General features: G+C 36.8%; 27 protein-coding genes, 1 long non-coding RNA gene, 1 other non-coding gene and 6 pseudogenes across 39 annotated transcripts; 9 read left to right on the top strand and 26 right to left on the bottom strand.

Moving 5' to 3' along the window:
* Positions 1 to 7,036: 7,036 nt before the first annotated feature.
* Positions 7,037 to 7,837, top strand: LOC103952365 (putative germin-like protein 2-1). Its single transcript, XM_009363941.2, has 2 exons — positions 7,037 to 7,151; positions 7,299 to 7,837. Exons 1-2 carry the CDS (start codon positions 7,037 to 7,039, stop codon positions 7,835 to 7,837), a joined length of 654 nt encoding a protein of 217 aa, XP_009362216.1.
* Positions 7,838 to 11,674: 3,837 nt separating this feature from the next.
* On the top strand, positions 11,675 to 14,982 carry LOC103952437. The gene is made up of 5 exons (XM_009364023.3): positions 11,675 to 12,195; positions 12,468 to 12,680; positions 13,302 to 13,450; positions 13,539 to 13,607; positions 13,701 to 14,982. The coding sequence occupies exons 1-5, from the start codon at positions 11,995 to 11,997 to the stop codon at positions 14,902 to 14,904; spliced, it is 1,836 nt and encodes a 611-aa protein (XP_009362298.2). The 5' UTR covers positions 11,675 to 11,994; the 3' UTR covers positions 14,905 to 14,982.
* Positions 14,983 to 16,526: 1,544 nt separating this feature from the next.
* Positions 16,527 to 21,426, top strand: LOC103952361 (histidinol dehydrogenase, chloroplastic). 5 transcript variants are annotated; one of them, XM_009363935.2, is made up of 15 exons: positions 16,527 to 16,751; positions 16,900 to 17,035; positions 17,524 to 17,645; positions 17,756 to 17,808; positions 17,930 to 18,002; positions 18,080 to 18,181; positions 18,249 to 18,350; positions 18,474 to 18,545; positions 18,624 to 18,686; positions 18,761 to 18,802; positions 19,079 to 19,138; positions 19,226 to 19,336; positions 19,706 to 19,876; positions 20,582 to 20,672; positions 20,979 to 21,426. In XM_009363935.2, the coding sequence occupies exons 2-15, from the start codon at positions 16,918 to 16,920 to the stop codon at positions 21,254 to 21,256; spliced, it is 1,458 nt and encodes a 485-aa protein (XP_009362210.2). In that variant the 5' UTR covers positions 16,527 to 16,751; positions 16,900 to 16,917; the 3' UTR covers positions 21,257 to 21,426. The 5 variants fall into 5 exon arrangements, with proteins under 5 accessions (XP_009362210.2, XP_009362209.2, XP_048438810.1 ...); XM_009363934.2 differs by having other exon boundaries at positions 16,528 to 16,751; positions 16,915 to 17,035; XM_048582853.1 differs by having other exon boundaries at positions 16,530 to 16,751; positions 16,936 to 17,035.
* A 994-nt stretch (positions 21,427 to 22,420) lies between these two features.
* On the top strand, positions 22,421 to 33,727 carry LOC103952360 (coatomer subunit alpha-1). 3 transcript variants are annotated; one of them, XM_018648721.2, is made up of 5 exons: positions 22,421 to 22,572; positions 22,673 to 22,824; positions 23,022 to 23,257; positions 23,675 to 24,169; positions 30,419 to 33,727. In XM_018648721.2, the coding sequence occupies exons 3-5, from the start codon at positions 23,050 to 23,052 to the stop codon at positions 33,367 to 33,369; spliced, it is 3,654 nt and encodes a 1,217-aa protein (XP_018504237.2). In that variant the 5' UTR covers positions 22,421 to 22,572; positions 22,673 to 22,824; positions 23,022 to 23,049; the 3' UTR covers positions 33,370 to 33,727. The 3 variants fall into 3 exon arrangements, with proteins under 3 accessions (XP_018504237.2, XP_048438807.1, XP_048438806.1); XM_048582850.1 differs by lacking the exon at positions 22,421 to 22,572 and having other exon boundaries at positions 22,579 to 22,824; positions 30,419 to 33,405; positions 33,539 to 33,727; XM_048582849.1 differs by lacking the exon at positions 22,421 to 22,572 and having other exon boundaries at positions 22,579 to 22,824; positions 23,026 to 23,257.
* LOC125476562 lies at positions 24,178 to 27,292 on the top strand. The gene is made up of 2 exons (XM_048582852.1): positions 24,178 to 26,587; positions 26,908 to 27,292. The coding sequence occupies exons 1-2, from the start codon at positions 25,609 to 25,611 to the stop codon at positions 26,940 to 26,942; spliced, it is 1,014 nt and encodes a 337-aa protein (XP_048438809.1). The 5' UTR covers positions 24,178 to 25,608; the 3' UTR covers positions 26,943 to 27,292.
* LOC125468060 (wall-associated receptor kinase 2-like) lies at positions 33,481 to 36,823 on the bottom strand. Its single transcript, XM_048582851.1, is given in 4 exon segments — positions 33,481 to 34,586; positions 34,589 to 35,056; positions 35,288 to 35,470; positions 35,552 to 36,823. Coding segments are annotated over 4 exon segments (2,280 nt in total). The 5' UTR covers positions 36,426 to 36,823; the 3' UTR covers positions 33,481 to 33,831.
* Positions 36,824 to 37,467: 644 nt separating this feature from the next.
* Positions 37,468 to 41,255, bottom strand: LOC125476443 (annotated as a pseudogene).
* Positions 41,256 to 43,471: 2,216 nt separating this feature from the next.
* LOC103952435 (putative wall-associated receptor kinase-like 16) lies at positions 43,472 to 46,213 on the bottom strand. The gene is made up of 3 exons (XM_009364020.2): positions 45,225 to 46,213; positions 44,947 to 45,111; positions 43,472 to 44,770 (listed from the first exon to the last, which is right to left on the bottom strand). The coding sequence occupies exons 1-3, from the start codon at positions 46,111 to 46,113 to the stop codon at positions 43,560 to 43,562; spliced, it is 2,265 nt and encodes a 754-aa protein (XP_009362295.2). The 5' UTR covers positions 46,114 to 46,213; the 3' UTR covers positions 43,472 to 43,559.
* A 3,734-nt stretch (positions 46,214 to 49,947) lies between these two features.
* LOC103952359 (putative germin-like protein 2-1) lies at positions 49,948 to 51,027 on the bottom strand. The gene is made up of 2 exons (XM_009363928.3): positions 50,822 to 51,027; positions 49,948 to 50,627 (listed from the first exon to the last, which is right to left on the bottom strand). The coding sequence occupies exons 1-2, from the start codon at positions 50,934 to 50,936 to the stop codon at positions 50,092 to 50,094; spliced, it is 651 nt and encodes a 216-aa protein (XP_009362203.1). The 5' UTR covers positions 50,937 to 51,027; the 3' UTR covers positions 49,948 to 50,091.
* Positions 51,028 to 51,932: 905 nt separating this feature from the next.
* Positions 51,933 to 52,699, bottom strand: LOC103952434 (annotated as a pseudogene).
* A 971-nt stretch (positions 52,700 to 53,670) lies between these two features.
* Positions 53,671 to 54,745, bottom strand: LOC125476490 (putative germin-like protein 2-1). The gene is made up of 2 exons (XM_048582685.1): positions 54,540 to 54,745; positions 53,671 to 54,405 (listed from the first exon to the last, which is right to left on the bottom strand). The coding sequence occupies exons 1-2, from the start codon at positions 54,649 to 54,651 to the stop codon at positions 53,870 to 53,872; spliced, it is 648 nt and encodes a 215-aa protein (XP_048438642.1). The 5' UTR covers positions 54,652 to 54,745; the 3' UTR covers positions 53,671 to 53,869.
* A 6,115-nt stretch (positions 54,746 to 60,860) lies between these two features.
* LOC125467843 (putative germin-like protein 2-1) lies at positions 60,861 to 61,786 on the bottom strand. 3 transcript variants are annotated; one of them, XM_048582848.1, is made up of 3 exons: positions 61,552 to 61,778; positions 61,174 to 61,422; positions 60,861 to 61,083 (listed from the first exon to the last, which is right to left on the bottom strand). In XM_048582848.1, the coding sequence occupies exons 1-3, from the start codon at positions 61,664 to 61,666 to the stop codon at positions 60,887 to 60,889; spliced, it is 561 nt and encodes a 186-aa protein (XP_048438805.1). In that variant the 5' UTR covers positions 61,667 to 61,778; the 3' UTR covers positions 60,861 to 60,886. The 3 variants fall into 3 exon arrangements, with proteins under 3 accessions (XP_048438805.1, XP_048438803.1, XP_048438804.1); XM_048582846.1 differs by having other exon boundaries at positions 60,861 to 61,422; positions 61,552 to 61,786; XM_048582847.1 differs by having other exon boundaries at positions 60,861 to 61,422; positions 61,555 to 61,785.
* A 2,042-nt stretch (positions 61,787 to 63,828) lies between these two features.
* LOC103952355 lies at positions 63,829 to 64,907 on the bottom strand (annotated as a pseudogene).
* A 659-nt stretch (positions 64,908 to 65,566) lies between these two features.
* Positions 65,567 to 67,985, bottom strand: LOC103952354 (tubulin beta chain). Its single transcript, XM_009363925.3, has 3 exons — positions 67,475 to 67,985; positions 66,722 to 66,991; positions 65,567 to 66,482 (listed from the first exon to the last, which is right to left on the bottom strand). The coding sequence occupies exons 1-3, from the start codon at positions 67,866 to 67,868 to the stop codon at positions 65,812 to 65,814; spliced, it is 1,335 nt and encodes a 444-aa protein (XP_009362200.2). The 5' UTR covers positions 67,869 to 67,985; the 3' UTR covers positions 65,567 to 65,811.
* Positions 67,986 to 75,446: 7,461 nt separating this feature from the next.
* Positions 75,447 to 77,589, top strand: LOC103952353. Its single transcript, XM_048582619.1, is given in 4 exon segments — positions 75,447 to 75,966; positions 75,969 to 76,894; positions 76,897 to 76,972; positions 77,019 to 77,589. Coding segments are annotated over 4 exon segments (1,425 nt in total). The 5' UTR covers positions 75,447 to 75,911; the 3' UTR covers positions 77,387 to 77,589.
* A 1,270-nt stretch (positions 77,590 to 78,859) lies between these two features.
* Positions 78,860 to 79,931, bottom strand: LOC125476501 (putative germin-like protein 2-3). The gene is made up of 2 exons (XM_048582699.1): positions 79,701 to 79,931; positions 78,860 to 79,590 (listed from the first exon to the last, which is right to left on the bottom strand). Exons 1-2 carry the CDS (start codon positions 79,813 to 79,815, stop codon positions 79,052 to 79,054), a joined length of 654 nt encoding a protein of 217 aa, XP_048438656.1. The 5' UTR covers positions 79,816 to 79,931; the 3' UTR covers positions 78,860 to 79,051.
* Positions 79,932 to 82,732: 2,801 nt separating this feature from the next.
* On the top strand, positions 82,733 to 90,210 carry LOC103952351 (dihydroceramide fatty acyl 2-hydroxylase FAH1). 2 transcript variants are annotated; one of them, XM_009363921.3, is made up of 8 exons: positions 82,733 to 82,749; positions 87,058 to 87,132; positions 88,156 to 88,225; positions 88,559 to 88,651; positions 88,782 to 88,978; positions 89,090 to 89,195; positions 89,535 to 89,681; positions 89,876 to 90,210. In XM_009363921.3, the coding sequence occupies exons 3-8, from the start codon at positions 88,175 to 88,177 to the stop codon at positions 89,993 to 89,995; spliced, it is 714 nt and encodes a 237-aa protein (XP_009362196.1). In that variant the 5' UTR covers positions 82,733 to 82,749; positions 87,058 to 87,132; positions 88,156 to 88,174; the 3' UTR covers positions 89,996 to 90,210. The 2 variants fall into 2 exon arrangements, with proteins under 2 accessions (XP_009362196.1, XP_009362197.1); XM_009363922.3 differs by lacking the exon at positions 82,733 to 82,749 and having other exon boundaries at positions 86,869 to 87,132; positions 88,159 to 88,225.
* Positions 90,211 to 91,608: 1,398 nt separating this feature from the next.
* On the top strand, positions 91,609 to 98,214 carry LOC103952350 (protein NETWORKED 1C-like). Of its 2 annotated transcripts, none has more exons than XM_048582845.1 (9): positions 91,609 to 91,779; positions 91,878 to 91,933; positions 92,038 to 92,152; positions 92,617 to 94,121; positions 94,772 to 96,129; positions 96,290 to 96,417; positions 96,525 to 97,168; positions 97,304 to 97,416; positions 97,578 to 98,214. In XM_048582845.1, the coding sequence occupies exons 2-7, from the start codon at positions 91,880 to 91,882 to the stop codon at positions 96,803 to 96,805; spliced, it is 3,441 nt and encodes a 1,146-aa protein (XP_048438802.1). In that variant the 5' UTR covers positions 91,609 to 91,779; positions 91,878 to 91,879; the 3' UTR covers positions 96,806 to 97,168; positions 97,304 to 97,416; positions 97,578 to 98,214. The 2 variants fall into 2 exon arrangements, with proteins under 2 accessions (XP_048438802.1, XP_048438801.1); XM_048582844.1 differs by having other exon boundaries at positions 91,851 to 91,933.
* Positions 98,215 to 98,789: 575 nt separating this feature from the next.
* On the bottom strand, positions 98,790 to 100,943 carry LOC103952432 (annotated as a pseudogene).
* TRNAF-GAA lies at positions 100,296 to 100,369 on the top strand. The gene has a single exon. It is a non-coding gene; the product is annotated as a tRNA-Phe (tRNA).
* A 2,969-nt stretch (positions 100,944 to 103,912) lies between the features above and the next one.
* LOC103952431 lies at positions 103,913 to 104,934 on the bottom strand (annotated as a pseudogene).
* A 564-nt stretch (positions 104,935 to 105,498) lies between these two features.
* Positions 105,499 to 107,508, bottom strand: LOC103952349 (berberine bridge enzyme-like 26). The gene is given in 2 exon segments (XM_009363918.2): positions 105,499 to 106,386; positions 106,388 to 107,508. Coding segments are annotated over 2 exon segments (1,590 nt in total). The 5' UTR covers positions 107,303 to 107,508; the 3' UTR covers positions 105,499 to 105,711.
* Positions 107,509 to 116,435: 8,927 nt separating this feature from the next.
* LOC103952347 (berberine bridge enzyme-like 15) lies at positions 116,436 to 118,197 on the bottom strand. The gene is given in 2 exon segments (XM_009363917.3): positions 116,436 to 117,743; positions 117,745 to 118,197. Coding segments are annotated over 2 exon segments (1,587 nt in total). The 5' UTR covers positions 118,150 to 118,197; the 3' UTR covers positions 116,436 to 116,561.
* Positions 118,198 to 125,478: 7,281 nt separating this feature from the next.
* Positions 125,479 to 128,138, bottom strand: LOC103952345 (berberine bridge enzyme-like 15). Its single transcript, XM_009363916.3, has 2 exons — positions 127,023 to 128,138; positions 125,479 to 126,458 (listed from the first exon to the last, which is right to left on the bottom strand). Exons 1-2 carry the CDS (start codon positions 128,115 to 128,117, stop codon positions 125,892 to 125,894), a joined length of 1,662 nt encoding a protein of 553 aa, XP_009362191.2. The 5' UTR covers positions 128,118 to 128,138; the 3' UTR covers positions 125,479 to 125,891.
* A 10,873-nt stretch (positions 128,139 to 139,011) lies between these two features.
* LOC103952429 lies at positions 139,012 to 140,475 on the bottom strand (annotated as a pseudogene).
* Positions 140,476 to 140,884: 409 nt separating this feature from the next.
* On the bottom strand, positions 140,885 to 142,663 carry LOC103952428 (berberine bridge enzyme-like 8). Its single transcript, XM_009364018.3, is given in 2 exon segments — positions 140,885 to 141,645; positions 141,648 to 142,663. Coding segments are annotated over 2 exon segments (1,668 nt in total). The 5' UTR covers positions 142,636 to 142,663; the 3' UTR covers positions 140,885 to 140,965.
* Positions 142,664 to 146,842: 4,179 nt separating this feature from the next.
* On the bottom strand, positions 146,843 to 148,509 carry LOC103952427 (berberine bridge enzyme-like 26). The gene has a single exon (XM_009364017.3). It carries the CDS (start codon positions 148,506 to 148,508, stop codon positions 146,913 to 146,915), a length of 1,596 nt encoding a protein of 531 aa, XP_009362292.1. The 5' UTR covers position 148,509; the 3' UTR covers positions 146,843 to 146,912.
* A 14,738-nt stretch (positions 148,510 to 163,247) lies between these two features.
* Positions 163,248 to 164,990, bottom strand: LOC103952344 (berberine bridge enzyme-like 26). The gene has a single exon (XM_009363915.3). It carries the CDS (start codon positions 164,925 to 164,927, stop codon positions 163,335 to 163,337), a length of 1,593 nt encoding a protein of 530 aa, XP_009362190.1. The 5' UTR covers positions 164,928 to 164,990; the 3' UTR covers positions 163,248 to 163,334.
* A 4,224-nt stretch (positions 164,991 to 169,214) lies between these two features.
* LOC125476497 lies at positions 169,215 to 170,596 on the bottom strand. Its single transcript, XR_007257755.1, has 2 exons — positions 170,475 to 170,596; positions 169,215 to 169,521 (listed from the first exon to the last, which is right to left on the bottom strand). It is a non-coding gene; the product is annotated as an uncharacterized LOC125476497 (long non-coding RNA).
* Positions 170,597 to 175,510: 4,914 nt separating this feature from the next.
* On the bottom strand, positions 175,511 to 177,632 carry LOC103952343 (berberine bridge enzyme-like 26). The gene has a single exon (XM_009363914.3). The coding sequence runs from the start codon at positions 177,224 to 177,226 to the stop codon at positions 175,631 to 175,633; it is 1,596 nt and encodes a 531-aa protein (XP_009362189.2). The 5' UTR covers positions 177,227 to 177,632; the 3' UTR covers positions 175,511 to 175,630.
* A 12,529-nt stretch (positions 177,633 to 190,161) lies between these two features.
* On the bottom strand, positions 190,162 to 192,995 carry LOC103952342. Its single transcript, XM_048582843.1, has 4 exons — positions 192,699 to 192,995; positions 191,960 to 192,022; positions 191,315 to 191,358; positions 190,162 to 190,599 (listed from the first exon to the last, which is right to left on the bottom strand). The coding sequence occupies exons 2-4, from the start codon at positions 192,008 to 192,010 to the stop codon at positions 190,287 to 190,289; spliced, it is 408 nt and encodes a 135-aa protein (XP_048438800.1). The 5' UTR covers positions 192,011 to 192,022; positions 192,699 to 192,995; the 3' UTR covers positions 190,162 to 190,286.
* Positions 192,996 to 193,868: 873 nt separating this feature from the next.
* Positions 193,869 to 195,787, bottom strand: LOC103952341 (berberine bridge enzyme-like 21). The gene is given in 2 exon segments (XM_009363912.3): positions 193,869 to 194,576; positions 194,578 to 195,787. Coding segments are annotated over 2 exon segments (1,617 nt in total). The 5' UTR covers positions 195,745 to 195,787; the 3' UTR covers positions 193,869 to 194,126.
* Positions 195,788 to 203,656: 7,869 nt separating this feature from the next.
* Positions 203,657 to 205,534, bottom strand: LOC103952340 (berberine bridge enzyme-like 8). Its single transcript, XM_048582840.1, has one exon. It carries the CDS (start codon positions 205,468 to 205,470, stop codon positions 203,851 to 203,853), a length of 1,620 nt encoding a protein of 539 aa, XP_048438797.1. The 5' UTR covers positions 205,471 to 205,534; the 3' UTR covers positions 203,657 to 203,850.
* Positions 205,535 to 207,141: 1,607 nt separating this feature from the next.
* On the bottom strand, positions 207,142 to 208,835 carry LOC103952425 (berberine bridge enzyme-like 14). Its single transcript, XM_009364016.3, has one exon. It carries the CDS (start codon positions 208,833 to 208,835, stop codon positions 207,237 to 207,239), a length of 1,599 nt encoding a protein of 532 aa, XP_009362291.2. The 3' UTR covers positions 207,142 to 207,236.
* Positions 208,836 to 220,144: 11,309 nt separating this feature from the next.
* LOC103952424 (berberine bridge enzyme-like 17) lies at positions 220,145 to 221,764 on the bottom strand. Its single transcript, XM_009364015.2, has one exon. The coding sequence runs from the start codon at positions 221,762 to 221,764 to the stop codon at positions 220,145 to 220,147; it is 1,620 nt and encodes a 539-aa protein (XP_009362290.2).
* Positions 221,765 to 230,067: the final 8,303 nt, after the last annotated feature.

The following is a 230,067-nucleotide window of genomic DNA, read 5'->3' as shown; positions in this document are numbered from 1 at the left end:
TTATTCTTATTTTTATAAAAGATACGATATTATTGAGAATAAGGAACCATAACAAGAGTATAGCATAATAAAAGAGAGTGATCCCTAAAAAGGCCTTGCCGGGTCTACCAACCTAGAACCAAGGAAAGAAGGGGCCACCAAATACATCAAATACTCGAATTTATTTACACCAATTTTTATCATTATATGTTTAGTAAGAAAAGGAATGTTTTCGTATGCTAATTCTAAAAACAAAAACGTTAATTAAGTAGCACGTCATAGAGTGTAAGATGGTGACACTAGCGTTATTTTGAGATGGCCAAAGAATTTGTTAGAACAAAATAGTGTACAAAATTAAGCCTTTGTATATTCATATTACCAATAAATAAGCAATACATTTTGGATAAAACTTGAAAAACTCATTTGCTTTTAGTGAAGCTTCACTAAACCAAATAATATGGTTAATTTTTTTTCAAAAATATTTTAATTAGCCTGTGTCATTCTGCTTCAGAACTTATAGATTGGCAAATTGCTTCACTAAAAACAAATAGTATGGTTAATTTTTTTTCAAAACTATTTTAATTAGCCTGCGTCATTATGCATACATCGGCAAATAGTTGCTGGTTTATATGTTTGATTGTTTTAGGCCCAATTGGCGTTGTTCTTTTCCAATACTTAGCAAGAACGAAAGAAAAGTGTTGAACATGAAGAAATGAAATGAACTGATTTTCTGTATTACTTCAAGAGCAAGAAATGTCTTTACAAGAATAATTTCAATTTATACAAATGAATGACAAAAATAGTACTTATACCACAACATAGGAAGTAACCTATATAGACTCTGACACTAAAACCGACTTTAGAAATAGCTGATGTGTTAGCCCTATGTGGCAGTATCGGCTAATTAGCTTCTTCAGTCTTAATTGCGATATTCAGAATAATATTGAAACAACGTCTCAAAAGTACAGAATATTGTTCTTCAGATATTGCATTTCGAGATCACCTTTTGGACTCTTTCTCATCCAAAATGAAAATCAGTATCAAAATGCTTAATTCTCACGGGAAAGACTGGATTAAAGCTGAGATAACAAAAACTGCTTGTAACTTGTAAGTGTTTAATTTTTCGGATCAGTACGTGATTTCTTTTAAGAATCCTAGAAACTATCAACTGATACCTACGAAGATATGCAAGAATGAGAAGAAAGCTGTAGCTTTTTGCATTCCTCTCATATGATCCAATTGTCAAAAAAGCATGCATTCCCTAAAAAAAAAATTTCTTTTGGTTGAAACATTCCTTCAGAGCATACGATAATTGAAAACTTTCTTTCGGTTTCTTATATGAAATCTCTCATTCTTAACGCAGATTAGGAATGAAATAGACATTCCTAATCTGCATAAAGAAATATCTCTTGACCATAAAAGTGGCATGCTATATCAATATCATGCATGCTACATGCACCATCATTATTTGCACGTCACATGACAAACCTTAAATGTAAATATATCGTTGCATTAAAAAATTGTTGATTTTTTTAGTTATATTAACTAAATTTTTGTCCATTATAGAAAGGCTTTTTTTTAGTGACATAACACTAGTTTGAAAATGATTTTAAAATAGCTGAAAACGATTTTGGTCAATTTTTAAAGTGTTTTCAAACGAAACCAGTGTTGGGGAGAATGGCCAGTGTTTGCAAATAGACAAAGAAAAAAATGCAATATACCTGAAAATCTACCTGACCAATTCAGCCTCCGCCGAAGCCACGTACGGTGTAAACAAATAGACAGCCTTCCATTTGATATTATTATAATTTTATATTTTCTGTAACCTCCTGCTTCTGAATCTTTCTTTGTTAGTTTGGAATCCGGATCCTCGCTGGATCCTCTCTATGAGAATCTCGGAAATCCATGAATTGTGTCTGGTCATCGTCTATCGTGTGGTCAGAAATCATTTTAAATATTTTTATTTAAAATTAAATACAAACAATATTTAACAAAAACTGATTACACAATTTATGATGAACAAAGATGATTCTCACCAAAAGGAGATCACTAGGATCCTCAGCAAAAGTATCCGGAAATGATCCTGTTGGGTTAGTTTGGTTCTTTGCACCCAAGTCAATCAGATTGGACTCGGATAATTTAGCATAAAGCTTCGGCTTGATATGTTTAACATATACATGCATACTGATCAGTAATTTACTCGCATCACAAAGATTAGAAAATTAATGAAGGAATTAAACAGATTTTGAATTTAATGGATGTGCATGCATTAACTCGGAATTTTATTTCGATTGTATTAACTGGCTGCAATAAACATTTACATAATAGGCATAAATTACTAATTTTGCATATTTAAAATGGTAAAATAAATTAAATTTGTTCCAGGTTTTTTCTCTAACTTCTCTTTATTCCATATTTTTCTATAATTTATTTCTTCCATATTTTCTAATTATCTCTTCCATATTTTATCCTTTACATGCACACAGTATCCGTTAAATTGCTAGTTTAGTAACATATTATCGCATGTGAATGCAGTTTGTAAAAAGTTCATAATAATCTCTGTTCTGAGCCCCTCAGATTCAAATGTAAAGAGCAAACGCATCCTAGAAACTCATCAAATCTCAACTGCCAGTTCCAACACTCCACTCTCTCTGTAACCTTTTCTCTCATTTCTACTTCCATGTTGTTGACGTTGCCGACTGCGTCAAAGTATACTATGAATATCAGCCGCCACTCTTGTGATTTGTACCAAAATGGCAAATGGTATGAATTATGGCTTCACCATCTTGATTTGTTAGCGGCTAGAAGTATTGATTGGCATCGACATCCGCGAGTTATCAGCAAGATTGAAATACGCCTAGATTAACTATTATATATAATATGTTTGTATGTCGTGTGAATTCAAGTTTACTAGGTGAGGTTGATTCTTTTTATGCATCATTTTCATTTCGACAAAATCGAAGTATATGATTTTGATTGATCAAGTGCGATATAAAGAAAAGTATGATTTTGGTATTGCTCCAACTCAAATGATCGAAGATGGATCCAATTATCGAAAGTAAAACCATGCGAATCAATATCAAAGTTATGGTTTTGGTATATGATTTTGATTGATCAAAGAGGAATAAATCATGATATATGCTTGACCATAAAAAATGACATGATATCTCAATATCATACGTGCTACATGATTTTCCATCTATGAAGAGAAACCTCTGGTTGATGATATTGACACAAACCGGCATTGGGTGTGAATTTAATTACCATTTACAGACCAAATTCCATTTTTTGAATAAAATATTTGGGCAGCAAAACTGATCGCACAAAAGAAAAACCCTAAGCATATTGCAGGTCATTCCTATGGTCGTATCTCATGTTGTGCGGAAGCTTCAAATATGAAACCAAAGCTAATACGGCAAAATATGACAAGACAAATAATCCAAAAAAACACAAGGATTTATACTGGTTCGGCGTAAGCCTACATCCAGTTCCGAGACGGCGAGGAAATTCCACTAATGTCAAAAGGAGATTACAAATAGAGTTTTAACTCTCAAACCCAAATCCCACATACAACCAATAGCTCTCACTCAAACTAAGAAACAAATGGAGAAGAAGAAACACATATCAAAATCCTTCTCTCCCAAAAGCTACACAAGTAGCACCAACATCTTTGATTGAGTGATTACTAACAAAATGGGATTATTACAAATGATGGGAAGGAGCAGCTCATATTCAAATGGGAGAGCCGAATGCTCTCCCTGGTTTCTCTCATATGCCGCTCCCCCCACATCCGAAAACAATGAGCTCTTCTCCCTATATACCAAAAAGAAAAGGCTCTCTTTCTTCTCTTTCTCCTAAAGCACAAGCACTTGTCAAGTTGCAAAAGAAAAAGCCGAAACAACCCAATTCCATCTGCCTTTCAACAAAGGCTAAAACTCACGGGTGTTGATGACAACAAACACAATAATGAAAGGTGTTGTTGCTTTTCCTTTTCTCCCCAAAACAAGGAATGATGTCCACCTTTTTTCTTTTCCTTTGTTTACTAACCCAGAGTGGATGCCAAGTTGGCCATTAATTTGGCCACTATTCAACAATCTCCACCTTGGCCAAATTGTACCAAAGCCAACAAAAGTGAACATTTCTCTACCGTCTTCTCCAAATTTGCAAACCATAAGTGCCTTGATCAAAACAAAAGGTGATTCAAACGAAGAACTGAAATTCTTCAATATCACCAACCAAAGATCAAGCACACCATACCAAAGTTGGACACACAACGAACTCCACCTGCTCACAAACACCATGGTCTGAAACTGCACCAATAAACTCATTCACATAGCATGGCATATTCTCCAAGTCAAAACTGATTACAAATTTGGCAACATAGTCGCACATACCACATACGAAAATATGTCCTTCACTCAAGTTTACTATCATCACATGAGCACCAACAGGACAACCAAAATTTCAAATTCAAATAATCAGTAGGAGATCCAAAACCATACCTCAACTGGAGTCTTCAAGAAAACTAATTGCAGATGATGGAGACCAACAGACCAAATAGCAGTGGCAAACAAATCCAACCAAATGTCCATAGACCAAAGTTAGAAAGCATATAACTTGCCTTCTACAAGAGGGTTCCACACAAATGTTCTGCAGTGCATGTGGTGTATCCAAAATAGTGTGGTGCCTCACTATCCAAACTTGCAGAACTCAACAAATTGGCCCTCACAAACTCCTCCAATGTTTCCAGCAACTTGCTCCAAAGTCAACCAATGGGAGTGGAAAAAACAACCAAAAATTTCTGCCGTTGAAAAAATGCCAAAGAAAAGAAAACTTAGCCTTAGCCTTTTTTCCCTTTTCTTCCAGCCAACAACATCATTTGTCATCATGATGTCCTTCTGCCTAAACAAATGCCGAAAGAAAAAAACAACATTTTCTTTTCAATTTTCAACTGCTTCTACCTTTTCTCCTTCCCACTCAACTCGTCGACAACAGCCCACATTTTGCAGCCAGCATCTCCAATTGACCAAATACCAAAGTCATTCCTCCTGTCGAATTTTTTCAAAAAAACATATTTCACCGTCATTCGAAGATTTCATAGACATACTAGTACAAAGCCTCCAAGTCGAAACCCAGAGCTCTGATACCACTTGTTGTGCGGAAGCTTCAAATATGAAACCAAAGCTAATACGGCAAAATATGACAAGACAAATAATCCAAAAAAACACAAGGATTTATACTGGTTCGGCGTAAGCCTACATCCAGTTCCGAGACGGCGAGGAAATTCCACTAATGTCAAAAGGAGATTACAAATAGAGTTTTAACTCTCAAACCCAAATCCCACATACAACCAATAGCTCTCACTCAAACTAAGAAACAAATGGAGAAGAAGAAACACATATCAAAATCCTTCTCTCCCAAAAGCTACACAAGTAGCACCAACATCTTTGATTGAGTGATTACTAACAAAATGGGATTATTACAAATGATGGGAAGGAGCAGCTCATATTCAAATGGGAGAGCCGAATGCTCTCCCTGGTTTCTCTCATATGCCGCTCCCCCCACATCCGAAAACAATGAGCTCTTCTCCCTATATACCAAAAAGAAAAGGCTCTCTTTCTTCTCTTTCTCCTAAAGCACAAGCACTTGTCAAGTTGCAAAAGAAAAAGCCGAAACAACCCAATTCCATCTGCCTTTCAACAAAGGCTAAAACTCACGGGTGTTGATGACAACAAACACAATAATGAAAGGTGTTGTTGCTTTTCCTTTTCTCCCCAAAACAAGGAATGATGTCCACCTTTTTTCTTTTCCTTTGTTTACTAACCCAGAGTGGATGCCAAGTTGGCCATTAATTTGGCCACTATTCAACATCTCACAGATATCCTTCCTTACCATCCAATACATAGGAAAAATGAACCAAACAATCATATGTTGAACGATTTGTTGTACCAACTAAATTTTTGTGCTATGGAAAAGTAACTGTTTTATTTATCTTTTATTTAGCAGCGCTGCAGCAGACAGATGTGCAAAATTATCAGAAATACAAAATCAAAATCACATGATTAGCAAATGATGCGGGCCTTTGCGACTCGATCACAAATGTATGGAATGAAAAATGAGTTTGTTACTTGTATAGTAATTGTAATGGATTAATGGATCAGAATTTATATATATTTTTCATGACATACAATAAGATAATTTACATTAAACTACGGGAGGAAGATCGAACACGAGACCTTGAGTATAAGGACGAATACACTTAACCAACTGAAATACAAGCCACTTCAATTAGGATTTGGATATGAAATAGTTGCCTATTCTACCGTCTTCCAAAATAGTAGCTATTGAAATGTGGTTTGTAGTTTCAATTGAAGACATCGCTTAGACGCCAGTTGGTAAAGGCAATTTGTTAGCCCCTTTGCAACCAAATTCATATCACCCTCCACATAGATTATTAGTTCAGAGTATTATATTTTCAAAAGAAAAAAAAGAGGCATGAATTTGCTTTCAATTCATCATATATAGAAGACAAAATTTTCATTCCTTAACAGTCATCCTTCTTTCACTGACTTAGTCGTCTTGGGGAGGATCTGCCCAGAGTTTGCATTTGGACAAACATATACTGCCTATATCTGAACCTTCCTTTGGTTATTTGGACCCAATACATAAGATTGGACCCCCATAATTTAGCGTAATGCATTGGCTTGATACGTTTAAATTAAAATATGCATGATCAGTATTTTACTCACATCAGAAGGTATAAAAAATTAGTAAAGGACTTGGTATTTGAACTGATTTTGGATTTAATGGATGTGCCTATGTTAAAATTTAGCTTAAGTAAAACGTTTAAGACTTATCCAGTGTCTACATGCAAGGTGCGCCGGCCGACGGTCGGCAGCGTTTTCTTTTCGTTTAAATGTTCGTTCTTAATTCATTCATACCCCTTTCTATAAATAACCAAGTTCATACTTCAATTCCCCACCTCTCTCTCAGTTCTTTCAATCTATCAATTGCAATAACTTAAATATCTCGAAGAAAAGGTGAAAGACTAATTGAGATGACAAACCAAATTTTGCTATTGATTACTTTCCTTGCTATGACATGCGCATTGGTCATTGCTTTTGAGCCTAGTCCATTGCAAGATTTCTGTGTCGCTGACACAACTAGCTCAGGTTCATATCGAAGTTTTTTGCAGTTTTTATTTGTGCTAAGATAAGCTTTAAGTTTGCATTTAAAAATGTGTACACTTCTTAATCCTACTTAGTCCTCCGCTGACTTTAACTTTTGCTTTGTGAATTGTATTTGTGCACATATCACAGCAACGAGAGTAAATGGGTTTCCTTGCTTGGACTCCAAGCTAGCAACAGCTGAGCATTTCTTCTTCAGCGGACTTCACATCCCCGGCAACACCTCAAACCCTGTTGGCGGAAAGGTCACCCCTGTCAATGTGGGTCAAATTCCAGGTCTCAACACCCTCGGCATCTCACTCGCTCGCATCGACTACGCACCATGGGGTGTTATCCCACCCCACACTCATCCCCGAGCCACTGAGATTTTAACCGTCTTAGAAGGCAGCCTCAATGTTGGCTTTGTGACATCAAACCCCGACAACAAGCTCATTTCAAAGGTCCTTAACAAGGGTGACGTGTTTGTGTTCCCTGTTGGACTAGTTCACTATCAGCAAAATGTGGGGAATGGAATTGCCATTTCACTCTCTTCTCTGAGTAGCCAAAACCCGGGAGTCAACACCATTGCTAATGCTGTGTTTGGATCCAATCCCGCAATTTCAGAAGATGTTCTGGCTAAATCTTTCCAGGTTGACAAATCTGTAATTAGTAGCATTCAAGCTAAATTTTAGATATTTTCCATGGAAACTAGTTTCCGAAATTTCTGTATTATTATTATAGCTCCAGTACACTTGTGATTTGCAATTTATGAGTTAGATTTGTTGGAAGTGTGTATTAAAATCTCCTTGGAATCGAACATGAAATTCATTGGTAGTGTCCGTTGTGGACCTCGTATATCTACATTGTTTATGCAGCACGTCCCGTATTCCATAAATCATTATGTTTGTGAGATGAAATTGAGAAGTCACCGTACCAGTTTCCTTGAGATTTTCATGTATAGGATGTACAGCCTACAGAATTCATATAAGAGTACCAAAAATGCCTCTTTCACTTAGCAAGAATTAGAATAGATAGGTCTACTCCTCAACCCTAGTCTTTTTGTTTGTTTTATACATACATACATACATACATACATACATATATACATATATACATACATATACATATATATATATATATATATATATATAAAAGACAAATATATGACATTATTCCCTTCGTAGGTTAAAAACTACGTACGTTTAACCACCACATGAATAAGGTTCGGAAATACTATATTGTATTCTGGGGCACAAAAGTTTCCATTAAACAACGACTGAACTATCAAGGAAAAACAAAAAACAAGAAGATGATATCAGCTGGTTTCAGGAAACCGTCATCATCATTCATCGTTAAGGGTTCCGTTGACCTTCTCGCATTCATCAATCCATTCACTGTAAATGTCGATCGGTTCAGTCAAAGCTGTGACAGTTGTGCTGAAACTCTCTAGGCAAACGCAACAGATAGCCTCACCAATCATGTTCTTCATGTCGATTCGGCACTCAACACTGCTGGAATGGTTGCAGAAGGGGCAACAGAAAACAGTATCAAGCTTCTCGGCAAATCGCTTCTTGGCTGCTGGTTTTATTGCCGTAGACTTTCTCTTCCCCATTTAACTTACTTCTCTCAACAAATTTCTCTCCTGAATTCTGAATCGCACTCTTAGAAACGCTTGTCCTTCTGGTTCCTTAGTGCTTACTTGTGCTACTTATATATAGTCCTTGGTAGTCGGTTCAACAGTGCTCATTTAGGAAACCTTCTTTGAGTAGGAGTCTTGATGCCTATAGGAAAGGAAATAGTTACTGCGTTAATTGGCTGACCACAGTTGTAAATTTATTTTACGAAAATTACTCACTCTTTATCCTAATGCAAGGAGGAGTTCTCAGGCCAATCTAATGATCAAATATTATTGGTCAACGTTTTCCCAGAATTCCTAAATTTTGATGTTTACTTGGTACCCAAGTTAAACCATTCATGGGCGGGTTTCCTAATTGAAATAGGATTAATTTTCCTAATCTCGTACCAAGTTACTTATTCCCCAAGCTTTCCCCTGTCAGACTTACCTATTCATATGAACCGGCAATAATCTTGCGGCCTTATTTCTTCCATCAATGGAGTTCGACTCGATCACCTACGCTCTTCACATGTACGCCATCAAATACGAAAACCCATCACCGCATTGCCAGCAAATTACGTCACCAACTTTAGAAATCCGCACGAGACAGCGGCTCCAGCTCCGAGTCCTAACTTCCAACGGCCTTGACGTCCCATCACTCGCTATGTGCGTGCTCGACGACGTGGTCTCTCCGGACCTGACCACCAACCCCATCGCGGTGCCTCCCCGCGAAATGGCATTGCCGGAACTGCGCCAGTTCTGCATCCGCAACGCACTTTCGAGTTTGGAAATTAATAGGACTGTGCGCGAGCGTGTGGCGCCCCAGATAGAAAAGTATATGGTGGAAGCGGCTGAGGTTTACGGTTTCGGAGGGTTTGGGGTGGTGGCTGAGATTGAAGTCAGAAAAGCTGACATTTTCGATCAACACAAGGCGCGCAGTTCGTTAGGGGTGATTAAATTAAGCAATTCATCAATTTCTTAATCTCATTATCAAGCAATTATACCACGATTATTTCTCAATGAGGCGTGTTACTGTTGGCGATAGTTGGTGCGAGTTGCCGGCTTCACTCTGCATCTATTAGGATCAAGATAGTAAATTTTAACAAATTAAGTATATATGTGCCAATGTTTTTTATTCTTTAATGTAACTTGATTTCTCTTTTTGGAATACACAATAGGATGAATAATCAAATCCATTGAAAAATATGTTGTCTAGAATTTAACAGGTATATACAATGTTCTTGGTTTTAAGGGATTTTAGAATTGAGATCTGGAAATTTTATGCACGACACGTTAATTTGACACCAAAAAAATAAGTTTGAGTCGAGATTTGATGATTTATCGGTCAACTCGTTAAATAACGGGTTCATTAAGGTCTTCTCCCTGTTTCAACTCGTTAATTAAATAAACTAATTCCCTATCTCTCTTAGTACCTCTCTCAATTTATGGGGCACGTACGTAGATGTGGTGCTTAACAAGATACTTATAGTTGCATTGTTGAATCAAAAGGAATTTATAAATTTAGATGGGTTTTTTCATTTGATTATTTATTGAAGTAATATATTGTCCTTAATGAGTAAAATGAGCTGGATTTGAGTTTGAAGTTTAAAATACGTTAAGTTAACAAGTTTGACACGACACGATCACTAAGGAATTCTACGCGACATTAAGGAATTCTGATTATCACTCAAAACCAGAATAGGAATGTGCAAGCTTTCTTGAATTGGAGTCAAGATAAAGGGTTGATTGATTCATTAAATAAAGGGATTCTTAGAGTCGAGATAAACACAACTAAATTTGTGGCCTAATAGTGGCATGCTCTCAATCTAATTAATCTATTGGCTTGCTCTTCTGGTTGTGGCTAGGAAGATTTGTGGTAAACAAATTGATCACCAATGCAATGGGGTTCAAGTTGGCCTACCGTATGCACATGTCCGAGTTCAAGAACGAAAACTCATCACAACAAACTGCTTGCGCCACGCTTGAAATTCGCACCAGACAAAGACTCCAATTCCAGCTCCTAACTTACAACAACGACCTCGCATCGCGCACCGTGCTCGGAGACGTGGTCTCTCCGGTGCTGACCACCAACCCTATCGCGTTATGCCTACCCACGTTATAGCCTCGCCTGCACTCCGCCAGCGTTGCTTCCGCAACGCGCTTACGATATTGGACATCAATGCGCAGGTGCGCGAGCATGTGTGGCCGGCGATAAAGTACGTGGTGAAAGTGGCGGAGGCAGCTGAGGTTGCCGGAGTTAAAGTGTTCGGGGTGGTGGCTGTGATTGAGGTCATAAAAGCTAATATATTTGACCAACAAAGAGGCATGCAATTATTTGGGTCTAAATAATGTCGAAAAGTGATTATGTAACGATTTGGAGGATATCAATTTTTATTAAATTATTCTTTTATGTCGCTTAATTTTACTATCTAAACGTATATTTCAATATTAATTACATTTCTCACTTTGGACTTTCAGGATTTGAAATTTTATCTTTATGCTTTATGTTAGATTTTTTTCACTAAATTGATGATACAACAAGCGTATTATGTATTTTTTTTAATTGACGTTAAAATTATTTTGCATAAAAAAAGATCGTCATTATGCTTCGTTTTCTCTACAATCAATATTTCATATTTTAAAACCACAACCAATCACATAGTTTAGTTTCTATGCAGCTTAAAAACATATCACACATTTGCTACACATCAATTTAACGTAGAATCATAGATCAAATAGATGGGAAATATAAATTTAATCCGATGTAAACCGCCGTTGTTCAACTTTTTTTTTTGCGTGTGTGAAGCGTCGCTAATCCCAACGGCTAGTAATTATAATTAAACGGCTAATTTTTCTTTTTATTGTCTTTTGAAACGAATAAACGGCTAATTTTCTTTCACTTTCTCTCAATTCTCAATTCGACTTCGCTCACCTTTCTGCACTTTCTCTGTGATCTTCTCTCACTTTCTCATCGATCCCCAGAAACCCATAACTATATAAACAATTCACGCGGCAAGGCAAACTAACTTGTTTTCCTTCCCTCTTTCTCTGCAACGCTTTCTCTATCTATCAAGAAACGCGTCTGAAAACTTTCCCTAGAAAGTGACGCGTCCTTCCGGCAACCAAAATCCCTTTCTTGGAGAGATTCACCAAAAGGGTCTCAAGATTTTCCCGAGAAAGTGATTTTTTTTTCCTGGGTAATTTCATAGATTTTTCTCTCGTAGTAATAGCCCAATGTGGACCCGAGACAAGAACTTTGGCACAAGAGGCTTCTCGACGCCGCCTGCGACATGGAAGACGGCGCCGCCAACTCCTCCGGTGGTGCCGATGTCAGAGAGGAAGAGAGTGTCGCCTTCTGATAGAGAGGATCATTTTCACGTTGTGCATAAAGTGCCTGCTGGCGATTCTCCCTACGTCAGAGCCAAACAGGTGCAGGTATGAAAGATTGAATTTTTATGCGTAATTTGGTATAAATTTCTTTTGGGTAATGTGATTTTTCTTTATTTCGGTTCTTATTTTTCAAAATTAGCTACTGTTTTTCTTTCTTGTTAATTGGTTTCCCCTAATGATTTTTTTTTTTTCCTGGAAGGTAAGAATTTAGAGACCAATTTTGTTCCTTTAGTTAATGGAATTGATACTGGGATATCTTTCTTGCAATTGGTTTCCACTGCTATATTGTTTGATCGATTTGCGTTCTTCGAATGCAGTTGATAGAAAAGGATCCAGGCAAAGCCATATCCCTCTTCTGGGCTGCTATAAATGCTGGGGATCGAGTTGATAGTGCCTTGAAAGACATGGCAATTGTGATGAAACAATTGGATCGAGCGGAGGAGGCTATTGAAGCGATCAAATCTTTTCGTCATCTCTGCCCGTATGATTCTCAGGAATCTCTTAACAATGTTTTAGTTGAACTGTACAAGGTAAAGCACCTTCATTTCTACGACAAATTACTTATATTTTGTTATCTTCTTGTTTGAACACGCGGTTGTAACTCCATCATGGTAGGAGCTATAAAAGTATTGTACACGTGATATTCAGGACTTTAAGAAGGTTTAGTGCTCAAATGTGAGTCGAAAGTAGGAACTGCTAGAAGTCTAGAACTAGGTTACAATATTTTCTTGCTATGTTGAGGCGACTTAGCGGGATAAGGCTTTGTTGTAATATGTTGAGGCAACCAAGCCGCTAAAAGTAGGCCTTGTTGTAACTTTTCTGGGCAGACTTGCAGTGTAAATTAAAAATCAGGAGTTCCTCTCCTGTGGCCTTTTATTTCCTTCCTTTTTTCTATTTCTCTCTCGTTATGCATCAGTAGAATATATTTATGGGAGTTTATCGACAAGGTATTATTTCTGAATATCTATTACTCGAATGCTTGTATTCCTTAACATCTATTTCTACAAGGTACTGCTGAATATTCCTATCATAATTTCAAGGTATATCAACATGTTGCAGTAAGGTTATTCCAATTGCATATCCTTCTCTTTGTCGGTGTCTATGTATGTTTATGTGTTGCTCACTTTGCTTTACATTTATCGGTTTTGCAGCGGTCGGGGAGGATTGAAGAAGAGATTGAAATGCTTCAGTCCAAATTGAAACACATTGACGATGGTGTAGCTTTTTGTGGAAGGAGGACAAAGACTGCAAGATCTCAGGGGAGGAAGGTTCAAATTACCGTTGAGCAAGAGAGAGCAAGGTGAACTTCACTGCTTTTCTCATTCTTCGTACTAATTCGACTGTAAAGTTCTGCATAATTAGATGACTTGGGTAATCTGTCAACGCAGAATACTAGGAAACTTGGCCTGGGCTTACTTGCTGAAAGGTGATTACAAAACTGCCGAAGAATACTACTTGTAAGTTTCTGTACATCCTGCTTTATATACCCCACATGTGAAACGATATATTTTTCTAATTGTATATGATTTGTTCTTTTAAAAAAATCTCAGGAAAGCTCTGTCATTGGAGCCAGACAAGAACAAGCAATGCAATTTGGCAATCTGCTTGATGCGTATGAACAGATTTACAGAAGCAAAATCTCTGCTGCAAGTTGTGAGAGATTCATCTGGAAATAAACCAATGGATGAATCTTATGTCAAGTCTTTTGAGCGTGCTTGTCAAATGCTGACCGAGCTAAAGGCACAATCAGTTTTAAGACCAGTTGAACAGGATGGGAGATCTCACATGTTATCCAGAAGGCGGGCAGACGGTCGCGAAGAAGAGACTGTATCTGTTGATCAATGGAAGAAAGATCATTATTTCGTAAACCCTTGTGAGAGCAGGTCTAGTTTTTCCAGCAGAATCAAGGAAAATCAGGGTGGTATACTGGGAGCAGAAACAACTTTGAATGTGAAGACATTTTTTTCTCCAGCTCCTGCTATTTGGGATCCAGAAGTTCAATTTTCTCAACCAAAAAGATCTGCATGGGGATTTAATGGTGGACACCCGAGGAGGGAAATATGGGGACGTAAAGTTGGAAGTTCAAATGAAAAACTCTCATTTGACCAATGTCCAAGAACAGAAAACGTGCGAGCCAATGCTGTTAGAAGTCTCAATGAAGATTTTCTAGCTTCAACTGTTGGAAAGTCAGAAGTAGCATTTCACAACTCGGTCTCTAGTTTGTCTTCACCAATTAGCAGAGATTCGAGGAGGCCCCAAGGAGATGCAGCAGTACGATCTGTTCTGCAACCTATATCACGTGGAAATTGGAAGCATACCTCTCGGGTGAATGATGACTGTTTCCAACTGAAAGACAAAGCCACGGTGGTCAGTTCTTCAATGTACAGTTGTGGTAAGAAAAGTTGGGCAGATATGGTCGAAGAAGAAGAACAACAACAGTTGCTTAGCTCTGAATACTTTGAAAACAACGAAAACCTGAATAGTAACATACCCCCTGAAAGTCATTGTCTGCAAACTCAAGTGAAAAGTCTGGGTCCAAAGCTTGAATCAGTTGATCTCAAAGACAAAAATGTTATATCCGGAAATGCTGGTTCACCAAGGAACTCTGCAGTGCGCCGTTCTTTGCGCTTTGATCAGCAGCAGGAGCGAGAATCAGTGGATTACATCAGTTCATCATCCCCAGTTCCGAAGGCGGGCAGGAGAAAAAGGTTGCAGAGTTTCCAGGATATAACTGAATTTCAAGATAGTCCATGAGGAGTCAGTATCAGTCTTATATTTGCAGTATCAGGTTGGAGAATTTCTGTATGGTTTTATTCTCAGTGTGACATTTTTACTTCAAGATTTGTATACGTAAAAGGGGTTTTTTGATACAAAGTTTACAACTACTTTTTTGCTGATTGGATGCTCCAAGCCTCCAATGGGTAAAAAGCTTAAGAAGGAATCAATGACTTGTTGCTTCTTCAATTACTTCGGAGTTAATAAATTTTGCAGCTACTGAAAAATTACGAATAATTATTTCGTTTTTAGTTTTTAGTTTACAATTTTTTTTTAGAAACAATGCGAGATAAACGGTATAAATGTATGCAAAAAATGAAAATCAAGAATTCAAAATTGAAGACGAACTTTTAAGCTTTGTTTTATACGTTCACCTCCGTCTCTCTCTTCTCCCTCCCTCTACTTGCGTCATCCCTCATTTTCTCCCGTTATTTTGTTCGAATATTAATGTGAGGCGTCTTGAATTAAACTGACGGTCCAATAAAATAACATATCTCGTTATCCTTAATTTTAGTTTGGTTCCGGTTTGGTTTGGGTTGAACTCCTAACCCAATCTCTGGTAAGGAAAGTTTGGGCTTGTTGCCTATTAAAAATCCAAATACGGTTTGCTACCCTGACCACTCCAACTCCGCATTAGGAGAGATTTTTTTAGTGACCGTTATACGAGGTGGTACATCATTTATCTTTATATAAATAGTGAGTTATGTGTGTTAAAAGGTTAATAATTTAAAAATTAAAATTTTCCACTATTTGCATAAAAACACGTGGTGTACCATCCGTATTCCAGTCACAACTAAAAATTTCTCCCACATTAGCTAGGAAAACTAGGGGTGAGCTTTTTTGTCAATTATCGTGTCAATTGAATTACTAATCATCCTATGCCAAATTTGTGTTTTACTTACTTGTACCAATTGGTAGAAGTAAGATATTTATACCGAACATACATAATGGGTACGGTACCAAAATATACTGTACCTGACTGATATTATTAATATTATTAATATTATATATATACTTATTAATTTATGTATATAATTATGTATTTTGTTGTTATTATTAATACTAGCTGTGTGAGAAATTTTTTTATTTTAATATTTTAGAAATAGAGAAATAGAGAATGTAATATTTTATTTTAATTAGAGATATGTTAGGATTACATTTAGCCATTTAGGTGATGTTTTGAAAAAAAAAAGGTAAAATTTTATTGTGTGAAATTACAATTATGCCTCATATTTTTTATTTATATTTTGTTTTAATTAGATAATTAAACTGGTAATTTTATAAAATTTTAGTTGATAATAAATATTTTATTAATTAACAGGGATTGTATATTTCATTCTTTTCCTAGTCATCCGTTTGTTTTCTTCAGTTTTCGGGAAGAGCATGTTTTTGGATACACTTTGTATCTTAGGATTCTCTACATTTTAACCGTTCATCATACATCGTACGGTCTGTTTTCATTACATATTATTTATATTTAATTTTAAATAAAAAAATATTAAATGATTTTTCATCGCACAATATAAATAATTTTTCATCGCACAATATAAATAATTAAGATGAGATAGATCCACAATATGGATCCGGATGGGGATCCAAATCCAGTTTCCCTGATAGTAAACTCATCTTTTTCTAGCGACTTCAGCTTTCTCTCATCTTGGCGGCGATTGCATCTCCGTTTCTCCCGTTTCCGGCGACTCTTTCCGAAGTCCATCTCATCTTCTCCTTCATCAACTTGGGTTGTCTTTCTCCGCGGCTCCGTCTAGTGGCTGGCCGTACGTTCACAGTCATCAGTCACCGCGTCACGCTTACTTTCCACTTTGCAGGTAAATCTTAAATTTCTCCTTCCCTCTGCCATTTTCGTGCGTAAATGCAAGAAGGTCAATTCTTTTTCCTTTCCCCACATTTTCTCGCCAGCCAAACAGAAAATTAAGAGAAAAATTTCTTTTCCCTTTACAATATGTATTAATTTAGCTGGTCTGATTGAAGGCGATGATGATGGACCGTCAGGTTCTGTGTTTTAATCGCAGCATCAGTAGCTGCTTTATCCAACGACAGTTTCATTCGCTCGTTGCCGCCCCGAAAGCCCGAAATCTATTTCTCCGGCGAGGTATGAATCCATCATTTCCTCGGTTTCTTTCACTGAATTGCAGTTCATGCGTTTGATTTTGGAGTCAAACTGCAATGCTCAATTGAAAGAGTGATTTTTAGTTACATTGAATGTAACTATGTAGTTATTTTCACCATGTGTGTCAAATTTCGAGTTAGTATAGTGCTTGTTGATATGGAGCTGACTCGAAATTTGGTAAAATTGCGTGCCTGATTAGAGGATATTTGCGTTATTCAGTTGTATAAAAACTAAAGAGTTTAAATTTGTTTCATTTCAACCGTTTATGAGTGCATACATGCAAATAAAGTGTGCAAAATATAAGACATTTATATAGTTAAGAGGTGAATTTATGTATAAATGCTGTTTATGTGACCATATAATCATATGTCGAAGTTATGTGGTAGATGTTAGGTGCTCACCCGTAAATTCAATGCTTTTCTTTATTAATATTTCATTTCTTGATTTAGTAAAGTTGATTGTTTGCTCAGGGTTTGCTTGTAAGGGGATAACTTGCTCAATGAAGTCTTATAGGTTATCTGAACTAGCCCCACCTGAGGTTGAAAGCCTGAAAGCTCGTCCTCGAATTGATTTTTCTTCAATTTTCAGCACGGTGAGCCTTTCTTTTGTTCTCAAATCCTGATTGTTCTTGACAACTTTTTTGTTCGTATTTATATTCATAAATGAAGTAACTCATACAATATAGTAGCTATACTTGGTCAGGTCAACCCTATAGTTGATGAGGTTCGTAAAAGAGGGGATGCTGCGGTTAAGGAGTATGTACTTCTTTAATTCCTTTTTATCATTTTATTGATTTGTTATTACTTTATTAGCACACCTTTAATTCCTGAAGAATTTGTTGTTTTAATATGCTTTATTTATTTTTCTCTCACGCAGGTATACTGCAAAGTTTGACAAAGTTGAACTGGATAATATAGTTGTAGAAGTATCCGAGCTTCCAGATCCTGAGGTATCTCTATGTAGATGTGTTTTCTGGATACAAGATATTAATTTGATGTATTGAATTCTGATATTTTTCTTATGCAGCTTGATGCAGTTATTAAAGAAGCATTTGATGTGGCATATGACAATATATATGCATTTCATTTTGCTCAGAAATCAGCTGAGAAAAGTGTCGAGAACATGAAGGTAAACCTATATTGCAGCTTTCTTTTTTCTATATACCCAGAGTTTTTAAGCATCTTTAACCTTTCAGGGTGTCAAATGTAAACGGGTGGCAAGAAGCATTGGTTCTGTGGGTGTTTATGTTCCAGGAGGAACTGCAGTTTTACCATCAACAGCTCTGATGCTTTCTGTTGTAAGTTGATCATTTTTGTTGTAAAACTTGCTTTTGGTTGTGTCATCCTTTTGATCTTTATCATGGTTCTCAATTTTTAAATCATAAAGATTGATGGACAAATGCTTTTATCATGTTTACCAGCCTGCACAGATTGCTGGGTGTAAAACTGTTGTTCTTGCCACTCCCCCAAGTCAGGATGGCACCATATGCAAGGTGATTCTTTACTTTGGATGGAATGCGTTATGAGGGGATTCAAATTTAGAGCTGATCATTTTTTGTTTTGCTCCTCAGGAAGTACTATATTGTGCTAAGAAGGCTGGTGTAACTCACATCCTTAAAGCTGGTGGCGCGCAGGTCTGTAAACACCAAATATACAACGTTTATGTTTTATTACATACAGTAATCTGATAATTCTTTTTGCTTTACAGGCGATATCTGCTATGGCTTGGGGTACGGAATCTTGCCCAAAGGTGTTACTTTCCCTTTTATATTGTTATTGTGTTGTTCATAACTTGTCCATATATTTGTACCATGCCTTGTATTTGTTACTCAATTATTAGCTCATGTTCTGAGCATGATTTCTTTTGATAAAATAGAGGATCAGTCATATAAGAAAAAGCGGAGGACAAAAGTTAGCTTAGCTATTATGTTGTAATTTTCTTTGAAATTCATTTGTCTTATCAATCTAAAGAAAATGTAATCTTTTGCTCTTACTTATCTAATTCTTTGATTCAAATAATTTTCAGGTTGAAAAAATTTTTGGCCCTGGAAATCAATATGTCACTGCTGCAAAAATGATTCTCCAGGTACATATACTTACAATTACAAGTTCTTTGCTTAACTTTTAGTGAAGCTGAAACATGGGAGTTAAGTTAGATTATTGCGTTTACCAGAACAGCGAAGCCATGGTTTCAATTGACATGCCTGCGGGCCCTTCAGAAGTTTTGGTCATTGCTGACAAACATGCCAGTCCTGTTCATATAGCTGCTGATTTACTTTCTCAGGTGCTTCCTTGTTCTGCAATGCTTTTTTTAAGTTTGTGATTGATCACTTTCGTAATTTAACATTTATAAGAGAATCAGGTTCAATTTGCAACATAATCATACTGTATATTTAACTCAATACAATTTGCACCCTTACAGTTTTAAAGATTTAAGGCTTTGTTTCAAGTCTACTGAAGTGGCTAAAGCAGGACGACTGTATTTCTCAATCCCCTTATAATAAGATGTCTAGGTTTCACTAAGATATGACTTAGTATAACGAGGCACATTGTTATTTGTTGCAGATCTTTTACTGCATTATATGAAATCTAAATGATTGATATGGTATTTTGGGAAGCTTGTGGGCAACCTGAGTAACTAATACAATTTCAGGCTGAGCACGGCCCTGATAGTCAAGTTGTTCTTGTAATTGCTGGGGATGGCGTGGATGTTAAAGCTATAGAAGAGGAAATCAGCAAGCAGTGCCAAAGCCTACCAAGGGGAGCGTTTGCTTCAAAAGCACTGAGCCACAGTTTCACAGTGTTTGCTCGGGATATGGTTGAGGTTTGTCCTTTCATCTTGATATGATATGTCTGTCACTAAATTTAGGAAGCCCCTGTATTTACTTCACTGGAATCACTTGTGAAATCGGTCAAGGATGGTGAGTAGGGTCAGGGTATTTGTAGCATGCATTTCATCTCATCCAATGTTAAATTACCTTTGGAGAGGTTGCAGAGTCTGGCAAAGTTCTGTTGAATGAAATAATCATAGATTTCTACTCTAAAGTCTTGAACTAGTAAGGAGATAGTAATGTGGCAACTTAAGAAGGTAATATTGGGTTGTTATATATAAGATTAGAACAGTCTTACTTTAAGAGTTTAAGTGTTGATCCTAAAAGGAGAGATTACAGCCTAGGGTTACGTCCTTAAGTTGCCTCATTATATTAGTTACTTACTCGAGCTGAATTTTTATGTGATTTGTGTCCAAAAGTGAATTTTTGTCTCAGCATTCCCCTTGCATGGAAAATTTTAATTGCATCGTTGCTGTCTCTTGGTTCGGTTTATTTGGCTCTCAACATTAAAGATACTCATTATTTTTGTCCAAATTTTTATTATCTCAATTGGTGCGTTTGATAAAAAGTGTTTCTTTTTAGTATTTTTATGATAACTATGTTAACATCTGGGCTACATGCATCATCTTTGCTTACCTGTATGTTGTTTGAGACGTTCTGTGTGATCCCGAAATTAGACATGATGATGGCTGTTTCAGGCAGTCTCTTTTTCAAACTTGTATGCACCCGAGCATCTGATCATCAATGTCCAGGATGCAGAAAAGTGGGAGAGTTTCATTGAAAATGCAGGTATACTTCTCTTAGCCTATAACTTGACAGTTTCATCCTTTTTATTCCTTTAATTTTTTTTTAACAGTAGTTTTCTTCCTTTTTGTCTTTCATTTGTGTATCACTATGTTGATCTTTGCTTCCATTTTGCCGATGGTTCCAAACGTTGGTCTACGGAGTGTCATGCCATGATTAGTGATCTCTCATTTGGACTTGTAGTTGTAGCTGTACAGATGAAACTCACTAGCTTCAGCCTTTTGTCCCTTGTCACTTTAAACTTAGGATTTTGTTTCCAGCTGTCTAAATTTCGATATCTTTCGAGCGCAGGTTCTGTATTTTTAGGGCAGTGGACACCAGAGAGTGTGGGAGACTACGCAAGTGGGACGAACCACGTCCTTCCAACATATGGTTATGCGAGGATGTATGGTGGCGTGGCTTTGGACTCATTTCTCAAGTACATGACAGTGCAGTCTTTGACAGAGGAAGGCTTGCAAAAGCTCGGCCCATACGTGGCCACCATGGCTGAAGTTGAAGGACTAGAGGCGCACAAGAGAGCTGTAACCCTTAGACTTAAGGATATCGAAGCCCGGCAGGTCCTAACGTAAGGTGATTTTCGCACAGGACCGTTTGCTAAATTTGTTCTCCCCCTTGGGGCAAATTGCCGTTTTTCGGAACATGTACCTGCTACTATTGAAAAATCTGCAATGGTGGAATTTTGATTGTTGTACTCTAGAGGAGAAAACTGGTGGGTGGAATACCATTAAACGTTGTTGTAGGTTGGTAATGTTTTCTTTCGTTTGAAGCATTCATTTTCCCTTTTTTCCAAATTTCAATAAACGGTAAGGGATCGTTTGGAAGTGTTTTTTATGAAACTATTTTTGAAACCAATCTTTGTTAAGATACATGTGAATTTTGAAAAAGCAGTTGAAGGGCTTCTTACAAGAAGTACCACTTTTTGTGTTTATTGCAGGAAGCATTTATATGCTTTGGAAACTCAATCTTTATTTTAAAGTACTTTCAGTCAATTTAAAAATATTTTTAAATGAAACTAAAGCTCTTGATAAATGCAATAATGTTTTACAAGGTTTCTTGTAGTTGATGTGACGCAGTGCAAGCCGTTCAATTTTATTTCCATTACATTAGGGTAAATCGAAAGCTAAAGAACATTTTTATCTTGAAAGAAATCACATTCCATATTTTAAAACAACATATATCAACAAAATTCTAACAAAATTTTTGCCATATCATTTTCCAATTAATCGTGTTGGATTCTCTTCCAAGTCTAAATAGATGTTGGGTAAACAAGATGAAGAATAAAACGACACAAATTACAAGGAATATTACGTTTTGCTTCCACATTTCTTGTTTTTATCGAAACAATTGAAGAATTGAAGGCATGAGAATTTGACTACGTGATTTCGGTTATATGGGTAAAACAATTTGAGTTACAAGTTATTACGTTTGCTCCAATAGTCAAAAGAAGATTCGATTTAAGTAATTTTATTTAAGCGAAATTTCAATTTTTTTCCTGAAAAAAAAAAATGAAAACTAAATAAAAAGGCTTGAAAATTTTAAATTTTAATGATTAAAACAAAATAAAGGGTAAAATGAATAGTATCAGAATTAACTTTTTAGTATAAAAATATAATTTTTCGTTAAAGTAAACAATGTTGTGTACTTTTCGTTAAAATTTTCAAAAATAAAAGGAAAAAACCCAAAAAGTCAGTATCAAGAGGAATTAAACGTGACCATAAGGTCAACTTGTCCAAAAAAACAAAAAACAAAATAAAAAGAAAAAGAAAAAATTAAAACGTAAACAGGAAACAACCGATAACGAAAAGAAAGAAAGAAAGAAATAAAAAAGCTTCCTGCTTGAATCCCAAAACGAAAAACAGATCTGCAACAAGGTCACTCCCAGCTGGTAGTGAACCCTCCCTCTCTCTCTCTCTCTCTCTATCTCTCTCTGTGCATTGCATTTAGATGTGTTCTGCCTTCAAATGATTTCACCTATGAATTCCCAGATCTGAATCTCTCTCTCTTGCCGAGTTTCTTTCGCCTGCTGATTGGTTTCCGAGAAAAGCCGATAAATTTGATCATTAGACGATTTGCCAAACCAATCTGTCGTCTCGTATTTCCACGCTGCTAATCAAGAATCCGCATTCCCAGATCTGAGGTACATGTCGCTTTCTCTACTTATGATTTTATTCGTGAATTCACATCCTGATTGGTTGCTGAGAAATTGATTAGGAAAAAAAAATGGAGAATTAGATCGAAAGCATTGCCAATTGGGAGACTTTGAGGGGTGATTTGTATTATTGAATTGAGTTTAGTCAATTGAATTGTTCTTGGTTGTTTGATCTTTGATTTCAGTTAGGGGGGGTTTCAGTTGGGATTTGAGATGCTGACGAAATTCGAGACCAAGAGTAATCGGGTGAAAGGGCTGAGCTTTCACCCCAAGCGGCCATGGATCTTGGCCAGTCTCCACAGCGGTGTGATCCAGCTCTGGGATTACCGAATGGGCACTCTCATCGACCGTTTTGACGAGCACGATGGCCCTGTACGTGGCGTCCATTTCCACTCCTCTCAGCCGCTTTTCGTCTCCGGAGGTATAACGCCACAATTCAATCTTATTTTTGTCGGTTCGTTCGCTCTGTGTATAAATCTGCAAATTTCAGGCACTTGACGTTATAGATTCGATATGAAATGGATAAAATGTAAGTTATACTGCCGTGGTAGTTCTGTCACATTGTGTAATGTGTGGTCATCTTGCTGTAACTCGCCCGATGCATCCATTATAAATGGTAGTGTAGTTCATTAGTTTCTTCTTGATGCCCTGTAGAATCAATCAGATCTGAACTATTCACTCTTATATTCTTAATCTGAAATTGGGTTACCTATGTTTTTCTGGATCTATCAACCTGAGAACCATTTACTTGTCTGTTAAGTCTTATTTTATTATGACGGCTGCCGATTTGGAAGAGAGTCGAGAGAGAAGTAATTTATTGTTTATGCTTAAATGGCAGGGGATGATTACAAGATCAAGGTATGGAATTACAAGTTGCATAGGTGTTTGTTTACACTTCTTGGACACCTTGATTACATCCGAACCGTTCAATTCCATCATGAGTACCCGTGGATTGTTAGTGCGAGTGATGACCAGACAATTAGAATATGGAATTGGCAGTCCCGAACTTGTATTTCTGTGCTCACTGGACACAACCATTACGTCATGTGTGCCTTATTCCATCCAAAGGAGGATCTTGTTGTCTCAGCATCATTGGATCAAACTGTTCGTGTTTGGGATATTGGTGCCCTAAGGAAAAAGACGGTTGCCCCAGCAGATGATATCATGCGCTTGAGTCAGATGAATGCAGATTTCTTTGGTGGAGTTGATGCTGTTGTGAAGTATGTTTTGGAAGGTCATGATCGGGGTGTGAATTGGGCATCATTTCATCCTACACTCCCTCTGATCGTCTCTGGAGCAGACGATCGACAATTGAAACTTTGGCGGATGAATGGTATGTCTTTTTTCTTTTATTTCAGTTTCCTGTGAAATGAAAAAATTTTTGACTACGCACCTCTCTTAGATTGGTTTTAACAAGAAACGAAAATATTTATGCATCTACTTCTTGCTTTATGTACCACAGTCAGGTGAAAATCCTTGAATGACATTTTGTTTAAAATTTAATTCTGTAAATTTAAATAGTTGGGAATATATAAATCGAATTATTCATTTAATTATATTTCTCTTTAGATAATAGATCCAGTTCTCATTATGTCAAACACAACATGTGTTAGGAATATATATCTTAAAGACCAATCTTTTAGTCTTGCATCATCGTTCTCAATATCTGCCTTTCTGTAGCAACCGAGCACATGATATAGTAACCTAAAATTTTTTGAACATTTTTTTATTCTTTTCTCATTCCTTTGGTAAGCCATAGGGGTAAATTGTTTCACGTTGTTAAAGAGAGGGCAATGAATTAGTTTGTTGGCCTGAATTGTCATTTAAAAATTTTCAATTATTATTCTGTCAAATACCAGACATCCGTTGGTACTGTGCATGATTTTTTAATTTAAGTCTTGTTTCCTATCATGAGGGGAAAAAACATATATTTCCCCTTTCCTCTTCGTAAAGTTAATTCATGGCAAGTGTCACTGTGTCAGAAGTAATATCATTAACACTGAAAAAAGCCACACAATTGCTTTTGGATATGTACTTCTGTATTCCTTGCTAAATAGTATGCATATATTCAAATTTTTGTAAATACTGTTAACTGAAGCAGCCAGCCATTGTAGACTTGTAGCAGCCAGCCATTGTAGACTTGTTAACTAAATCAGCCATTGTTGACTAAAGAATTAGGAAATCAGACATGTTTTCCATTGTAATTAATAAAGTAGTTGTAAGCTGTAAAGTTAGGTATAGGCAGTAGTTTCACAGCAGTGTTTTTATGACTTCTTGTACTGGTTTCATACCTGATCATCATTGCTTGTATTCCTATATAAATCCTCCGATTGGGAGATGAATAGATCAAGAAATTAACTCTATTTTGGCATGGTATCAGAGCCATTCTGATCCAAAAGGAGTTTCTATTCTAATTAACCTACTGGCACTACTGCCATCTACCCCATAAGACCTGCAGAATAGCAGGCCTTCTACTTTCATACGAATCCAATCTCTCTTTGGCCATATCTGCCAACATCACTACCCATATTGAGCTTGTTAACCATATACATTCCGCTGCATCTCTACCCATCTTCTGTCCATTTGCAATATCTCCACGAACCCATACCCTATAAACCCAAAATTTTAAATACTACCCCATACCCTATAAACCATACCCGTTGGAATCACCCAACAAACCCGTGCCATTGCCTCTTCCTCCTTGCATTTTGCTCCTGCATCCCTCTCAGTGAGACTCTATTGTTTCAATAAAGAGAATTTGTTGCAGTAGTAATGGGTGACTCCAAGACCACTGTTTCAGCTGCTGTTACACAAAATGATATGTCTCTACATATCACCCCAGACAAGTTGGATGGGTCCAACTATTCCTCGTGGTCCCAAAGTGTCCGCATCTACATCACTGGCAGAGGCAAATGGTCTTATGTCAGTGGAAAAAATAAGGCACCAGCAGAAGCCGATGCATTGTATGCTATATGGGAGGAAGAGAATGCCATGGTTCAATCTTGGCTTCTCAACTCCATGACTAGAGATTTGCGGGCCATTTTTCTCCGACTCTCTACTGCAAAAGATGTTTGGGATGCTGTTACCCAAACTTACTCAATTGAAAAAGATGCATCAAAATTATATGAACTTCGCCGTCAAGCACTGGCGACTCGCCAGAATGGTGAGCCTTTATCTGCATATTATGGTAAACTCCAGCAAACATGGCAAGAAATAGATTTCTTACGTCCTGGAAAATTGAAATGTGCTGATGATGTTGCTGCTCGAGAGACAGAAATTTCAGAAGAAAGATTGTATGATTTTCTGGCTGGCCTTGATCCTCATTTAGATCATGTTCGCAGTCAAGTTTTGACTCAAACACCTTTGCCATCTGTTCGTGCTGCTTATGCTCTTGTGAATGCTGAAGCAAGTAGGCAAACCATTATGTTGGTTGGCCCACAAGTGGAAGGATCAGCCATGGTAGCTGCTCCGTCTCGATTTCCCCGTGGAGTCTCGAATTCTCGATCAGGGGGATCTAAAGTTACTGATACAAGGAAGTGTACTTATTGTGACAAGGATAAGCATACTAGAGACACTTGTTTTAAGTTGCATGGATATCCTGATTGGTGGGTTCAAAAGAAGGAAAATCAAAAGAAAAGCATTGTTGGATCACAAGCACACCTGTCTACACCAACGCCTTCCGTGCCTCGAGTAGATCAATCTGCTCACTCAGTTTCTCCTACTACTGCTTCCACTTCCTTAGTCGACGCAGGTAACTTTGGTTTTGCCTTGAACACCACATTTGGTGCTCCAAATAAACCTTGGATCATTGATTCGGGGGCTTCTGACCATATGACCAATAACTCTTCATGGTTTGCTTCTCACACTACTCCACCTTTAAATACCGTTAAAGTTGCTAATGGTATTTCCACTCCAGTGCTTGGAGCAGGCTCCATCTCATTAACACCATGCCTATCTCTCTCATCTGTTTTACATGTTCCTAATCTTTCTCACAATTTGCTTTCCATTGGTAAACTTACAAATCAACTAAACTGTCTTGCCATCTTTTCTCCTACTCATTGTTGGTTTCAGGATATTCGAACGAAAGCGTTGATTGGTCATGGTAGAGAGAGGGGAGGTCTATACTACTTGGACTTACCACCAGATTGTGAGAAGACAAGTTACAGTTGTCAAGTGGAAGCTAAACAAGTTGAAGCTTCTAAAAAAATTTGGTTATGGCACAAAAGATTGGGACATCCTTCCTTTCAGTACCTGCAATATCTATTCCCTTCTTTATTTTCTAAAGTCAAGGTTTCTAATTTCCATTGTGAAACTTGCATCTTTTCTAAAAATCATCGTGTCTCATTTCCTTTAAGCTCCAATAAAAGTGATGTTCCTTTCTCTCTTATTCATTCTGATGTTTGGGGACCATTTCATATTCCTACTCATACTGGTGCTAAATACTTTGTCTCTTTCATTGATGACTGCACTCGAGTTTCTTGGGTATACTTACTAAAAAGTAAGAGTGAGGTTATGTCTGTTTTTCCAATATTTCATCAAATGATTCAAACCCAATTTAATGCTAAAATTCAAGTTGTTCGATCTGACAATGGGAAAGAGTATTTGAATTATGGACTTGGAACATTTTTTCAACAAGAAGGTATCATTCATCAAACATCTTGTCCACATACTCCTCAACAGAACGGTATAGCAGAACGTAAAAATCGTCACCTCTTGGATGTGGCTCGATCTTTATGTTTTGCTATGCATGTTCCTAAACGTTTTTGGGGTGATGCCATTCACACAGCTGTTTTTCTTATCAATCGCATGCCATCACGTGTTCTCCAATTTCAAACACCTATCCAAACCCTTTCCCAGTATCATTCTCTTCCTTCACTCCTTCATATTCCTCCAAAAGTGTTTGGTTGTGTCTGCTATGTTCATGTCCACATGCAAAATCGTGATAAGTTGGATCCTCGAGCCATCAAATGTATGTTTATTGGCTATTCTGCTACTCAGAAAGGGTATCGATGTTACTATCCTCCCAATGGGAAAATTTTTGTCTCTATGGATGTTACCTTTCAGGAACAAGAGGCTTATTTTTCAGAGGGAGATTTGGTCACTTCTCTTCAGGGGGAGATAGGGAGTAAGGAGGAAGAGCAGTGGCCACTTGACATTGGTGGTATGCATTCTTCGGATGAACACTTGTCTGATGCCGGTGATGGTCCAAACTTGCCTAATGATGAGGCAAAGAGTGGAAAAATATTGAAGGTATATGAGAGGACAAGAAAAAGGGGAGATAAAGGAAAAGAAAAAGAAAAAGGTGCTGATGAGATAGACCACCCACATATAGATCCCCTCATTGACCAACTCTCTGACCAATCAGCTGCTACTCATACGAATTATCCTGAGGTAACCACTCATTCTCCTTCTCTTCAGCCTACTATATTTGATGAGTCCAATCATGATATTTCATTAAGTGCTGATCCAAATGAACCACATCATGAGTCTGTTTCTCGTTATCCTATTCGAGAAAATCGAGGGATACCCCCTGTTCGTTATGGTTATTCTTCTACAAAGGGTATTCAATATCCCATATCTAATTTTGTTTCATCTCATCGCTTGTCAGACTCTTATATAGCTTTTGCAAACCAATTGTCATCAGTCTCAATTCCTAACAAGTTACAGGATGCTCTTAAAAATCCAAAATGGAAAAAAGCTATGATTGAAGAGATGGAAGCTCTTCGAAAAAACTCCACTTGGGAACTGGTTAAACTTCCTGAAGGCAAGAAACCTGTTGGGTGTAGATGGGTGTTCACAGTAAAGCATAAAGCTGATGGTTCAGTGGAGAGGTACAAGGCCAGATTGGTAGCCAAAGGTTATACTCAAACCTATGGCATTGATTATCAAGAGACATTTGCGCCGGTAGCAAAGATCAACACTATTAGGGTTCTTATGTCATTGGCAGCAAATCTGGGGTGGCCTCTACGACAGTTTGATGTGAAAAATGCATTTCTACATGGAGACTTGGATGAAGAGGTATACATGGATCTTCCTCCTGGATTCACTACCACTTGTGATATTGGCAAAGTATGCAGGTTGAGAAAGTCCTTGTATGGATTGAAGCAATCACCAAGAGCATGGTTTGGCAGGTTCACTCAATCCATGAAAAATTATGGGTTCAAGCAAACTCAGGCTGACCATACCTTATTTCTTAAGCATGATAAAGGTAAACTTACAGCCTTAATTGTTTATGTGGATGATATGGTGGTTACAGGTAATGACGTCGAGGGAATTCAAAAACTTCAAATGTATCTAGCCAAGGAATTTGAAATGAAGGACTTGGGTACTTTGAAATATTTCTTGGGTATTGAAGTTGCAAGATCAAAGCATGGCATTTTTCTTTCTCAAAAGAAATATGTTATAGACTTATTAACTGAGACTGGGATGTTAGCTTGTAAACCTGCAGACACACCAATTGAGCAAAACCATAGATTAGGAGACTATCCTGATCAAGTTTCGGCTAACAAGGAAAGATACCAAAGATTAGTTGGGAGGTTGATTTATTTGTCTCATACACGACCTGACATAGCCTATGCTGTAAGTGTGGTGAGTCAATTTATGCATAGGCCAAGTGAAGCCCACATGGATGCTGTACAACGCATTCTCAGGTATTTGAAGTCTGCTCCTGGAAAAGGCTTGATGTTTTCCAATCATGGACATCAAGAAGTTGAAGGATACACTGATGCAGATTGGGCTGGGTCAGTAACTGATCGCAGATCGACTTCTGGATACTTTACATTTGTTGGAGGAAATCTAGTTACTTGGCGCAGTAAGAAGCAACATGTAGTGGCTAGATCCAGTGCTGAAGCTGAATTTAGAGGTATGGCACACGGCGTGCAAGAATTGTTATGGCTCAAGATTTTGTTGAGAGAATTGGGTTTCAATTCTACAAAGCCATCAAATCTTTATTGTGATAACAAAGCCGCCATTAGCATTGCTCATAATCCAGTTCAACATGATCGTACTAAACATGTTGAAGTGGATAGGCACTTTATTAAGGAAAGGTTGGTTGATGGTACCATTAACTTGCCTTATGTGAAGAGTGATGATCAGCTAGCAGATATTTTAACAAAGGCAGTGTCAAGCAGGATTTTCCATCTTTCACTCAGCAAGTTGGGCATTCGAGATATTTATGCACCAACTTGAGGGGGAGTGTTAACTGAAGCAGCCAGCCATTGTAGACTTGTAGCAGCCAGCCATTGTAGACTTGTTAACTAAATCAGCCATTGTTGACTAAAGAATTAGGAAATCAGACATGTTTTCCATTGTAATTAATAAAGTAGTTGTAAGCTGTAAAGTTAGGTATAGGCAGTAGTTTCACAGCAGTGTTTTTATGACTTCTTGTACTGGTTTCATACCTGATCATCATTGCTTGTATTCCTATATAAATCCTCCGATTGGGAGATGAATAGATCAAGAAATTAACTCTATTTTGGCAAATACTCTTGTAGTGTGTGCACATTAGAAATATAAAAATAGAGTTATGAAATCCTGTTGGTTGAACTGGCAAATGGTCACCTGTTAATCTTTCCAATTTCAGATACAAAGGCTTGGGAAGTGGACACTCTAAGGGGGCACATGAACAATGTATCCTGTGTTCTATTCCATTCAAGGCAGGATATTATTGTGTCCAATTCCGAGGATAGGAGTATCCGAGTCTGGGATGCAACAAAACGGACTGGTCTTCAGACATTTCGTAGGGAGCATGATAGGTTCTGGATTCTTTCAGCACATCCTGAAATGAACCTCTTGGCTGCTGGGCATGATAGTGGCATGATCGTCTTTAAATTGGAGAGGGAGCGTCCTGCTTTTTCTGTTAGCGGTGATTCCATGTACTATGTTAAAGATCGTTTTCTCCGCTTCTATGAGTTCTCCACCCAGAGAGACAGTCAAGTTATCCCAATTCGAAGGCCTGGTTCTTCCAACTTGAATCAAGGGGCAAAAACACTATCTTACAGCCCTACTGAAAATGCTGTTTTGATAGGTTCAGATACGGAAGGGGGTTCTTATGAACTATACATTATACCCAAAGATAGCTTTGGTCGGGGTGATACTGTGCAGGAGGCAAAAAGAGGAATCGGAGGCCCAGCTGTGTTCGTGGCTCGCAATAGGTTTGCAGTGCTTGAAAAGAGCACCAACCAAGTTATAGTTAAAAATCTGAAAAATGAGATTGTCAAGAAGAGTGCCCTACCTATTGTTGCTGATGCAATATTTTATGCTGGAACTGGAAACTTGCTCTGCAGGGCAGAGGACAGAGTCATTATTTTTGACCTGCAGCAGAGAATTATTGTTGGAGAGCTTCAAACTCCTTTTGTAAGGTATATTGTTTGGTCAAATGACATGGAGAGCATTGCTTTACTTAGCAAACATTCAATTGTGATAGCCAATAAGAAGCTTGTGCATCAGTGCACTCTCCATGAGACAATTCGTGTAAAGAGTGGAGCTTGGGATGACAATGGTGTCTTCATATATACAACCTTGAATCACATCAAATACTGCCTTCCTAATGGGGATAGTGGAATCATCAGGACCCTTGACATTCCCGTGTATATAACAAAAGTGTATGGAAACACCATACATTGCTTGGATCGAGATGGGAAGAACCGTGCCATTGTTGTTGATGCAACAGAATATGTTTTCAAGTTATCCTTACTGAAGAAAAGGTATGACCAGGTTATGAGCATGATTAGGAGTTCTGAGCTCTGTGGCCAGGCCATGATTGCATATCTACAGCAGAAAGGTTTCCCTGAAGTTGCTCTTCATTTTGTGAAGGATGAGAGGACTCGCTTCAACTTGGCACTAGGGAGTGGGAACATCCAGATTGCTGTTGCTTCTGCCAAGGAAATTGATGAGAAAGATCACTGGTATCGATTGGGAGTGGAGGCCCTACGTCAGGGTAATGCAGGCATTGTAGAATATGCGTATCAGAGGACAAAGAATTTTGAGAGGCTATCATTCCTATATCTTGTGACTGGAAACTTGGATAAATTGTCCAAAATGCTGAAAATTGCTGAAGTGAAGAATGATGTGATGGGTCAGTTCCACAATGCTTTGTATTTGGGTGATATCAGAGAACGTGTTAAGATCTTGGAGAATGCGGGTCATTTACCTCTTGCTTATAGCACAGCTGTAATCCATGGGCTCCATGATATTGCTGAACGTTTGGCAGCTGAACTGGGAGATAATGTTCCTGTTTTACCCAAGGGGAAATCTCCCTCTCTTTTGATACCTCCAACGCCAATCATCTGCGGTGGAGATTGGCCCTTGTTGAGGGTCATGAGAGGAATATTTGAGGGTGGTCTTGATAATGTGGGGAAGAATGTTGAGGAAGAGTATGAAGAGGCTACAGATGCTGATTGGGGAGAGGATTTGGATATTGTTGACGTGGACAAGATTCCAAATGGAGACATCAGTGCAGTGCTGGATGATGAGGAAGCACACGAGGAAAATGAGGAGGAAGGATGGGATCTTGAAGATCTTGAACTTCCACCTGAGATTGATACTCCAAAAACTGCCAGCAACGCCCGTTCTTCTGTGTTTGTTGCCCCAACTCCTGGTATGCCTGTAAGTCAAATCTGGTCCCAGAAATCATCTCTGGCTGCTGAACATGCTGCAGCCGGGAATTTCGATATTGCAATGCGTTTGTTGAGCAGGCAGCTGGGTATAAAAAACTTTGATCCCTTAAGACAATTATTTCTCGATTTACACATGGGCAGTCATACGTATCTACGTGCCTTCTCGACAGCTCCTGTGCTTACCGTGGCCATTGAGAGGGGATGGAGTGAATCAGCTACTCCTAATGTTAGGGGTCCTCCTGCTCTTGTATTTAAATTCTCTGAGCTAGAAGAGAAGCTTAAGGTGGGTTACAAGACCACAACCCAAGGGAAATTTGCTGATGCTTTACGTCTTTTCCTTGGTATTCTGCATACTATTCCTCTGATTGTAGTTGATTCAAGGAGAGAGGTTGATGAAGTAAAAGAATTGATAATCATTGTAAAGGAGTATGTTCTGGGTTTGAAGATGGAGATTAAGAGGAAGGAACTTAAAGGCGATCCGGTTCGCCAACAGGAGCTGGCAGCTTACTTCACCCACTGCAACCTTCAGATCCCTCACTTGAGGCTAGCATTACTAAATGCCATGAGTGTTTGCTATAAGGCTGGTAATCTCAACACGGCAGCTAACTTTGCCAGGCGACTTTTGGAGACCAACCCCAGCGTTGAAAACCATGCAAAGACCGCAAGACAAATCCTGCAAGCTGCCGAAAAGAACATGACTGATGCAACCCAGCTAAACTATGACTTCAGAAACCCATTTGTGGTTTGTGGGGGAACATACGTGCCTATTTACCGTGGACAGAAGGATGTGTCATGCCCGTACTGCAGCTCTCGGTTTGTTCCTGACCATGAAGGAAAGATCTGTACTGTTTGTGATCTTGCAGTGGTTGGATCAGATGCATCTGGTTTGCTCTGTTCTCCTACCCAGATAAGATGATCTCCTGTTTCAACCTTCACGTACGACAATGGTTATGTTAGTTTTCTCGTCTCCTTGAGCAGGGTTTATATTTTAAAGAACGCAATTTGATTAGGTTGTGCTTCTCTTGTATTTCTATTTCAAATTTTATTGCAAGGTTCGTGATCATGATTTTCACTGTAATGAACAGGTTGAGCATTTTGGTCTAGGTGATTCTTGTGACTTCCGAGAATAAACAAATTAGATTGAGTTGTCAAAATTACTTGCTTTTCCTGAGATTTGTAGCTTTGAAATTCCATATGTTGTAGACACCATTTTCGTGTTAGAACTCGTTTGTGAATTCCACCGAAGAAATGTCAATCTGTTAATTATATTCGAAGATGTTGTGTTGAACATGTGCTTGAAATGTATTTCATTTCTTGTGTGCCTGAGTAGCTCTCTGTTAATTATATTCAAAGATGTACACTATTGAGAAACGATGGATTATCGGCCATCACCCTGTCTCATTAACATTTCGATTTGCATGCTTTTGTACACACTAGTTGCACCAATGGTTATGCTAGTACTAGAACAACTATCACCTCTAGCATAAGCCAATGAAGGCGGCCCGAGCAAGTATTCAGTGTCCTCTGGACTGAAATCAGCACTTCTCCGTGGATGCTTCGTCGCAGTCTGCATCCCCTCTAGCTCCATTGCTACCTTTTTCATGGTAGGCCTTTCCTCCCTTTTCACCCTCAAGCATCTACTTGCAAGATTAGCCACTCTTTTCAGTGTCTCAAGATTTCTCTCGGTGACTATGTCGTCATCGAGAATTTGAGTCAAGTGACCCCGTTCCACGGAACAAACGAAGAAGTTTGCCAGGTTTCTCTCTTCTTCAGGCCTAGTAAATGACAGTGCCACTTTTCTTGTTAGTAGCTCCACAAGAACAACTCCGAAACTGTAGACGTCACTCATTTCTGTTAGCTGGTTCGAATGGAAGTATTCAGGGTCCAAGTACCCTAGAGTCCCTTGCACTAGAGTTGTGATTTGAGCTTTATCTAGAGGAATCAATCGCGAAGCTCCGAAGTCCGACACTTTTGCTGTGTAATTTTCGTCTAATAATATATTCGTTGTTTTCACATCTCGGTGTATGATTGGCATGGAAGTGGAGGAGTGCAAGTACGCTAGTGCTCCGGCAGTTTCGGCTGCGATCTTCAACCGTAACTCCATGAAAGCGACGGTTCTTTGCTCTTTACGTTATGAAGATGATAATAAAGAGTTCCTCTGGCAATGAACTCGTAAACTAGTAAAGGCACCGGTGTCTCCAAACAGCAACCCAGTAGCTTCACCACATTTCTGTGGTTGACTTGAGAAAGAACAATAACTTCGTTTATAAACTGCTCACTTTGGATTGAAGCTCCGATTTTCGACTTCTTTATGGCAACCACTTCATTATCTGGTAGTATTCCCTTGTAAACTGTACCGTAGCCTCCTTCACCAAGGACTCTACTGTCATCATAGTTGTCTGTGGCCTTATCAAGTTCTTCTGCTGTAAAGATTTTTGTTGTCTCCACAAATCCTCCTTGGCGACTTGCAAGTCGTTGTTGTAACAACATGCCACCATTCTCTTTGAAATACTTTTCTCTGAGTTTGATGTAGTTGTTTTTCTTCATTCCCCAGTAGGCCCATGAACCTCCCACCAGGAAAATCAAGGAGGCTACTGTCACAGCTGCAAATCACCACCAAATTAAGACTTCAATTTATTTCGATCTACATGATAATATAGCAATAGCATGCATTTAATCCGAAATTCTTTGTGCAGGACATCCGTTCATATATTAAAGAATCAACACACATCCATATTGTGTTGCCCGTGATAATAGTATCGACATTTTATTACTGACATAGTGACACAGTTTGATCGACGCCCGTTACATAGTCTACCAATGCAAATACTTACCCAATGAGATAATAAGCAAGCGAATGCTCTTGGAAAGATTGCTTCCATTGTCTTTGCTGCAACCAGTTCCAGTTTTCATTCCGTCGCCTTTGAACCCTTTTGGACAGACACAAGAATAATTTCCAGGTAAATTTATACACGCTCCTGCGCTGCAACGGTTTGAAATCTCACACTCGTCGATATCTGAAGAGAGTATAAATTACTCACTAACACATAATTAAGGCACATAGTTATAAATTAGGTTATCTAAAAGATGATCAGTACCATGACAACACTCTGGGAGGTACGGATTTCCTTCGTAACCTGGCGAGCACCGACAAAAGTAGCCGGACAGATTGACGGGGCTGACACAAGTGCTATTTCCCTTGCATGCATAGTCCTCCTTCTTTTGAGCTGCATCACATTCTTCATCCCCAATTGCCCAATTGAGAACCATCGGAAGCCAGCTTGTGTTTTCGAGCTCTTGGAAACTTCTATTAGAAAATGTGAACTGGCCTTCTTCCACAATGAAGGAATAGCTACATGGATTAAAGTCCCATATAAGCGTATGATTGAAGTAGCTACTCATCATCACGGTACGAACTTGAAGCCCACTTGGGATTGAAGTCTGGCAGCACCCAATGCCGGAGCAAGACTCACGAATGCTCCCTAAGCTCTCGCAGAAGGTCATGCAACCGGTTACGTACTTTTCGCTCCCACGCACTCCTTCAAAGATCGCGTAAGTGTCACAACCAACAGCAATGAACTTGTTTTTCGTGCCCGAAATCGTATAAGGAGGGAAGAGCCTTAGCCTTGGGGTGTTGCTTTTTTTGGTATCTGATAAACCCTCCTTGACATAACAATCTCTTGCTACAAACTGCATTATTTGTAGCTCACCGTCAAGGGATATGTTGGAGACTGGGATTACAGTTCCTGTCAAAAATGCCGTGGGGGGTTGTGAGGTTTCGTTGCAAACGATGAGGAATTCATCTCTGAGGTGGCAGCCATCGGATATCCCAAAAGGGTACGGGATTGACAAATTCCCGCATTTATTTGGGCAGCCAGGCAAAGCTTGTGCTGCTGCTACTGCAGCTGAAAATACAAACAATTCCGCCAAGGAGACCAGTTGGATAAGAATCCCAGGTACCATGGCAATCATGCCAACATCTCCCTCCTCGGGACTAATTTGTACGCTCTAATATTCCAGTCCGAGTTGAAGTTGTCTTAGCCGGCTCTAATTCTTGTCTGCAGGTTCACATTCCAAGCAAGGTGATGACAGAGAAGGATCATATAGTCCCTTGATTATAAACCAAAAGAATGATGACAAATAATTATGACAAAGTCGAGGTAAATAATAAGTATGTTTCATTTATATAAGAGTTAAAAATGAAGAAACCAAACAGATGGGAAAAAAGGAGTTTCAATTTCTAGTTGGAATCTTCGCCGTTGGATTATTTACCGTTGGATTCTTGGGTGCACATCCAACTCTCCATTGTTATATCCGAGCATTGTAAAATTTTTGGATAAAAAAACTCTTTACAAATGTCTTGAAACTTCATTTCATAGTAAAAGAACGCTTAAAAAGATGTTTGAAGAATTTTTTTTTTTGCATCAAACCGTTATTGCACAATTTGTACTTGCCTATTATTTCACCAACATCACCATCATATCTCTCTCTTCTCTCAACGTTTCTTTCTCTCTTTTCTCTCTCCTCTTTCTCTATCTCATGTCACTCCTTCCTCCCCTCCCTTTTGTTTTTTTGGTAATGTATAAAAATTAAAAATTAGTCACATTTTAAGATATAGTAATATGAATTATTAATCGTGTACCAAAAATGAACAAAATTATTATCAACAAATTTTTAATGTTTAATGAAATTTTATTAGTAAGAAATATTGTTTCTTAAAAAATAATTAATTTTTAAAAACAATGGTGCTTTTCCACCACGAGGTGGGTTCAAACACTATCAACTCTTTAATCTAATATTTAATCCAATAAATATTTCGTTTGACAAACAAAAAAAAAAAAAAAAAAAATGAGAATCGGGTAAAGAGGATAGAGGAGAGAAAGGTGGGCACGGGTGAAAAGAGAAAAAGGAGAGAGAAAAGAGGAGAAAAGAAGCAAGAATGAGATAAAAAGAAAGTGCAAATCCTTTTGAAGAAGAAATTAGTTTTTGGTGTTGGGCCACGTGCAAGGCTTGTTTGAGATCCCTTTTTTTAAGTTTTTTTTTTTTTTTTTTTTTTGGTTAGGATCTCTACCACCTAGTATTACACACCCTAACTAAAAACTTTCAAAATGAATGAAGAAGAATGTTTTCTTTTATGCAGGCCATATTTACTTTCTACTAAATTTAAACTATATATAGGAAAATTCAAACTCGAGTGCACAGAAAGAGCACATCCGTTCTAGCCAATGTGACTACACCAACTGAGAATGACATCTACATGATGTTTGTAGGTTCTTCACTATGGCTAGAATGATAACCAATGTTGAGTTGATTATTTCAAGCAATGAATTATCGTCCATCATCATATGGAATTAACATCTGGATCTGCATGTTGTCATACTCACTAGCTGTACCAGAACTAGGACCACAATCAGCCCTAACATCCACAGGATACGCATCTGAGTTAGCTGCCCCAAGTAAGTACTCAGTCTCCTCTGGAATAAATTCAGCTTTTCCCCATGCATGCATTTCTGTAATTCTCATTCCTTCCAACTCCATGGCAACTTCTTTCATCGTAGGCCTGTCCTCCCCTTTTAACCTTACACATCTTCTCGCGAGATTGGCCACTGTTTTTAGTGTCTCGATGTTTCTCTCGTTGACTATGTCATCATCGAGAATTTGATTCAAGCGATCCTCCTCCATTAAACAAACAAAGAAGCTTGCTAGTTTTCTCTCTTCCTCAGGCCTGTCAAAAGTGAATGCCACTTTGCTTGTTAGTACGTAGCTCCATCAGGACAACTCCAAAGCTATAGACGTCAGTGTAAGAATCCTATTTGGACTTAACAATAGTTGTGATAAATGAGAGGTTACATGTTGATAATATAATTCTATAGAATTTGAATACGTGGAAAAGTTAACGTCCTATTTTTGTAGAAGCACATTCATAATGCTTTGAAATAACCACTTAAGGTATTTTACCACTAATCCACTACTCCATTTAAATTGGGATGTGGTGCAATGGGACAATAACCATACTTCCACCATAGATGGAAGTTGGCTGCCATTGCCACAATAAATGTAGGAAATTCCTGCTCACATAAAAAAAAAGGTTCTAAGAAAAGGGTTCTATCACCATAAGAATATAAGGGCTTTAAGTGAGTAGAAGACTTTCCTTGGACGATTACTTGCAGACTAGGGTTCTCTCGTTCATCCAACTCAATGTCGTCTTCAGGTATCCTCAAAATCTTTACCTGATTGTATAGCATTAACCTTGTACATATATATATATGTATATATACAATGACGCAATGGTATGCGGTTAACACGACACACATACATATTGATCTTGTTCTAAATAGCATGTAATCCTTGTATAGAGCTAATCTTAATTTTTAGTTCTAACAGTCACTCTTTTCTGTTAGTTGATTAGTGATAAGTATTCAGGGTCTAAGTATCTGAATGTTCCTTGCACTAAAGTTGCAAGTTGAGCTTGTTCTACAGGAATCAATCATGAAGCTCCAAAGTCTGACACTTTTGCAGTGTAATTTTCATCTAATAGTATATTTGTCGCTTTCACATCTCGATGTATAATTTGCATGAGAGCGGAGGAGTGTAAGTATGCTAGTACTCCAGCAGTTTCAGCTGCTATCTTCAGTCGTAATTCCCATGAAAATGATGATCCCTTGCTCTTTTTACCATGAATGTGCTCAAAGAGAGTGCCGTGAATGACAAACTAGTAGAGGAACTTCTGACTCTAAACAACAACCCAATAACCTCACCACATTTCTATGGTTGATTTGAGAAAGAACAATCAACTCGTTAACAAACTGCTCCTTCTGGGTTGGGACACCAATTTTAGACTTTTTTATGGCAACCACTTTATTGTTATCTGCTGCTAATATTCCTTTGTAAACTATTCCATAGCCTCCTTCGCCAAGGATTCTAAGTTTCTCATGGTAATTGTTTGTTGCCTTCTCAAGTTCTTCTGCCGTGAGAATTTTTGTTGTCTCGACGGAGGCTCCTTGACTAGCGATTTGTTGCTATAACAATAAGCCACCATTTTCTTTGAAGTATTTTCCTTTGAGTTTGATGAACTTTCTTCTCTGCTTCCCCCAATATATCCATGAAAATCCACCTAGTAAAAGCAAGAAGCCTCCAGTGGCACCTGCAAAAAGATGATTGCAAAATAACAAGAAAATCTTATTTTATAGTTTTTTTATGCATGTCTATGTAATATTAGGATGTTAAAGATATATATATTGCTAAAAAACAAATTATATAGAGCGTATCATCAATGTATTAATCTTGCTTTTGTTGTCTGGCTAGTGTCTTTTTTTTTTTTTTTTTCTTTCTGGTTTACGACAGTAAGGTGATAGATACATTGGGACAAAAAAATGACATACTTACGTATAATACTAGCTACAATGAAGACTATTTATTCATTTTGTACATGAATCTTTTCTAAGTCATAGATATTAGTCATCCTCTAGGCAAGACAAACCGTCCATATGGTAAATGACAAGGCATGAAATCAATTTTGATATCATGTCAGTAAGAAAATGTACATATTGATCTATACATTATTGACAATATCAATTAAAAAATTCGTGTTGCAGAGAGGAATTCCAATATAAGCATGTGTCAGAATTTTGAATCTAAAAGTGGGTCGATCGAGCAAATAAAATTTGAGTGCAATTGTTCAAATGAAAATAGTAGGTTTATGATTTTAGGCTACGGTCATATGATGTGACATAGGTAAATAAACAAGCATGCCTAAAGAAAAATAAGAGATTTGTAGCTCAATTGATTAAGAGTATTTACCATTATTCTTTATTAATGCCCAATTTGATCTCTCTCCCCTAATATTTCTTGTATAAAAAAGAGTATTGCTATTCACAAACCTATTTCTACTTCTCACGTACCCTTGTTAACTTTCGTCCATTGATCTTTTTCAATCATTTGATACGACAGCCAAAAATGTAACCTGAAGACCGATCATGGCAGGAGCTATTTGCCTTGCATGCAAAAGTGCTCTCGTTATTAGCTGCTATATCACATGACTCATCCCCAATTTCCCAATCAAGAATCGCCGGAAGCCGGGTTGTGTCGTTTAGTTCTTGAAAACTTGTACTGTTGAAGTTGAACTCGCCTTCTTGCTACAAGGAAGGCGTAGCTGCATGGGTTGAAGTCCTACACATCCGTATGATTGTTAAAGCTTCTCAAATTCAGAGTCTGGTTTTTCAGCCCACTAGGGATTTTAGTTTGGCAACATCCAACGCCAGAGCAAGTGTCTAGCTGATCGATAGCGTTGTCAAGATTGTCGCATATGGACATGCACCCAGTTGTGTACTTTTGTTCACCCCGGTGACCAATAAAAAACGCATATGTGTCGCATCCAACTACGACGAACCTGTTTTTAGTTTCGGAGATGGTGTAAGGAGGAGGCACACTGAGCCTGGATCTGTTCCGGCTGGTTGAGTTTCCTTGAGCATCGTAACAATCTTTGGCTGCGAATTGTAGTATTTGGAGCTCACCGTCATCGGGATATATGTTGGTAATTTCGATATTGCTCGTCAACAAACGTGTTTTTGGCTGTTGAGTGGAATTGACACAGGTGATGTTAAACCGGGGTTGGAGGTAGCAACCAAAGCCTATTCCAAATGGGTATGGAATTGTGAGATTACCACAATGGTCAGGGCAGCCAGGCAGTGCTTGAGGCGGAAGGAGGGATTGAGCTGTTGTTGGAGATCCAAGTAAAACTACAACTACTATCACCATTACTAAAGAGAGTTGTAAAATATGCATCCTCCAATGTAACGCCATATATTAATAACTAAAAAGAGTTGAGCAGATCCTAGCAGAGGAATTCCAAGCAGGCGACGAGTCCAAGAAATTAAGGAACTGCGAATTAAGAAGGCTGGCCTTCTGTAGGAATATATATGGAAGGATTAAAACGGGTGGTGGCAAGTTTTGGGTTAGGGGAAATGTGTTCCTAATCTTAATTAAGGAGAGTTCTATTCACACACCTTATTACTTCTCACACACTATTGTTAATTTTTGTCCATTAATCTTCTTCAATTCATTCGATCAGAATGACGAAAAATAGATAAGTAGATAGCACCACCCTTAATTACCTGATTTCTCTATTACTGTTTTAGTCTACTATTAGGCTTCGTCCCATTAATCCATTTCCAGAAGAGCCCAAGAAAACATTTGACTTAGTGTTAGTCAATAAGCGACGGGAGGGTGCAAAGTCGAGTAAAGTTTATTTAAAGGATTCGAGGGCAAAGATTTTGAAAAATATTTTTACACTTTTTTAATATTAAGTCGAGATAAGAATGATTGCCGATAGAAACTTAATTAATCAACTTGGGGAACAAATGAAAAGAAAGATGTGAATTTATGTGTTTACACATTGAAGTGAATTTGTAGTTGAATTTTTTTTTTTTTCATTTGGAAACGAGTTGTTGAAAGTCTTTTGTGAGGGCTGCATAGCCTGTCTTTTTAGAGTAAAAACAAGAAGGAAATGAAGATGGTGGAGAAAGGATTTATGAACGTTTTAATGGTCTCTAGAAAAATGAAATTGTAGATATTAATTTCTCGTTCTCTAGAAACCAATAAAAGGTTGATAAGTTCTTTCTTCTACGATCTAGCATTTCCCTCTGGATTTTTAATCTTAAAATACAGACTAACACTATTTAAAATAAGTTAACGAAAAACCCATGATTAACATGAGCAATGGGAAAACGTTGTCCCACTAAATTAATATTGGGAAATTTACCAAACAATATAAAAATTTGCAAGGAACAGTAAAGTTGCATCATCCGAACGTCAGATCTTACCAAATTAGTACGTAAAAGCATGCTTAGCCTTGGTCGTTTCATCTAAATTCGTCTAAATAGGAAGTAATTTAACTAGTGAATTGTTTTCGACTTGTCGTGAATATTTCATTGTGTTTTCAGCAACATTATATCTATCTATTTTTAGATTGTCACAATTAGATATTGAAATGCATTTGGATTTGGACGAAGTTTTCAAAAATGATCTATGAATGAGAATCTAAAAACTGAATGATTGGGATCATGGGAAAATATTGTGAAATGAGACCAAATACACGGTTAGCACCGTATTAAGTTAATATAATTAGCTGTGATTAGGCGCTCTTATATATATATATATATATATATATATATATATATAAGATTAGAACTAGAAAATTTGCCCGTAGGCGCTCTTATATATATATATAAGATTAGACTAGAAATTTGCCGTAGGCGCTCTATATATATATAAGATTAGAACTAGAAAATTTGTCCGCGTTTTGCTGCGGGTTCTGAAACCATTATCCACAATAGACATGAACAATTTCAACATAAAGTAACTAAAAAGACGGTTTAGTGCCTAAGAACCAACGAAGTTAAACTTTGATTGCTATATATGGATATGCATACTATAAGAAAGATTCATTCTTATTGGTAAAAAATCATTTAGTTTGCAATTTTTTTCTATAGATTTTATCTCCCTAGCATTACTTCTTCTTTTTTTTTAATATTTAACTCATAGGGCACAATTAAAAAAATTGTGCTAACATGAATTTGAAAGTCATCTAACAGAGTCTTTAAAACAAGGGCACAAAAAACACCCTTATTTGTGCTTACCTCTTTGAGCACAAACGACATATTGTGCCCTATAATCAAATGGCACACCCATAGAAAGCACAAATAATATTTTAGTTGGTACACTGTTGTTTTGTTATAAAACACATATATTGATGTTCTTAAACCTCATAAGGCATTAATAATTTTAAAGTGTCCATACTTTTTATAGCGATGCTTTTCAAAATTATATATAATCGAAAATCCACGATAAAAAGTTGATTAGAAAGCAGAAACATGCTCCTATATACTAATATACTTGAAAGAAACCCAATACCCAACACCTAAGGGTAGAAATATGCTCCTATATACTAATATACTTGAAAGAAACCATACCCAACACCTAAGGTAAATATGCTCCTATACTACACTAAGTACCAACCCAATCATATTCTATGAACACGATCTTGACAAAATCCCATTACTAAATTTTGTCAATTTTAGTTTTTATTTTTTGGATACATTACCTGAATTATCTGCCATCATCATATGGCATTAACATTTGGATTTCCATGCTACTCTTCGTACCACTAAAGTCACCTCTAACTGCAACAGTACTGTAAATGTCTGAACTAGGTGAACCAAGATAGTACTGAGTCTCTTCTGGAGTGAAATCAGCTTTCCCCCATGAATGCTTTGATGTAGTTCTCATTCCTTCTAACTCCATCGCTACTTCTTTCATCGTAGGCCTGTCCCCTCCTTTTAACCTCACACATCCTTTTGCTAGATTGGCCACATGTTTCACTGTCTGAATGTTTCCATCGTTGACTATGTCTTGATCAAGAAGTTGATTCAAGCGATCCTCCTCCACTGCACAAACAAACAAGCTTGCTAGGTTTCTCTCTTCCTCAGGCCTGGCAAAAGAAAGTGCTACTTTGCTGGTTAGTAGCTCCATAAGGACAACCCCAAAGCTATACACATCACTCTTTTCGGTTAGTTGATTCGTTAAGAAGTATTCAGGGTCTAAGTATCCATATGTCCCTTGTACTAATGTTGTTAGCTGATTTTGATCCAAAGGAATCAATCGCGAAGCTCCAAAGTCTGACACTTTTGCTGTGTAATTGTCTTCTAATAGTATATTTGTTGCTTTCACATCTCGGTGTATGATTTGCATGAGAGCGGAGGAGTGTAAGTATGCTAGTGCTCCTGCGGTTTCTGCTGCTATCTTCAATCGTAATTCCCATGAAAATGATGATCCTCTGCCATTTTTATGATGGATGTGCTCAAAAAGAGGGCCATTTGTAATGAACTCGTAAACTAGTAATGGCACTGATGTCTCTAAGCAGCAACCTAATAGTCTCACCACATTTCTATGGTTGATTTGAGATAGAACAATCAACTCATTAACAAACTGCTCCTTTTGGGTTGGCACACCAATTTTGGACTTCTTTATGGCAACTACTTTATTGCTATCTGGCAATACTCCTTTGTAAACTATTCCATAGCCTCCTTCGCCAACGATTCTACTGTCATGGTAATTGTTTGTGGCCCTCTTAAGTTCTTCTCCAGTAAAGATTTTTATTGCCTCCACGGAGCCTTCTTGACTAGCCAGTTGTTGTTGCAACAACAAGCCGCCATTTTCCTTGAAGTATTTTTCCTTGAGTTTGATGATCTTTTTTCTCTGCAATGCCCAATACGTCCATGAAATTCCAGCAAGTAAAATCAAGAACCCACCAGTGACACCTGCACATAATTGAAAAATCACAACTAAGTTTGCTTTTATAATTTGCTGGGAGCAGATGGACAGTTGCTGACAAAGTAATATTGAAATTGAAACCAGATATATGACTATATGTATATATAGATGAAATGATTATTATTCATGTTAGGCTGTTAGCATGTAAATTAGTGAAACATACCCAATGAAATCAGAAGCAGGAGATTGTTCGGGTTGTCTTTGATGCAATTCTTTCTATCCGCGCCATCATTTTTGTACCCTTCGGGACATTTACAGGAAAAGTTTCCTGGTACATTTACGCACGTTCCGATACTGCACGGGTTTGAGGACTTGCACTCATCAATATCTGAATTAAAAGAAACGAAAATCCATGAAGGTGATACTAAAACCCCAATTTAAATATTTTCTAGGAAAATCAACAAACATGTTAATATATGAATTAATATTAGATAAAGTTACCTTGGCAACCATGGGGGAGGTATGGATTCCCTTGGTAACCTCCCAAGCACTGACAAATGTAACCAGAACCACTGATATTAACGGTCCGGTTGACACACATGCTATTATTTGCCTTGCAAGCAGAATAACAAGTCTTATCTTCAATTTCCCAATTAATAACCATTGGAAGTAGGTTTGTGTTGGTGAGTTGATCAAAACTTGTGCTGCTGAATTCGAACTGGCCTTGTTCGACAGTGAAAGCATAGCTGCAGGGATTGAAGTCCATTATAAAGCTATGATTGTAATAGCTGTTCAATTGAACCGTACAATTTTTCAGTCCGCTGGGGATGGAAGTTTGGCAACATCCAACGCCTGCGCAATTAGAGTCACTGACGCTTCCAAGGCTGTTGCATAATGACATGCACCCAGTGATGAACCTTTCTTCGCCTCTATAACCTTGGAAAAGGGCGTAAGTGTCACAACCAACTGCGATGAATCTGTTCTTGGTATCAGATATGGTATAAGGAGGAGGCAACCAGAGTGCTGGGTTGTTCCGGTAGGTTCTGCGAGCGTGGGAGTCAACCGTGGCATAGCAATCTCGGGATATGAACATCATTACTTGCAACTCACCCTCATCAAGGGAAAATTTGGTAATACGGAATGTCTGACCAGTTAAGTTTGCCGCTGGGGGTGTGGCGGAGTGGTCACAAGTGATGTTGAATTCCGGTCGGAGGTAACAACCGTCACCTATGCCAAATGGATATGGAATAGTGAGATCACCACACTTGTCTTTGCAGCCAGGCAGGGCTTGAGTCAGGGGTCCATCAGCTGCTGCTAATTTTGTAATTGTAGCAGCTAATATTACGGCCAAAGAGAGTTGAATAAGCAGGGTCCTCCCGTTTATGGCCATGGAATTAAGCGCCGGAAGGTATGCTAGCTGCTTCGGTAGTATGGCTGCGCAATGGTACGAATCCCTTGCCTAATCCTCTATTGTATTTTCTTATTGGTGAAAGAAGTGGCATTTTACACGGTAGGAATTAGTAAAACTGATTTATGTGTTAAATTGCTTCTGTTCCAGTCAATGATCCGACTTGGTAATAGTCCTGTAAGCAATGGCGTCTGCGCAAACTCAAGCACCAATTGTGAGAAAATGACTTGAACTAACAGTAGTCTTTTTATTTTATATTATTTTATTGCCGATAACTTTGGGGATAAGCGAAGAAGAATGAAAGTAGATTCAATTGTCCTCCTTTCAATTCATACCTTGTGATTTGTCAATAGGACTGGGAAAGATCGAGTCCAGTCGTATTAACAAGTCCGTGTTTTATGAAACTATATTACAATTCTCTATTCACCAAATTAGTAAATTCAAAAATAATTTTATATTTCACAGTGGGTTGATAGTCATTTTCACAAAGGTTAATTGAAACAATTGTCTTTTTCAATCAAGGTAAATAAAAACAAATTTCCTCTCAAACTCAATCCATTGGCCTCTCTTTAAAAGCACAAAATATCGGTTGACTCAATCCTGATGTTAAAAATATTTTGTGACAGACAACTTATCCCTATCAAAATAGCTGCTGATTGATCAAACTGAAAACAAATTAATAACTGCTGCCCAGCTACAATCCTACAGGTCAATTGATTAATTATCTTGCATCATCGGATGGAGATATTTTTCAGTCGGAAACACGGCCCGATACACCAAGTCATAAAACAAGTAGTTAATTTTTTTTTTCAAGTATTAAATCACCTATATTATGACACACATTGAAAAATCTCTGCATCAGGTGACGTCAAGATGATTTGCATGCTGCCATAGCCGCGTGTAGTACCCATAGTTGGACCGAATCAGCAATAACATCGACAAAATGAGTGTCTGAATTAGGTGACCCACGTAAGGACCCAGTCTCTTCTGAACAGAAATCAGCTTTACCCCATGGATGCTTAGCCGTAACTTTCATCCCCTCTAGCTCCTTGGCTACTTCTTTCATTGTAGGCCTTTCCTTCCCTTTGAACCTTAGACATCTATCTGCAAACTGTCTCAATATGTCCATCATTGTTTATACCATCATCGAGGATTTGATTTAATCGATCTTCCTCCTCGGAACAAACAACGAAGCTTGCTAGGTTTCAGAAAATAAGTACCAAGTAGACGTGGATTACTACCAAATAATTAGTCAAGAGCATTGCGACTATCTCTTTGCACTCAAGTTTCAGAGCTGAAGTATTCGACAAAAAGAAACAACTATCACAAATTAATTTATGTGATAACTTAGCAATGACTTTGAATCCGTGATTTATCAAAGCTTGTTTCTTCACAACTTCTCAATTTATCAATGGTCAGCTTGCCTTTTAAAGCATCTTTCTACTTGTGCACAAAATTTTATTTATTTAGGGAACTTGACTTCCCGAAAGTTAGTAATTGTTGATTGGAGTATGGTGTGTGTGGACCTAACCATGAAGGTGGGTTAATTTGGTCGTTGTGATTTGGCTGCTTTGATCTTGGCGGCTTTGCTTAGTTTTGGTTAGGATGCTTTACAATCTTCTTCTTTGTGGAGTTCTTTCACTCGTCAGCCTTTTTCTCTTGCGCCTTACAAAAAACAAGATATCTATTTACAGTCTTCTGTGTGGCATGGTTGAAAGCATGTTTTGCCTAATCTGAATAATAATAGTCATAGGATTACTAGTGATTGGAAGTCAGTCTCTTTTTGGTTCGACAAATGGTTGGATGGCTTGATTATTAGCTCTTCATTATCTTTGGTCATTTCACGTACAGTTCTTGGGTTTCAAATGCTATTGAAGCTCAAAGGTAGTCTTTACTAGATTATTTTGTAGATTTATTCTCTTATGTGGTCTAATTGATTCTTCGTTTACCTTTGCCTTTAAATGTAGAGGATGACAAACTGATTTGGGAGCCTTTGTCTTCTAGGAAATTTTCCTTTTCTTCTGGTTATCATCTTATTCAGACAAAGCATCGCAATTGTGCTTGTGCTAAGGTTATTTGTCGGCATTTTATTTCACCTCAACTATCTATTTTGGCTTGGTAGATTTTTCATGACAAACTTCCTACTGAAGGTGCATTACAACGACGTGGTATTTTTCTTGCATCCATTTGTTGTTTATTTCATAGTTCTGAGGAATCTACTTTTCATCTTTTCTTCGAGTGCTAGATATCTAGGTAGCTTTAGAGGTAGTTAGCTTGTCAATTTGGTACCTCTTTGTCATTTTCATATTCATTGGCTGTTTTTTGGGATGCCTACATACGTAAGCCTTTTTCCCAACAGTGGCACAATCTTTGAATTTTTGTGGGTCTTTATACTATTTTGGCTATTGGAAAGCTTGAAATAAGTTTATTTTTTAGGATCGCCCAATCTATTTTCATCATCTCTACATGTCTATCAATTATGGGATCATTCCTAGTGCGAAGTTTATTCTTGGTTACTCTCAGGGTTTTGACACTCGTATCATTTCTTCTCTAGGATTCAACCTATCCCTCGAAAGACACCGACTATTCTTCATGTTCTTTGGTATTCTCCTTGGTTCCCTTGGATTAAACTTAATACAAATGGTTTGTCTAGGAAATCCTAAACCTACTGCTTGTGAAGGAGTTTTCGGGGATTGTCATGATCAGTTTCTTGGTGGTTTCTGCCAAGGGATTGGTCATCGCAACTCTTTTTTTGCAGAATTACTAGTAGTTATTATTGGTGTAAAGTTTGCATATCAGTGGGGTTGGCATTGTCTTTGGCTGAAAAGTGACTTTTCTAGTGTTATTTTTGCTATCTAATTTACTAATTTTGGTACTCCTTAACCTCTTTGTACGCAGTGGTCTATTTGTTTGGATCGCATTTGGGAGATGGCTTTCTACGCCTCTTATCACGAAGGAAATGTGGTTGCGGACAATATTCCTAACATGGGCTTATCTTCTCCAATTTTGGTATGGCTTGATTCCCCTCTGACGACGGTTTGTGCTGCTTGGTTTTCAGACTATGTAGGCTTTCTTGACTTCTGCTTCTCAAATTAATTTGCATCTCGTCATATAGGTTTGTCTTACTTTCTTGGTTTTTTTCTTAACCTTGTGATATTGTTTGTTCTGTTTACAGGTTTAGACCTTTAGGTTCGACTTTATAGGGGTTAGGTTTCATGTCCCCCACTTTTCCATGTATCTTTGTTGTTTTTGTTTCTAGATGGGCAAGGTTTATGTCACCCCTTCTTTTTGTGTATTTTTTTTTATATCCTTTTTCATTGTATTATAAGGAGTTTGGTTTATGTCCCCCCTCCCCCTCTGGATTATAGGTGTACTCTTTCTTCGATATCAATAAAATTTTCCTCATACCATCGAGGTTTTCTTAAAAGAAAAAAACAAAAAACCATCTTAATTAGTAATTTAAAGAAAAAAAAAGAAAAGGTCCTTACTATTTTGAAGACCTAGAAGATCTCAATTAAATGAAATTCCATTTAGCATGGGCTTTCCTAGAAGCTCTTAATTTAGTCCAATAATTTCAAACCTTGTAACATAAAGGAATTTCAAGGCGTTGTACCATAAACATACAAGGCATATGTGAGCTATGAGTTAGACCAGTTGGTCAAGGTAATATGCCTATTTCCTTACAACCCAATTCGAATTCTCCCTCCTTTTAAATTAAAGTAGTTTATAGTAGAATATCGTATTGTAAAAAAAAAGTATTATACAAGGTAAATGCACCTAATGATTAATTCACCAAGGTAAAGCCACCATCTTGGATGTTGGAATGGGTTTCTTATAATTAAGAGATCTTAATTACATATTTCTCTCCTAATGGTCACAATGCAACATAATTGGATAGTGGGGGGATAATCTACTGTCACATATATTTAGAGTTTCTTTCTTTTTCAACGAGTTACATATTTAGAATATCGAATGGAGGTAGTTGACAATACCTTTATCAACATGGAATGCCTTCACAAGAATGTCATTGCCAATACTAGGCGTGGACCCAAAAACAGAACTGGCAATTATCACCACACCAGGATTTTGGCTGCTGAGAGCTGCAATAGCCACAGCATTACCAGAACCTACATTTCTCTGATAGTGCACAAGTCCAATTGGAAAAACAAACACATCACCCTTCTGCAACACCTTAGTGATGTGACGGTTCTCGGGGCTGGATGTCACAAACCCGACTTCAAGGCTGCCTTCCAAGAGTGTTAAAACTTCGGAGGCGCGAGGATGAGTGTGTGGAGGGTTGACACCTGATGGTGCATAGTCGATTCGGACAAGTGAAATGCCAAGAGTGTTGAGACCTGGTAGTTGAAACACGGTTACTGGTGTCACACTTGACCCAATTGGGTTAGATGTGTTGCCTTCTAAATGAAGTCCACCAAATGAAAAATCATTGTCTTCAACTGTCTTAGGGTCCTTGCAAGCTAGACCATTGACCACCACTGCCACATTTAACTTCGCAAGTTAATTTGTTAAATAAATTTTCTTTGGTCCAGATTTCAAGCAAATCCTAGGGAGAGGGTTGGGATCCTAATTACATCATAAATAAAACATAATTCCAACCAATTTCAGTCTTTTGGTTAAGTATATATACACAAGAAAAGAAGCAAAAACAGACAAAAAATATAGCTAGTACCTTGACTTTTCGGGTCCGCAACACAGAAATCTTGAAGTGGACTATGATCCGATGCAATGGCGACTGACAAATATAAAGATAATACAAATCCAAAGAAGGAAATATCAGTGGCCATTTGGTAATTTCAATGTATATGCTGCTCTAGCTAGGAGAAGAACAAGAAGCAGATTTAAAGTTGTGGGAAACGTAGTTTGCTGATTTTCTTTGAACAAGAGCACAACTATATTTATAAGTAGTCTTTGTCCCTTCTTTTTCTTTCTCTTTTTGTTAATGGTTATTGACTAGGCGCGTGCTACGCAGTTCTAGCATGCAGACATGCATATATTGAGAGCTGAGGGGTCGGCCCTATATCTTTGGCCTACCATTGACCAAAGTGTGTTTATATATAAGAGACAGAGTTATAGCTTTTTCCCCATGCGCACTTAGAAATCACATTTTGGTTTTGCTTTGGCCCACCTTGATGAACCAACTAGCAATGGTCTAATCAGTCCACATAGACAGTACTAATGTGTTGTTTTTATTTATTGTGTGAGAATTCTACATATTTCCTCACGTGGTAAAGTTTTTGGCTATATCGGTTTCATGCTTCAGTCATGTGGTTCGATGTGACCATAGGTCATTTAGTTTGATTTTTAGGATGGCTTATGTTGTTGTTGTTCTTATTATTATTACTAGCCTAAGCCGACACATTTTGTGTGTGGAGCTGTATTTTTGTTTTAAGACCTCTTATTTATAAATGAAAATAAATATCATTAGACTATAGTACTAAGTGACTATAATTAGAGATATGTTATAATGATATGTTGGTGAGGAAAGAAAAAAATAGCAAAATTTGGTTTATATGGAATTACATTATTACCCATGATTTTATGTTGTGATATAAGACCAAATTATCTTTTTACCTTCTTTTGATTAACAAAGAAAATTTTGTTAATAGGTAGTTTAGATTATTATTGTTTTTTTTTTTTTGAAGAATGACAAATCGAAGCAATGCATAGTTGAATCTTGATGGATCGAGGCAGCATAGTGTTATTGGGGACTTGATGTTAAGTATTGAACTGAACAATGGAAGAGGGTGAAAGGCTGAAAAAATCAGAACACAATAGAGGAAAGGCCTAAAAAAGCAGTAAAATGTTAAAAACTGGACCACGCCACACAATGCAAGGAAGATAATCAAACAAAACAACAGACAACTTGGAGTACAATGCTAATTGGGCAGGAATAAATTATCATGTAACAGGTCAAACAAATTAAACCAAATAATTTATCTGGTCATACCTCATAACGTTATAGTTGATTCAAGATAACGGAAGAGCGCCTTTGCAAGAACATAACCAGGGATGTCAGGATTTGATCCAAACACCAAATTTACAATGGTACTAACACCTGGATTTTTGCTGCTGAGAGCTGCATTACCATTTCCAACACTGCGCTGGAAACAAACACCTCGCCGGCATGACGAACCTTAGTGATGAGACGGCTCACGGGATTTGAAGTGACAAACCAACTTGGAGGCTCACTTCAAGGACTATCAAGACTTCACTTGCTCTAGGATGTGTATGTTGAGGATTAATGCCGCATGGTGCATAATCAATACAAGCAATCGAGATGACAAGAGTGTGAAGTCATGCGATTTGGGCTACGTTTAACTGGGGTTACGCGTGCGCCAACTGAGTTTGATGTGTTGCCTGCTAGATGAAGTCCACTGAAGAAGTCATTTGCTTCAACAAGCGTGGGTCTTTGCAAACAAGACCATTACTAGTACTGAAATCATAATGAGAACATTACATTAGAAGCATGTACAATATATTAATTATTAATATTAAGTTGATAACTGACAAGTACCAGTTATTTATTTATTTACATAAATGTTCTCATGCCAGATTGTGAATCTAAACTATTTATGAAGTTTATTCTTCCAGAATTGGCAGTTCAAATTGGTCAGTACATGTCTAGCAATTTGTTTTTGTAACGTGTGTGACAATTTGTGATCACTAAAACTTGTCATTGCTTACCTCACTTTTTTTTTAGGTGCCGGCATCCAAAACTTGAAATGGTTATCTCCTGAATATGAACCACCCCCACCCCCCCCCCCCCCCTCCCTCTCTCCCTCTTATAATGCATAGATTTATGTAATTCATGTTTTATATTTATTAGTTATTAATTGTTCCACAAACATGTAATGGTTGTTAATTGGACTATGCATGCAATTTTGATATGGATAATGTTAGGAAGACTAAATTTTGTAAACCAAATAACATGGAAGTTAATGATTGGATTATTACTTAAATGTTAATTAACGTGCCTATTTTTTATTGATGACACATTATTTGGTTTATAAATTTGATCTACATACCCATCATTACTCTTTTCATATATATCATATAGACAAGCAAAGCAAATTTAAAAGAACGATTAATAGTTCATTAAGGTCTTGTTACTTGATTAGTATATTGAAAACATAGATTGGAGGTTTCTATTTGTTCGAAGAAAATCTAAATATTGGAAAGCCTTTCTGCACTCTCTGAAAATTATACACAAAGAACCAGATCATGTCTATACTTAAAAGGCCTGTGTATCATTAGGAGTGGAACTATTTATTATATTAGTTTTTTCAATATTCCGATGTGGGATTTTGTGTTCTGCAACATAAATTTCTGCTGACAGCATTTTAACCAAACATATATGCACTGGCTTGCGGCGAGATGCATGTAAATAGGCTGATTCTTAACTGGAAAGTTTTTATGTTGTAAATCACTGGTGATGATGAAATATAGAAAGGACGCGGATAGAAAAAGTTTCCAAATTTAAAGCACTCATGTTTTACCTGAAATTAATTTCAACATATGGAACTTCCAATTTTACAATACAATTATGAAACAAAATAACAACTTGATCACATTTCAATTTAAATCTTTTGAATCAAACAAACCATTAGACCAACATGACTGCCATGAAAAACAAATTGTGACATTTTTCTAAAGCCACACTTCAAATGAGCTATGAATCCCGTTTGATTTAATCAGAGGTTCCAAATTGGAATCTATTCTAAAACTTGGACTGAAGACTGTAGATCGCGTTCGTATCCACTTGGAAAGCCTTTGCAAGAATATCAGCAGGGATATCAGGATTTGATCCAAATACTGCATTTGCAATGGTAATGACACCTGGATTTTGGCTGCTGAGAGCTACAAGGGCAACTGCATTACAATTTCCAACATTCTGCTGGAAATGCACAAGACCTACTGGGAACACAAAAACATCACCCTTCTGAAGTACCTTGGTGATGAGGCGGTTTTCAGGGTTGGAGGTGACAAAACCAACTTTGAGGCTCCCTTCCAGGACTGTCAAAATTTCACTAGCTCTAGGGTGTGTATGTGGAGGGTTAAGACCCCATGGGGCAAAATCAATACGCGCAGCAGAGATGCCAAGGGCATTAAGTCCTCCAATTTGGGCTACACCAACGGGAGTCACACGTGAACCAACTGCGTTTGATGTGTTGCCTGCTAGGTGAAGCCCACTGAAAAAGAAATCGTTGGCTTCAACAAGCTTAGGGTCCTTGCAAACACGACCATTAACCAGTACTGAAACCATGATGAGAAAAAGTACATTAACATTAGCAACATATCCATAATTACCAATTGATACCTATGATGCATTTATTTATTTTTGGGACACATGTACAATGGAAAATATACGAAAAAACGATTTTAGCTACCTGAACTCATTGCGTCTGCAACGCAGAAATCCTGAAGAGAACTCGGATCCGATGCCAAAGCAATGGAAGAAGTTACCGCAAGGAATGCAAAAAATAGAAACTGAGAGGCCATTTGAGCAAGGCAGTAAGCGAAGAGAGACTGACCAACTTTGCTTAACTTTGTAAGAGCGAGGATAAATTTGAGCTGTGGATTGAAACCCTATCTATGTCTTTGCTTTTATAGAGAGAAGGATCTCTCCGCATGTATTGTTTACTATGAACTCATGAAAATATTTGGTCTTAAATTTGAAAACGCGTAGTACGAATTTTTTATTTTTATATTATACACAGAAGCCTGCTGCTTGTGTGTCATGGCACTTATCTGACAACTTTATTTGCAGGTGCCGGCATTGATGCTGGGCCTGCTCGCATTGAGGAATGTTTCCTGTTTCTTGACTTTGAATTGGCTTCGTGGGAAAAAAAAAAAAAAAATGTACTAATTAGCAGCTATTTCTCTGCTCGTTCTCTAACAAAAATAATATAGATTTCAAAATATTATTTACATGTATTCTGCTCAGCCAATCTTATTTTATCAGTATGGTTAATATTTTATTATTCTATATGCAGCTGGAAGCACTAAACAGATTATTATGGACGATTCATATATTGGTGGTTTTTTTTCGTTTTCGAGCAAAGTTTGGTTTAAAAGTTGGTTCTCTTGCTTTGACTTGATGAACAAATTAAGATAAAGTTGGAGTAGATGGGGACATGTTATTTGCATACAAAAATATATTGGAATAAGTTAATATTTAGGAGAAAAGGAATGTAAATATTTTGTAATTATTAGAGTCATGTTTTAGGAAAGATATTATGTCCCTTATTGTTTCCTTGGAGAACAAGGATTGTATTATGTATATATATTCAGAATATGGAATACATGAAAAATTAAGCCGTAAAATTCTATTTGGCATCAGAGCCTAATCGTAACCCTAAAATAATTTTTTCTACCGTACCTGCTGCTGCTGCGTTCAAGGCTGCAGCCTTGAGTTTTTCTGCTGTGTTCTTTGCATCAATAACCGAGAGCTGTAAGGGTAAGTACCTGCCGTGGTCAGTAGGGTATTGTGTGTGTGTTTCATGGCAAGCGGTTAGGAAGGAATGGGGCTCAAATTGGAGGGTGGGTCGCATGGCTTGGCCAACAACTCAATTTTGAGTCCAGTTGTAATTCAAAGTGATGCTTCATATGTACTGAATACTGTAAAACTCAATGGATCAAATTATCTTCTTTGGTCCAAAGTATTGGAGATGCATATCGTTGGGTGTGGTAAGAAAGGATTCGTGACAGGGAGCATCAAGGAGCCTAAAGAGGATAGTGCCGAGTATGAAGCTTGGGAGACTAAGAATGCAATTGTGAAAGGGTGGCTGATTAATTCCATGGATCCTACCATCATGGGATTTTTCATTCATCTTTGTACCGTTAAAGAAGTCTGGGAAGAAGTTGCTCGAACGTATTATGATGGGTCTGATATTTCTCAAATTTATGAGTTGAAGGTGAAGTCATTTCGACTTCGCCAAGGAGGAAGACCTATCGGTGTATACTTGCCGATCTCAAAGATGTCTGGCAAAAGTTGGATCAAAGAAGACCAATCAAGATGGAGTGTGTTATTGACTTGAAGACACTTGGAGAAGAGATTCAATTGGATCGTGTGTATGCCTTCCTAGTAGGGCTTGATGATATTTTTGACAAAATGCATAGTAATATTTTGAGAACTTAACCTTTACCATCTGTAGAGGAGGTGTTCTCCATTGTTAGGCAGGACGCACAATGCCACGCAACTATGATGGGAAGCAGTGGCATTGGGAACCAAGGAGGAGCTCCTCCTGTGGCTATGGTGTCACGGCCACCTTCGGGTAGCCGGCCCTTTAATCCATCACCATTGGCCAATTCTCGGCCATTCACTCTGGAAAACAAAGATGATTTGAAGTGCACTTTTTGTGGGCATACCCGTCATACAGAATATACATGTTTTCAGAAACATAGAGTACCGGAATGGTTCCCTGAATTGAAGAAAAAGTTACGTGCCAAAGAACGAGCCGCTAATGGAGCAAGTGGAAGTCGTGCATCCATTGCCACTGCCACCAAAGATACTGTACCTACAATGCCCCCTCTAGTGATCCGAGTCAAAGCTTGTTAACTAGGACCACTCTTAGTGAAACCCCGGCCACTCCAGGTAGTATGGGGCGTGTTCTTTTAGCCTCTAACATGGAACATTATACAGGTTAGATTCTAGACTCGGGTACAACCAATCATATGACTTTTGATAAGAATTTATTTACTAGGTTGACAACAAGTTCAAGGAAGTGTATTGCAACCACTAACCGAACAACAGCACCGATTTTGGGGGCCGACACTGTGAACCTTATGCTGACCCTTCCCTTTCATCACTGCCTGCTTGTTCCCTCGTTGTCTCATAATTTGTTATCTATTCCTCAAGTTAATGAGCAATTAGATTGTGTTGTACTTATGCATCCGATGTTTTGTTTGCTTCAGGATATTCAGGCCAAGGAGATAATTGGGCGTGGCACTAAGAGATAGGGGTTATATTATGTGGATGACATCGTTCCTAGCAGAGCTAATGCAGTTTGAGCATCCCGTGCCAATAATTTGCAAGAAGTTTGGTTATTGCATCGTCGGTTAGGACATGCTTCTTTTGGTTATTTAAGGCGTATGTTGCCTAGTTTATTTCATGAAATAAAAGAATAAGACTTACATTGTGAAGTGTGTATTCTCACGAAGAGTCATCGCGCTTCGTTTTCTCCTAGTATGAATGAAAGATTATTTCTTTTTGATCTTGTGCACTCTAATGTTTATGGTCCCTCTCTTGTTAGTACTTTGTCTGGAATTAAATGGTTAGTTACCTTCATTGATGATTGCACTCGTATGACTTGGATTTATGTGATGGAGAATAAAAGTGATGTTAGTATGGTGTTTCAGTCCTTCTCTCAAATGGTTGTAACACAATATTCCTCTATTATTAAGGTTCTCCTCTCTGATAATGGAGGTGAGTATATTGGTTCCGAGTTATCTGGCTTACTTCGGGATCAAGGAATTCTACATGAAACTATTTGTCCTCATACCCCACAACAAAATGAGGTTGCTAAGAGAAAGAACCGTCATATCCTGGAAACTGTCCATGCCTTGCTCATTGGTGCGTATGTACCTAAACGGTTCTGGCCTGAAGATATCACCTATGTCGTGTATGTGATTAACCGTATGCCATCCCGGTTTGTGGACTTTCGTACACCTCTCCAAGTGTTGACAAAATTTGTTCCCGTAGTATCAACCAATACTCTTACTCCTCGTGTATTTGGGTGTGTAGCCTATGTTCATATTCATAAGATTCTTCGTAGTAAGTTATATCTATATGCTCATCGATGTGCTTTTCTGGGATTTGCTCTTCAACAGAAAGGGTATAAGTGTTACTACCCTGAAACTCGCCATATGTATATGACCATGGATGTTACTTTTTCTAAATCTGAGTTCTTTTATGCTTCAATTCCATCACCTTCCTGTCACCATGGGGAGAATTCTAGTGGTGATCTTGGGTGGTTGGAAATATGTAACTCGGGGGGAGCATTTGTTGAAAAAGAAAGCTGTGAAAGCTCTCAACAAGACACTGCTGAGAATAGAGACAAATGGTTGGAAATATGTAACTCAAGGGAGCATTTGTTGAAAAAGGAAGTTGTGAAAGCTCTCGGCAAGACACTGCCGAGAATGGAGACATTGGCTTTCAGCAAGACACTGTTGAGAATTGGAGTATCATGGAGCTGTCGAGCACCAAATCAGCTGGGTCTTCTCGGCAACAAATCGCCTAGTGTGATGCAAAGTGTCGGCAGAGAGCTATCGAACCAATTACACCGCTCCAGCAACCATTAACTACCGAACCCACACCCCCTCTCTCCCAAGCTCAATAGTGCCACCCAATGTGTCTTCTTTGAATATCCCTGAAGTAAGTACTACCAATGTTCATGTAACTAATCCAGATAATATTATGAGTACATATAAGTTACCGCCAAGGCAAAATTGTGGTGTTCCTCCTAACAAGTTTTATCCTCAAGGAAAAGTGAAGTATCCAATAGCTAATTATGTGTCATGCTCAAACCTTGCACTAGAACGTCAAGACTGGGTAAATAATGTGGAAGCAATCCAAGCACTAACCCGAGTTAAGGAGGTCTTGAAGGATCCTAAATGGGATGTTGCAATGGATGAGGAAATGATGGCACTACATAAGAATGATACATGGGAGGTAACAAAGCTACCTGAAGGAAAGAAACCGGTTAGGTGTAGACGAGTTTTTACGATCAAATACAAGGCAGACGGATCTGTTGACAGGTATACAGCGAGGTTAGTAGCAAAGGGTTATGCTCAAACTTATGGTATTGATTATCAGGAGACTTTGTCTCCAGTAGCGAAGATGAATGCAGTACGAGTTCTAATTTCTTTAGCTGTAAATTTGAATTGGCCACTGAAGCAGTTTGATGTGAAAAACGCTTTTCTTCATGGGCATTTAGAAGAAGAGGTATATATGGATTTTCCTCCAGGGTACAATGCCAGAGGGAAAACCAGAGTATGTAGGTTGCAAAAGTCGCTCTACGGACTTAAGCAATCACCTCGTGCATGGTTTGGTAGATTTACTCAAGTTATGAGGAGGATTAGGTATTATCAAAGTCACTCGGATCATACATTATTTGTGAAATGGGGAAATGGTAGAGTGATAGCCTTAATTATTTATGTGGATGACATGATAATAATAGGTGACGATTCAAAAGAGATGATGAAGCTAGATCAAAATCTTGGCGCCGAGTTCGAGATGAAGAATTTGGGAGATTTGAAATATTTTCTTGGTGTAGAAGTAGCTCGGTCATCTAGAGGTATTTTCTTGTCTCAACGTAAACATGTTCTGGATTTATTAAAGGAAACAAGCATGTTGGGATGTAAGCATGTGGACACTTATATCGTAGAGAAACATTATCTGGAAATTTATCCAGATCAGGAACCGATTAACAGAGGTAGATATCAAAGACTAGTGAGGAGGCTAATTTATCTGTCTCACACTCGTCTGGATATTGCCTATGTTGTAAGTGTGGTTAGTCAGTTTATGCAATTGATAACTTCCAGGCTTCTGCCATTTATTTTGGGCTCATGCTTTCTTATTCAACTCTGTGGGTAGAGACTTGAACCTCCAAAGAATGAGGACCATGTTATATATGTGGAAAACTCAATGTGATGTACAGGTTTATATATATGTACTTCCTATATATAGTTTGAAAAATAAAGGAGAAGCTTTCCATATATTGATGTAAATTGTGTATGTCCATTTGTTGCCTAGGTAACCATTCTTTATAAACGACCTCAACCTCTGCTAAAAGCATGAATATCGAAAAGAGTATGCATGTTCCTTCAACTATATATATTCACAAAAGAAGGATACCAAACAAATCTGTCATCATTTTGATAAACACTGCTGCTTCGGAGACTAGCTAGTGGCAACCAAGCACTTTCAATTGCTTAGGGTTATTTGGTATTCAATTTGAAAATAATTTGTAGTTTTCAAAAATAATGAAATCTAAAAAGTTGGGGTGTCATTTCCTTTAATGGTCATGTTAGGCCGAGCCAGGCGGAGTAGGTTTACTACAAGTCTGCAACCATTTGATTAAAATGACGTTTGAGTCGCTTGACGTTCGCATGAATGAATTCAGAACCAATCCTTGGAGGAACATACTTTTCAGTGGTTACTGTGTTGCTTGGCTCTGCATGATAGGTACTAGCAGGATTGATACCACCGGTTCCAATTGGCCCAAAATCGCACTCCATGACAGTTAGGCGATAGTATGAGGCACGTCGAGAAGAGCCTAGCTTGTTGACTGACGTGGATATTTGGGGATTGAAGGACGCCGATATTCCTCATAGCAGTTATTCTCCTTTGTTTGGCTTCTGCGCCTCTAAATGAAGTGCATTTTGCATGCTTAAAAGGAAATGAAAGCCTTTTCATTTTTGGCCAAAACAAATAGAAACAGTTTTCCAAACTCAAAGCACTCGTGTTTTATTTGAAGTTGGTAGCAAACATCCGCTTTTATTATTTCTTGGAGCAATAGAATAAAAAAAATAACAACTTGATCACATTTCCAACAGGGATATCAGGTTTCAACAACACTTCAAATGAGCATAAACAAATTAAATCTTTTGAATCAAACAAAACAGTAGACCAACATGACTGCGATGAAAAACAAACTGCAATAATTTTCTAAAGACACTTCAAATGAGCTAAATCCCTTTTGATTTAATCAGAGGTTCCAAATTGGAATTTATTCTAAAACTTGGACTGAAGGCTATAGATCGCGTTCGTATCCACTTGGAAAGCCTTTGCAAGAATATCAGCAGGGATATCAGGATTTGATCCAAATACTGCATTTGCAATGGTAATGACACCTGGATTTTGGCTGCTGAGAGCTACAAGGGCAACTGCATTACCATTTCCAACATTCTGCTGGAAATGCACGTGACCGACTGGGAACACAAAAACATCACCCTTCTGAAGTACCTTGGTGATGAGGCGGTTTTCAGTGTTCGACGTGACAAAACCAACTTTGAGGCTACCTTCCAGGACTGTCAAAATCTCAGTAGCTCTAGGGTGTGTATGTGGAGGGTTAAGACCCCATGGGGCAAAATCAATACGCGCAGCGGTGATGCCAAGGGCATTAAGTCCTCCAATCTGGGCTACACCAATGGGAGTCACACGTGAACCAACTGCGTTTGATGTGTTGCCTGCTAGGTGAAGCCCACTGAAAAAGAATTCGTTGGCTTCAACCAGTTTAGGGTCCTTGCAAACACGACCATTAACCAGTACTGAAACCATGATGAGGAAAAGTACATAAACATTAGCAGCATGCATAATTACCAGTTGATATCTATGGTGGATATATTTATTTTTGGGACATATTTACCATGGAAAATATACAAAAAGACGATTTTAGCTACCTGAGCTCGTTGCATCTGCCACGCAGAAATCCTGAAGAGAACTCGGGTCTGATGCCAAAGCAACGGAAAAAGTTACGGCAAGGAATGCGAAAAATAGGAACTGAGTGGCCATTTGATCAAGACAGTAAGCAGAGAGAAATTGACCAACTTTTGCTTAAACTTCGTAAGAGCGAGGATTGTGGATTGAAACTCTATCTATGTCTCTGCTTTTATAGAGCGAAGTACCTCTGCATACATGTATGGTTTCCTATGAACTGAAAAAGTCTAGTCTTAATTTGTAACCCCATAGTACAAATTTTTCATAGGAAGCTGGTGCTTGTGCATGTATATGTCATCATTTATCTGATAACGTTATTTTTTCGGGTTCCGGCACTGGTGCTGGGCCTGCTGGCATTGAGGAACATTTCCCTTCTCTCTACGTCAAGAAGTTTTGATGTCCCTATTACACTTGGCGCGAGGTGTACCTTTTCACGTATTATAATAGAGATGAACGAAATGGTTGATATTCTATTTCTAAGCTATATTAATAGTTAAAATGAATATAGGTGTTACAAGTAGAACTATACCATCATGCGACGGTGTTCCAAGTACACAACAACAATGTAACAGGAAGTGCAAATTTGATGAAGAAATGTATTGCTCACAAATTTGAATTGGCTTTCTAGAATAAATTTTAAAATCTTATTGGCATCCTTTTCTCTTCTCTTTCTCCGATTAACATAGTACAGATTTCATACATTCAGAAAATCTTATTCAATAAGCATGATTAATACAAATATTATATTCTGTATGCAGCAGGAAGCATTAAGTAGAATATTGTGGACAATTGATATTGGAGGTTTCTTTTGTTTTCAGGCAAATTTTGGTCTAAAAGCTGGTTGTTGCTTGCTTTGACTTAAACAAACTAAGATAAAGTGTGGAATAGGGGACGCGTATATATTCAATATGAAGTAATTTGCATAGAGGCAAGAAACTTAAAAAAAATGTTTAACTTCTATATTAAATATGCTATCTGATACCTACATTTTTTTTATGATATGTTGGATTCAAGCTAGTTAGTATTTTTTTTTTTTTTTTAACAAACGATATTATCTATACTAAAAGAAAGGGGGTGAACTTAGTCTCACAATAGGCTAGCAATAATGTGGTTCAAATTTGTCTTTGACGATAATCGAACCTCATACCTCTCACTTATAAGTGAAAAGGAATACCAACAAGAAAATTACAAAAATAATCCCTGAATTATGGCTTAATTAAAACAGTGGTCGCTAAACTAAAAATTCATTAAATTTGATACCTAAATTTGACAAAATGTGGAGCAATAATCCTCAAGTTTAGCTCTGTTTACTTTCCATCCATTGTGCTTGTGTGGCATGCACCTGAGGCCCAGAATGATATTTTCAATTTTTAATTATAGACTTTTTAACGATTTTTTTGTTTTGTTTTTGTTGCAGAGGCAGCATAAAGCCCAAATAGAATCGCTAAACAAAGAAATACATCAACCCCCTACATAATACAACATAATACAACCCAGATTCAAAGAAAAATTTATCTTTGCCAAACCATCAGCCAACATGTTTCTTTTTCAGATAAATATGACTTAAATCACATTGATCAGATCGAGAAAATTAAGTGATTACAGCCATGTAAAAAAGAAGCCAAGGGAAACAAATCAGTCACAACACATTTGGAGAGTGAAACTAAAAGTTCAGATTCTCAAGTATCCTCCTAACAGCCTTATCCAAAGCTCAACTTCATGGACTTCTCCTACTCTCATATTAGCTGAAAAGCCCCCGATCCAAGAGCCCTGATGATCTCTAATTGATCGAAATTGTGTTGCCTAGCTAACCCTTCTTATAAACAAGCTCAACCATTGTTGATTAAAACATGAATATATCGAAAGAGTAGGGCAGATTCCTTGAACTAAGGCACAAAAGAAGGATAATATAGATGTGTGGAGTTATGATGGTGAAGTTCGCAGAAAGCAAATCTGTCTAGCATTTGACAGACATTTCTGGTTCGGAAACTAGCTATATAGTAGGCGGCCACTTTCAACTGCTTAAAGAATTAAACGGTTTTCATGCATATATAGTCTTGTAGATTGCAAAGCTCTTGGAGGAAAGGCCTCCCTCGCTACTAAGCAAACAAATAAAGCAAAATAGACCAACTTTGATTGCGTTTCTATACGAGAAGAAATAAATTATCCTCTTGAAGTATCAGAATCAAACACAATTAGAGTCCTTTGTTCTTAAAAAGAACAAATATTACACCACCATGAATCACTTGAACTGTAAGTCGGATCCCTTTCGATTGAATCGGAGATTCCAAATGGGACTCTAAAACTTTGCCTGCAAATCGAAGACTACATTGCTGTCCACTGGGAAAGACTTTGCAAGAACATCAGCAGGGATATCAGGCTTTGATCCAAAATTGTATTTGCAACGGTAATGGCACCAGGGTTTTGGCTGCTGAGAGCAGCAAGGACTACTGCATTACTATTTCCAACATTGTGTTGGTAATGAACAAGTCCTACTGGGAACACAAACACATCACCCTTCTGAAGCACCTTGCTGATATGACGGTTTTCCGGGTTGGCAGTGATAATACCCACTTGGAGGCTCCCGTCCAGGACTGTCAAGATTTCTGTAGCGCGAGGATGCGTGTGTGGAGGGTTAATACCCCATGGGGCATAATCGATACGCACCATGGAGATACCAAGAGTATTAAGTCCTGGATTTGGACTGCGTTAACGGGGGTCACCCGTGAGCCAACTGGGTTGGATGTTGCCTGCTAGGTGAAGTCCGCTGAAGAAGAAGTCGTTGGCATCGACAAGTTTGGAGTCCTTGGCACGCAAAACCATTCACCAGTACTGAAATCATGGTGGAAAAGAATACATTAGAAACAAATATAATTCCCATACTAACTAGCTGACTGATATTATGTACATACATGTACGAATATAATTATGATTTAGCTTAGGTGCCTACCTGAGGCTTTATCGGCGACGCAGAAATCCTGAAGAGAACTCGGGTCAGATGCCGAAGCAATGGAAGAAGATACGGCAAGGAACGCCAACAAAAGAAGCTGAGAAGCCATTAGAATTTCGAAAATCTTTTGCTCTCTTTGGTTTGCTTAAACTTTGAAAGGAAATTAGGGTAAACCTGAATTGTGGATAAAGACCCAGCACGTTGCTGCTTTTATACAGAGAGCGGGAGCTCGTACTTTTTGTGCACTGAAAAAGTCTGGTTTTCTAAGTGCGTGTGAATATTTTTTGTTTAACTCAAAGGCTTGTCATCTATATTACTTCGTTTTTACTCAGGTGCCGGCATTGAAATTATTCCTTTCTGTAAAAGATAAGAAAATAAGAATAACCAAGACAAATTTAACAGAGGCTTGCATTACTCGTAAAATAAGAACTAACTATCTTCAAAGAAGATGTCAAATTTTAGACATAAAATTTAAATTTAAAGACTTATGTGGCACATTCATCTTTTTTAAATTTTATTCTTCAAGCTATATGTCAATTTTAAATTACTATTTTTATTACATTATTTACATTTTATAGTTATAATTAGTATTTTAAAACAAAAGATAAGTATAAAAATTATAAAAGCATTTATCAATTAATAAAAATAGATTTAAAGCTGTTGTCAAATTTGACAGCAACTCTCTCTGCTGCCTTTTCATGTCACGTCACATAGAAATTGGCATTTCGTTTGGAAAACACTAGCAATGTCTTTTTTTTACCGTTATTGATGATGTAGACTTTTTGACATCTTCTTTGAAGATGCTCTAAATTTCGTTTTCTTTGTAAGTAAGAATTAATTTATAATTATTATATGCAAAATCTAAACCGTTGATGTTTCGGGTCACTCAGCGGTATGGAACATGAAAAAAAAAATTGGTATGCATATACGATATTTCTTCGAATATAATTCATACCAGGCAAAGGAAACGATGGGTGTTTGGGCGGCTCCATTTTACCAAAACAAATACAAATACAAACAGCATATGGTGTAAGACAGAAAATTCCATCACTGAAACATAACTTTCGACATTATATGCCTTACTCGGTACAACATTCAAATCCAACACAAAAGCGTTTTTACAAAACCCATCTCGTGTACAGACCCATCCCACATTCCATACATCCATATTTCAAATCTAAATTGACTGAGCAACAATAAATCGTTCAAATTAAGCCACAAACATAACGAGTTTACACAAACTGAGAAACCACGACCATGGCACGATTCATCAAGCACCAACCTCCTCTTCCTCCTCTTCGTACTCCTCCACTTCGATAGTTGCATCCTGGTATTGCTGGTACTCGGCAACCAGATCATTCATGTTACTCTCAGCCTCGGTGAACTCCATCTCATCCATTCCCTCTCCCGTGTACCAATGCAAGAAAGCCTTTCGCCTGAACATAGCTGTGAACTGCTCGCTAACTCTCCTGAACATTTCCTGAATTGAAGTCGAATTCCCAATGAAAGTGGATGCCATTTGCAGACCCTTGGGTGGGATGTCACACACGCTGGACTTAACATTATTGGGAATCCACTCGACAAAGTATGAGGAGTTCTTGTTCTGGACATTAATCATCTGTTCATCAACTTCTTTGGTGCTCATCTTACCACGGAACACAGCAGACGCAGTAAGGTAACGTCCATGGCGTGGATCAGCAGCACACATCATGTTTTTGGCATCCCACATCTGCTGGGTCAATTCGGGCACAGACAGAGAACGGTACTGCTGTGATCCTCTTGAAGTTAGGGGTGCAAACCCAACCATAAAGAAGTGCAGCCGTGGGAAAGGGATAAGGTTAACAGCAAGCTTGCGTAGGTCAGAGTTCAACTGTCCAGGGAACCGAAGACAACATGTGACACCGCTCATGGTAGCAGAGATGAGGTGATTAAGATCACCAACTGCATTAGCCGTGCAAAGAAATATGTTAAGATATCACATGACATTCATTCTAAAAATCTCATAAGAATTCACATGAACACACACAAATGCGTCTTATATCATGTCATTATAAGATGCCAGTCTGTGATTTATCAGAATCTTTTTTACTTTAAGATACAATCAAACAAAAAAAGATCATCATATAACTCTACAATCACTGTCACTTGTCAGCCGCCATATATCTAAGATTTGGACTTACAAGTAGGGTTGGATAGCTTGAGGGTGCGGAAGCAGATATCATACAGAGCCTCATTGTCCAAAACCATACATTCATCAGCATTTTCGACAAGCTGATGGACGGAAAGGGTGGCATTGTATGGCTCCACAACCGTGTCAGACACCTTTGGGGATGGGAAGACAGAAAATGTCAACATCATTCGATCCGGGTACTCCTCCCTGATCTTGGAAATAAGAAGAGTTCCCATGCCAGAGCCGGTGCCACCACCCAAAGAATGACATACTTGGAATCCTGTTCAAAACACATGGCCAACATTACAAAGCTGAATCATTTCATTCACACCAATCAGCCATTCAAATTATAAACTCAGGAAACACTTGATATCAATCAAAACCGCTCTTGTTCATTCCTTCTACGTTATGCTTAACCGCACTTGTGACCAAATATTTGTGACATATCGATCAGATGTCAACGACATGTCCACATTTAAATAAAATGCGATTAACCGCAACGTAGAAAAACTTATTTGACAAAAAATTAGCCATAATTTGAGAGATAGGAAACAGAACAAGACATTCAATCAAGCCAACCCAAATAAGACATGATTAAGCACTACAATATCATATCCAATCCAATCGTATTGACAACAATCAACGAATTAACAAACACAATTGAGATTCAATTTCAAACCAAAAGCACGATCAAATCAGATAAACAAAACAAACCCAAAAAACAATTTCAACCCAAAATCTTGGTTTTCAATTTTCACCATACCCTGCAAGCAATCGCAATTCTCAGCCTCTTTTCGCACCACATCGAGCACGGAATCGATAAGCTCGGCGCCCTCCGTATAATGCCCTTTAGCCCAATTGTTCCCGGCCCCAGACTGCCCGAACACGAAGTTATCGGGTCTGAAAATCTGCCCGAACGGGCCGGATCTGAGCGCGTCCATCGTCCCAGGCTCCAGATCCATAAGAACCGCACGTGGTACGTACCTTCCGCCGGTGGCCTCGTTGTAATAGACATTGATTCGCTCGAGCTGGAGCTCGGAGTCGCCGTTGTACCTTCCGGTGCCGTCGATGCCGTGCTCGTCGCAGATCACTTCCCAGAACTTGGCGCCGATCTGGTTGCCGCACTGGCCTCCCTGGATGTGGAGGATTTCTCTCATCCTTGGGGGTTCGAGACCTGTTTGGTTGCCGGGAAAATGGGAGAGGAAAGCGAGGGAAAATGTTACCGTGATAGGTTTTGGTTTTGCCGCGATTGGATGGAGAGGAACAGGCTAGTGGGGAAAATGGCTTCGGGAATTGTATATTTTAAAGGGTGGGTCCGGTGAAATTTGGGGAATGTGTAGGGGTATTTTGGGGAATCAATTTGGATTATTATTGGCAATGTTTTTGTGGGTTTCGGGATTTTTCTAATTTTGGGGGCGAAGTGCTGTCACAGTTTGTCCTAAAACTACCTGAGACACCAAAACCAGGATGGTTTGTGGGTGTGAAATTTGGCCATTGTTTTGGAGAGCAGAGAAATGTTAAAGGAGATTATTTCAAAACTGGGATTTTCTTAATAACAGGTATATCTGTCACTTTATATTTTTTACATAATGTTTCATAAAATTGGCATGAGAATTGACGTTAAACTATGAGGTGGTGGAAAGTCTATGAAAAGTATTATTTTAAGAGAGTATTTTTAGCATTTCTCTGTTATAAATTATTTTTGGAGCCACATAATCTCACATTTGTGGCCAGGCTGGCAATCGGATTGTGTTCGGTTAGTTATTTATAGGTGTGTCATGTTCATGTTGATATACGATTGATTAGCAAGCACATTGATTGAAAAATAATATATAAAGCAATAACTAGTAGAGAATTGTTATTGAAAGTCCAAAATTTAATTGTGCACTTTCTATATTTTGAAAAAAAAAATTATGAGAATTGCACAAATAAATTTTTGAAGTGTGAATAATAATTCTTAACTAATATTATACTTAACAAAATGAGATAATTATAATTTATTTAGTGTTAAAATTATCTGAACAATACTGTTCATCTGTACGTACCCATTAAATTTTATATTCATGCAAATTTCGAATTGCAATAAATGTGTGATGATCGAAATTGTCACCTGATTTTGTCACTTGTACCAAACCACAAATCTCCAACAATTTCCATCCTAGTGAGATCTAGGGTCAAGCTAACCTTCCATTACAACCCCCATGCACTTTCAAAAGCAATTCCACCTCCTAAATGACACTTCAAATTAGGATATTTTGGAAAAAAAAAAAAAAATTTTTTGGGTAAAACGATAGATTTGTTAAATTATAGAACCACGTTACGGATGTAAGGACAAACTTCATTGTAGAGGGTCACTTGTGGATATTTTGGATCTTTGATAGTTTATGGTGGATGGGAAATTTTAGTTTATTTTATAATTTATATTAAAAAATTATTTATGAGATTTTTTTGTGAGAATTATTAGAGAGTGCCCACCACTGAGCGGTGTTTCTTTTGCTTTGAGGAAAACAAAGATGGACAAAAGCCAAGAAGGATAAGATATGTCCTACTATTTTGGGTGATCTACCTTTATGGTTTCTGATGGCCACCCAAAATCTACTATAGTTTGTGCTTTAAATATATACAAAATCTTATCCTTAAAACCTAACTATATAAAAAAGAAATAAAGCATATCTTATTCTTAATCAAATCTCTAATCCCACACCATTCATTCCCAGCCCCCAAATGGGAGGGATAACAGTGGCTTACTATGACATCCCACATCGTCCAAGGAAGTGATTTTTAAATGTACATTTTTATCCCTACCTAGCACGATATTGTCCGCTTTGAGCTTACCATTCCCTCACGGTTTTGTTTTTGGAAACTTACGAGCAACTTCCCAGTGGGTCACCCATTATGGAATTGTTCTAGGCCCCTTCTCGCTTAACTTTGAAGTTCCTACGGAACCCGAAGCTCCCACATCGCGTAGGGAAGTGATCCATCCCGGGCCAGGATGTGACAATTTGGTATCAGAGCTTAACCCTGGTCGTGTGTGTGCCGACGAGGACGTCGGGCCCCTAAGGGGGGTGGATTGTGACATCCCACGTCGTCCAGGGGAGTGATCTTTAAATGTATATTTTCATCCCTACCTTGCACGAGGCCTTTTGGGAGCTCACTGGCTTCGGATTCCATAGGAACTCTGAAGTTAAGTGAGAAGGGGGCTAGAGCAATTCCATGATGGGTGACCCATTGGAAAGTTGCTCGTGAGTTCCCAAAAACAAAACCATGAAGGAATGGTAAGCCCAAATGGACAATATCGTGCTACGGTGGTGGAGCGGGCCCGGAAAGTGTTTCCCCCCGAGCGGGGATGTGACACTTACCACCAGTTGTCTCTCTTTTTAAAAAACAAAAAACAAAACAAAACAAAACAACAATAGGTGTGGCTACCTTTCAAGTTATAATTGAAAAGCCATGATGACGGTATTTTATACTATAATCCAGAATATATCCTCTGTATCTACAACTCCCATCGTTTAGCTATAAATACAAGAGAATATGTGTTTAGTTTTATGTGAGAGAATAAGATGAACACAAAAGAGTAGCCATTGTTTGAGAGGTCCAGTTTAGTTTGCTTTAATTCTTAATAGATGGATACCAAGTAATAGTGGATAATATGATCTAATCAATCATTTTCATACCATATAAGCCCTCTCTATTAATCTAGTAATTAGAATTCGAAAGGCCAACTTCTTTGGTTTACACAAACATGATATGGAAATAGAACCAATGGATGAGAAAAAGCTATTAGGATTCTACTTGAAGGTTTAAATATGAAATTGACACCCGATCTTCATCCCTAATTAATTTATTTCCTTAATTTTTTTTAAATATAAGCGATACTTTTAGTTTAAAATACAAAAAAAAAAACATTTGAACTCGAAAAACAATAAATTGAAGAGAAAGATCATGACCACCAAGACAAACCCACTTCTTACGACTTCTCTCGTTTTCATCCTACATATATTCTCAAAATAAATCTCAAGTTCAATCGTTGTGGATGTCATAGACTTATTGGGTTTGGAGCTCGGGCTTAGGCTGAGCACCTAGCCCATCAGTCCATGTTAATGTTGGGCTAAATGGGTATATAGAGAGGGCTTGGGCTTAAATGTTGGGCTAACATTGCAATTATAATCTAATGAATGCATATGCATAATGTGATTAAACAAAAGTGCAGGATAGTAATATCCATATATCCGACTTTTCACGCATTTCTTTTAATTTTTGGTTGTCAGATTGAATGAATTGAAATGATCAATGAATAACAATTAACATGAGTGTGTGGGAGATAAAAATTGGTGTGTGAATAGGAATATCCAAGTAGAAATTTGTTTTCTTCGTCAATGGTCAATGGTGAGTAGCAAATACTATACCTTCCCCCTCTATGGAATTTAGCTCTTCTCCACTTCTTATTGAACAAAATCAGGGGAGGAAGGTGAGATGGAGCAGATGCAGCAAATGTCCAGGCTGCTCTGGTTGCCTGCCTGGAAGAAGGGAGGGAGTGGATAGTGATTGGGTCTGATGCCCATAGTCTAATACGTAAGCTAAAGGAGTGTGTACTGCAGAGGCTACGTTGGAGTGTGTTTGATTGATATCTGGTATTTAGCAAATCAGTTTAGAGAGGTTGAGTTCAGTTTTGTTCCGCGGGGTGGGAACCTTGCTGCCCACGTAGTGGCGTCGCATGTTGCTTGTCATGAAAGTTCTTTTTTGTGGGATGTTTTAGGTCTTGATTTTCTTTTCAATATCTTGGGCAAAGATATAAACGTTTTCATTAGATTATAATCAAGTCTACTCTTTTGACAAAAAATTTAAAAAAAATTCTAAATGACACCGTCCAATGTGCTTCCAGTAAAAATTCGGCTGCAAACCCTTTTTTTACTGATTTTGTGTTAAATAATTGGAGTACCAGAACATCAATTTACTCATGTTACAGCATATACACTGATTTTCAATATTATATTTTACTGTGTAAACATGCCGACTTGTCGTCCACCTAACTGTTTCGGTATTTTTCCTTCATTTAGGAAGCAAGTCGGTAAGTTGCATGGGATGGGTAACCTTTACTATATTCCATCTAAATCATGTTTAAAACAAAACTCAATACAACCTCAATAGAATTAATATTTAGTGTTAATGAATAAAATATATGTTATAATTGTGTAGTGTAACTTACAACTTCACTACTACGAGGTGACCCAATGATTAGAGATGAATTTCAGGTTCGTATTCCACAAGACACGTTCTGAGTTTGATTCCTAGTGCTGGTGAATCGCACGATGGTGACAAGAGAAAGGTCCCCAGAAGGAAGGACTGTCGTAGGAAAGCCACTAACTAAAGTTCTTTTAAAGAAAAATAAAAGTTCTAACCCTAAGCACAAATATCAAAGTCACACCAAAATGTTTCTCTTTTATCTATCTACGCGTGTTAAACCATATGTTTTCGAAGTTTCAACTTTTGCTTTCTTTTACAAGCACATTCAACTTTGCTTTTGTGATGTTTGAACTTTGAAGTAGTAAGGAAGCAAAATAGTTGTAACAGCTGTATCTCAAATAATCAAAAAACATGTGACCAAATGAGTAGAAACTGAAAAGAAAAATGCACTCAATCATCAGTCAATTTACACCAGCATTTTCTGGTCGTTTACCTGCAAGAAAAGGTTACACCAATGGGGATGGGGTCCCCCTTTTTATTCCCTGTAAACTCTCCATAATTAAGTACACGTTTTACGTGAGCTAATGAACAAAACATTTTTATTTACTTGAGATTTTTTTTCAAGTTAGTTAATAATTATAATATTTGCTCACTTGATAGACTTACTGTAATTTAGAGTTTGTTTGAAAGTGTTTTTAAAATGGTTAAAAGCGTTTTTGGTGAAAGTATTTTTGAAACAAATTCTAAGTAAAACTGCAAATAAATCCTAGAAAATCACTTAAAGTGTTTCGTGAAATAAAAACATAATTAGTGCTTCTCACAAAAAACACTTTAAGTGCTTTTACAACTCTAAAATATTTTTCCTAAAAGTACCTTCAAACAAACTATTACTCTTTTATAAAAGTAGAATATATGCCACCAAGAATTCATTAAATTTCCCCTACCAATTGAGATGTTTTAGCTTTTTTTTTTAGTGCAAGGAGAGATTAAGCCTTTTTGCAAAGAGTCCATGGCTTTACGCGAAAAGCACGACGAAGACATGCATGCATTATTTGTGTTCTTTTGTTTTTTTGTTTTTTTTCTTCAACCATCATCTTTATTTGATGGTAAGAACACAACATATTTTAGTTAACTGTGTGTGAAATATGCGATGAATTATTGTCAGTCTGCAGTGGAATACTTTTTTAGAATTTTCGAAAGAGATAGGCATTTATATTGATTGCGAAGCAGAAACCTGATCAGATCACTGAGAATCGTAGACACCAACTTTAGTTTTGTTCCCCCCATATGTGAATTTCATTCTTTATTTGAGAAGAAATTAATGACATAATAATGGTTGGACCTCTAGATGGTTCTATATTTAAAATATTTTTTGTAAATTTTAATATAAAAGTTAGGATATATTTCATATATTTCTTTTAATCTTATAAGCTTGTGGAAAAAGAAGTGTATTTAGTGAAGTTTCTTTTGGCCATACAAATAAATAACCTGTTGAATATTGTGTTTTTTTTGTTGTCATCCGTATTTATAAAAAGTTTAGCAAACACTTTGATACTGTATTTTGAACTCTAAATATTTTTACAAACTTAATTTATTAAACACTTTACTACTTTGTTTCATAACTGATTATTTTTATTTTTTACTACACACCAGAAACATTTCTTTAAAAACACAATAATACCAAACTAGATCCCACCTCGACTGTGATATTCTACGTCCTTAGTTCTTAAGCCAACATGTTTCATTTCTTCTTCCCCTTCTCACTTTACCAATAATATTTGTGTACATATTATACAATATAGTTTGTTTTTTTTTTTCCATCTTTATATGGGATAAAAGCAAAAAGAGCCATCGGATTCTAAGCACATCATGGTGAATTTGGGGTCCCATCCAAGAAATATCCTAACTTGGTCCAATAATTCCATCGAGTGGTTTTCAGTGAGGAGTGGGGGACATCTTACACATGAAAGGGCTGAAAGTGGATTTGTTGGTGACAATTGCTCCTCCAGATGCCAGTTTATGCATAAAGCAAATTATAACCTAAACACCCAGTGAAAGCAAGACATTGAGTTACGAAGTCTTTTTAAGTCAAAATAAATTGGGATTATAATATATTTACTGTGATAATAAAATGTTTTTAGTTCAGTTCGGTGAACCATTAGTTTCCAAAATTCAACGTTGTAGGTACAAGTTTTATAGAGCATGAATTTGTGTTCTTGTTAGTTAGATCAATCAAATTCAACAATTAATTATGCAAATAGTACTCGATGATTTAGGATGTCGAAGAAAAAATTGCCATGTAAGAGTTGTTGATAATTTAGTGGCACCCTTCATTGTTTGCACTGAATGAGCAATTGCGTATTGGATAAAGGCTAGGTAAGCAGTAAGCTCACTATTGGATTTGGATAGCAACTTGAAAGAGATTTCAAGCACGATAAGGAGCATTCAACCACAAAATAGTAATAATAAAATAAAGCAAAAAGTTTAAATGGATGGGACACTGGCACTAGTTAGCCAATTTAAGGAGATTCAAGAGAAACTTTGTGTGTGAAGTTTTTTCGAGTATTTTATTCATATGCATTGTGCATATATGTATATTGATGTAGCAATTTAAGAAAATATTAAATAATATAAATTCTAATGATGATAAGAATATGGATTTTAAGGTTTAGCAAAATTGCATGAAAGAAGATTAGGTTAACAAAATTGCACATTTGGCTTATATAGTCATGCATGGATGGCCTCTTGGTACTCTTATAGGCTAATTGATTAGGTTAACACAATTGCCCATTAATTTTATATAAGCATCTTGGTATGGGTGGATGTGAGTTCTAATTAAAAATCCAATACTTACAGAAAAATAACTACGGCGAATCGGAATCGATTGATTTCTACATAGTTACTTTAAACTTTTGCCTCATGTATAATCAAAAAATGAATGATATGCGGTTATGTGAGTTTTAAATTTTGAATCTCATTAATGCATTTTAGAATCTAATAAAATCTTTGATAAGAAAAAAAAAAATCTAATAAAATCTGAATATGATATAGATCATCACTAAATTTAAAAAATTAACCAGAAATTTATAATTAGTTTACAACATCCATCCTTGCATCGTAAATTCTATTTTTGGTTATTGTATCCTTAAATATCGCTCGTATAAATAACAATGTGAGAAAACTTCAGTATTAGACCAGACTATCAAATCAATGCAGTAGTTCTTAACATTTTGTTTTGTCAAAAGGGATTAGACTTTATGGGATTCTAATGGTAATGTGCCCATCGTCCGCCAAAAAAGACAAAAATTCAGGACCAATAAAATCCCACAAAAGAGAACCAACATGCTTAACTACGTATGAAACCACAGAGTGTGCTGCCCTAACTAATATTTATTGGGACAAACAAAAATACAACGGACCTCATAGTTCTAGCTAAAACGCAAATGTCCCGAAGAATAATGCATCAAATCAATGTAGTAATTCTTACCACATAACTCACATCAATTTCGAAACCGTTTGTTTGTTTCAGTTTAATTAGTAACTCTTCCTCTCCACCCAAAAATTGGTTACTCTTGCTCTTCCTCACTTACCTCCTTCTCCCCAAGAACGCTTCCTCACTCATCTCTCATAACAAAAAAACAGAAAACAAATCCAACAGAATAATGGACCTTTAAAATGGATTCAATTTCCGGCACCCATGTCCAAAAACAAAACAAAATTTTCCGGACCCAGAACGGAAGAAACATACGAAAAGAACTTTCAACTCTGCCGCGTGCCGCGTACCGCGTTCAAAGATCCAATCTTTCACCCAACAACCGCACCCCCATCTGATTTCAACTCGCTTTCCCATTTCTTTTCTTTAATTTTTTTTTTAATTAATTGAAATAGTAGACGATGACTGCTATAAATCAAAACCCCATAATTTATTTTTTTCTCAGAAATTGAGTGTTTCCTTTCGAAACCAATTTTTCTCTCCTCTGTTTTTCTTTTTTTTTCCCAAATTTTCAGTGGCGATGCCGCTTCCGTGGAAGAAGACGAGGGCGAATCGGATTTCTCAATTCGTCGCCGATCTCAGTCGCCGAAGCGCGGCGGCTCGCTCGTCGTGCAGACCGGGTTTCCCACCTCTCTCATCGACCTCTTCTTCAAGAACCGCGATCACTTAAAGAAACCGTCGAAAAAGCATAAGAACAAGAGCAAGAAGAGAGAGAGTCGGGTCGAGGACCGGGTTGATGATCGGATCACTCTGAATTGTGAACTGGGTTCGGGCGATTTGCCGATTTTGGTGAAACCCAGTTCGCCAAAGGTCGAGAATTTGAAGCCCAGAGAAGCTGATCACGGCGATGAAGCTACTGGGGTTGAAAATCGTAAGAAGAATTGTGTTGTTGGCGGTGAGGATTGCATCGGTGGCAATTGGGGGCCGGTTCTGACGGCGGTGATGAAGATGTTTGTGGTGGTGGTTTTGGCTCTCAGCACCAAGAAGCTCGTCGTTGGGGTCACATTGTCTGCTTTTTTGCTTCTGCTTCTCGAATACACCGGTAAGCACTTGGCTTTGTTCTTGAAACCATGTTCGAATGCGAAATCTGTGATGGGTCAGAGATTGTCTGCGTTTTTATTGTTTTTGAATGGTTTCGAGAGTGATGATTTGAAGGGGGTGATTGCTAGAGAAAGGACTGTGTTTTTAGATTCTGCCATTGAAGAGATTGAGATTGTTGATGCTAACAAGAAGGGAAGATTGATTGAGTTGCTCCATATGGATTGTGAGAACGAAAAGGCGGCGGAGAAGGGAAGTGTTTGCGTTGATAAAACTTCCGGCGAAAAAAGTATGGTTGAATTGCTTGGAATGGAATGTAAGAAGAAGAGGGTGGTGGATAAGAGAAGGGTTTGTGTTGATAAGACTGTCGAGGATGTGTCATTGGTTAAGTTATTGGGGAAGGATTATAAGAAGGTAAAGCTCGTGGAGGTGGCGAAGATGGAGGTGAATTTGTTGGGGATAAGAAGAGTAAGGGTAGCAAGAATGCTAAGATTAAAGCTAAACTTATCAAGAAATTTGTGCCTAAGAAGTTGCGTCGAAAGGGTAAGCCAAACGAGCAGGAGCTGAAGCCTGTGCTGTACTGGTGGAGATTCTAGTTTCCTGGGAGTTGATAAGGTAGAGGGATGTGAAGCACAAGAAGACCATGAAGATGTGAAGGAGGAGGAACACGAAAGCGAAAACATATCAGTGTTTTCACTAGATGCAGAAGAGAAGTCTGAAATCCAAGGATTGGATAGAGTTTCTGATCACGGTGAAGGATCATTGGCTGGCGGAGAAACAACATTGGTTGTTGACAAGAAGGGAAGAGAAGTAAAAGAAGGGAATTTCGGGTATCTGTTTCTCTTCCTCATTGTTCTTGCCGGACTTTTTGGAGGTCGGCTTGTAGCCCTTTTGCTTACAGTCACTTTCTGTTTTTTGTCGAAGTTGATTGGAAGACTGGTAAAATTATGTCCATGACAAGTGTTCTGTCCCAATCTCAAGTTAGACTGTCTTGTTTTGCTTCAGATATAGTGTTCTTCAAGTCTCAAATTGTGTGAAAACCACTGTGATAGAAAGAAATTCCAACCTTTTCGTTGGCAACCCAGCTTGAGGTGTTGTACTCAAAACTGTAAAATTGTTGCAGATACAAATATTTAGTACATAGTTCTTGTTTCATTTTATTGATTTCGTTTCTCTGTGATATCCGAATCACTTTTTCGTTATATCTGTTGTTCTGCTGTAGACTCGGCGTGCAGAAAATACACGGCCAAGAGCCACTCGTTTGTATACCAAAATTATTGAGCAACTTTGTCTCTAGATGGTGAGAAACTTCATAAGACTAGTTTTTGTATAATTTCCGAGACATTATATCGGATTAAGTCTAAACTGGAGAAAAATTCTGCACTCATAGTTAACCAGCGGATTCAAACAAGCATTATCTTCTACTTCACAGGAATGTTGACCATGAATTTCACCTACTATCATTTGGACCTTCTCAAAACCCCTTGGATGTGCTCTTCACTTTCTTTCACTGATTTTTTTACGACTCTTCGTGTCTCTGATTTTCAGCTACTTACCGGCTTTTCCACAGATGTCGGATAGCAGAGCGTTAGCCTGGCGAATTGAGCACCAGACTAATAGTATGGTTTCGCCACCCACAGTCCCAATAGTAGATTAATCTATGAGTCTTTTCCTTAGGTAGGCAGCTTAATCTATGAAGTGAAGTCCCTTTTGCCTAATATGAGATGCTGTGCACTAGAGATCAACCAGACAGAATTGGCGGCCTTATTAACTTCACTTGGAATTCTCCATTCGAAAATTTTCGCTTAGCAGCAGTTGATATCAGTGACTGAGCTTATTAACTTCACTTGAAATTAACGCTAACGCTATCAGTCGTGTTTGAAGGTAAAGCTCCATCTTGCAGGTTTAACTTCCAAGCACAGGATGCAAGCATGCTGTGGTAGAGTAACTGAAACCGAGTTATTACATAATCTGTTCACTTCTTCGGTTCTTGGAGATGCAGCTACGTTCGAGTCATTTGACAGAGAATCAAAATGCATGGAACAAAGGTTCTAGTAGCTTGATTACTTGTTAGTCAAGGTTGTGGAAAAAAAATTGAGACTATTTGGATTTACTGAATTATTGTTTTAACATTGCCTAAAAAAAAAGAAGCTGAAATGTTAGGTATAGCTGGATTATTGTTTGAGGAAATCATAGTTGGATTATTGCTGTTTTGAAATACAAGCTTAACAAAATTTCTTTCCCCTTTGCCACTAAACTCCATAAGACACTCAGGTTGCCGGGTCAATGTTGCGTTGGCTTCGATCGGAAACCAGAAGAAATTTCACGAATAGGTTATTTTCGGGTGTTTATTTGACTTAATCTTAAAATAAAAATGTTAATCACGAAATTTTGCTTCTTGGAGAGTATTTTCACAAGTTTCAAACGTTTCATTGTTTCACTAGTTCTGCTACTGTAAGAAAATGATATTTTCCACAAAGGGGCACCCAGATACCGAAGAATTTCATATAAAACCATTCGATTTCACGGTGATTTCAGTACAATACTTTTACAAACATGCGAAAATCACAAAATAGACGGAGAGATGATATGAAATATCATAAACTATTTCCATGAAAACATCTAAAATTTCGCTTGAAGATCACGAATTACAGATTTGTCCACCTGGAAAGACTTGGCCAAAACATCCTCAGGAATTGCGGGATTGGATCCAAACACAGCATTTGCAATGGTGTTGAATCCAGGGTTTTGGCTGCTCAAAGAAGAGAGTGAAATGGCCATTCCAGTGCCCACGTTTTTCTGATAGTGAACTAGTCCGACAGGGAACACAAACGCATCACCCTTGTTGAGGACCTTTGATATGAGCTTGTTGTCGGGGTTTGAGGTCACGAAGCCAACATCGAGGCTGCCTTCTAAGACCGTTAAAATTTCAGTGGCACGGGGATGAGTGTGGGGTGGGATGACACCCATTGGTGCGTAGTCAATGCGAGCGAGTGAGATGCCAAGGGTGTTGAGTCCTGGAATTTGAGCCACATTGACTGGGGTAACTTTTCCACCAACAGGGTTTGAGGTGTTGCCTGGGATGTGAAGTCCACTGAAGAAGAAATGCTCAGCTGTTGCTAGCTTGGAGTCCAAGCAAGGTAGCCCATTCACTCTTGTTCCTGTTACAGTTAACAAACCAACATAAAAGTTATAATCATTGTAGATTAAGTAGGAATTAGAAGTACACTTAATGTAATACTGAAAATTAACCGAAAGATTTGACACAAACCTGAGCTAGTTGCATCAGCAACACAGAAATCCTGCAACGGACTAGGCTCGAAAGCAACGACCAGAGAACATGTCATGGCTAGGACAGTAGTCAATAGCAAGATTTGGTTTGCCATCTTTATTTTTCAACTTCTTCAATGGGGGATTATATGTGAAGTTTATTGCATGTGTAAAATAGAAAGGATTGAGAGAGAGGTGAAGGAATAGATGTAGGAAGTTGGTTATTTATAGAGAAAGCAGAAGAACAAACTTAAATTAGAAAACGCCGGCCTTTCAGTATAGATAATGCATTATGTTAAAGCTTATATAACGAGCCAGCATACTGTTAAATTATTTGGGTCCAAGTGGAAGAACGTTAACTTGTAAAATAAACAATAAAAGATCATGAAAAGTAAAATATAATAATAATTAATTGATCAAAGGCATATTTTTCTGTCTGTTTATTGCTCCGGCAGAGGCTGATATGGTCAGACTATCGGTTATATTGCCTTGTTATCTTTGTCCAGACTCCAGATGCAAATTCTGGCCAGTTTCTCCCCAAGACCAAGTCACACTAGTGTGAAATGATGATTGTAAAGGAAAAAAATTTCTTTGATAACTAATAGTGCCGGAAAACAGTTGGAAATCCACTTCAAAATCAATTGGCAATGAAATGAGTAATTCAATTTCTTACAAGTTAGGCAAAGTTTCTTAACCTTCTAACGTGAGGCGATTCTCTACATTCAGACGGTGCCCACCCCTTTCAAAGGCAAATTCAAATAATAACCATCCATTATACTAACAGTGCAATGCTCATCTTTTAACAAATAAGAATGGCATATATAGGCTCTTATTTCTCTTCATTGATCATGAACTTTGAAGGGACATATACACTACCATACGAGAGACAAAAAGCTCATTCACTTCGACAATTGACTAAAAAAAAAAGTCAGACGTATCAAGTGTTACTGTTCTAGGTATGAACTTTTTGCTAGTTCCTTTTGGTGTACGATTGGTGAAATTTATATTAGAAGTGGTTTTGTGCATTGTTATTTATTGCTTATACTCTGCTTGCCTACTTTTTATATCATGGTTTGTGTGTGGTGGCGGATACAAGATTGCAACATTAGGTCGTCCTAAGGCGCTAGTTAAGCGGCGGGCTGGACCTAGCACCTATACTCTTAGATGGTCCTAGGTAGGGGCTTAGGTAGACTAAGTGGATTAAGTGAATTTATTATATATCATACAAATAAAAGTCTGTTTACACTTAAAAAAAAAAAACTATATTTGTATTGAGAATTTAGGTTTATTACTAACATATAACTTACAAAATATCAAAAATTTTGCCTTTTATAATGAATTTTAAAAGAAATAATGGTGTTAAATGTATGGTATAAAAAATATTTGATTGAGTAATACATCATCCATTTGTTAATTAAAATGCTAAGTAAAACAACTTGATTGGGCAACAATAACAAAAAAATACAACAACAAATTAAACCCTCAAATTTATCTGTATATATTCAGGGGCCAATCTTAGTGCAAAATCTCTCCAGTTACATGGTTCGGTTAAACATAATTTGAGTGGCTGGATCCATTTATAACTTATATTATTGTTAAATCGTGATTAATACTGAGAAGTATCAATCCTTATAGGCTTGTTTAGGATTAGTTTGGTATTTGTGTGAGCTTTTTAAAAAACTAATTCTGTTGTACTGTGAGAATAAACAACTGTAAAATAAAGTTGTTGAGTGTTTGGTAAACTTATTTTTGTAAAAGTTCTTTCAACAAAAAAATTAGTATACGAGTGTTTGGTAAACTTTTATAAAAATTGCTGTGAATATGTTAAATGACTAAAAATGATATGGTATGTAATGTGATATAATAATTGTCAAAGAGAATAGCAGGGGCAAATATTGTAATTTTAAAAAATAATAAATAAATTAAAAAATAAACACTTTTTTTAGAAGTATGGTAGACTCTGCTTCTACTTTTCTACTGTTGTTGACAACGTTTTTTAATATAACACCTTTTTTTTGTATGTTTTACCAAACTCATTCTCCGTGTTCCTCTTTATCTGAAATTAGATCATTCTTCTTGGTTCAAAACTTTTGTTGCATAACATCTACAAGCCATGGTGGATTTCTCTCTTTCACCACCTGCTTAGACCGTTGGATGATCTTTGGACCTCCTGATGTAATTTCAATAGGCTAGTTGGGTACTTGTTTTGAATATTTAAAAAAAATTGAGACCAATTTGGAATGAGATGAAAAGATTGTGGGGGGTTTTTAGGTATTTAATCCTTAAACAAACTTAATGAATTAAAATGTGTATAATAATAAATTTTAAATTTAATGTGGAGACATTAAATATTAAAACACAAAATAATGTGAATTTGAATTAAGTACACATTAAAGGACTAAAATCAATATGTAATTTAACACCAGATTTTTGTTAAATTTTAATCTTCTTCAAGAATTAAAGTTTAAAAACCCCTTAAAAATAAAAACTGAAAAATGAAAAAGGAATGATTATCAAACCACGCTAGGGTATCACAAGAAAACTAAACAGATAATGCATGGTTCACGCCACGTATGATATAAAACTAATTATAATTAAATTTTATTTATGCAGTCATTGGTGATTAATAACAATCCATGTGGTCCGTGATGAATCACTGAATTGCAATGAGGGGTTCTGGCTGCAGTTAGCAATTCTTATCAACTTTTCAACTTTCTTAATGACAAATCTGCAGATATGAAGCCAACATTTTTATATATATGGATAAGGGAGCAAGACATTTCTTAATCAGCTGAAAAGGTTGGCTAGTAGCTTAATTTAGCTATTCCGTGAGCATATACATGGAGAGGGGTGCAAGACATTTCTTAGTCAGCTCAAAACTTGGCTAGTGGGCTAATATTATCTAGGATCCGTGAGTTTATGTATATATGGAGAGAGATGAATTACATATCTTAATAATGGGCTCAAAAAGGTCATCAAGTGAGAAGCAAATTGCGTTAGAGGTAGAGTACGTACTGATCTTCATGGATTAGAGAGAGAGAGAGAGAGAGAGAGTGATTAAGATGTGTTTTATTGGGTATATACCTGTAGAGGGATCTGAGGTGATACTATCGCGAATACTATTCTAGTATAAAGGTAGGCTCTTATCAAACTACGCTGGTTTCGGTTTTATTTCTCGATTACTCATTTCATATGGCGAACATTTGTGTCACTCTCTCTTAGAAACATTAGGTACATGATGAGAGAAGAAATGAGAGAAGAAAAAGAATAGGAAAGAAAAATCAACAGCATTAATATGAATATAGTGTAATTACGGGACATGGTAGTATTCTTTCCTATATATTTACTTCTGGTTTTGATTTGATTTGATTTGATTTTATTGTGACTCCAGTTACATAAGAAGGTACAAAGATGGTAGATGACTACTCTTTTACTGTGGACTTGAATAAGCCTATTGTCTTCCAGGTTACATATCTATTTACTCTTTGCTTTAATTTGCACGGATTTTTTCTTATAGTGTTAACACTCCTTCTACTTGTTTTTCCTATTTGCTTCTGGTTTTAAATGGTTTTGGTACCGTTGTTTATCACATAATTTAACTTCTTACAGCGTTTTGGAACCAATTTTACAGGTTGACCATCTTGGGGAAGCTTACCATGAATGGGTTCATCAACCTATTGTTGACAAGGAAAGCCCCAGATTCTTTGCAAATGACTTTTTTGAGGTGTTAATTTAATCAAGATCATATAATATGGACTTTAATCTTGCAATTATTCCTTTATTTTATCAAGTTTTAGAATGCAAATCTTGGTACAACTTCTCAACTAAATATCATCAACCTGAAATTAACAGCTCTTGACCCGCACAGCATGGTGAGTGGTTCCAGTTGTTTGGCTGCCTGTAGCATCCTGGTTTATTTCCATGTCTTCTCGAATGGGGCTCGCTGATCATCCCGATCAGCTTGTTTTAACTGTGGTTAGTGGCATCTTTGTTTGGACCTTGGTGGAGTATATCCTTCATCGCTCCCTTTTCCACATGAAAACAAGAAGCTACTGGTTGGTCTTTGTATCCCTCTCCCTTCATTCATCCAAGCGATCAACATAATAAAACTATTTGTACGATATTAAGTGACTGTATATTTAAACTTATTACAAACTCTTTAATAGGCTTATTCATTCAAATTAAGGCAAAACGGAACTAATTACTGCTAAGAGGCTTGCTGGCTGGCTCTGACATGGATTAATAATTTCTTGCTACTATTGCAACAATAACTAGTAATTCTACCACCCTTGTTGCTATATCATATGTTTCTCATCCCCTGATACGTTGTTCCTATCGCACACTGTAAATTGTAAAAAGGGAAGGGCCATCTCGTTGCCTATGTAATGGACCCTTGCCCGCTATTTAGGCTCATTTTGGTATACAGCGGTTTCTTTGAACAGTATTACTTGGTGTATAATGTAAAGAACTCTTTATTATAAGTTGTCTTTGGTTATTATGGAAAATACCTTCATCCACTCTATGGGTGAACTATTTACAACTAATTTTTTGAACCGTGTAAATTTTACATATGGAACTGTTCATTCTTTTAATTCTCATTTAAATATCACATTGACATAAAATAGATTTTGATACTTCTGTGGAAATACCAGACAAAATCATAAAAAGATATCGAGAGAAGGGGGGGGGTTGGTAAAGTCTAAACCCCTATCAGAGAAACTCTTAAATTTTGTCGATATTTCTGACCTACCGGTTTGGATGAATATTCAAACAATAGGTGGTTTGAATAATAAACTATATGGCACCACAAGTGCCCTTATCTCCTGCAAATGTATATATGCGTTAGGTATATAAGATCACAACTCACAAGTACTATAATACTCTGCATGAAATTCAATTCTAGTTTTGTAATGTGAATTGTTTTCTAAGGATAAAGCAACGAACGTGGATGGTAAATGACCTTGGTTGGTTAATCCATTAAATGGGCGGTACATGGCTCATGTCATATTATATATATCTCCATCTATGATATAAATGGTGCATTTGTCGCACAAAGCTTAATAGTGTCGCATTGGAGTTTAAGGGACGATAAATTCGTCGCGCAAAGGTCGTGAAAACAGACTTTGCATGACATAAAATATGATTCGTCACACAATACTGAACTTGCAAGAAGAAATGGAAGTCGTCGCACATAACTTAGGGGACGAAACCACTTTATCACGTGTAAGTTGACGCAACAAAGTTTTCTCGACGTGATACACTACATGGGACGCTTGACATTCATGGCCAAGAAGTTTGCACAACGAACATATATATGTGACGGATTTATACGTTCATCGCGCTAACTGCTTTTGCCATGAAGTTTTGTCGCACAAATGGTATTTCTACTAGTGTGGGTTTGTTTAGAAACAGTGGATAGCGACTTCCATCGTTGACAAACATCCATTTATGTGGGTTGATAGTTAGTGGCTAGTTGGCCAATTGCAGCTTTATATATTGAGAGGGGAGCAAGGCAACATTACTTAATCAGATAAAACTAAGGTTGTGCCTTGTAAGATGGTCGATTAGTGTTATAGTACCGTCGAATTGAACAGGCCTCGTCTTTCTGACGATCTCATTGCTCTTTTCATTATGCACGGATTCAGATTTAGTTATTTTCACCAAGACAACATATGCAAATTAAAGGCCTCTTCACTTGGCATATAAATGTAAGAATCTTAATAACCGCACTAATTTAAAAGATAAGCTGTAATCTTGGTACCATATTCATCTCTCATTTATCTGGATTGAAAGTTAAAGGGAAACTAACTTTTACAGGTTGGCCATCTTGGAGAAGCGTACAATGTATGGGTTCACCAACCTATTGTTAGCAAGAAAATTTCAATTGTTCAAAACAAACTGAACTGCAATGAGTTTTTGTAAACTCACCTAAATTGAATCGCAATGACATTACATAAATTTGTTAGCGGAGACATATATTACTAGACTAAATAATGTGGCGATAACGTTAAAATGATCTATGTTAGAAGAGATTTATGACATGTTTGTTTACTTGAAATAATTAAACGAAAAGTATGTGGTAAAACAGTCCTGTATATTTTTTATATTTAGTATGTGTTATATAGTACAAAGGAAAGTTAGGAATAAAAACAATTCCACTACTCATCATTTGAGACGTCATGATCTAAATAATTCATTTAACCCATTTGTTGAAAGTATAAGTAAATATGTCTTAAATTTGAATATTGATGCAATCAAATAAAAAATTATTTATATTTCCTTTTTAATGGAATTTTTTTTGTACAACATCGTATTCATTCTTTTCATTCAAACCTGGAAGCGAAGAGAGATTTGAGTTAAACCATACAATAAGTATGTTATAACTATATACTGAACTTGTCAGCTACACGAATTGAACTTGAGATCTCCTACTATAGAGAAAATTAGCATTATATAATATTGTTAATAAAGCTTTAGTTCTTGCAAATAAATGTGGTCGTTAAAACTTCGTGAGAGCAATTTACATTATATGACCATCATCATGACAACCTATGTTAATGAGACAACATATCATTATATTATTAGTACGAGACGTTATTGTAGTGATGCACCCTGCCAACATCGAAAACCCTCCCTATATTCATCATATGATGAGCAAAGAGAATCTTTGATCCCATTTGAGAGAAGATGATAGACATTTTTTTTTTTATAAACAAAAAAAATGTGGGAAGTTTTGGGTTTGATGTTCCGAGCTGATAAGTCTGTTTGAATGTGATCATAAATAAGGTGAAATTTCCCATAACATCTTCGAACGCAGAAGGGATGGATAACCGTGACTTAACATAATTTTTTTTTTTTTTTTTTTTTTTTTGGAAAAAGACGATGGACATGTGACTTAACATAAGTTAACCAAAACAGTTGGCGCCGATTGGCAGTTCATGCAAATCAATGGGAATGATTGCCCTTCTCCCACAAAAATATCTCATGTGCCCAAAATGCCCGAAAAGCCGCAACCAAATTCCCCTAATTAACGAAGTTACCATAGCGGGACCCACAAGTCTGTTTTTTACCCCCACACTCCGCTGTAAAAAGAAAGTTGTTTAACACAAACTTGAAACAGTGCCAGACTGGCCACACAGTTAGAAACTTGGAATCCAACGTGAGGATCGCTGGCTGATTGTCTGATGCCCGTATAAAACCGACGGCCCAGATCTTCCCATCTCGTAAAATCATCCGTTATCGTTCGACTTGAATTCCACAAACACGGAGAGAGAGACTCAGATTTTCCTCTGCCACTGCACCACTTGACCCTCGACGCTGAAACCTCTTCTGGTGGTGGTGCGGGCGGTTCACATTCTAGAGAGAGAGAGTAACGGAAGGGTGTTCGTGTTCTGTTGTTCTCTTCCATTGGATCCGACCCGGGTTCTCAATAGGTTAGCCATTTGCTCTCCCTCGTCTGATTTTTTATTTTTATTTTTTTTGGTGTGGTTTTTGTGCGATTTGTAGATCTGGGTCTGTTTGTTTTTCGTGTTTTGGTTTGGAAAATTGTGGCTTTTGGGGTTTGATTTGTGGGTTTTGAATTTGGGTTGGATACGTGCATTGTGCGTTTTCTTTTTCTTGTCGAACGGTGTGATTTGTTTTGATTTTATGATGCCAAATGCTGTTTGGTTGGTGAGAAATTCTGAGAAAAGGGGGAAGAAATCATGGGGTTTGAGACTAAAGCATTAGTCTTGACTACTCTTGAGACTGTATGATATTGTGTGGGGCCGTTTTTTTCAGAGTGAGATTATCTGGGGTTGATCTGTTTGGTAGCTGGGAAAGTAGAGGGAAAGGGGAAAGCTAATAAATTTTTTGTCTTTAAGAAAACAAAAGATGGATCTCTTGTGAATTGATTAATTGCGAACGAGCATCTGTGTGGAAATTTCTTTCATGCATTATGTTCTGGATACCCTGGCTCGCTTTGTTGTCAAGATTCATCGTTTTTTCTCATGGATGCATGTTGAAATTGATTTGAAGAAAATTCGAGGTTTAGATAATAGTGCGAATGAGTCTAATAAAATCCTAACTATCAAATGTCGCGATTTACATCAATTCGGCATTAAATCCATTTTTGTTGGTGATGCTTGTTACTGCTTCACCTGATAAGTTTAACTTTTGATAATTATAGAAGAAAGATTTGTGGCCTATAGGCCGGTATTAATCGGTTTCACCTATTAGTTTGAGGAAGTTAAAGAGAACTATCCTTTAACTTGTCATTGTCAGTAAGACTCAGTCCGTAAGATTAAACTAGAGATGATATTATAATCAGATATGGTATCATATACCAACCCATCACATATTACAATTTTTTTATTAATATCTGAATCCTTACGTAGCTGTCATTAGATCTTTTTGGTTCTCGCCCCTTATAGATCCGCATCATTGAACTTAATGTATTAGTTTTGATGTTTCTCCAGCAGTGTTATACGTAACAAGATGGTTGCGCAGGACTTCCAAGTTGATTTGAATAAAGCCCTCGTGTTTCAGGTAAGGCTCCCACTGTTTTTGTTTTTTATTCTTTTATGTGAGCCAATTATGTGCGCTAGATCGCTCCATTTGGATCCGAGGCTCTAAACATTTCATATTTTGTGAAGCTTTCTTGACCCACTCTGAAGATCTTCAGTCTCTTTGCTTGGGGCATTTGCTGCTTGTATTTGGCACCTTCGTTTCTTTCTCTGAAAGTTCATAACATGCATTAAGTTTCTCTTTATAATTTTTTACTTATTTATAAATCTTTGATCTTGCTGCCTGTCTCACTTTATTGTGTTTGATGATTCCTGTTGAACTTTATTTTAACTTTTAGCCTTTACAATCTCACAGGTTGGCCATCTTGGAGAAGCATACCAAGAGTGGGTTCACCAGCCGATTGTTAGCAAGGAAGGCCCTCGATTTTTTGAAAGTGAATTTTGGGAGGTACTGCCTCCTCTTGTTAATCCATTACAATTTAGTTTTCATATACTCTTATGGTTGCACAATGCACATGCGCCTAGATTGTGTGACTTTGCAGAGCTCCACTTCTGACTCTATTTTCTACTTGAAACAGTTCTTAACCCGCACTGTGTGGTGGGCAGTTCCTGTCATATGGCTACCAGTTGTGTTTTATGCCATCTCAGTGTCCGTACGGATGGGTCATACATTCCCTGAAGTTGCTCTGACAGTTGTTGCTGGGATTTTTGTCTGGACATTGATGGAATACACGTTGCACCGCTTTCTTTTCCACATTGAAACAAAGAGCTACTGGTTTGTTTCTTACAACTCTTTCTCCCCCTGTTTATGTTCTTGTTTACGTATATACCATATTGTTTGAATTTCTCTGAGACTAATGCACTTGTTTTGCTGAAACTGCTTCAGGGGGAACACTTTACATTATCTTCTTCACGGCTGCCACCATAAGCACCCAATGGATGGCCTGCGACTTGTTTTCCCTCCTGCTGCGACAGCTATTTTATGCATTCCAGTATGTCTATTCTTCCATGTCCCTTCTTGTCCTGCCATGTTGTCATTACGTTTTGTTTAAGAATACTGTGGTTAATGATTATTCTGAAGGGTTAAATTACTTAATTTTGTAATGGAAAGCAAAATTACATGTCATAGGGCCATGACACATTGCATTGAATTTGATTAGATAGGATAGCTGAGTTACTGTTCTGGGTATTAAGATTGCATAATTGTCATCTTGAGGTTTACTTAGACGGACCCTAACATAATTACTATTGCATAAATTTGTCAAGGATCGTTTTATATGAAAAGAAAAAAGTTCATTACCAATCGTAACTCTACTGTCATTTGTTGCCAGTTCTGGAACTTGGTGAAGCTGATGTCTTCTCCTACTTTTGCTCCTGCTTTGTTTGGAGGCGGTTTATTGGGCTATGTGATGTATGATTGCACCCATTACTATCTTCATCACGGTCAGCCAACAAGTGAGGTACCCCGAAATCTGAAGGTAAAGATCGGTACACCTTTCATCCCTTGCAGGAATTTTACCCATTTAGACCTAATCCTCTGTTTGCGTTATGATCATCATAAGAAATTACAAATCTTTTACGCTAGAGCATCTGAAAAAACAGCAGAAAGTTTCTGCATTCGGGAACTAGTCATTGCTGACGAGAATAACATGGGTTTTGTTTGTTTTTGCAGAGATACCACCTGAATCATCACTTCAGGATCCAAGATAAGGGCTTCGGAATAACTTCAAGCCTATGGGACAGGGTGTTCGGAACACTTCCACAACCGAAAGCAGCCAAGAAAGTTTGTTAGGATAAGCAAGTGAAGGGGAATTTCGACATTAATCTTGTTTATTTTTGCTGTCTCCTAAATTTGTTGTACGCATGATTTATTTACGTCTTCGGGGTGGCATGGCATGTGGATGGAGGTGTCAATTTTGGTGGTGCTGTCTTGTATAAATTAACATGGATTATTGTCCCCGGATTCATTGCTTGATTTATGGAAGGAGACTTTCTCCTTGTTGTCTATGTTGCCTTGGCTCTCAAGCTATCATCTTGCATGTTTTCGAAGTGGACTTTTTCAAAGTTTGCAATCAATTCCATAGTATTATTCTACGTCGTTTGTTGACTTTAGCGATAGCATTGAGATCGTCAATTGTATGGTCCCAACTTAAAAGATAATATGCCCTACAATCGAGAATATACTCTTGTGTGTTTACTACATTCATGATTATTGATAAAAAAAAAATTTATGTCATGACATAAGTCATCTTCTATGATGCTGGAAGGAGGGGATACCCGTGGTTTGGCACCAGCTATCCCCCTTTAAAAAAAATTGGCATTGCTTTCAAATTTGCAGCAAAGTCGAGAGTGTCAATTCTTGTAGAATTTTGGCATCACCTTGAGCCATATTTTTTTTTTTCATAAAAACAATCCACCTAAAAATTTTGATATCTTCTTAAAAGCTGCTCTTATTCTCTATTTATGCTAAGTAAACGTGCCGTTAAGTGTCTCAATTACAATAACGAAAATAAACTTCGAAATGTATACTAGAAATTTTTTTTTTTTTACTGAAAGGACAATACGTGGGTCTTGACCACTCGAGGAAATTCAGGAGTTACAGCATGGAACATGGCGCGTCCCTGGTCTTCACCAGCCAACGCTCATTTCCATACATAATGATATGAACCAATAATACTGCAACATTTGTCCACCCAATTTTGAAATGTCTCCACTAAGTCCATCCCATATTGGGCTGGGCTGATTGCTGGTTTGAAATGGACTTGGATTTGATTTCGGGCTGATACCAGAATGAAGTCTGGTGGGGTTTTCTTTAAATTTTGAACTTACGCTTTCAGCGATCCACACATACAATGAGAATATTATTATTTTTTAAATAAATGATATTATTTACACTAAGAAAATAGAATAGATTTAGTCCCACAATATACAAGTATAATATGATTCAAATTCATCTTTAAAAGAATTGAACTTTAAGACCTTTTATTTACAAATTAAGAAATATTACTAAATTGTAGCACTAAATAACAAATAAATTACAAAAAAAGAAAAAAAAAAAACAAATACGTGTTTCTTTGGACCTCCAAGACATATTGTTTAATTTTAGAGAATTTTAACGAAAAACTCTGGTACTGTTCATTTTAACGAAAAATCACAATTTTACACTAAAAGATTAATCATGATACTATTCATTTTACCCTTTATTTTGTCATTTTCATTAAAATTTAAAGCTTTCAAATTTTTTCCATTAATTTTCCTTTAATTTTATCCAGTAATTCTGTTTGATTTATTTAATTTGTGAAAACTACTAAAAAAAAAAAAAAAGGAAAATCTCGGCGGTTGAAGGATCCGATTAGGAACCGGATTTACCGACCCAAAACCATTAGGGTTGCTCTCTCTCACTGCCAGTATTTCAAAAGTGAGTTGCGAAAACTAGTAACATAGGCGGTTGCGTTCTCTTATTCAGATTCTCGCTCTTGTTTGTATTGAGAGATTCATCAACGATTTGGGGCTTTAGGGTTTTTGCTGCTTGTTAATGAGCCACCTCAACTCCTTCATCCCACTGCAATAGAACCAGTACGACTCTCTCTCTCTCTCTCTCTCTCTCTCTCTCTCAATTCGTTAACTTTTCCCTCTCATTTCGAAAGCTTTTTGCTTTGTCGACATGATTGCAGCAATGGCGGCAGACGTGCCAGTGAATCCCCAGGTGGTCAATTCGTGCTGTGCTACGGTAAAGATTCAAAGTTTCAAATTTTTATTTAGTTTTCAATTTTTTGAATTTATTAAAGTGGTATTCGATTTCATTGTTCACTCAATTTTATGCTTGCTATGCAGTGGAAACAGAAGTGCTCGAAGCTCGAAAAGGGACGGAATGCACTGCGGGAAGCTGTGCACTTACTTCAACAGGAGGTTGAAAGAGCTCAAGCCGAGAATTCCAATCTCAAGAAAGGTAAATTTTTTAGGATCCTTGAGACATTAAAAATTTAGTATTGTTAACTAAGCTGTTGAAATGTTAGTACTTTCTTAACCTGGGTCACTTGGATTGTGGATTCGATAACGAATTTCACGACTGAGGCTCCTTTCGAATAGATGTAAATTGGGTACCTGTTTGGTTTATGTCGAAAAGTTTTAAGTTTAGTTAGTTGTCAAAGCAGTTTATGCTTTTTGGAGTTCCCTACCTGTTACAATTTATGCTCTAGTGTTATTAGTTTACTTGTTACATTTGTATGTTTCATGTTAAACACTATGGTTCTTTCTGTGTCGAAATGTAGAACCAGATGCAAAACTAGGTTACTTAAATGAACTCTTAGTCAATATGAAATGTTAGTTTGTATATAGTTATGATAGAGAGTGGTGATAACTTTTCCAAGTGACTAACCTCCTTTTCTTGCTTTTGTAACTCTGTACTTGCAGCACTCGAGGAAGAACAAGCACGGGCAGATATTGAGAAAGAGGAGAAAGAGAAAGCATCTGTTGCTAGGTTATCTTTGGAGAATGAAATTTCTAGGTTGAAATCTGAGATTTCCGTAAAGCCGAGAGGAAATGTAGATGCCCAATATAAAGGTGAAATAAACCTTCTCAAAGCACAAGTTTCTGACCGGGACAAGGAAATTAATCAGCTCAAGGATCTTATTGAGAGAGAGAAGAAAAGGGAAGACTCAGCACGTAAGAATGCCAATGTTGAGAAAGAGGAGAAAGTAAAAGAATCTGCTGCTAGGGCATCTCTGGAGAACGAAATTTCTGAGTTGAAATCTGAGATATATTCTCTAAAGCAGAGAGGAAATGCAGACGGTCAAGATGAAAGTGAAGTAAACCTGCTTAAAGCTCAAATTGATGACTATGAAAAGAAAATTAATCATCTCAAGGAGCTTATCGAGAGAGAGAAGAAAAGGGCAGACTCGGCAAGTAAGAATGTAGAAGTGGAGAAGAAGAAAGCTTCCGAAGCACGAAAATCTGCTAAAGCTGAAAAAAGTAAGACTGATGACGAAAGGAAGCGTGCCAATATTGAAAGAGAGAAGGCTGAGAATTATGGGCTTCAGTTGGAGGTACTGAAGAAAGAAGCTCATAAAGTGAATTCTGATTTGGCTTCTGAGACATTGAAGCTTGTTGAGGCAAACAAGAAGCTCGAGGGAGAAAAACAGAAGGTGGTCAAGGAGAGAGAGATTGCAAATTCAGAGAAGGCCAAGGCTGATGAGCAAAGGAAGTTTGCTGAAGCCAATAGGAAGATGACTATGGAAGAAAAATATCGTGCTGAATGTTTATCTATGGAACTGGTAGAGAGTAGGAAAAGGGTTGATGAGTTACAGAAAGAGATAAATGAAATTAGGCCCTTAAAAGAATTGGCTGAGGCTCCAAACGCACAATCTTTTAACAATAGAAGTGGTGTAGCTTTCCAAGAGAGTAAATCAGATGAATTGAAATTGGTTTTGAAGCATCCAAATTTGGAGGAACTGAACAAAAGGTATGAAATTGGAAAACAGAAGGTAATCAAGGAAAAAAAACAGGCAGAATCAGAGAGGGTGAAAGCTGAAAAGCAGAAAAAGCTTGTGGAAGTGAATCAGAAGAAGGCGTTGGAAGAAAAATCTCGTGCTGATCATCTGTCTAGACAGTTGGATGACGCTAAGAAGAAGATTGAGGAATTATCCTCCAGAAAATTAATTGATGCATCTGCCGTTGAACTTCGGAAAGATAAGGTTGCTGAAAGTGCGATAGTGAAACACTTGAAGAAACAACTCAAGTTTGAGAAAAAGCAAAGAAATCATGCTAATGAAGTGGTCAAGCTGGAAAGAAGTCGGAATAGTATCTTGCAACAGGAACTAGGTCGCTTGGAAGTGGAGTTTAATCAATTTTCACAGCGCCTGGGTATGCTAAATAAGGCTTTTTCTCATAGTGCTGAACGTACAGATGACCTAAAAAAGGTTCGTTTTTCTCAGTCTAATCTCTATTGCTACCTATATTTCAATTTGATTTTCTAGATAATAACTTAGTATTGTTAGCTTTTATGATATTGGTTAGGAATCTAAACTTGGAGCATTACATGCGTGTTTTAGCATTTGATACGGCTACTGTTGATTTATTTTCTTTTTTCAGGCGTGGTTGATGACAATTGAACCTTATTCATCTGATGGCTTTTAGTGTTGTAATCTGGTGGGTAGAGCATAAGTGTGCTCATTATTCTACTTTGATGCTTGGAAAGTTCTAGAATAATACCAGAATAACACTAATATGGTTTAAACTTCAAAATAGGTGTCTTAAGTTGGTAAGGCATTTGTTGGAACTCCTCCCTCCAGCCTTGAAACATTTCTCTACCTATTGTACTAGTCTAGTTGTAGTTTTGTGTCAAATAGTCGTGTGTCCTTGTACATGTGACTTACGCCAGTTAGCCTTTCAAATATTTAGTTTTGCTTCTAATGCATGGATTTTGATTGAATATTTATGTGGATGCCTTGTCTTTAATAAGCACCAATTTTCTTTCTTGGCTTTTACATTATTTACCCCAATGTTATCAGTAATTTCACAACATTGTAGTCTTATTCTATTTACTGAAATGGGATTGTGCAATTTGTAGATGAACCTTCAAAGTGGAGTTAAGCGTCTCAAGCCTGGCTGCCCAATTTTGGATGCAAGAGAAGCCACACAACATACCGCACCGTTTCTTCTTTTATCTGGAGGAAACTGCATTGATTCTATTTCAGGTATTGATTCTATATTGGAGTCTCCAGTCAGAGGCTCTAACCGAAAAATGTTACAGAGTTCTGCAATACATTCCAGTAGGGAATCTTTTTCTGATAGACAGTTGGTGGGCTCACAGGAAAAATTGGTTGAGGAGAATGTGCAACCAACAATATCCAACTTATCTGCTGAGGTTACCAAAATAAATTGCAATGAAAATGCTGCTGTGGTTGCCGAAAACAGTGTCAGAAGTCCTTATAGAACTGATGGGGTTGGAAAAGTTAATGAGCATAGCAGGAAAAGAAAGAGGATACTTCACGCAGTTGAATCAATTGAGGATTTATATACAGAGGGTAAGAAGTTGCACCTGCGGATAGAGGAAAACCTTTCTGTCTTGCATTGTTTGTTGAACAAGCAAATGGAAAAACATTATGACGAAGGGATATATCTGCTTCCTAGTCTGCAGGGTAATGCAATGCACGGAAAGCAATATGAAAAGGGAAATGAAGGTATCGAAGATAAACTGGCAAGGCAGAAGTATGCTGACAGTGATGAGCAAAAGATGGCCAATAAATTTGAAAACGAAGTCTTTGGATATGCAAATATCTACAGACAAGTTCCATCAAATGCTAATGAGCTGATAGGGGTTGCTCCAGCAAGCAGAGAAGCTGCTACAAGTGATTTTGAAACTTTGGCAAGTTTTGATGAAGTAACTGATGGGAACTACCTGAAACTGTTAGAATTGGACAATGCTTCTGATGAGAAATGCTACAGGATGGCAATGGAAATGCCACTGTCTCCTACACTTCCCGAGATTGAGGTTCAAGGTCTTGAAGCATCCGGTGCAGATAATCTTAAACCTTCATCAAGGGAATCCTACTGTGAAGGATCGACAAGTAAAGAAGAAAAACAATCACCCTCTTATGGAGTTGAAGTTGATGCTGTTGACATACTAGGGAAGAGCGGGGATGTTTTTGGTAGTTCTGTTACAACGACAAAAGCTTGTGATCTCAAGGACTCTGGTACCCAACTGATGTCTGATGCTCCGCTTGCAAGAAATGTGGAGGCTGTGTTCCCCCTTGGAAGTGAACTTGGATATCTGGTGTTATCTAATTTTAAGGACAGTAGCAGCATTTCGAGGATATGTTTTGCCTTCAGAGCTTGTATCACACGGTACCCTTTAATTACTCACACAGATTGGAGGGTGCAAGAAATTTTGCTTGCTCTCAAGACTGAAGAAAAACTATCTCCCAAGTAAATACTCTCTCTTTCTCTCTCTCTGTTTTTCAGTCCTTATATTGATCTAATCTTGTTTTGTTTTCGAACTGCGAATTGGTTTAGATAATGTGGTCTTGTGCTTAGTATACTAGTGGATATATGTGCTAATTGGTTTATTTTTGGTGAGCCTGTATAGGGAAAAGGTTTGCGTATTCTTTTCATTGTTGCTGCTTAACTTCTCTACTGCCGCTCTGATCAAATTTGAGAGCTTGAATTGGACGTCAAACCCCTGCTTGGATTCTTATGTTCGACACATGTGCTCAGGTTTGTTGTTTTTTTCCTTGCTCATGCCATGTCATAATTTAGAGAAACATTATTGCTTTCATCCTCCATTTTGTTCATAAACTTATTGTTTTATTCCATTTGTGCAGTGATGTCTGATTGGGAGGGGAGAAGCATATTTGCAGAATTTGGTAGTTTGGAGGAATCACTTAGTGTCATGGAGGATTCCCTAATAAATGGAAGATTTGTGGTGTGTAAGGATTATTCTTCAGAGACCTTGGTTGATGGGGTTCATATATCCTCTCAACCAGCATCAGCCGATGAGTTGATAGCAGGGAGCATTGTTTTAGCATCAATATGTGCAGCACTTGACCACACTGGTTTTATTTGCGAAATGTCCTACAATATTTTGCAGATTGGCAGGCTCTAATCATTCATTGGTTCTGAGTATCCTGCATGTTTTTGCTTACCTGGGTGGAGAGAAGTTTCTTAACTTTGGCAATTCCAATTTAGTGATTATCATGAAATCTATAGTTACACATCTCGAGGGAGTAAGCTCATCAGATACTGCTAGTTGTTTTATTCCATCTGTGAGCAACTCTCGAATTATGTTCAGGTCCATGTGTCAAATGCCCATTTTCTGAGGATTCTGTCTCTGTAGACTGCTGCTACATCATTGCTTTTAGAAAGGCTCCAAATGAATGCTTCTATTCAACCAAACACTTCTACCAGTTTCATGCTTTGCGAGCTCAGCGACCTCCTATCATTGGTGGAGTTGGTTGCAAGCATCATGGTATGTTTTAATCCCTTATGAGTTTAGAATTTTCTCAACTCGCCGTTGTCTTTTCAATTTTGATAATTTATTTGTTCAGATGGTTATCAGGTACTAATTTTTGGACTTGCCACTTGTTTTTCTTTTTGAATGCAGAGTTGGGAATGGACAAGTGCTAATGTTATCCCTCGGCTATTGAAAGTTATGGAATCATGCATGGCTGAGAATGTGATTGCTGGAATTGTTATTCTCCTTGGTCAGCTTGGGAGGTATGCCTTTGATTAATTTGCCTTGCATTTATTTATTTATTTTTTGTTTTTTTTGCTGGAATTATTATTTCTTTACTTTCTTCTAATCTTTATATTAGGCCGAATGTCATAATGCTACTTGTGCCAGGACTTGAGTTTAACGATTCATTACTCAATTTCAGGATCGGAGTTAATGCCCTTGGATATGGAGATAAGGAAGTTGAATTCTTGAGGGGGGAATTATCTGCATTTTTATGTAGGGACTCTGCAACGAGTGTCGGCCTTCCTACTCAAATTGCCACTGTCACGGCATTGTTGGGGCTTCTCTCTTCTGATTTCAAAACAATTATTCAGAATAATGCAAACTCTGCAGCCATTGGAAGTCGGTTTGGTCATGCTGAGTCTATAAGAAAGTGGTTTTCTTTGCTGCCGAAGAAGCAACAAGATTTTTCATTCGGCCTTCTGCAAACAGCGGGTATGGAACCTGAGCCTGTGATACCGTGTTGCGAAACTTGATGTGGTTGCAAGGGTTCCCTGATGTGTTGTTGAAATGTACACGCAAATTTTTGAAAGGTTCGTTTAAATTTTCATCTTCTCGTTGGGGAGAATTGAGATTAATCAGGAGTAGGAAATTTTGTTGATTTCCACCACCGAGTAGGGTGGAGAAATTGAGGATTCAGAGTCATCCAACGTGAATGCGTTTTTGTTATTTTCACGGAAGAACTTAGCAAGTTTCTGAGCCAGTTAGTGTGATGGAATGAATGTAAATTTTGTTTTGAAACCGTTGCATCAGATGAGTAAATTTTTGTTGAGCTTTAACCTTTCCGGCAAATATATTACCTAAATTCTTGATCAACTTACAATGTTGTTCTGCGCAGAGTGAAACTTAATAGCCACATCTTAAAATACAGAAGAGAACAAATCAAAAATGTCTTTGGACAAAAGGACAATTTTAACAATTTGAAGTGAAGAGGTAACATGGTAACCAATTCCCAACACATGGATTATTATGCCATGCAGTGGGTATTTTCAGTACGACGCAATAGTTTTAGTTACAAAACTTAATTATACGAAGTACTTTGGAAATTATTTAATAACGAAAAAATTTGCAAATATTTTATAATGTTTCAGCGCACGACATGTATATGATGAATAACAGACTAAAAGTGTGGTCAAGTATCCAATGGTCATGTTTCAGCGTACGACATGCACATGATTGTTTCACTTGTACATACGAGAAAACCTGAAAAATTTATATTTTAGGAGTTTGCTTGGTAAAGGAAAAGGAAAAAGGAAGAAAACCACTTTGTTAGGGTTTTTTTTATCAAAATTGATCACCAAAACAAGGTAGCCTCAAAACTCAAGCGGTGTGGGAAGAACCTTCTCGTGTCTCTTTCTTCCAATTTCTCTTTTGACACGTCGATACAACAAAACAACAAAGCTTCCTCTCTTTGCACAATTAAAGTTTACTGTCATGTGGCATGAAAGCTTATACCAGCTGGTAATCCTTCACTCTAGGAAATCTTACAAGGCTTATGCTGCTTGGTAAGAAAACATTAAATTTTCTAATTACCAGCTTTTCACATGCTGGTTAATCCATGCATTACCCTAGAAAATATCTGGCGATAGGCATTTCTTACTGAAGTTGTTTGGCCTGTTATCTGCATATGAAAGGCTCATATGAAAAAGCACTTAACTTCTGTAAAGAAACCAAACCAGAAGAAACATTTTGTTTCAAACCTCTGTGATTGCAAACAAAGAAGGAAGAGGAGGAATGCTTTGTTCATTTCTGAAGAAGTTATCTGGATCAACCTTGCTCTTCACTTGTGCCAGCCTCTTGAAGTTACCCTTGAAGTACCTTGTTCCCCAAGCACTTGCCTCCAAGTAGCTTGTGTTGTCTTCTTGTTGGCACCCAAATCAAGATCCTTGTAATTTATATAGGCACCCCTTGGAGACCTGGAAACATAAGGGCCCATGAATATGTAAAGCATTCTTATCCAGTTGATATGCTTGTTGGTTTCCTCCACCCCGCTTCCATCCCACTTCACTATGTACTGTATGTTGAACAAATTACCTTATCTGTGAGGAAATGGAGTTTCATATTCTGAAATCTCATTCATTCTTCCACATATGGATCCAAAATTATGTACACATTTTGTTCCTGCTGAAACCTCTCCCAAATCCCCTGGAGTCCCGGTTTGGGTATTGGGTTCTTCACAAAGTCGGATTTGGCTTTGAAATTCATCTTCCAGAGGGGATTTTTAGATAGCAAGACATCTGAGGGCTGGTCTTTTTGGAATCCAGGCAAAGTACTGAGCTGATTGGATCCAACTCATCTCAATGCAGTCTTTTGCCTGCAATCCCAGCTCAGGAAAGCTCAGCTTCATCAGTGGCATTAATCTGTCAATTCCTCCAAGAAACAGTGATTGGAAAGATGCTTAAACAGTTTTCTGATTCCCAATCCCCACATTCTGAATTATGACTCGGATGAAAAGATCCTCATGAAATTTATCTGCAATGTATTGCCATCTGTGAACAAGGCTGCCGGCTCCTGCTGCTAGGGTTTTGTGAACTGTAAAACCGGTCACGATCTTCGGAACCTGAATCAATTTGATTTTCCAAGAAACTATGACCCCAAAACTTGATCCTCCACCTCCTCTGATGGCCCAAAACAAATCCTCACCCATTGTTCTGTCAAGGATTCTTCCGTTCACATCAATGAATCGAGCATCTACGACATTATCAGCTGCCAGGCCGTGCTTCCTGATTAGGGTTCCAAACCCACCTCCACTCAAGTGCCCTCCAATACCAACAGTAGGGCACAATCCTCCTGGAAATCCATGGACCCCACTTTTCTTGGCAATGCTATAATAAAGCTCAAAACATACTTTAGGAAAGAGGTTCAGGTAGCTCAACTGGTTAGAGCAAAGGACTGAAAATCCTTGTGTCAGTGGTTCGAATCCACTTCTAAACGGGCGAAGGGTCAAAAGGACACGTAACCAGGAGCGGGCCAGATTTTTTAATTCAAGTGAAAGAGGAAGCCAAAAAGCCGTATAGTGCAGGAGGCAGATTTTCAAAAGAAAACGGTTGATTACCAGGATTGGTTCTAAGTGTGGCTCCCGACTGAACCCAAGCTGTCTCATCTGCAAGGTTGACCTCAATGTACCGGAGATTGATCAAGTCAATGATGATAAATGGGGTTTTGCAGAGGTAAGATAGGCCTTCATAATCATGTCGTCCACTTTTAACCCTGACTTGCAAGCCAAGTTTCTTGCTGCAAAGAACAGCTGCTTGGATTTCAGACTCATGGAAAGATGTGACAAGGAGAAGAGGCTTGGAGTTTAACCATCTGGGGTTTTGTTGGGAAGATTGCAAAAGATGAATACAAGAAGAGTTTGAGGTGTGAATGTTTTGATCAGAAATTTGGTGTAGTAACTGGATTTTTCTGTCATGCACTGACTGAAAATTTCACTACTGATGGAAACCGAAATTGCAAATGGAACTGAGACCAAAAACAAAGAAGCTAATAGTTTAATGAACTCCATCTCTTTGAGGAATTTAGGCCTTCAGATTCTCATGATACTGGTTTGGCTGCATATATATATTGAATGGTCCATTTTCTTGGTGGGGATGAAATATTTAACTTAACTAGCAAGCTATAGTAGATATGCTGAATTCGGCTTTTTCTACTCATCTGGTGCGTATTTATAGGAACAAAAGGAAACAAAGTGATGATTCCGATGGAGTGAATTGAGGGTCTACCATCTACCACATTAAAGCAAAAAATTTGCATATAATTCAATCGGCACTAGGCATTTGAAGTTAAACTCTTGCCGTTTTCTTGTTGAGATAGTAACCCACGCAAGTCATCTAACCTTACTTATTTTGTGCAAAATATCTGGCTATTTAAATATGGAGTCATTGACCCTAACATATGATACGATATTGAAATTTTTGTATGAAACTGTAATTTATAATTAAATTTTTTATAATCTGCAAAAATATCAAGCTGTAGTTTGCTGATATGTAAAAAAAAATTAAGCATATAGAGGCTAAGGATTGTCCTCATTTTTTGTCACTTAAGCACTAGTAGCAAGAGTCAACTGAATTCATTCTTATTAATGAAGTAGAAGACGTAGCCAATTCCACTTGGTGCAACATTGGCACAACATATGGGCTAATGCACGTGGGACTTTCCGTATGCTCTGAGTTCTGCATGGTTGCAATGTGTGGTCGAACTACATATTCCACCTGCCAACTTACAAAGCTCCATCTAGAACTAGATCTTCACATATACCTTTAATGCACCAACTGGCTCTTCGCTTTGAGGGCGAAAATGCCCGACTCGATCCTCCCGTTCTAGGCGTCTAGGATGGAAAGGGATCCTTTCCGATCAAATCCATTTAGTTTGGAATCCAGACCGTTGAATTTTGATCCAACGTTATAGTTATTAAAACTTTTAAGAGGTCCCCTGTTTATAACCGTTTGATTAAATTTTAACGATTCAGATTTCGAACTAGGTGAATTTGGTATAAAGGGATCCAGAGGAAATCCCTTTCCATCTAGGATCAACATGTGTTGAAAGGGTCATATCTGCTGACATCATCAAACGTGATGTGGCAGCTGATTTGCATGCCACATTACTTAATTAAATGTTTCAAGAACACACACCTAAAAGGGGCACTCGATACAAGGGGTTGATTGTTGTCCACATCACTGATCCACAGTTTTTTATGTTTCTCATTGTTCTTCTAAGTCGTCAACATCTTCGTGGAAGTACCACATAGGTTTTTAGATATAAGGAAGCTTCGCTGCGTTTGTAGTTTGAAGATGATTTATTACGATAATCGTCATGTATTATCGGAGAGTTTGAGACTCATTATTCCAGTCATTAAGAAAATTAGCCATTTTACTTGACATTATTAAGAGTTTCGTACAGGAAAGGCTTTTAACTACATCAGAGATCATAACATATAACTTAAGTTACGATTATAAGAGGTTGTTATGTCATCATTATTTTAATCCTATCATTAGGCTTTGCTAGGTCTGAGAACTGGCTTGGGCCTTATTAATGCCCTCTCGGCCCAATAAATCTGTTAAGTAACTCGAGAGTCAAAACAGGAATATCCGAAACGCAGGTCCACAAAAATAATTTTTTTTTTTTTTTTTATCAAACTGTAAATTTTGTTAGATTAGATGTTAGATTAGTTACATGCAGAATTTGAATCCACACGTCATACAAAAGCTCAACACATTTTCACCGCCACAAAAATACTTCCTTGGGTGGGCGAGTTTATCGAGACCACGCCTGACTCATTTTATGCGAGTGGGTGTGGGGTTTACTGGTGGTTACCCCAATAACGAAAACGTTTCTAAATTGAATTTCTTAGAATCGGAAATAACCAATCAAACTTAACCCCCTTAATTAAGCACACGTCATCCCAAGCTTGTGTTTTTATGAGACTTACTTGTCTTTATTAACAAACTTTTATTATCTGAACATCATAAGTGTAATATTCATTATGTTTATTATCATCTAAATATCATACCTGCAACAAATTATTGAATTTAGAGATCGTTTAGTTATCTGTGTGTGTTAATAAATCAATGGTTTTGGCAACAAGTATCATCCTCATGATAAACCTTCCACTCGTTTTATGCATATAAATAATTAAAGGATCTTCAAATTAATAATTTTTTTGCCTATATAACATTTAGATAATGAGAAAGAGATTGAACAATTCTGATTATGATGTTTAGACTGTAAATTAAGGTTCGTTATCATAAGGGTACACGCATTATGCTATTAGGAAACTTGTCAACTTGATTCTAAAATTCAACTCTTAAATTGGGCATTCGTATTTGATTATCAATAATACTAGCTTATCTGTTGAAAAAAAGAAAAAGAAAGATGGAGGGTCATATTAAAATTTGTCAATTTGATTCTAAAATCCAACAACTCTTAAATTGGTACAAAATTTTGCTCGCTCTTGAAGAAGTTTTCGTAATCAACCTCACCCTTTATCTTAGCTAATCGCTCAAAATTTCGTTTGAAATACTTTTCACCCCAAACCTTTGCTTCCTCCAAAGTTCCTTTGATATTTCTTCCAATGTCCAAATCCCTGTAGTTAATATATGCAGCCCTAGGGTTTTTAGTCACAAATGGAGCCATGAAGTTGTAAACCCTATTGATCCCCTCCAAATGCTTCTCAGCCAAAGCTCCGCCCTCAAATCACTTAGTGAAGTACTGAATGTTGTACAAGACTCCAGCTCTATGTGGAAACGGAGTAAAATCTTCTGGAATCTCAGCCATTTGTCCACCATACGGATCCCAAATCATTATAGCAGGAGCGTCACCATCTTGCATCACCTTCCATATGGCTTCTAAGTGCTTTTCTGAGATGGATTTTGTCACAAAATCACTTTTGGCTTTGAAGAAGCCCTTTTGGACATGGTTTCTGTCGAAATAAAGCTCTAATTGCTGTCCGGGATCCTCACCATTGATGTAGAAAATAGATTAAATCCAGCTTATTTCCTTGCAGTCCTCAGGTTTCAAACCCAACTCAGGAAAGCTCTTTTGCATCAAGGGGACTAGCTGATCAGTGGTGCCAAGAAACAAGGCATTGAAATTGGCCTGGATTGTTTTGCCACCTTGTGAACCTTTTCCCGTAAAAAGAATGACTCTTATGAACAGATCTTTATGAAACCTGGGAGCAATGGCTTGCCACTTGTGAACCAATTTGGTTGCGTTTTGTTCTAGGGTTCTGGGGATTGTGAAAACCGTGACCTTCGGAGGGACCGGAGCCAACTTGATCTTCCATTCAAGTACAACTCCAAGCTTGCAGCTCCACCTCCTCTAATGGCCCAAACTAAGTCCTCCCGGCCCCATCGATTGTCTGTCAACAACAGCTCCGTCTGCTGTGACCACGATTGCATCCACAGCATTATCACTTGAAAGCCCAAATTTCCTCATCAATACGCCCTGCCTCCGCCGGTGATATGTCCACCAACACCAATGGTAGGGCAAACACCAGCTGTGAAACCAAGTTTGCCTCTGCTTTCGTTGGCAACATGGTAGTTAAGCTCACCAAGTGTTGTACCGGATTGAACCCATGCAGTGCGTTTTTCTCTGTTGACTTTAACCTTATTAGACTTGACGAGATCGATGATGATGAAGGGTACATCTGCTTTGTAAGAGAGGGCCTCATAGTCGTGACCCCCGCTTCGAATCCTAACCTGCAGGCGATGTATTTTACGACAAATGATGGCAGCTTGCACGTGTTCGTATAGATACGGTGTGATGATGTATAGAAGCTTCTGATTCGTGGTGTTGAATCTAAGGTTTTGGATGGAGGACTCAAAGGCGGATGAAAATGAAGGGGAATGAGTATCGAGCAAAAATGTGCTTACGTTGGTTAAAGATTCTTTAGAATGGAAGCCAACGCAACTATCAAAATTTAATTCATGGATGAGGTTATATCTTGCAGAAGAAACTGAGAAGAAGAGAGAAACTACTGCAAATGTTAGAAGGTGAGGCATTTTTACTTCCCGCTCCAATATTGCTTCTGTTGGCTGCTTAATTTAAACTTTAATTTCTCTCTTAAAATCGGAAAAGAATTTTGTAACTGGAAACAAATTAAAGCACATTGAAACTGAAAGCTCAACAAATTTCCTTAATAATGATATCGGTTATAAATAAAGAATTGTGCTTTTGTGTTTATAGAATGTTTCGAGTACATTTTCTTGAAACACAATCAATGGTCAGCGTTGCTAAAGAAAAAAAATCAATGGTCAGTTAGCTAGTTGACCAAAGGAAAACTAAAAAAGAAGTATAACTTTTGTTACGACCCTTTGAATTAGTTGAAGTAAAAACCTTTGTGAGCTTGAGGGTGCCTATATTATGTTGAGAATTATTATCAAATTAGTTTATCAGTATAATTTGTAAATTTTTTTCACATAACTTAACTTGAGTGAAAGTGTTCGCACACTGCCTAACCATCAGTTTAACCCATGTTTACGGGCTAAGCCATTGAAAAGAACTATTATTTAAGTTATTTGCTAGAATAAACCCATTAATCCATAGTGCATATTAGTTACATTACCTTTTTTTTTTTTCTCTTCCAATTAGTTACATTACCTTTTTCTATAGTAGCTGAATGTTGAGACTAGAGACAAAAGAGACTTCTCTGAAATTTTTATTGTTGCACATAATTGGTTAAACAATAAGCTTAAAAAAGGCACACTAATCAAACCAATTAAATGCTTAATATACTGAAAAAATCAGTCTAGCTCCTAGCTCTAGTAATGGCCTCGAGTTCATGGAAGAGGCGGGATGCTCTGCTCATGCCGGAAGAAGTTATCAGGATCGACTTTGGTCTTAATTTTTACCAATCTGTTAAAGTTGCTCTTGAAATACCTGTAACCCCAAGAACTTGCTTCAATAAAGCTCGTGTTGCTCTTCTTGTTAGTCCCGAAATCAAGATCCCTATAATTCACATATGCCTGCCTTGGAAACATTGTGACGTAAGGACCCATGTAAATGTAAAGTTTCCTAATCCAATCCATGTGCTTTGACTCATTATCTCCAGCTTGCCATACAGTCGCGTATTGAATTTTAAAAAGAACTTTCCGATGGGGAAAAGGGATTGCGCTTTCAGAAATCTTGCTCATCATTCCCCCATATGGGTTCAAAATCATCAGTGGAGAGGGCTCTTCCAGCAACCTCTTCCATAGCCCCTTAAGTGCAATTTCTGGAATCGGATTCTTGACAAAGTCTGACTTGGCTTTGAAGTAGACCTTGGGTAGGGTAGCTTTTCCTTCAAGCAAAATCTCAGTAGGGGTTCCACTTGGGTACCCTGCTATATATAGCACCGATTCAATCCAACTTGTTTCAGTACAATCTTTTTTTGTCAAACCCAATTCAGGGAAGCTTTTTTGCATGACATTAAGTAATCTTTTAGAATCTCCAAGAAAGTGAGCTTGGTAAACAGCTTGTGACAGTTTTACTGCCGGTAATGGTATCATTGGATACTTGTATGAGAACTCTAATAAAGAGATCTTCATCAAGAAATGGAGCTACTTGTTGCCATCTATGGAGGAGCTTTGTGGCACCTTGTTCCAAGGTCTTGGCAACTGAAAAAACTGTCACATTTGCGGGAACTGAAACCAACTTTATCTTCCACCAAAGGATGATTCCAAAGCTTGCTCCTCCACCTCCTCTTATTGCCCAAAACAACTCCTCTCCCATTGCTTTTCGATCAAGAATTTGCCCATTAACGTCTATGATTCGTGCATCAATGGCGTTATCAGCACCAAGGCCATATTTTCTCATCATGGAACCATATGCACCTCCAGTTATATGCCCACCAATGCCTAGACTCGTGCAAAGTCCGGCAGGGTAGCCATGAGTTTGGCTTTTCTCTGCAATTCTGTAGTAGACTTCACCAATGGAGGCGCCGGCTTGAATCCATGCAGTGTTGGATTTGATATCAACATTGACCGATCGAAGCTTGGCAAGGTCTACAACAATGAAAGGTGTTTCAATTTGGGATACATAAGAGAGGCCTTCATAATCATGCCCTCCACTTCGGACCCTGAGATGTATTCGAAGCTTTTTCGAGCAAATAACAGCAGCTTGAACTTGCGAATCATGCAGTGGTGTGAAAATAAACTCTGGCTTTGGCACTGAATGGACCAAGTACCTGAGGTTTTGTGCCGAAGATTCAAGAACGGATGTGAAGCTAGAATTTTTCGGAGTGAAAAAGGTCGTAGAGAATGGAATATAAGTCTTAGATTTATGTGACAGGCATTGGATAAAATTAGCTTGTGTTGAAAGTGGAGGATGTGCCCACAAAGCTGATGGCAAAAGAAATAGAAAAATTGAAGAAATTGAAAAGATCGGAAGCATTTTTTTTTTTTTGCTTGTTTTAGTTTCTTTGCTGGCGTTGAGAAAATATCCTGGTTCCTTTGTTGCTTTATTGAAGCATGAAGGCCTCTCACTCGCAGTGAGCTAATGCAGACGTAGTCTGTTATATTAATTTACATTGTTGGCTTATTACCTAACATGACCTAAATCATTATAGTTATCTACTCCCTCTTCCTCCAAATGGGAGAATTTTTTATTATGTCCGGAATAAAAATGGTACACTACGTGTTTTTATATAAGTAGTGTGAAATTTTATTTTTTAAGTTATTAATTTTTTAATACATATATCTTATTATTTCTATAATAACACATGATAGTATATACTATCATGTGTTCTGGTCATATTGAAAATTCTCTCCAAATGGACCTAAATCATTAGGCCGGCCTCATCTTCATTCATGACCGGCCACAACGTCTTGTTGGCATTCGAAAAATCGAAGTTCGAATAATTTGTATTTCCAGAATTAGAATCCTTTCAGCAGTTAATTAGCAAGTTGCACAACGACTACAGTAGTATGAACTTTATTTATAATTAGACCTTTAAATCAATCAGTTAAGTAGCATGAACACAACTGGTGGTGTCAAGAAAAATAATTAATTGGTAATGCTAGGGAGTTCCAGTTTTTCAAACCAAATTTGCATACCTATGATGCGGTTGTAGTTAATTAGAATATTAATTAAGTATCGATTAATGTGTTTGTTTCTTATTGGTGATAAGCCATTTGATTTGCAAATTTGATTTAAAATTTGATATCTCTACCATTATCTTATATATAAAGCTAATAGAAAAGGTGAATAGTGATTTTGGTGTGACTAAGCTTCCACAAAAAATATTTGGACAAAAATGTTCTCAAGACAAAAAAACTTCAAAGGCATCCCATAATAGTGCATTAAATAAGGCAGGGGCATTTTTGTCATTTTAATAGTTTTTAAAAATATTTTAATGAGTGTTGATAGACCCACCCCATTGTCTTATTTCCCTACCCACGTTATAATCTCACCCACTATAAAAGTTTAAAATTTTGAAATCCTATTTTTCCACCCACCATAATTCCTAAAATAACCTTCACCACAGTTCCATTGTTCCGTTTTCACGACCAAGGGGACAAAATAGATGATTGGATGGAACTTAACCCAATAAAACAAAATTTTGTAAAAAATTTCTATATCCAAATTCCAAAAATTTCTGAAAAATTCCAAATGCACTACAATGAGATGCCTTGAAAATTGGATGGAACCTAATCTAATAAAACAAACCCAAAATTTGCAATCACCATGATCGTACTCCAATATTAGACGATATCATTTGCATAGAATAATATGCAGAGTAATCAAACCCTAATCAGGTAAATTCAAGCTTATTTGAATTGATTTGAGGAAAAAATGGCCACCACAGTTGGGATTTCAAATTCAAAGAATAAAGGAATTTCAATTCAGAGAGTGCAAAATTTCAATTCATCTACATTTCAATTCCTTTGCAGAAGATAGCAAGAATTTATGAGGGCAGGTGCGAATGAACTCCAAAGAAAAATTCTAGATTCGAAGAGAGTGAGATGGGATGAACGCTAGATTCAAAGAGAGAGAGATTCACGACGTTGGTCAAATGCCATAAAAAACAATTCTATGACGCCTAAAAAGTGCCATCATGTGCATGGCATTTATTAGGGACAAAGAGAGAGAACTTATGTACTAAAATGGTAAACATGGGATGAGAGAGAGACGGTGGCGGTTGGTGGAGAAGCCATAGCAGTTGATGTAGAAGGCGACAAGAGATAAACCAAGAGAGAAGCAAGAGGGAGAGAGAAATATAATAGGGCTGAAAAGTCTTTTTCTAGAAAATTAAACATGTTATTATTATTTTATTAAAAGGTGGGTGGAAAATAGGACAATGGTGTGAGGGTTAGTAGCACTCATTTTAATTAGTCCCTCATAATATGCTAGTAATAATGTGATTTAATTTCTCTATTTTTAAACACGTTTAAAACATTTTAAAATGCATGTAACACCAAAAAAATGACAAAAATAAGCAGTGCACACCCTTATATAATTTTAGCCATTAAATTAAATAAATAAATAAAAAATCACAATTTTAAAATTCTTCATGGATATGGTGGCTTATCATTTCTATTTTCTTCTCTCTCTTGATGTGGAGATAAATGGACAAGGATTGTCTGCCCTCCCACTTCCGGTGCCTTCTTGTGCCCTCCTGTTTTGTGTGGTCACTATTAAGTCACGTCAACATTTTATATTATTATTTTTATAGAGATAATAAGACAAAAATGAATAGTAATATAAAATGTTAATGTGGCTTGACCGTAACCACACAAACAGAAGGGCACGAGAGGGTACCGAAAGTGGGAGGGCAGACAATCCGTGTCCGAGATAAATAGCATATATACAAGAGTTTGCTTCAACTTGGGGGACACCATAATCATATATCAACAAGGAAATATCCGAATCTCAGTTGGCCTATCACAGAAAGTCGGAGCGGAGCTATTCACAGGCCTTAAAAGCCATCTACAACTGAAAAAGTTGAATATAGTTATGTTCAAAATTATAATCTGTAAACAAATTATTTTTAAATCAAGTCATACTCATATACCATTTATAACTGAAAGGATTAAACATATTTTCCCCAAGAATTTATTAGTTTTAAGCTTATACTATAAATTTATTAGTTAATTTAATTAAACTACTGTTATATGTTTTCAAATATAATCGTTGAATTTGAATCAATTATTGTAATTCTAATACTTCTTTGACTAAATAATGACCTAGTGGATTCTATAGAATTATAACCCAGTCATCAATAAATTAATTATTTTTTTACTTTTAAACCATCAACTCTCTGTTTTTTTTTTGGACAAATGTGTGACAACCGTCCCTAATTTTACAATTTTATAAATTTTAAAAGCGTGATTTTACGAAAATGCCCTTAGAGGCAAGGGTGTTGACCTTAGTTGACCATCGGTTAGAGACACGTGGGACTTATTCTTTTAGTATGTCCTTGTAGTACTTGTCTTTACGAACGCATAGGCGAAAGTGGTTTGCAAGTTCGATTTATAACGGTATAGTTACGAACGTTTGAAACTAGTTAATTATATTTTAGATTATAAGTGTTAACTCCCACTTTGTGGGAAGGGGGAACCAATCAGAAAATTTGGAGATTAGAAGCAACCAATTAGGAGGAGAGAGGGAAGCTCTCAGCCTCCCTCCCATTTTTCTTCCATGGCCTTTGAACACCCAAAAACCCGGTTTTGACCCGCGGTGGTTTCCGGCGATTCTCACCCGTTTCTCAGTTGATTTTCACCCATTTATCACCATCAAACCTTATCATCATATCCCAACATTCAATTCTAACCAAAATTTGCATGAAATGGTAGAAATTTCACGAAGAACACCCATGGGTGCCGTGGGAAACTTACTCGAAATCTACCCATTTGTGAAACGTTTTCCTTCATTTACCACTACCAAAACACTCCCCTAGAACCCAGGAACAAATCCCAAGCAAGGGTGGAGGTATCGAAGCAAGTTTGGAGGTCGAATCGAATCACACCCAATTTTAGGGTTTCGTACGATTTTAGCAAAAGTGGAGCCTTTCTAGGCCAAATTGGACTTGTCCACAGGTATAAAGTTTACTCTAATCTTTGAGATCTTCAATTCTGTAATTTTTGAGATTTTTAAAAATAGTTGAATTTTTCGGCGAGTCGGGACGGCCGACAACCACCCGCGGTGGCGGATGCGGCGGCACGTGGCCTGTGGGCCAATGATGTTTTTTTTTAAATACTATTAGATGCCCTGGGTTCATATTTGATATCCGTATGACGTAACTTCATTATTTGGACTTAGTTTCATTTCGACACGTGAATAGGTCAAAATATGAATCGACGATCCAATCGTTGGATCATCACCAAACTTTAATATGTTAGAGTACGTAATATTTGAAGATCATAGGAACATACGGATTGGGAATCCTACTTACAGATCTTTCCGAATTGGAATTGTAAGTTTATAAAATAAAAAGTTAATCGCCACTTGAAATTGAAATTGGCAGGGATCCAACCATTGGATTGTAATGAATTTTTAGTATATTGTTCTAGAAGCATAATGTGGATCCTTGGAAATTTCGGATCGGAAATCTGGGATGCGGATCTTCCGGATCAAATCATAGGGTGTGTTCTATATAAATTATGTATTCTATTGATAAGGATTCTGAGTCATGGTTTGATAATTGTTCTAGGCGCCGATTGTTCAGTGACATTCAACCTTCGTGCTAGGGATTTATGAATTTTAGCGAGGACTCTAGGTGAGTGGGTTTTTGGTTTTCTATCCAAGTATATATGCTTTATGTTTTAGAATATGCATCTAGTGATTGCTTATGTTATTGTTGATACTGTGAACTACGAATGGACTTGATCCGTGTTTAGAGTACGTAGGCAGCCTAACGAGATGTTAGATGCAACCATACAATAAATATGACTAAATAATTGACACAATAGCCTTGTTTGGGGAATTGAGCAATGTGAAGGAGATTGATGGAAAATGTGAGATTTAACCTTATTTATTTGGTGGTTATAAATTAATGTGTGAAGAATCGTAATATTGAAGTGAAAAATAGTTAGGAATGATAGTTAATTTAACTAGTGTTTAGTTGGGCTTATCATCGATAATTATTTCCGAAGGTAAATAGTTTGGGAGTGGGGTGTTACAGCTTACGCATATTATGCCATTTGTATATATGTTTATATATTTGGAAATATTATGATATGGTTGAATTTCAGATTTACATTCTGGTATATCCATATGTATGTTACTTGCACATAATTAAATGTGAATGCTCTGAAGTGTAAAGGTTAACGCATGATGCACATGTAAGTTTAGGTGAGTTTATGGTATTAGTTGAAATGATGGAGTTATGGCATGACTACATGTAAGTTTTAGGCAACTCCGACCTTGTCGTACAAGTTGCAATAATAGGCAACTCCGACACTGTCGTACAGGTTGCCCATGAGTTGTATATGTTACAATAGATGCAGTTAGAGCTCATAACCCTGCACCTCGGTGTTAGTGCTCCCGTCCATAGCCAATGCATAGTCCTTCACGTGATGTTTACCTTCCTGCTCCTTACGCTCACCTTGGATCCAAGGTAGGTGCACAGTCCTGTCATACAGACCACTATAGGTGGTTCCGACTCGTAGGTGACCCGCGATTATTTGCACAGTCTTCACGTGATCGTAGCACTTGAGCGTACTTATTTACACCCAGTCCTGTCATACAAACCACTATAAGTGGTTCCGACTTATGTGCATGGATATGTGATGAGTTATGGGTTCAGCCGTACAAGCCACAAGAGGTGGATCCGGCTGACATATTACTTGGATATATGATGAGATGTGGATAAGTCGTACAGGTCACTATAGGTGACTCCGACTTATGAGATAGCATTAATCGATGAGATATGGATAAATCGTACAGGTCACTATAGGTGACTCCAACTTATGAGCTAGCATTGATTGATGGGATATGGATAAGTCATGCAAGTCACATTGGGTGACACCGACTTACGTGCTAATATAGACTGTTCAGCACATGATTAGTTATAATGCTTATGAGATGCTATGTCATGGTATATTTATGAAATTACTGTGGATACATTTTGATTCCACTTAGATACGTGATATGATTTGGTGAAAACTATACAGGTTTTAAGGTGAGAGGTTAATTCCTTGGTAATTGAAATTTGGTTTGAAATGTTTGTTTCACTCACTCACATTTTCTATTTTTGCACCCCTCCAGGTTCTAACAGCAGAGTGTCCGTATCTATGAGGATTCTTGGCACTTTTCAGTTCAGGTGTTTTCTTATGATGATATAATCATTACCTTACCTTACTGTACTTTACTTATCCTCTGTATCGCGTGTGTAATGGGTTCATTCCCGCTCACAGCGTATTCTGGTATTTATTCACTCTTAGGTTCAAATTAATTCATATTTTTTTTATCATCATCACACTTTTTAGCTTCGTCACGTTCCGGATGTTGACCAGCATAGTTCGATTCAGAATCCTAGTGGATATTCCGATTCGAGGTGTGTCAAATGTGACTTCATTAACAACCCAACAACTTTACAAATAAGAGGCTCAATTACAAGACCAGCACAAAATAAAAATAAGGCCTCCAAGCAAAACAAAGCCCAAACAGGAAAACAAAAAAAGACAACAAGTCGAAGCAGCCAGCTCCATAACTACCATCGACTAGAATCCACCATTGTGCACCTTCATCCTCAGCAAATACCAGAGATGCAGCCAACTGACATCCCATAAGTGGTGGAAAAGAGAGCTTCAACCTACCTCCATCAAGCACCAACTAGATCTGAGCTACATATTGTGGTCTGAGCTACATATTAAAGGAAACTAGAGGGAAGGAGATCCCACCAGTAACAATGCCAATAAAGGCATACACATGGAAGGTGGTGGTGTTTCCATCGAAGCCTTAGCTATACGCACCTTTTAAGAAGTCGTGACAAGTCGAGTGAAGAAAAGTGGCTTATAAAGCCCAAATTGAGTGAGATAGAGGAAGGACAGAGCAAAGGATTGATGGATAGGATGGTGAAGGAAAAGAAATAAGGATGTGAAGGGGAAACTAAGATTTGAAAAAGAGGGGACCAGAGCTAGGAGTGCAAGTAGATTGGGCCGAAACAATGGGGACAAAACACAAGCCAACGATCATGCAGAAAAAAAAGGAAAAAAAAAAAAAAAAAGAAACGGGAGACAGCCACCAACCCTGGACACAGCCAAGACACCAACCCTGGACGGAAGAGGGAGGAAGCAATTAAAAACAAACTCTCACAAGGGAAGAAGGAACTCTCACGAAGAGGAGAGAAGTCATATAATGACTTTGGATAACCTTTAACTCTCTTTATTTGAGATGATCTAAGTAACCTTTGGCTCCTTCCTTTTTTATTGGAACCGATCCCCTCTGAATCCTTTAAAACTAGGCCCACTAATCAATGAATCCGGGGCGTTAAAATTTGATTCAACAGCTACAAACAAAGGGGCCCTCAAAAGTTATAATAATTGTAGCTATTTGATCAAATTTCAACCGTCCGAATTTATTGATTAGTGAGCTCAATTTTGATGGATTCGAAGGGGATCCGGTTCCTTTTTTATTAACCCTTCCATAGATTGAAGCTCAATTATTTGACTCCAACTACTTCAATAATTTTAAGCTTGTGACTCCCAACCCTTTTCATAGATTTAACCTCAATTATTTGACCCTCAACAACTTTAATTATTTTAAGGTTGTGGCCCCAAACAACTTTAATTATTTTAAGGTTGTGGCCCCAAACATTGAGGATATGTGTCTCCACGTACTCCTCTCCATCGTGCATGAACAAGGGTTTACTGTTGAAAATTAAAATCAGGGCAGTTATAACATCAAATCAGATTACTTTCGAAATTATGCACAGAAAAATAAAATAAAATAAAAGACTGACTAGCAGAGATTAGTCTAAATTGCTTTCGAAATTGAGAGTGGGACAGTGTCTACCGATCGATCAGAGGACTTACATTTTCTTATTTTATTATTTGATGGAATATTGGGATTGAATTAGTTACAATAATTAACATTATATTTTATTTAGATAATGGTTATTTAGCAATTAAGCATGAGTTTATTTGATTTTGCATGACGCGGGCTTTGAGTTTTAAGCAACATGTTTCACGAGCTTTAAAGCAGACCTCACTCAGTTCATTTTTTTGAAGACTCTCCCAAACTCAAGACTGAATCTCCTCTTCTCAGTCCTCCCTCTCGTCTTATTTAATTTCCATATCCACTATTCAGTGACATTCCTTGTTATTTGTTAATTTCGTATTTTGTCCAACCAGCAGCCGGCCGACAATTCCAGGTACAATGATACAAGTTACACCATATGTTCCACATTTACATAAGCAGAGTTTAGCCAAGTCAGCCGATATTCCTTCTAGTTTTGTTCCTATTCTGCAGCAGCTATTCTCTCTCCTCTTAATCTTTCTCCACTTCTTTCCTATTCTATTTGAATGGTTACGGTTAAACATTTTGTATTGATTTTTTTATAAAGACAATAAGACAAAAAACAATATGTGAGAGGAGGGGAGAGAAGAGAATGAGAATAGGAGGGGAGAAAATCCTACTCCAAATTGCTTACTCTTTTGCAGTATCTTTTACTGGTAAAATGTAATAGATTCACCCTACTATAAGTTTATTGTTTTGGGTAATGGTTTATGCATGTCTTTTAGCAAACACTAATCTTCATCAAAGATAGAATCTCTTATTCATTATTTAAAGTTTTATTTATAACACATTAAATTCGGATAGCAACTTTGGGGTTCCTTATTAGCTCTATTTGCATCCCAAAAGGAATAGTGTTGGGCTGATCATATTGTCTGGTAACTATGTATTGGATCTTTAGATTCGTGTTGTTGAACCTGAGGTTTGCATTCACTGCAAATGCTTCTACTAGCTGCTTAATATATACTTCAATTTCTCTCTTAAAATCTACCAAGAATTAGTAACAGAAAGCGAATCGCAGAGTGGTAAATTTTCATATAGAATACGATTTTCCTCTTTAACTCACTACGTCATAAATTCAAACTCTCTCATCTCCTCTTACTCTAACTTAGAATAGTAATATTACTTGTAATAAAAGAAAAAAATAAAGAAAAGTAACTACAAGTAAATTAAGGAAGAGGATCCTCTCCTGAGCTTAGGATGGGGATCCTCCTGATCAATTCATTTAGACCGTTCAAATTTAATTCAACGGCTCCAAATAAGGACCTTCTAAAAGTTATAATAATTGCAACCGTTGGATTAAATTTGAACGTTTCGTATGGTTTGATCAGGAGGATTCTCATCTTGAGCTCATGAGAGAATCCTCTTCTGTAAATTAAAGCATGCAGAACTGAAATCTCCCATTTCTTCATTAATGATCAGTCTGAAAAGGACAACTCAAAAGTTGTAATAACCCTTTGAATCAATTAAGAAAAACTCAAAAGTTTTTTTTTTTTTTTTTCCTGACAAAAAAAAAAAAAAAAAAGAAAAATTAAGCAAAGCAGATTATTATTCTTTAAACTATTTATTATTATTCTTTAAACTATTTATTTCATTCTATAAATTTGTTTAAACAGTAAGCTTAAACAAAACACACTAATCACTCGGCCGAAGCCTTAACCTTCTGCAAATAACAATCTATAGCTCCTAGCGATCTCTAGTAACGGCCTCGTGGAAGAGGGGGGATGCTCTGCTCATGCCGGAAGAAGTTTTGAGGATCGGCTTTGGTCTTTATTTTAACCAGTCTATTAAAATTGTCCTTGAAATACCTGTAACCCCAAGAACTTGCTTGAATGAAACTTGAGCTACTCTTCTTGTTAGTCCCCAAATCAAGATCCCTATAATTCACATATGCCTGCCTTGGAAACTTTGTGACATAAGAACCCATGTAATTGTAAAGCTTCCTACTCCAATCCATGTGCTGTGCCTCGTTACCTCCAGCTTGCCATGAAGTCACGTACTGAATTTTGAAGAGAACATTTCTGTGAGGAAAAGGTATCGCGCTTTCGGAAATCCTGCTCATCATTCCGCCATACGGATTGAAAATCATCAGAGGAGAGGATTCTTGTAGTATCATCTTCCACAGCCCCTCAAGCCCCTTTTCTGGAATCGGGGTCTTGACAAAGTCTGATTTGGCTTTGAAGTAGCCCTTGGGCGTGGAGGATTTTCCTTGAAGCAAAAATTCAGGAGGAGTTGTACTTGGGTAACCTGCTATGTACATCACAGATTTGATCCAGCTCATTTCGGTACAATCCTTTCGTGTCAAACCCAATTCGGGGAAGCTTTTTTGCATGACGTTGAGTAATCTATCAACACCTCCAAGAAATTGAGCTTCGTAAAGAGTTGTGACCGATGTATTGCCGGTTTTGCTGATGATAACTCTGATGAAGAGATCATCATCAATCAGTGGAGCTACTTGTTGCCATCTGTAGAGGAGCTTCGTGGCGCCTTGTTCCAAGGTCTTTGGAACCGTAAAACCAGTCACGGTTGCTGGAACTGGAACCAACTTTACTTTCCACCAAAGGATGATACCGAAACTTGCTCCTCCACCTCCTCTAATTGCCCAAAACAGATCCTCTCCCATTGCCTTTCGATCAAGAATCTTCCCGTTAAAGTTTATGATTCGAGCATCCACAGCGTTATCAGCACCAAGGCCATATTTCCTCAACATGGAGCCATATGCACCACCAGTTATGTGCCCACCAACGCCTAGACTCGTGCAGAGTCCGGCAGGAAAGCCAAGAGTCTTGCTTTTCTCTGCAATTCTGTAGTAGAGTTCGCCAATGGTGGCACCGGCTTGAACCCATGCAGTGTTGGATTTGATATCAACACTGATAGGTTCGAAGCTTTGCGAGGTCTACGACAAGGAAAGGCGTTTCAATTTGGGAGACATAGGAGAGGCCTTCGTAATCATGGCCTCCACTTCGGACCCTGAGATGGATTCGAAGCTTTTTCGCGCAAATGACAGCAGCTTGCACATGAGAATCATGCACCGGTGTGAAAATAAACTCCGGCTTTGGCACTGAGGAGACCAAGTACCGGAGGTTTTGTGCAGTAGACTCAAGAACAGTGGTGAAGCTAGAATTTTTCGGAGTGAGAAAGTCTGAAGAGAATGGAATGGTAGTCGTAGAATAACGTGAGAGGCATTGGATAAAATTTTCTTGTGTTGAAGGTGGAGGATGCGCCCAGGAAGCTGATAGCACAAGGAAAAGATAAAGAGAAAAAATTGAAAACGTTGGAAGCATTATGTTGGCTGGTTTAAAGGCTCTTTGGTGGTGCTGAGGAAATAGTCTAGTGTCTTGTGTAGCTTTATAGAAGCTCGAAGGTCTAGTAGCGACACCAACGTATGATCTTTTTTTTTTTTTTTTTTTTTCTTTCTTTGGGGAAAAGATACCAACGTATGTTTGAGCTAATGCAAACATCACTTTTTCAACTTGAGATACATTATTGATATATTAGAAATTTTCTGTGCAAGACGTCCATCCTGTATTAAGAGGCAATAGGCAATTCAATCCCTCAAGTAAATAGTAAATGTCTTTAATGAACCGTAATTGCCTAAGTGCATCTCCATCCTTAAACTGAATAGCCCAGACAATTCGTATTAGAATATTATTATTATTTTAATAAAATAATAATAAATAATTTTTATTTTTAAATTCGAAGAATAATAAAAAATTGGATGACAGTATTTGAAAAATATTGAAATGAGGTGTAAGGTGGAAGAACATAGTTAAATATTTATAGAAAAAAATTATAATTTTTTTATACTCTTTTGTATTTTTAATTAATTAATTAATAATTATTTGTATTTTAATTAATTTTTAATAGTGACTGTCGTCAATGTGAAGTCAGCGTGATAGCACATAACCCAAGGGTTAAGTTAGGCAATTCTGGCCTAGAGGACTAACTGGGCTCCCCCATAAGGCAGTAGACTTTGGAGCGCTGGAGGAGATTTTGGAGAGAGGAGGGGGTGTGGGGGAGGAGGATTTAATCCACCATCTCTTGGGAGATAGTATCATGCTGAAAGTGTTCTAAGGTACAAATTTGTATCAATAATAGCGATACTGTGTCAATAAAAATCTTTTTGACATGTTATTCATAATTGACGGCATCAAACACCTTACTGATCAAAAATTTGTTCAAGAGAACAAGAAGTTGATCCCTCGCCTAATAACTCAAAGTTTTGGGGTCCATTGTATACCTCCCCAAGTGCAGGTTTATTAGCTCGTTTTCCCACAACTTAAGCTTTCTGGGTTCACTTATCATTTGTCAATGTGGTGTTTACTCCGAAGCACTACAGAAAAACCCGTTTAGATCATCTTGGTCAATGACTCACATCATGCGCTCCCCTTCCACAGTCAAGTGTCAACCAAAGCCACGGTCCATATCATTCGCTCATCGCGGCGTGGTGAACGGTGCATGTATGCAGTATGCTGTATAAATAAGACTCCAAAACTCGATGTGAAGTAGAATATAGACTTTGATATATCTGACCCTCATTTTTCCACCACCAATACATGCATGATTAGGCCTGTCAACATTTCCAGCCTTATGGGTTTAGTCAAAAAGTCAGTTTTGAGTAATCAAATTAGGCTAATTCCAACTTAATTATTTCCGTGTAGGTTTTCAGGGTCTAGATATCCAACTGAGGAATCTTCTTTCAACCATTAGAATTCTAAAAATCCAACTGAGGAAATAAAAAGGCTTTACATTTAGAATTAAAAAAAAATGAAAAAAATGCTTTTACTGCAATCACAAAAAACAATCATGCATATGCGTTTTATTGTGAATTCGATATCCACTGATTCTGTTATCTCTAATAATTATTTAACCTTTTAAAATTATCATTCTACTAAAAAATAAAGATAAAAAAACAGGCCCACACTGCCCAACTACCATCTGCAATAGGTTTCAAGCCTCTTTGAGGCATTTCAGCACACACTTTCCGCCGACTTGGTGAGAACGGTCAACGTAGGAGCAACCGGTGACCAACTTGAATAGTTAAGTGGATATTTCATTGAGCACAATTTTTGAGTCGTGGAAAGACGAAAACTTTATTGAATTTTAGCTGTGTAAATTTGTAATAAAGTTTTACTTATGCTTTAGGATTTGACATTTTCTTATACGCATGGAGCTTTTTACACTTTTTTTTTTTCTCTTATTTTTTTTTTTTTTTTTTTTTTTTCTAATTTCTAATTTCTTTATGACTTCTAATTCTCTTTTAACTTATTGAAAACACTTGAAAGTCAAGAAGGAGTGCATAAATTGAAATAAAAAGAGAATATGTCTTTTTTAAACCACGGCGGTATGTTACAGATTTTTTATTTTTATAAGAAATAAAGAAAATTTAAGATAATACCTATAGATGGTGGATTGGTCCTGTGGTTAAAGGGGTGGGGAATAAGCCAAGTCTTACAATTGGCTAGCAATAAATGTGTTCAAATTCGCTTTTGGTAAGAATCGAACCTAAGACCTCTTACTTTCAAATAAAGAAGAATATCCTTACACCGTAGTACATTGTTATTTTGATCTTTACATCAATAAGACAAGTCCATTGTTCTCGAACGATTATAATTAAGTGACAAAATTGCCCTTCTGTCCTTAACGAGTGAAATACTAGAAACCCTAAGTCGAACATGATTGAAGTTTTGGTAAGAATCGAACCTAATACCTCTTACTTTCAAATAAAAAAGAATATCATTACGCCGTAGTATATTGTTATTTTGATCTTTACATCAATAAGACAAGTCCATTGTTCTCGAATGATTATAATTAAGTGACAAAATTGCCCTTCTGTCCTTAACGAGTGAAATACTAGAAACCCTAAGTCGAACATGATTGAAGTTTTTGTTGCATGGTAGTTTGTAGATTCAGATTTTACGTTGCAGTTTTTGTTCTGTTATTGTCAAAATAGTTACATTCAATAGATTTAAGTATGATGGTTTTGTTAAGTTTGTTGAGCCGCACGGCTCTGTGTCAATTCTTTTGCATTTAAATTTGTATTCCCCTTTTTAAATACGTACACATAGGGTTAGAATATGATGACACATGTTTTTGACACACAATTTGTTACCAATTTTGTAGGGCCCTCTTTCTGATCATTTCGATAATTCGAATAGTCTTTTATTTCAATTCATCATTAATAAATCATCCTTACAAACTTACTTTGGGCTACGGGCGGTGAGACCAAGAGACTTTGACAATTTTATTCAATCTATATAAAATCTTCTAACAAAGACTTTCAATTTCCTTCTCACTTTTGGTTTGAAATTTTATATGATTTTAGTTTTGGGACTTATCAATAGCCTTTATTCTTTATTGACCTTTTACGTCAAATAAGGCAAGTCCATCCATGGTTCTCGAACCCTTATAATTGAGCGACAAAATTACAATGAGTGAAATGCTAGAAACTCTAAGTCCAACATGATTGAAGTTTCTGTTGCATCGCAGTTTGTAAATTTGGACTTTACATTGCAGTTTTTGTTTTGTTATTGTCAAATTAGTTACATTTAATAGATTTTGGTATGATGATTATTACTAGCGAAGCCAAGAATGTTGGGGGCAGGAGTGAAGCGTAAATTTTTTTTTTTTTTAAAGTAGACAATCCAACCTTTTAGAGTAGACAATTTTAATATCATTCATAATTTATTAATACAAATAAGTTACAATAGTAGATAATATTAATGTCGTTTATAATTTATCTATGAGGCTATTGCTTAGTGCATTTGCTGGTTCTCCAGTTATATAACATAGTTAAACGGCATCTGAGAACCTTAATCCTCATAACACAATAACGCCCTTCGTCCTCTAAAAACCTTACTCCTAATCAAGGTCTAAAATATCGTTGATATCGGAAATATTGGTAGTCCAAAAACATGAAAAGTTCGATGAAAATATTGGGATATTATCGATATTGATAAAAATTGAATAAAAACCACGGAAATTGTAAGAAAAACTTGGAAATTTTTATTGAAACTTTGCAGGATGTTTATTTAGTCAATTATCTATTAGTTTATCACAAAAAATTGGAAGGAAATGCATTGCATGATGGATTTAACTGATTTAAGTTGATTATATAGTGAGTCGGCAAACATTGTGAGTGTAGAAAATATGTAGTAATTAATGAAAGAAGTTTAAACACACCATAATCATTTATATATAATGAATTAGTACAATATTTTACACTTTATACATTGCATGGTAAGATACATGAGTGACTTAGTACCACATAGAGTTCCTATAAGGTTCAAAATGTTCACTATCTTCATCATCTCTATGTGTAGAATAAGTGTATTGTGAAGAGTAGTCATCAAATGATAAATCCCCAAAATAGTTTTGCATGTAATTGTTAACATGCCATCCATATGGATCCGAGATGGGTTGACGTTGTCCATAAGCAAAATCATTTGAAGATTGAGTCTCGGATTCTTTCCATGAGTCGCTTGATTCCATCCCAACAGGAATGGGATATGAAGGGTAGGGAAATGGTTGGTTATGAGTATAACCATAGTTACTACTTCTCACTCCAACAGAGTCCGAAGTTATAGATAACGAGTTATCTTCTTGACTTGACAAAGTCCCCTTGCCTCTTTCTCTGCGAGTATAGTCATTCCCTATGGCACCAATTCCTGGTTCTGCCCGCCTACTGCCATGGTCCTTATCCTGTGTTGCATGCGTGAAGTTTGCCTCACCAGTGAATGGGCTCATAAATTCGGGAGGTGGTCCAACATAGTTTCCATATCCACCACTACCTCCAGCTCCACTATATCCTTTATCATTCCCACCTCCGATGGTAGGTGAGTCTCCTGATCTTGTACTAGAGCTATCATTAGTATCATCAGGATCTTGTGGTTGTGTAGGATTGGAAGAAGGTGGAATTCCAATGTTTCTTGGTCTTCGACGCAAAAGTTCTTCGAAAGAGTCAGCGCTGCTAGATCCCACCTCCTCCTCTAATACTCTTTTTACATTTATCCCTTCATTACGTGCTTCTTCAGCAACTCTTAGAGCTGGGTTGCCTTCATCATCATCTAAATGAAGAGGTCTAATCCATTGATAAAGTTGGTTACCCTCTGTATTATCATCTTCGACAACAATATCAAACACATCTAGTGGGTCACCACGGTCGACATGATCTATTTCTGCTTCCTTATCTTGAATTTGAAGCTTCATGTTGTAGTAGCAATAAACTAATTTTTCCAACCTACTATGAGCCAACCTGTTTCTTTGCTTTGTGTGTATAAGTGCAAATGTACTTCAATTTCTTTCACAAGCAGATGAGGAAGTTGTTTGTGATAATACTTTTATTACTAACTTTCTCACAGTTGGTGCATCAGTCCCATACATGATCCACCATTCAACTATAATGAAAAACAATGTTGATAACTCCAACAAATTCTATTATAAACTGATAGTGAAATATGTTTACACTCACTAGGAGATATTTTTGTTCGAGCAGCAACTGATGTTGGTTCTCCAAAAGTTCTTCTTGCATCTTTAAACCATGTTAGCTGAATTCAATAAATCGTGTTAGTTTAATCCAACAATGTAATTATTATAATTTAAGTAACCAACTGTTGGTGATGCAGGGTCTAATTTAGAGTATACATTATGTACAATACGTATAAGGGTACCATCATCTCCAACATCGGGTCTGTATTGGTATCGAGGATTCAAATAATATGCTATTCAAAGAAACACATACTCTAATAAGAGAAATAATACTTATGCAACTAAAGAAATGAATTGCAAATTATGACATAATTTATACATGCTGCATGCAAATCGTGGTATAATGTTTTATACCATCGGTCATCGCACACGGTTTTGAGTATGAAACCAACCACCACTACTTTTTGTCTTGTCAAAAGTTGTCAAAAGTTGGCATGTTTGGGGGATTTATATTATATATATATATATATTATATTATATTATGTATATATATTATATTATATTATGTAACTTATCATAACACACACTGAATTATTATGTTTATTTTATCGATATTATCCCGATATATTGACGAAAATAAAGTGGATACGTGTGAAAATATCCCCATCTCAAAAAAACGATATTATCGGCGAAATATCGCCGATAATATCGATATTTAAGACCATGCTCCTAATAACAAAATCCTCATTACCTATGTCTTGGAGGTGGCAAAATAAATTCTAACACTATTAAGGAGATATATCTCTTTCAAGATTTTAGGCTCACAAGTTGGATTCTCTTCAAATTTACTTGGCCGCTATGTATGCTTCTGCCGCTAAAGACCGTTTGGAGCAAACTTAACCAACCTTCCCTTGATGAGCAGCAGCAGGAATAAATGCTTTCTGTATTGGCGTTGGGTTCTTGAACCCGAGCCTATATGTTGATGTCATGATCAGATGATGGAGTCTCAACTATGCCTGTATATTGATTCCATGATCGGTGGTGGCTGTTTGTTCCTTCTGGGTTTTTTGTCGCTGCTTGTTTGTTCCTTTTTCTTTACAACAAAACGACGCCGTTCTCATTTATTTTTAATCTCAGGTTTAAAACTATGGCTTGGGTGTTTTAAAAAAATAAAATAAAACACAGCCGCAATAGCGCAACGCACAAGTTGCAGCCTGCAGAATTCGGCAAGTTCAGAGGATCAGAGGGACGGAATTCTCAATCTTTGCCGTGATTGCTGAAGACCGGAGGGGCGACCGCGTCTTCGTGCACCTCTGTAACCTTGCCAGGGATGATTGTAGAATATCAGTTTTATGAAGTTTATTGGCTAAGGCACTGTGCCAAATCTTTTGAATTTAAATTCTTATTCCCTGTTTTGTTAGTTAGAGTAGTTTAAATACACACACATATAGAATTAGGATTCGAGGATACAAACTTTTGACACACATTTTTCTATTTAATTTTTATTTTAAAAGGGGGACAACTAGTGGCAAATCACGGTTATCTACCTCTTTTGGGGGTTGAGAAGGCTCACAGAAGCATTTCAGCCTCTCCCTGGCCACAAGTCTGGCTTCCATGGTTTCGAACCTAAGACCTCCAATTTTTAGTTTCAAGGAAGCCTCGCAATCTGCTCTTTACCATTGAATCATTAGCTCGTGGTTCACATTTTGCTATTTTATAGGGCCCTCTTTGTAATAAATTTCAACGATATTAACCATCTATATTTCAATTCATGTTGCAAAAAACTAGATAAACCCAAAACTATTAAGACATTCATTTGTAGTAAAAAAAAAAAAAGGATGAATACGGTTTTACACAGAAATACTAAATTTAATCCAACAGTCATATGACTTCGGATTTGGATGATTTTTGGAAGAGATGATATTTGAGGGAAGATTAAAAGATAGACGGTTGAATAATTAAAATACAATTATGGAGTGGACCTCACAAAACGTGTGTAAAATATGTGTTTTCCACCCTCTCCATTGTATAGATAATATTGTTTCTTAAAAAAAAAAAAAAATGTGTTTTCAAATCCTAACCCCTATAGAGTTATATAATTATTCTTTTGAAAGTTAATAATGAAAGAAATGAAATGAGTACATTCTACTTTCCTAATTCTAGTCCGTATAAAGGCAAATCCACAGTCCATAAAAGGGCAAATATTTTATAAAATAAAAAAATAAAATAGGTAAAGTCAATATTTCAATTTTCTCATACAGACACATTACTGCAGCGCCCATACCAGTTGCATTACGTCACTTTTATACAACCATTGAATGGTGAGACCAAGAGACCTTCATGATTTTATTCCAGTCTATATAAAATGGTAAGTGATTTTTACAATTTCTTTTTCTCGCATGCACATCTCTCTTTGTTTTTTGATCAAATATTCAAATATCTAAAAGGAAGTTAAGGGACCAAAACAAAGAGATGAGTGCAAGCAGAGAAGCGGGGAATGTGAAAATCACTATACCATGCATACATGATTCCCTTTAATAAGAGCACACTGATCAAACCATATGCAAGACCTTACTTACCATGCTGCAAACATCATAATCTAGCTGTTCTCTGTTCTATGGTGATGGCCTGTAGAAGTTCTAGATCTTGAAGGGAGTGGGAGAGGAGGGATGCTTTGTTCATGCCTGAAAAAATTATCAGGATCCACTTCGGTCTTTATCTCAATCAACCTCTTGAAGTTGTCCATGAAATACCTTTTCCCCCAATCACTTGCCTCAATGAAGCTTACGTTGCTTTTCTTGTTAACCCCCAAATCAAGATCCCTATAATTCACGTATGCCTGCCTTGGAAACATTGTGACATAAGGGGTCATGTAATTGTAAAGCTTTCTGATCCAGTCCATATGTTTGTTTTGATCTTCTTTCCCATCCTGCCATGTGGTCAGGTACTGGACTTTGAAGATAACTTTTCTGTGGGGGAAGGGGATTGCACTCTCTGAAATCCTGCTCACCATTCCCCCATATGGGGTCAAAATTACTAGAGGAGACTCTTCCTGCATCAGCCTCTTCCAAAACCCTTCAAGCCCACTTTCAGGAATTGGGTATTTGACAAAGTCTGATTTGGCTTTGAAGTAGTTCTTGAATGTGGATTTTCCTTGAAGCAAAACCTGTTAGGAATTTAAAGGCACCAACAAACTTTTAGTCCGAAGATCACACCAAACGAGTAAAATGAACACCAAAATCAATTTAGAAACAAGCAAGCACAAAGAACACAAGATATGTTGAGGTTCACACAAAAAAATTATGTTAAGTCGCCCAGCATTAAAGTAAATTCACTAAGGGCATATTGGGGTTTGCTTATGTAATGACTAAAAATGTTTTTGTCTTCTAACAACTAAAATCATTTTCTACTGCATTTGACAAAAAAACCGGACCACGTCCTCCAACATTAAATTGGTTTCACTAAAGACCTATTTAGGACTGCTAAAAGTACTTTTATAATAACAATAGTATTTCTACTAAATAAGGCATTTGGGTTGTGGAACTACTTTTTGGAGAAGCACTTACTAGCTAGGCGCTTCATTAAGCACTTTTAAGTGTTTTTCTAAGAACTACTTAGGGTTTAAATAAAAAATTTGACATGTATCTTAAAATCACTTATAACAAAAATAGAAGCGTTTCGCACATGATTCCCATACTAGCCTTGAACAAATATACAAGATGATTATTACCTCAGGTGGGGTCGAACTTGGGTACCCTGCTATGTACATCACAGATTTGAGCCAGCTTGTTTCTGTGCAATCTTTTTTGGTCAATCCCAACTCAGGGAATCTGGTTTGAACAACATCAAGCAATCTATCAGCACCTCCAAGAAATTGGGCTTGGTAAAGAGTTATGACAGTTTTATTGCCAGTTTTGCTGTCTTTCGACACTTGTATGACGACTCTAATAAAGAGATCTTCATCCAGCTTAGTGGGAGCTACTTGTTGCCATTTATGTAGGACTTTAGTGGCACCTGTTTCCAAGGTTTTAGGAACAGTAAAAACTGTCACGGTTGCCGGAACAGGAACCAGCTTTATCTTCCACCAAAGGATGATTCCAAAGCTTCCTCCTCCACCTCCTCTGATTGCCCAAAAAAGGTCTTCTCCCATTGCTGCTCTATCAAGAACTCTACCACTCACATCAACGATTCTCGCATCAATGACATTGTCAGCTCCAAGGCCATATTTCCTCATCATGGAGCCATATGCACCTCCAGTTATATGCCCGCCAACACCTAGACTCGTGCAAAGCCCGGCAGGGAAGCCGTGTGTTTTGCTCTTCTGTGCAATTCTGTAGTAAACTTCACCAATGGTGGCCCCAGCTTGAGCCCATGCGCTGTTGTCTTCGATATCAACAATGACTGATCGAAGCTTGGCGAGGTCTACAATGATGAAAGGCGTTTCGATTTGGGAGACATAAGAGAGGGCCTCATAATCATGGCCTCCACTTCTAACTCTGAGGTGGATTTCAAGCTGCTTTGAGCAAATGACAGCAGCTTGGACGTGGGTATCATGCAATGGAGTGAAGATAAACTCAGGCTTTGGCGCTGAAGGGACCAAGTACCTAAGATTTTGTGCAGAAGATTGTAGGAATGGAAGGAATGTAGAATTTTTTGGGGTGATCAAGGCTGTGGTGAATGGGATTGAAATGTCAGAATTTTCGGAGAGGCATTGGCTGAATTCTTGTAATGAAGGTAGAGAATGTACCCATGAAGTTGAAATCAGGAGAAGAAACAGTGAGAAAATTGAAGTGTTTGGAATTGAATGCTTCATGCTTAATTGCATTGTTTAAGGTATTGGCTTAGTGTGGTGTTGAGGAAGTGGATAATGGTGTGTGTTGCTTTATAGATGCATGAAGTCTCTCATTGACACCACAACGTCTTCTTGAGCTAATGCAAACATCATGTGGTGTTGGGAGGGAAAAATTATTACGTACGATTGTTGTGGAATAGCTAATTTGGGATAATTCTTTTTTGTTTTCTTATAAACAAAGTGTAGCTGTCATACGTTGTCACATTTATTATTATTTTATATTTGAGATTTTAATAAATAAATGCATATATGAGAATTGTTAAGACCATGTGTGGCTCAGTCATGGTGAAAATTTCTAACCGCGTACGTTGGGATCATTTAATTTAATTTTGGCGTTTAAAGTTTAAAGTTTATATTTAGATTGTATGTTTGTGTAAAAAAAACTCTGAAAATTTTATTCGAATCCATTTTTTTATAAGGAAAAATAATGACAATGACTTGAAAACTTTGAGTTTTAACGATAATGACAAAATAAATGATAAAGTGAATAGTATCAAGATTGTTTTTTAGTATAAAAATGTGGTTTTTTGTTAAAATGAACAGTACCGTAGACTTTTCGTTAAAACTTTCTTTTTTATATCTCGTATGGGGTTGTATTATTCTTCAAGTATGTGGACAGTGTGGAGTGCGGACCAATTCAGCAATCAACATCTTTGATCTGCCATTTCTATTCGTTCATGTTCCTTTAATGTCTTGAGTATCCAGAAATAATTTTATCATGTTCTTGCTTTAAATTCAAGTTCCCGTGTATATTGTAAATGGTTCTTCGTCTCATTTAAGCAAAACAAAAAAGAACTTGGGTGAAATCAGGAAATTTCTTTTTCTAGGCAATAGGAACGTGCAATATACTTTATACCATTAGAATTATTTTTCTTGAATTTCCTAGATAAAGTACTTGAGCTTCGTTTTCGGACTAAAATAATCCTTATTTAAAATAGGTTGTGGACTTGAATGGTAGACCATACTTCAATCATATTTTCTATATTTAATTTTGTACTCTAAACTTTTTTTTTTTTTTTTTTTAATTTTATAGATCTAGATAGTTAAAATTTTGAAGTGCTCATAACAATTAAAAAAAAATCAAATATATAAGATAGTTATCTTAATTAGGGGTGGGTATGGGATGAGTTGGTTTGAATAGACTTCAACCCATTGCCCAACTCTGGAGGCTCGAGTTGACATTATTGAAATCCATTTCCACTAGAGAAAATTGGCGACCAATCTAACATTCATTCCAAGAATAAGTGACACCCAAAATGTCACAAATTGGTTCAAGTATAGAATTCAAGCCGGGAATGTGAGAGGAAAGCATGATCACAGAAAGAGCTAATAGGTGATGAGTGAAAATTTCGTTGGGTGGACTATAGGTGACACTCCATATGATAAAAGAAAATGGTCCTATTTGTTTTGCTTTCAGTGTATATTTGACGAAGGCTATTCTTCACAGAATCCATGTTTTTTTTGTAGTGAAACCATTCTAAGGCGGGTTGGGTTGTGAGAGTTCTACGGCTGTGGTTATTTACTTTCTTCTTATTTCTAAAGTGAGTATGAGTGACGAATAATTTAAAATACATACCATATTAAATCATATAAATTTGATGTTGTAGAATTACTACTTGTTCTTAATATTTAAATCTTATTATTGAAATAAAGTATAAATAAACAAGTGTCTTTAATAACTATTAAATTTTTTTGTATATTTATATGTAATATATATGTATTTAAAAAAAAAAATTGTTGATATTCAAGTGGATCAATTTCTATCGGGTCAATAATACTTTAGCCTAACTTAATTCACCTCCTAAACGAGTGGTCGGTTTTTTACTCGAAATTAAAATTTTCATGTTTACAACCCAACTAACCCAACAAATTTCGCTTGACTTGGTCGATAAACCAACTAAAGTGTCCACCCCTAATCTTGACTACCCAAATATGATATACTCGAGCCACGATACTCAGTTGACTCAATTGCAAGCCTCTTCCTCAGTCATAAAGCTTTTAATCATTGTCTATTATATAATACTAGTTAAGTAATTCTTTAGATTTAAAACATGATTGTCAAACAAAAGATAGAAGTAAAAGCAAAGCATCAATGCTGACAATAGCATAACATCAATGCCCACAAGTAACTATCGTGGCCCTCAATTCAGCTGCGATTGCGCTTATGTCATCGTCTCTTACATTTTGATATTTCGATCCTTACATTTTAACATGGTCCAACAAAATTATCGTAACGGAAATGGAGATGAGAAAAGGTAATGATTTTCACACTTTGTTTTCTCTTTTTTGCACTCATGCTTTTATTTAGGTTCAGTTGATTCTCCTTTAATTTTATTCAAATAAAATAAATAAAAAAGTAAAAATGTTTAGGAAGAGAAAAAAGGAGTATCAATTTTAGTTTCAATGTTTTAAAGAGGTGAATGTAAACTAGTCCTTATTAATTTGAGATGTTTTGTAAATTACGATTTAAGTAAATGAACTATTGACCTAACCTAAACATAGACAATTTCTTCATGCACCCTGTTTACCTATAATTTTAAACAATTTAATGAGAGAAAATATACTAGAATTTGATTAGGCCATGTCAAAACAAAAGATTAATGAAAATGATAACATACCTTTTTTTTATTCTTCACACATTCATGTTCAATCTTATCCGTTAATTTAAATTTTTTTTAATTTGATGATTAAAAATACAAAACCATGTATCAAAGATCAAAAAAGACGTTTACCATTTCTCAATATTAATGAGAAAAAGGTCCTTGACGATTCCCTAATAGTGTTCGTTTATTTATTTAATGTGGAAAAAGTACCTTGAACTTTGGGAAAGAAATACTTTAGCCTAAAAAGAGGGAGTGTGTGTTTTATATATACATTAGATTAATGGTGGCATATATCAAAATGCATGTGACAATTTCGCTAATACGTTTTCACGATGCAGAGATGTCATAGTGGTAAGCGTCAACCTTAGTAAATATTATAATTGCACGGAAGAAATGTATAGCTTCTTTATCTACCCCCTTAATTCCTTTTTCCGGCTGTGCTTCTTGGATTGTATTGAACCATAGCTATGACTTGAAGCAAGAGGCGGCACTTTGCTTTTACTCTTAAAGTTGCTTCTTTGATTAAGTTAAGCTTCTTCGTTATATAGTTTGTGGTTGGTAAGCCACCTAATACATATCAAGGCATATCTTTCTTTCATATTATTGTTCTTATATGCGTTGAGCTCACTTGTAAATAATCTTTAATTAACTCTCTTTTTTTTTTTTTTTTTTTTTTTTTTTTTTTTTTATGTACCGTCGATTAAAATCCTATTTCTTTTCAATTTTTGATCAAGGTCCTTGGGTATTAAAAACATCATTAATTATTTTCAATAATAAAATATTTTTTCTTTCTAAATATATTCATTTAATGTTAAAAATGTTACAATTAGTATATTTATATTTATGACTATATTTTTTATCATATATGTGACAACCCGTTCCAAATTTTACGTTTTTATTTTATTTTAAAAGCGTGAATTTACGAAAATGCCCTAAAGGTAAAGATTTTGACTTACGTTGACCATCATCTAGAGAGACGTATGACTTATTCTTTTAACATATTCTCGCAGTACTCGTTGGTGTGAACGCATAGGCGAAAGCCGTTTGCGAGTTCGGATTATAACGGTATAGTTATGGACGTTTGAAAATGATTATTTAAAGTTTAGTTATAAATTATTTGAATTCCCACCTTGGGAAAGTGGCCAATCAGATTTTAGGCACAAATAAAAAGGACCAATCAAGTATAAGGTCAAGGAACCAATTAGAATTAGAGGGAGAGGGTGAGACCCAATCAAAAAAGAAGAAGAAAAAAAAAAAAAAAAAAAAAGGGAAAGCTTCCCGTGCACCCGTGCCCAACCTTGTGTGACCACCCATTTTCCAAGGCCGATTCCAGCCAAATCCGATGGAGTTTTTTGACGCCACCACCACCAACTTGAAGCTCTCATTCTCCTTTACAAAACTCACCCAAGAACCACCTTGATTAACCATGGTATATGGCAGTTCGAGGCCACGAAAGTCGACAAAAATCAACAGTGCTCCGCCCACTCTTTTCAAATTTTCGGCAAATCGGCAAAGCGATGGCCGATGCCACCACTTGGGCTTTATAGCCCATCATCCCAGGAGCAAAACCCAACCAACCTTGACCCCGTTGGACCACTGTAGAAGAAGAATTGACACCGGAAAGTTTTAGGCACCCGCCGGCTTTGTGGGCAAAATTGACCATCTTCCGTCCACTTTTGGACTTCGTGGCAGGTATGAAAGTTGCTCCATTCACTGAGATATTCATTTCTGTGAAGTTTGAGAATTTTTGGAAATAGTTGGATTTTCCGGCGAGTCTGGGTGGCCAACCGCCACCCACGGTGGCGCGTGGCCAGTGGGCCGCCAATGCTATTTTTAGGCTATGTCGAATGTCTTGAATTCATTTTTGATATTTGAATGACGTAGGGTGATCATTGGAACCTAAATTCGTTACGATACATTACTTGATAAAAATGTGAATCGACGATTCGACCGTTGGATCGTCACCAAAATTAGATACATTATAATACGTAATATTTAAAGATCATAGGAATTTATGGATCGGGAATCCGACGTACGAATCTTCTCGAATTGGATTTGTAAGTTAGTAAAATAAATGTTCACGGCCACTTGGTTTGGGCAATTGGCGGAGATCCGACCGTTGGATCGTAATAAAATTTTAATATGTTATTCTAGAAGCATATTATGGATCTTTGGGAGTTGTGGATTGGAAATCTGATATGCGGATCTTCCGGGTCGAGTTATACAATGTGTAGACCCTACCGTTGATCTTTGATTGACGGTTGACTTGTGGTCAATGAGTCTCAAACTATTTTAGAATGCCCTTGAGGATGTGTTTTACCTGAATTACGTATTCTATTGATAAGAGTTCTGATATGTGATTCGATAATTGGTCACAGGCGCCAATCATTCGGGACGCCTCGATGCGTGTGCTAGGAATCATAGCGTGGACTCCAAGTGAGTGGATCTTTTCCTTTTATCGTACATATTATTGATAGTTCCATCGACACTTTTTAAATTGATTAGGTATATTACCTTCATATAATTATTGTGAATGCTTGAAGTACTAATATGAACTACGAATGGCTTGATCCCTATTTAGGGTACGTATGCAGTCTAACAAGACGTTAGATGCAGCCATAATATATTTGAGACAAAAGCCTTATTTAGGAAATTGAGTAATGCGAAGGAAATTAGTAAAGGAAAGTTTTAGTTTTGTGAATTAGTTAGTTAAATTAGTGTTAATTGGATTTGTCACGGATAATTATCCCTGAAAATAAGTAGTTCCGGAGTAGGGCATTATTGATTGTACATTTTACTCCGTATTGTATATAATTGAAAATGCTACGACATGGTTGAGTATTAGATTGCATCATGGTATATCCATATGTATATTACTTGCACATAATTATTGGGAATGCTTTCAAGTGCAAAGGTGAACGCAGGACACCCAGGTAAGTTCAGGTGAGTTTATGGTATTAGTTGAATCGATAGAGTTATAGCATGACTACATTTATGTGTTAGGCAACTCCGATACTGTCGTACTGGTTGCCATGAGTTGTACATGTTATATTGAGATGCATTGAGAGCTCATAAACTTGCACCCCGGTGTTAGTGCTCTCGCCTTTGGCCAGGGCACAGTCCTTCACGTGATGTTCACCTCTCGCACCTTACGCTCACCTTGGACTCAAGGTAGGTGCACAGGCTTGTCGTGTAGACCACTATAGGTGGTTTCGACTTGTAGGTAACCCGCGATTATTCACCCAGTCTTCACGTGATCGTAGCACTTGAGCGTACTTATTTACACCCAGTCCTGTCGTACAGACCACTAGAGGTGGTTTCGACTCGTGTGCAGGGATGTTTGATGAGCTATAGATTAAGTCGTACATGTCACTATAGGTGACTCCCGACTTGTATGCTAGTATTGATTGATGAGATATGAATACCTGCACCCCGGTGTTAGTGTTCCCGCTCGTTGTCAGGGCACAGTCCTTCACGTGATGTCACCTCCCGCACCTTACGCTCACCTTAGACTTAAGGTAGGTGCATAAGCCTGTCGTACAGACCACTATAGGTGGTTCCGACTCGTAGGTGACCCGTGATTATTCGCACAGTCTTCACGTAATCGTAGCACTTGAGCGTACTTATTGACACCCAGTTGTGTCGTACAGACCACTAGAGGTGGTTCCGACTCGTGTGCAGGGATGATTGATGAGATATGGATAAGTTGTACAGGTCACTAGAGGTGACTCCCGACTTATATGCTAGCATTGATTGATGAGATATGAGTACAGTCGTACGGGTCACGTTAGGTGATTCCAGCTGATGTATCATTTTATATTGATTAAGTTCATTTGGCCTACTTGTTAATGCATTGTAGAATTTATGGACATGGCATACCCGTGGTTTTGGCCATTTTTTAGCATGGGTGAATATATATATATATGTGTGTGTGTGTGTGTGTGTGTGTGTGTGTGTGTATGTGTGTGTGGTATTGTCCTATAGAAAACGATAAGGGAATTACAGTGAGGGGTTATTACTGTTAGAAAGGTAATAGTTTTGGGAAGCTTGGTTTTCCTGCTTACTCACACTTTCTGTTTTGTACCCCTTCAAGTTTTAACTGCTGAGTTCGTATCGATGAGGATATATGACTAATCTTAGTATTGGTGGCTACTTTTAAGGGTATGATTTTTACCCACACTACTGTACTTTACTTATGCTCTGACATCGCATGTGAAATGGGTTCGCTCCCACTCGTAGCGCACTCTGGTATTTAGACACTCTTAGGTTCAAATTTATTCACATTTTATACACTATCACACTTTATAACTTCGTTACCTTTCAGGTGTCAGCCAACACAGCTCGATTTGGGGTCCTAGTGGACATTCCGGGTCGGGGTGTGTCAATATATTTTTAGTTTTAGTTTGTACCCATTTTTAATTTGTAATTCTTTTTTAACTTGTACCAATTTTCTTTTAAGTTTTAATTTGTACCCATATATTAATATCTGTTTGTGCCCATATTTTTTAAAGTTTATTTGTATTTGTACCCATATATATTTTTTTATTTGTACTTTTTATTTTGCTAAATGTACCCATGCTAATTATATGTACCCATTCATGTAAAACTTTTTAATCTTAAAATGTACTCATTCTTAAATATACCAATTTGTTATATGTAAAATGTACCCTTTTTTTTTTTTTAATATAAAATCTATTCAATTTTTTTCTAATCCATTTTTAAACTTATATGGGTACATTCTTTTTTCTTTGATTTTAAAATGTATCCATGTCAAATTTAATCAAAGAAATTTACTAATGTTATTAAGCCTAATATCTTTTTTTTTTTTTTTTTTTTTGAAGAATGCACCCATGTTTTGATACAATAAATTTTTTGGTTAATTTTGATGAATGTACCCATGTTTATACACACACACACACACAATAGTATATTTATATTTTAATATTTTTAATCCCACAAATTATGGTTTTTTATTTATTTAAAATCTCATTTATATAAACAACTAAAATTTCTACTTTTTAATTTAAAAAATATAGTAACGTACATAGAAATAAATTATCACATTAATTTCAGGGACCTCGATTAAAAATTAAAAATCAATAAGGTTTCAATCAAAGAATATTCATAACTAAGGACCACATCCAAAGTCTCCCTTTTCAATTACTCTTTACTACAGAAATGCTACAACATTAGTAAGAAGTTGTACAGAGCCTTGCATATTCATATCTCATTTTCGGTAATATGCTGTGTGTTTATATATTAAACCAAGAGGAAGTGTTGACAAGTAAAGTCATTGCCGACATTTTTTCTAAAAATGTTATCTTAGAGCATCTCTAAAAGAGATGTCAAATTATTCAAATCAGCAATAACAATAACAAAAGTCAGTATTAATGCTTTCCAACCGAGAAACCAAATCTGATGCGGCATGACATGGATTGACATCTCTCTCCCTTGCTACCAAATTTGACAACACCTTTAGATTTTTTTAATTAATTATTAAATGCTTTTTATTAATTTTATATTGGTTTAAAGCATTATCCTTTTGTTTCTTTTCATTCCCAATGCAAAGAAAAAACATATGAAATATTATTTTATGTTTAAAATTTGACATATCGGTTGGAGAGCAAAAATTTTAAAAATGTCAAAGTGCCACGTAAATCTTCAAATTTAAATTTTAGATTTAAAATTTGACATCTACTTTGATGATGGTCTTAAAGTCATAATAGTTTTAGACTTTACAAGTCGAGTAAACCAAAAAGAGAGTTAAATTCAACAAACTCTCCAGATGATGAATCTAGTCTTAAAAGGACACCAAAAGTTAATTGTACTTAGGACCGACCAAAAACTTGAGGCTGCCCGAAATGTTATTCCGAACTCTACAATTTAAGGGGCTCAACCACAAGAAGTGAAAAAATGAATGATTATTTGTGCACGTTAAAATCATTATTCTCATATAATAACTTTTATGAATACTTAATACTATGTGAGCATGTCATGTGTTATGCTATAGTCATATCCAATAATTAGTTCTAAACAGTGAGAGCATTTTTTTATTTTTTATTTTTCCCTCATCTGCAGTAAAATCATGCCGCTCAATATGCAAGGTCATTCAACTTTTAGGGTTTTGGATGTCAAACGATGAATCGACACCATAAGCTATTAATAAGTTGATTCCAGAGACACCGGAGGGTCCAAGGAAGCTACTCAATATGCAAATGTCAAAGAAAGCAACTTCAATCACCTACCAAACGCATATGCTTTGTATGCAATTGTACTGAAATATTGATAAATGTCCCCACAGTGAGCATACATGTTCAAATATCTGCCTCCTTAGTTGTGTTCATATACACTTTCCACCCCTCTAACTGGTCAGTACATTACCAATATTATTACAGATGTACAGATTAGAAATAAGAGAGTTTTAACGAAAAGTCCACGGTCTTTAACGAAAAATCATATTTTTACACTAAAAAGTCAAACCTGGTACTATTTATTTTACCCTTTATTTTGTCTTTATCGTTAAAACTAAAAGTTTCAAAACCCTTTTCATTAGTTTTCTTTAAAAATAAGTGTTTATTCTTTTAACTATGACCACTAGTTTAGTTTCACATGCACAGTGGAATTTAATTGGTGGGTTAACTGTTATTGGAAACATATATAGTTCCACTAGGAATAATGTCAAGGCACGCCATGTTAGAAGGGAATATGGTATTGGTGATGACTAGTTAAGTTGGTCATTAGGTTTATTATGAGTATGGACTATAATTAAAATAGTTTCTAAATTTTTCCCTAATTTAGACTAATTTTCGTAAGGAATCAAAGATGATTTTTGAATGAAAAATCTAAAAAGTTAAACGTTTTGTGGAGTGAGCTCATATGTGTAGCTAACATTGTGCTAAGTTATTAACAATACTACACACTCAAGTTTAGAATCAGCAACGATTATGAAAGTTGAAAATTTGGACTCCACACTAATGATATCATGCACTTGTAAAGGGTTTAAAGAGCCAAAGCATTCTTATAAAGATTAGTTTTTCTTAATAATTAGCTGGCTTAAATGTTAAAATGGTTTATGTGTTTTAGTCATTGGGTCAATTTAGTCTCTGTGTTTTCAATTTGGCCAATTTGGTCCTTGTGTTTATCTCTGTTAGCTAATTAAGAACATTTTCATCTAATTTATGTAAAAAAAATTAAAATCATTATAAATTATTTATAAAATTATAACATATTTGATTTAAAATATTTAAAATGAAATAAAATTAAAAATTAAAAGAAAATTTATTTTCCTCCCAACTCTCCAATCTCCTCCCTAACATTACCCCCTCCCTTTTCTATGTCACAATCTTAATCATTTTTATAGATCATAAGTTTTATTTCTTATATGTGTTATTTTTCATTGATTTCCATTTTTCTATAAAGAGAATAGGTAATTATTTCTCATATGAATTTTCTTATGAATTTTTCAAAACACATTGAATGAAATGTCCTTAATTGGTTAATAGAGACAAACACAAGGACTAAATTAGTCAAATTGATCAAAATACAAAAACTAAATTGATCGTATGACTATAACACAAGGACAATTTTAACATTTAAGTCTAATTAGTTTGTCCAAGTCCATAAAGAATGTAAAGAAGGAACACACCCACTGTTTAGACATGCAGCTACCAAATGTTTTGTTTTGAGGCGAGATTCGTGGGTTTGCTCGGATCCCAGGAAATGCCATGACAAGGTAATAATATTGATATAATTACTTCTTATCAAAGCACGGTTCGGTGGCCCACTAAACATGGTAGCTTAAATCCTTGTTAGAGTCCATCTTATTCTTAACAATCAGCAGAATAGTCAGAAACTCAGCATTAAAGCCTTGAAAATGTTCTTGGGGCAAGAAACTTTCTTGGCAATTTCTATGGCTGACATAATTTCGAAGCGTATTGAACATTTGATTCCAAATTTCGGATAACACCAGAAGCGGAAGATAATTATGCAATCCCAACAAATGACATGTACAACTACCAGAAGAGTGCATTAATTTGGAATCAAGCACCAATTTGCTGATATTTGCTAATGTGTAAATGGATTTCACTAGTATAAAATAATGAAAAAAATTTAGGGGGACGGCTAGGGGGCTCCCAAAAGTATTAGTCCCCTATCCTTTGGGTTTGGGGGTAGATGATTTGCATCTTGTGACTTTTTATTGAGAATTAATCTCCGTTAATCCTCTAAACAGATGACACTTTTCATTAGTATGATAGACGGATAAACTAATCTAAAGTTCCCAACTCATCTACTTTCTTCCTTGATGGAAACACAGGGATGCTTTGTTTATCCCTGAAGAAGTTACCAGGATCAACTAAGGTTTTTACATGAACAATTCTCCTAAAATTATTCTTAAAATACTTCAAACCCCAAATGCTTGCTTGTCCATAACTTGTATTACAAGCACTGTCCTTCCCAAGTCAAGATCCCTGTAATTCAAATAAGCACCTCTTGGGGACTTTAAAACATATGGTGCCATGTACTCATAAGCCTTCTCATCAAGCGAATATGCTTCTCAGTTTCCTTGCCATTCATCCCAAGAAACCATATATTACTTTGATTTGGAATATGTTTCCACTTCTATGTGGGAAGGGAGTTTCCGAATCCCAAATCTCACTCATTTTTCCCCCATGAGGTGTTAATATCAACAAAAGCTTCAACTTCAATCAGTTTTTTCTATGAACCTTCCAAGCCAGATTCCAAATTGGTCCGCTCACGTAATCTGATTTTGCTTTGAAGAAGCTCTTAGATTGCTGAGTTCTCCTGAGCAAAGCTTCCGACTCGTTTGTTGAGATACCGGCAAAGTATAGGACATATTCAACCCAGCACAGTGCAGTTGCTGCGGTCTAAACTCAACTCCAGAAAGTTGTCTTGCATCATGGAGAGAAGTTTCTAGGCCAGCCCAATTAAAAGGAACCGAATTCAATTATAATAGTTTTTTTCACCATTTGTGCCACTTTATTTCCAACACCTATGACTGAATGTAGGAAAATGTCTTCATGAAGTGTATCTGCTATGTTTTGCCATTTCAAAAATAGTTTCGTTGCGCCTTGTCCTATGGTCTGTGAAATTTTGAAACCCGTCACAGATGGAGGAACAGGACCAACCTAAGTTTCCATGCTAGAATGACTCCAAAACTTGAGCCTCCCCGTCCTTGCATAGCCCAAAAGAGTTCTTCTCCCTGGATTTTCTATCGAGAATCCTGCCATCGTCAACAATCTTATCATCAATAACATTGTCAGATGCTAGACCATATTTTCGGAATATGTACTCCACCTCCGCTAATATGTCCCCCCACACCGATAGTTGGACATGTCCCTGCTGGAAATCCATGAACTTTACTCTTCTGTGAAATTGTGTAGTACACTCACTGAGAGTAGCACCTGACTCAACCCAACCACTCTCATTCTCTATGTCAACATCGATAGACCAAAGATTCAAAAGATCAATGATGATGAAAGGAGCTTCGGACACATAAGATAGGCCCTCGTAGTGAGAGGCAAAACATTGAAGAAACCTTTCTGTAGCTGATGAATTTGAAGAGGGAAAAAGTGAGCTGAGAAGATGAAAAGTATTGGAAGTAGTTTCATGTGTAAGATTACCTTATTTATTTTCTCTGTACACATGAAATGCATGAGCTCTGAGCTTACTTGTATATGTACTGTGAACTGAAAGAGCTTTGCAGCCATTGAATGTATAGCTAAGACAAAAGCAATGATTGACGTATACGTAAGGGAATACGTAGCAAACTACAAGCCACGTTCTATACAAATTAAAGTTTCCTCAGAACTTATTTTAAAATTGCCGAGTGAAATTTATATTAAGGCATAGTCACAGAAAATAGAAAACTAAAGCTTGCATGTGACTATCTAAGTCATCCATCTGAATCCTATTTGTTATCTATCTAAAAGAAAGATGCCAGAAGGACGGAATATACACTAAGAAAATAATAGTCTTTGACCACCAAGAATAAGTCATTAGGAATGGAAGTACCCAACTTTCTGGTGCTGCAATCTATCATTAACTCTATGAGATTCCGGATCACTGTTTTCGTTTCAAGCATTTCTCGAGTAATCTCTCAGTGTTTCAGAAACTGTATAAACTGAACAGAAAGTTTTTAATAATCAAACAAGAAAATAAAATCTTCAAATAAATTCAAATAACATCACCAGCATTTTGCTATTGAATTTCGACAGTTGCAGCAAATCCGCCTAGTTGTTGTTGACATTTGAGTTTTTCACTCAATGGTAACACAGGAATACTTTGTTCATCCCAGAAGAAGTTATCAGGATCGACCACTGTCTTCACATGAACAAGTCTCATAAAGTTACTCTTGAAATACTTCAGACCCCAAATGCTTGCTTCTTCATAGCCTGTATTGCCATCATCAATGTTCCTCCCCAAGTCAAGATCCCTATAATTCAAATAGGCAGCTCTTGGGGACTTCGAAACGTGCGGTGTCATGTACTCATACAGCCTTCTCATCCAACCAATATGCTTCTCAGTTTCCTTGTCATCATTCCAAAATATCATATACTGGATTTCAAACAAAGTTCCTTTTCTATGTGGGAAAGGAGTTTCAGAATCAGAAATCTCACTCATTTTTCCGCCAAAAGGTGTCAGTATCAATACAGATCTCTCTTCTTCAAGTAGTATTTTCCATAAATCCTCCAAGCCGGCTTCTGAAATTGGATCAGTCACATAGTCTGATTTTGCTTTGAAGAATCTATTAGAATCTTCAGTCCTTCGCTGAAGCAGAAGTTCCGATTCGTTTCTTGGGATGCCAGAAAAGTACAGAACAGAATCAATCCAACTCATTTCGGTGAACTTGGTCTGGTCTAAACTTAACTCTGGAAATTTTCTTGCATCCAAGGGAGAAGTTTCTCAACAGTCTCGAGAAACAAGCACTCAAATAAAACTGTAATAACTTTTCCGCCATTTGTACCATCCTGATTCGCAAGTAGAACCAAACGCAAGAAGTACTCTTCAGGAATCGTATCTGCTATAGCTTGCCATTTCGAAAGAAGTTCGGTTGCACCTTCTTCTATGGTCTTCGATTCCCTATAAACAGTTACAGATGTAGGAACAGGTACCAGTCTAAGTTTCCATGCCACAATGACTCCAAAGCTTGAGCCTCCCCCTCCTCGAATAGCCCAAAAGAGTTCTTCTCCCATGGATTTTCGGTTCAGAACATTGCCATTAACGTCGACAATCATAGCGTCAAGGACATTGTCAGCTGCTAGACCAAATTTCCTGAACAATGTACCATGTCCACCTCCACTAATATGCCCCCCAACACCAACTGTGTGACAAATTCCTGCCGGAAAACCATAGAGTTTACTCTTTTGCGCAATTGCGTAAGACAGCTCTCCGACAGTAGCACCTGCCTCGACCCAAGCACTCTCATTCTCTATGTCAACATCGATAGACCGGAGATTGAAAAGATCAATGATTATGAAAGGAGTTCCGGATACATAAGATACCCCCTCGTAGTCATGGCCACCGCTGCGTGTTTTAATAAGTATGCCCTCCTTCTTGGAGCAGATTACAGCTGCTTGAACATGAGAGTAGTGAAAAGGAGCGATGATAGCTTCTGGTTTCGGAGTTGAAGTGTTCCAGAATCTGAGGTTGTGTATAGAAGAATGCAAGACTGAAGAATAATTAGAGTTGTTTTTTGTGATGATGATTTTGCTGATATCATCACTTGGGTTGAAATGGTACTGTATGTGGGAGGTAAAGCATTGAAGAAAGCTCTCTGTAGCTGATGAGCTTAGAGTTGTGGACATAACTGAATTGAAAAGTAAGAAAAGAAGTGGGAGTAGTTTCATGGGTAAGAATAAGATCACCATTTTTGCATCCTCTTAGCTCACTTAGGTAGTTAGACTAGAAAACACAACACGCACGCACGGACGGAAAGAAAAATGAGAGAGGGGCAAAGTGGCCAATTCACCATTCAACCCCACCAAAGCTGAAAAAACATGAAGAGAAAGAGGGGCAAAACCGGTGGAGCACTGTTAATGAACAGTGACAATCCACCGGCTTTTAGTATATATAGAATGTCCATTGAAGACACAGTCAAGGTTCAGATTCGATGTGTTTTCTCTAATTTTGATTTTAGTATTAAACAAGTAACAAGTGGTCCTTTAAGGACTAAAGCATGTGTAAAAGAATACATAAGATTGAAAGCCATTTATAATTAAAAAAATGGACGGATTTATGGCCACATGACATTCTGATCAAATATGCATTAATTTAAACATAGTTTTATATTATTAGATCAAGATATCACAGTAACGATGAATTTGTTTCATGTTAGCCATTCTCATTCTAAATAATTTTAAGTATTCTAATACTTTAAAATAGGGGACACAAAAAATTAAATAATCATACCAACAATGTCATCAGGAGACACATGGAGAAGTAAAAATAATTGTATATATAGCACCACTTTCAATTTATATGAGGGAAGTGCTTCCATTATTGTTTGGACAGCTAATCAGCAGCAAATCAATGTTTTGTTTATGACTCTATGAGTCAGCAAGCTCAATCCTCTATCCTCGAAGTCAGGCTGATGCTGGATTCTAAACCCGAAAATATACACCAGCATCAAATAAAATAATTAAGAATATTTGTTTGTAATTGTATATGAAAAAAAAAAAAAAAAAGCCCCTCTAACAGAACCTTGTAATCAATGGACTATTATGAACACACAAAAAACCAAGTGCAAAGATGGCAATCACCAATCAGCCAAACCACACAATACAACGCCATGCACGAACACAAGTATTTGACGAAGTTGGGTCAATTGTGCCTACGCCGTCGCTGATCGGCATGGAGAGGTTTCACCAGTCACCCTCAAACTTGACCAGTCCCATCAGATATGAATCGACTACGATCCCAATTCCACCACTAACACCATCGATCGTCACCAACACACTCTCTCTCTCTCTCTCACCTCCTCCCCTCACTATTCTCTCTGCAACTCGGCTTTTGTACTTCCGAAGTTGACGGATCTGGATATCAAGACCTTCCGCTCGAAGGAGGCGGCAGTGTCTTGGTTGCTGTTTGATCGGCTGACTCGAAGTTCGTGGGTGACGTGAGCATGACATCATATCACCTCAAGTGTATAGATGGGCGAGAATGGCCCGATCGCTCGGTCTGGGGCTGTTGGGCCTAATAAATCGCCCAACTGATTTGGATGGGTTGCTGCTCTTTTTCTTGGGTTTGAAAGATTGAATCACCCAATTGCGAAGCCAATTCGATGCAATGGAGTTGCTCTTAGAGCAGCTCGGGAGCTTTTGGTCTGGGCACAGGCCCGTGAACAGGGCTAGAGAGCCCGACTGATTTGGTCCAGTGTGTGGTAGCCCGAGGGACAGGTCCAGCCCGGGGAAGAGGCCTGGCACGAGTTGCCAGCCCGAGAGTCCGAAGTGGGTGTGACGTCAGCTGCTTTTTTTATTTTTTTTCTGTAAAGCGCGTGGCCTTCAAGCGCATGTGGGCACGCGTTAGGAGACATAAATTCAGAAATAGGGCCCGCGGCCCACTCATATTTCTTACCGTTGGGGAGGCCACGTGGCTTCCCCATGTCCGTTGGATTTCAACGGCTATATTTTATGGACCGTTGAATTTTCAAAGGTAAAAAAAAAAAATTAAAAACCTCATTTAATTTCAGTCGTTGGATCTGAGATCAACGGTCCACGTTATTAGGCTATGGAAATTAAAAAAAAAAAGAAAAAACAATTTAAAATTTTGAAATGTTACAGTTGTGCCATGTGGCACAATCTGGAGTGTTGGAAATTCAAAATTTTTAATCCAACGGCAGAGATTAATTAGGTGAATAAAAATTAAAAAAATGTAAAAATTATTATAAATCAGAAAGAAAAAAAAATGAAAAAATTAAACAAAAATTTGATTTTACTTTTCTATAAATACCTTCTCATTATCTTCTTACACCACAATTTCATATTTTCTCAACTAGTTTCAACCACATTCCTATCTTTCTTTCAAAGTTTCAATCTAATTTTTTTTTCCATCACCAATAATTGATTTCACAATGAGAACCTAACCTTTTTTTACATCTAACTTAAATTTTAAATGTGAAATTTTTTTTACCTTATTGCATAATTACGATCAAGTACAAATTAAAATTAGCTATAAAACTAAAATTTATCAATAAACTCACACCTTATATTACTATCACACAATCTTTCTCTTATGTTCTATTTTGCCTAAAATCCTAGGATGCTCTCAAATAAAATAAGCTATTTTCGGTTTGTGCAAGTTTTGTTTTTCAATTAATTCTACATTAACTCTGTTTGTAAGATTTGAATGCATAAACTCACTAGAATCTAGACAAAGTAAAAGTGGAAGACTAGACGATCATCAGTAAAATGTTTCTTTTTTCTTCACGCGCATGTTCATGTCTCTCTTGGTTCAGCTTGACAGGCAAAGTTTATATGCTTTCGTTGGAGTTGTAATAATATTTTTTTTTATTATGTTTGAAATTGTAGAATTGGTGATTTTATTGATATATCTTTGTACAACAAATATAAGGATTTATACAAACAGCTGGAAACTATTCTAGGTAAAAGAATCCTAATTGGGGATTATGTTTAGAGTGAGAATGTGATAGATTCAGTTCCTGAACCTTTTATATACTGTAATTTGGTCAGTTGTGTCGCTCTTTAATCTCCGAACTTTAAAATCCTAGCTCTATTTCGTAGTAGCAATGGGGGATCAAAACTTCATTCATTTGAACCATTTCAGTACTGGCTTACCATTTTTGTCTATTATTCTTCTCACTTCGGAAACTTGCCTGGCTTTGGTTCAAAATTATGGCATGATTAATCCACCATTATGGATTCGTATAAATTGGATTGATAAGGGCGTGTTGTTTCTCTTATCTAACTAGTCCGAATTCATTTTTGGCTTCAAAGGATTCAAAACCTAGTCCCCAAGATTGTTTTTGCTTGCCACTTAGTACTATGGTATAGTGATATTTCTCTCCACTTGTAAGTGAGAGGTATTAGGTTCGATTCTCGTTAAAAGCAAATTGGAACCACATTATTACTGTCCCATTATGAGGCTAAGCCCACCCCCTCCCTCTTAGTGTAGATAATATTGATTATTAAAAAAAAAAAAAAAGAAATATTGTTTCTATTTGTTATTGTCCACATGGACAGTTCAACGTTTTAAATTCTGATGTGTTTGATGCTAAGAGTGGTGTGTTCTTGCAAAGCGACGGAGGATTGAAAGAAAATACGACGGATATGTAGGAAGGTAAAAACTTCAGAGGAGAATATGTATGCTTTGAGTTTTATTTTTTATTTTTTGAATGAGTGTAAAGATAATTTTACATATTGGTTGGGTTTGTGAGGGTAATTTAGATAGTAAATTTAGGTTTAAAGAGATATTGACAGTTTAATTAAAAATAATAAGGGTGTAAGAGTAAGTTGGGTGTAAAAAAAAATTGTGTGGGTTTAAATAAAATTTCCTTTCACAATATATAGCCAGTAGGTTTGCCACCTTAAGAGCCAATTTGATAGCTATTACGTTTTTTTCGTTGGTTTTCACTTGTACCTTGAAAATAATAACTTGAAATAGTTTTTCTTTCTGTTTTTTACTTGTCAATTATTGTGCCCTTTTTTGTACATTTCTTCTTTCTCGCGCTCCCACCATCATTCATACACTCCTCTTCATTCCTAATTTTTTTTCTATGTACTTTCTCTGCATCACTAACTCAAAAAGCGATATTAATAACCAATACGAAATGGTGATTAAATGAGCCCTAATGTTTTGACTGCTTCAACTTTAATGGCGTAAGCTTTAGGAGAAGTACTGTGGTATTCATTGTTTGAGGCACGCTAGCCTTGGCTATCCAGTACCAGCTCTGTCGCTTGTGTAAATTGGAAGGAGGAAGATACTATTTCCATTTACAATTCTTGCAAGCACAAAAATCCTGACAGTTATCACTCACAAAAAATAAATAAGAATAAAACGTACAAACTTTAGGAGGCAATAGATTAGGAACAAATTATACAATCACAAAACGGGACGAAGTAAAGCTAGAACTTACCGTTCATTATTCATTAGTATTATGAAATGAGGAACCAAGCATGTTGTTGACATTCTATTTCTCCCCAGATTGTAACACCGGGATGCTTTGCTCATTCCTGAAGAAGTTCTCAGGATCAACTAAAGTCTTCACATGTACTAGTCTCCTAAAGTTATTCTTAAAATACCTCAAACCCCAAATGCTTGCTTGTGCATAGCTCGTGTTACCGTTTTTGTTCGTCCCCAAGTCAAGATCTCTATAGTTCAAATAGGCAGCTCTCGGGGACTTCGAAACATATTGTGTCATGTACTCGTACAGCCTTTTCATCGAGCCAATATGTTTCTCAGTTTCTTTATCATCACCCCAACTGACCAAATACTGGATTTCAAATAAAGTTCCTTTTCTATGTGGGAAAGGAATTTCTGAATCAGAAACCTCGCTCATTATTCCTCCGAAAGGTGTCAGTATCAACTGGAATATCTCTAGCTGAAGAAGTCTTTCCCATAAACCTTCCAAGCCAGCTTCTGAAATTGGTTCAGTAACATAGTCTGATTTCGCTTTGAAGAATCCCTTCGATTGTTGCGTCCGCTGAAGCAAAGTTTCTGATTCGTTTCTTGGGATGCCAGAAATATATAGGACAGACTCAATCCAACTCATTTCATTGAATTTGGTCTTGTCTAAACTCAACTCTGGGAAATTTTCTTGCATCCAAGGGAGAAGTTTCTCAACAGACTCGAGAAACACGAAATTGAATATAACTTGAATAGTTTTTCCCTCATTTGTACCAGCTCCGTTTGTGACTTGGAACACCAAACGCAGGACGTACTCTTCAGGAATCCTGTCTGCTATAGCTTGCCATTTAAAAATAAGTTTGGTTGCACCTTGTTCAATGGTCCTTGCTTCTGAGTAAACTGTTACGGTTGCAGGAACAGGAACCAACCTAAGCTTCCATGCCAAAATGACTCCAAAGCTTGAGCCTCCACCTCCTCGAATAGCCCAAAAGAGCTCATCTCCCATGGATTTTCTGTCAAGAACTCTTCCATTGACATCGACAATCTTAGCATCAAGGACATTGTCAGCTGCAAGGCCATATTTTCTGAACATGGTACCATGTCCACCTCCACTAATATGTCCCCCTACACCAACGGTTGGACATGTCCCTGCTGGAAATCCATACACTTTACTCTTTTGTGCAATTGCGTAGTACAACTCTCCCAGAGTAGCACCTGATTCGACCCAAGCACTCTCATTCTCTATTTCAATATCAATGGAACGAAGATTGAAAAGATCAATGATGATGAAAGGAGTTTTGGATACATAAGACAGACCCTCGTAGTCATGCCCCCCGCTTCGGCTTCTTATTTGTATGCCTTCTTTCTCGGAGCATTTTACCGCTGCTTGAACATGAGAGTACTGAAAGGGAGTAACGATAGCTAGTGGTTTTCGTGTTGAATTGTTCAAGAATCGGAGATTCTGTATAGAAGATTGCAAGACTGAGAAGTAAGCAGGAGAGTTTTTGGTGAGAATGATTTTGCTTGATGGGTTAGAATTTATGTTGGAGGAAAAGCATTGAAGAAATCTTTGGGAATTTGAGTTTGAAGTTGTATAACAAAGTAAGTTGAGAAGGATGAAGAGAAGTAGCTGAAGTACTTTTACATTCGAGATCTCCATATTTATTTGCTCTGCATTTATGAATTGGTGTGAGATTTGAGCCCACATATATAGGCATTACGAGTTACTTATTTATTTATTTTTAATAACCTCTTTTTATTTTATTACAACGATTTCGATTTTACTACATCAAGGGGAGGGAGAACAGTACGAACCCAAAACTCTACAAATTGAAAAGGAATGCCATACCTTAGACAGTCCCCCACTTGCATGTAGTTACTATTAGTTTAATTAAGATTGACAATGAATGTTCAATGATTCTCTAGGTCTTATTTTTGTCAATTTTAAGAATTGCAAACTCATTTTCATACTATATTTAATGACAAAACTTAAACACGTTTACGCAATAAGGGAAGACTTTTTATAAACCATTATCTTAAACTAGGAGATACAAGTAATTTAATAATTTTTTCAATGTGAATCAAAATATATATGGATCTGTAGTGATACACTTGCTGGCATGAAGCTGTCATGAATTTGTTTTTGGTGCATTGATATGAGAAATACAGCCAGTAAGTCTTTCTTTATTTCCAAATAGAGTGATAAATTACTATAGGCATCCATTTCCATGTAAAGCCTTTCATGCTTTTGTTGGAAGCAATTCAATGTTTATGTCACAAAAATTCGTCATTGTGTTATTTGGGATTGCTTTCGTCAGCTAAAAATGATATTGACTATATTTGGTAGAAAATTTAGAAGTGTTTCTGCGGTAGTTCAAAACACATATGAGTCAGACTAAATCCGGTAACTATATTATTGACTTAGATCTTCGACTTTCATTCTTCATTCAGTGACGAACTTTCAATATATGTAGTATAGATCAGTCGTTGATAAAATTTCAAGAGTAAAATGTTTGGACATGTTATGTCTATACATTTTCGACAGAATCAATACAATTTCCATCATTTAACAAATGACGGACACAAACACAAAAAACTTCTGACAAATATCACTCATAAAATGACCATAAAAAAACAAACATAAGAAGTACACATTTCTAAGTGCATCTGCAAAAGAGATGTCAAAATCCTAAGTGGAATACCACTGTGCATATTTCACATCAAAAGTCTCTCCAACCGAAGTGTTATTTGCTGATTGGATTTGAAGACTTAGTGATTTGATGTTAAATTTATTTTTAATTCATTTTAATAGTGGGTCCCTTATTCCATTAACATTTCAATCAATAAAAATTTTGTTTCAACATTTTTTAATAATTACAATCAATTAAAACTCTATTTAAATAATAAAATAGCATTTGACAATTGGGTTGGAGAAGTACAAAATTTGACATAAGACTTCAAATTGTCACACCAACCATCAATTGTAATTTGACTATTATAATAGACCTAGCATTCGTGTCATGTTTTTCGTGTTCGTATCGTTTTCGTGTCATACTCGATATCTTAACGGGTCGTGTCGTGTAACACCCGTTAAAAAAAACAGATAAAAGGACCCAAGCCGAAATCAACCCGATAATATTAACAGGTAATATGACTTGACCTGTTACCCGTTAATGTTACATCCCACATTGCCCAGGGAAGTGGATCATGTAAGCCTTATATGTATATTCTCATCTCTACCTAGCACGAGGCCTTTTAGGAGCTCACTGGCTTCGGGTTCCATTGGAACTCCGAAGTTAAGCAAGTTCACGTGAGAGCAATCCCAGGATGGGTGACCCACTGGGAAGTTCTCGTGTGAGTTCCCGGAAATAAAACCATGAGGGTGTGGTCGGGGCCCAAAGCGGATAATATCATACTAATGTGGAGTTGAGCTCGGGATGTGGTGGGGGCCGGGCGGGGATGTGACAGTTAAGGAAAATATATTTTAAACCAATAAATAATCAAATGAAAGACATAATACTAAATAAGTATATACATGTCATATTGTCACATTCAAAACATAAAAACACATTTTTCTTTTAAGTATATTTTTGCTTACCTAAATTAATTGCTCTAGCCTTTTTCTTTGCAAGACTTGTATTTGTATTGTCTATATTTTCGCTTCCAAGATCTCGTTATATTCCCATTATAATCTCCACGGACTCAACATCACTAAGGTTTACTAATTCTGAATCTCTAGCATTCATTGCTTCTGAAACAAAATGGGTATAAATTAATTAATAACTTAATTAATTAAGTAAAGCCTTTAATAGTTATTTAATTAATGTAGAAGTGTGAAGAATATAGAAAAAAAAAAATATAAACGCTCGTAATAACAAGCTTTACAACTTTCATGAAGAGCTTAACTTCGAAATTCGCCACTATAATCATATAAATCATTTATCAAAATTTAACCGTTGATTGTTGTTTACATTTACGTTTCATTGTTCTCATCAAATTTTGTTTTTTCAGATTTTCTTTTTTGAAAATATGATCTATTAGAGGATGCAGGAAGATAAACAGTTTGGATCATTGATATTATATTCAAAGTTTTACAGTTAGTGAAAATATTGCTTGATGTTAATAAAGTTTTTACAAACTATATGACATCGACTCATATTTTAGTTAATCATAAATATCGAAACGTGATATCAAAGATCTAAACCATTCATCTTCTTACATCCGCCAGATGATCATGTTTTCAAAAAATGAAATTTATTAAGAAGAATAAAGCGTAAATGACAATCGACGGTTAAATATAAATTTAAAGTTTATGGATTATAGTGTTGGATTTCAAAGCTGACCCCTTCATGAAACTTGTAAAGCTTGTCACTATGAGTGATTGTATATATATAAATATATATATATATATATATTTTACATTTTTTACGCTTCTACAATAATTTTTATTAATTTTGCCCTAAAAAAAAACATTATTCATGAGGGTTTGGAGAATTTTAAAAATCTAAACAATAATGTACGTATAACCATTATCTACTTGTGAACGAATAATGATGAATCACGAGTGTTTATATATTCATTCACATTTTTCATACTTGTATGTATGTCTTCTTAGTTCTTGCCTATACAAATACTATACTAGTTTATTTTAATTTTGGACAACATGTTAAGTAAAATTTATCCTAGTAATAATGATAATAAGGAACTCTCATAATAAAAATAAATAATGACTAAAACTTTTTTTTTAAACTTATATAGAATAATAATACAAAACTATATATTTAATATAGAATACATTGTATATATTAATATGGCTATTGTACTTTATAATAAATTTTTTGGTAATTAAACTTTAAAATTATCAAAATAATTTTTTTTCTTAACGGATCGAAATAGGAACCCACGTGTATACACGTTAACAAGTTCTTAACGGGTCATCCGATAATAACCCGATTAGTCATCGTGTTGATCCAAAACCCGTTATTTTCGTGTTATATCAGAAACTGCTGGGTCTATCTTATAATTTGACATTTCTGTTGAAAATGGTCTAAAATGCCAGCTTTTCTCTCTCTCATTCTCTCATTCTCTCATTGGTATATCAATTGTTAAAAGAGACACTGAGCATGAGTTTAATGATTGATATAATGATGGTGTTATGAAACCCCTTAATTAATTCCTAGCCTTTTTTGTTTATTTTCTCGTCTTATACCCAACAACTTACTTATATACTTGCTAATGTTGTCTATGAAGTTTAACTCTCCCTAGATTTCTTTTTAGGAAGATTGTACGTTTCTACCAATTTCTTCAGCTTCAACTCTTTAACTATGAAGAAAGTAAAGAGTTGGTATATGGATTTGGTGGGCATGCGCTGCATTATTTTATCATGATGGGTAAAGATTAATGCCCTATATGTTAATGGATTGGTGGGTAAAACTGTAAAAGTAATTAAGTGGGTGAATTAGTACAAGGGTAATACTCGAGAGACCAATGTTTAAATTAAATTTTGTAAACAATATGACGTGGTTGTTGATAATTGAATTATTACTTAAGTATTGATTAACGTGTTTATTTTCTATAATGACATATCATATGATTTACAAATTTGATTTAAAAGTTTGTTCTACCTAGCATTACTTTTAGTACAATATTCCCTAAACCAAATGAAACTCAGACAAAAAAGAAAAAGAAAAAAAAATAGAGTAGAAAGAGGTCTTTTGTTTTTTTTTTTATATGAAAATCGGAATTCATTGATATAAGAGGTTTAAACAAGCTAGCAAGAGAAGTAGAGAAAATGTGAACAGCCTCTTACAAACTCAGACTAGAAACATCGAAAATGGCAACTGGTGGTTCCTCGAAACAAGTTTTCTCTGAGGACAAGGCCAATCCAAAGAATGCAAAGCGAGGAGCAACTTTATTGGCCTCTCAACGAATTACGGAGCGAGAAGTTTAGAGAGGAGTATCTGAAAATTTTGAAATTGCCCAGTTTATGGAAAAATTAATAGGCACACAACCTATACAAGGATTTATACACAAAATTGTATTAATATGAGGTCATAATATTATGGCTAAATAGCCAAAATAGTCCCTGAAATTGAAAATCAATAGAAATGGTCTCTCAAATTGTTCACTATTCATGATTTTGGTCATTCCGATTCTTAACCAAATTTGACCCATAATATATCAAAATGAACATAGGAAAGTGTAGAATAAGATTATACCTATTTCGAAGCCCAATGGTTGCTAGAGATGGCTAGAAAATAGCCTGAAACATGACTAATCTGCGGGAAAACTGGAAAACTCGCCAGAAACTAGGTAAACTTTAAACGTTCATAACTTCTTCAATGCTCAACGAAATCGAGTGATTCGATACAAAAATCATACTTCTTGACGAGACGAAGAGAATAGTATCTTTTTAGATGGCTAACTCGTCATGGTTTGGCCGAAAAATGGCTCAAAAGTGGCTAACTCGAAAATGGTTAGCCACTTTCGAGCCGTTTCCGGCCAAAAATGGCGAGTTAGCCTTCAAAAAAGGTACCATTCTCTTCGTCTCATCAAGAAGTATGATTTTTGTTTTTGAATCACTCGATTTCGTTGAGTATTGAAGAAGTTATGAATGTTTAAAGTTTATCTAGTTTCCAGCGAGTTTTTCAGTTTTCTAGCGGACCAATCACCTTTCAGATTTTTTTCTGGGCATCTCTAGCAACCATTGGGCTTCCAAATAGCTATAATCTTGTTCTACACTTTTCTATCTTCATTTTGATATATTATGAATCGAATTTGGTTAAGAAACGATCGAGTTACGAAGCTTTGAAAATTGCCCAAAGAATTTTTAACGGAATGACCAAAATCATGGATGGTGGACAATCTTAGGGACCATTTTTATTGATTATGCAAATCTTAGGGACCATTTTGACTATTTAGCCTAATATTATTGAGTAAACTAAACATTTGTATTTGGAATTTTGACTAGGTAAAGGCAAAAACTAATAACAGGACATTGAAGAGGGAGGTCTTCGATTACCATAAATTAATAATAAACCATGTGGTGATCACAGGACTTGAGAATATCAACAAGGAAAAGAGTATGTATGTATGGATTGGGGATGGTTATTGTGGAATCTCAATTTTTTTTATTGTATCAGAGTATGTTGTCTCACGTGTGAAGTCAAACGATCACACGTGCTCCACGTCACCCGATTGTGTTGTTTACGTATTAGGCTTGAAAATTCGTCACACGTGTGATGGCGTGTTGAGAATGAATCTCATACTGACGGAAGGAGGGACCTTGCATGGGTTTATAAATAAGTTGGGCTACTCCTCATATTGCCAATTCATTTTATGGTGGAACCTCATCTTTCTTCATTGTATCAGAGCATGTTGTCTTACGTGTGAAGCTTAACGGCTACATGCGCTCTACGCCACCCCGTTGTGTTGTCCATGTGTTAGGCTTGAAAATTCGTCACATGTGTGGGGACATGTTGAGATTGAATCCCACATTAACAGAAGGAGGGAATTTGTATGGGCTTATGAGTAAGTTGGGTAGTTCCCATATTGCCAATTGGTTTTATAATGGAACCTCAACTTTCTTCATGGTATCAGAGTTAGGTTGTCCCATGTGTGAAGCCCAACAGCTATACGTGATCCACGTCACACGATTTGTCTTGTTCACGTGGTAAGCTTAAAAATTTGCCACATGAGGAGATATGTTCAATGTATGAATCCCACATCGGGGAAATGATGGATTTTGCATGTGCTTTTAAATAATTAGACTACTTCTTATATTACTAATTGATTTTACGGTGGAACTTCAATTTCTTTAGTTAATTATGACTGTAAAATAATTAATGTGGATGTTGATGTCTTCAACTCACTCGTTTATTCTGTGTAATAGTGAAACTAATGAATATGAGTTGTATTGTAATGAGATTTGAACTGAAAATCCCTTTTTTAGTCCGCATATGAGGCACATTTTTTACTTATCTAAACTTCAAAGGCATCCTAAAATAATGCATCAAATAAAGAAGGCGTATTTTCATCATTGTAACAGTGTTTTTTTTTTAATAATTAATTTTTTTGTGCTTTTTTTTAATTAGTACCTCACAATAGGCTAGCAATAATATGATTCAATTTCTCTATTTTTAAACACGTTCAAAACATCTTAAGAGGCGTGTAATGCCGGTTATAAAAAAAGTTTTTTGCATGCTGATAATAATGTGATTAAATTACTTGTCAAATGATTGTTTTTTTTTTTTTTTTTTTTTAACAAATGGTATTATTTACACTAAGGGGGAAGGGGTGGGCTTAGCCTCACAATGGACTAGCAATAATGTGATTCAATCAATTGTTCATTTAATATTATTTTCTCTATTTTTTAAACATGTTCAAAACATCTTAAGAGGCATGTAATGCTAGTTATAAAAAAAGATTTTTCGCACGCGGATAATAATATGATTAAATTAGTTGTCAAATGATTATTATTTTTTTTAACAAACGATATTATCTACACTAAGGTGGAGGGGGTGGGCTTAGCCTCACAATAAGCTATCAATAATGTGATTCAATCAATTATTTATTAAATATTATTTTCTCTATTCTTAATGTAAAATCTATAGAGATCGATTTTATTATATGAATTCAGTTGCTTTAATTGATTTATAAGGGGTTTCTTATAACATGATCCAAGATTATTCATTTACTTCAAATATTTGACTTTCCTTTTATCAATTTACGCACATAACAACATTTAAAACATGTAAGTCGCCCTAGCACGCCGTGATTCAAAAAATGCTTTCGTCATTTTAATTAGTTTTTTTGTGTTGGTTTTTTTTTTTTATAATTAGTATCTCACAATGAGCTAGCAATAATGTGATTCAATTTCTCTATTTTAAAATACCTTCAAAACATCTTAAGAGGCATGTAATGCCGGTTATAAAAAAAATCTTTTCATGCGGATAAAAATATGATTAAATTAGTTGTCAAATGATTTTTTTTTTTTTTTAACAAACGATATTATCTACACTAAGGGGGATGGGGGTGGGCTTAACCTCACAATGAGTTAGCAATAATGTAATTCAATTAATTGTTTATTAAATATTATTTTCTCTATTCTTAATGTAAATTCTATAAAGACCAATTTTATTATGTGAATTTAGCTGCTTTAATTGATTTATAAAGGGTTTGGTCTAGTATGATCTAAGATCATTCATTTACTTCAAATATTTGACTTTCCTTTTGTCAATTTATGCATATAAATACATTTAAAACCTGTAAGCCACGCGTAGCACATAGTGATTCAAAAAATGCCTTCTACACGGGTGTGAACTCATGCATGAAGGCTAGTATCTTATATATAAAGCCGACATGCTTTTGAATAGTGATTTTTGGTGTCACATGCTTCACCAAAAATAATTGGACAGAAATGCCCCTCAAACAAAAAACTTTAAAGCAACCCAAAATAATGCATCAAATGTGGTAAGGGTATTTTCATTATTTTAACATTATTTTTTTTAATAATTAATTTTTTTATGTACTTTTTTTTATTAGTACCTCACAATAGGCTAGCAATAATGTGATTCAATCAGTTGTTCATTAAATATTATTTTCTCTATTTTTAAACATGTTCAAAACATTTTAAGAGGCGTGTAATGCCGGTTATAAAAAAAGATCTTTTGCACGCGTATAATAATGTGATTAAATTAGTTATCAAATGATTGTTTTTTTTTTTAACAAACGATATTATTTGACTTTCCTTTTGTCAATTACGAATATAAATACATTTAAAATATGTAAATTGCACGTAGCACGCCATAATTCAAAAAATGCCTTTTGCACGGTGTGAGCGTGTGCATAGAGGCTAGTTATATATAAAGCAAATAAGGCAATGAACAGTGCCGATTTGGTGTCACGGCTTCAATAAAATTGCCCATCAACCAAACAAATCCAAAAGCAGCCCAATATAATATATCAAATAATGCTGGGGTAATTTGGTCATCATAAATATAATATAAATATAAATGGAAAGAAAGAAAATAATTAAAAAATGGAAGGATGGGTGAAAGTTGATGGTGCCCACTTGAAGGGGAAAGAAAAATATAATAATGAATAAGGAAAATCATGAATATTGTGTTCAAAACATCTTAAGAGACGTATAATGCCAGTGATAAATTAGTATAGTTTTTTTTTTTTTTAATTAGTACCTTACAATAGGCTAGCAATAATGTGATTCAATCAGATGTTCATGAAATATTATTTTCTCTATTTTCAAATATGTTCAAAACATTTTAAGAGGCGTGTAATGTCGGTGATAAAAAAGGTCTTTCCGACGCGGATAATAATGTTATTCGCTGGTTATAAAAAAGGTTTTTCCCACGTGGATAATAATATGATTAAATTAGTTGTCAAATTATTGTTTTTTAATTTATTTTAACAAACGATATTATCTATACTAAGGGGAATGAGAATGAGTTTAGCCTCACAATGGGCTAGTAATAGTGTGATTCAATCAGTTGTTTATTAACATTAAATTAGTTGTCAAATGATTGTTTAAAAAAAAAAAAAAAAAAGATATTATCTACACTAAGGGGAGGGGTGTGCTTAGTCTCACAATGGGCTACAATAGAGAGATTCAATTAGTTGTTTATTAATTATTATTTTCTCTATTCTTAATTTAAATTATATCGATAACGATTTTATTATGTGGATTCAGCTGCTTTAATTTGTTTACGAGAGGTTTCTTCTAGTATGATGTAAGATTATTCATTTACTTCAAATATTTGACTTTCCTTTTATCAATTTATGCATATAAATACATTTAAAACATGTAAGTCGTGCATAGCACGTCGTGATTCAAAAAATATCTTCTGTACATTCGTGAGCGCGTGCATGAAGGCTAGTATGTCACATCCTAGCCCAGGCCCCCACCACATTCTGGACTTAATTCCACCAGCACGATATTGTCCTCTTTGGACCTTAACCACGCCCTCACGATTTTGTTTCTGGGAACTCACGCGAGAACTTTCCAGTGGGTCACTCATTATGGAAGTGCTCTTGCGCGAACTCGCTTTACTTCAGAGTTCTGATGGAACCCGAAGCCAGTGAGCTCCCAAAAGGCCTCGTGCTAGGTAGAGATGGGAATATATATATAAGACTTATAGGATCCACTCCCTTGGGCGATGTGGGATGTTACAATCCACCCCCCTTAGGGGCCCGACGTCTTCGTCGACACACCACGGCTAGGGTTAGGCTCTGATACCAAATTGTCACATCCCGGGCTCAATTCCACCACCATAGCATGATATTGTCCGTTTTGGGCCCCGACCACGCCCTCATAGTTTTGTTTCTGGGAACTTACACGAGAACTTCCCAGTGGGTCACCCATCATGGGAGTGCTCTCGCGTGAACTCGCTTAACTTCGGAGTTCCGATGGAACCCGAAGCCAATGAGCTCCCAAAAAATCTCGTGCTAGGTAGAGATGAGAATAAACATATAAAGCTTACATGATCCATTCCCCTGAGTAATGTGGGATGTTACATAGTATATATAAAGAGAACACAAAAGGTGAATAGTGTTTTTGGTGTCACCAAGCTTCAACAAAAATATTTGGACAAAAATGCTTCCAAGACAAAAAACTGCAAAGACATCCCAAAATAGTGCATCAAATAAGGTATGTGTATTTTCATCATTTACCATTATTTTTTTAATAATTAATTTTTTTTGTGCTTTTTTATTTTTATTTTAATTAATACCTCACAATAGGTTAGCAATAATGTGATTCAATTTCTCTATTTTTAAACACGTTCAAAACATCTTAAGAGGCGTGTAATACCGGTTATAAAAAAAGTCTTTCGCATGTTAATAATAATGTGATTAAATTATTTGTCAAATGATTATTTTTTTTTTAACAAACGATATTATCTACACTAAGAGGGATGTGGGTGGGCTTAGCCTCACAATGGGCTAGCAATAATGTGATTTAATCAGTTGTTCATTCAATCTTATTTTCTCTATTGTTAAACACTTTCCAAAACATCTTAAGAGGCGTGTAATGCTGGTTATAAAAAAGGTCTTTTGCATGCGGATAATAATTTGATTAAATTAGTTGTCAAATGATTTTTTTTTGTTTTAACAAACGATATTATCTACACTAAGGTGGAGGGCTGTGCTTAGCCTCACAATTAGCTAGCAATAATGTGATTCAATTAATTGTTTATTAAATATTATTTTCTCTATTCTTATTGTAAATTCTACAGAGATCGATTTTATTATGTGAATTCAGCTGCTTTAATTGGTTTATGAGGTGTTTTTTCTTGCATGATTTAAGATTATTCATTTACTTCAAATATTTGATTTTGTTTTTGTTAATTTACGCTTATAAATACATTTTAAAACATGTAAATTGTACGTAGTACGTCGTAATTCAAAATTACCTTCTGCACATGCGTGAGCTCGTGCATGAAAGCTAGTATATTTTAGCCCTTCAAATTAAGCAACCAACTTTGAAATATCAGCTGCACTCTCCAACAAAAAGTAGGTTGTTCCATAAAATATCTACAAATAAAGCTTAAAAATTTAAGCTAAAAGAAGAAAGATGGATCCAACTATCCAAGTTCAAACCGTTCTCAACCGCTCCATCCTCTCCAACTTGGTAAGCATAGGTCGACGCCAGTGGCAGCAGGGATGTGATTTGTAATGCAACCCACTACTACGAGGAGGTGGCTTTCGCTGTCACGAACAGAAAGACAGAACAGTTTAACCCAAAGTGTGCGTGTTATTCGATCTTTTGATACCCAATTTTAGGTCCAGGAGATCTCTCCGGATCCTCTTTATGAAGATTCGTCTAGGGATCTTCAAATTGTGTCCGTTCATTGTATATCGTGCGATCAATTTTCATTAGGTACTATTCATATTTAATTTAAAATGATTTCTGATTGTACGATGTACGATAAACGATCACGTTTTGAGAACCTCTAAGATCCTCACAAAGAAGATTCGAAGATGATCCTTATTTGTTTTAGATTAGGCCAAGGGACTAGTCGGTCAGCCAGACAGCCACCACTCTCCGACAAAGGGTCCCTTCCAAAGCTGTCAATTCACAACAGCAAGTGGAACACTTTGTTCCTTCCCTCCCTTTTTTTTGCCATCAACTGACTCTATCACAAGCCACACTTTTTATTCCAGTGACACCATATGAATCTTAACCTAATTTTTGGAACTGTCACATATAACAGCGCATCAAGCGTTGCCCAAACTAAAAGATCTTTTGAAATCCGTCTTATTTTCCACAAGCGAAATATATCCGTGGGATTATGTGACCACATCATCTGCTATGTTTTTTTTTTAAGTGTGCGCAAACAGGTTGATACTAGCTCAATCACAAACTAATTAGTCTTACTCACTTTATGATAATTTTGTCCGATACAAAAAATGCTTTAATTAGACAATCATAAACAAGATATGGAAAATACCTAATTAGGTGGAGATAAGGTCATCTCCAACCGATCCGGCCAGAGGGTCATAGGGCCGAAAATAGCCCGAAATGACACGAAAACCGTCTCCAACAGAGGGCTAGGCCAAAGGGCTTGTGGATTCCACCGGGCCAAAACCAGCCAATCAAGCCAGCGGGCTGGGCATCTCCAACCAGCCTTTTTTTTTTTCTTTTTTTTTTTTAATTCTAATTTTTTTCCTACACCATTTCTCACATATTTTTCACCATTTCATACTATCTTACCTCATTTTATTTTAATTCTTCACATTTCATACTATAGCCATTTGGCCCTCAGTTGAAGACAATTTTTTTGTACAAGGCTATGTTTGGCCATGGACCTCTGGCCCATCAGTTGGAGATGATAAGAAATATGACTCTGTATTGTTCATTAAAATATTAATTTCTTGAAGGGTCATAGGACTAAAACGAGTCATTTGGCCATTTTTCGGTTGGAGATGGCCTAGGGTTGTAAGGATCCTTGACTTTCAAGGTGACCAAATATTATGTGTCCTAATTATGAGGAGAAAAAGCAAAGTAGCTAGAAAACTAAAAGGGAGGGTAGTGATCACACTCGGTTTCTCCTTCTGCACTATTTCTCTTGTTTTCGTTGACTGATTTTTTCTGATTTATTAAATCGAAAGGCTCAAAATAAAAGAAGAATACGAAAATAAAAAAGAAGAGTGCAGAAATCACTTCACTATAGAAAATGGATTTAATTGGTTGACTTGGTGAGAATGTCATTCGCATTCAGTTTACTGACCTGACCCATCATGCTCATTGGCTGTGCAACCAAGCAACTCCTTTCAATAAATGGAGTTTTAATGAAAAACTCCCGGTACTATTTATTTTAACAAAAAATCACATTTTTACTCTAAAAAGTCAATCCTGGTACAATTCACTTACAACACTTTTTTGTCCTTTTCGTTATAACTCAAAGTTTTCAAACTCTTTTCATTAGTTTTCCTTTTAATAAATTCTTGATAGTTGAACGGTTAATAGCCAGTTCACCCACTTCATCATACTTATTGAAAGATATATACACACATTTAAAAAAAATAATATTTGATAAATTAGCATATAGTTTTGTTGTAGGCCCGCCTTAGCATGGCACTTCATAGATTAAGCTAAATTAACCAATGTTTGACAAAAATAATTAATTATTAAAAAAAGGATTTAGTGAGAAAATCGTGGGGAGGGTAAAGAAAAAGAAGTAGACGAGCATTCTTTATCAACTAGCCCTCATGCATGCATGTGCAGAATGTATTTTTTGAATCACGGCTTGCTACGCGCTACTTACACATTTTAAATGTATTTATAAAGCGTAAATTGACAAAAGGAAAGTCAAATATTTGAAGTAAATAAATAATCTTAGATCATGCTAGAACAAACCCTCATAAACCAATTAAAGCAACTGAATCTACATAATAAAATCGGTCTCTATAGAAATTACATTAAGAATAGAGAAAATAATATTTAATAAACAGCTGATTGAGTCACATTATTACTAGCCCATTGTGAGGTTCTAATTAAAAAAAAAAATCACAAAAAAATTAATATTAAAAAAAATACTGTTAAAATGACAAAAATGCTCCTACCTTATTTGATGCATTATTTTGGGATGCCTTTGAAGTTTTTTGCCTTGGGGTATTTTTGTCCAAATATTTTTTGTTCAAGCTTGGTGACACCAAAATCACTATTCACCTTTTCCATTGGTGTTATATATAGATAGATATACTCAAAGTAAAGAGCCGTGTGACTAATCTGATGACTATAACCCTATTTTTCAGCATTTGTTCACACACCAGACACGTTTTTACTTATGTAAGCACATCAAAATGTATTCAAAGTAAAGAGCCATGTGACTCGTGTGACATCTATAGACTGTAACCCAATTTGGTCATATATCGATTATGCTCTCTTTGTACGTACTATTGATTATTTAGTAATGTACTTCACCATTCAGTCTCACATTTTCCCTATCTCACATGTTCATTTTGTTCTTCTGAAATAAGTTCCTCTTTAGCTTCAGTCGCACGTCACATTTGTAGTTTCATGTTGTGTATTTATAAGAGATATATCATTAAAATTGATAAATTTCAGCTAGATTTTTTGCGGGTGTTAAAAATGTATGGGGAAATACACATACAGGAAAGAATGGCAGTGTTAAACTAATTTTCAGGAATGGAGCCTCCCAGGCTTTGCTCTAACGAAATAGATTTCTCTTAGAATGAAAACATATATCAGAAGGTAAATTGAGACTGAAAACAAATAAGAATATGATTTCACCTAATAACCTGAGTAACTGAACAGTGTATGGGACTTCAACAGACAAGCATTCCAAATTCATGCAAACTTTAAACTTCAGACGGATATTTCACTCATGAAGTGATCACAATGAAACCAAGATGTGCAACTTCAAGAGGGTGAAGGCACAACCTATACAGTCACAAAAGGTGATGAAAACACAGATCAGATTGACAAAGTGACTAGAAAAAGGGAAAAAAAAAACTCATATCATGGGCCTAGAAATATAAAAAATGAAGCAACGATGTCGAAAATGCGCTCCTGTAGTTTGGTTACATTTTCATTGCTTTGACAACGGAAAATTATATATCTTGGAAGGTTGGTGCGTTTGCCAATTTCCTTTTCTTGTGTTTGGTTTGTCTTTAATTCTGCAAAACATTGAGAAAAATCGGAGTGAGTCCGGGCTTCATATATATTGTACCCACAACGCTTACTGCATGCCCCTTTCCGCACTAGTTGGGAGGGGAAAATTATGTATAAAAGGAAGCATTTATTGCGAACCATGAAGCATCCTTCCTTCCTATTGCTAGAACCTCACTTTCATCGTACTTAATTAGGGGATTTATTTTGATTCTTTTTAAGTCATAAACTACAATAAATGTCTAACAGTAATAACAAGTAAAATATCATAATATGTTAAAGGGAAATTGAAGATTTATAATTTATTCTGTTACATAAATCCATGTAGCTGTTGACATTCTATTTCTTCCTGGAGTGTAACACAGGGATGCTTTGTTCATCTCTAAAGAAGTTACCGGGATCGACTACGGTCTTAACTTTAGCAAGTCTCCTAAAGTTATTCTTGAAATACTTCAAACCCCAAGCGCTTGCTTGTGCATAGCTTGTATTGCAATCACCATTCCTTCCCAGGTCAAGATCTCTATAGTTTAAATAGGAAGCTCTTGGAGACTTGGAAACGCACGGTGCCAGGTAGGCATACACCATTCTCATCCCGCTAATATGTTTCTCAGTTTCTTCGGCATTACCCCAATTGTCGAAATACTGGATCTCAAACAAATTTCCTTTTCTATGTGGGAAAGGAATTTCTGAATCAGAAATCTCACTCATTCTTCCGCCGAAGGGTGTCAATATCAACTGGAATGAATCCAATTCAAGCATTGTTTTCCATAAACCTTCCAAGGCAGCCCCTGAAATAGGTTTTGTAACATAATCTGATTTGGCTTTGAAGAATCTCTTAGATTGTTGAGTCCTCTGAAGCAGAACTTCTGTTTCGTTTCTTGGAATGTTAGCAATGTATAGAACTGATGAAATCCAACTCATCTCAATGAAATTCTTCCGCTCTAAATCTAACTCCGGGAAATTTTCTTGCATCCAAGGAAGAAGTTTCTCAACACTCTCGAAAAACAAGAAATTGAATAAAACTTGTATAGTTTTTCCACCATTTTTACCAGCTCCATTTGCAACTTGGATAACCAAACGCAGGAAATACTCTTCAGGCATCCTGTCAGCTATAGCTTGCCATTTAGATACAAGTTTGGTTGTACCTTGTTCTATGGTCTTCGATACCGTGTAACCTGTTACAGTTGGAGGAACAGGAACCAATCTGAGTTTCCAAGCCACAATGACTCCAAAGCTGGAGCCTCCGCCTCCTCGAATAGCCCAAAAGAGCTCTTCTCCCATGGATTTTCTGTCAAGAACTCTGCCATTAACGTCGACAATTTTAGCATCAAGGACATTGTCAGCTGCTAGACCATATTTCCTGAACAAGGGACCATGTCCACCTCCACTAATATGTCCTCCCACACCAATAGTTGGACAGATACCTGCTGGAAAGCCATAGAGTTTGCTCTTTTGTGCAATTGCGTAGTACAACTCTCCGAGAGTAGCACCTGACTCAACCCAAGCTCTGTCATTCTTTATGTCAATATCAATGGATCGAAGATTGAAAAGATCAATGATGATGAAAGGAGATTCGGATACATAAGATAGGCCCTCATAGTCATGGCCCCCGCTTCGTGTTCTTATTTCTATGCCCTCTTTCTTGGAGCATACTATAGCTGCTTGAACATGAGAGTATTGAGAAGGGGTAATGATAGCTTGTGGTTTCGGTGTTGTGTTCAAGAATCTGAGATTTTGTATGGAAGATTGCAAGACTGGGGAATAAACCGAACTGTTTTCGGTGAGAATGATGTTGCTCGTTGAGTTAGAGTGTATGATGGAGGAAAAGCATTGAACAAAGCTTTCCGAAATCGAGTTAGAAGTTGTGGAGCAAACTGCGCTTAGAAGGATGAGAAGTAGTAAGGGAAGTAGTTTTATGTGTGAGATCTCCATCTTTATTTGTTCTAAACATATGAAATTGTATGATCTCTGAACTCACTTATGTAGGTACATGAGTTGGAAGAATTGAAAAGATCTTGCCCGCAAAGAGATTCTCATTCTTTGAAAAAAAAAAAATAGAGATTAGGTGTGATCGATGTGTAGCCCACTTCATATCGAATTTCAACGATCCGAATCATCTATTTTGTAAGTCTCGATTCATAGATTATCCTTGCAAAAATTTAATTCAATCTGAAATCATTTGCCTATTTCATTATCAAGATCAAATTTCATTGTTTCTTATATAACAAAGTATTCGTTCATTTCTATGAACTCAATTAGATGTCTTAAATATTTTCGATTTGACTAATATTTTGTAAGATGATTTATGAGGTACAACTTGAAAAATAAACAACTCAAATCATTAAAGTTTCATGTGATGTGAACCCAACAACTACTCCCAATTTTTATAAAAAAATAAAAATTCCTTATCGTAAAAGCTTCCTTGAAAAGATATAGGAGACTTCTCATAAACGTTTGCCCACCAACAGAGACTTCTCATACGCAATCACGTTTGAAATCGGAGATGCAAATAATTTAATATTCTTTGCAAATAAAAATATTATAATCTGTCCGATCCAACACGTGTAATTTAAATTAATAATTTTTCAATGCGAATCAAGATCCAGTTCTATTTTTTAGTATTTGCCGATTATGGATGGATCCGAGCATTTGACCGGGGAGTAGTTGCGAAACAGTAATTTTATAGATTTGGGTCATCAATGCATTTATCTTAAAGAAGTATATATTCGTAGAAATAATTTCCATTTATTTCAAAGAAGCTCTGAGATGCAAGTCAAGTCAAGGACACGCTCAATTCAGCTCATATCATAGCAACTGCTGCGTTTTAAACTTAGTTCCGGGAAGTTGCCTAGCATGAAAAAGCTGAACTATTTTTAGAAGGTATGTGGGAGGTGACATAATGAGGCTTGTTTTGTTCTTCAGATTAGATTGGATTGAATTACTTATAACATTCAAGGTATACAACTTGGACTGGATTGGATTCATCATGTATGTTGAAGAAAAAGTTAAGTAGTAATGAATCCAACATTTATAAATCGTCATCGTAGTAAATCATAAGCCACAAATCATAAATCATAATTTATAAATTTGGTAAAATATGTACTAAGATCGGATCATAAAAATATCACATCCCAAACTCGGAGACATGATACACCATTTAATTTTATTTAACCTTATAATTGTATCTAACTTTCGAGTTAAATTGCCTATGTATCCTCCGAAATGATCTAACCAATTATATATCACCATTTTGTTAAACTCAAAATAGAAATCTTGTGTTTGCAATGACTTTCAAAATTTCTCATTCAATTCTCATTTTCATTTCTTAGGTCGATTATGCCGTAATAGACATTTGCTTCAACAATAATATATCCAAACCAAGATCACGTTTACTCTTCTCTTAAGAAAACCCACTTTCTTCAAATACTTGAACCCAGACAAAATCTGATTAGAGTTTCTTCATTTTTCTATACAACTCCTACACGCAAAGGACCTTAACTTTTGATTCACAATTCGTAATTTCTTATAAAGCTTCACCACCAAATCTTCCCAACATCAAACATATAGCCATCAGTTTCTTCCCCAACAGCATCATCATACCAGGCAATTGTGTTCCTACTTCTTATGTCCAACCAACTCCATTCATGCATAAAGTACAATAAAGAAACTTAATTTCTATTTAATCATCCTTATTAGCTAAAACCCAATTGCAAGTATAAAAATCCATACAAACTTCACCTATCAGTTTGTAGAAAATTAAACCAGAAAAGAAGGGTAACAAAGCAAAATTAATCTACACCTGAACCGAAGCACGACCTTCCTCCGAAACAACAACAGGAGCAATCCAAGTGATGTAAGAATGGTGCCAATTCATACTCAGATTGCAGGTGACTCCAGAAGCAGTAACGGCAACTCCGTCGATAGTGACGTTGAAGCATTTCCTAGAACGGCATTCTCTTGGATTTCGAAGTTTTGGGGAGCTGGAGTGGAATTATTGAGGAAACGGCCTGAGTGACGGGCAAGACCGTAAGAAAATCGAGACCCTTTTTTGGGAGGTGATGACGGAGGTGAAGGCTTGGTCGGCGGTTCCTCCCTCCCCCCTCTTTTTGGGAGGTGATGACGGAGGTGAAGGCCTGGTGGGCGGTTCCCCCCCACCACAAAAAAAAAAAAAGAGTCAATATTATACTATATATTTTGCCCTAATCTTTTATTGGTTATTATGTGTGAATTTTGATACTTTGAGTTATATTTCTAATGTAAAACATTTGACTTCCTTTGGAGCAAAAAGTGATCAAACGAATAAATTTTGGAGTGATTCCAATTGGAGGTTGTTCGTGAGTCTTTCAAGAATTTATTTGTTATTATGTGTGAATTTTGATACTTTGAGTTATATTTCTAATGTAGAACATTCGACTTCCTTTGGAGCAAAAAGTGATCAAACGGATAAATTTTGGAGTGATTCTAATTGGAGGTTGTTCGTGAGTCTTTCAAGATGATTGTAGTCAAAATTCCAAATTTTTCTATCAAGCCATTTGACCGTGGCGATAAAATAAAGGTCTAGCGCACAACTTTCTCAGATTGATGTTTTTGGACGTTTTGGGTATTTTGGAGGTCAAGATAACATATTTTGAAGAAGATTCCTTCTGAGGATTTGTAGAGGACGTCTCCAGCTTTCAAAAGAGACATTTTGGGACCAAATCGGAGTTTATTTGATCGGTCAAAAGACTAATTTTCTGAGAACTCAAATTTTAGTTCAAATAGGAAACCTTTTGTTTTATGTTTTATTGTTTTATTATGTTTCTTAGTTTTATTTTAAGACCTTTTAGGGTTTTATTTTGTAGAAGTATAAATAAAGATATTTAGCCATTAGGGTTGGAGGATTAGGAGGAGAGAAGGAAACACACGCACAAGCCTTTGACAATTCAAGTTTATTTTCTAGGTGTTTTCTATCCTTGTTCTTAATAATATTTTATTAGGATTGTTCGTAACTAGTTCTTTTGCTAGGTTGAAGCCACGAGCCTTAGCATGAATATGTGATTTTATTAATTTGCTTATGAACGGATGCATGCTTGTTTTGAATTATTAATCACCGCGATTAAACTTTCTAATTATCTTAGTGATTCTTGACCATTAGGATATTTAGACAAGTAATTTGATGCAATTTATGTTGGAACATCACCCTGAAATTGAAGAGGGCTTCTTGTGATTAGTAATTGTAAGTTCACTTAAGGCGAACATCATGCTCTTAAGGGTTGCATGGTTTTTCAAAGGGTTTTCATGAAGCTTAATGAATCTTGCATGTCTATATTTGATCTGAATATCATAGATGGGTTGCATGTTAGATATACGTTTTCGCTTGAACATCAAGAGGAAAATATGTATTAGGAAAGCATAACATTCAAAGCATGTATGTAGAAATTCATAAGTAGTTGGTAAAATTGCATAAGATTGTTAAAGGGGCGGCAAAACCCTAGACTTTTACAAATTGATTTTCTTTAAATTGTTCTCTAGTTAATTTCTTTAATTGTTTTATTTTAAAATTCGTTTTTATTATGTTAAATTCTAAAATCAATATTTTCCAAACTTGGCGTCGTCGCCGGGGATTGTTTTAAATAATTTGTATTTACATATTCTTAGTTAATTATTTTTGTATATATCTTTTTACTTGTTGAATTTATTTTTATCTTTGTAGGTTATGTTTTGTTGGTTTTGAGAGCAGTTCAACGATGGGTTGGCAATCTCCACCAGCAGGAGGGTTTGCCTTTATGGAATTATATCAATATGAGGAACTCTCAAAGGCCTAGGTATGATCCCTCTGCAGAATTTTACAATCCAAGATGGACTGAGCAGCCTAGTTCTGTTTGGATGGGTATTCAACAGTCCTTTGAACAACCAAGTGTACCACAAAGATCTTCTCTAGATGACAAACTTGTTGAATTGGCCGAGTGTGTCAAACAATTTGTTGATAGCATGTCGAATACCAAACCATCATCAAAGATAATTGAAGAGCAAGATGGGCAGCTGGAGTATCACTTCACAGAAAACGAGAACGATTCATATTCAAACTTTAACAATTGGTGGACAGAGCATCCTACTTCTATGTGGGTAATCAATCAGCAGGCTTTTAAGCAGCCCTGCGTGCCACAAAAACTTTCTTTAGAGGACCAGATTGCTAAGTTGGAGGAGTTCGCTAGGCTGTTTATGGAAAGTACCCCAAAGTGGTTGAAAATAAACTCAATCGATAATCTGCGCACCAAATTGGACAGCTCAAGTATCAATTGGTAGAACAAGAAAACAATTCCAATTCAAATTTCCCTAATCAACCAATTGCAAACTATAGGGTTGAAAGGAGTGCTTTGTAGATCAAACATTGAGATGGGGGAAAACCAATGATACTACACTGGAAGAATCTGAAATTGAAGAGCCACCAGCCAGTTATATATGCCCAACAGTAGAAATAACGCCTGTTGACCCAAAACCTATGGCTACCCAAGTTTATGTGCCACCATAAGCCTTCCCAAAAGGGCTGCACAAATGCATAAGAATTGATACGTTAGAAGCTGTTCATACAAAAGCAGTATATGAGACATCACATGATGAGCTTTTAACCACTCTGACTATTTTGCATCCGAAGCAACCAGCTACTGATCAGAAAATTTTGGTCGGTGAATTGGACACGCCAACATCACAGTTCATCAAGTTTAAAGAAAATTAAGGTCAGTTCTATGACAGCCAAATTCCTCATAGAGAAACTCTGCCAGTGCAAAGGTTGTGGGTACTAAATACAAGATTGAAGTCAATTCGATGGAGACCAAAACATCACTGGAAACTGGAAAGGAATCTCTTTGATTACAGGGATTCATTCATATGGAAGGGCAAATATAAAGGATTCAACCACTGAACTGAAACACATAATTGATAAACATCAACTCATTCCATACTTACTGTTGCTATATGATGATGTTAAAGAGTGGTTGATTCAAGGGGAGCAAGTGACGTGATCACCAACCTTTTTCAAAACCGTCTAGCTATAGACGTTAACTAAAGTGCTAATTGGGAGGCAATCCAATTTTTTTACCTCTTTTCTTTTTATTTTCGTTTATTTAGTTTTCTTGCTTTCATGTCAATTACAAAAATCACAACAACAAAAAAAAATGAAAATTGAAAAACACAAAAACAGCCATATTTTTAGTTAATCAGTATTTTATTTGGGTTTATTCTAAGTAGATTTTTATTGTGTGATCATTGCAGGTTGCATTTGGAAACATTTCAGCCCCAATTCAATATCCAATAAATTGCATTCAGCAACATTCACATCTGCAACATTCATCAGAGATTTCATTATCAGTAGTAAAATACAGAAATTACATGAATGCAGAAAGGAACGAGGCACGATGAATTTGTAGAGCTTTACATGCATGACGAACAAGCCAAGTCAACACACTGAGACCACATAGTTGCAGGGACATAGAAGCATACTTTTTCAATGCAGATCTGTGAGTCTCAGTTTCTCCATGGTCTGTATTTGTTCCGCATTTGGGATGCGTGCTAGGTGGTTGCATCTCCTTTTCTTTATCGTCCTCATCGATTCCGATCAAACTTTACAACACAGGAAACACACATGCATTAGGCAATTTTCATTCAGTTTCCCCTAATCCAAGCATCTGAGACAAAATCGAAGGAAATGGGGGAAAAAATACCTGTGAGTCTGTCAGACTCAGAGAAGGATGCGATTTGTGGTTTCATCTTCACATGCTAAGGGTCTTGTTGCTCGAGGGAGTTGGATTTCTGAGACATGGAGACATCAAGAAGATAAACGAGGACATCGCAGAGGATTGGTGACTGAACTCGAATGATTTTGGTTTGGATAGGTTTTGAAACGGAAGGCCCTTATGGCTCTGGGCTCGAGGTCATAGAGGAGAAAAACTCATCGACTGAAATGAGAAATGGAGAAGCATGGGCTACTAAGGCCTGGTTTAGTACTGAGGTGTTTCTGAAAAAAGCTGGGAGTTGTTTTTGTGTTTGGTAAACATTCAGCTTCAGTTTTTTTTCACAGTTTTGGATGAAAAAAAGCCAAAAACAAGAAGCTGCAAAATCCAGCTTTGAAAAACTGGCTTTTTTTTTTCACATCTGTTTTACATAAAAATTTACCAAACACTATAATACTGTTTTTTTTTTTTCTTTCAAAAGCACTTTTACAAAAAAGTTTACCAAACACTCTGCTGCTTTATTTCACAGCTGCTTATTCTCACAGCACAGCAGAAGCAGCTTTTTTTTCAAAGCACAGCAATACCAAACCAACCCTAAATGTGTTCGTATAGAGAAGCATGTGGGTTTATTCACACGTGTGGTTCAACTCTGAGAGTTCCGTGTCCAGCCCCTCATGCTGATGCCACCAGGTCTCGAGTTCGACTCCAGGTCAGCTCGTTCTTTTTCTCGTTTTGTATTTTATTTGTTTTATTTTATTTTCTGCTGTTTCGTTGTTTATTTTATGTTTTGGTTCATTTCAGTATTTCTTTTATTTGTCTTGATTCATTTATGTTTGTGTCTTAGGGTTTTCTAGTCGTAAGGAGTCATTTTATTTTATTTTTATTTGTTTCCACACCTTGAGGACAATGTGTGATTTAAGTTTGGGGATGGGAAATAAGAAATTTTAGGTATTTTCATTTTTGTGTCAGTTAAAAATTTTCATTTTTAAGTTAATATCTATAGTTTATTTTAAACGTTACAACAAATGGACATAGTGAAGGTTAATCCACAATAAAGTCTTTTCTATTTATCGTTGCTTAAACACTAATTCATGAATTATACTTTTCACACCAACATGATTTGTGGGGAGTGAGATTGAAACACTTACTTTTTGTCTAAGTGTATTCTTAATTTTTATTATATATAAAGCAAAGTTTAGTATGTGTTATAAATTAATAATTGCTCCACCCGAGGCTATGCTTAGTAACCGGGCCAGTCCTGCCTAATTAACAGTGATTCTCTCATTAAACGGTAGAGTTTTGGCATGGGGTAGGGTAGGTTAGTTGGTTTCGTAGCCTTTTCAGCTCAAGTTAGTAAGTCCGTAGGGGTGTTCTACACCTATGGCGTATTTACGTAACCGTAATGAAAATATAAGAATTGAATTGATGAGGAGTTGGAATGAGGACAAGTCAGAATCGGATTCCTGTTGAAACTATTTACTTAAATGTTCTGGAATCGGAATAGAATTTCATAAAGCTGTTTACTAATTCAGCAGAATCGGAATACAAAACCAGTATGATTACTAAAATGCCCTTGTCCCAAATCAAATATGTATTAATGCTACACTTGAAAAAATCATGACTCATCAATCCATCATCATCTCATTCCTCACCACCTTCATTATTCAGACCCCACGACCTCAAATCCGTACAACTAGAGCAAATCACTCATTTTTCGTCGCAACTTAAGCAGAAGTCATGGGGGTATGCAAGCTAGTCTTTTTTTTTTTTTTTTGCCTTTTAATTTAGTTATTGAATTTGTATCGGTGTATGTATGCGTATGGTTATGTGTTTGATCTGAGACTCTAAGGGAGATGAAGAGCGAGAAATGGTTAGTGCTCTAATTTTCAATTACAACTACTCTCTGTTATGGTGGTGCAGTGGTGATACAGAAGGGAGATGGAGAGGGAAAAGTGGTTAGTGCTCTAATTTTCAAGATTCTTTGATTCTTAGGGGCAAACAGAGAGTAGTTGTAGTGGGTATGGGATCTGGGCTTGGCGAAGCAGCATTTAGTCGTGAGGTAGATGAAGCACCAACGCTGGTGAGGGAGATGATCACGGTAAGATGAAGGGCAGTATTGGAATAATCACAACCAAGTGAGGGCATAATTGGTAAAAGAAGTCCATTCCTGATTCCCCTCCAGTCCAGGAATTGAAATACCTCCCTCATGTAGGGAGTCCAATTCCTCCAAAATCAAGAGCAGGATTCCCCAATTGGTGTGGACCCCACGTGTTTTTTGATTCCCCAAGATCAAGTAAACAAAGGTGTATCTCGTAATTGAAATCCAATTTTGTAAATTGATTCCGATTACGGGTACGTAAACGTGCCCCTAGTGCCCTAAAGCCCTAGTGGTTTGGGAGTCATTGACCTAAAGCTCGCTACATGGGTTGGATCGAAAGCTTAAGGGAACTGACATTGCACGACCACCACTATTACTGAAAAAGATATAAAAAATAGAAAAGATAAAAATCGGAAAAAAATATGTGAAGTTAGTATGTATGAAGTATGAATAAGGAAGACGAGGGGTAAGGGATTTAGTCGAGTCTCCTTAACTATGTTGGTCCACTTTACACCAAAGGAAGTTCATGAATTCTTTTTTAATTGATTCTAAATGGCTTAGACTCTATGGTGGGATTAAAAGGAACTTTTGAAAAGATGTTCTAATTTTTAACGTTTTCTATGGATTGCAACTTGAAGATGAAAATTTTGTCTTAGTTGAGTTTTAATAAAGTTTTTAAGTTTGTTAGTTTTTATATTTGTTTTTGAGTTTTGTTTTGGTTGAGGACAATCAAAAAGCTAAGTTTGGGGGTATTTGGTGAGTCAATATTATACTATATATTTTGCCCTAATCTTAGTAATAATTTATTGGTTATTATGTGTGAATTTTGATACTTTGAGTTATATTTCTAATGTAAAACATTCGACTTTCTTTGGAGCAAAAAGTGATCAAACGGATAAATTTTGAAGTGATTCTAATTGGAGGTTGTTCATGAGTCTTTTAAGATGATTGTATCAAAATTCCAGATTTTTCTATCAAGCTGTTTGACTGTGGCGATGAAATAAAGGTCCAGCGCACAGCTTTTCCAGATTGACGTTTCTGGATGTTTGGGGTATTTTAGAGGTCAAGATGACATATTTTGAAGAAGATTCCTTCTGAGGATTTGTAGGAGACGTCTCCATCTTTCAAAAGAGACATTTTAGGACCAAATCGGAGTTTATTTGATAGGTCAAAAGACTAATTTTCTGAGAACTCCGAATTTTAGTTCAAATAGGAAACCTTTTGCTTTCTGTTTTATTGTTTTATTATGTTTCCTAGTTTTATTTAAGACCTTTTAGGGTTTTATCTTGTAGAAGTATAAATAAAGATATTTAGCCATTAGGGTTGGAGGATTAGGAGGAGAGGAGGAAACACACGCACAAGCCTTTGACAATTCAAGTTTATTTTCTAGGTGTTTTCTATCCTTGTTCTTAATAATATTTTATTATGATTGTTCGTAACTAGTTCTTTTGCTAGGGCGAAGCCACGAGCCTTAGCATGAATATGTGGTTTTATTAATTTGCTTATGAATGGATGCATGCTTGTTTTGAATTATTAATCACCGCGATTAAACTATCCAGTTATTTTTGTGATTCACGACCATTAAGATATTTAGACAAGTAATTTGATGCAATTTCTATTGGAACATCACCCTAAAATTGAAGAGGGCTTCTTGTGATTAGTAATTGTAAGTTCACTTAAGGCGAATATCACGCTCTTAGGGGTTGCATGGTTTTTCAAGGGGTTTTCATGAAGCTTAATGAGTCTTGCATGTCTATATTTGATCTGAATATCACAGACGGGTTGCATGTTAAATATACGTATTCGTTTGAACATCAGGAGGAAAATATGTATTAGGAAAGCCTAACCTTCAAAGCATGTATGTAGAAATTCATAAGTAGTTGGTAAAATTGCATAGGATTGTTAAGGGGGCCATGAAACCCTAGACTTTTACAAATTGATTTTCTTTAAATTGTTCTCTAGTTAATTTCTTTAATTGTTTTATTTTAAAATTCGTTTTTATTATATTAAATTCTAAAATCAATATTTTCCAAACTTTGTTTTAAATAATTAATTAAGAGTTGGTTTTAAACACCAATTATTTATTGAATCCCTGTGGAAAATGACCTTACTTGAGCCACTATACTACTACAACCTTGTACTCTTGCAAGTATTTTTAAGTATTTTTATCCCTACTTTTATAGGTGGTAAAAATCCTATGACCCCCTCCCCCTCCCCAACCCAACCTAACTGCACGCACGGAAGAAGAGGATGAAGCTGTTGGCTTCCAGAAAATTCCTTCTAAAATTACCAAATTGCCTATTGTTTAGAATTTCTCCTTTGAATTCCAAATTCCAATCCCTTTGCGCTCATACGTTTCTACCCGAGTACTTTTCAAATAAAATAAGATGTTGAACACGTGTCTCATGCTCAAAGGTTCAACAAAAATGAAATTGATCCTTTTATGGGCGTTTTCCACGTTAATATGAACTATTTTACTCGAAAAATTAGAGAGGGGTTACGACGTCCATGTTTATATGCATGTAACGGTAAGTACATTGCAGCAATTGATGAAGAAATGTCTAATATTTCTCTTAATTATTATTTCTTCAGTTTCAGAAAAACAAGCATCCTTCATTCCCATTGCTAATTAAAAGCTTACTTTCATCCTACTTGGCCAACTAATTTGATTATTTCTGAAGCCATAAACTACAACAAACATGCAACAGTTATAACAAGTAATATCATATTATTAATTTGTAAAATGCAACTTATTATTCGGGTATAATACAATGACTAACTGAGGATTTATAATTTATTCTGTTGCATATAATTATCAAGTTGACATTCTATTTCTTCGCAGACTGTAACACCGGCATGGTTTGTTCATCTCTAAAGAAATTATCAGGATCGACTGAAGTCTTTATTTGAACAAGTCTCCTAAAGTTATTCTTGAAATACTTCAATCCCCAAGCGCTTGCTTGTGCATAGCTTGTATTGGCATCCTTGTTGCTCCCCAAGTCAAGATCCCTATAATTCAAATAGGCAGCTCTTGGGGACTTCGAAACATATGGTGTCAAGTACTCATACACACTTCTCACCCCGCTAATACGTTCCTCAGTTTCTTTGGCATCATCCCAATCGTCGACATACTGGATCTCAAACAAATTTCCTTTTCTATGTGGGAAAGGAATTTCCCAATCATAAATCTCACTCATTCTTCCACCGTAAGGTGTCAGTATCAACTGTAATGAATCCAATTCAAGCATTGCTTTCCATAAACCTTCTAAGGCAGCTTCTGAAATAGGTTCAGTAACAAAATCTGATTTGTTTTTGAAGTATACCCTCGATTGTTGAGTCCGCTGAAGCAGAACTTGTGATTCGTTTATCGGGAAGTTAGAAACGTATAGAGCGGACTCAATCCAACTCATTTCAGTGAAGGTGGACTGGTCTAAATTTAACTCAGGGAAATTTTCTTGCATCCAAGGGCGAACTTTCTCAACAGTCTCAAAAGCCACGAAATTGAACGTAACTTGAATAGTTTTTCCACCATTTGTACCAGTTCCATTTGCAACTTGGATAACCAAACGCAGGAAGTACTGTTGAGGCATCCTATCAGCTATAGCTTGCCATTTGGAAACAAGTTTGGTTGCACCTTGTTCTATGGTCTTCGATTCCATGTAGCCTGTTACAATTGGAGGAACAGGAACCAACCTAAGTTTCCAGGCCAGGATGACTCCAAAGTTTGAGCCTCCGCCACCTCGAATTGCCCAAAAGAGATCTTCTCCCATGGATTTTCTGTCAAGAATTCTTCCGCTAACGTCGACAATCTTAGCATCAAGGACATTGTCAGCTGCTAGACCGTATTGTCTAAACAAGGTACCATGTCCACCTCCACTAATATGTCCTCCCACACCAATAGTTGGACATGTCCCTGCTGGAAAGGCATAGAGTTTACTCTTTTGTGCAATTGCATAGTACAACTCTCCGAGAGTAGCACCTGACTCAACCCAAGCCCTCTCCTTCTTTATGTCAATATCAATGGATCGAAGATTGAAAAGATCAATGATGATGAAAGGAGATTTGGATACATAAGATAGGCCCTCATAGTCATGGCCACCGCTTCGGGTTCTTATTTGTATGCCCACTTTCTTGGCACATACCACAGCGGCTTGAACATGAGAGTATTGATGAGGAGTAATGATAGCTTGTGGTTTCGGTGTTGATGTGTTCAGGAATCGGAGATTCTGTATGGAAGATTGCAACACTGGGGTATAGTCTGAAGAGCTTTGCGTGAGGATGATTTTGCTTGTTGAGTTCGAATGTATGCGGGAGGAAAAGCATTGAACAAAGCTTTCGGAAATCGAGTTTGAAGTTGTAGAACAACCTGAGTTTAGAAGGAAGAAAAGTAGTAGGGCAACGAGTTTTATGTGTGAGATCTCCATCTTTATTTGTTGAAATGGTATGAGATCTGAACTCACTTATATAGGTAACTATGAGTTGGAAGAATTGAAAAGATATATTGGTAGACTTTTCATAATCGTTTGCCTTACAAAAGACTTTTCATAGCAGTGAAATGCAAATTGGATTTTGGCTTCAAATAATCCGCTGCTCTTTTCTTATTGGCCCATAAGTCAGCATCATGTGATACGCACATGCTTAATCTGGACGGAATATGTAACAAAGTTGACGAAATTGACTATTGCTTTATATTTTGATAAGTTAAAGGACCAATAATCATAAATTTTTAGTTAATAGATTAAAGCTCCAATTGGGTTAAAAGTTCAGGAACCTTTGCTCCAATTTTCTCTTCGTTTTGGGGTGCCCTTTTTCTTTTTTCTTTTTTGGGTGCAGTTGTTTTCTTTGTCTGTCATTTTATTAGGTTGTTAAAATGAATTAAGAGGAAAACCGTGAGAAGGAAGCTAAATATAAATTGTAGCATTCAAACATGCTCTCTATCTTTTAGTTAAATTTTATGGGTTTTCTTATAAAAAAAATATACTTCATGTATACTCTCTAGTTTAAGGAGTCATAAAACTTGTGCACCAATATTAATAAAGTTTTTTGTTTAATATTATTAAAATATTGGTAACTCCTCTCACACTTTCCATTTTATAAGACGTTACCTGACCCTATCACATACCGACAGCAAGCAAAAGCTGTGCCGGCTTACCTGAAAATTTTCATTATTGTCACCCCAAATGCTACTACCTCTTTGCTAAGCACATTAATGCTTGATCGAGAAAAGCAAGCAAAGAAGTAGCAGGATGCGGAATTGTGACTATTTAAATACGAGGGGAAGGAAGGCATGGGGGAGGAAGGGGAGGAAAGAAAAAAAAAAGGAGACAATCCTACTGCGTTCTTTTTCCACTCTCAAGATTTAGGAGCTCCTAGAAAATTCCTATGTTAGAAGATTGAGGATACATAGTTATTGATGTGCCGTTTAGCCACCCATCAGAGCCACTACCCCAATCTGTGCAACGAATGTTAGTGGCTATTTTCAGTTTTTCTTGGTAGTGAATTTCAAGTTGTTCTTGTAGTGAATTTCAAGGTGTGCACCAAACTGATCAATAGAAAAGGGATGAACTGATGAAGAGGTTAGTGAATATGAGTTGACGAAGGGATTAGTGAAGTCTTTTCACAAGAGCGTGAGATTCACGTAGAGCGTTAAGTTGTTTGCAATGTTCTAGAAATCGGCCTAGACGGTTGCCTAGGTGCTAGGTGGTGAAGACTTGCCACGATTTAGGGCAAAACATTTCAAAAAATTGGTCTGGAGCTAGGCAGCGCCTAGGCGGGTCTTAGGTGGTGGGCTAGGTGGCACCTAGGCGATCCTAGGCGGATTTTTTTTTTTGGGGGTTTTAAAGAAACACTCTCGATATTGTTCACTTTTAACGAAAATGACATTTTTACTCTAAAAAGTCATTCCTGGTACTATTCACTTACAACACATTTTTGTCCTTTTGATTAAAACTCAAAGTTTTCAAGCCATTTTCATTAGTTTTTTTTATTTTTTATTTTTTTTAATTGTGTGCTTTTTTATTTTTTTAATTTCATGGTGGTACACTTACGGAAATGATATACCTAATTTGTAAAGGATGGATTGACTACAAGTTCATCCAATTGTGAAATGAATTGAAGAACTTTTGAGGGGATACATACAAAAAAAAAGAATAAACTAGATAAAACAACGTTAAATAATTTAATCTATGTCCAATCCAATGCAAAGATCGTGAACAAAAAGAATTTAGTCTATCATCCAAGAGTACTCCTCATTATGATTATATGTTTACTGTTTTTTTTAATATTGAACTTGTTTGATGGATGTACTTTGTGTATTCTTTTACTTCTATTTTTGCATTTTATCATTCTTTTATTATCCATACAAGTATATTTTTTTTAAGTGTAAATAGACACTTATTTACAAGATATATATTAAATTTACATAAATCCGCATAGGCGCCCGCCTAGCTACTAGGTCCCTGCCCGCTGTCCGACTAGCGCTTAACGTTTTTCAGAACCTTGATTGTTTGTTGCGTTAAAGGTATTTTTTCAATATTGTCTGCAACTTTTTATTTCTAAGGGGAAACAACTTTGCTGCTGAAAAGATCAACAACAGCTGCTACTGATGGCCTATCATACACGAACACGTGTTTGAGTTTTGATTAAAAAAATCATAACTTGGACACGTGTCCGCTCGTGATTGGTTATCAGCAGCAGTCAAGTCTTGTTCTTTACAAGGACACACATGCTCGACCTGGCTTGATCCTCTTGTAGAATCCAATTGCAACTCTAAGGGCATGTTTATATATCCGTAATTGAAATCAAAAGTCGGAGTGCTATTCCGATTATGAATTATTCTTGTGTTTACTAAATTTGGAAGAATGAAAATGAGTGATTGCACTCGAAAGATTGGTATTGAATTCCTGATTTTGGAGGAATTGAACCCGAGTAGGACGTGTCATTTGAATTTCGGGACAAAGGAGGAATTCGGAATACAATTTTCTACCCATTATAACCCCATGTAATTCCTAAAAACTCCAAATATGCCACTCAAATCAACAAGCCCAGACCTCTCTCCCTGCCTCCCCTTCACCTCCCTGTGCCCCAATGAACCAATCTCAAGAATCCTAAGGCGTCTTCAGATGTCGTAGTGAGCTGGTTGTTCTTTGGTTGTGGCATCGTGGTCGTGTTGGGATGAAGGTGCGACGCGCGAGAGAGATCAATGGATGCGCTGGAAATGATGATGAAGGATCCATAGAAAATAAAATGGAGGAGAGGGAGGGAGAGAGTGGTGGCGGTAGCGGTTGGTGAGGACCGACGAAGGATAATTGAGAGAAGAGAAAAGAAGTGAAAAATTAGGCTTCAAAAGGTAGAAAACTTGGGGCTGCTGGCTTGAAAAGTTATGGGGGGTGGGTATAAAAAATTAGGTTTGAAAAGGTTAAAAAAAAAGTTAAAAAATTAGTTTATAATGAGATAGAAAATTCAATCATTTATGGGGTTAAGATTGTATGAAAATTAAATTTTAATATAAAATAATTCATTTAGACCAAGGGCAGTTTAGTAATCAAATGATTTTGATTCCGATTCAGAAGTGAATTAGTAAACAACTTATATGAAACCTAACATCATTCTTGTTTCGTTTCTTGACAATTTAGTAAACACCTTTCATAGGAATCTGATTATGATTCATCCCCAATCCAATTCCGCTTCAATTCAATTCATTCTCAATTCAATTCCACTTATTTTGATTACAGATTAGTAAACGAGCCATCAGAGTAACTCATGAAATTGATATTGATTTGTGTGCCATAGTCTAAAGCCTATCCTTTAGCTGTTTAACAAGAATTTATGTTTCATAGACTAAAGCCTATCCTATGGCTGCTCTTTGGGTAGAATCCTTTAGCTGTTTACCCAAGGACTTTTCCAACATAGGCTAAAGCTTGTCACATCACCACAACATATCAAACACACCACAGGACTCCAGTCCAATTACTTCACGCAATAGTATGCTACTGCAATCTACACGTCCACAAGGTAAGAATCCCAATACTAATTTGAACTGCGATGCTGACTTTTGTATTAGAGTTATAGTTTGCATCTTAATCCTATTTATCTTGCGTACAGAATGTTAAAGATAATTTGATACACTATTAAGAGATAATTATCATGCCTAATAAAATTACAATATTACCCCTCAATCATAACTACAAAATTATCTTAAAAGCTCTCACATTCAATGATCTAGAACTCTTCTCATTCAATGACCTCGTTGCTAAGAAGTTAATCATAAGCAATGTTATTTCAATAAAAGGCCTCGTTGCTCGGTCCGATAGTGTAATATTTGGTCCAAACCAAACCATATGATCTATACCATATCATTAACAAAAAACATGTCATGTCACAATTGTCCAAGGAGTCGAAGACTATGCTGTTAAATACGTTATCTTATAAGCTGACTACATTGGTTGAGGCATTGAATGAGGCGGCCAAACGGCCAAACGTGCTTACGTTGCCTATGGAAAGAGCGTATCTGACCAATAATATTCCACTTTGTGCTATGAGGTTGAAAGAAATTGCAGTCATTGGATGAACATTGGAAGCTTCTACGTGGAAACTTCAAAGTGAACAAGATTATGAGATGAAATTTAGCATATGACATGATTATGTCATGGAGACATCAGCAAATAACTCATCGCTTCTAAGATGGCTGCAATGATCAGCTTGTCGCCTACTATTAAGTGCCGCCTTCTCACAGACCAGTGAACTATTTTCTTGGTTTACATACCTGTCCTAGCTTAACCAGAGAATCAACTAGCCGCCCTCGGCTTATTTGAGGTTTAAAGGGTGGCACTTCAGATGATGATTTTCACCCGTGGCTCAAAACGACTTCGTTTTAGACAACGATAAACATAGTGGCATAGATATTATAACACATGGTTCTATATCCAAAATTTATTTCCAACTACATTCTTAGAGCAACTCCACCTCTTAGTGCAATAATTGCCCAGGCTATTGACAATTGACAATTATTGCCTTAGTAAACAAGAATAGCTCGAATGCATCTCCACTGCGTAACTAAATTGGCTGGGCAATTGAAATTATTTTTTTTATTAAAAAATAACATTGTGTTTAATTTTGATCAGGACTTTTAACTAATCTCGTCAGGCCAAGTGTTATAATTCGAAATTACAATTCCGTCCCAATCACGCCACGGTTGTGCCACGTGGACAACAAAGTCAGGATTTTTTTTTTTTTTTTTTTTTTTTTTGAATTTTTACAATCAGGATTAAAAAAGACCTATGGATTTGGGAAATCCTTTTAATCCTCCAACTAGTAAATCTTGTAATCACATCGATAAGCCAAACACCATCTTCGCTTGCCATCAATGAGGGAGAGGGGGACTTGCAATAAACAATCTGATGCTCAAGTTAGCCTTTGTTCAAAATGATTACATTACATTGTAAATCGATCTCATACTTTCCTCCTTTTTCTCCATGTTTTGGTAGGATTATAGGCCTTTTATAGGCATAAAAAGCTTGGGCTCCAAGTCCCATTATCCTCCATGTTCTTTAGTAGTGGTTTGATTCATGTTGGTTTATATTAGCCTCACTCCTCTATTTTTAGGATGCATGAAAAATGGCTAGTTACTTGACCTTAATATTTGCACCCACAGATGCCCCCTTTTTCTCTAGAAACACATATCATCTTGGTTTGTAGAGGAAAAATATTTCTTTTGCAAAAATTCACGTGATTTGAAATTTCATCATGAGTTAGCCTTCGACTATGATTAAGTTTAGCCTTTGGCTATACGATCACATAGTCATATATTATCATTCGGCTATGATCACTTGGTCATAATTTAGCCTTTGGTTACGATCACATGGTCATAATTTAACTTTCGGCTATGATCATACTGTTAACGACATTGGAAAATTAAAGGGCAGTGAAGAATTGAGAAGATAAAGAGCTAGGTAGCCAACAGAGAAGAAAGGAAATGATCTTTATTATCAGAAGACTTAAATTGAATTACAATATGATTCATCACTTTGTTATATAGAGTACGAAGATTAGCTCCAAAGCTAACAGATATAACAAGCATAATAGCAATAACCAACTTTATCAATCTAACAACCTTTCAACAAACTCTTGATGACATGGCACTCTGATGTGAATATTTCAACATCCTACCTCAATCTCAACTGGGATTTCCAGTTTGAGATTGTATGAATGCTTAAGAAATGCAGAACAATTAATCCTTTGTTCTTGGTGTTTAAAGGTGTCTTCATGCATCTGCATTGTCAATTAATCCTCTACTCCCATCATCAATTAATCAGCCCAGTTTTCAAAACATCTATGTCCAGTTGTATTTCTTATCTTCACCATGTGACTGGAATTGATAGCTTCACTTAACAAAATTATCATCCTGAAGTTTTACAGTGAACATTCCCAACAACCTTCAATATTGACACTTGAATCCACCATTGTATCAACACTCTAAACACTTCAAATTGAATCTTTGCAAGAACCCTTCAAACACTTCTGGCTATCGGCCTTTCTGAAGTGATAAAATCTTAATTTTCGTAAGTAATTACAGTAAGAATTCTACACACACTTCTAGCTATCGGCCTTTCTGAAGTGGGATATAAAAGGGAAATGGCTATCCGCCTCTTTATCCCAACAAACACCTCGCAGCAAGAATTCTACACACACTTCTAGCCATTGGCCTTTCTGAAGTGGGACGTAAAAGGGAAATGACTATCGGCCTCTCTATCCCAGCAAACACCTCATTTATCTACAAATCCATGATTTCAACACTTATGGCTATCGGCCTCTAACAATTATGCAATTTGAAGCAAAGAACTTTGACTGCGACACTCCATCAAACACATAGAGTGCAAGATATGAAAGAACCTGACAATTTTGCGAACCTTGAATATGTTGCCGAACTAAAAAAGATATGAACGAAGATCTTCACCTCCATTTCGATCACAAATCAACAGAAGTCGGTCAAACGATAGCGAACTCACGGCCTCGCTCAAACGTTTCTTAGGAACTTTGTAGATTTTCTTGTATCTGTCAATGATCTGATTGAGATGAGCGACTGTGAGATGGAGGTAGGAGTTGGATTGAATGAGGAAAAGGTAATCTTCTATAAACATCTTGCTCTTGGAACCCGGCAAAAACAAAGTTTAGTATGAAATAACATATGCGACTGAGCATTTGCTGTTCTGTTGAGAGCCCATGTGATGGATTCTGATCGAACTTCCAAAAACCCAGTTGGGAATGATCAAAGCTTCATCTCTCTAGAACCCGAATTCAATCTCTATGTGGATTAAGTTGTTGATGTCGTCGTCTAGGTTGCAATTTCTCTTGAAAAAGATGAACCCATATCAAATTGCCAAGCGATTCTTCTTCCGGAGAGTATGGACCCCTTCAAGAAACATAGCCGCCTGGAACACGCTGGTGGCACCAAGGATCTCCAAAAGAGCGCTCATTCTCAGTCGATTCGCATCCACAAAAACTGAGTAAGAAATTGATTCTGCTTCCTTCTCTAATTCGAGGATCAGAGAGAAGAAGGAAACACTGAAGAACTTGACGAAAAATTCAAGAAAATTTGAAGAGAAAATAAAACTAGAAAATGAAATCTAATAAAAAAAAAATACGAAACCACATAATCAATGACATGAGCCTGGTGGCTATGATACCATGTTAACTACATTGGAAAAATTAAAGAGCAGTGAAGAATTGATAAGATGAAGAGCTAGGGAGCCAACAGAGAATAAAGGAAATGATCTTTATTATCAAAAGACTTGAATTGAATTACAATATGATTCATCACTCAGTTATATAAAGTAAGAAGCTTAGCTCCAAAGCTAACAGATATAACAAGCATCATAGCAATAACCAACTCTATCAATCTAACAACCTTTCAACAAACTCTTGATGACATGGCACTCTGATGTGAATATTGCCAAAATATACGGTCATAATTTTGCCTTTAGCTACGATCATACATTTATAGTTTAACCTTCGGTTGTGATTATATAGTCATAGTTTAGCATTTGGCTACGATCATACGGTTATAGTTTAGCATTCGGCTACGATCATAAGGTCAAAGTTTAGCCTTCAGCTATGATCATAAGGTCGAAGTTTAGCCTTTGACTACGATCATAAGGTCAAAGTTTAGCCCTTGGCTACGATCATAGGGTCAAAGTTTAGCCTTGGCTACGATCATAAGATCAAAGTTTAGTGTTCAGCTACAATCATAAGGTCAAAGTTTAGCCCTTGGCTACGGTCATAGGGTCAAAGTTTAGCCTTCGGCTACGATCATATGGTATTTGACCATGGGTTTTGGGTTTTCAACCCTCGGTCTTAAGTTTTGGCCACAATTCGGTCTTGGGTCTTCAACACTCGGTCAAACGATCACCAATCATGAGGTTTGGAATTCGACCATACACTTGTGTATGACTAGCATGCCCCCAGAGTAATTGTATTTCAAATTAGCGGTAGTCTTAACAATGAGCATATATAAGATAGAAATTCTTATCTAGCAGGCAACTTCCTTACTATTAGAGTGAATTTACACTGCAATTTCTTTGCTTAGAAGCTTTGTGTTCAGGCAATTGGTTCGCCTAGCGCTTGAGTATTCATATTGCTCCACAATTCATATATGGCCTTGCACGAGTTGCCAATTCCATACTTTTCTCAATGTCATAGCCATGTAGAGAATAATAAATTAACTAGAGAAATTCATGTTGTGGAGACCACAAACTGGTGTATAAATGTTAGCTAAATTGAAGATGTCAATTTCTGTCTCCTCTAGCAATGATATTGAAGCTTTGTTGAGAAGCACACGTGACACCATCTTCACTTAGCCCGCATAAGTGGTTTTTCCGTCATCTCCGTAGCCCATGTATTGATCATGCGAATGTTTTCAACAATTTTTTTGCTAGACTCAACTTGGTCAAGCAAAAGTTTTGTCCCTTCATGAGAATCATGCATACTCATCCATATAAGAGCAATTCAACTCTACATATTCACATATAAATTTTTGATAGGATCGTTCCAAGGTTATGAAATACACGAACTTGCAGTTAAAAAAAAAAATTACATCAAATGTGATGGTGTTCAAATGAGGCATGAGGGCTTATCTTCCATGTGTATTCACAAAAGAGCTTTGAATCGCACAAGGAAAAGCACAGTTGGGCCACTCCAATTCCACTTAAACATCAATCTCGAATTAATTGATATACACTGCAACTTCGTATTTAGCATTATTGAGTCTATAGCCTCTATACTAACAATACTCGCAGTCTAGCATCAATTTTCATAGGTACCTCTGCATTGTGCATTATCTTCTGGTCAAGTTTGCCAAATATGGATCATGAGCGAACATTACCTTGATAAATCTAACATCTAAATCGTGGCTTGTCCCACCATTCAAACTTTTGGTATGCAGCCAAGGGATGCACACTAACACTAGCCACCACTCAATGACGATAATTCCATGAAGGTTAAAATTTCCTCTGGTCCAACCTTGTCATGTGTCTTCACATGTTACTCAATGTTCTCTTTCTTCAATGGTGTTTCTTCCTATGTTTGGTTCCTTATAGTAGAATAACGGGACGATTTGGAATGGTCTATGGTCTGCAACTTCAAACCCTCATCCCAGTGGAGTTTGACCAGTGTAAATCTATCCCATTTGAATGCAAGGTCTCATCGCCAATAATGTAGATCGAGAATAGGGGTCTCCAAACTCAACTTTCGGTGTGCATACTCTGCATGATTCACTTATCATGGAACTCACTTCTGAATAAAAGCGCTTGAAAAGGTTTAGATTGTCATGCATCCAAGTATGGAAAGATAGTCGAGTCAACATAAGCTAGATATTCAATCCTTTTACGAGCTCCAAAGAATCTAATTCAATAATGACTGACAAGTAATTTCTTTCCTGGCCAATTCATGAAACAGAAAGAGTATAGAAGTTCCATCCAAAACGTAACATGGACTACACACATTCTAGTATGAACTCAGATAAGAATATTCTTAATGTAGAATTTAAACACGCTGAAAGATTTTTCTTGTAAAATTGTACAGAAATAGAGGATTGGTACACACAATATCTTTAACTTGTTATGACAAAAATATGTACTGATAGAATTTGTATTTCATGCACAATCGTAAAAGAGATGGAGGAAATAAACTCTTCTCTATATTTAGGGTATGAATTCGCGTCCCCCACTGCATAACCGGAAATATTTGCTCCTCGCTTTGTATAAATGTTTTTCAACCAGTGACCGAAAGCTTCAGCACAATCCCTCTGTAATTATAAGTGTGCCGGTCACCGTGGTTTGGTCTTGGCAGCCACAATGAGCATGTCTAGAATCCAACTTTGGGCTCTTTCTAGTGTTACATGACGACGCGGTAGCTTGGCTTCGTAGGACCCTAACCCCTAATACAATAGAACCTTGTGCGTCACAGTTTGGGATTGTTTCCCCAAGCTAGAAGTGAAACTACATCAGTACCTCCAAAATTCAAGTGGTAAATATATTTGACATAATAAAAACGAGATAATTGGAGTCCAAGATTTCTACACAAAAGTGCTTTCATGAACCTCCAAAGCCCAAAGGATTGCAACAATCATTTCCCACATTGTGCTATGGCAAGAAGACGTATAGTTATATCATATACGTTGTGCTGCTATTAGTGAAATCATAGAGAGAGTGAATAGAAAGCTTCCCTGTTTGGGGTTTTTGGCCGGTGCCCCCATTGTGGCTGGGGTGGAAACCATGACTTCTTGATACGGCTTTTTTGTATGAATTCTCACATACAGCGCCAACTGTTCGAGCAGAAAATTTCGGATCCTTTTAATCCTCCAACTAATAAATCTTGTAATCACATCAATAAGCCAACACTATCTTCGCTTGTCATCAATGAGGGAGAGGGGGACCTGCAATAAACACTCCGATGCTTGAGTTAGCCTTTGTTCAAAATGATTACATTACATTGTAAATGGATCTCATACTTTCCTCCTTTTTCTCCACGTTTTGGTGGGATTCTAGGCCTTTTATAGGCATAAAAAGCTTGGGCTCCAAGTGCCATTATCCTCCATGTTCTTTAGTAGTAATTTGATTCATGTTGGTTTATTTTAGCCTTACTCCCCTATTTTTAGGATGCATGAAAAATGGCTAGTTACTTGACCTTAATATTTGCACCGACAATTTGGTCTGACAACTTGCACCTACATGCCCGGCGCAAAAAAATCTATAACGTGGGTGGCTGACATCAGATAGCCTCAAACAAGGCCTCAGGCCATTCTTACCCGACTACTTGGTCTGTGAGAGATGAGCCCACCCAATCGGTGGGGCAATGGTTATGGGCTGAAGCAAATTTTGAAGAAATCAGAGGATTCAATTACTCCATAAGTGGGCAATTTGCAGAAATGGAGCTGCTCATCTAAAGAAGATTCTGCCATTTCTATTTCTTTCTAGCTACACGCTAGAAAACGAAGCATGCTATATGCACGAGGCATTACCAGAAAGCATATAATGTGAGCTATCTCGGCACAGGAGGTACAAAATTATATAGAATCCTAGTCATGATTATGAAAATCCTCACTACACCATAGCTATTGCTGCCATTGTTACTGAAACTAGAGTTGTTTTGATCTCCCCGGCCATAATGCCTTCTTATTCGAGTAACATTTCTTGTTTATCTTAGTTCCGTTTACTCCATTTCACGCAATAATGAGAATCAAACAAATTATGAGCCAAATGATGAAGCAAGATCAACTTAGTATCACCACAATACAAATGCTAAGAACTAACACAAAATTAAAAATATTTACATACGAAGGATCGTAGTCTTGAGTCTTAACTAGGAAACAACTTTCCCTCTTACGGTCTTAGCAACCTCCGATAAGCAAGTATATCAGCAGAGCGAGTAGATTCCCCGTTGGTATGTTGGAACTTGACCCGCCAGTCACATTTGAACTCTAATCAGCAACCAATGTCAGTAACCTTTAGCGAAATTCATGGGGGAGGACATGAATATGTATGGGAAGATTATTGCAACTCTAACATCATTTTTTGTTAATTTCAGACTATCTAAAATCATCTCTAACACTCTAATGAAGTGGGTGCGTAGGGCATCGAAAAGCTGGTGGTGGTTGAATTAAAACTGTTCACGATTTGCAGCGCCTAAATTTGGAGACCAGATGTTACTGCAACTTTTCCCTTCGAGGGCAACGTATGTGGATTCTTTGGGCTTAATAACTACTTCAAGTGCTAATTCTTGCGGAGTCTTGAGTGCACTGATCAACAGAGTGCAATTCACAATTATTACTGACAAGAGGGAATCACCGATCGAAGAGTTTGACAAAACATCATCTTTACAATTAATTAAGTGGTATTATGTGAACAATGAAACATCCATAATCATAATCAGGTATGCCAACAGGTCATGTTTGTCGTATTCGGGTCGTGTCGTATCAAATTCGTTATCTTAACTAGTTCTTAACATGTGGCCCAATAACGATTGGATTCATTAACGGGTTGTGTCGTTTCGTGTCAGGTTAACAGGTCATGCAAGAAATTTTCATGCTTAATGTCTAGAGCTGGCAAATAATATCTTATCAGGTTTTTAACGGGTGACCCGTTAATGAGCCAACTCATTAATAGGTTCTAAATGTTTGACTCATTACGACCCGACTCATTAACATGTTGATCTGAAACTTGTTATTTCACGTTGAGTTAACGAGTCGTGCAAGAAATTATCATATCTAATCATAACAGTAATAGTTTTTAATATTCAAACATACACGGTAGTGATATGATATCCCCAAAAGGAGAAGACCAAAATCCAAAAGGGTCATTGGCAATGGAATAGACTTACCTACACTCGGATATGTTATTATAGCAGATTGTTTGACACATCCGACCCTAATATCCTCTGTACACCAGGGTAAGCACGTGCTGGCCGACAACCGAAGGTGACGAAGCCATACTAATACGCATGAGAACCAATGAAAATAGACAAAACTTATAAATTTAAATATAATGTATATGCAAAAGATGAACGTATTCGGAGCATACAACTAATCTAGAACACTAAAAAGAAATAATGTAAAATTGAATGAACAAAGAGATGGGTCCTACATCGAGGGGACTCGAAGATGCCGATGCGGAAGTGCCTTGACACTAGGACTGTACGCCTCAATTCTAAATCCTAAGGGGGCACAAACCAAAACATGAGTGGACCAATTTGATATATAAATAGTACTAACATAATTATGAAATAACGTACTAACCCCAAAGTTTATGAAAACTCAATAGCATAATATGTAATAGGTTTTCTAAAAACCCTAGCATGCCATAAAACCTTTCATAAAACATATATCATATATAGTGTGTTTAGTAGTGGTATATATATAAAAGGCATATACATATATATAAAATTTCATTCACCCGAAGGCATGTAGAACACTTCTTCATTCATCTGAAGGCTCTACATCATGCGCCCATAGGCAGACCATTCGTCCGTAGGTAGTATCATTCGCCCGTAGGACACTACATCTCCTAGTCGAAGCCAATATAAGTATCTTCCGATCGAAGCCACCAACCTATGCCCGGTCGAAGCCAATATGAATATCTTCTGGCCGAAGCTATCTACAAATGCTCGGTCGTAGCCAATAAAAATATCTTCCGCCCTTGCCTTCATTTGCCCGTAAGCTTCTATAGCACCCACCCGAAGGCATATAAGTATCAATTGTCTGTAGGCTCCTACAGCACCCACCCGAAGGCATACAAGTATCAATCGCCTGTAGACAGAACATACGACTGTAGGCAGAACTGTTCAAATAACCATTATGTAAGTACATAAGTATATATCTTTCTAAATCGGAGTTCAGTAACTAAAACATCACATCGTAAAACTTATTTGTAGTATATAGTCATCAATCATATATACTATTATTCCAAAATATTCTCTATAAAGCATGATATCTCATAAATAGGGATGGCAACGGTTTGGTTTGGGGATGGAAATGCTATATCCATCCCCATAACCATGAAAATTAACCATACCCATAACAGCAAAATAATCATCGGGGATTATCCATAACCATATCCACCGGGTAACGGATTTTCAATCGGTTATTGGTTATATCCATCTTCATAAAAAAAAAAATATATATATATATATATATTCATCCAATGGACGCACTATAAATTTTAGTAGATACTAATTTTGCCATTAAATAGCCACATCCAATTACAAAAAACATAATATATTTGAAGTTGTTCATGATAAGCCAATATGATAAATTGGTCCAATAAAAAAGAAAAAGAGGACAAAGACAAATACGAAGGGAAGATAAAACATGTAAACTAAATATATGACAACAAACAAGAAGACAATTATTGATTTAATTTTGCATAATTCTATGGGCTCATAACATATGTAATAAACTGAAAAACTGACGCTAATTGATAATTTGCATGAATCAAATAACATGAAAAAGAATGAAAGATTACCTATTGAGCTTACAACATGCACCAATTTCTTGATAGTGAGACTCTTGAAGAGAGATGAATCTGATAAACTTGAAACATTTGATAATTGATATATAAAATGATTCAATGAATTAATTTGATTAAGTATAACAATAAGAGTATTGAATTGATGAGGTTGTTGGTATGCCCCATGTATGATGTTTAGTGCATAATAAAGATAGTATAGAGTTTAATGCATGCATAATGAATTAGTACTATATGGATAAGAATAATTGAATACGTTGTGGGCATGATTCCAAGACTTCAAAAGGCATAATTGAATAAATATATATATATAATATATATATATATATATATAATATTCAGATCGGATTCGGGTACGGATATGGATTGGGTACCCCTATAACCATATCCAAAACCATAACCGAATAAAGTTAACAGGTTTTTTCCCATATGCAAACCATACCCGAATTTTCATATCCAAATCTAATCCATTCGGGCGATTATCCACGGTGAACGGGTTTAACAATTAGAATTACCATCCCTACTCATAAATTGTAAATCTATTTTGCTCATAAACATTTCATAAAACGTAACCATTAAATCATGCTTTTCATGTATGCATTTCTAATAGGAAAATATGCATTTTAGAAGGGGTCCACTCACCTTACACAGTTGGCGAAGAGTCTTGCAAACAAGAGAGGACGAAAATGCCATACACAATTGCACCTAAGCACATAAAGGTACCAATTAATAAAACTCTATCATAATTATTGAATTTGGGGAAACGAACGTCAGAAACAGATTTAGGACGTCGAATTACCCTAAGAGAGGTCCCGGACAAATTTCGTAAAAGTCAACACAAAGAATATTCCAAGAACATTCTAGAGAATATTCCCTAACAAAATATTCCATCTGGATTGAGCCGGTTTAGCCGGGTTGGGCCGAGGGTTTTGGCTGGCCAAAGCTTGGGTTTTGGGTTTAGTTGGTATGACTTGGTTTTCTAGGCTTGGACAATTGGGTTTTTAAGCCTGGGCTGGCTATTAGGTTGGGTTGGGCTCAAGTAGGTTAGGTCGGGTCAGGTCGACCCGTTTTTAGGCTATGGGTCGGTCGTCTCGCCGAAGAAGAAAGCCAGAGCTTTCAAGCTCCGGTCAACCCACAACTCAGCAAAAACCCATTAACCCTTATACCAAAATAAAGCTACAAAGGAAAGGACTAGAACTATACCAATCATGAGGCCAGTCGTGGTCGGAGTTGGTCCGAAAAATGGTCTGGGGTCACAGATTCTCGTCCGAATCTGGGGAAAGTTTCCCCCGAGCTGTTCTGCGTCTAACTAGTGTACACTAACATCAAACCTACCCTAAACTAACCTTAAAACACACCCCAAGAGGTTTTAGAGTCTTACCTTTAGCCTAGATGGCGGAACATGTCGGGGAAGGTTGCACAGTGACAGGAAAGAGAAAGAGCTTGGGGGAGGGGTTCCTTCATCAATCCTGGGTTCATGGGTCTTGCAGAGGATGTGGGGAGGGATAAGATGATGGCGATGTAGGTCTGGTGAGGGGTCTTGAGCCTTAGCTTGACAAAGGAGAAAAATGAGTCCTGGAGAGTGGGGGAAAGAAGAGAAAAAGTGATGGGAGAGCAAAGAAAAAGTGAGGCCGGGAGACCAAATCAGAGGGTATGCCCCATTGGCACACCACCCAAGCCCAAAAGCAAACAATTAAAACAAAATATCTCCCTACACGTGATATTACTAAAATACCCTTCTGTTCTAAAATCCAAATAATTTTTCGAGACAAGTTGTTACATTGTTATTGTATGTGCCTTGAGATACAGTTACAACATTGTGCCCACTGTAGATAAATTTATTCATTTGTACATGCACTTAGACTGTGAAAACGAAAAACTCTTAGTTGTCTCTTATGGACATTTTGTTGTGTCTATATGTCTCGAACTCTCGAGTGACTTGAGACACATCACATGATGTTAGATTTTTACCAAGAAAAAAGGACCGATTCACAAGGGACCTTGAATGGTGGGACTCCATCTAATAGTAAATGGGATCCACACCCTTTAAATCTAACCGTGTCACAAAGACTCATAACCACAAAGTCGAGACCCACCCACCTACAGAAGCTTCTTTGCAGTTACAGTTTTCAATGATCGCTAATTTAACTCGACTTAACTTATATAACCTTTTTTTGGAAACTTAACTTATATAACCTTGTGAAAGGAACGGATACTGTGATTTTTGACAGGAAAGATGTTCTATCAAGGACGAGGTGAAGAATCTGCATATGGATGGTTTAATCCAATTAGACAGACTGTTCAAATAAAATGAAATAAAAAATTAGTCAAAAGCATAATTCTTTAAAATTTTCAGACTTTCGCTTTTCTCCTTATCAATTTTTTTCATGCAAAAACAGAGTGCAAGAATAACTTCCTTTCAATTCAACTCATTCTTTTTTTTCCGAATGAGAACTAGTCCTCTGAGATAAACTAATCCAATGAAAATGACATTCACAGCAAGCAAACTTAGACCATTACGGAAGGTAGAAATGAAATGGTCAAGACAGCCTTTAACTAGAATAAATGGCATTGTTTCAACTTTCTTATACATGTCACGATCTCTCATAAATCCAAAACCAAAATATTAATCTGGAGCAGGATAAAAGTAAAAACACATTGTATCTATTCACTGTGACAAGAACTGAATCAAAATAACCCAATAATTTAGCCTTTTCATAATACTTTAACCTTTTTAACTTACTCCAATGAATCTATGATCAATCAACAACCAAAAATCCATGCTTTTGTATCAACTTCCTATGCTCTCCTATTCGTTTCTTGGAAGAATTGGGATGCTTTGCTCGTTGTAGAAGAAATTTTCTGGATCGACGGCGGTCTTCACCTTCACCAGCCTATCGAAATTGTCGTTGAAATACTTCACTCCATAAACCCTTCCTTCTTCATAAGAAGGAGCCCCAGTTGAACTAGCACCAATGTCAAGGTCTCTATAGTTCAGAAAAGCACTTCTTGGATTCTTTGACACAAATGGGGTCATGTAACTGAAAAGCCTCTTGCTTTGTGTGGTGTAGTTCTTCTCCAAGTCTTCCCCTGCATCCTCCCAGTTCACTGAGTACTGAATTTTGTACAAGTTTCCGGCACGGTGGGGAAAAGGTGTCTCGGATGGTGCAATCCGGCTCATTTCCCCACCATACGGATTGAAAACAAGTCCTGTTTTCCCTAGCTCGATCATTTTTTTCCACAGCCACTCCAACCCGTCCTATTGAAATCGGGGTTTGGACATAATCAGACTTCCTCTTCAAGAAATTTGCATCGTTTGGCATTCTGTCAAGCAACGCCTTGGGAGAGGTTCCAATGTCGAAATTCGCCCACCAGAGGACGGATTCAATCCAGTTCATCTCAGTACAATTCTCCTTCTTCAACCCCAATTCAGGGAACTCCTTACCCAACAATTTCACAAGCTGATCAGCAGTGCCTAAAAACTCGGCCAAAACTGAGGCTCTAATAGTCTTTTCCCCCTTCTTCACTTTAGAACTGACAGGCTGCAACAACAGCCTCAAAAACAACCCATCATCCGTCGTGGGCGCCACCTCCTGCCACCGAGAAACGAGGGCGGTTGCATTCTGCTCCAACGTTTTCTCAACCCGAAAAATTGTAACAACTTCCGGGACAGAAACCAACTTCAACTTGTACGAAATAATGACACCAAAGCTTCCTCCACCTCCTCCTTTAATAGCCCAAAACAAGTCCTCCCCCATCGATTTTCGGTCGAGAAGTTCGCCTTTGGCATTGACAATCTGAGCATCAAGGACATTGTCAACAGCAAGACCATACTTCCTCAGCAAGTTACCATATCCGCCGCCACTTAGGTGCCCACCAACACCAACCAGTTGGCAAATCCCCGCCGGAAAGGCATGGACTTTACTCTTCTCCCAAATCCTATAGTACAACTCTCCAAGCGTAGCGCCGGCCTGAGCCCAAACGGAGTTGTCCTTAATGTCCACCTTGATCGACCTGAGATTAAACATGTCAAGAACAATAAATGTCTGGCTAGACCAGTAAGAAATGCCCTCATAATCGTGCCCGCCGCTTCGGATTTTGAGCTGTAAGCCGGCGAGCTTGGCGCAGAGGACGGAGGCCTGGACATGGGATTCGGTTAAGGGTGTGACAATGAGGAGTGGTTTTGGGGTGGAGGTTTTGTTGAACCTGGAGTTTCTGATGTAGGCTTGTAAAACTGGTGTGTATGAAGGGTTGTTTTGGGCATAGACTATGTTGGATAATTGAGATGTGTTGGATGAGTTTGTTTTGGTTTTTAGGCATTGGAGGAAGCTGTCATAGACAGAATCCGAAGTTGCCCATGAAGCAGAAGCTTGAAGAAAGACAAGAGAAACAAGAAGTTTAAGAATCCTCGGCATTGCGTCTCTCATCGGTTTTGTTAAATTTGTTGGATGTTTGTAAGGGCTTTGGTCCTCTTTTATATGGACAGAGAGGCACCAGCGCCCCCGTGTGGGAATAGTATTTGCACTCGTTCGTTCTTATTTCCGCGCACTATTTTTTTCTTTGAAGAAAAATCACTGCTCTTTTGTAATTGAAATTGTAATCCTCATTTTGTTGGTCACTTGTGACTAATAATTCATGGTTTTTTTGGAGAGATTTTTTAAGTATCGGGTATTCAAGCGGTATTTTAATGTTATATAATATTAAGTGTCAGAAATGATATTTTTTTCGTGTTCCTCCAATTATTTTATGGCGCGTAGAGTACTCGCTTGAATACTGAACACTTTGATAAACTAATTCTTTGTTATTGGATTTGAGATTAAAAAATTAAAAGTTTATTTCTATTTTATTTCATTAGGCGGGGATTTTTAGAATAGGGACCGCATCCAGCGAGTAATGTCTTGCCTAGTGAGTGATGTGGCACCGCTTGGTGAGCCATGGTTTAATGCGATCTCGCTTGCAAGAAATGAGTTTGGTGTGACTTCGGTTATTAGCGATGACTTGATGTGGTCTCACTTGTGTAGCGGTGACATTACGTGTATCCTTACATTTATCGCGAAGGAAATCAAGTGGCAAGTGATTGGAGAAATTTTTAGTTATGATGGGAACATGGATGGTACACCACGTGTTTTTATGCAAGTGGTGGAAAATTTTAATTTTTAAGTTATTAACCTTTTAACACACATAACCCATCATTTATATATGGACACGTGGTGTATCATCTCGTGTGACGGTCACACAGAAAAATCTCTCGAGTGATTAGGCAAATTGTCATCCTCTCTTCCATGCATGTTCGTTTGCTCACATTTATCGTGAAGGAAATTAGGTGGTAGATTGTTTGGAAAACTATGGTGTTGATCATGTTAGGGTTCATTGGTGGGATTCTTGTCTGACGTGTGCAGTTGCGGCCTTTGTTCATAATCTTTCGGGACTTCCAAATTTTTGTTTCTCTTAGAAGTTCTCTTAATTGATTTTTTGTTTCTAATAATTTTCTTCTTCTTCTTGTTAGGGTTTGGCTTCATGTACCCTTTAACTTATTGTATCTTTACTTTTTCTTTAATATATTTTCACAATAATATCTTTTTCCATGATAGCATTGCCAACATTATTTTTTCAATTAAACAAAAAAAACATTACGTGTATCTGGTGTAGGTCTGCTGCGTCTGCTGCCTTTGTGGCATGTTGACCTACCAATATTTGTGCTAGTTGTATGCATTTGTGAATTGTGGTAGCCAATTAAGGGATTATTATTATTGTTTGTTTGTGCAAATTACCTCTATATTAAAATTTGATTACTAAATATTGTACCCATTTGACAATTCTGCATAAAAAAAATTTATAGAAAATTTTCTTTCATGGTGTGACTATTGAGTAGAAAATTCAATGGAAACTTTTAGGAAAGTAATCTGGTTTGTTGTCACATTCCAGTCTCGACTATGCCGTAGCACGATATTGTCTGTTTTAGGCTCCAGCCACGTCTTCACGGTTTTATTTCTGAGAACTCACACAAGAACTTCCCACTGGGTCACCCGTCCTAGGATTGCTCTCGCCCAAACTGGCTTAACTTTGGAGTTCCGATGGAATTCGAAGCCAGTGAGTTCTCAAATGGCCTCATGCTGTATGGAGGTGGACATGTACATATAAGGCACATCACCCCCTTTTCGTTGATCGATGTGGGATGTTACAATCCACCCCTTTAGGGGCCTGACGTCCTCGTCGGCACATCTGCACCACACGGCAAAGTGGTGTTGGAAATTTTGAGTAAAAATTTCTTTGTCCCACATTGGCCATTCCCAAAAGGTTTCCTCACTTTATAAGGTTTTGTCCCTTATAGAAAGTGATTGGAATGATAGGTCTTGGAGACTAAAATTGGGTTTACCCTTGGGGTTGGATCTTGGGGTGTACTAATTAATTATCAAAAGATAGGCCTTAAGCATTGGGGCTCTTGGGCTCTAATAATTAAATTAATTAATTATTTTTTTACCAACAGACTCATTTTTTCAGATGAAGTCTGAAGTGTGAAAAAAGGCGGAAAGAAAACACCCTTCTGAGAAGATGTCTCCCAACAAATGCATCACTTCCTCATACCTATTGCGAACAGGCGTAATCATATTACATATACATCCATCTGCATGACATTTAGAACATAGAAAATACAATTCTTCTTCTATAATTCTGACTTGATCGTTGAATTTTGGTGAAGCAGACGTCCATAGAACTACAAGCATTGAGTAGAGACGAAATTTCTATTTCAAGGACATTACGGTACGCAAGAATTATAGACAGCATGTAATGACAATGATCGCAGGTTATTTTATCACTTACAAAACTATTAAAACCTTGGAGCATACATACATGCACCAAAGTGGACTTGTTAGTAAATATGTCAGTTATTCTGGGTATAATTAACAAATTTTTATAACTCAGCTTTTAGAAGGAAAAAAAATAAATGTTCCAACCGGAGACCATATGCATATATGTCAAACAAGTTCACCTGTATTAAAAAATTCCTCGTTTTGATTTTTCCAACTGAGAGTGCTTTGTCTTGATAACGAAATGCACGCATATATCTATGTAGTTGTCCAGTTGTGGGTACAGGTAACGTGTGCTTATTATGGTCAGTATGCATCTAGATGACTAACATTAATCATCGATTACGTATGTCTTCAAAATAATTTAGTATTATAATTTAATGGTATTTTTCTTCATTAATAAGTGAGATTTTATATATTTGAATATCGTGAATGATCTCATCACCAATGTATTTTCACCATCCTTTAATGTAATATATTGTATTGTTGTATTAGAAAAAAATAAGGAAAACTAATGAAAAAAGGGTTTGAAAACTTTGACTTTTAATGATATGGACAAAATAAAGGGTAAAGTGAATAGTACCATGATTGACTTTTTAGTGTAAAATGTGGTTTTTCGTTAAAGTAAACAGTATCATGGCCTTTCGTTAAAACTCCTAAAAAAATATCTTAAGCTAAACAGTGAACCTACTAAAATAATTTTGTATTGAGCTCGTCATTCACATGAGTTGACATAAAACTAAGTAGAAAAAATTACCATTAAACTATAATGCCAAATGACATGAGATTGAATTCATATTAGATGTACACAGTTTCAATAGACCTAAACAATGACAAAATTTAAAAATATTGCTCTAGCTAAAAACATTTGTACTCATAAATGCTTTTATTAGAAGCACGTCAAATACTTTTAAAATAAATATGGGTGATTATCACGGAACTTCGAGAACATAGTTCAAAATTTCCACATTTTACAAGGAAATTTTTTAACTTTATTATCCATGCCGCCTCTAATTTATAATTGTTTTTAATTACAATCCAGAAACCTTTTAATCTTTTTGTACCAAACCTTTTAAAAGAAATGCTAAAGGAAATAGTCTGTCGTGTTGTGATTCAAAGTGCAGTTTTTGGAAGATAAGCATTGTCGCATTATTTGGCACTAGCAAGGTTAATGATCATACATAATGTCGATTCAGTGGGCGAAGGGGATGGAGCCTGCCATAAGTATTGGACTTTTCAAATCAAGGGACCACTGCTTTAATAAAAAGGATCGACTTAACAAAGTCGTATATACTTTGTCTTCTACTACACATTCTCTTCTGAATATTTGGAAAGATTAATGACGTACATTTTCAATTCTCTCCGATCACAGAATTATTGAATTCACATTTATTTAGAGCCTCAAATTCATCGACTGCATCTAGTGCCTCATACTTTTTGGAAACATACGTATCTAGATTAATGACATACTTTTCCAATTCTCTCTAACCACAGAGTTATTGAATTCACACTCATCTAGAGCCTCAGATTCATAGTATGCATCTAGTGCTTCAGATTTTTTGGAAACGCACGTATCTAGTGCCTCATAGTTTATTCAAACATCATCCTCACATAGTTCAATCTCTTGTCAATACATCATTCTCCTAGTCCACTATCTACTGGTAACTCACCTACACAGTATCTCGTCCCTGTGGACCCTGATTTTCAACATGAACAACTTCACGTTGTTCTTCTATCCCAATGAATGTGCATCCTATGCAAACAAGGTCCAAGAATGATATTACTAAAAGGAAGGCTTCTCAGCTAGTGTTGGTTCCTCTCAATCACCTACCTCAGAACCAAAAACATTCAAAGCTGCATCAAAAGTACCAGAATGGCAGGATGCAGTGAAGGAAGAAATTGATGCCTTGTACTCTTAGAATAGGTGGTCTCTAGTTCTTCTTCCACATGATAAGAACCTAGTTGGGTGTAAATGTGTTTACAGAGTTAAGAAGAATGCAAATGAATCGCAAAGGGTTATAGCCAAGAAGAGGGTGTAGACTATGGGAAAACTTTTAGTCATATGGTTAAGCCTACAACCATTAAACTAACCATTGCTTTAGCTATTCAATTCAAGTGGCCACTCAAGTAATTGGATGTAAAAAAATCCATTTTACATGGCATTCTTCAAGAAGAAGTATATATGGAGCAGCCTCTAGGTTTCCAAAGTTCACAATATCCATCCAATTATGTTTGTAGGTTTCAAAAGTCACTATATGGACTTAAGCAAGCTTCAAGAGTCTAGAACGAGAGGTTCATCTTTTTACCAGCACTAGGGTTTAAACCTTCTCAAGTTGATCCATATTTGTCTGTCCAGCATGCACTCTTCAAAAGTCATTGTTGTACTGCTTTGTTATGTTGATGATGTGATTCTAACTGGTAGTTCTTCTCAGTTAATATCACTTGTGATTACAGAGCTTACTACGAAATTTGAAGTGAACGACTTTGTCACAATACACTATTTTCTTAGCTTAAAAATCAGTAATACACCAGAAAGGTTGTTTGTGTCACAATCAAATTATGTGAATGAGTTGATTGACATAGTTGACTTGTAAGATTGTAAACCATGTGCTACTCCATGTCTACTATATAACATGTTACTTAAAGATGGTGGTAAACCATATCATAGCCTTGTTTAATACATGAGTGTATGTAGTTGGAGCACTTCCATTAGACTAATCATTGCTTAGCTGCTCAATTCAAGTGGCCACTCAGGTAATTGGATGTAAAAAATCCATTTTTATATGGCATTCTTCAGGAAGAAGTATATATGGAGCACGTTTTCAAAGTTCACATTATCCACCCAATTATGTTTGTAGGCTTCAAAAGTCACTATATGGACTTAAGCAAGCTCCAATAGTTTCAAATGAGATGTTCATTAGCTTTTTACTAGCATTAGAGTTCAAAGCTTCTCAAGCTGATCCATCTCTGTTTGTCTAGCATGCAATCTTTAAAAGGCATTGTTGTACTGCTTCTTTATGTGGATGATGTGATTCTAACTGGTAGTTTTTCTCAGTTAATATCATATGTGATTACAGAACTTACTACAAAATTTGAAATGAACGACTTGGGTACACTACACTATTTTCTTGGCTTACAAATCAGTAATACACCAGAAAAGGTTGTTTGTTGATTGACAGAGTTGACTTGTAGGATTGTAAACCATGTGATACTCCATGTCTACCATATAACAGGTTACTTAAAGATGATGGTAAACCATATCATTGCCCTATTCAATATAGGAGTGTAGTTGGAGCACTTCAGTATCTCACATCCACAATGCCTACCATAGCATTTTCTGTGAATCAAGCTTGCCACTTCATGCATAACCTTATGGAATCTCATGTCATTGCAGTAAAGAGGATTCTCAAATACCTCAAGGGCACTTCCACTTATGGTATTCATTTTAAACCACATCATGTGCATTTACAATCATATAGTGATATAGATTAGGCTGGTGACCCAAATGATAGAAGATCAACCTCAGAGGTTGTGGTATTTCTTGGTTCGAATCCTATTTCATGGGCATCAAAGAAGCAGCACGCTGTTTCACAATCTTCAACAGAGGCTGAATATAGGTCCTTGCAATCATAGTTGTAGAAATTGCTTCGATTAGGCAGTTGTTCTGTGACCTATATGTTCTCTTTTTCTACCACCAATGATCCACTGTGATAATGTCTCAGCTATTGCTTTATCCTTAATCCCGTGTTTCATGATAAGTCCAAACACATTGAGACAAATTATCACTTTGTCAGAGAAAGAGTCACTAGAGGAGATCTTCATGTGCATCATGTTTATTATGTAGATCATTCAACTGATATACTCACTAAAGGACTGTATGCATCCTTGTTTCAACAATACTATGGCAATCTCATGCTTAGTTCCCTCAAGCATGAAGACAAAGCTAAGGATCTAAGTCAAGATATATCAAGGGTCTAGCTAATGCCACTCGTCAATAGATAAAGTAGGTAGTTATAAGGATTGTTAAAAAGTTGTTATAAGTTGTTAAAAGTGGCTAAGGAAGTTAGGAGAGAATATTATCCGTAGACTTAGCTTCTATTACAAGTTGTGTAAGAAAGCAAAATATATAGCTGATGTGTAAGATTACTTCGTCATAAAAAAAAAAATACATTTTATTCTTCCAAACTCTTGAGCTCTCCTTTCTTTGCAATCTCTACGTATTTGTCTTCAATTTCTCCAAGCTTTTCTTCAATCTTCACATCTAACACACCAAACCATAGAAAAATATATAATTAAAGATGGCAAGTTTGGTATACATTGTAAGTTCATTCTCTAACATGATAACATCTTTTGCAGTCTATTAGTTGTCTAATTTGGTATAGAGAGCCTTGTTTACAAGTACTTCTTACTTTGATTCCAGTTCGTCACTTCTTTGAACCTTTTTAGGTGCAAAGCTGCAATGTAAGTCCGTTTCCAATAAGAATTTGAACTTGAACTTTTTAGGAAAGTTTGTGTTTCCACTTGCAATAAGAATTTCCTTTTATATATCATTTTTCTTTGTGAGGAAAAAAAAAAAAAAAAAAAAGGTTTAGGATGGAGGGGAGGCTACCCCACATCTCAGGTTTGGGCATACTATAAGCATTTTTGAGGATTTACAAATGAAGTCTTAGCCCTTTTTTTGTTTTTTACAAATTGTGCACCAAGAGATATTGCCAACAGTGGAACTCGAACTTAGGCCTTTGATCTAGTGAATAGAACGATGTTTACCTACTCAATCAACCCTTGTTGGCTTATTAACCATATTTCCATGTGCAATTAATGATTTGCTTGCAATTAACACTATGATTTATCTATATTTCTCTTCATTTTGGAGAAGTCTAAGATTTGAATTCCATGAATGATGAAAGTCATACCAAAGTATTCTGGTTGGCGCCTTAGTGTAATATAGATATTTTACTGATCCTATTTTTCCATGATTCCTTTGTTAATTAGAACTTTCGAATAAATTAATTTGGATATTTAATTGGGTTTGTAATTCTTTTTATTATCTGGATTTGATACAATCATAACCTATTTGTCTTTATTTTCACTTGGACGGTTTTTCTCTTGACTTTTCTTATCATATAATCTAACGCAACTATTTCGATATATAACAGGTATAAGATTATTATTTATGTCTAATACAAGCAGACGAACAAGCCAGGCCACTTTTATTATCCGACTATCTCAGAAAACAGAATCGTATGTATTGGATTAAACAGAAGAAAAACTTTTTTTCTTTCTTTCTATGTCTCTCATTTTGAAGGAAATTAGAATGGATAAGTTTCTTGAACAATCCATTTTCTATTTTCAAGTTCGACACAATTGTTCTTTATTTCTTCCTTCAACATATTATGCATTTTAATCTGGAAACAAGACAATGGCTGAGAGTTAAAAATTAGAAGAGTATACATCAAATATGAGCATTTGTGTTGGGCTTAAAGCCCAGTATACTGATAGGGCTCTGGCCCAAATTGAACGCAACCCAATCTTTGTAGAAAAGTTTACTGCCGCACTAATATTGTCTTAAATCTTAATACCATCCACAATATCTTTATCAGAAATAAATACTCATTTCTTGATCTTTACAACTTCACAATCCAATCGATAAGTAATATATATATATATATAGAGAGAGAGAGAGAGAGAGAGAGAGAGAGAGAGAAAGTATAAACAAAGCAGCCATTACTCGGCCATTTTACCCTCCCAAGCTGTAAGAGATGGAATACTTTGTTCATAACTAAAAAAGTTTCCTGGATCTACTGCAGTCTTCACTTGTACCAATCTGTCAAAATTCCCATTGAAGTATTTTCTCCCCCAAACCCTAGCTTCTGAGTAGCTTGCATTGCCATTTCCATTTGTACCCAAGTCAACATCTCTATAATTCAGATATGAACACCTTGGTGACTTTGAGACATAAGGAGTCATAAACTCATAAAGCCTTCTTATCAGATCAATATTTCTGTCTGCAGCCTCCACACCCTCTTCTTTCCAATTCACCGAGTACTGGATTTTGTACACATTTCCTGCTCTATGTGGAAACGGGGTTGCGAGCTCCGAAATTTCGCTCATTTTTCCTCCATAGGGATTGAATGTTAGCACTGGCTTTTTCAGTTCCATCATTTTGTTCCAAAGTCCTTCAAGACCTGCCTTTGACATTGGCTCTTGGACATAATCAGATTTCTTCTTCAGAAACTTTTTTGATTTTTCTTGTCTTTCAAGCAACACATCAGTGGGAGTTCCAATTGCGTAATTAGACCAATACAAAACCGATTCGATCCAGCTCATTTCGGAATAATCCTCATCCTTCAAACCCAATTGGGGTAAGCTCTCATCCATCAAAGCATGAAGCCTTTCTGCATTTCCTAGAAACAATGCCACAAATTTGGCTTTCACTGTCTGATGTCCCTTCTTATTCCCTGGCATCACAACCACCCTAATGAAAAGGTCTTCATGAATTCTATCAGCAACATATTGCCACCGATGAACAATGTCGGTGGCGCCTTGTTCTAAAGTCCTCTCGACTCTAAAAACAGTGACAATTTCCGGGACGGAAACCAATTTGATTTTCCAAGAAACAATCACACCAAAGCTAGCTCCGCCTCCACCTCTAATAGCCCAAAAAAGGTCTTCTCCCATTGACTGTCTATCTAAGATTCTTCCATTAACATCAACAATTAAAGCATCAATTATATTATCAACAGAAAGGCCATACTTTCTCATCATATTACCATATCCGCCTCCGCTCAAGTGCCCTCCAACCCCAACAGTCGGGCAAACACCAGCTGGGAAGCCATGGATCTTGCTCTGTTCTGCAACTCTGTAATAAACTTCACCGAGTGTCGCACCAGACTCAACCCAAGCACTCTCATCTTCTATGTCGATACTTATAGATCGAAGACTAAACATGTCGATGATGATGAACGGAAGTTCAGACACATAAGAGAGGCCATCATAGTCGTGACCCCCACTGCGGATTCTCACTTGCAGGGCATGGATTTTGGAGCAAAAGATTGAAGCTTGGATGTGGGAAAAGTTTGTCGGGGCGACTATGAATAAGGGTTTTGAGGTTTGGGGGTCTGTGAAGCGAAGGTTTCTGATGTATGAATTTAAGATGGATGTGTATGAAGGGTTGGTGGGGAAATACGTGACTGCAGAGATCGGTGGGGAGGAATCTTGGGAAAAATTGGAAAGGCATTGGAGGAAGGTGTCTTGGGTTGGATTTGGATCTGAAGCTGCCATTGAAACGTGGAGAAGAAGGAAGAACCCAAGGGGTAAAACTGCCGAAATGGCTCGAGTTTCCATGAAATCTCCTGTATTACATTCAACAACAAAACAATATACACACTTTCCTTCTTACAGGTATTTCCCTATATACTCGCCCGTATCTCGCTCACCAAACAACCTCCTAACAGATTATTCTAACAGACAATCCCACAATTTCTAACAGTCTTGTCAATTAACTAGCCATCTTGGCCTTACATTTGGACAAACCCGATGATGCCACTTGGCATCCTAACAATCCTGACTTGCGTTCTGTCAGATTGAATACCATGTGTCTACTTAACAACTAAGCAATAATAAAAGGAAGTTGGAAGGAAGTTTCTGCTTGAAAAGGTGGGTGATTGATAATTGAAGAGAGATAAATTGGAGAGGCACGCAAGATTCTAAGAAAGACTTGTATGGCACGGACGCCACATGACCGACATGTATTAGTTTTTTTTCTTATATATGTATTTTCTTGTATTATTGGCACGGAATATTATTATGACATTAAATTTGTGCTATACAAGTTGACAGGGCAAGCAAATTCCTTCATCTGTTGCTCCAAGTCACCCAAACAACGGAGATGCATGCTTTCGGGTCCCATACGGGCTCATTTTGGTGGATTTGGATCCTCTCCTGAACTAATAGAAAAGATTCTTCTGATTCATCGTTATGGACCGTTGGATTTTTATCCAACGGCTACAATTATTATAGCTTTAAAGGGACCTCTTATTTGTAGCCGTTGGATAAAAATTCAATGGCTCACGATGATGGGTCAGGAGGATCCCTCCATTAGCTCAGGAGAGGATCCAAATCCCATTTTGGTGAACTCAAATGCACAGGGTCTCTTGCTTGTATCTGTTACTGCTTCCCATCATCCTATAATCGAAGACATATACAAAGAAGGATAATATTTAGATTCTCATTCATGAGAACTTTATATACTTACTTTTTTATTTGACCTAATCAACAAAAATGTCCCACATTTTTTGTTTTTCAAAGCGCAAGGAGAATTAATAATATACCTGTTACTTTTTAAAACAACAAAATATGTGAAAACAAATTAAAAAGTGGGTACTCACTATTATCCTACAAAGAGACCCTTGCATTTGGATCTCGACTTGCCCCACCTTGGTGAGCCCAATACAAATTCCATTGTTTGTATTTCGGCCGACGGGTGATGTCGAGAGGATTGAAGAATTTCTTCCACCTCTTAACAAAAGGAAAAATAATTTCTAAAGTAAATTACGATTTACATGCAAAATATTGAGTAGTGCTACATTCACCATTTATTTATATCATCTATATAACAGAGGTAGGAAAAGAGAAGAGAAGAATAGTTATATGGATTGGGACTTCATAACAAGAAATATATGGTTGTGATTGTTTATTAGTTAGTTTTCATTTCTGAGTTCTTGTGGATGGCGTTTCTGTTAAGCTACTTTTTGTATTAGCTTCTGGTGTGATCCTCCTTTACAGTGATTGAATATAATGATCTTTATTGTTTAGCCTCTATTTCTCCAAAAAGAATTGTTGTAACTTCGTTAGTACAGCTTATCTGGATCGTTAATTATGCTGGCTAATAGTGATGGTCTTGCGTGTGTTGAAGTTACTCTACCAAAATAGAATGAAAACTAGAGAAGTAAGAGAGGAGAAAGAAAGAAAACAAGAGAAAAAAAAGAACGAGTATGTAATTCATGGAAGCTTGAGCGTTCTCTATGTCGTAGTTTCTCTAATCTCAACAAAATCTTCATCTTTGATTTCTATATCTGCAAAATACCAAAAACAGCTCCACTGCTTCTCTTTCATAGTTCCATAGATTTATTAGTTGGAATACTTTGTTCATTTCTGAAAAAATTGTCAGGATCCACCGCTGTCTTAATACGCACTAATCTTTCAAAATTACCCTTGAAGTACTTAGTTCCATACACTTTTGCTTCAGTGTATGCACCTTTTAAATTCGTACCAACGTCAAGGTCACGATAGTTGTAAAAAGCCTCCCTTGGATTCTTGGACACATGAGGAGTCATTGCTTCAAAAAGTTTTCTCATCAAACGCAAGTACTTTTTGGTGGCCTCAACCCTTTCCTCCTTCCAGTTAACTGAATACTGAATCTTGAATAGGTTGCCTGCTCTATGAGGAAATGGAGTAGCTGTCTCAGGAATCTCACTCATTTTTCCTCCATAAGGATTCCACAGCATCATAACTTCTCCAATCTCAATCATCACCTTCCACAAGGCTTCCAAATCCGTCTTTGAAATTGGTTCTTTCACGTAATCGGATTTGCGCTTCAAGAACACTTTTCCCGAGCTGGGGAACCTGTTGAGCAGAACATCTGGAGGAGTGGTTCCATTTCTGTAGTCAGCCCAAAACAAAACCGATTGAATCCAACTCATCTCTATGCAATCTTTTTTCTGCAAACCCAATTGAGGAAGGCTTTGGCTCATCAGCTTCAAAAGTCTATCGGAGCTCCCCAAAAACAAGGAAACAAAAGAAACCTCAATTGTTCGATTGACTGGTTTATGAACGGCTCTTATGAAGAGATCATTATCTAGCTTATCAGCAACTTGTTGCCATTTCACAAGAATGTCTGTTGCACCTTCTGCCAATGTTTTTTTGACATCAAACACCGTTACCATGGCAGGAACCCGGACCAGCTTGATTTTCCAAGCAAGAATGACCCCAAAACTTGATCCACCACCTCCTCTAATGGCCCAAAATAGATCTTCCCGCATTGATTTTCTATCAAGAATTGTACCATTTACATTTACTATTTTTGCATCAACAATGTTATCAGAGGAAAGCCCATATTTTCTCATCATGTTACCATAACCACCTCCTGTGAAATGCCCACCAGCACCAATTGTAGGACAGACCCCAGCAGGGAAGGCATGGTACTTGCTTTTCTTAAAAATTGCATAAAAAATTTCACCAAGTATAGCCCCAGATTGAACCCATGCACTTTCATCTGCCAAATCGACGTTGATGGACCGAAGATTAAACATGTCAAGAAGGATGAAATCTTTTGCGTCTCTGGATACATAGGAGACGCCTTCATAGTCATGTCCGCCACTTCTAATTCTAATTTCCAAGCCAAGGGTTTTGGCACATATGACTGTGGCTTGAACATGGGATTCGTGCTTGGCTGCAATAATTACCATAGGTTTCGGGATTATGGGATCCATAAATCTGAGATTTCTCACATATGACTGCAGAATAGAAGAAAAAGAGGCACTTTTGGGGGTGAAAAGTGCCTCAGAGATTGGATTTGAGGAATGAGAATGATTTGAAAGGCATTGGAGAAAATTGTATTCAACTGAGGATGAATTGATACATGACACTGAAATCAAACTAAAGATTGGAAATGCTGCACATAATAGTATTACATATTCTAAGGCCTTCATCTTTTAATGAGTTTTTATGTTTCTGATTCTCTAAAGAGAAGAGTGCCTTTAAAGAGGAGGAAGCGATGACAATGGTAATTAAGGAATTGAAGTTAGTTTAATAATGGTTGATTTTTGTGAATTGTGTTTGCCAACGTAGAACCCAAGTGGATATGTTGACATTAATTGTAGGAAATAAATCTTTGTGTAGTGGTCAATTTGTATGGTTCATAACTTTTAGTGAAAAGCAAAATCATGATTACTAAACTTGTGGCATTCCAATTTGAAAGGATTATAATTCTCTCTCCTTCTCTTTCCATGCCCTTTCCTCTCTTCCTCTCACATTTTCTTATTTTGTCTTTCTCTCGTTATAAAAAATTAATATAAAATATTGACATGGCTTAACTGTGACCGTTCAAATAGGAGGGGGGAGGGAAAAAAAGAGGGGAGAGAATCCTACCCCAATTTGAAAGTACCATAATGGTCCACATGTACACGTTCATTAATATCATATCCTACGATTGAAACAGATTTGCAATCCTAACTATTCGCAGTAACGAAATATAAAATTAACTAGCAATGCACAATTAATATACAACACTGAAGGATTTAACAAGATAAAACCTATGAAAATTTCTCGGGAACTTTGTCACGTAGAAAACAATCTACTATAAATCAAACAAATACAAAAAAAGAATTGTTATTAGCACTCCAACTACTAGACATGTATACTAGAAGGCAGCTTCGCCTTTCACGCCCTTGCTAATTGAGTACTCGTCAAATTTTCTCTCTCTATATGAAAGTGTGGCATGACAAGGTTGCGGTCATTGATCAGTCCAACACGAACTTTGCACAATACTTCTTCTCAACGCATATGAGATCTGCAATCATGCAATATAAATTATATGAATATGATTTAACACAATAAATCAATTACGAGAATCACAAAGAACATTCTCATATTGATATGCTCTCTGTTTCCGCTGAAACATGCGGCAACCCTAATGCGCATATATATATATATATATATATATATATATATATGTGACAACCCGTTCCAAATTTTACGTTTTTATTTTATTTTAAAAACGTGAATTTACGAAATTGCCCTAAAGGTAAGGGCTTTGACTTCCGTTGACCATCGACTTGAGAGATGTGGGACTTATTCTTTTAGCATATCCTCGTAGTACTCATTGGTACGAACGTATAGGCGAAATTTGTTTGCGAGACCGGATTATAACGGTATAGTTACGGACGTTCGAAATTGGTTATTCAAGGTTTAGTGTTAATTAAATTAAATCCCCAATCAGAAATTGGTTATTTAAGGTGAAGCACAATCAGAAATGGAGGAAAAAAAAAAAAAAAAAAAAAGGAAGTAGTTCCCGTCCACCCGCACCCACCGCGGGTCCATTTTCCAAGGCCGATTCCGGCCAACTCCGGTGGAGATTTTCGATGCCACCACCACCATCTTGAATCTCTCATTCCCCTCTACAAAACCCACCCAAGAACCACCTTGATTAACCATGGTATGTGGCGGTTGGAGGTTACAAAAGTTGACGAAAATCAATGGTGCTCCGGCCACCCTTTTGGATTTTCCGGCAAATCGGCAAAGCGATGGCCGATGACACCACTTGGGCTTTGTATCCCATCATCCCAGGAGCAAAACCCAACCAATCTTGACCCCGTTGGACCACCGTAGACGACGAATTGACGTCGGGAAGTTTTAGGCACCCGCCGGCTTTGTGGGCAAAATTGACCTTCTTCCGTCCACTTTTGGACTTCATGGCAGGTATGAAAGTTTCTCCACTCACTGAGATCTTCTTTTCTGTGAAGTTTGAGAATTTTTGGAAATAGTTGGATTTTCCGGCGAATCGGGGCGGCCGACCGCCACCCGCGGCGGCGTGGCCAGTGGGCCGCCAATGCTATTTTTAGGCTATGTCAAATGTCTTGAATTCAGTTTTTTCATTTGAATGACGTAGGTTGATAGTTGGAACCTAAATTCGTTACGATACGTTACTTGATAAAAATGTGAATCGATAATCCGACTGTTGGATCGTCACCAAAACTGGATACATTATAATACGTAATATTTAAAGATCATAGGAATTTATGGATCGGGAATCCGACTTATGGATCGGGAATCCAACTTACGGATCTTCCTGAATTGGATTTGTAAGTAAAATAAATGTTCGCGGCCACTTGTTTTAGGTAATTGGCGGAGATCTGACCGTTGGATCGTAATGAAATTTTAATATGTTATTCTAGAAACATATTGTGGATCGTTGGGAGTTGCGGATTGAAAATCTGATATGCGGATCTTCCGGGTCAAGTTATACAGGGTTGTAAATCCTACTGTCGATCTTTGATCGACGGTTGACTTGTGGTCAATGGGTCTCAAACTATTTTATAATGTCGTTGAGGTTGTGTTTTATGTGAATTACATATTCTGCGGATAAGAGTTCTGAGATGTGATTTGATAATTGGTCACAGGGACCAATCATTCAGGACGCCTCGATGCGTGTGCTAGAGAATCATAGCGTGGACTCCAGGTGAGTGCATCTTTTCCTTTTTATCGTATATATTTTTTAGAGTTCTATCGACGCTTTTAAATTGATTAGGCATATTACTTTGATATATAATTATTGTGAATGCTTGAAGTATATGAACTACGAATGGCTTGATCCCTGTTTAGGGTACGTAGGCAGTCTAACGAGACGTTAGATGCAGCCATAAAATATTTGAGACAAAAGCCTTGCTTGGGAAATTGAGTAATGCGAAGGAAATTGGTAAATGAAAGTTTTAGTTTTATGAATTAGTTAGCTAAATTAGTGTTAATTGGGTCGTCATGGATAATTATCCCTAAAAATAAGTAGTTCGGGAGTAGGGCGTTATTGATTGTACACTTCACACCGTATTGTTTATAATTGAGAATGTTACGACATGGTTGAATATTAGATTGCACCATGGTATATCAATATGTATATTACTTGCATATAATTATTGGGAATGCTTTCAAGTGCAAAGGTGAACTCATGACACCCAGGTAAGTTCAGGTGAGTTTATGGTACTAGTTGAATCGATTGCGTTATAGCATGACTACAGTTATGTGTTAGGCAACTTCGATACTGTCATACTGGTTGCCATGAGTTCCACATGTTATATTGAGATGCATTGAGAGCTCATAAACCTGCACCCCGGTGTTAGCGCTCCCGCCCGTGGCCAGGGCACAGTCCTTCACGTGATGTTCACCTCCCGCACCTTACGCTCACCTTGGATTCAAGGTAGGTGCACAGTCATGTCGTACATACCACTTTAGGTGGTTCCGACTCGTAGGTGACCCGCGATTATTCGCCCAGTCTTCACGTGATCGTAGCACTTGAGCGTATTTATTTACACCCAGTCTTGTCGTATAGACCACTTTAGGTGGTTCCGACTCGTGTGCAGGTATACTTATTGAGCTATTGGCTAGCCAGGATTGATGAGATATGGATAAGTCGTACAGGTCACTATAGGTGACTCCGACTTATATGCTAGCCAGGATTGATGAGATATGGATAAGTCGTACAGGTCACTATAGGTGACTCCGACTTATATGCTAGCCATGATTGATGAGATATGGATAAGTCGTACAGGTCACTATAGGTGACTCCGACTTATATGCTAGGCATGATTGATGAGATATCGATAAGTCGTACAGGTCACTATAGGTGACTCCGACTTATATGCTAGTCATGATTGATGAGATATGGATAAGTTGTACATAGCATTTTAGATGACTCTAACTGATATATCACTTTGTATTGATTTAGTTCATTTGGCCTACTTATTAATATATGGTGGAGTTGATGGCAAACCGTGGTTTTAGTCATTTCTGAGTATGGTTTGGATATATGTATATATGTTGTACTGTCTTATGGAAAACGATACGGGTTTTACATTTAGGGGCATTACTTTTAGAGAGGTAATAACTTTGGGAAGCTTGTTTTTATTGCTTCCTCACACCTTCTGTTTGGTGCCCTCCAGGTTTTAGCTGCTAAGTTTGTATCGACAAGAATCTGTGGCGAATCTTAGTATTGATGGATATTTCTGAGGGTATGATTCTTACCCACACTACTGTACCTTACCTATGCTCTGACATCGCGTGTGAAATGGGTTCGCACCCACTCGTAGCGCACTCTGGTACTTAGACACTTTTAGATTCAAATTTATTCACTTTTTATACACTATCACATTTTATGGCTTCGTCACCTTCCAGGTGTCGGCCAACACAGCTCGATTCAGGGTTCAAGTGGACTTTCTGGATCGGGGTGTGTCATATATATATACATATATATATATATATATATATATATATATATATATATATAATAAACCTTGTTTACACCTAGCTGAGCTGCGGCTACAATTTTAATGGGCTAGACTAACCTAAATAAACCTTGTTTACACCTAGCTGAGCTGCGGCTACAATTTTAATGGGCTAGACTAACCTAATCAACAAAGCCTTATCAAATAAACGCACCACAATTCACCAATTTAAAAACTACAACCCATAGTATATAAACAATAATATTTAATTAACATTTTCAAATCAATATTAGACCTTGTCTATATGAATGTAGATGACAAACTTGTGATGTCTTTGATTTTGCTTGATGTTCTTGCTATCGTTAGTGCAAGAGACTTACACTCAACAATTACATATAAAAAAAGGCTTTTTAGTTAAAATGGTCATTGAGATTTGCATAACATATCACTTTGGTCCTTGAGATTGTCAACTATCCATTATTTTGGTCATTCCGTTAAAATCTTCGTTAAGTGGTTCCATAGCTCATACCAGAAACTGAGATTTTTTGCTGGAAGTATAGGCAATTTTCAAAGCTTCGTAACTCAATCGTTTCTTAACCAAATTCGACCCATAATATATCAATATGAAGGTAGGAAATTGTTGAACAAGATTATACCTATTTAGAAGCCCAGTGGTTGCTGGCGATGGCCGGAAAATAGCCTAAAAGGTGACTAGTCCATAAGAAAATTGGAAAACTCACCGGAAACTGGGTAAACTTTAAACATTACTAACTTCTTCAATACTCAACGAAATCAAGTGATTCAAAAATGAAAATCATACTTCTCGATGAGATGAAGAGAATGGTACCTTCGCCGTGGTTTGCTCGTAAAATGGCTCGAAAGTGGCTAACTCGATAAGACCAAGACAACCACTTTCGAACCGTTTTCCGGCCAAAACACAACGAGTTAACCGTTGAAAAGCTACCATTCTCTTCATCTCGTCGAGGAGTATGATTTTCGGTTTGAATCATTTGATTTCGTTTAGTATTAAAGAAGTTATGAACGTTTAAAATTTACCCAGTTTCCGGTGAGTTTTCCAGTTTTCCCACGGACCGGTCACTTTTCAAGATATTTTCCGACCAAACCTCAGCGTTTGAGCTGTCAAGAAAGGTACTTTTCTCTTTGCCTCGTTGAGAAGTATGCTTTTCTTTTTTGAATCACTCGATTTCGTTGAGTATTGAAGAAGTTATGAACGTTTAAAATTTACCCAGTTTTCCAGTTTTCCCGCTAACCAATCACATTTCAAGCTATTTTTTTGCCAAACCATGGCGATTTAGCCTTTTAAAAAGGATCATTCTCTTTTTATCGTCGAGAAGTATGATTTTAATTTTTGAATCACTCGATTTTGTTGAGTATTGAAGAAGTTATGAACGTTTAAAGTTTACCCAATTTTACAATCTTCCTGCGGACCAGTCACTTTTCAGGTTATTTTGCAGCTAAATCACGGCACATTAGCCCTGGAAAAAGGTATGATTCTCTTTTTATTGTTGAGAAGTATGATTTTCGTTTTTGAATCACTCGATTTCATTGAGTATTGAAGAAGTTATGAACGTTTAAAGTTTACCCAATTTCCGGCGAGTTTTCCAGTTTTCTTGCAGAACAGTCACCTTTCAGGCTATTTTACGACCATCACTGGGAACCATTGGGCTTCCAAATAGTTATAATCTTGTTTAACACTTTCCTATCTTCATTTTGATATATTATGGGTCGAATTTGGTTAAGAAATGATTGAGTTACGAAGCTTTGAAAATTGCCCAAACTTCTGGCAAAAAATCTTAGTTTCTGGTCCGAGACCACTTAACGGAGTTTTTAACAGAATGACCAAAATAATGGATGGTGGACAATCTCAGGGACCATTTCTATTGATTTTCAATCTCAGGGACCAAAATGATGTGTTATGGAATTGCCAATTCTTGCACTAACAACCTCCTCCTCTGACATTTCTTAGACAAAACCAAAGGAACGTCAACAAACTACAATTGACTCAAACCGAGTCACTAAACTAATTTGCTTCCAATGAATGACTGCAACCAACCTGCAAGTCACTAAACAACGGAACCCGTGAAGCATGTATGGGATGAGAAGATAAACGAATCCAAAGTACCACATATAAGAAACTATGATCCCTTTAATGTCATAAAACTATGATCCCCTTAATGTCATATCCCTGTAATAAATACATGCTCTTCCTTTTTTGTCAAGGATATCCAAAAAGATGATAGAACCAACCAAACACAACCATGTAATTAAATTCAACAAGAAACTATCGAATGCCGATGCATAGCATGAATACCACGTAAGCATTGAACAACATAACCAATCCTAGAAGACTTGAGAGATAAACATGAACTAATATGAAACTGATAAACAAAAACACTCCCCCCTAAATATATGCAATCATGATGCAAATCCAAACACACATGATATGCAAGTTGTGAAGTTCAATCCGTTGTTTGATGATTGTCTCTCAGGCAAAGCTTTTCAGGATAAGTGTTGAATTATGCTTTACACAAGAGATAATAAAAATTTAAAACTAGAGGTTTAGTTCTCTTTGACTAGAGCAAGGTGGTCAGAACGAGTACTGAATCCAGTGGTTTTAGTGTGTGTGTGATTCAGAAACATGTAAGAGAATGCAATCAGGACTTTGTTCTTTCCTCTAACTTGTAAGAACCCACACTAAACCAATGATTAAGTGTTTGCTCACCGACATTGTTGCTCGGCCTGCATAAAATATATAACTGGAAAATTAAAAGTTGGACACCTTCTTGCCCAGTAGGAACCGTTCTCACAAAGTTTAGACGTTTTCATATCCTGGCTGTGTTCTCTTGTACCAGAAATTATGTGTAGCTTTTTCTACATCGTCTCATCTGATAAATTTTCTTATTCTTTTCATTACTTTTTCTTTGCTTTTCAAGACACACACTTGTGGCACTTTGAACATTCAACGGGAGCTTAGATTAATCACAAGCATGTGTGTCCCACGTTGTAAGAGTGACAATTAATTTCTGACTAGATCTCCACTAGTATTTGAAGGTGAACAAACAAATAGTTTGAATTGAAAGCTACACCAGTTTTAATAAACAAGTAACAAGTTTTGACTTTTGACATTAAAAACAAGTCCTTCGATAGCCCAAATGCAGCATTATTTATTGTAGACACAGCAACCAAGCATGCAATACACATTCAATCTTAAGTTCAAGAGAGTATCATGATGCAGGGATTGAAATCAACATGCAGCCCTAAGTAATGCAAAACCATTACAAATGCAGAAACATTTCTTTAAAAAGTGAACTCATGAATGAACAATTTTCTTTTACTGTTAAAAAATAAGATAAAACTCACATGATCCTAATACTACATGAGTATACATATGGTTAGAAAGCATTCAATCCATTGAATAATGAGAAGAAAAAGATGTGTGAGCAGTCAAGCATGTGTTATTGTCTTTTCTTCTCCAAACTAGTTTCCTTTAGAATCATGAAATTGAATAAGTCTTGAAATTCTACTAACCTCTTTGAGACGGCCCTTGCAAGGTTTCTCCTTTACCGATGCGGGATTTTTTTTGAAGACAGATATCTCTTGATTATTGGTTATTGTGTAATCAATGCCACATCAGCCAAAGTTGTTAGAATGTTTGTTAGGTAGTTAAATGGTTTGTTAGTTGGTTTATTAGTTACTTTTGGTTAAGTAAGCTTGTATTGTTTAGTATATAATGTATTTCAACTTACAAATCTAGTCAGTTGTTACTTTCCTCAAATATACAAAACTTTCATTTCTCTCTCTCAAGTTTCTCTCTCTAGTTCTTCATTTTCCTTCATCCTTTATTATTCTTTGATTCTTTCTCAATGTAGTTAACATGGTATCAGAGCAGGTTGTCCCACGTGTGAAACCAAACAGCCACATGTGATCTATGTCACCCTGCTGTGTTGTTCATGTGTTAAGCTTAAAAATTCGCCACACGTGAGGGGACGTGTTGAGAATGAGTCCCACATTGATGGGAGGAAAGACCTTGCATGGGCTTATAAGAGGTTGGGCTACTCCCCACGAAGGGTAATCCCGTAAGAAGTTGTTATACCGGCATAAGGTTGTGCTATGACTCCTTTATAAAAGGTTGTTCTTTGTGAAGCTCCTGTCAGAGGCAGAGGAATATTGGACTTTTGGATGTGTGCAGCATAGTTCTTTCCTAAGATCTTGGTCTATACGTTGTAGTGAGGCAGTGAATATATTTGGAGAAAAAGGGTATCATATTTGGTGTGGACAATTACTTTCACAGGTTACTGTACAATGTTGGATGACAATCTGTCTTTGGGAAGATTGTATGTGCAAAAATAATGTGTCATTGAAAGGATGATATAGGGTTCCCATCCTCATCATGGGATGGATTATCTTCATATCGCATCTTACTCATCTGGGTTGCCGCTGCCATGTTGTTGGGTGAAATTGGAAGAGGTCAGAGAGACACTGAGCTTTGCCTTCGTCGGCGTCTTAGTTGCAGGTGAACTTTGTCTTTGTCCTATATTCAAGATAGCAATTTAGCTCTGCTATTATCTCAACAACTTTCGGTCACTAGTCTTTATGTGCAGCATAATCAAGTTGGAAGGTGTTTACAACAGTAAGGTCACTTGCTACTAGCAGAAGTGTAGCTACCATAAAGTTTGGCAACCTATGCCATAGTTTTTCAAAATGGGCAGAAGTAAAAGCAGTTACCACAAGAGCATCATTGCATTTAATTGATAGAGGATCAGGTTGCTACAATCTCAGGCTTGGTAACCTAGCTGAGATTGAGGGGGAATGAAGATAGATGTCTCTTGATTATTGATTATTGTGTAATCAATGCCACATTAGCTAAAGTTGTTAGAATGTTTGTTAGGTAGTTAAATGATTTGTTAGTTGGTTAATTAGTTACTTGTGGTTAAGTAAGCTATGTTCATATATAATGTACTTCAACTTACAAATCTAGTCAGTTGTTATTTTCCTTAAATATACAAAACTTTCATTTCTCGTTTCTCTCTCTAGTTCTTCATTTTCTTTCATCCTTTATTGTTCTTTGATTCTTTCTCAATGTAGTTAACATTTTTTAACTTCACATCCTCATATGTCCATCATTTGTGGCGAAATTTCAAACCATACACCTAGACAATTCGAATTGGGCGACATGGACCATGTGTGGTGGTTGGATTTCACATGTGGCTGCAAGATTAATAGTTGCTTGGACATGAGATTCATGCATGGCTGCAAGAATAGCCAATGGTTTTGGAGTTGTGGGTGTTGAATATCTTGTTGAGAATAAATCTCAGACATTAAATTTTGAAGTCAAAACCACTTGACAGTTAAATTTTGATGCCTACGGGTAACCTTGTGCTTTTACCCTTTTATTTTGCCAGACATTATGTTGAAATAAAAGATCTAGCCTATTGAAGAAATTAATTTTTTCACTAAAGTGGAAAGGTTTGAATTTTCCAGGATACAAATAGGGTATTGTTATGGAAACTAAATTTTATAAACCAAATGATGTAATTGTTGATAATTGGATTATGAGTAATGCTAGATAGACTAAATTTGTAGACTACATGATGTGTCACCAATAAAAAATAAGCATGTTAATCAACACTTAAGTAATAATCCAATCATTGACTTCTATATCATTTAACTTACAAAAAATTTATCTACAAATTTAATCTCTCTAGCATTACCCTTGGATTATTACTTAAGTGGGGATTAATGTGCATATTTATTTTCTATTGGTGACATCATTTGGTTTAAAAATTGAGTAATGCTAGGGAGACTAAATTTGCAAACTAAATGATGTGTAACCGATAGGAATAAGCGCGTTTATCAATGTTTAAGTAATCAACCAATCATCAACTTCCATGTCCTTTAGTTTTCAAAACTTTGTCTCCAAATTTAGTCTCCCTAGCATTACCCTTAAAAATTTGGTCTACCTAGCATTAGCCATACAAATATATTATCCGAACTGATTTTCAAATAAACAAGGATGTCTTGCTAGGGTTGGCCCAAATGTGGGTAAACATAAGGAACCTTACTATATATTGGGTCAAAATAACATGTGTCAAATGTTTTTATTTATTTATTATTATTATTGAAAAGGGTACGATCTTCTTTAAAGAAGGTGGTAAATGTTTGACCTCTTATATTGTTACTGAAATAAAATTGCACAAGGATGCATTGAGGTGACGATGGCATTCACCTTGTAGTTCATCAAAATTAATTAGAGTTTGCTAAAGCATTGTCCTATATAAGGCGACTTTAGTACATTAATATTGCACGAGTTGCAAACCTTAATAATATTAATGGAGGATATAATTTGTTATTACTGTTGAATAATAAGAAAACGCGTTAATCTAGAATATAAGAGTATGTTACACATAAAACAGAGAAAATGAATTCACCAAAAAAAAGAGAGCATTCTTAATTTTTGTAATGTGGGTTTTTTAATTGTTAGTACTTGATTTTTGTAATGTGGATTTTTTTAGTTGTTAGTGTGATTTTCTCTCGTGTTTGTTTTTCATGGTTTTTCTTGTGATTGTGCATGCATGGTTTGACGTACTATTGCAGTTTAGTCAATGAAATTTATGTCTTTCGCTAAAAAAACCTTAATGTATTCCTTTGGATTCAAATTAGCAAAAAGATATACTATAATTTGCAGAACTTCACAAAGACAGTTACGTTTTAACTCTAAAGTTCAACACTTGCCCAAGGGATCCATCACAAGTTTAGACCAACAATTGTCTAGACCAAAAACTTAATTTGGTTACGTAGGTAGCTTGTATATCATTTTAATTATTGCACATAATATATATATATATATATATATATTTTTTTTTGCAATATGTAACCAAACAGTTGTGATTATTATTTATAGCAAATAGATCAGTACAAACTGAGCAAATAAATCATGAAGCAAATTAACCTTCTACAACAACACTGAAAGAAAAACATTATGTGTTATTTATCTTGTTTACTAATTAAAGAGGTGGAATACTTTGTTCATGCTTGAAAAAATTCTGAGGATCAGCCACACTTTTCACACGCACCAACCTCTCAAAATTACCTTTATAATACGCGCTTCCATAAAGCTTAGCGGTTTCAAGGTTTGTCTGATTACGCAGATTCGCAGCAATGTGCAGATCCCTGTAGTTTTGTAATGCCTCTCTTGGGCTCTTGGAAACAAATGGAGTGGTAGTTTCGTACAATTTTCTTGACACGTTTAGGTGCCGATTATTAGCCTCAATCCCTTCTTCCAACCAATACGTCCAGTACTGGATCATAAATAGGTTTCCAGCTCTGTGAGGGAATGGAGTGTCAGACTCAGAAATCTCACTCATTCTTCCTCCATAAGGGTTCCATTGCATGTGAGTTGTCCCTATATCAATCATCATCTTCCATATGGATTCCAAGCCTTCTTTTGGAATAGGTTCCTTCACATAATCCGATTTGCCTTTGAAGAAGAATGGCGGAGGCTTATTTGGCCTGCTAAGTAGAGCATTTATGGGGGTTCCAAGTGGGTATTCAGCAAAAAACAAAGTAGATTCTACCCAACTCATTTCAAGGCAGTCCGTTCGTTGTAAACCCAATTCAGGAAAGCTCTCATTTATCAATGAAAGAAGCTGGTCTGTTTGCCCTAAGAACTGACCAAAGAATGTAACTTGCCCAGTCTTATTATTCTTGCCTTCTTGGCTAGTACTATTAGTAATAGTATTAATGACTTTTGAAGTTGCTCTGATGAAGATCTCTTTAGGCAGCTTAGGTACAACATGTTGCCACTGATAAAGAACATTGATAGCGCCTTCTTCCAAGGTCTTTTGAACTTTGAACACAGTCACATTGGCAGGAACTGTAACCAACTTGATCTTCCATGACAGAATAACTCCAAAGCTCGCTCCACCACCTCCTCTAATGGCCCAAAACAGATCTTCTCCCATTGACTTTCTATCAAGAATTGTACCATTCACATTAACTATTTTGGCATCTTCAATGTTATCCGTTGCAAGGCCATATTTTCTCATCATAGGTCCATACCCGCCACCACTAAAGTGGCCACCAGTAGCAACAGTTGGACAAACTCCACCAGGAAATCCAAAAGCCTTGCTTTTCTCAGCAATTTTGAAATAAAGTTCGCCTATAATAGCCCCAGCCTGAACCCAAGCGCTCTCATCCGTGACATTAATGTCAATGGATCGGAGATTAAACATGTCAAGAACAATATAGGGGACATTTGGTATGTAAGATATGAAGGATAGGCCCTCATAGTCATGCCCACCACTCCGAATCCTAATATGCACCCCATGTTGTTGTGCACAGATGACAGTAGCTTGGACATGAGATTGATGCTTGGCTGCAACAATAGCCAAAGGTTGTGAAGTTGTGGTTGTAGAATGTCTGAGGTTTCTAATGTATGCCAGCAAAACAGACGGAAAAGTGGTATTCTCACGGGTGTAAATGGCTTCTGAAATTGGAAAGGAGGATTGAGAGTGTTTTGGAAGGCAGTGGAAAAAATCGCCGAGAGATGAATCGGAAGTTGCCCATGATATTGAGAGCGCAAAGACACAGAGAATAAAGATTAGTGGACAGGTTTGTAGCTTCATCCTTTTGTAGGGGATGTTCCTTCTACAGAGTTAATTAGGGTGTGGCTCTTCCTGATCACTTCTACTATTTATATAAATATAAAATGCGCGCTAAATTTAATTTCGTGCATGAACATTGCATTTGCATTCCACACATTTCTATTATTGTCGTTAATTATAAAGTAGTCATTTAAATTTTTAATGCTACATTGCATCCAACAGATTCAAAAATTTTGGTAAAATTAATTTAATCAAGAAAAAAATCGGATATTTTAACATAAAGAATTGTTGGGTTTTTCTAACCCATGATGAGTTGTTCTAAGTTTATTAGAATTATAGTTTACTGGATTAAATTGTTTACCCAATTGGTTTTGTTTCCCAATTGAATTTGTTTACCCAATTTAAATTGTTTCTCAACTAGAGTTAGTTTCTTAATTGAAGAAGGATTCATAGCTAGATTCCAATTAGGATTTTTTATCGGATGTCCTTGAAGGGACAGATTTCAATTAGGATTAACAATCCTTATTGAAGAAGACGTTTACTATATCTTAAATTGGAGCAAAACAATAAATTGTATACCACTCAAGGAGTCAAAGTGAGATAAGGCGGCAAAGTGCGTGCGAGAGAAAAGAAAAAAGATATAAGAGTATATTTCTTGTTCTTGTTCTTTCAAGTTACTCGTCAAGTCTTAATCCTAGAGGCTTGGCAAGATTATCTGTTGTACTCATTATCAATAGTGAAATATTATTGTTGTTGCCCAGTGGACGTAGGCACACATTTCGCTCAACCATATCAAGTTTTGGTGTTATTTATCTTGGTTATTTTGTGTTCGATTTCTCGAGTTTGTTATGCTTTTCCCATTCTTAAATGCGATATTCAGAACGAGAATATCATCTAACTTTACGATAGATTGGAGGGTCCTAAGACTCTATATTTTTTAGTCATCTTCACTTTGAAACACGGAGAAGTGAGTGCAAGTTGTTCCCATTTTCCAAACAGTAAAACCTCAGTTCCTCATCTACCAGATCAGCTCCTTCTGTATTTTGTGAGAAACTCTAGAATTAATTTTGTCGAAGGAGACTATTAGAAGGGGATTGAGATGTTGAAATGACTTATTTTGGATGGAAACTTAACATAATTAAGGTGAGATGACAAATTAATGATTCGAAAAGTTAGTATGACAAATAGCTTAAAATTTTAATTCATATGACACATTGAAAAAAAAAAAAAAAAAAAAAAGTGTATAAGTCATAACTAAGTTGAATGAAGCTTTACAAAATATAAGGATTTGTAGAAGTGAAGAACACAATAAAAAGAATAAGCCCTGAAAGATGAAGATGATCGAGAGAAGGAAGGAGAGAGAAAAAAATGGATTTGAAATTCTCATTAATTGAACAAGATCAATCCAACAGTACATATATGGACAATAGTAACCACCAAGCTTATGTGACAAGTATATTCAATCCACATCACTACAACATGACATTCTTATGTCATAACTCAATGTGCTAATGGCACATGGACCACTAAAGTAATGACGCATGGACCACTAAACTAATGACACATGGACATTAATATATTGTTATTAATAAATTCATGTGACATTTCAAAAATTAAAAAAGGTAATTAAAATCGTAAATAGTCTGAAGTTGGTAAGAATAATGTGTTCCATATTTGTATTCATGTTTGAGTTTTCCTCTCATAATTTACGTTAGAGTAGAACAAGGTTCTAAAAAATGTTAGGCACTAGTCGGGCGGCAGATTGGGGCCTAGCGCCTAGGTGGATCATAGCAATAAAATAATAACTTTATACATTTTGAATAATTAGTAATTTAAATTAATTTAATTCATAGGCATAAAATAATAAGTCAAGACATTTTAAATGATTAGTATTTAATTTTGAAAAATAAAAATTAAAAACCCCACGTAATGGGTTGTGGTTCTTTAAAATTTTAAAATCAAAGGCTTGTTTTGTTAAAAAAAAAAAAAAAAAAAAAAAAAAAAAAAACAAAAATCAGCTTGATGAGGTGTGTCCCTATTTTATAAAAATTGACACGTGTGAGGTGTGACCCCTCCCCTTCACCCCACCCTTCTCACATCAGGCAGAATTTTCAAAACGGTGTGCCATTTTATGCCTTGGAGAGCACACAACATTTTTTTTTTGGTTTTTCCCTTCCTCTTCTTCCTTGGAAAGCGGAAAGCATTATGACTTTGGATTTTTTTTTTTTTCCTTTTTTTATTCTTCTTCTCCTCCTATTACTCATCTTCTTTTTCTTTTCCGTTTCCTCTTCTTCTGTTTTGCTCTGTAATTCCCCTTCTTCGATGGAGTGTAGAGAGAAAGGGAGCCACGACGGCGAGAGAGAGAAGGTCGTGGTGCAGAGAGGGAGTTGAAGCCGAGATAGTGTTTTCAATTCTGGGTTTTATTTGAACTTCCTTCCCAAAATCCCTTCACTCCTCCGCCTAAATCACCGCCTAGACTGCCTAGACCGCCTAGGCCGTCTAGGAGCGCCTAGGCGGGCGACTTAGAGGTCCCCAATTTTGCCTAACGATTTGGACCGAAACGCATCGGCACAACGACACCCAGCGCCTAGGCCGAGTTTTAGAACACTGGAGTAGAATACCTTGTTTTTTTGCTAAGCTTGTCATTTTTTGGCATCTAGGGTAACATTTAAAGTTGTACAGTACCTGTAGACATTTGATTAATAGTATAGTAGAACCTTTTAACATTTTCTTATCGTAGTAGGTTTTGGATTTTGATTTTAATTTTATCTATTTAAGGTCTTTTTAGTTAAAATGGTTTATAATATTGGCATAACTCTTTATTTTGGTTTCTAAAATTTAAAATCGATAAAACTAACCCTTGAATTTGTCCACCGTCAATCATTTTTGTTCTTTTGTGAAAAATTTATGTTAAAGAATGAGAAAATAACAAATATACCCCCAATTTTATCAAATCATTTTGGATATTGCTTATTAGATTGAGGATATTTTTGTCACTTTGGTCCTTTTTCAATAGAGATTTTTCACGGAAATACCAAAAGATTGACGGTGGGCAAACTTAGGGATCACTTCTATCACTTTCAATTCTCAATGATTAAAATGAAGAGTTATGCCAATATCAAAAATTATTTTGGCTAAAATATCATTATTTAAATAAGGGCAAAGTTGAAAGTTTGATGGAAAATTATTGAGTTCAAATAAAAGTTTGAAGATACAATTATTGAGTTCAAATAAAAGTTTTTTAAATCAAATATTGAAAATCCAAGACGAAAAGACAAAAAAAGTCCAAAACGAAATTTTTGGATGACATTGGTTGCTCCTTCAAAGCAAACTCAATAGCAGTGATGAGCTGTTCAAAATAACAGATCAAAAAATGACTTGTCGAAAATATCAAAAGGGAAGGGATGCCTCCCAACATGATCCTCTTCGGATACTTTTGGTGAGGATCTTGGAGATCTGTAAATCATATCCGTTTATCGTGCATCGTACATGCAATTTTTATTAGATACTGTTTGTATTTAATTTTAAATAAAAATATTTAAAATAATTTTTTATCGCATGATGTACAATGAACGGATATGATTCACGGATTTCCAAAATCTTCACAAAGAGAATCCGACGAGGATTCGGATTCTGATGCCTTTGCTCCAAGTAATGGTTTATGTACAGTCGACTTAAGTAGTGTTTGAGTTTGCCTAGGCGAAACTTCCAAATGTTAAGAAAATGGGTGCAGTGCAGTTAAGAGTAGGATTCTCTCCCCCCATATTCTCATCCACTTCCCTCCCCTCCTCTCACATATTATTTTTTTGTCTTATTGTCTCTATAAAAAAATTAATATAAGATGTTGATGTGGCTAAACCGTAACTGTTCAAATAGGAGGGGAGGGAAGGAGAGAGAGAATCCTCATCCGTGCAGTTGGTAGTATATTCAATCTCTATTGCCCTTAATAAACACGAGGTTACCCTCTTTGATTGGAAACTTCTATCATTATGAGTAAATTATAGCAATGGTCCCTCAATTTTAATCAAATTGGAGCAATGGTCCCTCAACTAAAAATCTATTATTATTGGTCCATCAATTCATCAAAATGTGTAGCTATGGTCATTTTCGCCAACTTCGCTAGAATTTTGCCAAAATAAGTTATGTTGTAATAACCATTGCAACAATTGGGGTTCCTTAACTCATCAAAACGTGTAGTTAAGGTCCTTTTCGTCAACTTCGTCAAATTTTGTCAAAATGAGTTATGTTGAAAGGACCATTGCTACAATTAGATTGAAGTTAAGGGACCATTGCTCTAATTGGGTTAAAGTTGAGGGACCATTTCTCCAGTTAGATTAAAGTTGACAGACCAATGGTAATGGATTTTTAGTTGAGGGACCATAGCTACACGTTTTGATGAGTTGAGGGACCAATGGTAATGAATTTTTAGTTGAGGGATCATTGCTACAATTTACTCTTTTTGTGAACATTTTAATATACTTAATAAACACGGCATTTTGGTCGTTGTATTTTTGTATATATTAAATAGGGTTTTTATTACAAATGATTTCTAAAATTGACTTTCACCACCATGATGATCCTTAAAATTGAAAATCAATCAATGTAGTCCCTGAAAATAGGTGTCGCAAATTAATGTGGTCATTCCGTCACAATTCTGTTAAAAATTCAATTAAGTGTTGATATGGTACATAAATGGGCCCCATAAGTCTTTTGTTTTTTCTCACAAATATTCCTTAAAATTAACCCACAACATCAAAATGGTCCCTAAAATTGACTCGCGACATTAAGATGGTCCTTGAAATTGAAAATTGATCAATGTAGTCCCGCAAGTAAGTATCTCAAATCAATGTAGTCCTTCCATCACAATTGTACCAAAAATTCTGTTATGTGCTATTGTGACACATAAATAGGTCACAAAAGTCTAATTAAATATAAAAAATTACAAATAGGCTTAATAATTTAATAAAATAAAAAATTTGACAACCCAAAAACTCAGTCCTGCAATCATCTCTGATCCAGTGCACATTTCTCTACCTTATTCGCTTTCTATTATCTAAAAAAATATCTCAATACACCAATATTTACACGCTTCGACACCCTTCACCCAATTGAACCTAGATCGAGATCACCTTTGGTGACAACTTGGCCCATTGGCAATGACTTATGAGACATCACCATTAACATTTATGCCATCAACATCCTCACAACCTTAATCTTGGAGAGCTTGTTCGACGCTACCTTGGTGATCTAGTGATGCAAAGAACGTGGAGGTCTGCCTTGAGATAATGAGGTTATAACCGATGTGCATCTATTGTTGGTTGAAAACTATTTCCACACCCCCTCTTAGGCCTTGGATAAGCCTTGTGCATTTGAGAATTTATGGAAATGATATCTCTTCGGAGGCCCTACTATAAGAAAAAAATTTCATTGTGCAAAAAGGTATTTAGACAACTTTTTTAAATTAATTATTAAACCCACATCAGCACATAACAAATTTTTTTATAGAATTATAGTGGAAGGATCATATTGATTTGCGACACCTATTTTCAAGGACTATATTGATTAATTTTCAATTTCAAGGATCATCTTAATGGTGTGGGTCAATTTCAAGGACCATCTTGATGGTGTTGGTCAATTTTTAGGGACCATTTGTGATAAAAACTCATAAATCTTGTAGGGCCTATTTATATGCCACATCAACATTTAACGGAATTTTTAATAGAATTGTGACGGAATGACCATATTGATTTGCAATACCTATTTTCAGGGACTACATTGATTGATTTTTAATTTCAGACCATCTTGATGGTGATGGTCAATTTCAGGGACTATTTGTGATAAAACCCTATTAAATATTTACACTAAGAGGGTGTGGTAGTAAATTGGTTGTGAACTTGTCATCCACGGCCTATTGGTATTCATCTTCACTTGTAAGTAAAACATCTTAGATTCGATTCTCGCTAAAAATGAAATTGAACCACCCCTTTTTTTTTTTTTTTTAATGGAAACAGTTGAACCCCATTTTGAAAAGCCATATTCGTTCCCCACTGACACTCTCTCTTTTCCTTAAACATATAACCAACCACAATATGTGCTGCCTTGTTACTCGGAAGAGGGAGAGAAGTTGAATACAACAAACCTCAAATGGGAAGCTAACACTCTATTGTCATTAATGATTCCTTCCAACAGACACCTCTGTAATCTTCGCATAATATCATATCCACCACTGCTTTTGCATCAGTCTCAACCTCCACCATCTCGAAGCTCTTTTCCGCACTTGGTATCAAACCTGGACATAGCGGCTCCTCCACCGCCTCGGCTTCTGCCATGATACTAGACATGCAATGGGAATCACTAGCGCCACCTGCTACCTTAAAAACCCGGCCATGAACGCACCACCCAACCCCAACCTTAGTATTTGATTTCGAATAACATGTGCCATTGCAGTTAAGCTTAAGACAACACTTATCTCTGGTGGCCTCCAACCAAACCTCACATCTATGTAATTGATGAGCAAACAAAAAGCATTTGCAAATTCACATCTTTTTAGATGTTTGACCTGCGCCTCCTTCCCCTCAACACACACTACAACCACCCTTTCTTCAGCGCCACTCGACCCCCCTTTTCCATGCCGTTTGAACAAATCATTCATTTCCAAGCTCTGCCAATTCATAACAACTCTTAACCATATAAATCTCATGATGAATATAATGCTAAATGATCTTATGCAGTCCACACATGCATAGTGACTCAAGGATAAGTAACCCAAGAATTATGTTGGCATCTTGTCGATCAAAACACTGTTTAACAACCTCCTCCCTCCAACAACCAGCTTCCACATCAATTATCTCTTCCACTTATGAGGTATATCCGGATGATGAGAAAAAGGTTTAAAAGAAGGCGGCACAGGCACCCATGGGTCTTCCTTCACTTGCACTAACACACTATTACCAATACTCCATCTCAGTCCTGCACGAAGAACTTGACTTCCTTGTATTATCCCTTTTCAGCCCCAAGACGACGTACATGGTACACCCAGCCGTTGCCTCCAAAAATATACCCTCAGGGAAGTACTTATATTGTTGGAGTCTTAATTGCTTCTGATCCTAATAAAGCTTTGAACAAGAAAATTTCATTTGAGAGTATTTGAACAAGCCGTTGCCTCCAAAACCAACAGTTAAGCATCTGAGAGTATTTGGCTCAGTAAGCTATACTCATGTGCCCTCACAATTAAGACACAAATTGGAGAAATCCAGTAGCAAGAACATTTTTGTAGGAAACGTACAGCGATGTGAATCCCTCCGCACAAACATGTATTAGAAAATATAAGAAAAATCGAGAGTCCCCACCTGCACACTCTCAAGGATGGCACCCAGCTAATCTGCTATAACTTGCTATTTAGAATGAAGTTGGATAGAAGCAACTTGGAAGTATGATATTATTGAAATATTGTGGTTATTCAGGGCTTAAAGATTGAGTCCAACATACATATCAGTAACATTTATCAAATTAATGATGTGGAGAGCAACAAACTGTGTGATGAGCTTCCTGTTCTTTTCTTGTGCTTTTTTAAAGGGAGTAGGATGCTCTCCCGTCTTAATCTCTCTCCTCTTCCATCTCCTCCTATTTAAATGGTTGCGAAGCTAGGAAATGTTGAGGGGAGGGGCAAAATTTAAAAGCGTAAAAAGTTTCAAAAAAATGTAGTTAGTCTTTTAGATAGCAGACAATATTAATGTCATTCATAATTTATCAATACAAACAAGTTACATGAAAACATTCCATAATAAGCTCATTATTAGTAAAAACAAAAACATATCTCTTAATGCAAACAACCAAACTATCATTCAACCATTGATCTCCTATTTTGTTACGCGATGATGTTTTGACAATATTCATAGCAAAAAACGTTCCCTCCACCCAAGCCAATGTAAGAAGCTTATATACTAACTTGTAGCTTTCACATCTCCTAGTCTTCACCAATTCCTTTGAAAAATCACTAATTTCTTTTAATGATGAAAACTCATAGTGCATATTCAAATCATGAATGCAACTATCAAGTTGAATTAGAAGATTCTGAGGTGCACATGATTAAAATCTTGAGGATAAAGTTGGGAGAAATGATCTACTTTTTATTGGTCAAAAGATGCATAATTATTCACCAGGTTCAAACATGTCATACAAAAGAAGCAATTCAATATTTACCTCATTAAAGCAATCATTCAATTCTTTAAGTTGCATATAAAGGAAAATAGAGGTCCACACGATAGTAATTGAAGTTTGTGAGCCTTGGAGCTTCATGCTTTAATTTTCCGGGTACGAAATGC

This window comes from the organism of the source record quoted next, unplaced genomic scaffold, assembly GCF_019419815.1.
Source record: "Pyrus x bretschneideri cultivar Hongxiangsu unplaced genomic scaffold, Pyrus_bretschneideri_v1 Contig19, whole genome shotgun sequence".
In the NCBI taxonomy this organism is placed as follows: Eukaryota; Viridiplantae; Streptophyta; class Magnoliopsida; order Rosales; family Rosaceae; genus Pyrus; species Pyrus x bretschneideri.
The sequence above is the reverse complement of the archived record's forward strand: the minus strand, read 5'-3'. Positions and strand labels throughout refer to the sequence as shown.

Excerpts from the sequence above, each read along its gene's own strand:
- LOC103952424 (XM_009364015.2), bottom strand. The coding sequence starts at position 221,764 with ATGAAGCTACAAACCTGTCCACTAATCTTTATTCTCTGTGTCTTTGCG.
- LOC103952345 (XM_009363916.3), bottom strand. The coding sequence starts at position 128,117 with ATGCAATTAAGCATGAAGCATTCAATTCCAAACACTTCAATTTTCTCA. Across the intron at positions 126,459-127,022 it reads CAAGTTCGACCCCACCTGAG|GTTTTGCTTCAAGGAAAATC; the intron begins GTAATAATCATC and ends AATTCCTAACAG.
- LOC103952340 (XM_048582840.1), bottom strand. The coding sequence starts at position 205,470 with ATGGAAACTCGAGCCATTTCGGCAGTTTTACCCCTTGGGTTCTTCCTT.
- LOC103952354 (XM_009363925.3), bottom strand. The coding sequence starts at position 67,868 with ATGAGAGAAATCCTCCACATCCAGGGAGGCCAGTGCGGCAACCAGATC. Across the intron at positions 66,992-67,474 it reads GAATTGCGATTGCTTGCAGG|GATTCCAAGTATGTCATTCT; the intron begins GTATGGTGAAAA and ends TGTTTTGAACAG. Across the intron at positions 66,483-66,721 it reads CAAGCTATCCAACCCTACTT|TTGGTGATCTTAATCACCTC; the intron begins GTAAGTCCAAAT and ends CGGCTAATGCAG.
- LOC125467843 (XM_048582846.1), bottom strand. The coding sequence starts at position 61,666 with ATGGCCACTCAGTTCCTATTTTTCGCATTCCTTGCCGTAACTTTTTCC. Across the intron at positions 61,423-61,551 it reads AGATGCAACGAGCTCAGGTA|TACTGGTTAATGGTCGTGTT; the intron begins GCTAAAATCGTC and ends TCATGGTTTCAG.
- LOC125476562 (XM_048582852.1), top strand. The coding sequence starts at position 25,609 with ATGGGTGACTCCAAGACCACTGTTTCAGCTGCTGTTACACAAAATGAT. Across the intron at positions 26,588-26,907 it reads CACTTCCTTAGTCGACGCAG|GATATTCGAACGAAAGCGTT; the intron begins GTAACTTTGGTT and ends TGTTGGTTTCAG.
- LOC103952361 (XM_009363935.2), top strand. The coding sequence starts at position 16,918 with ATGATGATGGACCGTCAGGTTCTGTGTTTTAATCGCAGCATCAGTAGC. Across the intron at positions 19,139-19,225 it reads CTGCAAAAATGATTCTCCAG|AACAGCGAAGCCATGGTTTC; the intron begins GTACATATACTT and ends TGCGTTTACCAG. Across the intron at positions 19,337-19,705 it reads CTGCTGATTTACTTTCTCAG|GCTGAGCACGGCCCTGATAG; the intron begins GTGCTTCCTTGT and ends ATACAATTTCAG.
- LOC103952350 (XM_048582844.1), top strand. The coding sequence starts at position 91,868 with ATGATTGCAGCAATGGCGGCAGACGTGCCAGTGAATCCCCAGGTGGTC. Across the intron at positions 91,934-92,037 it reads TCAATTCGTGCTGTGCTACG|TGGAAACAGAAGTGCTCGAA; the intron begins GTAAAGATTCAA and ends CTTGCTATGCAG. Across the intron at positions 94,122-94,771 it reads GTACAGATGACCTAAAAAAG|ATGAACCTTCAAAGTGGAGT; the intron begins GTTCGTTTTTCT and ends TGCAATTTGTAG.
- LOC103952342 (XM_048582843.1), bottom strand. The coding sequence starts at position 192,010 with ATGGCATTTTCGTCCTCTCTTGTTTGCAAGACTCTTCGCCAACTGTGT. Across the intron at positions 191,359-191,959 it reads CTCTTCGCCAACTGTGTAAG|GAGTCTCACTATCAAGAAAT; the intron begins GTGAGTGGACCC and ends ATCTCTCTTCAA. Across the intron at positions 190,600-191,314 it reads GCATGTTGTAAGCTCAATAG|GCGATTGATACTTGTATGCC; the intron begins GTAATCTTTCAT and ends TTCTGTCTACAG.
- LOC103952359 (XM_009363928.3), bottom strand. The coding sequence starts at position 50,936 with ATGGCCACTGATATTTCCTTCTTTGGATTTGTATTATCTTTATATTTG. Across the intron at positions 50,628-50,821 it reads TGCGGACCCGAAAAGTCAAG|TGGTGGTCAATGGTCTAGCT; the intron begins GTACTAGCTATA and ends TAAATGTGGCAG.
- LOC125476490 (XM_048582685.1), bottom strand. The coding sequence starts at position 54,651 with ATGGCCTCTCAGTTTCTATTTTTTGCATTCCTTGCGGTAACTTCTTCC. Across the intron at positions 54,406-54,539 it reads TGCAGACGCAATGAGTTCAG|TACTGGTTAATGGTCGTGTT; the intron begins GTAGCTAAAATC and ends TCATGGTTTCAG.
- LOC103952343 (XM_009363914.3), bottom strand. The coding sequence starts at position 177,226 with ATGGAGATCTCACACATAAAACTCGTTGCCCTACTACTTTTCTTCCTT.
- LOC103952365 (XM_009363941.2), top strand. The coding sequence starts at position 7,037 with ATGACAAACCAAATTTTGCTATTGATTACTTTCCTTGCTATGACATGC. Across the intron at positions 7,152-7,298 it reads CGCTGACACAACTAGCTCAG|CAACGAGAGTAAATGGGTTT; the intron begins GTTCATATCGAA and ends CACATATCACAG.
- LOC103952437 (XM_009364023.3), top strand. The coding sequence starts at position 11,995 with ATGTGGACCCGAGACAAGAACTTTGGCACAAGAGGCTTCTCGACGCCG. Across the intron at positions 13,451-13,538 it reads GTTGAGCAAGAGAGAGCAAG|AATACTAGGAAACTTGGCCT; the intron begins GTGAACTTCACT and ends CTGTCAACGCAG. Across the intron at positions 13,608-13,700 it reads ACTGCCGAAGAATACTACTT|GAAAGCTCTGTCATTGGAGC; the intron begins GTAAGTTTCTGT and ends AAAAAATCTCAG.
- LOC125476501 (XM_048582699.1), bottom strand. The coding sequence starts at position 79,815 with ATGGCAAACCAAATCTTGCTATTGACTACTGTCCTAGCCATGACATGT. Across the intron at positions 79,591-79,700 it reads TGCTGATGCAACTAGCTCAG|GAACAAGAGTGAATGGGCTA; the intron begins GTTTGTGTCAAA and ends TAACTGTAACAG.
- LOC103952360 (XM_018648721.2), top strand. The coding sequence starts at position 23,050 with ATGCTGACGAAATTCGAGACCAAGAGTAATCGGGTGAAAGGGCTGAGC. Across the intron at positions 23,258-23,674 it reads GCCGCTTTTCGTCTCCGGAG|GGGATGATTACAAGATCAAG; the intron begins GTATAACGCCAC and ends CTTAAATGGCAG. Across the intron at positions 24,170-30,418 it reads GAAACTTTGGCGGATGAATG|ATACAAAGGCTTGGGAAGTG; the intron begins GTATGTCTTTTT and ends TTCCAATTTCAG.
- LOC103952427 (XM_009364017.3), bottom strand. The coding sequence starts at position 148,508 with ATGGAGATCTCGAATGTAAAAGTACTTCAGCTACTTCTCTTCATCCTT.
- LOC103952344 (XM_009363915.3), bottom strand. The coding sequence starts at position 164,927 with ATGGAGATCTCACACATAAAACTACTTCCCTTACTACTTCTCATCCTT.
- LOC103952351 (XM_009363921.3), top strand. The coding sequence starts at position 88,175 with ATGGTTGCGCAGGACTTCCAAGTTGATTTGAATAAAGCCCTCGTGTTT. Across the intron at positions 88,652-88,781 it reads TTGAAAGTGAATTTTGGGAG|TTCTTAACCCGCACTGTGTG; the intron begins GTACTGCCTCCT and ends TACTTGAAACAG. Across the intron at positions 89,196-89,534 it reads CAGCTATTTTATGCATTCCA|TTCTGGAACTTGGTGAAGCT; the intron begins GTATGTCTATTC and ends ATTTGTTGCCAG.
- LOC103952425 (XM_009364016.3), bottom strand. The coding sequence starts at position 208,835 with ATGAAGGCCTTAGAATATGTAATACTATTATGTGCAGCATTTCCAATC.
- LOC103952435 (XM_009364020.2), bottom strand. The coding sequence starts at position 46,113 with ATGGCCATAAACGGGAGGACCCTGCTTATTCAACTCTCTTTGGCCGTA. Across the intron at positions 45,112-45,224 it reads CCTCCCCCATGGTTGCCAAG|ATATTGATGAGTGCAAGTCC; the intron begins GTAACTTTATCT and ends CTTTTAATTCAG. Across the intron at positions 44,771-44,946 it reads CCTGCTTCTGATTTCATTGG|GTGTCACTGGTGGGTTCTTG; the intron begins GTATGTTTCACT and ends AATTATGTGCAG.